Source organism: Lissotriton helveticus, chromosome 10 (genome assembly GCF_964261635.1).
Source record: "Lissotriton helveticus chromosome 10, aLisHel1.1, whole genome shotgun sequence".
NCBI lineage: Eukaryota > Metazoa > Chordata > Amphibia > Caudata > Salamandridae > Lissotriton > Lissotriton helveticus.
This window is the reverse complement of record NC_136071.1, coordinates 1,130,812,710-1,131,101,067: the sequence shown is the minus strand read 5'-3', so window position 1 is coordinate 1,131,101,067 and position 288,358 is coordinate 1,130,812,710. Positions and strand designations below refer to the sequence as shown.

General features: G+C 46.0%; 1 protein-coding gene across 1 annotated transcript; it reads left to right on the top strand.

The window, feature by feature from the left end:
- Positions 1-55,571: 55,571 nt before the first annotated feature.
- On the top strand, positions 55,572-235,135 carry GPD1L (glycerol-3-phosphate dehydrogenase 1 like). The gene is made up of 8 exons (XM_078663935.1): positions 55,572-55,780; positions 84,939-85,116; positions 139,322-139,462; positions 147,358-147,496; positions 169,884-169,996; positions 219,965-220,198; positions 223,707-223,813; positions 231,693-235,135. The coding sequence occupies exons 1-8, from the start codon at positions 55,737-55,739 to the stop codon at positions 231,787-231,789; spliced, it is 1,053 nt and encodes a 350-aa protein (XP_078520061.1). The 5' UTR covers positions 55,572-55,736; the 3' UTR covers positions 231,790-235,135.
- The last annotated feature ends 53,223 nt before the right edge of the window (positions 235,136-288,358 follow it).

Here is a 288,358-nt window from a genome sequence, read left to right as displayed (position 1 = left end):
TAAACTTGATTATCTGTCATGACTGAGCCATGTGATGGCCAAAGAACACATCATCCTGCCTGTGACTGTAGTCTACCAGACACAGAACTAGCTCTGCGCACACCTAGAGACATGATGGGGGCACACCACTTGTTGCCACTGACAGACATGGATGGAACAGGAGGGGACAACACAGAAACCGATTACAACATGACAGTCCACAATTACAAAGAGCCCATGTCAACCACCATGTTGGATTCTGGGGCCCAAAGTCTGGTGCACATTGTTGTCAGATGTCTAGGCCTCAACATTCTGGGTGCATGCAATGGACGCATTGATGAAGTCACTCTCAGATTGGGAACACTGCTGTTCCCTCCCAATGTGATCCCCCAGGCTACCCCAATGCTGAAGAAACCTGAAGAACACAACTCAGACTGCAATGGGAATGCACAGCATGGAGAATTACCTTTGTAAGAACATTTTGGGCAAATGCATGACACTGGCACCCAGCCCAGCAGCCACTTACATGACACTGCATCACTCCACCAACATCACATAGGCCAGCGCTGGCACGTGCCCTGTACACATGCATCCACTCCCAGCCAAAGTCACCCTCTCCAAATACTCACCCCTGCCTTGCTGCCAATGCTCCTTCAGACGTGCATCCCGCTCAGGCTGAGTCACCGCCAAGATGTGTCCATCAGTAGTGTAATGCTGCACCGTGCCAACCGCTCAGTGCGAGGAAGCAGCCCCAAGGTCATCTCTGCCACATTCTTTGCCAGCCGGCAACCTCTTGTGGCAGTGGGTGCGCCGTCGGTTAGAGACCCCCAGAGCTCGTACCTTTGCTGCAATAGCCCTCCACACGGCCTTACGCTGGTGTACCTTGAGCTACAGGCATGGGAGACAAGAGGGGTAAATGATCAGTGACACAGTGGTATGTACCAACATCTACCAGTATAGGAGCAAGATGCAAACTCATTACAAATTCTACGATATGACCATCCTACACTAGGGTACATCTCACATGGGACATGCGCATGGGATTACCTGATGTGATTGTATGCAGTTGTGAGGGGGAACACAGTCCCTGCACATCTCACACACATGCAGGATGCCAGCACTGAAACCCCTATGTGGCTTGCACACATCTCCAGTTCTTTGCATGTCTGGGTACCAAACACATCACATATCAACCTGTGTCTGGGGTGGACTCACCGTGCCCAAGACTGTGCAGCACTCAATGTCCCTTCCCTGTGAATCTATGAGTATGTCATATGTGTGGCATTGTGGGACATGGACTCACAAACAAAAAATACCTCAACACAAGTCCGGTCGTGTGCAATCTACAGGGCTGAGATGGTGCATAGCTGGAGTGCAATGAGAAAAAAACTAGTAAGGACACAGTAAGTGAAGTGATGTGACCTCGTCTTTGTGGGCAGGCACTGTGCTGACCATCTGGGCTCACACTGAGATGGACAACAGGGGCACACACAGCCATTCAGCCAAGCAATCACTGTCCTGGCACCTGCATGACCAACATACTGCGTCACCGTATGGCTGACAATGCAACACACTTCACTCATACCTACAACTGTAGGCAGGGAAACCTGTGACATTGTGACACACACTCCTACCCCCTGGAGACAGCATGTTTGTCAGTGCATGACACAACCCCACACCCTAAGGCATATACTGCATCAGTCCAACTACATGTGTGCCCTCCTCGCCGTACACCTCCGCTTTTGATGACTTACCTTGACATTTGGGGCCCCATACAGCCTTGGTTACTGTGTGAGCACCTCGTCCACCAGGAACTCCAACTCCTCGCTTGTGAATGGACTGGCACGGATCTTATCTGTCCTTGCCATCCATGTGGACATGGAACAACTGTGGTGGAATTGGGTGGTAAGGGGTCTCAGGCAGCAGTCGGTGGAGGCAGCAGCAGATGAGGGGTCTCAGGCAGCAGTCCCTGCAGGCAGCAGCAGATGAAGGGTCTCAGGCAGCAGTCAATGGAGGCAGTAGCAGCAGGTCAGGGGTCTCATGCAGCAGCAGATGAGGGGTCTCAGGCAGCAGTCCCTGGAGGCAGCAGCAGATGAGAGGTCTCAGGCAGCAGTCCCTGGAGGCAGCAGGTCAAGGGTCTCAGGCAGCAGTCCCTGGAGGCAGCAGCAGATGAGGGGTCTCAGCAGCAGTCCCTGGAGGCAGCAGCAGCAGGTCAGGGGTCTCAGGCAGCAGGCTCTGGGAGCAGTAGAAATGTGAGGCTTCCTCCCACACATATATAGCCCCCTGGGGTCGTTTCAAAGGTGCCAAGCTGCAGCAATTGGTGGTCCCGATCTGCCTCTTTCAAATGCATCCAATGACCGCCTCCGTGGTGGCAGAGCAAGCCTACCGCGATTTTCAAAATTGCATCATGCCACCGCAATCATCGTTCTCATTGGCTCTAGGGCTTGCTCCATGGCGGTGACACACAGCTGAGGCCAGACAGTAGCTACCGCAAATTGGGTACCATACAATCACATGAGGCACCGGGATTTGGGTGACAGAGCATGCCCACCGCCATTTGGCCATGTCTCCATGCCAATGACTACCGCACCTGTGTGAATAGGGGGTGCTGGTGGCACACCACTGGGGCCAGGCGGTAGCTAGCGCAAATTGGGTGCCATACAGACACATGAGACACCGCGATTTGGGTGTCATACAATGCAGTGGCCATGTGGCACACATCTACAGTGCACAGTGGCCACATGGTCGATGGCACATCACTGTGCACACAAAGCCAATGTTACATTGACTCCACTGGTGATTACACATGCCATGTTTGTGTATGTGTGTCGTGGATTGTCCTGTACTGCCTCACATGTCACTTATGAATTTGATGGTTGATGAGGCAGGGCAGTGTTGTTGTGCACTCCACAATGTGTACACATGTCAATGTGTTGAGATGCAGTGATAATCACAGCGGGGCACGTTTCACTGTATGGTGTAGTTTCTTGCATGGCCTCTTATGTCTGTTCATACACACAATTGTCATTCCTGCGCCAACTGTGGTCAGTGTCTTGTGGATGTGTGATAGGTTGGAATGAACCATTGAGGTGTGACATGTACAGCAGCCAATTATGAGACAGTGGTGTTGAATTGTCACACATTTGCTGGATGCCATGCTCCCATGCGTGCACATGTGAAATGTGACCATATCACTATGTGCGTTCACATTGACCTATGTGGTGTTTGAGGTACTTGTGTATTGAAATTAGAGAGGTGTGCCCTTTGAGTAGCTGAACGTGTCCCTACTTGTGATCTGGTGTTTCACTCAATTATTAAGTCTGTAATTGTTGTTGCTGTGTCATCCAGAATGTGATATGCTGTGCCCATGTCATGATGGATTGCATTGACATGTGTCAAATTTCTTCTCAACTAGGAGGATGCCAAATCTGCTTCATCAATTGACAGTGCTTGAGGACATGGAGGATGTGGCGATCATCCGAAATTACGTCTGGATAGAGCCTTTGTGATATGTTGGAGCCCCAACTGCAGCCTCGCCTGACATATCCAACAGCTTTCACCCCAACTTATAAGGTGATGGCCGCCCTGCATTTTTTGCCACTGGATTATTCCAGGAGATAGTGGCCAGCGCTGGTGGGATTTCACAACCGATGTTCAGCATGGTGCTGTGTGATGTTCTGTCCGCAATGGTGATATACAAGGACAGATATGTCCATTTTCCCAGGGGTGCTGAATATGCCAGCTGTGAAGGGAGACTTCTATCCCCTTGGGCACATCCCCCATGTTGTTGGTGCCATTGATTGTGCCACCACAGGCAAGTGAGCACATTTTCAGGAATCGCAAACATTACCACTCTATAAATGTGCAAGTGGTGTGCCTGGCTAGTATGATCATCTCCCACGTGTGTGCCAAATTCCCAGACTCAGCCCATGACTCCTACATCCTGCGGAACAGAATTGTGTCCCAGCTAATGGCTAATCTGCTTCCAGAGCTTGCATGGATTGTGGGTGAGTATGGCTAGTCGAATGCGTGCTGGGTGTGTGACCTGCTGTACTCTGCCTCTGCAACATTGCAATGTCTATTTCTGTTTGTCATACCTAGGTGACTCTGCATATTACAACCGTCCCTGGTTGCTGAGCCCACTGCGAAATCCCAGGCCCCGGCTGAAGTCCGCTATAATGAGGCCCATGGGAGGACACGTCGTGTGGTGGAGCGTACTTTTGGTCTGCTGAAGTCACGTTTCCGCTGCCTGTACAAGACCGGAGATGCACTGGCATACTCGCCCAGGAAGGTGTGTCAGGTCGTAGTGGCATGGCGCATGCTCCACAACCTAGCCATTCGCAAGGAGATTCCCCTGCTCCTGGATGATGATGAGGACCCAAGGCCCCCGCCTGCACATCAACCTGAGTCCAGTGATGAGGACAGTGGAGAGGAGGAAGGTGGTGACATGCGTCAACAGCTCATCACCCGCTACTTCAATTGAAGGTGGGCAACAATGTCCAACATACCCATTGTCTGATGCTATTGCTGTTGTCGTGAAGGGGTATGTGGGAATTGTAACAACAACCATTTGTAGACTCAGCAGTGGGTGGCAATGTTTCTGGGACATGTAATTTATGAACGAATACGGGACGTGTATGTTGACACTTGTTGCCCATTGTGACATCTGCATGTTGGCTCATGTAGATGGTAGGTGTTGTGTGATGTCTTTGATGCCACACCCACACCAGTGAGTGTTGTTCTGTTGTGTTTTCCTAGGTGCCTTCAACGTATCCTGCCTACATACAGTACATACTCCTGATACATTATGGACATGTTGAAGACTGTACATCCTGCAAAAGACAGAGCTGACACGACAACATGTGTGTAAGGTTTTTTAATTTTCAATGTTGACATGTGAGGGGGGTGTACATTTACATTGAGGTGGTGGTGGAGCAGTGAGTCGACAGTCATGCAAAATGAGATAGTAGAGTAGTCACCACATTGATGTGGTGACCCAGTCCAACAAACATATGCCATTCCCAAGGCAGTGTGGGGAAGGACAGTCCAAAAAGTCAATGTAGTTGTGAAGAGGGTTGCCATCAGGGATGGTTTCGTGACTGGAGTTTATCAGGTGCCTTGCCTCCAGATACTCCTAGGCTCTTCTTAGTACGACCCCTTGGTTGCTTGGCAGGGGGGACCCTGCTGCATGGCCAGTGACGTCTGAGGAATCACCTCTCTCTGTGGCCGTAGGGGAGGATGGTGAACTGTCATCCTGCGGCCCACTAGAGGGAGGTGGAGGTGTTGGTCGTGGTGCAGGCCTGTCCCTCAGTAACGCCACTTGCTGGCCCATGAGGTCCACCATTTGTCCATTGCGGGTGTCGATGGACCTCATCAGCAGAATGAGCTTGCGTAACAGGTCGTCTGACTGGTCACTTTGTCCCTGGGCCTGTTCATAGGTGCCAAGGACTCTTGTTAAGTGTTCCAGGGATTGGGTCCCAGCCTCTTGGTGTCTATGGGTGACCGCTACCCTATCACCTACCCTGCAGCCACGGACCTGTTGCCTCACAACGGTGGGCACCCGCATCCTCTCCCTGCCGTCCTCAGTCAGTGGTGTGGGGTGGTCATCCTCTGGGACAGGGAGGGTGTTGACGGTGGCACTGGTGGTGATGGACACACAGGCCATAACAGTAGGGATCTGCGGTGAAGTTGTTGCAGCAGATGTGGTGGTGGGGCGGATGGGGTCCTGGGACCAGTTGCTCCCTGGCACACCAGATGGGCTGGCCTCGAGCTCTTCGTCCAGATGATTCTGGGAGTCTACATCCAAGAGTCCATTTACGGGGGGAGACTGGCTCTGCAGGTTGCTGGTGTTGTCCTCTGCAGGGAGTTCCTGGTCACCTGTGGATTACATAAGAAATGGTCATTGTAGTGCACCCCACATGCTTTGTGTTAGCTGTGTGTCATTCACTGTTTGTACACTACACAATTGACTGATCATCACATTGTTTGCTATGTGCACTACTGGGCCTCCTGACATGATGCAGTGGTACATGCATTACTTGTCCCTGGTGTGAGGTGGCAATGCATACCATGCGACCCATGCATAATTCATGATTACTGGGACCTGTTGCCATCTAGGGACTTGCACCACATGTTTTTCATTGAGGACTCTTTGTAGATTTGTCTGACCTGGCAGACATCACATCTGGCCATGGACTGGCCATTGACTTCTCCAGCATCTATTTGTCCTGTCAGGGGCATATCTTGTTTCATACCACAACACATGCTTAGTAAACTTTGGAATGGTCCTTGTTGCTCTGGCTCCATGGTGATGTACATGTCAATCTGTGCTGGGCATTATTGTGATCAGACTTTCTTCTACATGTGCATTGGTGTGTCACACTTTGGTAGCTGTGACAGTTTCCTTTGCTTACCTGTGTGCACACTGTGCGTGGCAATGGGCTCGGTGTGCATATTAGTGCAATGAGAGGGCTTGTAATGTCATATGACATCATATTGTTTGTGACAAATGTGTGGGTGCACGTACTAACTACTTACCTGTCATGTGCTGACATTTGGCTTTGTAATGTGACACATCTGTGTGTGCGTGGTGTGGGCTTACATCCTGGTCAGTGGAGTCATGAGACAGAATGATTTGTCTACCTAACTGGGTGGGGTGGGGGAGGGCTCCATCTTGACGATGCTGTGGGACAGGGGGCATGGTGGGAGTAGTGGTACAGGCCTCCCACCCCCAAACAGCCCTCCCATGGAAGATGGCAACCTACCTGTTAGGTGAAGGTGAACAATGCAATGGCTTACAAGTGCTTCTGGATGGGGTGGGGGGGCTCCATCTTTACGATGCTGTGGGACAGGAGGCATGGTGGGAGTAGGGGTACAGGCCCCCCACCCCCAAACAGCCCTCCCATGGAAGATGGCTACCTACCTGTTAGGTAAAGGTGAACAATGCAATGGCTTCCAAGTGCTTCTGGGTGGGGTGGGGGAGGGCTCCATCTTGTCAATGCTGTGGGATAGGGGGCATGATGGGAGTAGTGGTACAGGCTTCCCACCCCCAAACAGCTCTCCCAGGGAAGATGGCTACCTACCTGTTAGGTGAAGGTGAACAATGCAATGGCTTCCAAGTGCTTCTGGGTGGGGTGGGGGAGGACTCCATCTTAATGATGCTGTGGGACAGGGGACATGGTGGGAGTAGTGGTACAGGCCTCCCAACCCCAAACAGCGATCCAAGGGAAGATGGCTACCTACCTGTTAGGTGAAGGTGAACAATGCAATGGCTTTCAATTGCTTCTAGGTGGGGTGGAGGAGGGCTCCATCTTGATGATGCTGTGGGACAGGGGGCATGGTGGGAGTAGTGGTACAGGCCTCCCACCCCCAAACAGCCCTCCCATGGAAGATGGCAACCTACCTGTTAGGTGAAGGTGAACAATGCAATGGCTTACAAGTGCTTCTAGATGGGGTGGGGGGGGCTCCATCTTTACGATGCTGTGGGACAGGGGGCATGGTGGGAGTAGGGGTACAGACCCCCCACCCCCAAACAGCCCTCCCATGGAAGATGGCTACCTACCTGTTAGGTGAAGGTGAACAATGCAATGGCTTCCAAGTGCTTCTGGGTGGGGTGGGGGAGGGCTCCATCTTGACGATGCTGTGGGACAGGGGGCTGGTGGGAGTAGTGGTACAGGCCTCCCACCTCTAAACAGCCCTCCCATGGAAGATGGCTACTTACCTGTTAGGTGAAGGTGAACAATGCAATGGCTTCCAAGTGCTTCTGGGTGGGGTGGGGGAGGGCTCCATCTTGATGGTGCTGTGGGACAGGGGGCATGATGGGAGTAGTGGTACAGGCCTCCCAACCCCAAACAGTGATCCCAGGGAAGATGGCTACCTACCTGTTAGGTGACGGTGAACAATGCAATAGCTTCCAATTGCTTCTGGGTGGGGTGGGGAGGGCTCCATCTTGATGATGCTGTGGGACAGGGGGCATGGAGGGAATAGTGGTACAGGCCTCCCACCCCCAAACAGCCCTCCCAGGGAAGATGGTTACCTACCTGTTAGGTGAAGGTGAACAATACAATGGCTGCAAACTGCTTCTGGGTTGGTGTGGAGTGCTACATCCTGCTTAGGGGCGGGACAGGGGGCATGGTGGGGGTAGTATTGCAGGCCTCCCATCCCCATATAGCACAAGCCTGTGAGATGGCTACCTAACTGTGAGTTTGTTTGATTGTTGTACTACAATAGCTGCCACATGCTTCTGTGTGTGGGGGGGTGAGCTACATCCTGCACAGGAGTGGGACAGGGGTGCCTTGTGGGAGTTGTAGTGCAAGCCTCCCAGCCCCAAACAGCCCTCCCAGGGAAGATGGCTACCTACATGTTAGGTGAAGGTGAATAATGCAAAGGCTTCCAAGTGCTTCTGGGTGGAGTGGGGGAGGGCTCCATTTTGATGATGCTGTGGGACAGGGGCCATGGTGGGAATTGTTGTACAGGCCTCCCACCCCCAAACAGGCCTCCCAGGGAAGATAGTTACATACCTGTTAGTTTGATGAAGGTAATGTGATGGCTGACACATGCTTCTGGGTGGGGTGGGGGAGCGCTCCATTCTGCTGGGGTGTGGGACAGGGGGCATGGTGGGAGTTGTAGTGCTGGCTGCCTGTACATATGCTCCCATGGTAATGTTGGTGGCTACGTTTGGGGTGAATGGGGGTGGGTGAATGTTGGATCTGAGAGACATGTTTTTGTGAGTGTGTGGTGCAGATGAATGGTATTTGTCCTAGGTGGTGGGTCTTTGTAGTTGAGCAAGACAGTACATATCAGTGTGGGGTTAGTCATTTGTTTGTACTTACCAGCCTCCACTCCCCCGGCTACTCCCGTGAGACTCTTTGGATGCAGCATGGCAAGTACTGTGTGAATGTTTTTGATGGAATGGGAGGGCCACTGCCTGTCCTCTCAGCCAGATCCCGGTTCTTGTTTCTCTTCTCTTTGACAACCCGCTTCAGATCATGCCACCGCTTCATGATCTCCTTTTTGGAACGCCGGAGTGGTCCCTACTGCATTGACCCTTTGGACTATCCTTTCCCACATTTGTGTCCTTGTGGCTAATGGTGTCTGTTGGACCAGGCTACTAAACAGTTGTGGTTCCACTCTGACTATCTCATTTACCATGACTGTCAACTCACTCTCTGTGAATTTGGGCATTTTCTGTATTGACATGGTGTGTGGTGTGCAAGGTGTTTGTGGGTGCAGGGGTGTGAGTGGTGGGTGTGGTGGTGATGTGTATGGTGTGTGATGTGCTGGGGTGTTGGTGGTGCAGGTGTTGAAGTGGTAGTGGTGCTGTGTGTGGTGTGGGTATTGCGGGTGTGTCGCTTTGCCTATCCTTTGTTGTGAGGGTTGGTGACCTTCAATTTTGGAAAATTGCAAAGGATTGTGGTCAGGGAAGGGGCTGGTTTTATGCTCTGCTATGTGGGTGTGTCCAAATGGGGTGTTCCTGTCAGGTGTGTTGTCCTGGGAATTGTATTTTTCTTTTTCCCACGTGTTTGCGTCATTGGGATGTGTTTTGTGTATTTGGTGGGCATGGCTACTTTGCTTTGTGCACTGTTTGGCCTTTTGTGTTTTTTTTGCTTTGTCTGCCATGTTTTCCATGGTTCATCCGCAGCGGAGGTTATGCAGCAGCTCTTCCGCTGGCTCTCCCATTCATTCCAGTGTGCGAACGCGGCGGTCGGAAACAGCAGAACGTCCCGCGGGACCATCGGGGATATCCTAATTTCCCGTGCGATGTCTCCACTATGCTTGCGGCGGGTTGTTGTTTTTCCCCAGCGTATTCGACCGACGCGGATGGATTTTTGACATCACAGCCTGCTACGGGCGTTTTTTCTTGGCCCGGTTCTGCCGCGGTCGGAGTTTTTTGGCGGATGATACTAATTTGACCGCCGGTTTTTCCACGGTCCTGGCAGGGGGTTGTTTTCCACTTCCATGGCGGTCAGAGTGGTTTTCCGTCTTTCCGTCCGCCATGCTAATAGGCCCCTTAGTGTCTTGGTTGTCAGCGGCAAGGAACTTTGTTTATTTTACAGAGCTCAGGTGGATTGAAAACTCAGGACTGTTTCTCAAAAAATGCAAATAAAACCCAGGAGAGGGTGAGCTGCTTTCGCATGCAACTGCTCCTTAGGAGAGGAAGTTATCTCTCCACCTGTACGTGCCCTGCCTCACCAGGAATTTGCAACTGTCTTTTTCTGCCCTGCCTACGGATTGGACCTGTCTTCCCAGAACCAGGCACAAGTGGTTTATCCATTCCAGGTTTTTGATTTGCATTCTGGGATTTGTAGTCCTTACTTTATAATGGAGCAAGAGGACTACAAGTGCTAGAATGTTAAGGAAAAACCCCACCCTGTGAGTAGCTCACATGTAGGCCTGGTAAACATGAGGAGTTTGATTAAATTGGTTTGATCCTGTCCAGTTTATGCTTGACTTACTGCAGTCACATGCAACAGTTTTTAGGGTCACCCTAAAGGCTTACTGGCAATTATGTGACTCACTCACTTCAGTTGTGCTCAATGTCCTTTCTCTTGTGCTACATTTGCTTGCAGTTTTTTTACCCTGCTCCCATACGTTGGTTTGCTCTTAATGCTAAAGAATTATTGCATTTAAGAAAAGTGACTTTATGAAAAACTGTCCTAGTTTTAGCTGAGAAAAATATCATTAGGGCGAATACCCAAATCATTAGACCCAACAAAAGACTGCTCTGCATGATAATACCAGGGACATATTAAGAATGTTGGGGGCCCTGGGCCAAATGTATTGGGGGGGGGGGTCCCTGCTCGTATCAGCTTTACATTTCCGATCCAGTTTCTGCTCTTTCATGCCCTCTGTGGTCAGGTCAGTGACGGTGCACAGGCACACTCCTCCAAATTCTAAACATGTCTACATCTAATATGCAGGGATACTGATATGTTTTCACTAATATTACTACAAATAATCACTTTGATACGCTCCCATTTCTCATATGTGAGATCCTGTTTGGATCTAAAATTTAAAAAAAATGGATGTTGTATGAAACATAAACACAACATTTGCCTGCTAAATGTATGAAATAGACTCACCTGTACTCACATGAAAAATAAATTAAAGGGAAATGCTATTTGCAACAATGTGTTCAACAATTATCGAAGGTCATCAGGGCAAGACACTGCAGAACAGAGCTGGCTCTATAAGGGCCCCACCTGAAAGGCTGGGGCCCTGGGCCAGAGCCCACTGTCCCCATGCCTTGAGCTTGTGCCCCTGAAGTGTGTTTGTAAAATCAGCTACTTACCAATACATTTAAGTCTTTGTATAGGGGTTTGAACAATGCAAGCACTTTATTTATACAAAGCTAAAAATGATTATGAAACTCTGCTTTTGCCCTGTTGCTGTCTGTCACAGCTGAAGCCTGTAAGCACAGACCAGCTCTTCGTTTTTTCCGCGGACCTGCCCGCCAGCCTCCCGCTGCCCTGCCGCTTTCTGGTCACCTCGAGCAGGGCAGCCGAGTGGAGACCGGCGAGGGGCTGACCACAAGATCCACAAGCCCTTGCAGTGTGCTGCGTGATCTGCAAGCGCCAGGAGGCGCTTAAAAGTAATAACACCTCCATTGAGCGGGGGAACTCTGCTTTTGCCCTGTTGCTGCCTGTCACAGCTGAAGCCCGTAAGCACAGACCAACTCTTCGTTTTCTCCGCGGACCTGCCCGCCAGCCTCCCGCTGCCCTGCCGCTTTCTGGTCACCTCGAGCGGGGCAGCCGAGTGGAGACCGGCGAGGGGCTGACCACATGAACCACAAGCCCTTGCAGTGTGCCGCGTGATCTGCAAGCGCCAGGAGGCGCTTAAAAGTAATAACACCTCCGTCTCGCGGGACGCCGAGCGAAGCCCAGGCCAAGGGCGGGCCCGTTTTAGCCCGTTCTAGACTGAGCTAGGCTGGGCTGGGCCACCCCCCTTGGCCTCACGACCTGGCCTGCATGCTTCCTACCTAAGGTACTACTGTTTCGCTCCTTAAAAATCCAAATTAGTTATTTGCATTCTACATTTTCCGCGTTAAGAAACCTGTTTTTCCACCATGACCAGGGGGTCCAGAAGTAAGACGGCGATGAAAACTGCTCTAATCACTGGTCCACTTGACCAATTTATCACCAGAACTAATGAGGCCATCGATTTAAGCATTTCCCTACTGGAGCGAAGGGTGTCTCAAGACCTGGCAATTGCTAGGAGGTCTTCCCTGGGCTTCTTAGCATCAGCGCAATCCCCGCTCCATGTAGCTTCGCCCATTCGGGTCCTACTGCAACCTAATGTCTTAGTTGAGGTTCACTCCATCCCGAAAACAGTCGACCTGTCAGCCACCAATCTCACCTCTGATTTCGACTCTACGGGGAACCTTGAGAAAACTCCAGACCTTCAGCTATTTCTAACCCAAGGCCCAGGTCTCGAGAATCAGCTTAAGGGGGCAAAGGAGGGCGCTGTTCCTAAACAGGGAAAAGACCAAAAAAAGGGCAACCCAAAGAAACCCCAAGTTGTTACCACTAACAAGAAGGGGGCAACTGCTCCTCCATTGCAGGGTGCTCCAAATGATGATTCCAACACCCGACCCATAAACCTGTTGGAACCCACAGTAAACTTATTGACCACGGGCAAGGAGGGGGGCACCTGTAGCTCATGTAGTGCCAATTCCCAGCTTTTAGCGAGCTTTAGGGAACTATTAAAACACCTTTTGCAACCCTTAGAACGGAGCTTAATGTCGATAGAAAAACAACTTGCAATTCTTTCACAGAAGCCATCGACTCAGCATAGCTTGGGTCAAGTAAACCCTGGGGTGGGTACAACGAATCCCCCTAGAACAGGAACTCAAGGGGCCCACTTGGATAGTGGAGCTAAGCCCTCTAAGACGACAAAAGCCCAACCAAATCAAACTAAGCCTAAAAGGCCAGAAACCCCCTTGTTGGACCCGGCCTTGTGGCGTGGTCCGTTTCTGTCCCTCCACACCCTGTGAGCGTAGGCCTGCACCCTGAGCCCCCTGCGCAGCACCCCCGTAAGAATAGCCTGCACCCCGCAGCCTGGTCGTCTCACCCCCGATAAGCCCGAACCCCCGCGTGTCCCCATCCCGCTCCCGGCTCCGAGCGCCTAACCTTGCATGCCCCACAAGGCCCGGCAGCCATTTTCCTTCCCGAGATCCCTGTTTCCCTGGGCCTAGCGTGACCCCGGCCCCAGCGAAACCCAGACTCCAAAGGCGCGCCAGTCCCAGCTGGGGGGTAAAGCGCGCCCCGAGGGTGATAAGCCAGGCAGTTCAATGGCACCTCAGGCCTCCCCTGAGAGACTGGTATCTGTCACACCTTTGGCCCTCCCCTGTGGGCCAGTTTCGATCGCACCTTTGGCCTCCCTGAGTGCTGGCTCCAGACCTGCTGGGCGTCTGGGAATTCCCGGACCCCTCTTTTCAAAGGACCAAAGAGCCAACCGCCGGACCTCGCCAACGACCAGCCCCCAGGGCTTGAGACCTCCGCCTACGAGGGTCCGGACATCAAAGGGCCAATGGACTATATCTGGGCCGGCCCGACAACTAGCGGGTAGTTGTATCTTGGACCTGAAGCCCTGCTGATCTGATCGCGGCTGACCCTAAGAAGAACTCATCGGGAACCTCGGAGCCCTGCTGACGCTGTCGCGGCTCAAGCTGAACTTTGACCATCGGAGCCCTGCTGACGCTGTCGCGGCTCGACCTCTCTAAGACCACCGGAGCCCTGCTGACGCTGTCGCGGCTCAAGCCTGGACCTGCTATCATCCGAGCCCTGCTGACGCTGTCGCGGCTCGAGCTGAACTTGTACCCATCGGAGCCCTGCTGACGCTGTCGCGGCTCGACCTCTCTAAGACCACCGGAGCCCTGCTGACGCTGTCGCGGCTCAAGCCTGGACCTGCTATCATCCGAGCCCTGTTGACGCTGTCGCGGCTCCTCACGAACTTCTCCAGGTCGAGCCCTGCCGACGTCGTCGCGGCTCGAGGAGTACTTTGGTCCGGCTGGACCATCGAGACCACCATCACGTCCGAGCTGACTCGACAGAGGTGAAGCAGTCGGTACGACCATCATCCCGTACCCCCCGGCTCGAGGATTGAGAGCTGTGTGTGGGGTACGCCTCGTACTGACCCAGAGACTAAAGACTGTCCCGCTTCCCCCTTCCCGACTCCTCAAAGACTTTGTGGTCCCTCGACCACTGTGTACATAAGAGTGCTTTCTTCGTTTTACTGCTTATATAAAGAACTTGTTACTAGAATCCCACGGTGTGGTGTCTGTTCGTAGTGTGGTGGGAGCTCAGTGTGTACGATCCTAGACTCGAAGTCCTCCCCGGTGAGGACCCCACGATAAGACTCGGCAAGTTCTGTGGGAGAGGTGGGTCTTGGGGTGACTGGGTGAGCATAACCTGGCCCTCTGAGATTGCCCCTTCCAACACCCCTCCTTAATTTCCTCTGGGAGTGGGCGTATGGCTGAGACTTTGGCTACTATCTCTTCTCAGCCTACCCCTTCCCAGCCCACCCCCACTCAGTCTATTCCCACTCAGTCTATTCCCACTCAGCCTATTCCCAATAAGGGACCGCTTCAGCTACCAAATAAAAGGCCCACTTTTCCATTAATGCCCCAGTACCCACCATCAAATCGACCAGATGAGGGAAAGAGGGGTTCCAGGTCCACACGGCCTGTTCATTTATCACCAGAAGTGTCCCCCTACACTGTCATCCTTACGGGGGTCCCTGAACTGCCCATAAGTAAAGAGGAGCCGTCCTGGTCCCTTCGGAACAAGGTCTCGCAGTGGATCAGTATTAATAGGCCCCTACAACCACCTCACACAAATCGAATCTCAGCGGTGCGCAGAGTCTCGTGGATTGGGGCTGAACCCAAAAACATACAGGGAGACTGCATCATAGTAACCTGCGATGACCCAGACATTGTGGATTATATTTGTTCATGGCCAGCCTTGGCCAAGAAAGGGGGGATCGATGCTTATCGCCTCTCCTTCTTTTACCCCTATGTGCGTAGCCACCAGAACCCAATAGCTCCCAACTGGGTGCAACCATCTGAGCGCCAGCACCCGATAGTTCCAAACTGGGGGAAACCATCTGAGCGCCAGCACCCGATAGTTCCAAACTGGGTGCAACCATTCGAGCGCCAGCACCCGACAGCCCCAAACTGGGTGCAACCACCTGAGCGCCAGCACCCGATAGCCCCAAACTGGGTGCAACCGTCTGAGCACCAGCACCCGATAGCTCCAAACTGGGTGCATCCATCTGAGCGCCCTTGGAATCATGCGGGCTCCTGGTACTCACAGAGGAATAGGAGCAGAGAGTGGGAACATCGGCCATGGCATCCTAGCAGCGATTATCATTTGACGGGGGGATGGCGAGGCATTCCCGTCAGTAATAGATACGATTGCCTGGAAATGGTCGACTGACCGTCGGCCATTCTATATAGTAGTGACCCGATCCAGGGGGCCCTAGGGCCAGTTGATGAGAAGCTAGGGAGTGCCTTAGTCTCTATAGCACCAACTTTACTTAACGAACCAAACACCACTATACAGATAGTGGGTATTCCCACCCCAGGCAGGATTTCTGATATCGAAGAATAAATACTAGTGGTTCAACAGGAGTCATTTGTAGTGTCTACAGGGGTCGGGCTGGTTCCTCCTGATATAACGCCTGTCCCTCAACGAGAAAGCGTTATTTTAATTGCAGATGCAGCTGCGGGGTACACAATTATTACCTGGAATATAGCCGGTATCTCAGGTAAATTGAATACACCGTTTTGGAAGGAGTTCATCGGGGCTGGCTATGACATCATCTGTCTTCAGGAAACGTGGTGTCAAGAACCTATTTATGTAGAAGGTTACTCATCCCATTGTTTAAACGCCTCTAATTCTTCATCAGGCAGAGCCAAGGGAGGCTTACTGTTATTAATTTCCAATAAGCTGAGTAACTTTAAAGCCAAAAGATACTCCATTGTTGGAACACATAGTCAGGTGCTACGGCTGGAATCTAATAAAGGTAAAGATTTAATTCTTGTAAACTTTTACAACAATAATTTTGACGCTTCTAGGGGAAATATGTTATTCCCCCTGGAAAGCGAAATCAAAAGGGTATTGGCATCTTCACGCAGAATGGCAGCCATCCTTTGGGCCGGTGATTTCAATATCCAGCCCTGCCCCCTAGCAATGGGTAATCCCTGCGGTTTCAGAAAGGAGATGGGCAATAGTGGTTTGGTAGACAGTGTGGACTGCCTACACTTTCCACACTGTAACTATGGCACGATATTAAACAGCTTGTTAGTCAAATTCGACTTAGATTTGCTTAGCTGTAACAAAAATAAGTTCAATCTTACTTGCCCCACATTCACAGGCAGGAATGCCAACACCAATATAGACCATATTTTGTTGTCCAATAATAGCGAATATACCAACCTGTGGGTTAGGGAAGAAACCCTTAGTGATCATAACAGCATTTCTTTGACTCTATTGGGTTGGGGAACAAAGTCATCCACTAAGGAAACCTGCTCCATGGACATACCTCCCACGAGACCGAACGGCCCAAGGATTAAATGGGCCGGAATCGATCCAGCGAAAAAACACAAGGAGGTAGTAGAACAATGTAGAAATGAGATTACCTATTGCCTTGGAGATGTCACCAATTCTGCAACCCTGCTTTTAAGCTTCATCAGGATAAACACTACCATTGAAGGAATATTCACAAAGAAGCAATCCAAAACTAGAGCTGCCAGGTTGGGTTGGTTTGACAATCATTGTACCCTGTCCCTACGTGAACTAAAAAAGGCACTAAGTAATAAACCACGCAATAATACAAACATCAAAATATTGCGTGCTAATTACAAGGTGGCCCTTTCCAATAGGAAAAAGGTCCTGCAAGAAGAAGCATGGCATAATCTAAATTTAGCAGCGGAAACACAAAACAGCAAACTATATTGGGAGACTATTAACAGCCCCTTTTTAAATACAGAGGGCATCCCGGAATTAACATCTTATGTAGCCTGCAATGCATGGATAGAACACTATACAAATATTTTCAACCCTGAAGGGAAGTCCTTAGAAATTCCGACACATGAGGTTTCTGTCTGGTTGCCCTTACCATTGGGAATAAGCCTGGATGAGGTTTATGAAGGCCTGCTCAACAGTAAAGGAGGAAAGGCTCCGGGCACAGACGGAGTACCTATAGACCTACTTAAAACCGAAATGAATTTGTGGGCGCCCATTCTAGTGAGGGTCTTCAATGCAGCAGCAGAGGGATGTTTTCCACCTTCTTGGGGTCAGTCGGTCATCATACCACTATTCAAGAAAGGCAGTAAATCGGAGGCGTGTAATTATCGCCCCATTTCATTGCTGGATGCATCAGTCAAGGTAATGAGTCGAATCATGCTGAAGAGACTGGAAACCTGGGCAAATGAAAAGGATATTTTAACCAAGGTTCAATACGGTTTCAGGAAAGGCATGGGGACACTAGAACAGTGCGTCAATTTAGATCTTTTAATTAATAAATGTACGGTAGTCAAAAAAGGTAGCCTGTTTCTTTGTTTCGCGGACCTGAGTAGCGGGTTTGACTTGGTTGACCACTCTATATTATGGCGGGTTCTGATAGAGTCGGGAGCACCCAAGGAGATTGTACACTTCTTGGCCAGGCTCTATGAGAGATTGTCATGCAAGGTGCGCTATGGTTCCATAGGCGAATGCACCTCCTTCTTTAAAGTTTCAAGAGGCATCCGCCAGGGCTGCGTCCTGGCCCCCCTTTTATTTTCCCTTTTTATCAACCAAATTGATTCCATTTTGTGCCAGATTCCCGCAGATGCACCACTGATAGGAGGGAAACCGGTCCCAATTTTATTGTATGCGGACGACGCAGTGCTATTGTCCCGCACACAGATTGGTCTACAGCGCCTTATCGACAGATTTATGTTGTTTATTGAAAGTAGGAAACTACTTGTAAACAAATCCAAAACCTTTGTTATGTCTTGTGGGATGAAAGCCAAGAAAGCAAATTCCAACGTCTTTATAGAAAAGGTTAAGATGTCACAAGTTAAAACCTTTTGCTATTTAGGAATCACATATGCAAACAATGGGACATGGCAACCTGAGTTCGATAACATCAGTTTAAAAATGATGAGGTCCACCAACAGTATTTTTAAATTTTCATCTAAACTTGGGGTGAGGAGTATCAAAGACATGATGAACATTTATAATGTAAGATGTGTCACATCAGCGCTGTACGGTGCGGGGGTGTGGGGTCATTGCGTTGGTCCAAATGTGCAGAGAGATGAAAACAAGTTCCTCAGAAAGTTGCTATGTGTGCCACCCTCAGCATCAGTAGAACTGATCCACGAAGAAGTCGGAATCGAATTTATCTCGGACCTAGCAGCATTGCGTCCTCTGCTGCTCTGGCGCTCAATCTGGGCCAAGACTGAAACACAATTCACCCAGGAGATAATCCTTGATTGCCTCAGGTTGGACCACTCCTCACATATCATGTGGCTCAAGTATATACACTGTTGGTTTCATCTCCTATTTCAGCTTGACATATTTCTTGATCCCAAATCTGTTGTTTCAATCCCCAAAAATGTCATAAAACAAAGGTTTTTAAATTATAAAAAGGAGTGTCGTGAAAGGGAGTCCGGAATGTTACAATCTGTGATGTTTTACCGGGATTGCAAACTAATCACCGGTTTCCAACCTTATCTTTCTGGCGTCACTCGTAATTCCCACCGGTTTGTTTTAACACGCTTAAGGCTGGGAATCGTACACCATCTTGTTGCATTCCCCGTAATGAAAGCCAGATCTGATACCGTATGCCCTTGTGATAACATTTCACGCCAGAGTTCCTGTCATTTTTTATTGTTTTGCAAATTTTATCATTCTTTTAAGGTAATATACCTAAAACCCGTATTTTTAAAAAACAATGTTCGTTCTACGAAGAATGCTTTACAGCTATTATACTCCGTAAAGGACTTGGATACCTGTTTTTTCGTAGCGTCATATATACTAAAATGTACAGCTGCCAGGAAAGCCATAGTCATTTGATACATCTGACCGTGATTTGTTCTAACTTTGGCTTCCTGTCTGTATATCTGTATGTATATTTGTATGTATTATAAATGAATTTGGTTTTTATCAGGCAACAGTATGCGTATCGTCCAAATCCTAACTTTACTAGTCAAATTGTGTTTTTAGAATAATATATGCTATGTTTACGATGGTTTTTAGATAGTTTTTAGACCTAGTGATTTTGATGCAATTTTAGAAATGTATGCTACATATGTAAATTTGTTCTGCTTGTATGGTTTGTTCTACAAATCGAATAAAGCTTTTGAACTGAAACTGAACTGATTATGAAAAATTTAATACCTAACATTCTGTAAACAAAAGGCATAGTAACCAAATTCGGACATGAAAATAAAAGCATGTTCTATTCCTTCTGTCCATACACTGTATCTTTAAAATACAAATACACTACACTATGATTTTCTGTGTGGGATTCATTACATACACTTAACTTTCCACCAGAAGGAAAATAACAACTCTGAGATATATTTCATGAATTCCTTTCTTTGCACAACATTTCCTTGCATGTATTTCAGGCTGGTAGGAAGCTCATTATCAAATATAACAATGTGGGAAAATTTTCACTTCTGCCAAAATGCCCTGCAGATTTCGTCTTTGTAATGTTACATCTGTTAGTCGTGGAAAGACACAAAAGATCAGCAGGCCAGGCAGTTTCAACTAATTCACTAGATTTTTCTATTCTACAATGAAACGCCTTCACCTGTAACGGCTGGCAGGGAACGGAGGTGGCGCAGAACAAAAAAAACACTTACCTCCTCACGGCCGCCGTCTCGCCAATTCTCCAGTGAGTCCATGAAGCAGAAAGTGCACAGGCTTCCCTAAGCCAATCACAATGCTGCAATGCAGCGTTGTTATTGGTCTGAGCGCTGTGGTTCGGTGCTCAGATGGGGACTATGGGCCTGTTCATGTTAGCCACCAGGCTGTGCATTACAGCCTGGTGAGGAACATGCAAACCAAGACGGCCGGCCAAACCGTTGTGCTCACCTAAGTGCATGAACCATCCTCCCCCTGTGCCACCAGCCCTGCCCCACCCTAACCCAGCCCCAAACCTACAAAAAATAAAATGATAAAAACTATGTTATTATCAATTTGTTTTTCCTTTTTCCTGCTCTGAGAGCAGAGGAGCTGGCTTGGTGGAGGAGCCGCCTATGTGGATGTATGACATTACAACGCATGCTTTTACATCGCATGCTTTTACAACGCGGTTTTTACAACGCATACCATTACAACGCATAGTGCTTTTAGGCGCTGAATTAGTGAATCGTTTAATTTACTATTCCAACTCCAGTCCCCGTGGATAGTAGGGAAGGTGTTGGATAGTACATTAAACATATTCCCTATCCTAGAGCGCCCCCAGCGCAATGCGTTGTAATGGTTTGCGTTGTAAAAGTTGCGTTGTAAATGCACTGCGTGGTAAAAGTTGCATTGTAAAGGTTGTTTACCGCCTATGGCCTTCACATTTATTTGTCGAGCGCGCTTAAGGCCTACTATGTAGCAACTGCAAAACGATGCCATATGCATTCCTAATTTGTTAATCAGATTTTTCATTGAAACATAAATCTACCTGTTCAGCTCACAGAAATGTTGACAGACATGAAACCCCAGTCAGTAATTCTTACTGTTGTAAATGGTTCTTTAGAAGAATTTATCAAGCACAGGTTTTGAGTGACAAGACATGGGCCACGTCCTCATTTGCATCAGCCATCCCTCTCATTAACTGTTGTGGTTACACTTCCTGTACACGGTCCCTTTAAAGACCAAAAATGATGCTGCATCCAGTAACTGATGCTGAGGTTTGATTTAAGACTGAGAGCCAGTCTCTGGATGTACATTGACACGCCTGTGGCCATCTCGACTGTGTTGGGCCAAATAACTGACTGAGCCAATGTCAATGTCAACGTGGTAGATTTGTAAAGCGAACTGTTACCAAACGGTGTCTTTGCGCTAATCAGTGATCGGAGAAGAGAACCAGTATCTTGCCAAACGTTTGATAGGCTGAAAAGCTAAGTTTTCAGCTCCTGTCTGAGCCAGTGCTTAATTTGTCAAATATAACATGCCAGGGGTAAGCAACGTTTACAACGCATGCCATTTCAACGCAAGTCTTTACAGCAACTTGCTGTAGGGGCCAGAATGCGTTGGATTTGTTGGATTTTCAATCCAACACTTTCCCTACTGTTGCACACAGTGGAGTTGGAATAGTAAATTATACTATTCCTAACTCCAGCGCCCCCTCTACAGCAAGTCGCTGTAACAACTTGCATTGTAATGGCATGCAATGTAACAACGCATCGTTGTAACGACTTTTGTTGGAATGGCATACGTTGGAAATGCATGCATTGTAATGAGTGCTATTCCTGCCAGGAGGCCACTGCAGCTAACACCACGCATTGCCCCATCATTGCTGCCAGTGATGGCATCAAAACAACTACTAACCATCTCTCTCACCTGCAAGTGCGACAGTTCAGATTATTTCAGGTCCCCAAAGCTAAAGGAATGGCTGGGAAGCCAGGTATTACTATTTTTGAATGTATGTTGTGTTCATAAACAACTATTGTTCTGCATACCTCTAAATTATATGTGTAGCGCCACCATTTGGCACAGTGTCATAAGTGTGGTGATGACCATAAATTGCTGGTGCCGGGCACCCAAAACCAATTAAATGCTGATGCCGAGCACTGGAAACCACCAGCTCAAATTAAGCACTGGGTTTAACGCACTGGAGCAGCAGTTGCAGCGCATAATTCACTGTATAAACTTTGTGCGCCGGCTCTGCTGCATTAGCCGCCCACACTGGTTCAGTCTTGTGCACACCTTGATGCATTATCACAGCAAAAAACTAGTGACGAGCAATGGGATCCAAAATCTATATAGAAAACCCACAAAGTGAAAGGCCAACAAAATGGGAAATGAGTCAGGAACAAGTTGTGATTGACGCAATGATCTACAGCGTGCAGTGTAAGTGCTAGAGAAACTCTTCAAGTTACAAATGAATCCTTCCCATGAAAAATCTATAATTCACTACACACCATATGAAGACAACAAAACTGGAGTTTGCTAAGGCATTGTCAACACCAAAACCAGGTTGAGAGAATCAGCCAGCACATGCGTTGATGCAAAGACTCCATCAAAGAAGCAGGCTTGCAAAGCATCCAGTGGTTAAAATCTTACTTCTTATGAAGATTAATGCTCCATGCATGAACCTCAATGTGATTTTGACTGGATGAGGCCACATGAACACTCTAATGCACGTGCTGCAAAACTTGAATCAGCCTTGGCCCGCAGGATTGCAAGGTCCAACCTACAATGGAGCTTGGGCACTCAGGTTAGGTACGCAGACACAAGCAGCATGATTGAAGCTGAGCCAGAACCATAGGTGAGAAATGCTGACCAGAATGTGCAGGCTCTGTAGACATATGCCCATCAATGGGATGAGTACCCTCCCCTTTGCAAGATCCAATTGGCCTTGGCATGCAAAAAAACAAAAACCCTTCTCAATGTTAAGTTGGAGTGTGCGGTCAGACGGGCATCCTCACAGATTGTTCCATACTGCAATGGTAGTGTGAGCTGTCAACAATGGTAGAGTCAACACCAAAAACACTACAGCTACACTTTTCTGTTGGATAATGGGGAAAAAGACATTGTCCTGTTCTTTTGTGGAAACTAGCAGAAATTGCTGGTAGCATGAGCTGAAGCCATTTTGGTTATGGCAGCCATTTTAGTTAGTCATGTGCTCGCCATATGCTTCTCCCGTCTTCTCTGTTGCCTGCCCTTGTTTTCTGCTTGAGTCATCAATTACAGTTAACTCCTTCAGCACTGAGCCAGAGCAATGTATAATCAGAAAGGACTGCAGCTGCTAGAATGCACATGTTACAGACTTAACTGTCAGGCTATTTTAACTGATGTCAGCAACTATGTAACTCCTCCCACTCTGTTGACTAAGTGATTCTCATGTACCCTTATATGTGAAATGCTATTCGTGTGTACACTTGTATCACCTCTTTTTGAACCTCCATACTTACACTGCAACTATCACAGTATATAAGCACCATGGTTTCTGTACTCCTTGTACTGCCTCATACAGTGCCCGAGGGTGATGTATCGATGCAGTCCCACTCATGAGTGAATATTAAATACCCTGTTTTTATATTCCAGCTTTTTATTCAACAAATTGAGGTGGATCAACGCACTTCCATGAGCTGCACTCATTTGTAGTGTATAGTAACCATCCTTGTCTTGATTTGAATGCTCTCATTAACATCGGATCATCAGTAATTGTCATGGAAAAACCACATAATGCATATCTGAAACCACACTGTCCAAAGCTAATGTCGTGTTGTAGCTATTCGCTGGGCGGCACACCAAGTACAGGACACAGGTTAGTCGGGTACTTCCTTTATTATCATGTTGTACAGCTGCTCGTCAGTACGTCCGTCCTCGTCTCTGTCCTGGTCATTGTCCGTCCTCTTCCTGTCCCGTCACCGGAACTGGTGTCCGGTGACGACCTGGTCACTCTCCCTTAGGACCCACAGGGTCCTAACGCCCTACTGTCGGTCGCCCACCCTATCAGGACACGACATCTCCCCCCTTGTTGCAAACAAATGTTCATGACACATTTATCATAACCACTGTCGCCCACCATTGACAGTCCTCATTCACAGTTACATTGATGAAGGGGAAAGAACGAAGAGAGAGAGAGAGAGAGAGAGAGAGAGAGAGAGAGAGAGAGTACTTGTCATTCTACATTTCTTCAATGAGTCTCTGTTGTTTACTGCATGCCCTTTGTGAATCTAGTGTCTCCATCGCTTCCTTGTCCTCTATCTTCTACCTTCCATGTGGCTGCAGTTGTCGCTGCCATTTCTTCTTTCTCCGCCTTCTTTGTCCTTGAAATGCTATCTCTTTCTTGTTATTCGTTGTTTGTCGTAGACAGCCGTTATCATCCATCCTTTCACTTTCGTCACCGCCAGTGACTCTTTGGAGAACTTGTTGTCTTATCATCTATATTATTTCTGTCTCAACACCTTTGGTCCTGGCCCTGCGGTGCCTCTTTCCTTTATTTCCTTGGTGGCACTTGTCCGCTCTGCTCATTGCATGTCTTTTTCCTTTCTTTTTGCTGCTCATTCTCCTGCGGTATGTCTTTTCGTGTTGCTCCTTTTTACCCCTTTTTTTTCTAGGCTCTCCTTGTCCTTTTAGCCTTTTCTATGCTCTCCTTGTCCTTTTCTCTTGTGTCCCTTTTGTGTCCTTTTTTCTTCTTCTTCTTCTGTTATTCTCCTTTTCTTTTAGCCTTTTCTAGGCTCTCCTTGTCCTTTTCTCTTGTGTCTCTTTTGTATCCTTTTTCCTTCTTCTTCTTCTGTTATCCTCCTTTCCTTTTAGCCTTTTCTAGGCTCTCCTTGTCTTTTTCTCTTGTGTCCCTTTTGTGTCCCTTTTTTTTCTTCTTCTGTTATTCTCCTTTTCTTTTAGCCTTTTCTAGGCTCTCCTTGTCCTTTTCTCTTGTGTCTCTTTTGTTGTCTTTGTGTCTCCTTTTTCTCTCTCTTTTTCTTTTATGTTCTCCTTTTCTCTTTCCTGTTTCTTTGGTCCCTTCTTTCCTCGTTATTTTACTCCTCTTTCTTCTTTCTTCTTTTCTTTATTGCCTTGTAACTTCTCTTTTGCTCTTTCTTTGTCCTTGCGCAATCTTTGTCCTTTTATTTCTCTTTGTTGTTCTGCTTTCTTTCCTTTTGTTTTCTTTTCTTTTCTGTGTTGTTTCTCTTTTCTGTCTTTTATTTAGCCTTCTCTGGCTTCTTCCACTCTCTTGTTCTTCTTTCTTATATATGTATATATTCTTTCCTTCTTTCTCCTTCTCTAAGTCCTCTTTGTCCCTCTTTTCTTTGTTATTTCTCTTTTCTGTCTTTTGTTTAGCCTTTTCTGGCTTCCTCCACTCTCTTTTGCTCCTTTCTTAACTCTTTTCTTTTCTTCTTTCTCTTTCTTTCTCTTTTTATTTCACTTATTATTCTTTTCTTTTCTCTTTTCTTATTGCACTGTCTTCTTTCTTTTTCTTATTGCTCTTTTGCCACTTGTGCGCTCTTTGTCCGTTATTTATCCTTTATTCTTCAATCAAGACATTTATTTCCTTTGTCTCCCTTTTCAGACCTTTTCCGTGCTTATCTTTCTTTTCTTCTTTATCTTCTTTTTCTTCCTGTCTTTTCTTCTTGCTCGCGTTCTCCTTAATTCACCTTGTCTTATGTTCTTCTTCTTCTTTGCCCTTTGCCTGGCTTTGAAATGGCTGCTCTGTTCTTTCCTTTGATCATTTCTTGAGTCTCTGTTTCTTTTGATATGCTATGTTGTGCTCCTTTTTCTTTATCCTTTATCTTTTTCTCTGGCACCTTAATTGTGTTTGTACTTATTTTCTTCTCTTTTATCTTCTTTTGCCCCTTGTTGTTCTTCTTTGTTGTTTTGTTGTGGGGATCTTTAGTCCCTTTCTACCTCTGTTTACCTTTGTTTCTCTTCGTGTTCTTTAATTGTCTCTTTTTTAATGTTGTTTCACTTATTTTCTTCTTCGCCTGGCCTTGAAATGGCAGCCCCGCTGTTTCTTATGGCCTGTTTCTCCAATGTCCCATTTAAAATGGCCGCCGTTATCTCGCGAGATTTCGCGATCGAAATCTCGCTTTTCCTGACCTCATAATGGCCTCCTCATTTGTTTCCCACTTTCATTGGCTCAGCCGCCTGACTTAGTGATGGCCGCCGAGACTCCTAAGCTCTCGCGGGACCTCGCGCCTTGTTTTCAAAGGCCCGCGCTTGTTCTTAGCGCTTACCGCGATCTGCTGCATCTTTCCACTGTCGCTGTCTGGTGGGCTCCCGCGTCGCTCTTCCCGTCTTCCATCTTACTTGCGGCACATCCAGGGTGAGCACCTGCTTTTTCCACGATGGTGCACGTGCTGGACAAACGTCGATCCGTTTCTTTCCTTTGTCGCCAGTGTCGTGTTGTAGCTATTCGCTGGGCGGCACACCAAGTACAGGACACAGGTTAGTCGGGTACTTCCTTTATTATCATGTTGTACAGCTGCTCGTCAGTACGTCCGTCCTCGTCTCTGTCCTGGTCATTGTCCGTCCTCTTCCTGTCCCGTCACCGGAACTGGTGTCCGGTGACGACCTGGTCACTCTCCCTTAGGACCCACAGGGTCCTAACGCCCTACTGTCGGTCGCCCACCCTATCAGGACACGACAGCTAAGATGCAAAACCACCAGAATAAATGCATTTAGAAGGACTGTCCTGCTGGGACGACAGGGCAGTTTACCACAATTTTACAACGTAAATGAAAATCAATCAATGTCAAATTCTTTGTGACAGAATGTGTCACTGGGACCTTACCAAGCTGCAGCCAGGCCAATGAAGAGCTCTCAAACTCATCCTTTTACTATAACTGTCAGTACTTGTAAACTAGATGATATTCTTCAGTGGTACTAAAGAGCCCTTATTTACTGGGCATGGCTGTCTAAAAGTGAGACCGATCCAACTACATTTAGACCTAAATATGAAGCCAATATCCTTAGACGTGGCAGCATGACATTCCATGTGAGACCCCAAGTGGATGAAGAACAACAACCAAAGACCTGGAGTCACTGAAACAGTGATGGGTCCCACTACATGGTTATCCCCAATGGTAGTGACCAGCAAACCGAAATAACCCAGACTCATTTGTGCGTGTATTGATATTTGTCTCCTTTACCCAGCCATACAGAGAGAACATCATCTAACTCACACCATAGTTCAACTACAGGCTGAGTTAAATGACACAAAATGGTAACTGAGACTCGATCTTAATGCATACTGTCACCAGCTATAACATTCCCAATGCATGTGGGGCTTTGCTGATGCAAGTGTCTCAAATTTGGGATCTCGTCGGTGGGTGAAGTGTTTCTGAATGCCAGCTGGGAAACACTTTTGTGTCTGGACGGGGTTATGTCTGCTAAAACATCCTGTTCTATGCCATGCCCATCCCTAAGCATTACCAATGCATCCATGCCACCCGGGGGTGTATCTCAGGGAGTGGCTTCACCCTACTCTGAAGCAAATGGGAATTTATGAACAGGAACACTCCACTTTCTGGGCACATCATCTCTTAGAAAACTCCAAGATGACTGCACCTCCACGGAATTCATGACCATTCCTCTGTACAGTAACATACTATGAGCAATTCATTCTCAACGTGATGAATATCACAAAACCCCTCCAAAAACCCCTGCAGACTTAGGCTTAATGAGCCTTGACTGAGCGCTACACACATGCCCTTCAAGCCATAACTTCAGGGCATAGCTATGAAACACTTTGATTCCAAGAATAACTTCAAATTAATTGTAGATATTCGTCTGTATAGCTTTGCAGTCCGTGTGGTCCTTCTTCAGAAACAAAATTGGTGTATCCCAAGCAATAAAAGTCCAAAGTGTTAGATATAATCCAGAAAGAAATTTTTCACCAGTGTTCTTTTTTTCTTCTTTTATTTATCAAAACAGCTCTCAAATGGATCCTAGCCAACACGTGTATCTAACACTTTGGACTTTTATTGCTCGGGATACAACAATTTTGCTCTTAATGGTGTGGACTTTGTCTACATGTCTTGTGATGATTGGATGGGCATCACTTATATCCCTATGAGCATCCTGATATTGTGAAATTTACTATCAACAACTCAGCGCATCGAATACCCAACAATCTCCCTGTTGTTACTTCTTCAGAAACAGTCAAGCCACCGCACTCACCGAGTCAAAATATTCCCAAGTTGAGAGTGTAGTCATGATCATTAAGTGGTGCTGTCATCACCTTCAGCTGTTTTTATTTGGCATTTCTTCCATGTGGTCACCAACCATGGAAGTCCCAATGGACCTCCTCTCACTGAGAAGTGGGTTCTGCAAAGTACATCTCTGATCTCCAGCACAGGCCAGGGATAAACAACTCTGCAAATGATATCTCCTGTAATTCTTGACCCACCATCCTTTAAAGACAAAAAGGGCAGTTTTAAATGCAGAGAAACATGCCCACCTTGTGAAGAGTTGATCTGTGCCCTCTTGCTGGCCAAAATCAAAGAAGCTACCCATTCATACTGGTGTCTGCAGTATGCCTTGCATGTGGCTCAAGATCACAAATGCAAGAATTGTTCCAAACAGCATGGTCACCAAAGTGCAGACATCCAGACCCCCAGTGTTTCTCTGAAGAATATATGATGAATAAGTTTCAGAGTTAAAAGCATCGTCCAGAGGGGAAACAGAATTATAATCTCAAGCACTGGACTCACACATGATCCATTTGGCTCACATGGACCATTGAGTTATTTTTATGAGCAAAGCTTGGCTGAGACAGAAGGGGAGGTTTCTTAATCTTGACACACTGGCAAAATTGTTGGAGCCTGCACCTTGTGTCAAGTTGCTGTAATACCAGACTCTGAGCCCGTCCTCAGTGAAGAAGAGTATCAAATACCCTGGACAAAGATCAGCTGGACGTTTGTGCAAAACCAGATGACCGTCACTTGAAAGCAAGAGAAGACTCCTGCACAAGATACTCCATAATGAACGGGTGGCATTGAAGCTAGCAATGATTTTCACAACATATGAAGTATCACAAGCAATACAGATATACAATGGTCAATCCTTGAAGGGGTCCACTTTCACAGCCATTTGAGAAGCTCGAGACTTGACCACCTAACGCTCATCTCCTTAAAAGAAATATGTAGGAAAACAGTAAGAAAAGTAGGTTAGTCTGCCAAAACATCAGTTTATTGAGACCACAGGCATAGCCCATTAAACTATTGTAAAACATGATAAATAAAAAAGATCCCCATTACACGCTAAAATGGATGGTAAGGAAATTTCTGTGATGGAAGAATCATGTGCATAGTTCAGCAGTATTGGTAAATCTGTATTTCATGAATTATGGGATAGGAGAAAATTGTTAACTCTTGATGTTCAACCGGGTGGTTACTCAGAGCATAAGATTGAGTTAGAAGGATATTTTGGGGCTGATTTGGAGTTTAATGGAAGGAGAACAGCAAATATGTATGTGGCCAAAAAGGGGTTTCTATTTTGGGTTGGCCGCAGCAGCAGAAATTGGGCTTGAAACTTGAGCCGAAAGCATCTCTGCCTGTGTATGTAGTAATGTTGGAGATACAAGGTCCTAATTTTGTAGCTGAGTTAAAGTCATTACACCAGGAGGTTTTGTTCGAGAAGTTGGGAAAATTTGGGAAGGGTTTAAACACAAAATAATCTTTAATGATGGAGCAGTTCCTGTCAGGCACAAGGTGAGAAAAGTGCCTTTAGAAATTGAAAGTAATGCTGGATGATTTGTGTAAAAGCAAATTATTGAGTCAATTGAATGATCTCCATGGGGGTCTCCAGTAGTAATTTCAGTGAAAGGGTCGGGGAGTTATGCCTATGTGTGGATTTACGTAGTTTAAATGATGAAATTTGGATTGATAGATATCCTTTTCCGAATTTGCATGAAATGGTGTCTACTCTGTCTAATGCAACTGTGTTTTCAACTATTGATATTGAAAGTGATTACCACCAGGTTAAATTGCAATCTTGATACCTAACAGCAGCTGTTACTCCAGAAGGCATGTTTCAATATTTGTAAATAATGCCTTTTGGATTAGCACGTGCTGCATCAGTATTCCAGCAATTAATGAACCAAACTATTGAGGTTGTAGTGGGTGCTGTAGTAGTTTAAGATGGCATTTTAGGGTCTGGAAAGATTTATGACGAACACTGTATACATTTGTGTTTGTTACTGAAGAATCTCCAATTAAAGGGTTTGGCTCTGCGTGTTTCTAAATGTAGTATATGCTGCTGCACTAATTTCAAAGGACCGCTTATTATCATTCTTGGGCTAACAGAGTTCTATGCCAAATCTGTACCATATTATGCCACAAAAGTTGATCCCTTGATGTATTTATTAAGGAATAATGTGAAAGTTAATGGGGAGAAAATCAACAGAGAGCATTTCAGTTATTAAAAAAAGAAATGGTGGGAGCACCCTGTTTGAGGCCGTATGAGGCAGAAAAGGAATGTGTTGTGGCTGTGGATGCGAGCAGTGTGGGATTAGGTGCAGTTTTGATGCAATGAGATAATGGAAAGGAATGGGCTGTATCATATGCGTAATGTACGCTAAGGCCCCCTGAAAGAAATTATGCAGTGATTGATAAAAAGTTATTAGCATGCACCTCAGCTGTACAACATTTTAAACAATTTCTATGGGGAATGCAATTTCTTTTAAGGGCTGACCACAAGCCTATGGTGAGCATGTTTTCTGCAGTTGGGGCAGAACCTTGACCGCATGTTTGGCAGCCAAACTGCAAGAGTATCAATGTATTGTGAAATATATTCCAGGATGTGACAATGTTCATGCAGACTGCATGTCCCAGTTTCCCCTTCCAAATGATCAGTAATTGTTGAAGAAGAAGAGTGTGATGTAGCTTACACTGTTGACGATTTGAGAGAGAGCTGTGGGTGGACAAATTGTCAATTGGATTTCAGAAGAAGTGTGGAAGAAGTCCTTGTTGAGCGACCAAGATTTGAATCGGGTTCAAGAAGTTTTTAAGAATGGATGGTCCGAAGATCACAATTTAAGCAGAGATTTTGCTTCATTTTATAAAATAAGAAATTAAGTTATGATTTGTGAGGGTATTGTGGTGAGGTGTGACAAGATAGGTTCTCTTCAGAATTTGTGGAGAAAGATATCTTCTTTGGCGCTTGAGGGACATCCAGGTATGTGTGTTAGTAAAAGGAAAGTTTGTGAGTTTTATTGGTGGCCAAGGATTGATGGAATGTTTGATGGTTGGGTGAGGGATTATGTGCCATGTGCTGGCAGTGAAAAGTGAGCTAACCCGTTTGTTGTGTAAATGAAACCCATGGAGTGTGCTGTTGGTTCATGTAAAAAGTTGGGAATCAATAATCTTGTTCTGTTTGTGGTGCTGCCTAAGAAATCTGCTTTAGTTGTTGTGTTGATAGATTATTTCTCAAAATGGCCAGATGTAAGTATGTATGAGAAAGTGGATTAGAGTTATGTCATTGAATTTTTGGATGAAATCTTTTGTTGAGAAGGCTTGCCTGAAGAATTAGTTTTTGTACAATGGTTCCCATTTCAACAGTTCGGACTTTGTGAGTTTTTTGGCAAAGTGTTAGGTCCACAAGAGGGTGTCCAACTATCATCCCCAGGCAAATGGTCAATTCGAAAGGTTTAACAGGATAGTTAAGTTGTCTATTCAGTTAGCAACTAAAAGTGTATTACCTTGTCATTGCAAGCCCCATTGTTGTCGCACAGAACTTCTCCTAATTCAGTTACCGTTTATCTCCATTTGAATTGTTAAGAGGTACAAAACCTGGAATTAAGCTTGTTTCATAGTGGTTTAGGGGAAAAAATTGTTATGATGTTGAATTTCGCAAGTTGAAAGAGAGCGCGGAGGCGCACCCAAGGACCATGGTGCGTATTTCTAAGAGAAGTGGTTCAGCATGTTCTAATTTGAAAATTGGTGATATGGTGAGAATAAAGATTCCTATGTTAGTGGGTAAGGCTTTCATCGAGTAGTCAAATCCTGTAAGAGTGATTCAGGTTTTCAGGAAAGCTGAGCGCGCAGAAAGAAGGAAAATTTGCAACCAATTCAAAGGTAAATTGGAAAGTGGTGAAAATTCGATACAGATGATTATGAGAGCAATGTGTTTTTTAATTTAAAGAGTGACGATTCGACTAATGGAGTTGGAGTCTCTATGGAACTGGAAGGTCTGAATGATTGATTGTGATTTGAAGACAGATGTGTAATGTGACTTTGGGCAGAATAGAAGTGTAAGAGACAGAAAAACGCCTGAAAATGTAGAGTATGTAATGTAATGTTATTTCAATTTGGGATTTAGCAATAGTTACTGTAATTGCTGATTACCTTTATGTTTAGAAACTTTACTATGATATCCCTTGCATATTGTTTAATATTTACAGATTGTCTTTTTATCTCTACCTTGTTGTTTTGTATTTTTTTGTTTAATGTTGATTATCTATATCATGTATGTATTATATGTATTGAGCCTGGACTTCTGTTTGAGTGGAATCTTGGAGATGGAAGGTGAGGGAAGGAATCCTGAGGGTGACAGTTAAAACCGCTGGGGAACTGCGGAGCTAGAGGGATGTGTTTTATATCACTGGAAATACATAATTTTAATGAGCTTACTTTGTTTAACGTCATTTTGTTCATCCCAATACAGATTGCTTTTCAAATTCTACACCTTCCTACTTTATAAAATTGACAATCCAATAAAATATGTCCAGTTGTGCATTTCACATTTAAACTAAATTTATAAGAAAAGAAAGAAAGTTATGAGGATCTGACAAAACAACAAATTTAATGTCGAACAGACCATATGTAACTTTCTGAGTACAGTACTGTTCCACAATGTGCACTGAAGCATAGATTATTTAGATCTGGTTCCTGTGGGAGACAGCAGCAACTGTGCAAGACTGGATTCCTCCCACCTGTGCAGCAGCTGAGTGTTAAAAATGCTATGGCAATGCAGAAGATGGTGTCAGGTGAGGCGCTAACTGTTCTACCATTGGAGTGGCACACCAGCAAGACAAAGCACCAGTCAACTATGTGGTGTCATTGTTAGCTGTTGCACCTGGTTTGACCTCAAATCACTGTGTGTTGAGGCAGGTGGTGACCAGGCGGGGGAGGATCAGGTTTTGCACTGGGGAATGACCACCACTTAATGGAGCTTCAGACGACAATTCCCCTAGGGGATCTAGCCATTGTGTACTCTTCACATCAACAGCAGTGAATCCTGAGGAGGAGAATCTTGAGGAGAAAGAAGAACCAAAGACAGACAGACACCATAGCAGATACAAACGGAGACCCAGACCACAACTATTTCAGAGACTTAGTGCCTGGTTATGAGTTTGGCGGTGTTGCAGCAGGCTCCCACACCAGCACCCCACTGCAACACCCCCAAACCCATAGCCAGACTGACTGGAATCCAAACCGAGTGGTCCTGCTTTGGCAGTAACTTTCAAATGCTCATATGTGAGCCTTAGAAAGGCAGCGCTGTGGGAGTGCCAAAGCACGTTTCTGAACAGCATGGACTGTGCAATCCGTGCCGTGCAGAAACAGTGGGTGCTTACCTACAGGGGGGCACACCATGTGCCACCCTAAAAGCACCTCCAGGCTGAGAGGAAACAGGGGGCCCTCACCACTACCCTGTTCATGGCAGGCTCACCGCCATTCAAAGGAGGGCGGTGAGGAAGCTCGTAATATTCTTGGCGGTGCCGCAGCGGCACACCAGCATATAGCGGCCTTTGACTGCTGCATCACTGCCGCTGGATCACGGATCCCTGGTGATAGCAGTGGTCCAGTGGAGGTCCAACCGCAGTACTCATAATATGGCTGGTGGACTGTCAGTTTGGTGGTCCACAGACTGCCACTACGAGTTCAGCTATCCCATTGACCGCTGAGCCTGTAATCGGGCCCTTAGATGCTATGAGCTATGCTGAACCAGGGCTGTGAGTCAGAGTGCACAACATACACACTGTTTTACTTATTCAATTACTTTTTTATTTCAGCTGAAGAGTGATGTATCTAATAAGGGGTGCAGAGATCTTGCAAATGAGCCTGTCCTTGTTCTCTCTTACATCAGACAGGCACCCGCTACCCCATCGATGCAGGGGGGTGGGGGCAGTCTTCCATACACAGTCAGCCGGATAAAGGTGCATTGTGTGCCTCTCTCAGGAAGTTGCAGTTCAGTGCACAGCATGCCCCAAGCTGGTACTGCAGAGACCCAAGACTAAAGAAAAACAAACTAACTCATTTGTTTCATTTTCAGTCACAAGCATGCAAGGCCACTTTATCAGTGTGGACAGAGCCTCTCAGCCTTCCTCCATGAGACAATTACTCTGTTAAACTGACTACTTAAAAAAAACTTCAGGCATTAGTGACTGAATGCAGTAATTTAAAGTGCATTTATTAATTGAACTTCTTCCTCACAAGCTTGTTAATATATGTGAGGCCTTTTATAGCACACAAACCATTGCTTACCTAAGCGCTAGAAAAATAGTTGATGACTGCAAGTTCAACGGCAAAATGGGCCTTGAGAAGCCTATTGCGTCCCACTTTGAAATCACCTTTATTTTACAGAAGCTATTCTGTGCAGGGACGTTTCTACCATTTGGCAAGACTAGGCGGCTGCCTAGGGCGGCAAAAGGGCTGGGGCTGCAAAAGGATTTTTTTTTATTTGGGCATGCATATAATGCCCACTGGAACAGTCTGCTTTCATTTCACAGAAGTAGCAGGTTAAGTTCTTACGTATGTTATCCTTCTTTTCATTTTTACAATTATTGTAAAGAAACCATAGGGAACTCATTTCATAACCTTTTTTTTTTTAAGTTCAAGTTTATTGAAACCAAGCATAACAAAAAATATGAGAAAACAATGCAGCAAAACAGAATGAGATGATAATAAACAAGAGAACTGTAAAATAAAAGGCTCATACAAATGGAATCAATAAACACTTATAGCTAAATCTTAAAGGGAGAAAGAGGGGAGAAATAAAACAAGGGTACACTTTAAAAAGGCATAATAAGAGTTATAATAAAAGTTGTAATAAAAGTAAAACATTGTATGCAACAAGAGAGTAACAAAAAGAGAGAATGATAAAATAGAAAACACATTTCAATAACCACATATGGAAAAACAAGCATTTGCTATGCAATAGGTCTCGCATTAGGAAAGTTTGAGCTATTGGTATTGTAAATGACAAATTTTTTATTTATGTGTTGGTTTTGAAAATAGCGAAATAAATAGCTTTGTCATTTACAATGCCAATAGTTTTAACTTTAGCAAACGTGACACCTATAGCATATGTAATGCAGTAGGTGTTGTGTTTACGTGACTTAGATGTATTGATATTACAAATAACAATGGCTTTTACTTTTTTATAATTAATACTCAAATAAAAGTTATTGTAATTTATAATGGCAATAGCTTAAACTTTTGTAAATAACTTTTGTGAAGATTATGTTCAGTGTATTTTATTGTGACGAAAATCCAAGAACAGAAGTGAAATATTAACAACTTTTTGTGACATTTGTAATAAAGCTTGAAACATTGAGAGAACATATTTGAACCAGTTGTTGTTGAATTGTTGCACAGAGTGATGCTGTGGCATTCAGTGGTGCTGAGTGATGCTGTGGCATTCAGTGGTGCTGAGTGATGCTGTGGCGTTCAGTGGTACTGAGTCATGCTGTGGCGTTGAGTGGTGCTGAGTGATGCTGTGGCGTTCAGTGGTGCTGTTGCGTTGAGTGGTGCTGAGTGATGCTATGGCGTTGAGTGATGCAGTGGCGTTGAGTGATGCTGTGGCGTTGTGATGCTGTGGCGTTGAGTGGTTCTGTGGCGTTGAGTGGTGCTGTGGCATTGAAGGGTGCTGTGGCATTCAGTAGTGCTGAGTGATGCTGTGGCATTGAGTGATGCTGTGGCGTTGAGTGGTACTGTGGCATTGAGTGGTGCTGTGGCATTGAGTGGTGCTGTGGCGTTCAGTGGGGCTGAGTGATGCTGTGACATTGAGTGATGCTGTTGCGCTGAGTGATGCTGTGGTTTTGAGTGATGCTGAGTGATGCTGTGGCGTTGAGTGGTGCTGTGGCGTTGAGTGGTGCTGTGGCAATGTAAAATGTAGCAAGGCGAGAGCTTGAGGGGCCTTGTGAGGAACGAGAAACATTTGAAGCTAACGAGGATGGCAGAGAGCTGATGTAAGGGGGATGTTGCAGGGATTTCATCAACATTGTTCTCTTAGCCCCTCTCACAATTCTCCTACCAGTGCAAGCAGCAACAGTGTGCGACTCTCCTCCGCTTACCCCAAGAGATTCGCTTTTTCTGGAGTTTTCAGAAATATGGTTCAAGTTCTGCCTATGCTTCAGGCCATTTTAATAACTTTTAACTTGCTCAGGGCAATATCGTTGTTCCCGTTCTAGTAGCATTCTGTCCTCTCTATTTGTCCCTTTGTTCTCACTTGCACTTAATGAGCTCAAAGGCATTCCATGCTAAAGTTTTAGAAATGCCAAATATATAAATCAAAGTTATGCAGAAGTGATCTTAGAGAGTTTTAGAAATGCCAAATATATATAATTAAAAGTAATGCATAAGTGACTTTGTTGTTGTTTGTAATCCTTTGTGGCTGGACCAGGTGAGGAGAGGTTCCATTTCAGGGAAGGAATGAAAGCCATCATACCAACTGTTTAGGCAGAGGGCAACAAATTATAAAAACACAAACAGACATGCTCTACACCGTGGATCCAGCGTGTTTATTAGTCAATTAGTAGTCAAACAGAATATTGGCACCAGGTACTTTTTCCATCATAGGACAAGTAGCAAATTCAAATACTTGAGGAGGTGAAATGAGATCTGACCAGAAGTAATTCCCATGGCGAGACAGGCATCATGTTTGGCCACAACATGCAGTATCATTAAATTGTCAAGCAGTCCTTTTCAGTCCACCGTGAAGATGTGAATTGGTGAAATAATAAAGTTACTTGTTGCTCTGGTCACTGTTTCCACCCTGTTTCCACCTTTAGACTGGGAGGAAGGGCGGAGATGTATGTGAGAGTCCATTATTCTCCTGGGTTTGGGGGGGGGAGAATCCCAGCCATCTCCAGCTTGTTTGGGATGCGGTCAGCTAAAGGAGCTTCTGGTGACATCAACGACCAATAAGCACGGGCCAGAAAAATGGTCAAAGTTGGGATAAAAGTAGATCAGCCCCTCCCGCCCTCCAAACACACAAAAATCAGAAATAACTTGATGGAAACATCGGTGTGATCACCCTGAAACTTACACCCTTTATTTCCATGCATTTCACTACCAAGCAGGGTGTAAAGTAATGTCCATTTGCAACGATATTTATGCGTTTTTATATAGCGCTGATTTTACCCGAAGGTGTCAGTGCGCTTTACAATCAAGCATTTTACATTACAAAAGGACTAGCGGCCACCGTGAAGATGTGAATTGGCGAAATAATAAAGTTACTTGTTGCTCTGGTCACTGTTTCCACCCTGTTTCCACCTTTAGACTGGGAGGAAGGGCTGAGATGTATGTGAGCGTCCATTATTCTCCTGGGTTGGGGGGGGGAGAATTCCAGCCATCTCCAGCTTGTTTGGCATACGGGCAGATAAAGGAGCTTCTGGTGATGTCAACTACCGATAAGCACGGGCCAGAAAAATCCGAAATAACTTGATGGAAACATCGGTGTGATCACCCTGAAACGTACACCTTTTATTTCCATGCATTTCACTACCAAGCAGGGTGTAAAGTAATGTCCATTTGCAACAATATTTATGCGTTTTTATATAGCGCTGATTTTACCCGAAGGTGTCAGTGCGCTTTACAATCAAACATTTTACATTACAAAAGGACTAGCGGCCACCGTGAAGATGTGAATTGGCGAAATAATAAAGTTACTTGTTGCTCTGGTCACTGTTTCCACCCTGTTTCCACCTTTAGACTGGGAGGAAGGGCTGAGATGTATGTGAGCGTCCATTATTCTCCTAGGTTGGGGGGGGGAGAATTCCAGCCATCTCCAGCTTGTTTGGCATACGGGCAGATAAAGGAGCTTCTGGTGATGTCAACTACCGATAAGCACGGGCCAGAAAAATGGTTGAAATTGGGATAAAACTAGATGAACCACTCCCCCCCCCGCCCTCCAAACACACAAAAATCAGAAATAACTTGATGGAAGCATCGGTGTGATTACCCTGAAACTTACACCCTTCATTTCCATGCATTTCACTACCAAGCAGGGTGTAAAGTAAAGTCCATTTGCAACGATATTTATGCGTTTTTAAATAGCTCTGATTGTACCTGAAGGTGTCAGTGCGCTTTACAATCAAACAGTTTACATTACAAAAGGACTAGCGGGGTAGCATTGTAAAGGTTGAGTCCAGAAGAGAGAAAATGAGAAAGCAGATCGAAATGATAGAGAGAAGAGATGCGAGTGGAAAGTAGAAGAAGAGGAAGAACAAAAATATGGAAAGAAAAATAGAAGAATATCAGAAAGGAGGATTAGAGAAGAAAGAAAAAAGGAATGGTGTAAATGAAGAGGGCAGAGAAAAAAGAGGAGTTATGTAAGTGAGAGAGAACAAGTAACAGAGAAATGTGTGTTAATCTGGTGTTTGCACATTTTAGTTTTTTCATTCACATTTTGAATAATGGAGCATTTCTGCGTCGCCTACCCTTCCTGCAGTTTCGCTTGCACTTTCTCCGCCGCACCAGTCCCTTTTCTATGTTGGCGCTGCACTGAAGGACACAGTCAGCGGCTGGATCTGACGTCACCTCCCCGGGCGCCGCAGCTTGCAGCGTTAGTGTGAGCACCGGGGCAGGGCCACGAACTTGGTGCCACGTCAGGGCTAAAGCTGGGGCGGCGGAACACCGACAAGAACCCAGCACACCACGAGCATCTGTGAGAGCAGCAGCCGCAGCCATGGAAGCCCGCTACAATCTGAAGAGCCCCGGTAAGGATCGGCAAAGCCCCTCCCTCTCGCTCATTGTGAGCCTGGCAGAGGGCAGCTGCCCGTGACACCCAACCACCGTGTGTGTATGTGTGTGTGGGGGGGGAGGGTAGAGGGCGGCGGCGTGTGTATGCGTGCGTGTCTGTGTGTGTGGAGGGGGTGGGGGCGGCAGCTTGTGTATGTGTGCGCGCGCCTGTGTGTGTGTGTGTGTGTGCGTGCATGCCGAGGGGTGGGGGCTGGCTGTGTCTGTGTGTGTGCGCCGTTAATGCATGCGAGGGAAGCGAAAGCAGGGGCTGTGAGTTCGTCTGCGCAAGCGCGGCTCAGAAGCGCGTTCCCACGGTCAAAACTGAGACTGCAAAAGCGCGCGTCTGACCCGTGTCTTCATTCCCAAATACGGCTGACAATAGGTCTAGAAGCAGACAGCAAACAATGCTTCGCATTGAATGCAGGTCTGCTCGACCTAATGAAGTAAAAAGACAACTAAGAGATACTTATGGAGGCTTTCGAACATCATCCGAGGGATTGGCATGAGCAGCAATCGTGGTGGAGGGTGGGGAGGAGAGTGTGGAAAGGTAGGTAGTAAGTGGAATCCATAATAGGTCTCTTTTTATAGCAAGGGAAACAGGGGTGACGTAATTGGTATCAAGTCTATGATGAAAACAAATACCGTTCCACCAAGCAGAGTAAGTGACCTTTGTGAGGTCCTTCCAGTTAGAGGTGATCAAATAAAAGGCGACTGCAAGAAAGAGGTCAAGAAGTTTAAAATGAGAAGGAGATTGATGTAAGTCTGGGGATAAGGAACCTAAGAGGACATTTGAGGGGGAAAAGGGAAGAGACATGTTAAAAATAATATTAATACGGGACCAGACTAAACCCCAAAAAGCAACAATAGGAGGGCAATGAAATAACATGTGGGAAAGGTCTGCACTCAAACATGGACAGGACCAACATTTGGGAGAAAGGTCAGGGGAGAACGAGGCCAATTTTGCTGGGGTAAACAACAAACGCTGGTAAAGGAAATAAAGAGTTTGGGTAGTATTGGCAGCTCTGGATGTTTTATGGATTTTAAACCATAATTTGTCCCATAAGGGGATCGGCCAGGATGTTGACAGATCACGTTCCCAAGCCAACTCAGTTTTCGATTTGAGACGTGCAGAAGAGGATATAAGACATCGATAAATACAAGAAGCCGGAGGAGAAGTATGTAGGAGAGGAAAGAGAGTAGAACAGGACGGAAGTAAATCAGAAGAAGCGGGAAGAGATTGCAAATATTGAAGAAGAGAAGGAATGAGAAGATCATATTGTTTCCGAAAAGAAGTGGGAAGATGAAATTGAATTTGAAGATCCTGAAAGGAGAGAGGAACGTTATCGGACAGAAGCTGAGAAATCCAAAATAAACCTTTGGATTTCCATGATTTCCAGAAGAAAGAACAATTGTTGATGCGAAGAGCTTTATTATGCCAGATAGGTTGTTGAGATAAAGATAAGAGGGAAGGATAGGAGGAGGGTAGAAGTGGAGATAAAAGATGATACGAGTGAGCAATAACAGGGAAGTGTAAGAAAGAGGCCTTAGCAGAAAAAGTGAGAGCTTCAGGAAAGTCGAAAGGCAAAATAAGGGATTTTTCCAAGGACAACCAGACTGGAGGGTAGGTGGGAGTGTCCAAAGAAAGCCAACGAGAGGCCTGTTTAAGGATAAAAGAAGAGTGATAAGATTTAAAGTCAGGAAATTTAAGACCACCGATCGACTTATCCTTTTTTAAAGAAGACAATGCGATGCGTGGGGGTTTATTCTTCCAGAGAAATTTCTGTAGAAGAGAATCTAAGCGTTTAAAATAATAAATAGGTATGCGAACTGGTATCATAGAAAGTGAATAAAGAATGACAGGGGCAAGCATCATTTTAATCGAGTCTAGTATTCCCCACCATGAAAGATAAAGGGGATGCCATCTAGTGACAGAATCAGTGAGTTTTTTAGTGATATATTCGAAATTAGCCTTCAAGGTGTTGGAAATAGTAGGGGAAAACCATAATCCTAAATACTTAATTTTGAGAGGTTGCCAGGAAAAACCAGTTTGGTGGAAAAAATGTGGGAGACATAGGATATTGAGAGGTAAAACTTCGCATTTATCGCGATTGAGGCGATAACCAGAAACTGAGGAGGAGGCGTCAACCTGACGAAGAAAAGCAGGTAAAGAGGAGTCCGGGTTAGAGCAGTATAAAAGGATATCGTCTGCATATACAGACAGTTTAATTTGATTGGGACCTGGGTTATAGCGAGTGATCTGGGCATCCTGTCGCAACTTTGTCAGGAACGGCTCCAGGGCTATAATAAACAAAAGAGGGGATAGGGGGCAACCTTGCCGGACACCTCTAGAGAGGGAAAAATAATCAGAGATCTTCCCGTTAGCGAAAATGGAAGCTCTAGGGCCTGAATTTAAAAGGGAGATAAGAGAAATCAATTTAGGGGGGAAGCCAATCCAAGTGAGGGCATGGAACATAAAATCCCAACCGATCCTGTCAAAGGCTTTTTCGGTGTCTAAAGTAATGGCTGCAAGCGGATACTGTAACGAAGAGGCTTTACTCAATACATTAAAGAAAACTCTAGAGTTGTCGGAAGCTAAACGACCTTTGATAAAGCCGGATTGTTCGGGGCCAATGAGTTCAGGGAGGATGGGATCAATACGCAAGGCAAGCAATTTGGCAAAGATCTTATAGTCCGTATTTACAAGGGAGATAGGGCGATAGTTCTTACAAAAAGAGGGGTCTTTGTTATCCTTAGGGATAAGGCAAATCATGGCTTCTTGAAAAGTACCAAGGGAAGAGCCATTCGCAATAAAAGAATTGAATAGGAGGAGCATGCGTGGAAGAAGAGGTTTGGAAAAATGGGAATAGAATTCAATAGAAAAACCATCGGGGCCAGGCGCTTTGCCACGTCTTAAAACAGAGACTGCGTGGGAAAGCTCCGACAGAGTGATATCGGTTTCAAGAGGAGAAAAATCAATGTGGGAAGAAGGAGGAGAGGCAAGAGAGTGAAAGTAGGAGGTTAAGTCATAGGGAAGGGGTTGATATTCAGGTGTATAAAGTTGTTTATAGAAAGTGATGAATTTCTGTAAAATAGCTTCATCTTTAAAATGGGAAGTGCCGCCAGAATCTGTGATGGAGGCGATGCGGGTGCGCTCCTGACGAGTTTTCAGATAAGAGGCTAGTAGCTTCCCCATTTTATTCTGGCCTCCGTAATAGCGAGCACTACTTTTCAAAAGATAGGAGGCCGCAGCATCAGTGGACATTTTATTGAAAGCAATTTTGGCAGTGATAAGTTCTTTTAAAGAAGGGTCTGTAGGGGAGCGGTAATAGGAATATTCTAATTGTTTAATTTTAGAAGAGAGTTGGGAAGATTGTACCTCAAAGTTCTTCTTTTTATGAGAAACATAATTCATTATAAATCCTCTAGTGGTCGCTTTAAAGGAATCCCAAATGATAGATGGTGAGGAGTCAAAAGTAGTGTTGGTGCTGAAAAAATCTTCAATAAAGGAACTGAATTGGCCTGAAAACTTAGGATCCGCAAGGAGAGAATTATTAAAACGCCATCGCCTGAGGAAGGGGAGAAAGGGATAAGGTCAAGGTTAACACTGACTGGAGCATGATCAGATATGAGGATAGAACCTATGTCTGAGGAAAGGGTACATTGGGCAAGGGATTTACTTAGAAAAAGATAATCAATGCGAGATTTAGATTTGTGGGGAGGGGAGAAGAAACTAAATTCTTGGAGGGCAGGGTGGCATAATCTCTAAACGTCAGTAAGAGATTTGCGTTGAATAGCAGTGGTGAATTGATTATGCATTCTAGACTGGACAAATTTGACGGGAGAGTTTCTATCAAGGATAGGGTCAAGGACTTGATTGCAATCGCCACCAAAAATAATATACTCATCATCAAGTGAAACCAATTTGTCAGAAATAAGGGGCCAAAAAGTATTATCAACTGAAACAGGGGCATAAATATTGAAAATAACCAGGGGTATGTTGTCAATTAGCATTTTGATAAGCACCCAACGGCCATTAGAACCAAAATCTTGATGAGTAACAGAAACATTAAACTTTTTATGGACTAAAATAACAACCCCATTCTTCTTACCCAGGGCCGGGGAAGAAAAAGCATTTCCGACCCAAAGTCTTTTTAGTTTAGAGGATTCAATGTCCGAAAGATGTGTCTCTTGTAACATGGCAATGTCTGTTTTCAATCGAGCCAAATGGGATAAAACACGTTGCCTTTTAATGGGATTATTTAATCCTTTAACATTCCATGAGGTAACTTTGAATGTAACAAATTAAGAGTGTTCATGTGAATAGAACCAGCATACAATGCAATACATAACTGTAAAATTATAAACTGATATAAAGAAGAAAGAATAGATTTGGAAACGTAGAAAAAAGAAGAAGAGTAGAAAAGAGGAGATACAGTTGGAGAGAAGGTGACAGTAAGAGAAGAAGAAAGGAAAAAGTACCATGTGGCGGAGAAAGATTGATGAAAGTAAAGGAAAGGGGACACCTTTGAACAAAATTGAAATTGGGAAAAAAGCAAGAGAAGGGAGAAAAAGGAGAGAGTAAACATTAAAGGGAGGAAGGAAAACATACTTACTAGGGTTGGAACCAGGGGAGGGCAATCAAGAAGGAGAACAAACGAGAAAAAACTGGGGGGGGGTAGAACCAACTAGAGAAGGCAAGACATCCAGTGCGAGCGGACCGTCAAGCCGGGGGAGACATCGCACAACGGAATGTAGATTCTGTAAAAACATGAGGAAAGAGAAACATCAAGAGACGAAACATCGAAAATACAATATCAAACAATGGGGAAAAACGCATGAACTGATTATATAAATAGGAAGGAACAGTAAACAGGGGAATCTGTAGAAAGGAGAAAAAACTAGGATGACAAGCATGACCAAATCAACAGCAACTGAGTAATCCAAGTAAAGAACAATAGCCACTTAGGAAAGTCATGGAGGAAAAGCGGAGGACGAGCTGGAGGAATCCATTTCAGTTGCTGGGCAAGAGTTCAGAAAGCTCCGAAGGCGGACAGGATCCTCATAAGTCGTCGTCTTGTTGTTGTGAGTGACTCTGAAAAGGCAAGAATGGAAGAGACCATATCTGGCGCCAATGGAACGAAGTTCTGGTCTCATATCCAAAAAAGCTTTGCGACAGTTGGCTGTGGCTCTAGCGTAATCTTGCGCGAAGAACAGGGTGGATCCTGACCATGTGAGGTGAGGAGAAGCTCTGGCTGCTGAGAGGACTTTAAGAAGATCAGTTTATTCCAGGAAATACATGATGACGCCCCTTGGTCTGGGGGAGGCAGAAGCAGGTGAAGAGGCACGACCAAGCCTATGTGCCCGTTGGATATTAAGCACAGTACTTTCTGGTAAATGAAGGAGCTTAGGAAGAAAGGATTTACAATAGGTCACTCCCCTCACAATTCTCCGCCAGGCCGTAAATGCGCAGGTTGTTGCGCCGATTACGATTTTCAAGCTCCTCAACCTGCTTCTGGAGAGAAGAAATCTGCGACTGCATATGCGTGACCTTGGAGGATGACTCCTGGAGAGAAGAAACACTACGCTCTACCGTCGAGACTCTTGTATCCAACTGCGACCAATTATCAGTTAGGACCTGTAACTTGGTATTAGTTTCTTCCATAAAGGGGCGAAGGGCTCGTATCTCCTCCAGCAACAACTCCATGGATACAGCTGAAGAGGAGCCTGAAGGTGATGGCGGATCTTTTTTGAGTCTTTTCGTTGTGGCCTTCCCTGAGGGTTGTACAGGACGTTCCGCACTGGACTGCGACATTTGGTCAGCAGATGCCTGAGAGGCTTCTAAATGAGCCAACGCAGAAAAAACTTTGGAATTTTTAATGAAGATGTGTCTTGGGGCCTGAGGAAGATGACCAGCTGCACTCCTATCCATAGGATGAATAACACTTTCCAAGAAAAGAGGCTAGCGCCTGGTACACCCTGTCCGTGTGAACACCAACAGCTAGGTGAGGGAACAGCGGATTCTGCAGGAGCACACAGGAATAATGCTAAAGTATTCAGAGGAGAGGCACCTTAAAATGGCATATGAATATCAAAAAGTCGTATAAAGGCGCAGGAAAATGCCAAACTGATCGAGTCAAAAAGCCCTCATGTAAGGACAGAGCACAAAATTGCCGCTGATATGAGGAATATTGAATTAACAACAGCAGAGGGAAATATATCCATTGAAGAAAAGAAACAATAGAACAGTCATTGCAGGCATCCTAAAAGAAATATGTGGCCAACCTTGCAGAAGTAAGAAGAGAACATGCCCAACTGTTCGTTATGATGAGGAGAGAAGCGCGGTTCGGTAAATGCATTTGAAGTCATTCAAAATGGCGGCCGCGGTCGTTGTAATGCCGCGAGTGGAGAAAAATGCTGCAAAAACATAGCAAAACAGTCACCTTAGCAAGGAAACGATTCCCCAAGGCATTCCTGGGTCCGTCCGATGACCGATGCTGGTGTTTCCAGAAAGAGAGAAGTCCGCTGACCGCTAGTCCGGAGCGCTCACATGGAAGCCTCCGTCTCCGCCGGGCGCTAAGCCACGCCCCCCCATTTCATAATCTTTAAAAGCAGTATAAATAATGTCACCATTCTCGTGCAGACACATGGAAAAGAGTACACATGTAAGTGAACGTGAGAAAAGTAAGAAAAGCTACAAATATATTGCATTTTAAATAACATCACTAAGTTTGCAAGGAACACTTTGCAGTGCCCCAAGTGACAAATGGGAGAGTAAAATAGAAAGAAAAACGTGGAGAAGTGGAGATAAAGGGGCTCGTCAGAGATGACAATGCTGAAAGGAGCACAACATACAGCACAATAAGCTCTTTCTTAAAGTATGAAACAGAATTTCTACTCAGAATCCATGTCGTAGATCACTGCAACTTATTGGGAGACTCAATCTGTTTGAGCTGGAAGGAATCAGGGCCTAGATTCACAAAAAGTCATTCAGAGATAGGCTGCATCATAAAACGTTGTACTGAACTATGCAACTTTCTTGTCTCATGGTCAGGCAGCAGCACCTGTATGTGAGTGCAAGCGCACCTGCTTGTACATGCTGCCCAGCGCACCCTAGCATAGTGGTGTGTGGAGCGGGCCGGCGGTACCAGGGTGTGGGTCCCCAGGGCCGTCACTCTTGTTGCACGATAAAGCGCTACCAATGATGACCCTGGGCATAATTTTTGGCCAGTTCCCGAGCGGTGCTTTATGCAGCAGCCAGTGGCGGTGACTATGTCTCACACGTCGCACCACCCTCTCTATCAGTGCGCAGGGAACGGACTATTTGTGTCAGTTGCTCTGGTGCCTAGGAAATAAAATAATTATGTAAAGTAATTGTTTTAAAATTCACAAATTTCATTTGTTTTCAAGCAGTGCAAACAGGTGGCTGATAGCACGCCACACATGAAAAAATATATGGTGCCAAGAGGCTTATTTGTTCCATCGCGCCAATCTGTAATTTGTTTTTTGTTTTTTTCACCCCAAAATACAGGTTCCAGTCTTATTATGGTCTGGAAATAGTGAAAAAAGACAAATAGTCACAATTTATTTTCTATCCTGCAATAAAAACAAGTTCACATTGTACTAAGCCTCTTGCACTTTAGCTTTTGGGGTTGTTTGTCACGATTTATACGGCAAGGCATATCAGCGGTGGCTAGATATGAAGCGTGTGATGCTTGACCTGTGTGAATAGAGTCATATAGCAAGACTCTCCAATACACCTAGTTCTAGAGTCAGTTTGTCAGCTCTGTATGATTTACCACTCAAATGTACCCAGGCAACTATTGTACCGCACTGTGATGTTGTATGGCTACGTTTGCGCTCTATACGCCCACTTACAAAACATGTATCGCTAATTAAATTGTGCCTCGCGGCTTAGATAATAGGTCAATATTACTCAACACAAAGGCACTCCTTTTTAACTTGGAAGGATAAAAGGCTGAGTAGAATGTGCAAATATTTCAATTTGTGACCAGCTAACACTGCAGATCTCTGCAGTAAGCGTTTAACCTACTCAGCTGTTTTGCCATGTGCTCTTTGATTGTTGGTGTTATTTATACTCAAGACCACTTGAAATTAAGCTGCAGGGGGAACCAAATTATGCGGAGAGTTGGCTAAATTATGTGTTAAAAAAAAGGCAAATTATACGGCATAACGAGGCACATTTTGTGATCAAATGCTTTAATTCTTCTAGCCTGGATGACAGGGGGGGAGAGTGATGGTAATAAAAGGGAGGGGGGTGGCATTTTTCAATTCTCGCCTAGGGTGGCAAAACACTTAGAAACAGCCCTGATTCTGTGAATAACTCTGTCATGTGCCAACTGCGAGCCTGTACTTTAATTCTTAAGGTTTTCGAAACTACTTGTCAGAGTGGAAAGCTCAATATTTATTACCAGTAGCAGCTGTGTCCGGGCAAAGTAGCAGGGCGTGCGGGGGAGGAAAACTTACATGATGCATCGCCAGTCTTCCGTCCATCTCTAGCTCCAGTCCACTGCAGGCACAGGCTCCCAGACTCCCCTGCAACCAATCCTGATGCTGCTCTCATGGTTTTGCAGCATGAGAGCAGCACCAGGATTAGCCTGAGCGCCCTCAATTTGCACTGCCATTGAGCCTGGGAGCCTGTCCCTGCGGTCTCCAACCCGGCAACACAGCTCGGGCTGGAGACCGCTTCAGTGCGCTTGTCAGTTTGGCCGGCCTGAGACAGCCGGCCAAATCCACAAGCACACTGAAGGCAGTGTGTGCAACCACAACCCTCAGTGGCTGTCATACCCCCTTGCCCCGCCCCCTCCAAAAAATTGGGGTTATTATCGTTTTTTTCCAGTTTGTAGGCTGCTGGCAATGGGTGGGGGGAGGGGCGCCTGGCTCCACCATAGCAGAGGAGCTGCCGCTGTCTATTATTGCTACTATCGATCCTGTTTTATTGGGTGTTTTTATATGATACAACAGCTTTGACTCTGGGAAATATTTTAAATGATCTGTTTCCAGTGGTCACATTACAGGCCCTTACACTGCAATACTATTTTGTTTATAATAGGTGCGTAAATACATTTTCCTGAAGACAAAGCCCTCACTGACATCATAACTGATGTAATCAGTGTTGTGAGTAGCTAGTAACTCAAGATCTAAGCTTAGGATGTTTCTCTGCCTTGATACTTTCCTTATGCTACATAGTTTTTGTGTAGCACAGGTTCATCAATTCCTTGAACCCCTGGCACTGTGGCAAGGGCGGTCATTAGCAGGTTGTGGGGTTTTCTAATGAACGGGGCTCCACTTGAATATCGGTATAACTACATTGGTGGGATTGTGGGTAGTGGATAGCCTCAAATGAGGGTCCTCTGAAGCATGTGTCTGAGTTTGTGTCTGTGCGGGTGCATGTCAGTGTGTGAGAGATACCAGAGACCATGTGGATTGTGGCTGATCACTACATACTTTTTGCCCTAACCTGTGATTTATCAGACTAGGGGGCATATGTATCAAGCACGTTTGCGAATGGGAAAAAGCCTTTTGGGATGTATCATCCCAAAAAGCCATCGCAAAATAGAGAATCACAAAATTTGCGATTCCCTATTTTGCAAATGCATTTAAGGAATCGCAAATTGCGATTCCTCAGATGAATTCTGAAAGCACCCAAGTTGTGCTAATTTACCTTAAGAAATCGCAATTCACCACCAATCGCAACTCACCACCAACTTCAAGTTTTTGCGATTTCCTAGAAAAATGCACTTTTTAAAAAAAAATCAAAGTGCCATGTGGCACACATACATGTCCTTAGGGCATGTATGTGCGCCACATGTGCACACATGCATGTTTCAGGGGTGCAACAGGGTTTCCTTTTTACACCCTTGTATCCTTGAAATTGCATTCACAATTTGCGAGTACCTAATGGGAAATCGCAAATTGCGAATGTCTTGCTATTCATAGCTATGGGCCTCTAGGCCCATAGGAATGAATAGGAAGGTTTTCCTTAATTGCGAATTGCAATTTGCGAGCATACGCGACCACTCGCAATGAGAAACCTGACCTCCCCACTTTGAGAATCTCTCCGGGAGGTTTATTTTCTACTCTCGCGATCGCCAACTTGATGTTGCTGATCGCGAACGAGGAAAAAGTCTCGCCGGGGTGTCATTTTGCTCGCTTTCGGAAGCCAACTTGACGTTGAGGACTACAAGCGAGCAAAAAATGACCACTACGCTACGCTACGAGTGTTTGCACTGTGCTATGTGCAATTCATGTAGTGCGAAGTAGCGCAAACTTCGCAAACTACGCGAGCGTAGCGCAGTTGTCCGCCCAGGGTTAATTGTGACACATCACAGTTACTTTGTGTAAGATCACTGCATCCACAGAGTTCTATTGACAGACATGCTTAAACCTTTAAAAAGCTATATCTTAACTTCTGTATGTTGGATTTTTGTTATTTTGGTCTTGCAAGGTTAGGATAAAGATTGCTTATTTTTCAAAACTGATGTGATGACCATTTGTAACATTGGCGTAATGAAAAGTGAGGGGGCCTTCCTGCACGTTACTTAGGGGGGCCCCCTCCGGGCTCAATCAGGAGCTCTCCAGCCAGAGTGCAGTGCCAAGGGGGCCCCTTGGAGCTAGGGCCCCCCCGCACCGCGTGGGCCTGTGTTACGCCCCTGATTTGTAATGTTTTCACTGTGCTGCTGTCTATGTTCCCTTTGGGCTGCGTGCATGCGCACGTGCAGCCTTGGCTCTTCCTGCACCCGACTGTCTCTGGGAGTGCCCTTGCCAAAAGGGACAATAAAAGGACATTCAGACGTTGCTCACACCTGCTGTATGGCATCAAGGAAGTGTTATTTTATTGTCCATTTCGGCAGCAGTGAAAACTCTTTCTTGTTCGCAGGCTGTACTACAGGAGGCCCAGGACATGCACTAAAGACAAAGGGGCTGCTACTTCAACTCAGAATGGAGCATTTCAGGAGGCCAATTCCGGGGCAGTTTGAAACTAATGCTTTATACTGGATTATTTTGTTTAAAGATTTGGCAAATATTTTTTACAACTCCTTTTGGTCATTCATTATTGCATACGAGAGCTCCTTCAAATACGTGACTTCAGGATACCTGTTGAGAGTCTGGTTTTAGGGTTTTGCTGTGTGTTCTGTGTAGTATTCCTCCTCTACTAAGTTACATTAGAATTGTTATGGTTCTTACTGACTGAACATTCCATGTCTGGGAGTTGGTCAGTAGGAGTCTGTATCTAGATGCTAGTGGTTGTCTAAGCTGTTTCCTCTACAATAAATCTACCTTCTTCAATCAACTTCTTGTTGTGGATTACTACATTCAGCAGTTTTCAGACAACAGTAAAATATCAAAATGACTCTGGTGTTTAATGTTCCTGTTGGAGAGAGATAGATCTTTGTCCAGTAGCAGTTTTGACTTTTCATAAAGTAGTGAAGAGGGTTAATATGCCTGCTGCAAATACAGTGGACCATGCAAATCACAGAACTGTATTGATGTGGATAGCTCAATCAGTTACTGCTTTTGTCACATAATTCCTTTTGTTACTTGCAATTCATAAGTTACAATCCTAACATAGCACAGTAACCTATGAATCGTTATCAAAGAGGTGCTTGCAAACTGCATGGCATAGGTTAGAACGTTATGCTTTTTTCTCCGGCTTTCATTATCGTAATGTTGCTAGAAAGGGTTTATATGGGCAGAAATAGAGTCTTATTAGTAATGCTAACCGCAATCACTGGGGCCAATCCCAACCACTTGTAAATGTGTAAATGTAAATGTACATGTATTTATATAGCGCAAATCACCGACCCGGTAGTCCTGGTATTCCCCTGTGAGATACCCCGGCAGGGTATCCACATGGTGAAAGCCAGGCATCCCGCCACGAGGGGCCGTAGTGGAGATTAAGCAAGCTATTGCCCAGAGTCGCAGAGTGTGACCCCGTGAGTCGAGTAGGCACGAGAATTGTCGAGTCCGTGGAATTTTTGAGCCCGAGACCCGCCAAGGCGGGGAATCGAACCCTGGTCCACGGCCGATCTCAGCTTCCGGGTCTGCCGCCTCTAACCACTGAGCCACGCTTCTCCACACTTGGGTACGTTTCAAATCCTTAGTTTATGCTTCCCCAGACTAAACACTCTTAAAATATCATGCCTACTAGTATCGATGACATGTGATTCGTATATCCTTTAATCCTCATTGTCTTATGTAACATTTTCTGTAGACTGATTTACACGCATATGATTTATTGTCTCTGTATAATGCACATGTGTGACGTAAAGTGCTCTGACACACAGCACTGGTATGAGCAGTGCTATAAAACAAATTAATAGTGCGTGAGAAAGGGGCACTTGAGAGATGAAGTACACTGTTGGAGGGTGGTAGTGAGAGAGTCCATGGAGAGAGTCCATGGAGAAGGAGGTCATTGGGGGATCGCTAAAAAAGATTGTGTTATGCGTGCCACCACAGGGGTAATGGAAGTAGTGTGTTGCTCATTGTGGAGTGTGGGCTGGGGTTGCGGGCGGACCGGAATAACAAGCTTGGAGGCCGGATATAGTGTGCTATGGTAACTGTTTTTATTGTCTTCAGGGGTACAACAGGTATAAGGCTGGAGTGGTGAGGCTGGTAGTCCGGTCTTCAAGGAAGGGATGAATTGGTCGTCGGATGGGCTTCAGCTCTTCGGGTCGAATCCGGTGTAGCCTCAGAGGGAAATGGAGAGAGAGAGAGGGCAGTTAGTCCTTGTGAGTAATGACTGTTTCTCTCCTGTCACCAACCACCGGGCCGTGCGGGACAAAGGAGACCGTGAGGAGTAGGTTGGAGAGGGAAGGGGAAGAGAGGCTCAGACACAGAGGAAGGGAAAGAGCGTGCTGTCGTGAGGGGGGGGGAAGTGAAACGGGTCTACTTACAAGGGGCTAAGTGCAGTGATCTCTAAGTATATACAGTGCAGCGGTGGGTTCTTCGTGAGGGGTCCTATGTACATGCTCTATACAACTATCTACAAAGGGGCACGGATATAACAACGGTAACAGGGTACTCACGTGCCCCGCCGTAACTCTCCGGTGAGTTACGGCCGCTCTCCAGCCACCTCCAGAGGACTCCACCAGTCTTCCGTCCAGACGTCCTCCTCTTCCTCGTTCTCGCTTCGCCACAAACCGCTCTCCGCCTCAGGTTCTCCGCACGCTGTCTCCTGCCACGAGTCCACCGCATCGAACGCTCTCCTCTCTTCGTCGGCGTCTTTTCTGTCTCTCGGGTTGTGGATGGGGGCGGGACTTCCGGGGTCACCACGGTTCGCTTCCGGGTTGTTGCCAGACGCCGCGAGTGGTTCCGGTACCTGCATGGGGAAAAAGAGAGGAGGAGTCCTGGTCGTCAGGGACGCCGGAGGGTCAGGTGTCAAGGTATCTGGTCTCTGTAGTCGCGCTGTGGTGTTGCGCGGCGCTCCCCTTCCACATGGAGACATACCATATATACCATGACCTCTTGCTGCTTTTTAAAGATTTGCCTAGTCTTATTCCGATTAATAAGACAGTTGGTCTTTTTTTTCTTCAACAAAATGTACTTTAAGTCTTTGCAAAGGGTTTAATTGTGTCCCCTTAATTGATATGTTTTAAACAAAGTATATACTTTTTTTTTTATTTAAAAATGAATAACTGCTTTTGGCATTGGTTCCAAGTTGGGCCTTGCACTACTGTTGCAGCCGCAGCCAGGGCTGCAAAAGCACAGCTCCAATAACTTTTTGTGCCTCTGTTTGGAAGGGGCTGGGAGGTGTGATCCGTCAATATTGACAAATTAGTGTATTGCCTGTAAACTAAATCATGTTTCCCAAAGCAGTTGCCCAGAGGAACAGGAGTCTAGTCCATGTCAGTCAAGAACTCCAGATTCCTGCCCTTGTCATGCTTATAGTTGATATCACAGAAAAGCGAATAAAGACAGAAAAGCAGTATTTAAGGCAGCAAGGCAATGGCTGCGTAGGTCTGATAAGGCAGGTGCAGCTTAGAGCACCCCTTATGTCTACTCCACTGCCGAGGCTCCGTTTCCAGCCTGTCTCCTGAGTGTTCCCTTGGTTCAGCCCCCCCCCACCTGCCTCACTCTGTTACCCCTTTCTCCCACTGCCAGCAGCCTCTCTCTCATGCACTTATCTCCCCTCCACTCCTCAGAGTCCGTCATACTCAAAGGCATCATAGAGGGGGTAGGAGAGGACGCATGTGTGTGGTCTTGGGAAGAGTTTCAGCATCTTGTGGCAGCACCAGACCGGCAGAGGGCAGATTGGGGAGAGCTCTGTTCTTGGAACAGTGAGCCGAATTAAGGAGAATTTTGGGCTCAGGATGTAAGGTTAGCCTTTTATCCTTCTGAGGCTGATAGACTGAGGACCAATGAGTTAGGTTACAGTTCCTCGAGGTGTACCTTTTAGCTGTATGCTTTTGTTAGTGTCAAGTGATTAAATAGCCAGACATACCCATATGAACTAGAGTTCTGAGAATCGGTCTGCTCTCACCATTGGGCGGGTGTCTGCACTGGAGATAGTATTTGGAAGGATGAGGCTTAGTGAGGGGCATGTCAGCCATGGGGCTGGGGTATGAAGGACTTATAGATTGGTTTGCAGTGTTTGCAGAGAAGAAGCACGTCAATACTGTGGAGAACTCAGAGTGAATGGGACATCAGCATTGAACTCTGGAGGGCCCAGTGAAGGATCATTATCCCAGTTGGATGGAGTTAAATCTCTGTGAAGAGGGTACACTCAGCACATGGGTCCTGAAGGCTGATTTTCACTCCTACACACTGCCTTTCACATATTCCATCTCTTAAAATGCAGGGTATGCATATGCCTGCAGTGAGGCTTGCTCAGGTAGAAGTACCTTCTGCGGCCTGGCACATGCCGAGGGTACCCGCAGATGCATTGTGGCCAACGGGAGCTGGCTTGCAACCTAGGCCCCATATACCTACAATGGTTAGAAGCAGATGACCTGGGGTCAGGATTTGCAAGAGCCTGGACCATGCCACGTTTGGAGCGGCTCCTCAGACTGGGGGAGGTTATCAGAAATGTTCACTCTCTGGGTTTGTGTAGAAGCTTTTCATGAGGTAGAGAGGAAAAGAGGATTAGGAGACAGTGTGGAAGGTGATAGATGCGGTGAAAAGGCAACAGAAATGAAGTAAAACAGAACTTTGGAAGGAAATAGAGCTGGATAGAAAGACGATGGTAGGAAGAGTGGGCAACTAAGGAGAAGTAATATAGAGGAGGGTAATAAAAGAGGGACATATGTAGGTGAGAATGGGAAATGAAGTAGAGAGAGAATAAAAGCAGGTAAGTCACAGCCTTAGAAAATGGACAAAGGATGTTGGAAAGACAGAATGAAAGTAAAGATGCGAGAGTAGGGAAAAGGAGACAAGATAAGAACGGGACTAGAAAAAAAAAGGTGCAGGATGCAAACAATATTAGAAAGATGGAGAGAGAAAAAGATTTGGAGGAGAGGACAAGGGAAAGGGGAGACTTGAGTGTAGAGACAAAAGAGGGTATGAATGGAGAGGATGAACTAAGCGAGTGAGACAGTAAAAAGGAAGACGTGAATAAGCAAGAAAGCTGCGGAAAAGAAGGAAAGAAAGTGGTATGAAACATAGAAAGGAGCGAAAAAAGGAAGGAAGGGCGATAAAAACAAACTAAAGTGATAGGTAACAAGAGGGGAGGGAAGGGGATTGAAAGAGATAGAATACTGTCAGGGCAACACCAGACACACTAGGTCGATGGGTTAATCTAGGGCACGACATTTATTAGTAAAGTAGTTAAGTGACTTTGCACATGATTGCTGGGTAAGATATGTCATCCGATGGAGGGGGTGTTGTTTTTAGTTGTGTTCTTCACATGAAACAAATTGAAAACTTGAATAAAACAAATTTAAAGAAAAGGGTGATAGGTAGAGAAAGGTGACAACCACGGATGTCAGAGATAATAAACGAGATGAGTAGGAGAGAAGTGTAGTCAAGATATCGATTTGATAGAGAAAGGGTAGAATGAGAGAGAGAGAGAGGACAGGGAGATTAGCGAGAGTTTGGGGTAAAGACAATGGTAGAATATAGATTGAAGAGAGGAGGCGGGATGGGGGAAAAGAAGAAGAGAACTGAAACTGAGAAAGAAAAGTGGGGGAAGATTAAGAGGCGTAAGGAGACAAGACAAAAACTCCCAATTTCCTCTTTAAAATGTTGGCATGTATGCATGCCGTATAATGACAGGTCATATCATAGCATATCATACAATTTATATATTTATGCGCTTGTATATAGTGTGATCTTTACCCAAAGGTGTCAGAACATTTTACAATAGAACCAGTTACATTACATAATAACTTCAGAATACATTAATTATATGACAGATACAAACAGATAAACTCTAAATTCACACAAGAATGTCAGTAAGTACATAAGTCTACTACAGATACTAGTGGTTAGAGGTACATATATACAAGTTGCAAATTCACTCAAGGTTACATTTTAGGAAAAGTTGAAGCAAATAGGGTTGGACAAATATATATTACATATTTACACAGCATGATCTTTTCACCAGCATTGTTTTCAGCCTGGCCTTGCACAGGAGCCGTGCCGTTGCACAACATGGTTAAAATAAACATTGACAAAGTAATAGATCTCATTGCACAGGTTAGACATATTGACTTTGCCAATGTTTGTTTTCCTATTGAGCCGGGCAGCACATTAGCACCAGGACCTTTAATCATAGCTTTAGCCGTACGTTGTGTGAACACTAGCACTGTGTGCTCCGTACCGTCGTATAGCCTCTCCCAAAATAAACATCTACTGTGGGTAAATGCAAAATCATAGCGGGTCGTAAAAAATAACCCTACCAAGATGGCCGCTAAATTTTTATCGTGCTTTCTCTATACCTTAGCGTTCCAGACTCTTTGCGAGTAACTAAGCCCGGAAGTAATTTTAGTACAAACTACAATGCCCAGCAGGCCTGAGTCCTGAAACAGTGTCGCGTCGTTATGATGACGGTGCAGCGTGGGTTACATATTGGGTGTGTTATTGCAGCTCAGCAAGTCTCCTTTAGGCGCTCGCCGTTTGAAACAGCAGAGCTGGGACTGACCTTCACTAGATACTCGCTGCTGCTCTGCACCGCGCACTCCAGACCATGTCTGCTCCTTTGAAGGTCTGCATCGTGGGCTCAGGAAATTGGTGAGTGATGGTGGAGCAAACTAGCCCCAGCACTGGGTGCAGAGGTAGTAAATGGAGCCCTGATGGCAGCCTTCGGAGCATAAAACATAATTGCCAATCCTCACTTACGTCTGATGTTTTTCAACAATTCAAATTGATTTCCTTACCTTAAATAAACTCTAGAGACTGGATGTCAAAGACTTTTAGCATTTGAGTTTGTTTATAGTTTATTATTATTATTTTTTTTTACTTTTAGATAAACTAGGCCTGGGCGAAATTCTAATCCCCTGCATAATTGGCGTAATTTTGGTAATTTCACGTATTGGAATTTTTGCTAAATTGCCAAAATTATGCCATTATGCCACTTCTGGAGTTGTTTGCTACCTGCTGCAAAGCGCTTCAACTCTTTGTCAGGGGTAGGAAGCGCTATGTAAATGTTATTTACAAAAATATTGTGTCATTTCGGATGTACATTTTTTCTTTAGCTGTACCGTTGGAGTAATTTCTAAACATGAGTGGCATTTTAGATTGATTTTTTTATTTTTTATTTATGTAATTAAAAAAAAAAAAATTGTACCCAAGTAGATCGTTTGGGTAATTTTTGAGTGTGAAACTACAAATCCAAACGCGTGCGGCAATTTTTTGAACATCCGCATCAGCTCCTTTAATACGGGGATTCCAGCGACATTTGAGACTTACTTTCATGGTTGCATATGTGATGAGGATGGTGATTCCCCATGATGTACATGCTCATCTATAGTTGAACTAAGATTTACAGTGTCCTTCTTTTCTAGCTTCTAAAGTAAAAATTAAAAACTATGAAAGATTAATTTTACAGCCTTTGTTTCCTCAGTTTTTTTCTGACCTTATTGGTTATCAACTACACATATATCAGGATTTTGGCACCTTATTTCAGGATTTTAAAAAGTAACTTTTGCTTAACAAAACTTTTGGGCATGTTCGTTTTAGAAGTAAAATACGACTTGGACCACGCTTTGATGCGCAGACTGGATGACAACAGCAGTTCATTAGTGTTGTGACTTAGCATGACTGTTGTCTGGTCACTGTGCATCTTGAAATCTGCCTCTGTCCTCCTTGGGAGGTATACAGGGATCTGACATACAGTAACTGGGGACAGAGTTAGTAACTCTTGCTCCTTGTGAAGCACATGTTTTATGCAACTTACCTCTGTGTCTGCTGTCTGATGTAAACATCTTTAGATGAATCTGCCTGCCTCCAGTCATCAATTCAGTTTCAAAGTTTGACAGATCGAAAACAAGTTTAATCGTCAAGAATATTAACAAGCATTGGAAATGCAATAGGGCTCGCATTAGGAAAGTTTGAGCTATTGGTGTTATAAATAATATTTTTTTATTTGTGTTATTTTTTCAAATAGTTAAATTAATAGCTTTGTCATTTACAATGCCAATAGTTATAACTTTCGCAAATGTGACACCTATAGCATTTGTAATGCAACATGTTTTGTATTTACTTGACTTAGATGTATTGATATTACAAATAACAATGCTTTAAATTTTTTAAAATAATTAATACTTAAATAATGTATTTAATTTGTAATGGCAATAGCTTACATTTTTGTAAATAACTTTTGTGAAGATTATGTTCAGTGTTTTGTATTGTGGCGAAAATCCAAGAACAGAAGTGAAATATTAACATCTTTTTGTGATTTGTAATAAAGCTTGAAAACAGCTTGAAACATTGAAAGAACATATTTGAACCAGTGATGCTGTGGTTGCGCTGAGTGATGCTGTGGTGGCGCTGAGTGATGCTGTGGTGGCGCTGAGTGATGCTGTGGTGGCGCTGAGTGATGCTGTGGTGGCGCTGAGTGATGCTGTGGTGGCGCTGAGTGATGCTGTGGTGGCGCTGAGTGATGCTGTGGTGGCGCTGAGTGATGCTGTGGTGGCGCTGAGTGATGCTGTGGTGGCGCTGAGTGATGCTGTGGTGGCGCTGAGTGATGCTGTGGTGGCGCTGAGTGATGCTGTGGTGGCGCTGAGTGATGCTGTGGTGTTGCTGAGTGATGCTGTGGTGTTGCTGAGCGATGCTGTGGTGTTGCTGAGCGATGCTGAGTGATGATGTGGTGATGGTGAGTGGTGCTGAGTGATGCTGTGGTGCTGAGTGATGCTGTGGTGTTGCTGAGTGATGCTGTGGTGGCGCTGAGTGATGCTGTGGTGGCGCTGAGTGATGCTGTGGTGGCGCTGAGTGATGCTGTGGTGGCGCTGAGTGATGCTGTGGTGGCGCTGAGTGATGCTGTGGTGGCGCTGAGTGATGCTGTGGTGGCGCTGAGTGATGCTGTGGTGGCGCTGAGTGATGCTGTGGTGGCGCTGAGTGATGCTGTGGTGGCGCTGAGTGATGCTGTGGTGGCGCTGAGTGATGCTGTGGTGTTGCTGAGTGATGCTGTGGTGTTGCTGAGTGATGCTGTGGTGTTGCTGAGCGATGCTGTGGTGTTGCTGAGCGATGCTGAGTGATGATGTGGTGATGGTGAGTGGTGCTGAGTGGTGCTGAGTGATGCTGTGGTGTTGCTGAGTGATGCTGTGGTGTTGCTGAGTGATGCTGTGGTGTTGCTGAGTGATGCTGTGGTGTTGCTGAGTGATGCTGTGGTGTTGCTGAGTGATGCTGTGGTGGCGCTGAGTGATGCTGTGGTGGCGCTGAGTGATGCTGTGGTGGCGCTGAGTGATGCTGTGGTGGCGCTGAGTGATGCTGTGGTGGCGCTGAGTGATGCTGTGGTGGCGCTGAGTGATGCTGTGGTGGCGCTGAGTGATGCTGTGGTGGCGCTGAGTGATGCTGTGGTGGCGCTGAGTGATGCTGTGGTGGCGCTGAGTGATGCTGTGGTGGCGCTGAGTGATGCTGTGGTGGCGCTGAGTGATGCTGTGGTGGCGCTGAGTGATGCTGTGGTGTTGCTGAGTGATGCTGTGGTGTTGCTGAGTGATGCTGTGGTGTTGCTGAGCGATGCTGAGTGATGATGTGGTGATGGTGAGTGGTGCTGAGTGGTGTTGAGTGATGCTGTGGTGTTGCTGAGTGATGCTGTGGTGTTGCTGAGTGATGCTGTGGTGTTGCTGAGTGATGCTGTGGTGTTGCTGAGTGATGCTGTGGTGTTGCTGAGTGATGCTGTGGTGTTGCTGAGTGATGCTGTGGTGTTGCTGAGTGATGCTGTGGTGTTGCTGAGTGATGCTGTGGTGTTGCTGAGTGATGCTGTGGTGTTGCTGAGTGATGCTGTGGTGTTGCTGAGTGATGCTGTGGTGTTGCTGAGTGATGCTGTGGTCGTGCTGAGTGGTGCTGTGGTGGTTCTGTGGTGGCGCTGAGTGGTGCTGGGGTGGTGCTGAGTGGGAGATGGGGTGTGGGTGCAGAGTGTGTGAGGGTGCAGAGGGTGCAGTGTGTGAGTGGGTGCAGAGTGTGTGTGGGCGCAGCAATGGTAGTTGTACAGAGTAGGAAACCTTTGAAAGTGCATAGGAAAGGCTCCGTGTGAATGTAAAATGTTTAACGTAATGCGTGCGAGACAGGAAGTCTGTGGCTGAGATGCAACCACTTTGTGATGCTGCTATGTTTTGTTATGCTATGCTATGTTTTGTTTTGCTATCCTATGCTTTGTTTTGTTGTGTTTTATTATGCTATGTTTTGTTTTGCTATGTTTTGTTTTGCTATGCTATGTTTTGTTTTGCTATGCTATGTTTTGTTATGCTATGCTATACTTTGTTATGCTATGTTTTGTTATGCTTTGCTATGTTTTGTTGTGTTTTGTTATGCTATGCTATATGTATTGTTTTGTTATACTATGCTTTGCTATGTTTTGTTTTGCTATGCTATGTTTTGTTTTGCTATGCTATGTTTTGTTATGCTATGCTATACTTTGTTATGCTATGTTTTGTTATGCTTTGCTATGTTTTGTTGTGTTTTGTTATGCTATGCTATATGTATTGTTTTGTTATACTATGCTTTGCTATGTTTTGTAATGCTATGCTATGTTTTGTTATGCTATGCTTTGTTTTTTTATGTTATGCTATGTTTTGTTATGTTATACTATGCTTTGTTCTGCTATATTTTGTTGTGTTTTGTTATGCTATGCTATGTTTTGTTATACTATTCTATGTTTTGCTATCCTGGTGTGTGGTTGTGTGTGGTTGTGTGTGTGGGGGGTTGTGTGTGTGTGTGTGGGGGGTTGTGTGTGTGTGTGTGTGGGGGGTTGTGTGTTTGTGTGTGGGGGGTTGTGTGTTTGTGTGTGGGGAGTTGTGGTTGTGTGTGTGTGGGGTTGTGTGTTTTGTGTGTGGGGAGTTGTGGGGTGTGTGAGTGGGCAGTGTGTGTGTGGGGTGGGTGAGTGGGCAGTGTGTGAGTGGGCAGTGTGTGAGTGGGCAGTGTGTGAGTGGGCAGTGTGTGAGTGGGCAGTGTGTGAGGGGGCAGTGTGTGAGGGGGCAGTGTGTGAGGGGGCAGTGTGTGAGGGGGCAGTGTGTGAGGGGGCAGTGTGTGAGGGGGCAGTGTGTGAGGGGGCAGTGTGTGAGGGGGCAGTGTGTGAGGGGGCAGTGTGTGAGTGGGTTGTGTGTGTGGGTGTGGTTGTGTGGGTATGTGTGTGTTTTGTTATGCTATGCTATGTTTTGGTATACTATGCTATGTTTTGCTATCCTGGTGTGTGTGTGTGTGTGGTTGTGTGTGTGTGGAAGGGTTGTTTGTGTGTGGAAGGGTTGTTTGTGTGTGGGGGGGTTGTTTGTGTGTGTGGGGGTTGTTTGTGTGTGGGGGGTTGTGGGGGGTTGTGTGTGTGTGTGGGGGGTTGTGTGTGTGTGGGGGGGGTTGTGTGTGGGGGGGGTTGTGTGTGTGTGGGGGTTGTTTGTGTGTGGGGGGTTGTGTGTGGTTGTGTGTGTGTGGGGGGGGTTGTGTGTGTGTGGGGGGGGGTTGTGTGTGTGGGGGGGGGGTTGTGTGTGTGTGGGGGGGGTTGTGTGTGTGTGGGGGGGGTGTGTGTGTGGGGGGGGTTGTGTGTGGGGGGGGTTGTGTGAGTGGGCTGTGTGTGAGTGGGCTGTGTGTGAGTGGGCAGTGTGTGAGTGGGCAGTGGGGGGGTCGTATGTGTTTGGGGTGGGTTGTGTGTGTGTGTGTGGTGTTTTGCGTGTGTGTGTGGTTGTGTGTGTGTGTCCTGTTGAGTGCCACTCACAAGGCTGGGAAGCACCACATATACTGTTGATGTCACCTTTTGACACAGTTAGAGGTGTCTGGTGAGATGTGAAGCGCTAGATGCAGTATCCCCATGCAATGTGACGCAATTGCAATAGGCTAACAGGGTGGCATGAACTGGATGTATATATTTATTTACATAGCGCCTTACTATTCCTGTCGAGATGTTGACTTGTGCTGTAAAGCACAGGTGGCTAAAAAAGCACCAAATATGCCTCTCAGGTAACTGAGATGCTAAGCACTTGATGGAGGAGTGTCCTGTAGTTCATAACCATTGAAAGTCCGACTCCACTATTTTTTGCTATTTATTTATGCCTGTCAGCTCTTGATAGCATCTGAACTATCTTAGTAGAAAGTGAGGCTGAGATTTTACACAGTAGGTCGCGTGACGTAAAGCGACATATACAAAAGTGTTGACCATATTTCGCAGGCAAAGGGTTTTTTTTGTGTAAAAAAAAATCTATAACAGCGCAGTGCTAAACCTCATTGTGACATGAAGCTCAAAACCACTATTAATGTATGCTGAATGTGCGTTTTGTAAGGCAAATGCGCGTAGCACGATCGCAAAACAAACAAAACAAGATCTTGGCATTGCTCTGTGGGGGGCGGGGGAGGGGAGCAGGGCAGCGAGCGAGTGGGAGGGAAGTGGGAGGGAAGGAGCATATGGCGAGCGGCGGGGGAGCAGCTTGAAAAGTGTTGACCATATTTCGCACGCAAAGGGTTTATTTTGTGTCAAAAATCTATACCAGCGCAGTGCTAAACCTTATTGTGACATGAAGCTCAAAACCTCTATTAATGTATGCCGAGTGTGCGTTCTGTAAGGCAAATGCGCGTAGCACGATCGCAAAACAAACAAAACAAGATCTTGGCATTGCTGTGTGGGGGGCGGGGGAGGGGAGCAGGGCAGCGAGCGAGTGGGTGGGAATGCTTTGTATAGCGTGTTATGCTCACAAACATAGGAAGCCTCATGTAGAGACGGCTTAAACAGAAGCGTGGGTGGGAGAGGCTCATTAATATGGAAAACTAGTGCGAGATGCTAACAAATGAGCCATGCATGCGAGATACTGAGTGTGATTTTACCACACACGAGAACCGTGGTGTGAGGTACTCACAAAAGTGTACAGTGTGAAACGCTCACAAACATGAGCAGGCATGATGTATAAACCCAGATAAGGCAGCGTTCGGATGTGAAGGTGCTCTGGCTGGGGTTGGGATGGGGCGGGTGGGAGGGTGAAAAAGGCGGAGCGAGTGAAAACACGGGCACAAGTATGGACTGCTCAAACGCAAAGAAAACAAGCGAGAAAAGCCAGAAACGCCAGGGGGGCGGGGAGGCAGATTGCCTTCAAGCATATGGGGAAAGCGAGGCACTACAGAAAGGCGAGCGCACGTGAATAATTAGGGGAGGACAAATGCAGACACGGCCTGGAAGAAGCTTGTGGGAGGGAGGCTGGTGGCATTGTGCACGCGCTCACGTGCACTGCATCAAATCGCCAGTTTGGTTAAGCTCTCGATAAGCCCCTATATGTCTCGCCAGCTCAATGCGCAAGTGCATGGGCAGGCGAGCCCTAAAAAACAACATTATAAATCACGACACATGACCTCTTCATAAAAAGTGTATAAAAAAGGACCTGGGATTTTTTGCCCAGCAAGAGAGGTAGTGTCATTTGCACAGCTAGTAACATAGCCTACACAATTCATTAATTTTTAAAAGGAAGAGGGTAGGGTCCAGACCACACCCCTGGCAAACACCCTTACTAACTGTGCAGATCCTAGCGTAGTTCCCTTCATGGAGGCAGACTATAAGTCTTAGTAGATTACACAGGACCCCCATACCCTGGAGACTTATCCATAGCTTGTCTCTTGGGACTAAGTCAAAAGCGGCTCGGAGGTCCACAAAGGCCACAAAAAGATCATCTTGGCTCAACCGCCACAAAAAACGACTAGACAGGCCCCCTCCCGCATTAATCTACCACCAGAATGCGGGGCTTATGTCCTTGTTCTAGTTAATGTTTCTAAATTAAGGAAGGACCAAGAGGAAACCCCTACATCCCTCAAAAATAAAACCTTACACTGGTTAATTGCAAATTGCAATTTCCCTATAGAAGGTGCAAGGGAGATTATTAATACTCAGAGGGTGGGTTGGATAGGCCCACTTAGAAAAAAGTTTGAGGGGGATTGTGTTACAATCAATTTTAAGAACCCACAATGGGCAAAGAAAACACTAGCAAGTGCCCCATCACCCTCAACTCAGGAATTCAACACCACACTCCTTCCATTAGGCTATTTTTATAGACATTTGATACCCCAAAAACAAGTTATGGTGAGTCACCCCACTACCTCTTATCAAGATCCGAATTTTGGTGCAAGGATCAAATCACCGCTCTTTCTACAAAACCAGGATTTTGGCCATTTAAATAGCCATAATAATTGGCGGAATCAGATCCCAATGTCAGTACCCCCGGGAGAGGTGTGGCGCCGCGGCCAGGGCGACTGACGCTGGAATCTGGGGACCACGGTTCGATCCCCGGCTCCGGCGGCAGGTTAGCCCAGCACCATGTGACTCTGGGCAATAGCTCGCTTAATCTTCCCGACAGCCCCCAGCGCCTAGAGACCCTTACGGGTGATTGTGCGCTTTACAAATGTGGACTTTACTTTACTTACTTTACTTCTCACTCTCCGCATCATTTTCAATTCTCAAACATGCACCAATACAATTACAGAGATAGGTCTTATCCTGCCCTCGCCCTTCATCAGTTTCAACCGATAACTGAAGTAAGGTCAACATTCAACATTCCCACGTATAATCGTTTTGAATATTTTTCCAACCTAGATGAGCAGGATTGACTGGATATAATGCCAATCCATAGCCAAGCCACAGTCCGTATACAAGAGGGATATTCAGCATTAGCGGTAGACTGTCGGGTTTTGAATGGCACATTGGAAAATATGGAATTGATGCCCGCCCATAGTAATCCCCCTGTTGTTGTTAATACTACCTTTAAAGAAGCAGGGAGTACTAGGGTAAAGCCAGGCAACCGTTGCAATATCCATGGGTTATCAATTTTAAGCTGGAATGTTGCAGGATTGGAATCTAAGCTATCGGACCCCGCATGGATTGAGATAATTAATGATGCAGATATTCTCATGTTCCAGGAAACATGGGCTGTTGGCAATTTGTATATAGAGGGCTATCACTGTTTCAGCCTAACATCGCCTAAACCGAGTTTTGGCCGAGCAGTGGGTGGCCTCTTTGTTGGGATTAAGATTCTTGCAGGCGGTACAATTAGAAACCTGCAGAATGATGGTCCTGGTAATTCCAATATTCAGATTCTCGAATATAAGTTGAAGTCAAAGACCATACTCTATTTAATTAATTTTTATAATAATGATTTTTATCATGTACCGAATAAGAATTTTTTGGCATTATCCAAGGTTTTAAGTAAATTGGAATGTTCCCTTTCAGTAGACAATAAGTCAGGTATTTTAATAAGGGGTGATTTCAATGCAAAATTAGCAGTGAGTGTTGGACCTGTTAATCAGACCTATTCTGATCCAGCAGAGCGTAGGGGTTCGGAATTGTCCAAATTACTCATTGAATTTGATCTAGATGATGCTTTGAGAATAGGACATAACCCTGATTCCCCTTATGCTCCAACGTTTATTGGTAGGTACAGTAGTTCCACCATTGACTATGTATTTACATCACCACTGTTAACAGATTGTATAGTAAAAACTTCTGTGGTACAAACACCCCTCAGTGACCACAATCCATTGGTTGTAATTTTGGATCTTGCTCCAAGTCCGATTTTTGAGAATTTAAATGGTGCAAGAGACATTACTCCATCAATTGATGGCCTTCGGTTAAAATGGAGGGGAGTGGATTGTGAGGCTATTTTAGGCAGTGTACAAACGCTATATCCACATCTGATTGACTCTTGCTTGTCTCCAAGTGATAACCATGACCAATTAATTGCCGATTTTGAAGCTTTGTGTTCAACCATCAAAACTCTTTTGTCTGTTCCATTACCCAAGGAAGGTAAAGAGCCAAGGTGGTTCGATTCATCATGTTCCTTGGCAAACAGAGAATTAAGAAAGGCTCTTTCTATTAAACCAAGGTGCAAAGCCACCGTTCAACTAGCCAGGAAAAACTACAAAGCTAAAATATCAGAACGGAAGGCCAATTTACTTTCTGATCAATGGGACTCTTTGGTAATCAGTGCAAACTTGGGTGGCAGTGGTCCATTTTGGTCAGCTGTCAGAAAAACAAGGGAAATGGGAAATAAACGTACCCAAATCAGTTGTAATATAACAAGCGCAGCATGGGAGACCCATTTTTCTAGTATTTATGCAGCCCCCCCAGAGGAGCATCCTCCTCCTACTTTTGGTCAATCAGGTGGTCTATTAATTCTAGATCATGAAGTTAGAACAGCTATAAAAGAGAGTCTGGGAAATAAGGCACCTGGACCCGATGGTCTTCCCATTGATATTATCAAATATGACGCTGATTTGTGGACACCTATATTTCTCAATATTTTTAATAGTCTTCCAAAAACAGCTATGCCGACTACATGGGCAACCAGCATTATTGTCCCAATCTATAAAAAGGGAGATAGGGTGATAATTCGCAGGGTCAGACCTATCTTCCTTTTGGACAATACTTTAAAAGTATTGGGTCGTATAATTTTCCATAGAATACTGGAATGGGCAACTGACACTGACTTTTTAGATCTGTGTCAGATGGGGTTCCGTAGTGGGGTAGGAACTGTGGAGCAATGCTTATATTTAAAATTGATAATTGACAAATATAGTGTTGCCCGCTCCTCTCCCACCTATCTTGCGTTTATGGATCTCTCATCCGCCTTTGATCTTGTTAATAGATCGAAGCTTTGGTCCCTCCTTTTAACCAATGGCCTTGATAATACTCTTGTAAATTTCTTAGCCTATCTCCATACTGACCTGAAAGCACGGGTACGTATTGGGATGGGTGGAGAGGTATCAGGAGCCATTGATATAGGGAGGGGGGTGAGACAGGGGTGCGTTTTAGCACCCCTGCTGTTCATCATCTATATTAACGGTTTATCCTCCTGCCTGAAAAAAGTTACCACAGATGTCCCAGTCATTTTAGGGAAAACACTCCCAGTGCTTTTATACGCAGACGATGCGGTGCTTATGGCCCGCACTCCTAATGCTCTTCGTCTGCCTGTACATAGTTTTGTTAAGTTCATGGAGGATCTGGACCTGAGGGTAAATTAAAAAAAATCTTTTATCATGTCCTGTGGCCCTGGCAAAAGGAAACTCAATACTATACAGCTAGGTACAGGCAAATTGGAATCTGTCCCTAAATTTCCATATTTAGGGTTGGTTTTCGCTGCGAACGGCTCGTGGAGTGGGCATTTGGCCCACGCCACGAGCAAGTTCTCGAAGGCCAACAACTCTGTTTTGAGTCTCCCCTGCCCAAAGAAAATAGGTGCCACTAAGGCTATTTTAAAGGTTTTTAAACTACAGTGCTCACCTGTTGCCACGTATGGAGCAGAGGTATGGGGATCGGGAAATAGCCTCTGCATCCAAAGGGAGGAAAATCGCTTTTGCAGGAAAGTGTTGGGCGCACCGATCTCCTCATCTAATTTTATCTGTCATAGTGAATTAAATCTTCCACACATAAGTGATTTCATTAGAGCAAGACCTGCACTTTTCTGGATTAGAATCTGGAGGAATGATGCTGCTGCTCTTACTCAAAATATTATTAAGGACTGCTTAAGTAGTGATCACGGAATGAGGATCCCATGGTTGTCCGAAGTTTTTAAATCACTAAACGAAGTTGACAGAGGCACTCTGTTTACTGATCCTACGATTATAGAATTAAAGGATAAAGTTGAGGTCAAAAATGCGCTATATGCACTTTACAATAGTGAAAGGCTAAGAAGCGAATCACAAAAATCAACTGTTATGAATTATATAGGAAATGGATTGTGTAGTCAGACTTTGCCGCCCTATCTCTCCCTGCCTATGACCAGCTGGGAGAGATCATTACTGTTTCGTTTAAGGGCAGGCACTGTAAAATTTATGTTGTCCTTTCCACTGGGGTATTGTCACAGCGCCAATTCTATTTTATGTCCCTGTGATGGTGTGAGTATTCAGGATGATTTGCACTTTTTATTTTTCTGCAAATTTTATCTTAAATTTATCAAATGGTTTTTAACTCCGTATTTTAAAAAATCCAGACCACTGACTCTTAGAGATTCATATAGTATGTTGATTGCTCTGGATAGTGATGAATTAACTTTTCGTATCAGTTCCTTTTTAAGATTGGCCATAAGAGCAAGCAACATGATGGAAAATCCCTGAATATAGTAATCAGCTTTATCTGTGTTATTATGGAAATGAAGCATATCGTTCTGAAATATATTGTATTGTCACTGTATGGAATGTAATGTCATATGTCTTATTTTATTTATCATTTGCATGTATATATATATTATTATGGTTTGTTGATGTTATGATCGGTACTTTTATGAATTTTAAGAAATTCGAATAAAGGTCTTTTGAACTTGAACTTGAACACTGCCCCATGTCAACAGTTTTCCACTTAGTTTGCAGAAAGCGGAAGACTTGATCGATTGAACTGATCAGAAGTCTAAATCCGGCTTAGAGATTGGAAATTATATGATTGTCATCTATCCAGTCCTCTAGTAGATCTAGAATATGATTACAGAAAACCTTCTGGAGGTTGTCCAAGAGGCTGATGGGGCGGTAGTTAAATTGATCGCCTGGATTTCCATTTCTGACCATTGGGACAATCTTCTCCCCCTCTGTGTAGATGGAGTCAAGGCACCAGCAGCAATTATATTAGTAATAGTATTTATATATGGAACTCAGATGCTGTTGTTGGATTTATATAGGTAACCTGGGATTTTGTCTAAGCTTGGTGCCTTTCCAAATTTAAAAGCGTTAGCTGCTAAAGCAGTTCCTTTAAGCAGGAGCTCCAGGGGAGCATATAGCATATCCCTAAAGGAGAGGGGGACAGATGCTGCTAATGGCTGTTCAGTATCAGACATGCTTGAATAGAGCTTGCCCTTCTGGGAGTACGGAGGCCCTCCCGGAGTGTGGGAGTTCCAGCTAGCACTGCTTACTAATCACCAAAACCTTCTCTGATCGTTACTTTGCGAAGCTTCAAGTAGCTCAACCCAGAGCCTGCTTTCCTAGGCTGCGTTTGCAACTTGCATTTCCCGCCTTTATATGGCTCTTAGTGCCTTGATATATTGGCAGTCCCCATTTTTAATAGCTTTTTTTTTTTAATTTCAAATTATTTTTATTGGGTTTTCAAGGAAAAGAACATTATAAATGATTATTATAATAATAATTATAATGACAATTATAACGAAATAGAAAGCAAGGAAGAACTACTAAAGAAGAAGAAAATGCCAAGAGGTTACACATTAATTGGCAGTTTTAATTGTGGTTAGGTTAGAGATACAGGTGGTCTATTTATATCACATTCTTCAGTCGGTCTAAGATAAAGTTAATACCTTTGAGTAAATTATCTTAGCTTTTCTACAGAGTTTATTAAACCATCCAGTGACTTTGTGCTTGCTTCCTGTGCTGTTAGATTTAAAAACAAAAATGACCTTGAGTCTATTAAGAATTTTAGCGTGTTCCTGAGTAACCATTCCACAGTCTCCCTAGTTTTCATACATGGCCTCCATATGTGCTGCTAGGATCGAATACAGTTCAGACAGTACAGCTGGGGAATAGTTTATAGTGTCCCATTTCACATTTCTAAAATTGTTAGTAACCTCCAACCGCTGGTCATATCTTCCAGGGAATTGGGGGGGCGCAAATACTAAACGGCTGTGGACATGGAGTAGTAGGGCTTGTGATTGCTTTCTTCCCGTACAGCCACCACATCAGTCACATGTTTCCATAATCTTAAATCTAATAAATCATAATCAATGTGGCTTGCATAAGACTCACGCCTAAATGTTGGTACAGGAGTGGCAACAGAATGCGAGTGACCATTGGAGGCCCGCAACTCATAGGCCAAGTTAATATCCAACGCCTGTAGGGCAGCTCTTGATAGTTATTTCCTACATGGAGTTTTCAGTTCTGGTATGCCCCAGAATTGATGCTCTTTAGACGATGCATCCTGTGCTACATCATTGGGCTCAAAGGTGAGATTTAGATCACCCATAATAATCATGTAGTGATAGCCCAGGAAATCCTATAGGATTTTGTTCAATGCATTCAGGATTGGAGATACAGAGCATGTCCCTACGCCTCTATTGTATATGTTGATTACATTGTTGGGAATGCCCTTATCTGGGGAGGAAACTAGCCCTTGGATGTCCCTGCAACCCAACTGGAGTTGAGTGACTGGGCATGAGAGTGATACATTTATCCATGCAAAGAGGGTGCCCAATGGCTGACCTGCTGTCAAACTGCTAGCTGGTACCCAAAAGCTCTTGTAGCCACACCTGTCAGTTGGATCTTGAGCCCAAGTCTCTTGAAAGAGGCATATTTGGTGTTTATCAATAAAGTGCCATATGCTGGATTATCCACCTTTCCGCTAATCCCTGCAATATTCCAAGTTAAGAAGCTAACTGTGTTGTCTGTGGTGGGGGTGGGGGAGGTGGCCTCACATTCCTGGTTTTTAAAGGGTGGGGCCAATAATCGATCTATCATTTCCACTTGAATGCAGTTTCCCAGTGTTTTTTCTCTCCAGCCAGTCACAGCTAACTATGCTAATGGTGAGTGAGGGAGTCTAACAATCGGGCATCTGGGTGGTTTCTTGAAGGAGTAGAGTTGGTATTGGGCTCAGTTGCCTGACAGGCAGTCCGTGGGTCAGTGAGGTCCGGGGTCCATTTTTACTGAGTCAATCAGTCTCAGCCAGAGGAGACTGGTCCTCATTCTGTGGGGGGGACATACCGCCTGTAGTTCACTCTCGTATCATTCCTATGGTAAGCCCTCCTCCTCGCTTGGATAAATAGCTTTTGTATACCAGGGTGGATAGAAAGAATTTAGTGGACAGAGGCACATGCTAGGGTGCATCTTGCCACTTGCATGATAATTAAGAAACAAGAGACAATAAGAGTAGAATTGAAATAACAATCTCACAGTCACATGTGAAGCGCTTGGGCAAGGCACCCAGCCAACCCACCCTGATCACCATTAGTATTCTGGGCGCCATTAGGAACAATAGGCTAGCATACAGGTTTAACCAGTGGTGTACCTTGTTCTTCAATTGGGTGAATGACTCAGTGGCTTTTGTTGGAAAACCAGGCACATTAGATAACACTCCAACAGAAGGGCATGCCTCGGGGGAGATCAAGGACTGTGATTTTGGGGGGTAGCTCTCCCATCGTTTTTATTTCCACCCCCTTCTCAGTCCCCTTCCTCTCCTTCCAGGACTTGGCTGAAAGACCTCCTGTGTTTCAGGTTCGCGGTGTGGAGGGTGTTGTACGCTGATCCTGTGTAGAGGGTCGCTCATAGGGCAGTTAGGGGTCATGAGTGCTGGTGGGGGTGGGGGGGGGGTCATCTGAAATGCCTGCCAAGGCCGTTGAATGAACCCTTGAGGGAGGCAAAGGGATAGTGGAGATTGGAGTGGTCAATCTGGGCAACCTATTCCTGAGTCCAACTTCTATTGCAGTTAAGCGTTGATTTATAGGCCTTAGTTTGGCTTCCATTTTACATACAGATCTCTCAAGAAAGTACCCCACCATGTGCTCAACGTTGTCCTTGGTTCGATCCTCTAGATCTTGCTGCAAGCTTTTAGCCATTGTCCTTGGACCTTTAGACTTTTTGCACATTTCTGCTATTTTTGTTGTTTTCCCTCATGGGGCTTTATAGTTCAATTTCAATTTGCAGTACCAAGGGTACATGGGCTATGAAGGTTGCAATAGGGGCTAGTGGGATTAGAATCCAATGGTATACTTGGTGTGACAGCATCCATGCCAGGGCTCGTGTTGGAAGGGGCAAGAGGGAGTGCACAGGAAGGTCGAAAGCAAAGGTAAGCGCCTCTCAACTGTTTTGATATAATTGTTTAACGCACCCAATGCACGCTGTAGGAAGCAATCAACAGTAGGGTTGACAGCAGGCTTAGCCAGTTTAGTTGGGGTACTGCTCTTCCCCATTCTGTGGACTGCTTTCCCTCACTCCCAAAGCCACGCCTAACAGAAGGCACTGCTGAAAGAACAATAAGCACAGTTTCAAGTAGATCACTACCATGAAGGTATGGGGCGCAGTATCAGCAATGAGGAGTATTGCAGGTAAAGCAGCACACAATTTATCAATGAGTGAATAAAAACAATTTAAAAAGTGGCAAGTATGAGGCAGTGAACCTACGACAGCTAGCGCGAGAACTATTAGTGCAGCACACGTGCAGCCTGTGCCCCTGAGCTGAGGGAACATCATCTGAAGCTTGGACTTTTTACTGGAGCTTTTATGGACCTGCCCTGAATTGCCTTGAAGGCTGTCTGCCTCCTGGCCCTGCAGGAAGAGCAACTCTCCAGGAGGAGCGAGGTTCAGCCAATTCCCAGTGGCAGTGGGAAGAAGCCGACTGCTTTAGGGTGATCTAGAGAGGATCCTAGAGCCTGTGCCTCCCACCCCAAGTAATTCGTAGCACTCTCTATCTGGAACCGCAACACTGTCGTCTTCCTTGACCCCGTGGTTGTGCATCTACCTGAATGCAAAAGGCCTGTATAATGGCTACATCTGCCAGATTGCTGTGAACCAATGCAAAGGCTGCCTACAGAAGTCAGGAGGCTTCTGTCGGCCCACACTTGGACTCGATCTTCCTGAGTGCTGTAGGTCTTTACATGGGATGCAACTGCATGTTTACTGGCGGCCTTCCTGGGGTTACACCTACCTTCAGTCCACTTGGTACCACAACCATCCAACCACTTCGGCTGAGGCCCGTGTCCACACCTGCTCATAGCAGAGTGCTTGGTTTTATGGCACACTGAAAGACTTGCAGGCTCCCCGTGGCTGTTGCCGAGTGTGCCGGAGGGTTACCTTTGTACAAGACAGCACCTAGAGTACTTGAAAGTATTATCTTGTAACCCAAGGTGAAGACAGAGTACATTTGAACAGTGCGCATCTTTTAACTTCTGATTCTGATCATGACGTTAGTCAAGTGTGCAAGCGGTGTACCTGGTCCAGTTTGCAGAACCATATTGCACCATAGTAGGATGGCCGCAGGACATCAGTGGCAAACTATCTCAACCCCCACGGTTATGAGGGGCAGTAGTCCCTGCCGGTCTCTTGCCCCTTTAACCCCCCACCCCCACCTGACCTGAGTGGGGTCTGGCAAGGTTCTTGTTCTGCTTCTTTTTTTTTGTTGTGAAAACTTCAAAGTCAAGTCTTTAGTTTTCTACGGTATCCTTTCTAAAAAGGTGAATATAGCGGTGGGTGAGACTGGGCCTCCTATCCAGATTTTGATATGATGTGGCAATGTGAAGGTCACTAAGCTGTAATCCTGTAGTTTGTTCCCCCTCTACACCCCGTATAGATCGGTGCTTGACTATTGTTGTGCTTTATTACTCATTTCACTTAGGCCTTTCAGACCCTCTTCGGTTTAATTCTTTGCCTTCAACCCAATGAAGGATTTTGTTTGTGACAGTTCAGTCATCAATTATAACATCTCCATTACATTCCTTTTCTATGACTTATTATAGCTCCACTCTTTCCCGCTCTGAGATACGAGACCTCGCCACCAATCTTTATAAGGTGTCATCAGCACTTGAGAGGCGTGCTTAGGCCATCTCAATATATGTCGTCACAGGTAAGTTGTAAGTGCCTATGTTGTACGCAAGAATGATTCTCCCTCGAGGTAGCCTCTCATCTGCTTCAAACTTGTGGAGTTGAGTCGCCTCCTACCAAGTCCTTTTCTGTATGGCCCGTCTCATGATCCTTCCCTTTGTTGCCAGCTGGTATTGTTGCCTTTCATCTGTCATCTGCAGGGATAAGATGACTACCTGCCAAATTTTAGACAAAGTGGCAGTTTTACAGACCAATGTGAACGATGCAAATCATGCAAACTATTAGTGACAAGCTGGCATCAGCGTGCATGTTAAAAATGCGTTTATGTTCTATCTATGTATCTGCTGTTTTTGCAACAGAAGGTAACAATGGTGTTTTTTTTTTTTTTAAATATAACTTTGTCACCTCATGACCCGTCCTGGCCACATCCGAGAGAGCACACCCCGTTTAATAATTCCAACTTGGAAATGTTTTTTTTTTTTTTTTTTTAATGTGGCATTTCTACTATGCGAGTTTCCTTTTTTCTTTTTAGTGAATTAAAAAGCCTTTTGGAAGTGAGTCAAAATAAATTCTGAGAAGGAACTTATAAAATATTTGAATACTTTTTTAAAATTGCTTTTTATTTGCTTTTACATTTTTGCTGTACAAGAGTAAACTTCAGACATTTAATTGATGAAGCACTCGCAAGCTAGTAACCGTACAACAGTAGGGTGTTATTCATTGTAAACTCTCCCCACGCGACACTACGTGGAGTAGGTACTCTCCACATATGGTGTTGGGTTACACACTTGTGCTCTTCCCACGGTGACATCGACATTCTTGTTAGGGGAACATGAAACCGAGTGCAGGCAACAAATAATTAAAGAATATACTAGTGAAACGAAACCATAGACCCTATGACCTTATCACCCCTTGTTGTGCGCCCTCTGTAGCCCACTGCCCGCTAAGATATACCATCAACTCGACCCCCTAACCGCCTCCTTACCATTGGGTGTACAAATTCCCCCCTCTCTCGTTCTCCCCAGTGGTGCTGCCCTCTAGGGACATCTAATGGAACCTTTTTACAATACGCAACATTCCTTATTGACAACAGTCAAGACGGCCTATCGTCCAGTTGAACCTCTTGTTTGATGACGTATGCATCCCACGTGGTAACGCTCTGCAGTTCCCCAGACTTTCAACAAGTTGAATGTAGGGCTGTCTGTTGCACTGTGGCCTACTTGCAATGATCTGAGACACAGTGATGGGTGTGTGGGGGGGAATTCCATGCCTTCCATGCCATTGCAATAAGGCGCTTATATAGCATCAATGCTAGATTGATCGTTCAGCGCTCTTATTTATTCTTTTTGCTCATACTCGTAGCCTTATAGGCAGAAGCCTGGGTTAGGATTCAGTTCCCTGCCCACTAGGTCCGACACATGGATCCGCTCGCTAAGCCAAGATTTCCATAATCTGGGCATTCCCATGATATGTGATAAAAGGATACTGAGATTGAACCCGGAAACCTGCAGCCAATGCTCCTTGGAGAAAAGTAAGATTGGTGAAAGTAGTTAAATTGCAGCAACTTAAACCCTGAATTCCATAAGATTATTTTGATGTACGTTTTGGCATCTGTCCACTGCTTGTTCGTGATGTCAGTCTGCAAGCACTGAGCCCACCTGCCTCTTACATTGTCACATGGTTTCGCTAGCTGTTCTTGCTGTGCTGCATACAAAACTGCCACAGCCCAGCACCTTCCACTTTGTGTTTGTTGTCAGTGTAGTATCGGATTCGTCCGCTGCTTCACCTGATCCCCAGTGTCAGCCAGTTCATGAGCAAATGCTCTATATGTCAGAAAAAAGTTGGGCATATAGGTCCGCTGCCTTCGTGATGCTGGCTGGGGCCCATGGGCATGTCTCAAACGTGCTTGCGATGTTTTTTGTGCCAAAGAGCTCCCACAGTGGGAGAGAGGCAGAGTACAGGATAAGACCACCTTGGTGTGCAAGAATTTAATCCAACAGGCTTGTGCGGCTACATAAATTCTGGGCAGTCGTGTCTAAGTGGGCTTGCTGGTGAAGAGCCATTCCACTAGTCTACTGTGCGATACGTTCTGGGTTTGCAAAGGTGTGGAGCCAGTGTAGCGGCCACTTCAGTTGTGCCGCTGTGTTGTACCATTCAGAGTTGAGAGCTCCTAACCCTCCCTCCACAAATGGGAGTTGTGTTAGAGTGCTACTTATTTCAATTGCCCCCCAGATTAAGTCTGACAGCATTGTATGCAGGTCTAGAAAGAAGGTGCACAACAGTAGAAGTAAGACCGCAGAGAAGTTATACAGTAACCGCAGTAGGATGAGCATTATGGTGATCGCTATGCTGCCCACTGGTGAAAAAGGTAACACACACCAGATTGGCAAGAAGTGTTTAGAAGTCGTCGGGATCCTGCCTAGATTTATCTCCACTATGTCATCGTCATTTTGATGCACTTGGACCCCGAGATATTTAAACATACTGGGTGCCCACAATAGTCTAGTGTCATGGGGTATGATTCCATCACTTAATGACAGCTTCCTAAGAGGAAAAAATGCAAGACTTGGTCCAATTCACTCGGAGTCCTGATTGTTACCCAAAGTCTTCTAGCGTCACCATCAGTCCCTGCAGTGCATACCCAGTCTTGCAGAGGTACACCAGCGCGTCATCTGCATATATTGAGATCAGATGGTGTTTGCGACATTGGGCAATACCCCACTCTGGTGCTGTGTGCTGCAATATGAAGGCCAGCAGCTCTATGGCCAGGGTGCATAATAGTGGGGACAAGGGACATCCCTGTTGAGTGCCATGCGCTACAGGAAATTCAGTCAGTATAATCTGTCCAAGGTGCATTCTAGCCAGGCGTCTCGCATATAGCAATCTTACCTATCTTGGGAACACCAGGCCGATGCCATGCACTCCAGCACCAGACCCAGTTAGGGACAACTAAGAGTATTGAAGGTTTTCTCGATATCCAAGGACACTGCAACATTACGGGGATCCCACCACGGCAATAATAGTGAATAGTCTGCGCACTTTTATGAGCGTGCTACATGTTGGAATGAATCCATTCTAGTCTGTGTGGATGAGCGTTGTTTATAGTGGCAGTAGCCGATTGGCTAGCACATGGCTCAATATTTTGTAGTCTTGATAAGGGATGAATGCGGTAGGAGTGGACATTCAGTGAGGCCCCCCCCCCTTTCATGGAGTGTCCCTTTCATTGAGGTGGAGTGTTCTCGCACGTTAAAAGACATTTTATAGTCCGATATCAGCTTGTCAGCTAACGGGATCCTAGACGTAGGTTAAAACTCCATCACCTGGTGGTTTGGTACGTGTCATCTGAAGTAGACTTGTGCATACCTCCTCTACGAACAGCAGCTCATCCAACTCCTGCTGCTAGAGGGGATCCAGCACAGAAGTAGGCACAGCGAACATGTTTTGGCCCAGCCAGTCCAATGGCAGGCAGTCCCATGGTATGTAGAGCTTGCAATAATAGTTGCGAAAAGTATTACATATTGCTTTTTGTGTATTCACCATGAGCAAGTTACAGTTAGTTATTTCCCCTGTCTGAAGCCTATCTTCGTAACCGTGTCAGAACTCTACCTGCCCTATCCCCAATTGCATGCTGTGTCCAAGAAGGCAGTATAATATAAGTGGCATTATCAGGTGCACAAGTCTGCTTGTCGCCTGCACAATTCATAGTGTAGGGCGATTGCTATTTGCTGTTCCGCCCTTCTAATTGACCCCTCTAAGTCAAATATCTTCCTGCGCAGCACTTTATTACACTCCCCATGTAGCTTTAATACAATGGCCTCTAATGATCACTTTGAATGCACCCCATTCTGTAGTTGCGTTTGTAGCCATCCCCTCATCGTCAGCAAAGTATTGTGTTATGTGTGTATGTATTTGTTCACGGTAGGGAGCATCCTCTAGCACTTCTGGTATAAGTCTCCAAGTCGGACCCCTTGCTTTATGTCCTCACCCAAGATGAGCCCAACTTCAGAGGGTTGTGGTCTTATACGGTGCGTCCAAGATATTCAGTTCCTAAAACTTTCGAGTAGAAGTCCACAGAGCGTAGTCAATAGCCTGGCCTGGCGTGAGGTTTGGTGCATCAGGTAGTAATGGGAATATTGCCTGTCTATGGGGTGACCATTTTCCAGGCATCACATAGATGCTTGTATGGCAGCCAGTCCGTGAACCGGTGTGCATGACCTTTCGGGGAAGCTGAGGGGTGGAGCTATTAGCATTAATATATTTATGCAATAGAAGTCTATCCCCCTCCAGAGCTGGGGGTATGCGCGGATCATGAAGTAACCTGGGGGACAGGTGGTCAAACACCTCCGTTTGCTGCACATTCGGGGCGTAGACTGCAATAAAGGACAACGGTTGGCCATCCAGGAGCCACTCTAGCCTAGAACCATGTGTCTGCCAGCCGGGTCTGTTTGTGTGCGCTGCATCACAAAAGGGACCCTTTGAACCACCCCCCTTTTCCATCCTCCTTACATACCTGCTGCCACTCTTACTTACTTTACTTTTTAAAAGTAAGTATCCCTTATAATCTTTTGAAGTTTTTAAGAGCTGTTTTCTGTACTTTGCTTCAGTCAGTGCAGTGCGTTCGGAGGTTTTCGATAATGATTGCTCATGCGCTCTGAACATGCTCACTTGAGACCGTTTTCAAACTTCCCTGCCTATTAAACATTCATCACCCATCCGTTCCCAAGAGTTCTCTCTGTAATCTCATCTTTATAGATAACTCTTAATTTGCTGTGATAGCAGTGCTATGTAGCGCATTTCCTGACACAATGCAACTATATCTTTACAATTCCCACTAATGCATTGTTATTGGTAATGCCTGCATAAGAGTGAACGAATTGTTAAAGTGCCACAAACTTTACATCAACTCTGATGACGCAGGGATAATGAAGCACTCTAGTGCCTAGAAACGTGGGAAATTATACTGTGAAGTGCAGCACACTGAATGCTTTGTAAAAGATGCTTTATTGCCAGGTTGAAGCACTGATAAAGAGGAGCATAGAAATGCACAAGCTTCACTCGCTCCGTCCTCAACTTCTCTCTGAAAGTTGCTATCCAAAGCAGAATGCGAACTACTAGAATAGGCGCCCAGAGGACACAGCAACTGATGACATAACAATTACTAGGGTACAATACTAAAACATATGCACAACAGATACACATATCAGGGTTGCAATTATTGTAAGCACTATTTTGTCACTCAAACATGTGTATATTTGACTACTCAAGCTGTCTATCGAGAAAATTGTAAATGCTTGACCTCGGTATGAGGTAGGGAAGCTGTGGTGTCTTTAAAGCGAATTTAGATTCTCCAAGTTTGTGTAGAGAGAATCTGGATTTCATTAAATCTGAGCAGCTGAGACTGCTAGTCTTTGTGGTGCGTCAGGGTGGTGGCAGCTCCCTGATACCTCGCTTAGCTTGTGGCCATAATTTTAGTGCAGGATTGTTTTTAACATTGTATGACCGATTTTAAACACAGGAAGATCGTTTTTTACTACTGTGCATTTTACTCTTTGCCTAACCCTTTTGTTGTGCAGGGTCATCGTGGGGGTGCTCTAACTCACCCGATATCTCTTGAAAGCCTCTCTTGGCCCCTTTCACCGCGGCTGGTGCTCCGGTCGTGGCGAGGGAGGGCGGCCATCTTGTGTGTAGTCCTTCTCCCCAGCTGAACTGGTGGCAGCGTTCTAGCTGGGGGAGAGAGGACAGGGCATAAAATTAGCATGCCTTCGTCAGCGCGCAGCGGTCGCGCATGGCGGGCGCGCCCCAGGCGCGCCGAAGGTAAATCAAAGGTCAGCCCGTCTGCCCCCGTCCGCGTCTCGGACGTGGCGGACACAGGACGGGCTGTCTTGCAGGCGAGGAGTCCTGATAGAACTACGATTGGCTATACACGAGCGAGTTTGCTGGCGCTCCGCCCGCCGGCTGAGGTAGGATTGAGATGTGGGAAAATAGATCCAGTTAGACTTAACTCCTGCTCTGCTTGTGGTTTTTCTTGCAGTACTAATGATACTATTCCATCAGATTCCACCCTAGGGGTAGGCTGTATCTCTGCTGCTTTAATAAATGCTCGCTCAATGAGTAAACATACAGCAGAAATTTTTTGGACTTGCTGTTTATTACAGAAACTTGGCTGAATAGCTCATGTGCTCCAGATATTGAGCTGACCATTCCCAGAGGGTTTAAGATCCAGAGGAAAGATAGAGCCAGCGGTAGGGGTGGCGGATTAGCCATTATTTTTAGGGAATCATGGGTCCTCAATATTGAAAATACTGACGATATAGTTGAGGGTGAGATTGTGAACTTTTATTTGGTTTTGTCACCACATTTCACATTGGGAGGTTCCCTTATCTATCGACCTCAGGCCCTCCGGGTCCTTTTCTTAAAGCTCTCCTGGAGACTCTAGTTCCCCGAGCAGTGAGGTTTTCGCGTTTTTTACTGCTTGGTGACCTGAATATCCATGTCGATCGTTCGGAACTTCCAGAAAGCAAGATTTTACATGACTCTTTTGACCTGGCTTCACTAACCCAATGGGTTTACTCCCCTACACATATTGGTGGGCATACTCTAGATGTTATTTGTTCTAATTTTCCTCTGAAGGTCGAGGACCCTCTAATTTTAACTTGGACGGATCACCGGCTGATTAGATTTACATGGTCGGCCATGAAAGACATGCCCAAGTCTCGTAGGAATACGTTCCCTCCGAAGATCAATGTAGGCAATTTTACTGTCTGGCTCGATCAAAATAGACCTATTCTTGGAGCGGAGTTGGATGCTGCACTTCAAACTTTTGAAGGATGGCTAGGAGCAGGGATCTCCGCCTCATCGAAAGGGTCCAATCCAAGTAGAGATAGGATGACCCCCTCGCATCCCTGGTACACGCCCCAATTACGCACACTTAAACTTGCCTGTAAGAAATTGGAGCGAGGATGGAGGGTGGCCTATTGCCCACAAGCCAAGGCGGCTTACCGCGCGGCACAGCAGAATTATTATGCCAGTATTAAACTGGCCGAATACTTTGCCAGAAGAATTGTGAAGGCCAATAATAACAGCCACAAATTTGTTTCCATTGTCGAGTTTTCTCTCCCTCTGTGCAGAACAAGTGTCGGTGAAGCCTTCTACTGAGTGGTGTGAGAATCTTTCTTCTTTTTTTTTTTTATCAAAAATTGCTACAATACAGCAGAGCCTCAGAGTGGTCAATGGTGGGAGTAGGACTGCTGACAATGATACACCCATAGCACTGCCTACCCATATTATGGAGACATTTACCCCCACTCAGTGGAAGACACCTTGCTTGTGATTAAGTCTTTGAGATCCGGTGCCCCTGGTGATACATGCCCGGCCCGAGTGTTGGCTGCAGTGGCAGAATCCGTGGCAATAGAGGTCTCGCAAATAATGGGTCTATCCTTTAAAACATCTATAGTTCCCGAGGAATGGAAACAGGCAAAGCTTCTTCCTTTATTGAAGAAAACGGGTGCTGATCCTGCTGTACCGGGCAACTATAGGCCTATTTCTCTGCTACCAGCCATGGCGAAAATTGGAGAGAAACTTGCTTTTCGTCAGCTTAATGCCTTTGTGGAATCTTCTGAGGCTCTCCATCCTGCCCAATCCGGCTTTCGTGCAGCACATAGCACGGAGTCAGCTTTGGTGGAAATCACAGAGGCTATTAGGGAGTGTTTGGCAGAGCGGTTCTAATTTTATTGGACCTCTCTGCCGCGTTCGACACTGTCCCGCACTCTCTTCTCCTGACTCGATTGGCTGAGATTGGTGTGCTGGGTGCAGCGCTAGAATGGGTGAAATCGTTTTTGTCCGATAGGTCCCAGCAGGTTTGGATCCCACCGTTTTCTTCCTCGGCCAAGCCTCTTACTACAGGGGTACCCCAAGGGTCCACATTGAGCCCCTTGCTTTTTAATGTGTACCTGTACCTTACCCCGCTTATAGTGATGGCTGAACAAATGGGGGCCAAAATAATAGCGTATGCAGATGATACGCAACTTTTATTTACATGGTGGAGTGGTGTGGCTCACTGGTTAGAGGCGGCAGACCCGGGAGCAGAGAACGGCCCGGGACCAGGGTTCAATTCCCGACGCGGCAGGGTCGTGGACCAGAGTCAGCGGACTCGATAATTCTCGCCTCGGTGCCTACTCTAACCAGGGATCACACTCGGCAACTCTGGGCATTAACTTGCCTCATCTCTACAACGGCCCCCCACATTCGCCGGGGATGCCTGGTTTCACCTTGGAGATACCCAGTAGGGACCATTTCACAGGGATAGCCAGGACGGGTTCCCCAGCGGTCTACAGCGCCACGACGCCTCAGGGCAGCAGTGCGCTTTACAAGACACATACATTACATTACATTTTTACATTACATGGCCTGATACAGCACTTGACACTGAGGCCATCTGTTCCTGTCTGTCTTCGGTTTTTAATTGGTTAGCAGCGGCACAGCTGAAGTGCAACGAAGACAAAACTGAAATGTTGTTGTATGGCTCATTTCCGCCTAATTTTAGAGAACTTTTGTGGCCTCTGGATGTTCCCCAGCCAAGCTCAGTTACCATCCCTGCAAAGAACTTGGGAGTATGGTTTGAGGAGGATCTGAGGTTCGAGGCACACATCAAAAAACTTACAGGGGTGTGCTTCGGCTCTCTATAGGCTATGAGAAAGTTCTTTCCATATCTTCCATCTTCGGCAAGAGAGTCGGTCGCGAGGGCTCTAATACTTTCGCGGCTCGACTATGCCAACTCTCTTCTTAGTGGAACCCCAGCCTTCCTAGTTGCTAGATTACAGTTCATCCAAAATGCGACGGCGAGACTTCTCTGCAATGTGCCCTGTAGAGAGTGTACGAATCCATCTGAAAGAGCTACATTGGCTACCAGTGACTCAAAGGATTACTTTTAAAATCCTAACATTAGCATTTAAAGCAGTCAATGATCTGGGGCCTTCGTATCTGAAGAAAAGATTCAGCCGCTAAACCCCCACTCGATCTTTGCGCTCAGCTGATTGTAATTTACTCAATGTACCCCGCTTTCGACGAGTGCGCCTTGAAGGCCAGTCAATTGCTGTCCGGGCGGCTGCGGCCTGGAACATTTTGCCTTTGTTCCTGTGATCAATTCAGAATTTTGTACCTTTTAAGAAGGCACTAAAAACGCATCTTTTTAGGTTTGCTTATTAGAATATTTTTTTCTTCTTTTTTCGTTTCCTTTGGCCACCTGCTTGTCTTTTCTTTCGCGCCAGGACACTCTGGTCGTAACAGAGCACGTTATAAAACAGCAAAAATAAATAAATAAATTAAAACACAGAGGCTAGCATTATGAATATTACGTTTATTTCCAGCTCCTTGCAGCACTTCAAAGTATTACATCAGAAGCATCAACATTCTGGAACTTTAGAATGTCCAACAACATATATAAACCCTGTCACAGCAGCCATCTTCCTCTTTTAAGCTTCTTCGGATGCAATCATCAACTTATTTGCATGAAGAACAACTTCCTCATGCTCTCCTTTACTGGACATCTGAAACAGACATAAAATCATAAATAAACCATTCTTCAATGAGACTTCGTTAAAATCCAAGACATACCTCAACAAGTCCACACCCCCTCCAAATTCCAATCTGGGAGGGTGGGGAGGATAATATTGGCCTCCGTGTCTTTAATGAAATCCAGATTCTCTCTACATAAACTTGGAGAATCTACATTTCATGACAAGACCGGAGGCTAGCAGTATGCATGTTCAGAGCTGTGATCTAAACCACAGACGATACATGACTCATAGGCCTCAAATAACATTTTGAAAATACATCCGCATTTGACCAGTCTGCCGCACAAAAAAAATTCTTCCAAACGACCACCTGACAACAAAACCCTACTCGCCATCGCTCCTCTCACCCAATAAGCACCATACTCTTTCAAACTTACGCCCGCTTCAAACATACAAAACCTCACCCATCTAGCAATAGTAGCTGTAGTCACCGGTCTAAAAGGCTTCACATATGAAATCAACAACTGATTGTCACCATACCTTCGGAATTGACTCAACTTATTCTCATAATCTCTCAAGCATCTAACCACACACAATTTAGGATGCTCCTCAAATTTTGGATAAAAAATTGTAGAAGACATGCGTTTCGTTCTCTTAGTAATTGTAAAAATAGCATCTGTTACTCGCATCTAATGCCCTAACATAAGATACTCTTTTGAATGAGACCAGACAGTAGACTCGCTAGCTTACCAGATAACTGCTTGAGACTCGAGTACTAATTTGCAGGCCAGCCTACAAACAAACAAAAAAGCTTGTTACTATCCCACAAGCTATTGTATCTTGGCCTTGGGGGTCTCCTCAATTTAACACCTTTTATAACCTTACAAACTAACGACTCCCTACCTATTGAGCAACCCCCTACCAAACCATGCCTTTTTAAAAGCAGTTAATTCTGTATTAGCAGACAAGATGAATATTCTAGTAAATTACAAAAATGTTTAATTCTTCTTCAAACCCGTCATCAACTAGTGTATTCTCATCATACAAAATAGGTATGGCTTTCCAAGATAAGTTGCTTCTGAAAGCAATGGGTGGAAATATACCGAACACTACAAATGTATACATTGAGTTTTTTGTGTGTGTGAACCACTCCATGGACTGAAACCACACTCTGCTCCAATTCTCTCCCACCGCACATGGAGGACCTGTGTAGAGGGATTTGTTTTCTGAATGCCTTGGGTGACTGGTGCAGGTCACGTTCATAGGAAGGGATCCAGGCTTGAGATTGCTCACAGTGTCAAACACAGCATATAAGGGCAAAGCATGATTGATGAGATCACAGGACATGAGGTCATTCAACCTTTGAAACCACAGGTAGTACAATTAGTGAAATGATTATAAACCAAATCATAGAAAGACATTAGATCCTCACTAAAGTGCAGACCTAGCTTACAAAATTATCAGAGTAGCATTGTATGTCTAAAGTAATCCCTCCCATCCCCGCATTCCCCTGTTGTGGAAATGCACCACAAGTCCATCACCGCTATGGGGATCTGCTGTGCACACAGCCACATATAAAATTAAGGTTCTAGTCCTTATATGCACTCCTCTGTTTGTGAGAGCCAACCTCCAGATGTGGGACTTTCTTCCAAGGAGAAATAAGGCGCTGAACAATTGTAAGATGGATGTAACAGGTTAAACCTGCATGTTGTTTACGAGGGGGTCTGCTAATCTTGGGGTCTGCCTCCTCACTGAGACTACTGGGTCTGTCTGGGAGAGGGGAGTTTGATGACATCTGACAAGATCTGCAAATCACCGCTGATGGTGCCCATTACTGGATGGACCAAAACTGAAAAAATACAACTCAATAATGATTCTATTCCCCACCATTTAGAGTAGGTTAGGTGTAGGCACCTACATCAATGATAAAAGAGAAAGTTGTCCCATGCCCCTGTAATTCACGGCACTTCTAGTTGACTATGTTTGTCCCCACCAAGTATCAAGTTTGTTTCAGTCAATAAAAACCATAACAATTTCGCAGCTTAAAACTATAAAATATTACAACATCAAAAAACAATACATTCTAAGAAAAAGTGCAGAAAATAATTTTACCCTCAAGAATTGCATGTTTACCTTTACTAAAGTTGTAGCAGTGTTTGTGCAAATACGCAAAACTAATGTAAACTTGTATTCAGACGCCTGTTCATGTTTTTCCATTCAGCGGTGTTGAGCTTTGCTGATAGAAATTACTTCAGTAGAAGAAACTGTTGTTTTCGTTGGCAGTACATTGCATCCATGTGTGGGATAGTGAAGGGGACGTGCCATGAAAGTATTTGGTTTACTTAGAAAATCACCCCTTTTTCTTTAGAGATAGATCCCAATTGTGGTGTCCGTTCTTTAGCCAGATTTTTAGGCAGTTGACTGCGCCATTGAATTTATAACTCACGCCCTGTTTAACCTTTTTTTTTTTTTTTTGTTGGTTGGAGACTGCTATTGGTTTTATTTTATATAAAGTGTAGTCTGGTTTACAATTTTATAAATATTCTTGCACATGTCAAGTAAAGTATCCAGAGCAATATCATTGCTGTATTTGGAGCAAATGTCTTGCCTGGCACCTTTAATCTGTGTGCATGCAAGTTATGTGTAGTGTCTCTAAAAGATCCAGGTGGGATGTACCTCTTTGTAGAGGGCCTCACCACTGGTGTGCCCTAATTTGTCTCCATCTTTTCCCATTTCCTTAGGGGCTCCGCTGTTGCCAAAATAATTGGCAACAATGTGCAATCCCTGAAAAAGTTTGCCTCAACGGTGAATATGTGGGTCTTCGAGGAGCAGGTTAATGGTAGGAAACTTACAGAAATCATCAACAGCGACCATGAGAACGTGAAGTACCTCCCTGGACATAAGCTGCCTGAAAATGTGGTAAGACCTTGTGGAAGCATTTACTTCTCTTTGAAGCAGTGCCGTAAAGTCAAATCCGCTGTTATAACAACATTACAAGGATATGCAAATAAGGCTTTTGAAAATTAACACCAGAGCATTTAAAGACCCCATTAGTTGATTAGACTGATATCAGATCGGTCGGAGAGTACAACAGATAGGATGATGACCTCCAAAGCATAGAAAAATGAGTAGATAAGATCCAACCCTCAAAATGTTCAGATTATGCAGCCGCTTCGATAATGACGTCAGAAGGTTGGGAGTAATGATCAAATAATATGCATTCGCAACAGCTACATAATGCAGCAGATAGGATGATGAATTTAGAGGGTTGAGCGTATGCAGTAGATAAGATTGTGGCATCAGTAAGGACAGGGTATGCAGCAGATATGATAATGACCTCTGAATATTAAGGTAATGCAGTAGATATGAGCAGGACATCCCGAGGGAAAGATAATGCACAAGTCTAGATAATGGCAACAGAAGGAAAAGGCAATAAAACCAGTAATCTTCTGAAGCGATAGGGACACAAAAGAAGAGGTTATGATATCAGAAAAGGCATTTGGTTGGTCACACTTCAGCCATCTCCAGCAGGGCTTATTCGGTCACCTTTTCCCCTTATCTGCTGAAGGTTCAGAAGATCAATAGTGCTTCTTAAATTTATCTTATTTTCCGTCCACCTAATTAACCCTGGGCGTAGGACTATGCTACGCTCGCGGAGCGTGCGTAGTTTGCGCTGCTACGTGCTACGCGAATTGCACATAGCACAGTGCAAAAACGCGTAGCGGGCATTTTTTGCTTGCTTGCAGTCATCGTCAAGTTGGCGACCGCGAGCGAGCAAAATCAACATCACACCGAGACTTTTTCCTCTTTCGCGATCAGCTGCATCAAGTTGCCGCTCGGGAACGTGGAAAATAAACCTCCCGGCGAGATTTTCAACGCGAGGAGGTCAGGTTTGTCATTGCGAGTGGTCGCGTCTGCTCGCGACCGCTCGCGATGAGAAACTACCAGTCCGCGTCGAGAAAGCTGCTGCTAGAGTACAAATCTACTAGAGCGGCAGAAAACGACCCCTTGCACTGTGCAAGATGCCGTTTGCATTGATTGCACAGTGCGGACAAGCATCTGGCATTGTGCAATCAGTGCGAACAGCATTTTCCCTACCGCACTACACAGTTCACGTAGCTACGCGTAGCGCGACTACGCAAACTACGCCCATGGTTAGTTTTAATATAAAGCAGTATGGTTGTACCTTTGCACACGAACTTCTCTTGCAAACTTCACATTTTTCTCTCAAAAACTATGCAAACTATACAAAGTCCTTTGTGACAGGGTTCCGTGTGAAAGTCTCGGTTGTCGCAATACGTTTGTATGCAAGTAATTTGGGAACAGCAGTGCAAGGAATGCTCTCGTTTAAAGCCCTTGAGACCTACTGTCTCAACAGAGTTTCGAGTACTCCCATGAGAAAAGAAATCAGTGAATTGAAAGCTGTGTAGGTGAATGCAAAGGAAAAGCAGGAAACTGTAAAGTAGGCAAAGTCCAATAATTTGGAATGTCACATAACCTTATTGGAGTAATGAAAACTTAGCAGACCATTGGCCTCTTACATCCCCCCCTGTCCCACACCAACCAACTCCTGGATGGTTGAATGCATCCAAGAGACTGTTGTTGAATTTGTAAATTAACCAATTAAAGCCCATCTCTTTTCTAACTTGGGCCATATGCAGTATTTTGTCATCTCCGTGGAGAACAACTTTGCACTTCTTTGCTGATGTACCATGTGCTTCCCTTCCTCACCTTCCCCAATCCTCTAGTCGCCTCCTTTACAAGGTCTTTAAAACCCAAAGATGGTATTGGACCCCACTGTGCTTGCTCGTGCACACGGTTTGTAAGACCAAGCCATGTTTTGGTCTTTCTCCTCTTATACTGGCATTGGGCCTTTTAGTTGTGTTGATGGAGATGAAGGATGAAAGCTGCTAATTCATTGTTCCATACGATTCCTTGAAGAACTCTCTCCATCCCCTTTGAATTGCTTGCCCACCTTATGTTGCAGGTGTGTCGGGGATGACGCATGTTATACTGTCACCTGTCATTGTATGAACTCCTGCATGGAAAATGTCGCTGTTACTGCTGAGCCCTTCGCTGTTCTCTGCAGGATAAGATCATGACCAGTCATAATTGCACGTTATAAAGGGCCAGTTCCTTGTGATGAAGGGCCATCCCTAGCCAGCTCCACCTATTTTACTTTGTTTAAGCAGTTTTAGTAGATGAAGAAGGTGTGAATGTTTAATGAGACCTCCACTGGCTCCCCGTCAAGAAGAGAGTAACTTTCAAGATACTCACCCACACATATAAATGTCTCCACAACATCGCCTTCCACGTACCCAAGAGAAACCTCCGATCCACCACCCTCGCCGAAACCCTGCCATCTGCAGAGCCAGAACAGGTGGAAGAGCCTTCTATGTCCCAGCAAAGACCTGGAACGAGTTCCCGATCAACATCAGACACGCACCCACTCTGCACATCTCCAGGAAGACCCTCAAGACCTGACTCTTCCACTAACCGGAGCTAACCACCTCTCCCCCTCTCTCCTTCTCCCCCTCTCCCCCTCTCCCCCTCAGCATCTTGAGACCCTCATGGGTGAGTAGTGCGCTTCACAATTCCCGGATTGATTGATCGATCAGCAATCAGTGGTAGAGAGAGTGCTATCTTCATTTTAAATTTAAAAGATAAACCACCAAGGAACAGTGTGGCAAGATTCGAAAGTTGCAAAAAAGTGGTTGTGATACGCTCACATTAGTCAAAATTCGTTAAACTTGTAACTAAACAATTTCAAATTCAAAATCTAAGCGTGCCAGGCCAGAGCGGATCCCACCCAAACTCACAATCAATCTGTGAGAATAGCTAGGCCACCTAAGTGTACTAGTCCAATGACTGGACGGCGGACAGCAAGGAGAACAGCATATGCATGTTTAAAAGCTTTTGGAAGCGGAATCAGTGGCAATGTAAGGACATCCTATGCGCACAATATTCGCAGCAGTTCCAAACATCAGGATTCATTTCATGAGAAAGAAACTCTTGCAGCTTGAACTTTGAAGTAACAATTTTCTTAGCTCTTATTAGGATCCAATCCTGAAAATTGACATCGGAAATCAGGTCCTTTTCTTAGTAACTTGGTTCGATTTTTAGTTGTTATCCCAGATGAAGGGTCTGGGGACCAGAAATGTATTGGGTCATAGCAACACATGTATATAGCGTTTGTGAATAAGAAGAATTCCTGTTTTGTTCTCCATATATGTGAAGCAACATTTCGCAACATCTAAAGAAGATGAAAAAGCATAACGATTGTATAATGTAAAAGAAAATTGAGATTTACATAGGTGTCAATTGTGATGAATTTTGAAGGAATAATGTTCAATGGCAGCCCTACTAGGGCAGACAGCATTGCAGGCTGGGACTAGTACACCTAGGTGGCCTAGCTATTCTCAAAGATTCAAAAACTACCAGCATCCAACCATGGTTGTCTTACCACACTCGTTAACAGACTATGCTAAAACGCCAATCCTAGGGAAATCTAATAAATCCTACTCTTTGTTTAAAGGGAGATGGTTTGAACTGCAGTTGTTTTCTACATACTGAGAATCAATAAATGTGACTGGATAAACCAGATGAAATCAGAGTATACATAATTTCAGCATCCCCCAGCACACCTACTCTGGTGTCTATATGGATGTTGGGACAGCTACTTTTATTGATGTTAATGTCCTGCCTTTTAAAGAAGTGGGCTGATAGCAAACATCAGTCCTCCACCAGCTCAGAGGCACACCAATATGCACTTCACCACTAGAGCTGTGAAAGTGGGAGCAAGAGCAAAATACAGCTGAAAAATATTGGATTAGAAAACTCCAACAGCTGCTGAAACTTTGGCAGAATGATGGTTAAAAGATTCCATGCAAAGAAACTGGTTTGAGAAACAAGTGTCTCTTCGCCAAAGCACTCATAACTTGATTTTTCCTTCTCAACAGCTATCTGAGTACATGTGTGCGTTTGGTGCATACCAATTACTCAAGAACCAAACTTTCTGTGGTATTGAAATTGCACTAGGACAATATTCCTCACATTTTAGTGCCCGCTCTACAATCTTGCACTTTAAATACATAATTTCCTCCTTTGCTTTCTTTGAACCTGTTTCATCAGTTGCAATGAATCCACGAGACCGCGGGTGACTAGCTCTTCAATCAATCAATCAATAAAGGCATTTGTAAAGCGCACTACTTACCCGTGAGGGTCTCAAGGCGCTAAGGGGTGGGGAAGCTGTTACTGTTCGAAAAGCCAGGTCTTGAGGTGTCTTCTGAAGGTCAATAGGGCTTGTGTCTGACGTAGGTGGATGTGGAGAGTGTTAATGTCTTGGCGGGGAGGTGGGAGATCGATCTGCCGCCGGTGGTCACTCTTCGGGTGCGGGGGACAGTGGCGAGGGCATGGTCGGCAGAGTGGAGCTGGCTGGCGGGGGTGTAGAAGCTGAGTCGGCTGTTGATGTACGCTGGTCTGGTGTTGTGGACTGCTTTCTGTGCGTGGGTGATGAGCTTGAAGGTTATTCTCTTGTTGATGGGGAGCCAGTGCAGGTCTCTCAGGTGGGATGTGATGTGGCTACGGCGAAGGTTGTCGAGGATAAGGCATGCAGAGGCATTCTGTATGCGTTAGAGCCGTTTCTGGAGTTTGGCCGAGGCTCCTGAGTAAAGGGCGTTTCCGTAGTCCAGGCTGCTGCTGATGAGGGCCTGGGTGACCGTCCTTCTCAGTTCAGTGGGGATCCACTTGTAGATCCTGCGGAGCATGCGGAGGGTGTTGAAGCAGGAGGAGGATACAGCGTTGACCTCCTTCGTCATGGAGAGGGTGGAGTCGAGGAGGACCCCTAGGTTGGTTGCGTGGTCGGTGGGAGTTGGAGCTGTTCCTAGTGCAGTTGGCCACCAGGAGTCGTCCCAGGCCGAGGGGGTGGATCCGAGGATTAGGACCTCCGTCTTGTCTGAGTTCAGCTTCAGTCAGCTGTTTCTCTTCTAGTCGGCGACGGCCTTCATTCCTTCATGGAGGTTGGTTTTGGCGGTGTGGGGGTCCTTGGTGAGAGAGAGAGGCTCAGCTGGGTGTCATCGGCGTAGGATATGATGTTGAGGTCAGGCGAAGTGGGTGAGCGGTGCCATGTAGATGTTGAACAGCGTTGGGCTGAAGGGTGAGCCCTGGGGTACGCCGCAGATGATCTCTGTGCCTTCGGAGCGGAAGGGGAAAGGCGGACGCTCTGTGTTCTGCCGGAGAGGAAGGAGAGGTGGTCCAGTCCAGGACCTATTCGTGGATCCCGGCGTCGTGGAGGCGTGTTCTTGGTGTGCGGTGGCAGACCGTGTCGAAGGTGGCTGACTGGTCTAGGAGGATGAGGGCTGCGGTTTCTCCGTTGTCCAGTAGGGCCCTAATGTTGTCGGTGGCGGCGATGAGGGCAGTTTCGGTGCTCTGGTTGCTGCGGAACCTGGACTGGGACGGGTCCAGGATGCTGTTCTCCTCGAGGAAGCTGGTTAGTTGTTTGTTGACTTCCTTCTCGATGACCTTCGCTGGAAACGGGAGCAAGGAGATGGGTCGGAAGTTCTTGAGGTCCTTGGGGTCCGCCTTGGGTTTCTTGAGTAAGGCGTTGATCTCGGCGTGTTTCCAGTTCTCTGGGAAGGTTGCTGTCTCGAAGGAGATGTTGATGGGTTTCCGGAGAAGGGGTGCGATGGTGCTGCTGGCTTTGTTGAAGATGTGGTGTGGGCATGCGTCTGATGGGGATCCGGAGTGGACGGTGTTCATGATCTTGATGGTGTCGTCGTCGTTGATGTTGGTCCTGGTGAGCAGACGGTTGGTGCGGGTGGTGGTCGTGGGGGCGGAGGTCTCGGTGGTTGCCGGGGCGGTCACGGCGTTAAAGCTGTCGTGGATGTCTGCGATCTTGCGGTGGAAGAAGGTGGCCAGTATGCACAGGTCTTGCGAAGGTGGGATGTCGTCGGTGTTGGGAGCTCGGGTTGGAGAGTTCCTTCACGATGTTGAAGAGCTCTTTGCTGTTGTGTGCATTGTTGGCTAGGCGGTCTTTGAAGGAGGTCCTTTTGGCGGATCTGATGACGTGGTGGTGTCTGCGGGTGGCGTTCTTGTGGGCTGTGTAGCATTCCGGTGTTCGTTCACGGATCCAGTTCTTCTCTAGCTTTCGGCAGGTTTGTTTGGAGGCCTGGAGGTCTTCAGTGAACCAGCTGGCTTTCTTTCTGGTGTGGCTGTTGGAGGGTTTCTTGGGCGGGGCAAGGGTGTTTGCGCAATCGCCGATCCACTGTCTGAGTTTGCTGGCGGCGGGGTCAGTTGGGTCTGTGGGTGGGCTCTGGGCGAGGGTGGTGGTTAGCTGGTCTTCGGTGACTTTGCTCCAGCAGCGGCGAGGCATCTGTTGGGTGCGGTGGTGCGTGGTGGGTTTCCGGAAGGTGAAGTGGATGCAACGGTGGTCGGTCCAGTGGAGTTCGCAGGTGTGGTTGAAGAAGACGTGGGAGCTTGCGGAGAAGATGGGGTCGAATGTGTGGCCGGCGGGGTGGGTGTTGTGACGAGTTGTTTGAGTCTGAGGTTGTCAATCCGGGTGGAAGAGTTGGTGTTGTTGTTGTTCTCGAGGTGCAAGTTCAGGTCCCTGCGGAGGATGTAGTCCGTGGATGCGAGGGCGTGTGAGCTGACAAAATCGGCAATGGAGTTGCTGAACTGTGGTCGGGGTCCTGGGGGGTCTGTAGACGAGTGTTCCTCTGAGTGTTCCTCTGAGGGTGGTGTTGAGGTCAGTGTGGATCTGAAAGTGCAGGTGTTCGTCGGTTGTGAGGGTGTCGTCAGTGTTTGTCGAGACTTTGAGAGTGTTCCTGTGGATGATGGCGATGCCTACTCTGTTGGTGCGGTCCTTCGCGGGTGATCTTGTAGCCTTCCGGGATGGCTATGGCGATATTTGGTGCCGAGGAGGGGTTCAGCCAGGTCTCCGTCAGGAAGGTGACATCTGGGGTTGTTGAGTCGAGTAGGTCCCAGAGTTTGACGGCATGGTGTTGAGGAAGATGCATCTGAGGTAGTTGGGTTCTTTACAGGTCCGTGGTTTGGCGGTGCAGATGCTGGAGAAGCTCTTGCTTTGCACACCATCAGAGTTCTATACTCTTCTTCATTTGGGGAGTACCCAAGGAGTGCTCCTGTGTAGTTAGGAGGAAGCTGTTCCCAACCACATTCAGTCTATAGGTAACTGGTAATTGGTTGCAACCATGGTTAATGCTTGAGGAACAGCCTTATGTCTGTCAATGTTTTGGAAAAGGAAGTCTGATAACTCCCCTGGAGAGCAATTAAAATGTTTCCCATACTATGACCTTTATTGCCTAGGGTGTATGCCCCTATTGTATATTTAAGACCGGAGCCCAGCTTAAAGCTTCTGTGTGTGTGCACACATTAAACATAGTCAGTATGTGGTGGGAGCCTTTTGTGCAGCTCTTATGCATGGTTTAAGCGCATGTACTGTGTATGATGGAGGCTTCCCAAAATACCTCAGATGACTGCACCAGGCTCTCGTGACAAAGAATCCATTCCAGAACTTAGAATAAAATCCTCTCACCTTGAAAAGTTGCTTTCTGGAAAGTCTCATAAATGATCAGGCAGTGTTGTACTGTAAATCTGGCCATTACTGGAAATGTGATCCTAAAGAAAGTGTGCCTTCATAGTTTGTTCTGAAAGCATACAATTTCTGTGCAATTCTATCCTTGTTGAAGGCATTGAACCTGCCTTAGTGTATATTTTAAACACAACTACTCAAAATATTCGAGGCAACATGCATTCTGGGGCAGAAGAAATTTTGAATACATTTTCTGTACTGTGGGGAGGGAGACAGGGTTGTATGAAGACCCCACATCTGTTTAATGTACATATGAATGAGCTACAGTTCCACCTCCTTGATGGCTGGGGGTGGTGGTCTTTTTGTGAGAATAATGTGCATTGTTGTTTTCCTCTTTGTAATTATGCTGCCATGCTTCCTTGTACCACAAGTAAATGATTAACACTCTGGGCTTGAAAAAATCAACTGGGGGGCGTGGCTCGTCATCCGCCAAGATGGCCACATAATCTGTTTGCTCCGACGCAGCCTTCTCAGACCCTTCTACCATCCGTTATCAATCTGCCTGGCCCAGAAGATTTGAGCATTCCAGGGTGTCCCAGCAATGGAGAACGAGCCGTAGAAGTAGAGTCAGTCCAGAGACAGCGATCCTCTGTGACTGACAACACAGAGGCCTGCGCCGACGAGGATCGTAATGCAGTGGGGGGTCCCCGTAGACCGAGAACAGTGCTCCAAAGAACGCGATCGGAGGCGAGCAATTTCTTCTCTATTGAGCGGGCCCACAGAGCACCAGTGCCCCGCCAAAGCCAGGGTCCCCACCCAGAACCATCATAGCCAGGGTACTTAATTATCACGACCGTGATGCAATACTACAAGCTGCCTACACACGTGGGAACCTGCTCCATGAGAATGTGACGATCGGGTTCTTTCCTGATTTTACCCTGTTAGTGCAGCGCCAAAGATGTACCTTCGAGGTTAAGAGGGCGCAGAGAGCGGAGAGTTTTAACTACATGATGATGTTACCTGGCTAAATTCAGAGTAATAGACTTCGGCAAATCATGGTACTTCACAACGCCGGAAGAAGCATGGGACTGGCTTGTGGGAGGACGAGCGGCTAGTATCGAGACAAGTGACAGAGCAGAGACTTGGGCAACAGCTCCCCTAGTGAACTGCAAGAGCCCGCTACAGAGAACAGATCCCCCGGTAGGGCGCGCTCTTGACACTCGTCCACTTGTTGAGTGAGGGGCAGGGCGTTTTTGAATCCTACAGTTAGACAACGCATGGACGACTGAAATTTACATTGGTGATCGGGCCCGATGGACCCTGGGTTGTAACCGTCTACGAACTGGACTCAGGTCTCCTTTCCATCTATGAACCATGTAAGTGACGATCTCAAAGGGAAACCAGGTGGGACATTTTTTAATAACAGTGGAGGGAATGCGAGGGCCACCATCTGCACAAGAGGAGGTGGTGGCGGCCGAACGCTATAAATATCAACGATTCAATTTGGGCGACCGGCGTTCTGCAAATTGGGGCAGTGGGTAGTTTCAGACCTACAGTGCAGGGTGGCAGGGTGGGGGTTGTTAGTAAATGGGATCTGTTTTTGCACTTGTTTGTTATGTAATACTCTTGATACGTTCAAGTTGCTTTTGGCGACACCACAATGCCAGATGCATGATTTCCAGACAGTCACAGGGGGTAGGGGGTTACAGGAGAGGGGGTTACAGTTTCACGTGGATTAGGAATGGCATCTCGAGATACAATCACATTGACAGTTTTGACGTGGAATGTCAATGGCTTAGGCAATACAATCAAGCATACCACGGTCCTACAGTAGTTGCATCGACAATCCCCTGCCCTAGTGTTACTTTAGGAGATGCATCTACGAGGTAACCACTATCTAGCACTCAATTTGGCACTCTACTGGCCCATGCGGGATTCACATCATGCTCCAGAGGGGTGTTGATTATAGCAAAAAATACGACCCCCTTCTTGCCAGGCCGTACTTGGCAGGACTCTGTGGGCAGGTAGGTGGCACTAAGCGGGACATGAGAGGGTCAAACTCTGAATATATGCTCTGCCTATGTACCACTGAATCTGCATGTCAAGACTCTTCTGGAGCTTAACAAAATATTGCTCTATATGCCTCAAGGAATCTTAAGGGTGGGCGGAGATATGAATTTCACGATGGCCCCGGAAGTGGACAGAGGTATGGTTTCCGATAGAGCCACTGGGCCAGAACCATTGCATGCATTTGCGGCGGCAATGGGCTCACAGACCTATGGAGGACTTGCAAGCCGTGTATCAGACAATACACACACATTTCGGCGGTGCATGGCAGTGGGCCCCACCTCCATTATATATTCACACAATGTATTTATGCAGGACTGTTCAGAGACGCACGACACAGAGCCAGGGACATATCTGATCATTCCCCAGTAGAGGTGAAGCTCCGGGGCCCCATCCAGGATTATATACCTCCAGCACGTATGCAACCCTTGCAATTTAAAGACCGGGAGTTCGGCGACAAATTTAGGGAAAGACCGGAACAATACTTTGAGGAAAAGAGGGGATCGGTCACTGCATCCTGTGGCAAACATTTAAGATGGTGGCTAGGGGCCATGTCCAGGCATTGGCCAGGGGCAAGTGAAAAGAAAGCTGCACTAGATATGAAAAGCTAGAGCATGAAATTGTAGCTCTTGAGGAACAAATGGGGCAAGGATGGACACCGGACCCTCCCTAGGCTACAAGCTGGGGCTCCGGCTATGCAAGCTAAAGAATCGGAAGAAAACTCTGCCAGGTCCCATGCAATAGCCACCCAGAGACGGTTGTGTGATGTAGGTGACAAGGCTAACAAATTGATAGCGTGGTTGGAGAGGAGGGACAGAGACCGGAATTGGGTTTTAGAGATACAGAAGCCAGATGGCTCTATAGGCATGCCCGGTAAGGCAATTGCAGAGACTTTGGCAACTTACTATGAAAAAATATATCAGTCAGTCACAGTCAGAACTGTAGACGACAGTGGTGAGCTGTTGAAGGACCTCCATCTCCCGAAACTATCGATGGATGACAGAGAGGAAATAGATCGGGATCTGACAGCGGAAGAAATTGTAGGGGCAATCATGGATCTACAGTCTGGAAAAGTGACCGGACCGAACACTACAAGTGTGTGGCAGAGAAAGTGGCCCAACCAATGCTAAATATGTTTCAAGCCATTCTAGAAGACAGTTGCATGCTGGAGGACCTGAGATCAGCCACCATAGTGGTTAACCCTAAAAAGGGCAAACCCCCAGAGCTGTGTGGCTCATACAGGCCCATCTCCTTACTTCATTTTGAAGCCAAGGTTCTGGTGAAGGTGTTAGCTAATCAAATACATCCGATACTAATCTATGGTAATTCACCCTGACCAGTCTGGTTCAAGCCACATAGGAGCACTATGCTGAGCCTCCGGCGTCTATACGGAGTTATATATATTTTTGTAAACAAATTTTATTGATGATGACTACTACATCGTATAATGTAAAAGATATTCTACGGAGGGAGTCTTTTTTCTTTATAGAAGTTACATTATATATGTCATATACAGATTGTGCGTATTTTACTCTGTGTGACATAGAAAACCGAGGACCATGATGGCCAATGACATTGTTGGTATTGAAAACAGTAGATTTTCAATATAAGAATCGTCAATATAAGGCCATGCACTTTTACAATTAACAAAAGGAACCTGTTCAATCACGTTCTACCCCCGCTCCCCCCCCCCCCCCCTTTAACCCTACCATCCCGACTCCTGGTCAGTCCCACTTCAGCTTCCATGGCTATCAAGATAAGTCACTATAGGCGTAGCACTCTAAGGACTGTAGTTTCCCTTAGTTAAAATGTGTTGGTCTGGGTCTCGGGACCTAAGATAAGGAGTTGCAAGGCGACCTTGTGTGATACGGGATCAGGGTATGCTGTGGGATGATAAATCAAGTGATTCCAGTTTGATCAGCATAGCCTCCCAGTCCATCGAGATGGGTTGTTTCCTCAGCCCCCTCTCTTCCTCTCTACGAAGAGCTGCACCCTCTGCTCTTCCCCATTGAAGCATGTCGGCTTGTCAAGTGGATACTGCGGGGCTTCTAGGGGACTTCCACCTCATGGTGAGGGCTCTTACTGCTAAAATGAGGGCCAAATCTAAAAACTTTAACCGTACCTTCTGTACCCCTGAGTGCCTGCGGAGGCCTATGGGGGCAATTTAGAGCTTCATCCGGGACCGGGAGTTGCGTGACTACGTTCAGCGAATGGCAGACTCTAAATGTGCATGTGATGAACAAGGTGGCGACGCAAGTGACAATGTGATCCGCATAAACGGCGCATGGTGATTAGTGCATAATTATATACAGTGAGTAAATTAAACAATGTGGCTCCAGCTGAATTGTGAAGCTTGGTTATAATTTAGATTGGCTGTAGTTAGGATGAACCACATTGTGGGCTGCGCCTCTGATTGCGCTGAGTGGTCAACGGCGTTTTGATCCTCATTAATCGGGATCTTCATCAGGACTGGGTTGATGTGCAAACAGTGCTGGAGGAGAATTAATGTCCTAGTGATCCTGGGGAACGAGAGTGAAGTTGTCGATGCGACTATGGCGGGCCTGAGAGCCGGGTATTTCAGGGCTGGGAGCCGGGGTCCCGGCGTGCGGGATCTGGCAGCCGATCCAATCAGTAATCGGTTGTAGGAGAATCAATCTCACTAAGCAGGAGTCAGCGGCTCTGTGTCCGAACAAATCTTGGCTCTCGGCATTAGCAAGGAGTACAACTCGCCCCGCTCTAACCTCTATTGCGTAAACCCAATCTCCTGCAAATTTCTCCCCGCTGTCCAGTACGATAACCACTAGAGCTGACTGACGTAGTTGTTCCCTCTAAAATCAGGAACTCCTATGCCGCCATTTTGGTTCTCGAGTTGGAGCCTCCGCTGACTTATTCATCTGCGGCCAGCACCCCAGATGAGATTAACCAATATAGCATTCAATGTGTTAAAAATAGACTGGAAGAACCACGGGTAAGTTTACAAAATTGTATAATAGACGAGGCAGCATCACCATTTTCTAGATGGCGATTCTCCCCATCACCGATAATGGCAGAGAGGACTAGAAGACCACACTGGCACGGAGGGCCATTATAGCTCGCACTATGTTGCCTTCAATTTGATCCGCCTGCGTTCTGTAGACTTGAATGCCTAAATATTTCAAGGTAGTGGGGACCACTGGTAAGGCGTAATCGCCAAACTGTAGGTGAGTTGGGTGTGGCGTTTCCCGAAAGAAGTAGGCCGTCTATTTCTCAGGGTCTAAAGCCCGACAGGCGTTCAAATGTGGCGAATATATTGGGGAGAGGGGCATTGTCAGCTGTCAGATCCCGTAAATACAAGAGTGTCATCTGCATAAATGGATCTTAGGGGGTTTACCCCATCAATGGGAATGCCGAGCTGGTACGCTGAGCCTCTAAGAGCTATAGCTAGGGGCTCCGACGCGGGCACAAACAGGGGGGATAGTGGGCATCCCAGCCTTTTGCCCCTGTGAATAGTATATTGATCTGAGATGTAATGACCTGTGCGTGCTCTGGCCGCGGGGGATGTATATAATAAACGTTCCCATTTAAGATGCCTGTCCGGGAAGCCAAACCGTCGCAGTGTCGCAAAAATGAAGTCCCAAGAGAGGGAATCAAAGGCCTGCCTAAGGTCCAGTGCCATCACCCTGCAGACTGGTAATCATGTGGGGTGGCCTTCATTACATAGTGTAACCGTCTGGTATTAAGGGAAGTGCTGTGGTTTGGTAGGAATCCGCATTGGTCACCGTGGATGAGCAAATTTAATGTATGGCTGTATGCGATTAGCAAGGGCTTTACTTAGAATTTTATATTCAGTGGCTAGCAAAGAAAGGGGCCTATAATTAGACAGCTGTAAGCCATACCATCCTGGTTTGGGTATCGATGTGACCAGCGCTTGCATGGTGGAATTTGGTAGGTGACCAGTCTCAAAGGCAAGTTTATACGGAGTTATGCACGAAACAGCAGGTCGACCATCAGAGGCTGTGGTGGTACTTTTTTTAGATGCCCATTTGGCATTCGACAGCATCGAGTGGCCATACCTCTTTGCAGTTCTAAAGAGGCTGGGCTATGGGCCAAGGTTTTGCATGTCGATGGGCCTCCTATACTGCGACTAGGTAGCAAGAGTCTGGGTAAATGGGACAGTGTCAAGACCATTCTTGTTACACCGGGGGAAGCGGCAGGGGTGTCCACTTTCCCCCATGATCTTTTCAATGGCACTGGAGCCGCTGGCGTCATGGGTACGAGACAATCCTCTGGTACATGGTATAGATATCTGTGGTGGATGGGAGGAACGTACCTCTAAAGTAAAGTAAAGTCCACATTTGTAAAGCGCACAATCACCCGTAAGGGTCTCTAGGCGCTGGGGGCCGTCGGGAAGCTTAAGCGAGCTATTGCCCAGAGTCACATGGTGCTGGGCTAACCTGCCGCCGGAGCCGGGGATCGAACCGTGGTCCCCAGATTCCAGCGTCAGTCGCCCTGGCCGCGGCGCCACACCTCTTCCACCTCTCTGTATGTAGACAACATTCTACTCTATGCATATAAGCCAAGCCCGACATTACACAGACGCATGCTTGTAATTCAACTCTTTGGCAGCTAATCCGGCTACCAAATACATTGGGACAAGTCACTGGTAGTCCCCTTACGTCTGACTGTGCAGATTTGATACAGCTGGAGGAATTCAAATACTTGGGCATTCAAATCACTAAGTTGGAAGCCAACTTTATGGCCCTTGGTGAGATTCAGGAAAGATGTGGTTTATTGGCGACGGCTCCCGATCTCTTTAATGGGTCAGGCTGTCCTATTAAAGATGATAGCTCTCCCCTGCCGGTTACATGTTTTGCAAAATACCCCATATCAGGTCTGAGGACGTTCTTTAGGGCAATTGAAGGAGAAATACATAGACTGTCCTGGGAAGGAGGAAACCTGTGCATAGCACTACGTAAATTACAACAAGGAGTTTATGAGGGTAGACTGGCAGTCCCTGACATCAGGAGCTACAATGTGGTGTCCCAGCTCATTACTGTTAATGACTGGGTTTTCACACCCCTCTCTGAGCCTGCATATCGGGCAGACCGACACGCTATGGGAAGTGGTGGCCACCTGTCAGCATTATACTGCAGGAATACTGAGAAGTCCCTTCCACCACACACGCAGACAGTGGTATGAACCTGGCGGGAAGCCACAAAGCTCTTGGGGTTGGAGGCTAAACTGACTGATCAGACCCCACTCTTGGAAAGTGACCTGTTGAAGGAAGTGAGACACTTAAAGAGGTTCCGTAAGTGGAGCCTTATTGGCTTAGACCGCCTTGGACACATCTGGCGAAAGTGAGTCATGCAAAATTTTGAAGACTTACAAGCAGAATACCAGATGTCCGACTCGTAACGATTCCACTATCTCCAGTTAAGACATGCCCCATAGTGAAAGGGGAAATATTACCAGAATACTTCCCACTTGAGGACAGACTCTTGCTAGACCCGATGGTGAACAAAGCAGTCTCTCTCGCCTATTGTAAAATTCTGAACAATTCCCCGGATCCCTTACTCCCCTTGGGGGAAACCGGGGAAACAGATTTGGGACTCTTGGAGGATGAGGACTGAAGGGAGGCCATTCAGAGCCCTAGGGAGATTGCCATATGGTTGAGGTTTTAATTTGGGCCAACTCCGGATCTTGCATAGGTCATACATACCCAGAACGTTCCAGCATCGATTGGGCTATAGTGACCAAGACCAATGCGTCGGGGACTGCGGGGAAGTAGGAACCTTTTTTCATATCATATGGGCATGTCCCAAACTACAACAATATTGGGCTGTAGTAGCCCAAACCATAAGCAGGGTGGTGGGCCAGCAGGTTCCAGTGAAAGCAATGTGAAAATGTACCCCCAGGTGGGCACCCTCTCGTCCACTGGTCTGAAGACTAACAAAAGCGAGATCGGCACTGGAGAGAGGTAAAACAACCCGAGTTTATTAAACACTCATAAGTGGGACCATGTCCAAGCAACACCCTAGAGTGTTGTGGGAGGAGGCACACATAATACAAAAACCATTACACTTATATACTGTTTTTGTAGTGTAATCGCAGGAGCAGGAAAACTGGAAGAAACAAGGTTAAGCGCGGCAATAGCTGTAGGCAGGTAGGAGCAGATTAGTGACCAGGTGCTCAGGAAATAAGGTGGAGGACTAAGGAACGTTTATTGTGGCAATGAGCATACATTCGATAATATCTGGGATAAGCGTACCGGCAGTTGCAGCTCCCAGCACGTACATCAGATAGGCCAGGTCAGATAAGTCAGTTTGATAGTTATAAGCACAGGCAGGGTTAAAAAAGGTGAACAGCAGAGAACAAAATGGAAACAACAGAAACAAAATGGATACAACTTTACGAGTGGTTGCCGCTTATGCTAACCTGGAAAATACAGTTTTCCACAGTAAAATAGCACCTACTGGGGGTAACGGGGGAAATAAATTGGCCCACAAACACTAAAACCTGGCTCATGCTGGCTTCAAGGCTGGCTATGATAAATATTGCGAGAATATGGAGAAACACTGGCCTCTCTAAGACTAGGGACTGGGAAAACGATTTAGATTGGTGCCAGCAGAACACCAGAGGCTTACCTGCATTCTGTGGCCATCGGGCTGTGCCGTGAGGGAAACGGCGGGACGAGCACACGGCGGGAGGCGTCCCCGAGACCGGACCACAACCCCCAGCACGCCCTCTGCCTACAGCGCGCCCGTGATGCGCAAAGAGCGCCCGGAGGCGCCAGTTAAAGGCTGACACCCCCTCTCGCCCGCGAGTCGCGCGCGGGAGAAGCCCGGGACAAGGGCGAGGCCGTCAGGGGCCAGAAGAGGCCGGGCAGGGCCACGTCCCTTTCCAACTGCCAACAGTGAGTACTTTCACCAGGTGTCTTGTCCGTTTTGTTTCCTGTAACCATGCCTACTCGCTCTGGAAAGCCTCTTAGGAGCGAAGCTGACAAGGGGTTAAATGCTGCTAGCCCAGTTATAGGAACTATGGACCGGTTTATCACCAGGGTGGCGGCGGTGATTGAAAAGGAAATTGCCATTTCTGAGCGACGTTTATCTGAGGTATTACAAATTAGAGGGATAGATGTGATGCCCCACTTTGGGGAAAAATGTATTTTAAATAATGCTGCTAATCCCTCATTAACATTTTCCTCTAATTCAGATGTGCGACTGTCAGATTGGTCTAATTTTGGTTCTGAGAACCTAAAAGTTTGTGTGGCTAGAAATGAAAGGCTGGTTTCTTACAAAAACCCTCCCCTTAAGCAAACGGTGAAGGATGACCAATCCAAATGGAGTTGGCTTCCTGGAGTTCTTGCGAGTAAATCTGCTCCCCGTTCCACTCAGGATTCCAATTTTTAACAGGGAACTGAAATTTATCTCATGGAACACTGCCGGATTCAAAGATTATAAGGAGAAATTAGGTTTCCTTCATGCTCAAAAGGCAGATATAATCTGCTTGCAAGAAACCTGGGTTGATGGAAGTTTCGTTTTGGATAAAGATTATTTTGTTTTGGATTTTAATGCAACCAGCACTAGAAGAGGTCATGCTAGGGGAGGCCTAGCATGTTTATTATCTAATAGATTGCAATGGAACTATTCTCACTATTTGGATCCAGGAAAACTGTTTCATGCAATAACTCTGAAAGATGTATTTGAAGATTGCCCGAATAGATTGCTGATTGTGGTAAACATTTATATTCCCCCAAACTGTAGTTTTAATAATGGTTTAAAAACTTTATTCATTTTTTTAACTAAAGTCTTGGAGATCTCTCCAACTCCGCATGTGTTAATGTTTGGGGATTTAAATTGTAATGTATCTAACTGCGGGTTGGAGTTATTTAGAAATATTCCATTGGAAGAGTCTCTGAATATACCTTCAGCCCAGTTTCCCCCCAACATAAAAACTAACAAAAGAGGTAAACTTATTTTAGATGGTTTACTTAAAGCGGACTGCTTAATTGTAAACGGGAGGCTTCCGTCTGATATCCCGGCAGCTTTTACTCGTAAATCTAATAAGGGAAAATCTATTATTGATTTTATCATGATAGATTATGCCGGTTTCCACCTATTAAAGGATATGAAGGTCATTGAATCGAATCTGAGTGACCATAATGTATTGACGCTTTCTGTTTCTATTAGTCTTCAGAAAGTGGTTCCATGGAGGCTGGATATAGATTCTGTGAATTTTGATTCCAGCTCAGGGAAATGTTTTTGGAACCTCAGTACTGTGGAAAACCTGGCGCCTCTTTTGTGTGTTACTGTCGAGAATTTTCCTCTCTGGGAGGGGAGAGAGCTGTCTTGTTTTATTAATTTTTTAGATTCTGTAACCGCTTGTGCAAAGGAGAAATCAGGTGTGAAACAGTCTTTTGTTGCCCCTTACCCTTTGCGGGCTATAAATGGAGAAATAAATAAAGTTGTAAGGGGGCAATTTTTATGTTTTACCCAAGAAGCTAAGTCTAAGTTGTCCATCCTGAAAAGAAGGAGAGTTAGGCTTAAGGCTCGTTTAAAACGCTCGAAGGAAGACGCCCTCTGGATTCAATTGAGGGAAGCTTCTTTTAACCACCAAACTAAGACCTTTTGGTCCTTAATTGGCAAAGGCTGCGGTACTAGAGCCAGTCCTACGCCCATTGCCATTGAGGAACAGGTGTGGGTTCACTATATTGAGAAGTTGTACAGTAATAATAATTTTCATGGTATTAATGTTGGATTCAATAATGCTGCTGTTACACTTGACTGTCCAACAGAAAAGGAAATTGAATGTGCCATTAAGAACATGCGTTCCTCTGGTGCGATGGGTCCTGATAAAATCCCAATTTTAGTATTAAAAAACCAGAGTGAACTTTGGAGTAAAATACTCTTTCCAGTGTTTAAATTCTGTTTTTTAAGTGGAATAGTCCCCCCCTCCTGGAAAGGAAGCATCATTGTCCCTTTGTATAAAAAAGGGGCAAGAGATCTACCACAAAATTATCGCCAAATTGCCTTGCTTGACGCCATTGGTAAAGTGTTTGCAAAGTGTGTGCTTTCTTTAATTAACGATTGGGTATCTGAACATAATATCCTTCCTCTGGAGCAAACAGGTTTCAGACAAAATCATGGAACCTTAGATAACCTGACCGCATTGCAAGTCATCAATGAAAAATATGTGAAAGTTCGGGGTGGTCAGGTATATGGCGCCTTTATTGACTTCTCCACCGCTTTTGACAAAGTTGATAGAAATTTGTTGTGGAGAAAGTTAGTTAACCTTGGTATGCCTGCTTCCCTTATTAAGTTAATTCGTGCCCTATATTCTGACACTTGGTGCAGAGTTTTACTTGGAGGTGATCGCGGCGTATCCAAATTAATCCCAACATCTAATGGGTTGAAGCAAGGTTGCCTTTTGGCTCCGTTGCTATTTTCATTATATATTGTTGATTTACCCATCACTCTTTCTGCCTGCGCCGGTATTGCCCCTTCCTTGGGGGGTATTCCAATTGCATGCCTTATGTATGCAGACGACATCCTAATTTTGGACCTCACCCCAAAGGGCTTAAACAATCGGTTGCATGCACTTTTTGAATACGCAGAAAGTCATTTTTTATCAATAAATACGGCAAAAAGCAAGGTGATTTGTTTTTCTGGTAGAAAGAAGCCTAAATGTTCTAACTTTTCATGGGTTGTGGGGGGGGAAAAACTAGAATGTGTGAAATCTTATACCTTTTTAGGTAAAATTGTCACTCATAATCTAAGTGACAAATCACACATAGATAAAAATTCCCGGAAGGCTATTTCTCAGGGAAAGAGCTTAGTTTCCCTATATAAAGCAACAGGTAGAAGGCATTTTTCTATTCTCTTAGATGTTTTTAGAGCGAAAGTTCCAGCCTCCCTGTTATATGGAATTGAATTAGTTGATCTAAAAAAATGGAGTTTTTTAAACTCTGCAGAAGGAAAAATTCTTCGGAGTTTAATGTCTGTAGGCACTGCAAACTCAACTGCTTCCTTGCGACAGGAATTGGGTTTACGTAGCAGCAGGGTTCAAGGTCTTGCTAGTATTATACGCTGGGTAGTAGCTTTATCTAAAGGTGAACCCAATACCTTAAGAGACCTTATAAAAAATGAATTACTAGGATCGTTTAATGACTTCTCATCAATTGTAAAAAACTTTAGACTTGCTGTGTTACAATTGAAATTGGATGAGGAGACTTTATTTTCACTGTCCTCTCATCAATTAAAAACAGTTTTGAAGTCAGCCTCGTGGGAATTGGGGTTTTGCCTGGATAGAGACTTCTGTCTAGCGAAAAAAGGTTGTACGCCTGTTATTGAATCTTATACCCTGCGGAAAGCACAACCATATATGTACTGGAACATCTCCCATGGCGTGAGACGCCTGGTGTACTTATTAAGACATAATTTGCTTCCGCTAAAAGTTTTACAAGCCAGCTGGTTTGGTTGTTCGGCACGCTGTGATCTTTGCCAATTACATGATCAGGATCTAGATCACGTGATGTTCGTCTGCCCTACACTGATGCCTTGCAGGCGTAGATGGTTAAGATCAATCTGCCTACAACTTAACATATTATCAGCATCTTCGTTTAAGGCAGCCTTGATTAACCCTCCTAATGAAATGTTTGTTTTTAAACTGTACAACTTTTTTAAATGTTTTTTGGACCTGTATTAAGATATCTCATGTGATTGTGATGAAAATATCTTCCTTTTCTTTTCTTTTTAAGTATTTGTGCTTTGTATGTATATGTTGTTTTATGTGGACCTCATAAAGAGTTCCTTATCATAATAAATAAACTTGAAACTTGTATACCTCCCCTCAAGACGTTCATCTCTAGGGGTTGCCGCTCAGTCGCTTACACCAGCATGTACTCGGCCCCAATCTGTTTCCCCACCCAGTGCCCCAGGTGTTCTTGCAGATCCCCTTCAGTTGGCCGGTGTAGAGCAAAACATAGATAGGCTGGAAAATCTGGCCTCGCTTCTCCCTATACCTACAATGGTAGATGATGGCCCAAGCAAGCTGTCCATATCACTATCACCAAATGTTCAAAGCGAGGCAATTAGCAACCCAGAGTCCTCAAATCCTCTCGCACCCACTATAATTATATTAGAAGGGGGGTCAGTTAGGGCGTCCCCCAACTCTCAAATCCCCGAGACCAGGCAGGAGTCTAGACCATTCAGCAAAAAGCCAAGAAAACGCAAAAAGGGTAGGCTAGTGAGTCAGGCCGCTCTTTACCAAAGAGCAAGAAGTCGTTTAGGTATGACAACCAAAAGGGATACGCCCATAGTGAACGTAATGGATACAGACAGGGATGCTCAGATCTCTCCTACAGGGCTACACCTAGATGTTATCACTGCTAAGGCCCCTAAGCTCTCTGATTTAGCATCATTGGAAAACATCCTTGAGAAGGTACACAGCCTCTTGAAACCATTACTATCGCAAGTCAAGGGTTTAGGAGAGAGGATAGACAAATTAGAGCAATCAACCCTTGATGGGTTGCACTCACTTAAAACAACTTTTAAACAAATAACCAGAGTGACCGACAACAGGGAATTGGGCGCAAAGGGGAATGAACCATCACCTCAGAAAGACCCTAAACCACTTACTGGCCCAAAAAAAGTTGTCGATAAAAACCCACTAATTTTAGCTCTTAAATCTCCTCCCCGTTCCAACTCCGGGCCAAAACTCAAGGGACCTTCACTACACTTAGAACCTGCCATAAATAAATCTAACCCCCCCGTACAAAAACAGCCACAGCTAGTTAGTGGTAAAAAGGAAGTTTCCCAAAAACCAGGGGCACGTTCCACAACACACGGGCTAGCAACAGGGAAAGCCCCTAAGTCTGTATCCCATTCTACAGCCCCCACCTCCTCCTCGATGGTTCCCAGCAAACCAGTGCGATGGATCCCCCCTGTTAATCTCCCCCCAGACTGTCAACCTTTCGTTACTGTCATGGTTGACGTGCCCCCTTTAAAGGATGGCCAGGTGGAAAATCACCAATCACTTAAAAATAAGTGTATCCACTGGCTGAAGGCGAATAAGCCAATTCCGCCGGGTGTGGACGGTATTATTCTAAGTGTCCGCAGAGTGGGCTGGGTAGGGCAGGGGAGAAAAACACAGGAGGGGGATTGTATTATCATAAACTTCCAAGACTCAAGAGTAGTCCCATCGATCTGTACTCCGATTAAAAGTATGGGGACTCCGGGGGTAAAGGTGGTAGACCTTTCTTATTTTTACCCCAGGCAAAATGCTAGCCCAATTGAAGGAAGTTTCGGTTCCCTGTTGACTGGCCAAAACTGGGTGGGGGTCTCGGGGGGTATTAGGGAGAACCAACTGTGGGCATCAGGCCCGCACTGACTGGAAACTGGGAGCAGAGTAGAGCCCGCAGGAGTACCACATACTCAAGTAAACCACACAAACGAAATAGGAACCTCTGTAGCTCCCCCACAGGGTTCTTCTTCCCCCCAGATGCTGGAGAGGAGGCCCTCAGATAGGGGCTTTGTAGCGCCCAACTGCATTCCAACTGTGACGGACCTAGTCCTTAAGGTTTTCAGCTGGAATGTGGCTGGGATTGCAAGAAAACTGGCTCTACCAGATTTTAATGCTTGGGTTGATGAGTACTCCTTGTGCCTCTTCCAAGAGACATGGAGCTCGGTCCCGGCTCACAGGGTGGGATTCTCTTCCTATTTTATCTCAGCACAAGTCTCGCCAACAGGGAGAGGGCGACCATCGGGCGGCCTCCTCATCTGGGTCGCTGCATCCTTAGACTGTAGAGTAGTGGAGTTCCCCACAGGCTCCCCGGACATACAAAACATCACCCTATTAGATCAAAGGGGAAGAATTGTCTTAAATGTTTATAATGTCTACGCCCGGGGAACAAAGGGCGGGAGGAAGTCTCCTGTAATATCACTCCTCGAGACTTTGTTAAATAACACCCCTCATAAAACATGCACATTGGTCGCAGGTGACATGAACTGTACGTTCGAGCCCTTGGGCTCGGATGTCTCCCTCGACCAAGATGAGGAGGATTCCAGGAAGGGGATCCCGGCACTAGAAATCCCACCGATTAGAAGGTGGACAGCAGTCGCGCTCCAGTTATACTCACTGTGTCTCGAATTTAACTTGAGGGCAGCAAATGGGAGGACACCCTCGGATAGGGGGGGGGCCCACACCTACAACAGGCCAGGACACTCCTCGAGGTTGGATTACTTCCTAATAGACGTATGTTTATGGCCTTATGTAAGGGACATGCAGGTGGTCCCCTCGACTGAAAGTGACCACAATTCACTCTCTTTAAGTATGATTCAGTGGTGGCGCACTTCAAATAGGGTTAATATTAACCTGGTAGCCCCATCCCCGGATGAGTCCGAAGTTTCCCCTTGTGGTAGACGAATAAAATGGGCGAAACTGGTCTTATCCGAGGCAAAGGTAGGGGAAATTCAATCCCTTTTAACCCAGGCAGTAATAACCATTGGAACCTCCCTAGAAGGGGCGGGTGGAGCTAGCGGGCTTTTTGTCTCTCTGGTAGTAGCCCTAACCAATGTGTTTATCATGTATCCAAACCAGTCTGGCAACAAAAAATCAAAAAAAACAGTCGATGGTTGGTACACTCAAACCTGTAGGGTCCACAAGGCAAGGCTAGTAGAGGCGGTAAAACTTAAATCTCGAGGCGTGATTCAGGAAGCTAGGAAGGCCTATAACAAATCCCTCAAACTTGCCAGGATGGAATGGGAAGAAAATTTTTGGGATGACCTCCTCCAGGCTAGTAAGATCAGGGACTCAAGGGCCTTTTGGAATCTCATTAGCACTCGGAATCAACCCGATGCATCGATGAGACCCTGTAACATCCCGCCCCAAAACTGGGTAAAACACTTTGGGAATCTATATCTCCCTCCAATTGGGGAACTGATCTTGGGGATGGACCTTATACGTGAAATTGAACCCCTTGCCTATGATCTCTTCACTCCCCTAGAGATTGAGGGGGTTATAGGTTGGGTAGCACCGCGTAAGGCAGCGGGCCCTGATGGCTTACCAGGGGATCTTATGAGGGCATTCCCAACGGAGTGGGCTAGGGTTATAGCAGCTCTCCTGAACGATATCATGGCGGGAGGGGCAGTGCCAGAATCCTGGAAAGGGGCAGTGGTGGTCCCGATCTACAAAAAAGGGTGTAGGGAAACACCGGGGAATTACCGCCCTATAAGTCTGATAGACTCCACCCAAAAGATAGCCGGGAAAGCTATCCTTGGTAGGATTCTTTATTGGGTGGAGGAAAATAAAATCCTATCAGACTTTCAGGCAGGTTTTCGGGCAGGTATGGGGACAATAGAGCAGGTGTTTAGGCTGGCACTATTGGGGTGGAAGGTGGTGGAGCTAGGCAAGGGTAGTCTTTATTTGGCCTTTATAGATCTGAAGACTGCCTTTGACCTGGTTCCCCGGGAAGAGCTTTGGAGGGTACTCTATGAGATGGGACTTCCTCCTTACATCTTGTCCCTTCTCATTAGCCTTCATACCCTTACCTATGCACAAGTCCGCTGGGGTAAGAATGGAGAGCTCACCGAGAAGATACCAGTGTCTAGGGGCGTAAGACAGGGCTGTGTCTTGGCTCCCACCCTCTTCTCGCTTTATGTGAACGGGGTGGTCAAACATCTTCAGCAAGAACCAGCCGACGCCCCCTGCCTCGGAGGAGTCCGCATCCCCACCCTACTCTTTGCGGACGACACGCTCCTGATTTCAAAGACCCCACAAGGCCTACAGAAATTGCTAACACGATTTCAGGAGTTTTGTACAGCAAAAGGGCTAACAATAAATGTGGATAAAACAAAATACTTAGTCCTAAACCCTCCTAAGAAACTGGGCCGCCCACCGTCACTTAACTCGATCCCCTTAGAAAAAGTAGCGGAATTCGACTACCTCGGCATTCGAATTACGGATAGGTTGTCCTGGGCAAACCACATTGAAAAAATGGTCCTCAACCATAGGAGAGTTGGAGGAGCCCTCATGAGGGAGTTCAGGGCCTCACCTAGGAGATCTCTTAGCCCAGTAATCGACATCTACAAGGCTAAAGTTGTGTCATCAGCCTTATATGGGGCTGAACTGTGGGGCCACTGTCGAATGGACACCCTAGTGACAGCGGAGAGTAAGCTACTGAAATCCATTATCTCCGTTCCACTGAGCACTCCCTCTGTACCAGTGTGGTTGGACACGGGCTGTAAAAATATCAAAGACCAGGCCCAGCTCCGGCCGCTCCTAATATGGACACGAATATGGAGGGCCGAAGAACTAAAGTCCTACGCTGATGCCCTGGGGGATATAATGAGCCTGGGGGGTTGGGCAAAGATAAGATGGTTAAGTGAAACTAAAAACCTCCTGGAGAAGATCGGCCTAGGAGATTGCTGGCCATCACGTTCAGCCCCTCCAAAAGAAGTGGTCAAGAAACTTTACTGGAAATGGATTTCGGAGCGCTTAAGTACAAACTCCAACCATTGCAAATCCACGGTTGCCTTTTTACAAATTAAAGACATTGTTGCCTTTGAACCCTACCTGGACATGATCACCATCCCCTTTGATCGATCACTTTATTTTAAATTCAGAGTTGGATCCCTCCCAGTAGGTGCTGTGGTATCGAAATGGACATCAGCGGGCCGCACTTCCCCTAATTGTGCATGCTGCCCGAGCAGGGTTGAGTCCATTGCCCATGTTCTATTTGAATGCCCGGATTATGCAAGGCCTAGGAGCTCTTGGCTGAAACCTCTATGTCGAAATATGGGCACACGTAACCACCTAGTAGCCTTGCGTATCCTAACCACAGACACTTCTCCCCCTTTAGTGTGTGGAATAGCAAAATTTTTAAAGCAGTTTTGGCTTATTCGTTGTAAGAGATTGTCAGTAGCTGTTTAATTCATTTTTTAGCTAATTTATTAACGGGCATTTCACGCCCTTTTATCCCTCTTAAATGAGTTTTATACTGGCTCTTGTACGGCATGTTTTTCTATTTTTGATACTGTAATGTTTGTATTCAAATGTGCTTACAAGATATCTTGCATATCGAATAAAAGCTTATGACTGACTGACTGACTGATTTAGATTGGTGCCAGCAGGTGAAGAAAATGGTCTATCAAAGTAGAGGGTGCCCTACAAAATGGGAAAAGATCTGGACCTCGCTGGAAAAATATAGAAACCAAAAATCTTGGAGGTGGATACAGGTGGGACTAGAAACCGAGATGGTTCATTATAATGCTCTGCGTGCTGTATACTTTTCTTCTGATTACCGCCACCTGATGCCACCCAGTCTCAATATTATTGCATGGGTGTGCCAACGATTGTTAAATAAAAAGAACTATAAAAACAAATAATCAACTAACTGCAACTAGATCTGCAGGTTGAGGAACTTAATAAAGTTACTGGACTCTCAAAGTCTCTACTCCACCTTGTTTTCTCAAATTAGGAGTAAAATATATGTTTTACGTACAGGTTTATAATTTGTCAAAATTATTTCAGTGCTGTTCCTTCATTGGACTGATGCATTTTGTAAAGGGATCTGTGTTTAATCTCATGGCTACATGTTAATGTCCCAGTTGTACCCCTTAGTGTTTCATCCTTCTGAGGCTGTTAAGATGAGTACCATGGAACTGAGCAGTGATGAGCATCCTTTACCTGTTAATAGTGCCAGCACCCTCCTCGAGGTGAACATGTGCTCTACACAAACCCCTGTGCTTTGTGATGATGTAGTCCTGTGGCTGAGTAATGTAAAAGTAACTTCTAAAGCGCAACTGTTACTCCGTAGAGTGTTCTTGAGAAGGTGACTTAAAGTGACCGATTTCTGGTCTAGTCGGCCTTTCAGATGTGATCTTCAAATGTGACTTGACTGTCCTTAACCCATCATTCAGTAGTCGGACATGTGACTAAATCTGCACCTCTCCTGCTAGCCTTAGAGAGGCAAATCTGTCCTGGGACTGACCCTTGCCCACTAGTGATGGGACTCAAAATACCACAATGCACAAAGGGACACGCCCACTACGGCGGAACTTAAAATCACACTGCAAGTGCAGCGTTACTTCTTGCCTCCCCAGCGACCAAATGCCGAGCTATTGATAAAGGGATTGTATCCAGAAATGCGTATGGCGACTGAGGCACACTGCGTGTGAATTGTTGGGATTTGAATTCTGCAGGCTTCCATTAAATTATACAACGGCACGCTGCGTGGGCTTTCCAATTGTTGGGTGTTTACGTTTGGAATATTTAGTGGCCTGCCTTGGTCACGGAAAGCCCCCCCGGGAAACCGTGAGTCTTCGGTGCTTTGCAGAGAACCGTGCCAGCAGAGCAGCGTGTAAACTTTGGCAGCCAAACAGAAGGCAGAATACTTACCTGGCATTCTCATGAACCTACTAAAGGAAGAGAACTGATTAGGAGCATATTGGGAGGTACCCACGTTGTGTTATGAAACTGGGACTCAGAATACCACAATGCACAAAGGCACACGCCCACTACGGCGGAACTTAAAATCACGCTGCGAGTGCAGCGTTACTTCTTGCCTCCCCAGCGTCCAAATGCCGAGCCATTGGTAAAGGGATTGTATTGAGAAACGCGTATGGCGACTGAGGCACACTGTGTGTGAATTGCTGGATTTGAATTCTGCAGGCTTCCATTAAATTATACAACGATACGCTGCGTGGGCTTTCCAATTGTTGGGTGTTTACGTTTGGTATATCTATCTATCTATCTATCTATCACCCAACAATTGGAAAGCCCACGCAGCGTGTCGTTGTATAATTGTTATATTATATAATCTTTAAAACGTAATACCTTTTGTTTGGCTTTGGGTTCTTTGCGGTTTCTACCTTACAGAACCCATACTTGCTACCCTGAGACACGGGCCTCCAACTGTTCCTGACAGTAAGCACTAAGCACTCGAACAACATCCCTTACCCTTTTGAAGACCTTCATGGTAGAATATTGGTATTTTGTGTTTAATGTAAAAGGATGTGTGTGCACACGCACAATTACATGTTTCATGTAATAAAGTATTCTCCCTATTTAAAAAAAAAAATATTTCTACAGAATTGAAATGTTTGAAATTTCGCATCTGTGCTGTGCCGTTTTCCTTAGTGTGCTCTTAAGAGTCCACAGTCTCAGGTGAACGCATAAGGGTCCTGCAAATAACAACAGTGAAGGACGGGGAGACATCTGCTGTTTAAACAACGTACTCCAGTCACCGAACATACTGTTATTCTAGCCTAGAAAGGAGGCCTCATGTTTCGCCTAACTGTGAACTCTCCTCTCTGCCCTCTCCCAATCTCTTTCTCCAGCCCAGAGGAGAGTTGTAAAGGAGGGAAAGCTGCAAACCAAAACCCCCTTGCCGGACTTCCTGATAGCAAGCTTTAAAATGTATTCATCTGAATAGTTAGTGGCTAAGGGCAATTCGAAACACGGGTTGTTTGGTTCTTTTTGTCTGCCTCTGAAATGTTCCATGTAAGAGCGACTTCAGAAAAAAAGAACCAGCGTGGTCGCGAAAGTCATAGCACCTGTCCTGGGGAAAGGAGTACAAGCAATCTGATACTGAAATGCAGCCTGCCGTGCAGCTGGCACACTGTGCGCCGCTAATTACTGCGCGCCGCTAATTACTGCTCTCTCTCCCGAGACACATAGGCTATGGGAGGGGAATTTAAAGAAAAGGCGGGACATACCCTAGCCGCTGGCCATTTGCGTGCTTTCTTTTGTGGAAGCCTTTCGCAATGGCCAATCAAATGCGTGGCGGTAAAAAACCAAACACAAGCAAAGCTCTGGGAGTACAAAGTCCTTTTTTTTGGAAGTCCTTTCAATAAGCCTTGCAGGGCAGCGCATGCGCGCTGGCTCAGGCGAGACCAAAAGAGGCCATGGTCTGTCTGGGACAGTGTATAGGCCCAGGCGCAAAAATTAGTGACCCCTTTAGTAAATCAGAAAGCTAAAAAGGTGTCTCATATTTGTTATTTGGGGCAAATTTGACACACTGTATAAGTGCATTGCAAGTTGCGGAAGACTGGGGTGTGTGATTCAAGCATCACAACCAAAGCGCGAGTCATCCCACACAACACATTTAGGGTGGAGGCGGTTGGGGAGAAGGTAAACAAACAAAATGCAGGCAACGTTTGTTTTTATATTGGGGAAAGTCTTCAGCAAAAACCGGCCCAGAAGACCATAGAGTAGGCCCACATGCAGCCAAGACAAGCACTGGCAAAGGCAATAGTTCTTAGAGCTATTGACGTTGTCTGTGTCTTTTAGCCATGTTGAAGAGCAGCGAACCAGGCAAGCAACACAGTGGGGGTGGGAGGGTGGTGGGGTGTGGGTCAAGCATCACAACCAAAGCGGGAGTCCTCCCACAACACATTTCAGGTGGAGGCGGTTGGGGAGAAGGTAAACAAACAAAATAATGGGGGCGCAAGTCAAGCAACACAACACTGGTGGGGTCGGACGGCTGCTGGGATCTGAGCCCGTGCACCAGAAGAGCCATGAAAATATTTGCATTGGAAGTCCTACAACACAGAAATATGAAGCGTTTCTTCAAAATTCAAAAAAAGTGTCTGTTTTTACCTTGCAAAACATACGGTTTGCATGCCTAGTTATGTGCAGCACTCAAAGGAAGTAAAAAAAGTAGCAGACATGAAATAATGCAGTGACTTAATTTAGATACTCTGATAAAATAGGGTCACAGGAAGTTCAAATGTTGTGCACATTAATACTACCATAGCTAGAAGCCATTCTAATTTATATGGAGTTCATGAATAAGAAAAGAGGCATTTCTTTTCTAAGTGTGCCACTGACTTACTATAAAAACTAAGGGCAAACGGCTCAACAGCACACAGTAATACAACAAGCATTTACAATGCAATGGTTTTGCCTTTGTTAAAGTTTGAGCTATTGGCATTGCTCTTGACATTATTTTTATTTATGTTTTTTTAACATAAATAAATGGCATTGTCATTTACAATGCCACTAGCTTTATCTCTCGCAAATGACACACACAAACACCCACAGAGAGCCCCCAACACACACTCAGAGGCCCCCCACACACACACCCACACAGAGCCCCCCCACACACACACCCACACAGAGCCCCCCACACACACACCCACACAGAGCCCCCCCACACACACCCACACAGAGCCCCCCCACACACTGCGAGCCCCCCCACACTGCGAGCCCCCCCCCCACACTGCGAGCCCCCCCCACACACTGAGAGCCCCCCCCCACACACTGAGAGCCCCCCCCCACACACTGAGAGCCCCCCCCCCCCCACACACTGAGAGCCCCCCCCCCCACACACTGAGAGCCCCCACACACACTGCAAGCCCCACACACTGTCTGGCAATGTACATCAGGCTCTCAGAGTTCCATACTGCTTTGGAGAGAGTTATTCTGCAACTGTTCATTATAAAGAATATATTCTTTCCCAACTATACATTAAAATGATATTGCAAGACACCTGCAGTTCCAAGACCTTTTTAAGTAACCCACTTTCGGACTCTTTCCCCTAGAAGGTCACAATGCTCCTTGGTGACTTGAATTGCCCATATTACAAATGTTATGGTGACTTGAATTGCCCATATTACAAATGTTATGGGGAGCAGTCACAACTGCTGCGTGGAGTGCCCCTCCCGGCCGCCGTAATCCGCTAAGTACTGCTATCACGGGGGTCTTGGTTCCCTCACAGTTTGCTACCAGCGGGGCCCCAGGCCGCCTCCTGGTAGCGAGGTGTAAAGACTGCGTTGTAATGGTTGAATCCCAACTAGCATTAGTCCTAGTAAAGTGACATATCACACAGGCCTGGCGAAGTGTATCCGCCCTTAGAAATTGAAACATGTAAGGTACGTTTAGATATGTGCAGGGTTCTTCATCTTCCAATGAATCAGGGCAGGGGCAGCTCATAAAAATATGAACATTGGTTACATTTTTGTGACGCAGAAATTGACTGAACAGGAGAGACACATGAACAATTCCTAGTAAGGAGGAAAACTAATGCACCAAGTCTAATGAGACTGTATTATGCATAAACAAATACTGGATAACTGATCACTGTATCAACCCTGTGGTATTTTGTGGAGGGAGAGGGGTCTAGGAATTTATGTGATCGAATATGGAACTTGAAATATAATGTTTCTGCAAACGTCAGTAAAAAGATCTCCAAGAACAATGTGAAAAACACAAGGACATCACATTACTATCTCTCCCTCACACTTCAGCTTCACTCCATGCATAAGTGGAGCCACAATTTTGCTGCCATATGATTGCAGCACGCCTCTATCACCATACACACAACACAGAATGCATCCCATGTAAGCTACACAGTAAACCTACACTCTACTAACAATGCACAACAAATGGAGGAGCCTCTCACTTGCAAGCACTTCAGGGCCACTTCAGGGCCTCGTCAGGGATAGGATGCCAAATACAAATTCTAAACACAAACACAATGAGTGAGAGGATGGGAAAAGCCGATGAGATATGAAAGGGTTTGTGGAGTTACAATTAAGCCAGAAAACAAGCAGACCAGAAATGCAACGCTGTTATTATATGTCCTCAAGTTTCAGCTTCATTTCTGTCTGTACACAGTACCAAACACAGTAATAAATATCTATTAGTACATAGGTCACATTGCAAAATATATACACATTCACAAACGTGATAGGGCGTAATACCGACCAGGCACACAATCGTGAGTGGCTAAAACGTTTCGCAGTTAATAAGCATTAGGTGCTTAATGTTAAAACAGCACACCTTTTGGCCTTGTTGCTGAGCGTATGAAATAATCCGGACTGTAAAAGGGTTCTGACTATTTGCTCATTATCTCTTTGGCTTCTCTGCTGAGCGCACTAAGTGATGTGAAATACTTGGTTTGATTACGCAGAGACCGGACAGCTTATAGCACTATAAAGCGGGGGGCGGGGTGCCAGGCTCCCGCCTCCACTGACATGGAGTTACGGTCATACCAGCGCACACCTATTGCACCTCACATGCTCATGAGGTCCCTGCCAGTACCCCCAGTTACAGTGTAGTAGGTAGGTTCATTTTATCTAACACATCGTGCCGGAAAGGCTCAGTCAGTACAGTGTACTCTGGAAATGATAGATATTCTTCTTTGAAATTCTCACTAAGGATTAGGAGATTCTTTTCCTCTAAAATGGACCATTCGGAGGTTCGGAAATTCAGACGTTGACAAAAATCATGTTGGAGCTAAAGAAAATAACCACTCCTCTGGTGTGCACACCAGCTTTTTTAAAGGCGGAGATTGGGGATGAGTTTTTCTATAGACAACAAAATCTTTTCTGAGGAGATTGCTCAGGCGTGAAGACGAGACGCTGCTCCCTCGGTTGATTCACAGTTGAAGTGTGCCGCACAAGCGTCACGCAGCCACACTAGTATCTTAAAGCCTCAGAGTTAGTTGGAGGCATAGAGCACTGAACATCCTGTGATTCGGGGCAAATCACTTAATATCCCCGTGCCTAAAACAACAATGAATGTGTCCTTATGTAATTTAACTGGTGCTCCAATACCTTTTGGACACGTTTACGCTTTATAAAACTGCAACAACAAAAAGATGATCTTGCTTCCAGTGGCTTGCTAGGAATTCTCCAGCGCCGGACACTCTTAAGTAATGGTGGGATTTACATATGGGTTAACATAACATCCACAATTTGTCCGCTAAAAGCACTAATGTAGTCACAACCACCTATCATCCCTCATGTTGCTACAAGTGTCATAAACGATGTGGGTACCTACACAAGCACCTGGACTGAGTGACAGATGTGCGCAAAGACCTATCTGCACGTACAGGTATCATCGCATTATTAAGTGAACGGAAATAGTTATTCCTCTCGACCCCACAAGCTTCCAGCCCACAGCAGTTTAGAATTCCGTTCTTGGACCCTACATTTTTAATTTTTAAAGGGTACATTCCTGAAAATAATATTACGTAGATAGTAGTGTATCGCTCAACTCGTAATTAAGGTCCACACGTAAAACAAACTCTTCCTATGTGGAGGTTCACAGCAAAGATAAACCTCTTCCAACAACGCACTCTACGTGGTATAACTTACTAACCGTGTAGGTAAAACACTTCAACGCTAATGTCACAATACAACACCTTTGACACGTCAAGCACACTCCGAAAGTGGAAATACTGAACAGGTTCTATATGAAACCTTCATAGCCCTGTAGGCCAAGTTTCCTAAAGCGCTCCCTAAACTGCAGGCCATAATTGGCATAGTTGCTATCTTTCCCCGCTAAATTGCCAGTACGAGAAGTGTATTTTCCCTCCCTCATCAGCCGCAAAACAGAGGCTGATATCGCCCCAACTCACAGGTCGCCGTTACACTTCTGTCGTCTTTCTTCAGATGACGAATAACCACTCTGGTAACTGGAATCTCCTGAGGACTACCCCCTTTTCCTTAGACAGTTGTGAAAACTTATTGTACGCTACCTGGAGCGCTAGCTCGCGCGCGGCTGGGCAACGCCTGTCTACTGGAGCAGTCGACTGGTGTTTCCGGTTTACGAACGGTTTCGATAATGAGCGGGTCGTCTTTTTCGGGGCAGATTATGACTTTTTATTAACCGTTTGCATAGTTTCCTTGTAAGTACAGCAAGAGTGATACTCCTAGAACCACCGATTACACCGCCTCCTAATTCTTCTAAAAAGTTTTCCTTTGCTGTTTTATATAGCGCAAACTCAACCCGTAGGTATCAGAGCGCTTTACATGAGCACAATTTTTAGTTGGAGGCATAGAGCACTGACCCATCGGAGGCTTGGGGCGGCCATGTTGAGTTCCCGCGATGCAGTCAGTGCTCAGATTCCTCAGTACGATGTTCAGAAGGATGCGTGCAAAAGGTAATCAAAGTCTCCAATGAAGACGAACGAAACCACGCCCAGGGAAAAAAACGCGGACTTGCCGGCAAAACCCAACAAGTCAGGTCCCGGGCCGCGCTGTGATTGGTGTCCCGGCCGGCAGCCAATCACAGCGCGGCCCGGGAATGACGTCACGGGGGTGTCCTGGGCCGGCAGCCAATCGCAGCGCGGCCCGGGACAAAGGGGCGGGGCTTAAAAAAAGCACCAGAAACGCCCCCGAATCGCGTTTTCGAGAGAGAGCGCGACTGACAGCCTCTGCCTCCCAATGGCTAGCCTCCATTTATGGAGCTAGCCAATGATAGGCAGAGGCGGGTCATCACCCCACATAGAAATCAAGAGGTTTTGCTAGCGCATGCGTACTTCGTACGCATCGCTAAGGCAAAACCTAACAAGCATTTACAATGCAACGGTTTCGCCTTTGGAAAATTTAGAGCTATTGGCAATGTAAATGACAATGCCATTTATTTATCTGTTTTCAAAACCAACACGTAAATACAAATTTTGTCATTTACAATGCCAATAGCTCAAACTTTTCCAACGGCGAAACAGTTGCATTGTAAATGCTTGTTTTAAAATTCTGAACGCAATCTGGTACTGCCTAACACCCAAGTTGAGTCATAATGGTCTAATAATAAGTATGTAAACTGTTTTGATCAAATTAAAAAAGCTTGGAAAAGTTAGTCCCCCGTTCCTCTGCCCACTTGGGTCTCTGAGGTGGGCCCATCATTTTGTGTTACACACTGCTTGTGGGGACTTCTGTGAGGTCAGTGAATATATCATCAATGGAAGGTGCCTGTCTATGGTCAGGCTACACATTACCTGTCGGTGTATGTATGTACGCGTGCATGTATACCACTTATACCGTGCAAACCTAGCTACAAAGTAAAAGTGCTCTTCCCACATCTGGGTGTTACAGTAGGCAGCACAGAAAATTGAGGAGTTGGAATATCAACCTCCTCTCTCCCTGCCATCACCTCATCTCGCTCTATACCTGGCCATCCTCTCACTGTGCCTCCTCTTCTACCTCATTTTTCTACCTCCATCTCATCCTTCTCTCTCGCCTCAGCATTCACTCTTTCATACCTTTCTCTCACTTTCATCCTCACCACCATTCTTCTCTCCAAATCACAGCCCTCACTCTCTTCCCCACTATCCTCCCTTTCTTTGCCCTACCGCCCCCGTCTCCCCCTCACTCTCCTACCTATCACCCTCCCCTCTTCACTATCCCGACTTACTATCTCAGCCAGCTCTCTCTCCACCTCAAACTTAATCACTTAAGAAAAGTATGTGAGAGAGCTGGCTGGGTTGTGCGCTACAGCTTTAATCCACAGCATGGCCAAATCATCCCTTCATTCTTCTTGGGACAATAACTGCATAACAAACAGTTGGGATCTCTCTCTCCTTTTTCTCTCACACAAAACAAACAATTTAAAATGCAGGCAGATTACTTGCTACAATGTGCTTATTCTATGGGCATATAGAGCAGCAGTTCTGTACATTTCAGCACCTTTGTTAAACGGATTAGACATGAATCCGGAGGCTCACAGGGACCTGGGTACTTAGGTAGCAGAGACCTCCGTATATCTCCCACCGCTCTGCTCACAGGAAGGTGCTCTCCCCCTCGCCTATAGTGCCTAGTTAGAGGCTAAATTAGAAATGAGAGGCCCTGGGCGGGGGTGAAAGCGAGAAGGAGGGGGGAGGAACAGCAGGGACTGAGTGAGGGGACAAACTTGTTTATGCTTCGAGGCGCTGGTGATCTTGAAATAAAATAAAAGATCCAAAAAAGGTTTTTTGAAAGGTCCTTTCGCCGCTGGCTCTGAAAGTAGACGCCTCTGCCTCTTACTCCTGTAAGTTCTTTTCCATCCCTGACTTCACCCTTTGAAATAGTTGTTCTGACTTTGCTTACTCATTCTATACCCATTTTGTGATTTTCTCTGTATTGCTCAGAGTCAAAGTCTACTTCATTGTGGGTGAACAGAGGAGGCGAGGCTGCTGTTCTGCCCAAAGCAAGGCACTCCCTCCAAACATAAAGCGAATTTGGCGAGCGCAGCCTGTCACATCATATATGCCAATTGAAACATATACTCGTTGCAGAGCAGGCTCGTTGTTAGGTATGCGCACGGCAGCCGGGATCCTGGAAGAGGCGCTGACCTACTTCCGGCTGCGGATGAAACGGTCATGTCGACAGATGTTAATCTTCTAATCACTTTTCATGTAAAGTGCTTCCAACGCCATCGTCTGCGAATAACGCAGCACCTAAGAAGTATGCCGACGTCAGGAGTCCCGCGCCACCCCCGAACCCACCCGAAAGGCAGCGAGTGGGCGCAGGCATTACTGCCCCTCGGTGAAAGGCTGATTTGTTCTGCCTCAGCGCCCACGGGCTGCTATTTGCATTTCAAATTCCTCAGGTTACACCGGGCCTTTTACTGCGGAGCACGAGCGCAGGGCACAATACGGCGCCCATGGGGCGTGAGCATATGGATCAAATAAAAGGCGGGGCGAATATATTTAGCAAAGGAGGGGGAGGAGTGCAGCAAGTGGCTCTTTCCACTAAAAGAGGGGAAGTTTCTATAAACGGGGACAAGATCGTGCAGTAGCCGTTCTGCAGATCGGAACACAAAGTGCAATCCACAACATTGGCAGCTTTTTCGGTTACAATTATGGGCTGTCCGATTTGCATCAGCAAACAACGTCTGGTTGTCATTCTACACCACCCAGCCCCCTCCTTCTCTCTCTCTCTCACACACACACACACTGCCCCAATTCCAACACCCCACCCTTTTTTGCTGCTGAAAACAAAGTTCCATGCCTTGGAAGGAAGTTTCCCCAAACTTTCCAAACAAACACTGGCAATGAAGTCACTGGCCCACGCTCCGTCAAAATACCGATTTCTATGGAGGGGAAGCGCTCTGACACCATCGGGTAAAGTCCGCGCTATATACAATTGCATAAAATAAAAATAAAAGAAATAAATAAATCCACATACATTGAAGACCACACTGAGATCAAACAGGTTTCTATGTGTCCTGGGGAGTAGTGGCAGCGAGAGAGCCTCCATTCTTCCGCCCCGGCGCGTCAAGACTGCTTCAAGCACCACTGCCCCCACCCCCTCTCCCCGCATAACATGCAGCCGGAGACACACAGGTCATGTAACATACAAATCTGGCATTCTGCGCACACATGCCAGCCACCCCCGATCAATGCTAACAGCAAAGCCCTTAATAATTCAAGTGGCTGCGACTGCCCGGCGATGACACCCCATCCGCCAAATAATCGAGGAGCATAATTGTATATACGGTGTGCCGTTTCCTTATAAAAAAAATATATATGGGATTCATTCGGGTGATTTATAAAGTGGGGGTACACAGCGGACAATCCTCCCACCGCCCCCGCTGCCTGCAGTAACATGACCCCTTGTGCAAATCGGCTGGGGGGGAAACAGCATAAACTTCCATTTGCAAAGTCGTCAAATGGCTCAGTTGTTTAGATGTTAATTGGGGACATCGGGTCTCCCGTGCCCCGTCGGAGGTATAGAAATGGCGATATCGAACACTCACGACACGGAAGGTTACTCGCACGATCTCTTACCTCGACTTTAGGGAACGGTGTGTTTTTAATAGCGAGGACGCAAATGGCAGATTCTGAAGGTGTAATAAGGGAAGGACTGCACATGACTGACTGGGCGCCGGCTCCATTTTGGCGCAGGGGACACGTTGCCAAACCCCTTCAATTGTGCCCGGCTCCACGCGCTCCTTTAACGCGGATTGGGGTAACAGGCTGGTGGCAGGGGTGTTTTAAATGTAATCTGGCACTTTTCAAGTAGGGTTTGGGGAAAAAAACAGGCATTTACTTGGTTGTAAGGTGTACAGGTTAGCGTCTCCCCCCGGACTGCAGAATGGTTTGCCCTCTATTAAATGCACACAGTGTCTACTATTGTCTCATCAGCACAAAGTTCTGGTACAATGCGGGAAAGTGTAGAGCTTTCACAACGAGCTCTGTTTGACCGAGCGCGCAACGTCTAAATTGTGACTTTTTTTCAAATATCTTGGCTTAACTTAATATATTCTGCTTTTCAGAGGATGTTCGACCTTTTAGATCTATCTGTGCTCTGCGGATAGAGTTTCAGTCGTGTGCTTTTCTAATAAGTAAACACCTTATAGCACTTAGTTGCCAATCTCTCCTCAGTCACTCATTGTCTCTACTGATAGATATGCATATGCCAAAGGAACGCTCGTTTCCCTATTTAGATGGTGTTTATCTGGCGCGAAATATAGATATTTGTTTTTCAAGCCCGCCCCCAAAAAACAAACACACACCTCTTGCATAATAAAAGTCGGTAGCCATAGTCAACAAGCACCTACGAGGACACGGGGAGGGGCGGGAAAGCACACGGACAGCGCGAGGGGGGGGGCCGCAAAGACACGGACAGCGGGAGGGGGGGGAGAGGAACGCACTCACCTGGACTTCTTCCGGCGGCCGTGGTCGGCATTAAATGAGGAAAACACACAAAAAAAACAAGTCAGGTCCCGGGCCGCGCTGTGATTGGCTGACGTCACGGGGGTGTCCCAGGCCGGCAGCCAATCACAGCGCGGCCCGGGAATGACGTCACGGGGGTGTCCCGGGCCGGCAGCCAATCGCAGCGCGGCCCGGGACAAAGGGGCGGGGCTTAAAAAAAGCACCAGAAACGCCCCCGAATCGCGTTTTCAGGAGAAAGCGCGATTGACAGCCTCTGTCTCCCAATGGCTAGTCTCCATTTATGGAGCTAGCCAATTGGAAACAGAGGCGGTCCGAACCTCACTACTGAAAACAAAAGATTTCGATCTGGGAGGGGCTTCGCCCCTCGCCAAGTCGAAACCTAAAAAGGCAGTGCTGCTCCGTGACCACCACCCTTGGCTCTTGCCCTGCTGTTTGCAGTCACCAACCAAGACCTTAGCTAAATTAAGCCTCGTCACTGAAGTGTGCTGGAATGAGTTTCCCCTACTTCCACAGGGCTTGTTTTTCAACCTGTTGACAGTTTGCCTACGACACTACGTTCTCCCAACTCACTCATCCATTCAGTCATTTCCTTTATTTCGGTTCATAAATAAACATAAAAAGTAAAATACCAAATACATATGTGTACATATGAAAATACTTTAAGTTAAGAAGTGATAAAAGCAGGTTACAGTCCTTTTGGCAAAAGTATAAACAATTAAAAAAAAAAAAAATCCTTAAAGACCTTTCTCCCTCAGTAATGTTCTTGGTCCTCAAATACCAAACGGCTCTGAGAAATGTACGAATTGAAAGGACAACTGGTCCACTCGTGTCTGTCTGTAACATCAGTGCTGCAATGCGGTCTTTGAAGCTCATCATTCTGCATAGTGGTATGATCCAGCGTTTCTGTTGCTTTGTATATGCCATACAAAAGAATAAAACCTGTTCAGTGGACTCACTCACCTAAACTCAGATGAGAGGGGTGAGCAGGCCCAGTGTAAATGAGCTGTGACATTTTTAAGACACACTATAGCACTGCACTGAGGAGTACTTATTAAAAGCGATAGTTTTGTCCAGCTGGTATTTTGAGCTCACATACTTGATTTGGATAACTATAGCATAACAACGTGTCATCCTGGCGGCCAATGAGGAGCATATTAAACAACAGTTTCTGCAGTCCTTTGTCAATGTTTATGGACTTAAAATCGACCCATCAATGGGACACAGTGATTACATTTAAAAACAGAGAAACTGATGTGCCGGCTGTGTTTTAATTCAGTAGCACGGAAGAAGGCAGAATAGCCGAAACGCGTCTGTAAGATTGAAAAATAAAATAAAACAACAAGCATATATTATATATATTTGATATGGGAAACTTGCTTTGAATTATAGAAGTGTATGTAGAGGAACCTTGATTATCTCTCAAACAGACATATTTTTTTTTTTTTTTTTTTTTAAATATATTTTTATTGCAGAAACAGAAATAAACCCGTTCAATAGGCCAACCTATACACTGATGGCCCCCAGCACGCAGTATAACAGCAAATCAATACACAGCCGATTAGCCCACATCCCGGAGGCTGGGCGGCGCAGCAATTAACCAGTTCGCTGTAGGTACCTCAGTGCCTGCCCTGTCCGGGCCATAGGTCCGTTATAACATATCATATCCGCTTTTACCCCATAACAACCAACCCAACCTTTTCCATCTAGCCCCAGGCCATTCCATTGTCACTTCTCACCCATCGCCGTGTCAACCTCCCAGGGCTACCCAGTTCCGGGAGGCTGCCGGCGAGCGGCAGCCACCCCCTCTCTCGGTGTCTTCCTTTAACCCCCCCCCCCCCCACCAACTGCTGCTAATGCGGGTTCAAATATTCCCTTCCTGCTCTAATGATGGACATCTACCAGGAGAAACAGACAAACAAGTAGTCCCCATGGAATCCCTTCCTATACCTGGTCAGGCTCCTCGCCTTCAATCATGTAGTCCCTTAACGCCTGTACTACCAGCTCCCAGGACCGCGCTAGTTCTAAACTTTTCTCGTTGCCAGTTCTAGCCGCTTGACGCATCCTGAGCACACTCTCACAGCCCGACCACTTCAACAATTCATTCCTCCATCTCCGCACAGACGGCCCCTCTTTAGACTTCCAATGCCAAGTGTTTTCGCGCTGTGCCAGAATCAAGCCCATCCCAATGAATTTGCTCGTCACTTTGGTCTTCTTAGTATGCGGGAACCAAAGAAGCAGACAGGCAGCCATGTCAAAGTACACCTCCCTATCTGTGACAGCGTTCAGGAGTTCCCCTACCTCCGGCCAGTATTCCCCTAGTTTCGGTCACCCCCACAGCATGTGGTCCAGATCTACCTCAGGTTCTAGACATCTCGGGCACATGGCGTCAAGCACCTGGAAGTGTCGACGTAATCTCTCCGGGGTCAAATACGCCCTATGGAGAACGAAAAAATGCACCTGCTGGAACCTCGCATTCCTCGTCTCCTTCCAGGTCCTGTGTAACACCTGGCTCCACACGGTATCCGGGATTTGTTTGCCTATACTGGCCTCCCATCGAGACTTCAACTCAACCAAAGGCACCAGTCCTTCATTTAACATTCTGCTGTGGAGGCACGTTACCGCCTTGACGGTGCCCGCGGCCATCACCACATATTGGCACACCATCGTCACCTCCGGTTCCACCAGTCCACCCCCCCAATGCCGCTGCATCGCCGTTACGACCGCCGCATGCAACAGGAAGGTGCCACCCGGCAAGCCGAATTGATCCTGTAAAGTCTGGAAGGGGGCCAGCGTCCCGTCCACATAGAGGTCTCCCACCATCTGCAAACCCAGTTCTTCCCACGTTAATAAAGGGGACCAATCCCCCCCGTGCGGCAAGGCGGTCAGCATTCCCAGCGGAATCTCCGGCGCATACGGCCGGCGCTTCCCAGCCTTCTTCAGGTTCCTATTCCAACATAATCTCAGTGTCCGTTCCTCCATCGTGAGATCCCTTCCCGCCAGTCTCTGTTGCATCACGATAGAGGATAGGACATGCCTCTGAACGCCTACCCCTCGGGCATTATCAGGCCCCCTAAATTCTCTGGCCACGTTCTGTGTCAGGACCTGTAACTGCGCCGCTAGATAATATAATTCAAAGTCGGGGACTGCCATCCCTCCCTCGCACTTGGGTCTTATCAAGGTGGTTAAAGCCACCCTCCGGCGACCCTGGCCCCAGAGAAAGCCAGTCACCAATGTCCTCAGCTCCCTAAAGATTCCCTGCGGGATCCACACCGGTAGCGTTCTAAAATAATAAAGTAGCCGCGGGAGTGCCACCATTTTCAACAGTGCTACTCGACCGAGCACGGACAGTGGGAGAGAGGCCCAGAAGTCCGTACTGCACCTCAGCGCTCGGATGCAGCGCCCCACGTTCCCCTCAAGGAGGTCCGCTGCGTCGTGGTAGATGCGCACACCTAGGTAAACAAAACAAGAGGGTTCCCACACTACCGGTCTCGTGAGTTGCGGGCAGAGCGTAGACTTTCGCAACGGAAACACACATGTCTTGGACCAGTTCACCCTGAGGCCTGACAACCTGCCGAACCTGCCCATCATGTCCACCGCGCCTTCCAGTGCCCTCCCAGAATCCGCTAGGTACAACAACAGGTCGTCGGCATACAACGATATATAGTGCGGGTCGGGTCCCTGTGCAATCCTGTCGTAGACGATGCCCGACCTTGCCTGCGCCGCTAGCGGCTCCATCGCTAAGGCAAATAGCAGAGGGGACAATGAACAGCCCTGCCTCGTGCCTCTGCAAACTGGATAGGCCGGAGAGATCATGGTCCCCAGCCGCACCCGCGCCGTAGCCGAGGAATAAAGCACTCTCGTCCAGCCTCGGAACTCTTCCCCAACTCCGAATTTCTGCAGCACGCTGTCTAGATAACTCCACTCTAAACTGTCAAATGCCTTTTTGATATCGACCGTCAGCACTACCGGGTCCTGTTCCGCCGTGGCAGCATCATCAATGACCCCGATCAACCGACGGATATTCATCGATGTGCTCCTAGAGGGGATGAATCCCGCCTGATCCCCATGCACCAGGGAGGTCATCAGTGGCAGGAGCCTGGTAGCTAGAATACGACTTAAGATCTTGTAGTCTACGGTTAGCATAGACAATGGGCGGTAAGAAGAGACATCTAACACATCCCTGCCCGGCTTCCGCAGCGGCACTACCAGCGCTTCCCTCATAGAGTCAGGCAACCGCCCCACCCGGCTCGCTTCCGCGTAGACAATCTGCAGCCTGGGTGCTAACTCTTCCGTAAATTTAGCGTAGAACTCTATCGGTAGTCCATCTACCCCTGGGGTCTTATTCCGTGCCATATGGCTAATTGCCCCTTTTATTTCCGCTAGGGTGATGGGGCCTCCAAGGTCCCGAGCATCCTCCACATCTAGTAACGGCAAAGGGATCTGATCCAAGTAATCCTCTATCTCCGTAGCAGCTGCCTCGAGGTGGCTGGCATACAGTCCCGTATAGTAGGACTGAAAGCGCCCCAGGACCGCCGACTGCGAGTAGACCACTTCCCCGTCCTCTCGTCGCACACTCATGATCGGGCATCCTCTAGGACTCGGATCAGCCAGCTTCGCAAGGAGCGTGCCCACTTTGTCCTGCTCCTCATGCACTCTGACAGCATACAGTTTATAATCAAAACACCTCAATCTCTCCGTCTCAGTCGCCACTCCCTTCTTAGCTTGCAACAATCGTTCCTGCAACTCCGGCCTTTCGGGTCTCAGTCGTTCCACCCCTCTCAGCACTTCCTCCGCCTTCTCAAGATCATTCAGCACTGTTCCTCTCACGGTCAGAAACCGCCCCATACACACCCCTCTCACCACCACTTTCATCGCATCCCATTCAATCGCTCTGGACACCGTCGATCCAACATTTTCCGTAAAATAGCTGTCTATTCCCTGGTGGACCGCATCGCAGAACACCGGATCCTCCAGTGTCTCCGGACGAAGTCGCCACGTGGGGACCGCAGATCTCTCCAGCTGCCACTGCATAGAGAGCAACAGGGGGTTATGGTCAGAGATGGTCCTGGACAGATATTCTGAGTGGGTCACCGCACTCGCCAGTGAGGCGCTGCACAGCACTGAATCCAGTCTAACATGCAGATCGTGCAGCGCGGAGAAGTATGAATAATCTCTAGTTACGGGGTGTTGAGCCCTCCACACATCTATCAGGCCCCACTTTTCCTGCCAATCCCGCCTATGGGTCGCAAGGCGGCGCACCGGGGAGTCCACTAGGGGCGGGTGCGACCTGTCTAACAGCACATCAGTAATGGAGTTAAAATCCCCCGCCAGCAATACAGGGCCTGCCAAATAGTGCGCCAGTGAGCGCGATAAACCCTCGAAGAAATGCGCTTGATCAGCGTTGGGGGCATAGATGTTACACGGCACCACCTCCCTACCATATAGCCGCCCCTCCACTACTACATATCGGCCCTCTGAATCGATCCTCTGATTCGTAACTTGGAATGGCGTGCCCGCCCTAATCCATATCAGCACCCCTCTGGCGAATGCCGAGTACGTCGTACCAAACACCTGTCCCCGCCACCTCTTCTGTAGTGCCCTGCACTCCTGCTGCGTCAGGTGAGTTTCCTGAAGCATCGCTATTTGGACGCCCCGCCTCACTAAGTATGCATGTACCCTGTGGCGCTTTACCATAGTTCGAATGCCCCGGACATTCCATGTGACACATTTCAGATTAGGTAACGTCCCCATAAAGCATCAATCCCAACAGCGGTGCACGCCAACAAATGTGACCCGCATTGCAGCAATTGTGTAACCCCTTCAAAACATCCCCCTGAACTCCCACCAACCCCCTCCCCAGGACAGGGCCTAATAACCCAGCTTCAGCCCCGTTCCAAACTGTAAACACCCAACACACCATGCTAACCTGTGGTCGTCACCACAGAAGACCTTAAGGGTCTGAAGAGGGCTGTGGAGCCCCAAACCAGGACGACAGAGCTGCCACCCGGCACCCGTAGCCCCACACTGCTAATGCAGCCCCATACCTGGCAGTCCAATAGAAGTTAGTAGTGTCCGCACCTCCAGGTCTCCCAAAAATGTTCAGTTGCCAGTGGCCTCATCCATTAAATATACCATCTGATGTCTGTGGGGTGACCTCTGGCCCCTGCGCTCCCCCCACCTCCGAGTCATCATCACCGGTCTTCTCCCCGTCCTCTTCCGAAGCCGAGCCTCTGGAAGCGTCCTCACGCTGCGACCCCGTGATGCTCGCCGTGGCTTCCAATGCGCTCTGTCTGTCGGCCAGCATTTGCGCCTCTCGCTCGGCCCGTTGGCGCCTATTCCGGGAGCGGATGCGCTGCGATTTCCTGATCTTGACCGGCGGTTGCCGATCCCTGGTGGGTCTATGCGCACGATCCGTCCCCGCCCGGTACAGTTCCAGCCAGGACCAAGCTTCATCGGACGTTTGGAAGAAGTGAGTCCTGTCATCCACGACGACCCGCAGCTTAGCCGGGAAAAGCAAGTATTGGATCCCCTCTTCTCGCAGCTCTTTCTTCACCGACAGGAAAGAAGCTCTACTCCGCTGCACCTCCTGCGTGTAGTCCGGAAAAATTGTCACCTTACTGTTATCCACCTGGAAGGGCCCTGCGGATCTCGCCCTTTGGATCAGCAGATCCCGATCCTTATAGTGCAGCAGTTTGACCACCATCGGTCGGGGCGGACGGCACTCCAGGGGCGGCCTGGCGGGCACCCGGTGAGCTCTTTCCAGAGAGAAGAAGGGGGACAGGCCCTCCGGCGCCACCACTGTTCTGAACCAGTCCTCCATGTAGGCCACCGCGTCATCCTTCTCGATCTTCTCCGGCAGACCCACCACCCGCACGTTGTTCCGCCGGTTGCGGCCTTCCGCGTCCTCCGCTCGCCGCTCCAGTATCGCCAGTCGGTGAATAACGTCTTCAAGCTTACGTTCCGCGGTGACCACCGCCGGTTTCAGCTCCTGGAGCAGTTGTTTGTTAGACTTCACTTTGTCGGAGAGCTTGGCGTGGTCTGCTCTCAGCAGGCCAAGCCCCGTCGCCACCTGCGCAATGTCCTGGTGCAGCTCATCCTTCGTAGCCGTGATCGCGGCCAAGATTGCATCCAGGCGGAGGTTCAGCCTCTGTTCTTGTGTGGAGGGCTCCGTCGGGAAACTGCCATCCATGTCCTCCGGCCTCCGGCCTCCCCGCCCAGGCGGCGCGGCGTCACCATTTCCCTGCGCGGCCATCTTGAATGCAGGAAATCAGCCACTCGAGCAGCCCCCTCTGATGATGGCCCGGTCCACCAGGAATCGCCCAGTGGAATGACTCAAAGAGTGCGGCTTCCAATCCCCAGGTCAAGCGGGGACACGCGGTGCCAACCGTTCCCCCTCCACGGCCAGCCGTCAACCTCCAGTCCAGGAGTGCGCTCCGTGCTGCCCCACCGTCACACTCAAGGCGCCTGCAAAGCCCGCCAGGGCCAGGGGGGGCAAACTCTAATGAAAAGGCGGTCAGTGAAGCGTTCGAGTCCCTGGGTAGGCTGAGCTCACTGTCCCCTGCAGCACTGGCCCTCGCGGAGCACCGCGCACGTCGGGGTGCTAGCACTGTGTAGTCGGCCCGGCGTGACTCTGTCCTCCACCGGGTGGGCCCACCTCCATGGACCGGTCTGTCGGCCGCCGCCTCGTCTTCCCGTGTCCCGGGGTGCACAAGCGCCGTGGGTGGCCGTCCCCCCAGTGCCTCGGCAACTCGCTGCCCTCCTCCGTGGGTAATCAGGCCCTGCCGCGATACAGCCAGCGGTCGGGCGGCCTCACAGTCCAGCAGCGCCTTCACCAGCGCAGCGCAGGTCCAGGCCCAGCCCTCCAGCCGGCCGAGTGATCAGGTGGGGGAGGGGCGCCGCTCTCGCCGGTAATCCCCCGCCGACCTCCTCCGCTGCTCAGGGCTTGCTCCCACGGTCTACCGCTCTGCACACTGCCTCACGAGGGCCCTCCGGGCACCCGCAGCAGGTCCGGCACTCCTCGCCGCTCCGTCCACGGAGCTCTCACAGAGGCGGCGCCGCCATCTTTCCTTTGTTTGCTCGCCAGGTCGAGCCGGTCGCCAGGTCCTCCCGCATTCGGCACCCAGGGTTCCGACTGGGGTCAGACGTTCCCCAGTAGGTCAGCGGCCCCTCTGGACCACGATTGTAGCCGCCAGGCGACACGGGGCGAAGGTTGTCAGGAGGAAAGACGGGACTTGGCGCGGAGCAACTCGCTCACGCAGCCATCCCGGTCGGCGCTGAAACCACGCCCCCATCTCTCAAACAGACATAGCCTAATTTTGGTAAAGTTTAAAAGCTACAATAAAGGCAGGAGCGGAATTAAAGTGATGTTTAGAAATGGAATGTTCTTATTTTTAGCCCCCTCACCCCCCCCCCCCCCCCTGCCCCCTCCCTCCCTCCCCACTAAATATCCTCCCACACCCCCCGCCCCGAACATCTCATGCTACATTTAGGCCTTGGGATTCCTATGGCTACCCTTGAATGGAGTTTGCCTTGGTCACTGTAGAAGCATTTTTAGCATTCAGACCAATCTTGTATTGGATTCAAATTTGGGACAAATCCAGAGTTAGCAAGCTATGTGAAACTTGCATGTGAACTTTGGTAAAGTAGAAAGTCATTCAAATGACCTTGGTTCACACATATTGCATGCACTTCAGCAGCTAAAAGCTGCCAAGGGTTTTGGCAACCCCCGAGATTGTCTTTTTCGAGTGCTCCGCTATTCAAAGAGAAATACTGGTCTCCATAACTCAGTACAGGAGAGGAGCAAATTAATGTTACGTTTTCAGGAATTTAAACTTTTCTGCCTGTACGAGCGGGAAATGGACCTGATCTACCCAGAAATAAAGATTATATATAAAATTCAGATTAGGCACACTGCTTGTAGTTTCCCATTTTAACAACTGATCAAACCAAACCAGAGGCTCAGTGGATTGTAATTCTAAACAATGAGGAGATGAAACTATGCCTTTTCCTGATTTACACCGTGTACAGTTAGCATGTATGTTTGTTGTTTGTTCAAACTGTTTCTTCTTGCCAGATCATTTGTAAAGCGCTCTGATACCCTCTAGGGTCAAATTTGCGCTATATAAAACTTTATCTATAAATAAATAAATGATGTCCCAATCTGTGTCCAGACTTCTTAAAACTGATTAAAATGAAGTGTGCAGGGGGCGGAGCCAGGCCGGCGGCCAAGATGGTCGCCCGGGCTCTCGGCTCCGTGGTCCTTCATCCCCCACCGCCTGTTCCCGTCGTCTATTCTTTGCTGCGATGGTGTTCCCGGGGGTCGGACGGCAGGCTGAGCTGCCACGTCCGACTCCGGGGGTTTTCTGTGCTCTGAGCGCGAAGATGTGACCCCTCGAACTTTGCGGCCTTCCCGGGGCTGGGAGCCGGGACCTCGCATGATTCTGCTGCCGCCCGCGAGTGCAATAACAACGGCCTCGCTGACCCACGAAGTACCGGTCTACCGTCCCGGAGGTCCGCCCATCTTGTGAGTGTGCCTCCAGCGCTGACCTCATGGAACCAGGTAAACTCGCTCCCCGCGGCCCCCCCGCTACCGATTGTGCCTCCCCCCACCCTCATCGGATGGCTGATTGACGCTATGGCTGCCCGGACGTGGCTCTTTCTTCCTGGATCGGACCCAGATTTGCCTGTGTGCCGCGTCTTTATTTTATATTTCCAGCCTTCGCGGCCGCTTGATTCTCAAAGCAGCTGTGGTATCTTCTGACGTTGGGGAGGAGCTCCGTTGTGGCCGTCTGCGGGGAAGTGGACGTGGCGGCCATACTTTGTAAGACGCGGGGGGCGCGCTGTTCTTAGGCACCTCACTGAGTCATGGACTGGCGGTACTGGTGTTGATTCGGACGGCGTTCGATGGGACACGCCTGACAATGGCGGTGGCAGACTTTATCACTGCTCGAGGGGTTGGGGCGGTCTGCCCCCTGTGTGTTCAATGGACGACATTTGATCTGGACCGACCCGAAACACCCTGGTTAGTGTGGATTGCACCCGAATGCCTGATGCTGATATTATCCTGGTGCCACTTTGTGCGTATGGGCCCTTCTACAGCTTCCTGAGTTGCCTTTGCTGTGTGGTACGAAATCAGCTATCCCGGCGGTGGATGAGCTGGACTGGTGCCCGGAGGATTCCCAGTTACTTTGAAGTGGTGCGACGCTGCACTGCCTACTCCTGTGGATGCTTTGTTTCTTTGGTGATGCCATTGGACGTATGTTCCTCGTTTTTCCTTTCCAGCCCTCTTCGGATGGCTGGCGTCAACTTGAGACCTTGAACTGAGCCTTGACTATTCTGTTTGAACTTACCTTTGCTATTACACTGTGACTGATGGAGTGGCAGGGACGGTCTTCGAGTGGGCCGTGCACTGATGCCCTGTGAGAACTTCAGCTGCCTTCGAATTGTCGTGTTGGTTTCCTCCGGTGCTTTGATGGCGGGGCCCTACACTGCATGGACTAGGATGGGCTGCTGGCTCGGGCTGTATGGGTGTCATGCATGATGATGATCTGTTCTTTCAGGGTGGTTACACAGGGGGATTTTCGTTATGTTTCTCTCTTTTAAGCGGCCGAGCAGTGATTTCATCCTGTTTTTGTGGACATCCTGAGACTTTGCAATGCTTTTGGCGTATTGAGTTGTTGCGCGGCGGTGGGGGGGGAGGGGGGCCGGGAGTTCGTTCTGGGGACCCTCCAATGTTTTTTCTTCTTTCCCCCTTTTCTTTTGTATCTATGTGGATTATTGTCTTTCCTTTCGTCTTTCTTCTTCTATATTTCGGGTTTTTGACATGGGGCGACAGGCACGCTGCTAGGGGGGTGGGCCGTAGCCATCAGCAGAGGTGCAGGGTGGGGGGAGTAGTGTTATTGTTTGTATCTTTCTCCTTTTTGTTCCTATGGCCTTTTGTTTTTCTTGTTTTTGGTTTGCCTATCCCTTTTCTTTCTCTTCTTTTCTGGGGTCCGACTTGCTGTCTTCTCGTTTTGTTCTGCTCCTTTGAATGCCGGGGTTGCTGTCTTTCTGGTGTTTCTGGGTGCAGTGGGCATCTGCTATTCTGGCGGGCGGGCTGTGTTGTTTATTGTTTATCCTGATCATCTGTTCTCATGCTAGCCTCTGCGTTACCATAGTCCTGCCTGTGTAACTCTGGTAATATGATTATCTCCTGTTTTGTGTGGACGTAATTGTGCGGTGTCGGATCCTGCTTATTTTTATTATCAAAAGAAACCTTCCCTAATTCTGTGATTCTTATGTACCAACTACATCCTTGCGTGGTGGGATATCTTGGGTGATGGGCTTCATTGACTTGATTATTGGCTTGCTTCACCGCCACTACTCTGCTGGCCGACCGTGCTGGTATGTAGGCCATAACCTGTAACTGTATTGTGGAACAATAAAGGTTTTCAAAAAAAAACAACAAAAAAAAATGAAGTGTGCAGTTGATCATTTCTGCCTTCCCCAGCCCACGCTTAACCCAAGCAGTCACTTCAGATGTTTAGTTGGACCGCAATGAGACTATTGGTTGGTGCAGGAAGGAGGCTAGATGAGTGGAGGGGAAATTGCTTGTTGTAGGTGAGAAGCACTGGACTAATGGTAAAGGAGTGACACTACTTTGTCCATTTATTTCCAATTCCTCCTGGGATTTTGTTTGCTGCCTGTCGCAGCCTTAAACCTTGGTTGCTTACTGGGTGGAAGGCAAACTACACCCCTCAGCATTATCGACCAGGGCCTATCTGCAATTAGCAGGGAAGAACGCCTAAATGACAGTGAATGTGCAACCGTGGCCACAAGGAAACATAAAAATAAACTACCAATAACCGCAAAACCAAGTACACAGAATACTAGGAAAAAGTTTGCCTAAGGACACTGGTACAGAAACTGTTATGCGTTTGGCCGCCCAGTAACTGAAAGAGGAAAAACGTAAACAACTAATAGAAAAATATATTGCTCCTTTATATCAGAACATGCAAAGCCTAGAATCAATGTTGAATGTTTCATTCTCAAACATTGATTAAATACTAGGCTTTGGAAATGTCAGTAATTCCCCAAGGTCAGAGGCTACCTATTTAAGGGCTCTAAGTGCCGAGGCATGCCCTAGCCCAAACATCAAATCTAAACCTCTTGAGCAGAATTTAGGAATAAGTAACACTTCGGAGCTAGCTGTCATTCCTGCCCCCAAGGCAAGTTATGATCCAGTGCTAATAGCAAGGGGTATCAGAGACGAAACAAGGAATAGTAGGGGGATATAGGGGAGGTACAGACAATTGTATACAGAAGAAGGCCGTCTTTCCCTCACTAAACCTACCCTCTGAATGTGGCCCATACGTAGTGGTAATGAATGGGGTCCCTGAGCTACCCTTAAACTATAAGGAATCTACCTTGCCGCTTTGTAAAAAAGTTTGCCACTGTTCTGTAAACACGCTCAATTTATTGAAATGGAGCACAGGGATATCCTCTTTGACAGAGGGGTTGGGTGGGTGGGGCCAGGAAGAAAACAGCAAGGGGGGGGGGGATTGCATTGTGGTCAACTGCAGTGATCCTTTGCTGACGAAGCAACTGATTTATAGTTATAATTTCCAGTGGCCAAAAGTTCAGGGCATCAGCCTTGAATCATTGTTTTTTTGGTTTTTTTTGTAGACATCTGAGGCCTATAAGTAGAACCACCCGTGTAGCACCGAGCACAATCCACCTATTGCTATCGTTAACCGGTTCCTTCCAATAGCTAGCCATGAAAGCGACGACTGACTACACGAAACATTCACCCCTACAACTAAAGGTACTAAGGGGGACCTGCCCACGTCACCAATCCTATTAGGAAGTAATGAAAGTTATGTAATCATTGACAATTAGGCCTTCAGCCCTCAAGTTTGTTCTTGGAATGTTGCAGGAGTTGCATCCAAGGTGACAGATCCAGAATGGTTAGACCTGATTAATCCATATGATGTAATATTACTTCAGGAAGCCTGGGCAAGTGAACCTTTTTTGTGGATGGGTATGAGTGTTTCCACGTTTCCGAATTCGGTGGCAATGGACGGAGAGCCCAAGATGGATTAGCTATTTTGATCCGTGTAACAAACCTGTTGAAAATAACAGTTGTTCCTGTTAAACCTAAGGGGATTCAGGTGCTGTTGGTGGGGTTTTTGATAATCTTTTATAACTCAGCGGTCAATATAGGCTGTCAAATTTTAGTATTATTTAAGGTTTTGTCCAGCCTAGAATTCTGGGCGCTTCAGTGCTTGCAGATTTTAAATATATAGTACTTGGGGGTGATTTCAATGCAAAGATAGGCCAACCTTGCCTTGATGACCACCCCGTATGATAAGCGCTCTAGGCCAGATAAATCTAATAGATCTAGGTTCCTTACTAGGGAAGGTTTCACATATAAACTAACTTTTATAGGGTAGGAGGAACAACTATTGACTATATATTTGTCTCAAGGTTAATGGGAGAGCGGGACAAATAAGGCAACGTTCTACCTACCATATATAGTGATCATAATCCTATAGTGTTTGAACTATCAATACCTCCTGGAGAAGTAAAAGCTAGGTTTGATTGGCCTGGTCACCACAGATAAAAGATGCGGAATTAGGTGGCGAAACATACACATGTCTAAGTTATTTAAGTCACTAGTTAGCGCCAGCCTGGATCTGCTAATGGACTCACTGCTCATGAGCGATCCCTCTCCCGAGGAGGATCTGCAAGCTTTTGGGTCCCTTTATCTATATGCTGGCGCTAAGGGAGACTCCAGGGGCGATTAGAAGATAGTCAAGGGTAAGGATTCGATGCAAGATGCCCATGATGACAGAGGGGTAAACATCTCACCAGAACACTGGGTAAGTCACTTTTCTAATGTCTATTCGGAGGACCCAAGCAGGTACAATGAAAAGGACAAGGATCTAAATGCGTTCACTTCTAGCCATAATATTTGAATTGGAGGAAGTATGGGAAGCTGTCGGGATCAGTCCTGCCAGTAAGGCTCCTGGCCCTGATAAGTTCCCAATAGGCTTATATAAATCAAATATCTAATTTTGGTCCTTGCTATTGACTAACACACTCTATACAGCCAGAGGTATCCCCAAGGAGTGGAAGTATGCCACTATTGTACCAGTCTTTAAAAAACTGGACCGCCAGAACCCCAGCTGCTATAGGCTCTTTCCTTGTTAAATTCAATTTTAAAGGTGGCGGAAGAGTTGTTTTGGGGAGAATAGAGGGATGGGCCTAACCCAGTAATATTCTAAGTCCTGTTCAATATGGTTTTAGGGACGGCAAGGGAACAAAGCCTTAACCTAGTGCTGCTGATCGGGAAAATATGTTGTGGCAAAGAAAGAAAAGCGCCATCCACATAGAGTTTATGGACCTAAATGGCACCGTTGACCGAATAATGGTCAAAGATATGGTCTTTATGGACCGATCTGGGATTGCCTAAAACCTTGCTGGATTCTTTACGTGCTATGCACACTGAGATAGCTGCTACTGTAGGGTTTGGCCAGAATGGGGAGTGTACGGATCTCCGCAGGGGTGTGTTATCGTATATTAATGGATTGAATATGTTTTTAATTGCCAACGTAAAGGATATTCCTAGGGTTAACTCTGTCTTTGTCGGTCTCTGCTTTATGCAACTGAGACAGTTTTGTTATCCTGCACAGCTAATGGTCTTAGGGAATTGGTGGATCTGTTTGTAAATTTTATGAATGACATTGACCTGGGCACCAACATCTATAAAACCCATCTAATGATTTGTGGTAAGATAACTTCCAAAGTTTGGCCTTTAACTATTAAGGGCAGAGTATTTTCGTGGGTCAACTCCTTCCCTTATTTGGGAGTTACTTTTGATCAACATTGAAAATGGAGCCCTTGCATGGCTGCTAGAGGTCAACAGTTTAACCAAGCTTGTGGTGCCCTCTTTAAGTTTTCTGTGACAATAGGAAATAAGCCCATAGCTCCTCTGCTTCAAATTCACAGGATGAAATGCCTGCCAGTACTTACATACGGTGCAGCCATTTGGGGCTATCAGAATTGTACCAAAATACAGAGGGAAGAGAACCAGTTTGGTCGAATGCTTGGGGCTTGTTCTACCAGCCCAAGTACTTTTATCCATGACAAACTGGGCTTGGGGTTTGTAGAAGATTTTGTAAAATTAGCCCCACTTCTTATATGGGTTTCCGTTTGGTGTGCGGACCACACAGCTTTTAATAGTGCTCTAATCCAGGATTGTCTTGACTGTGATTTGGGGCATAAGATACCATGGTTGGCCTATATCAAGAACTGGGCAATGAAACCTTAACGCCCCAATTATACTATACTCTCCAGTCTATTGTTGAACCTGATGAGAAAAGAATGAAAGATACGTTTTTTAGTGTACTTATGCAAATGAGGGAAGCTAGGACCCTGGAAAGACCGATTATGAGAGCCTGCAAGATAATAACATCGAATCCAGGGCTTGAGCTGGTCCATTCGGTATTATTCTGCCCAACGTATCACTACCCGCGTAAAAGTTACTTACTCCCCATTTTAAGGTCATGGGTTTTTATCAGTATAGGCCTGCTTCTTTACGTTTACAGATGTTGGCTGATCCAACTGTTATGGCAGCTGTTGTGTCTTTAAAAAAAAAGTGCTTTATATTTGAATGCTGCTAATTATATGTAAATACTCTGTTAAATATATGCACTAAAGCACGATTACTTTTTATCCTAGTTTTAAAGACCATGTATTATATAATCTTTTTAATGTATATGTATTTATAGTCTTCCTGTCTTATGATGAATGATGTATTAACTGTGATTTTTAACTCTTACTTTTATGAATATTAATTAATCTAATAAAGAATGATATCGAGTTCCTATCCCTGTCTGTTGAGAACAGATCAGGCCTTGAAAAAAGGATCCTCCCCGCTGCTTTGCGGTACTTAAATAATTCATCAGTTCTGTGCATTGGAAAATGTGCAATGTAAAAGTAGCCTTTTGTGCACCAGATATGTACAGTGTTTTGTTTCCGTACATTTAAAATGTGCACATTGTTGTTCTTGGTCTGCTTATCGCTTGGTGTGTGATTCTTTTGTGTCTCATTTAATGTCTTCCTGGTTCGAGAGGTGACCATTAACCCATTCATCTTCTATTATTGTGCAGGTCGCTGTTCCAAACCTCTCGGACGCGGTGCAAGGAGCCGACCTCCTGGTCTTCGTCATCCCCCACCAGTTCATTCATAAGATCTGTGATGAGATCAGAGGGAAGGTGGCCCAGAAGGCTCTTGGGATCACACTGATCAAGGTACAATGGAAGGAGTATTCTTTTCAGCCAGGGAGGGGGCAGAAAGTGCATATGGTATATCTTACAATTAATTGACTAGCCCAGTGCTCTGCAGCTGACAACCCCAATGCTGTCCAGCTGACTCATTGCTTACATTTCCAGGGGGTTCGCTGATGTTTCAGTTTAAAACTCTATGGCCATTCTGGGGTCTTGCTTTCTAAATAGTATCCAAAAATTCCATACTTGCTTGAGGCCTCCTTCACTTTGCCAGAATAAGATTTCAAACTGGAATATGCAGAGTTGGTTCATGAGGGCTAGATCCATGCCAGACATACATTGTACCCTGACTATGTAAATTATTACAATTTAGATGAATTGTTATGCAATTTTCTCCCTTACGACCTGAAAATCTGGCATGGATCTAGCCTTCATCAACCAACATTGAACATCCTTGTTGTGGGTGTTTGCATGGTCACCTTAAATTGTTTTGAATATACCACAGTGATGCTCAAAGTACGGCCCGGGGTCCGCATGTGGCCCCCTGGTCAACAGCATCACTGGGCTGCCGTTTCTCGACTCAGCACAAACGTTGAGAAATATGTTAAATAAATTGGCATTCATTTATTTACAGCTTAACTGAAGTTAAGGAAAGTATTTAAGGTGTTGTTCACCATTTTAGGAACCTCTTCATTTCTAAAGACATGTTCCAACTTTAAGAATATGACTGACTCTTCAAAATCCAAAAAGTGTATTTCATTGACATGCAGAAGTGTTTGTTCTTAGTACATTAGATTATATCAGTGAATTGAGACTTTTTTCCTTTAAAGTGATGGTTTGCAAAGATGAATTTAGAAACATTCATGCTTCCGCTCCACCCTGACAATACCGCAAATGGGGAACTAAGAGGCAAGTCAATTTGATGTTTACCATCTGAGCGGCCAGGGTTCCTACTATAGATGGATGACATTATAGTTTAGCAAATAAAATGCATGAGAAGGTTTCATACATTGAGCATCCTGAAAGCATGTATTTCGAGGTCCTCTTATATGTGATAATGGGGGGGGGGGGGGGGGGGGGAAGAAGGTAAAGTGAAAGAAAACAATTGTCTAGGATCAAACAATTTGGTCAAGTGGAGAAGCCAGGATTGTTCCTAGGTTTTCTTGCTTCATAATGTGCAATTCAGCCTCTGTCTGTACATGCTTTGCTTTGCTTCCCCTATGTCCACCTTACACCACCCACCTGCCATCAATGCTGGCCTCGATCACACTACAGGCAAACTTTTTGGCCCCCTGGAAAATGTTTGCAAGTACCCATGATATAAAACATGGTGTCAGAGCATTTTGAAGCAGACTCCTGCTTAGGTCACTCAGCTTGTATTATAAAACCGAAGGGCCTTAAGGCGTGTAGATTCTAGTTTTCACCACCCCTTCCAGTGGTGAAGTGCAGCATAATATTTTTCTGGATTGAGGTCATAGGACATTTCCTGACTAGGATGTGGCAGTCAGGGCATCTCCAGCTCCCAAATTAGCTACCTACCTTGTTATCACTCTTCTCCCACATGGCATACATTTTTGAGACCCATTGGAACATAGTTCCCTTTTATTAAAATGTTAGTCTTTTGAGCTAGTAAAGGCCATCTGTGTGTAGTTGGGACTTTCTATTATGACAGTTCATACTGTGACAGGTGAGGTTTTTACGCCATCAGCCGGCCCTTCGCTTTACATCCATCTTTTGTGGACTGGGATACGCGTTTCAACCCTGCACTACCAGATTATATCTTGTGAAAACACAGTCTGCCTTAAAATATACAGCAATTTACATTCTTAGTTATTTGGTAATGTTTAAATGTGTTCCTTCTTCCCTCCCATGCCCTGCTGGTGACTCTGCGGTGTTCTTTTCGCCATCATGCTAGTTACATAAGGAGAATAAAGATCGGATTAATGTGTCTACTGAACCTTTTCAGTTAAAAGCAGGAACATTTTAAGGATTTGTGGAGCCCTGGGCCAAATGTAATTTGGGGACCCCTGTTTGGAACAGCTTTGACTTAATGATCCAGTTTCTGCTCTTTCATGCCCTCTTTGGCCAGTTCACTGAGTGCACAGGCCCACTGGTCCAAATTCTAAATATACTTACATCTAATATTCAGTTATAGTGACGTGTTTTCAATATTGCACCACAGCAGCAGCTCACTATTATTACTGCAAATAATCTCTGACACCCTCCCATTTCTCATATGTGAGGTTACATTTTGATATAAAAGAAACTTGTTTTATGGCTGTAGCATAAAACATAAATACAATATTTCTCTGCAAAATGTCTGTAATAGACTCTCTCATCACCCACATTAAAAACATAATTTAAAGGAAAACGGTATTTAAAACACTCTGTTTAAGAAGGTCATCAGGTAAACACAGGGCTAGTTCTAGCAGGGTGCCCTGAAAGGCTGGGGCCCTGGGCCAGACCACACTTTGCCCTTGCCTTAAAACGTCTCTGGTTAAAAGCACTTTCTGCCATGAGAAAGGTCACAGTTGTGCTTTTAGTCCATATCTTGTCCATTTACAAGGAACATTTTTATGGATTATCGTTGTAATTGTTGATTAAAACAGAGTTTTCAAGTGTTGTCTTCTCAAACATTGATTTTATTGTTCGATGAAGAATACAAATACTCAAGCTCTTCAATGCCGTCATTTGTTCTGTATATGCTGAAATGGACATCTACTGTAGAGCAAAGTAATTGGCCCAGAGTCCCCTTTTAGGTCTCGCCTGGCATCTGCAGCGCGCATGTCTTGCTCTCGCCAAGCAAGGGCTTTTTGTAATCGATTCAGATTCCAAGATGTGCACGTGTACGGACTGACAAAATGTGCACACGTATGGGCAGGAGATGTGTACAGGTCGCGGCGTTGAAACACAACAGGCGCATAGCGCGCTTTTGCTTTCCCTCCCTCCCCCGTCCTTTGTGATGCCTTCATGTCTGGGAACAAAGCCCTGCCCCTCTCGATAATCTCTAGTCTTGTCATTTTAAAGTTTGCTATCCACAATGTTCCAAGGTTTGCGGGATTTGCAGGGCTTGAAAAGTTAGCGTTCGCATTTTCTTTTGTCATTTCTGCATTGCTGTCCAAGTTCTTTTGAGCTGTCGCTATAAGGACATTTGCCTGTTAATAACGTGGCAGATCCCATCGTAATCCTAATGATAATGGGAAAAGCGCCTATAGTGGGCAACGTGTTATGTTGGCAGAACTATGCATAACGCAGTATTTATTGCGATTAGTATTGCTAGTGTTTTGTATTGGGCGGGGAGAGAAGGGGAAAGCAAATCTAGATATTTGCAACATGGGGATAAAGTACGTGGATGTATGTGTAGGAAATTATTTTCTGGTCTATTACCAATGCAGATGACTCGTGGAACAGTACTGCTATTGGTATTAAATGATTTCAGCCTTATGAGGAGAGAACGACACTACAGCAGAGCAGTAGAGGGGGTACTGATTCCTATATCTGTATGTGGAGATGGGGTTTGAACCAAAATCGGTGTTTTTCTATGGCGAGGAATTTAATGAGAGGAAGCATGCAGTTTGGTATCTGAGCAATTAAAATTAGAATTCGGTCCAATCTCCTGAAGTTTATTATTGACATTTGGTTCAGCCATGCCTCAGACGTGTTTCTCATGAGGATATAACAGCACTATATTGAGTCCACTACATCGCATATCCCATGATCTAGTGGTGACCCCATAATGCCCCACGATGTAGTGATACTCAATTAAGATATAGAATTCCTTGTGGCAGTTTACGGTCATATTTACGTATCAGAGCCTAATACCAGTAATAACAAACCAAGTAGCGAGAGAAATATCTACAGACACCTGCCCTCCATCTAATACACTTAATAAGTCCATGCACATTCCAACCTAATAGCTCAAACATGTTTATGTTCATACAACCTGTCATCTATGAGTGAGACAGGCTGACTGTTTACACAATTGAATGTCGGCCATGCCAAAGCGCCTGTAATACACTACTTGCTAGCTTTTATCCACTCTGGGTGCCTCATGGGATAGTCCACACATTGTTTGTATGCTTTTGAGAGAAGTGTTTCAGCCCCATATACGGATAGTCTGCAAAACATATTTACCCTTGGGGAGAGTCGCAACCCTGCCCATAATGGAGACCGTGTGAGGAAATGGGGTGTCTTATATGGTGTAGTTGTGCAACCTTGCCATGTAATTCACACTGTAAGATATCGGGCTGTTGGTTGACTATGGTGTGAGCCCTAGTCAAGCAGCAACCACAATCCTCGTCGGGGTAAAAACCAAGCCAACCCTAAATTAACCTTTAGTGCTTAGCACAGAGCAGTCAGGCTTAATTTCGAGGCAATGTGTTTCACTTCAAACTGTGATAAAGTGAAAACCCGGCACAAAAAGGATCCCACACCAAGTTAGAACAAGCATTAAAAATGCAATTGGTCTCGCCTTTCATTAAGTCAAAGCCATTTGCTTTGCTATACAATACCATTAGCAAAGCAAATTGCTTTAACTTAATCAAAGGTGAGACCTATTGCATTTTCAATGCTTGTTTAGGTCTTGCCTACTGGCAGTTTTATCTGTTGTGTTCAAAGGTCTTTGTCTACAATACAATAAACAATATAGTGGGGGATAGCTAAGCCCCTTATTCTTAACTCCTTCGCTGCGGCGGCAATTCCACCGCAGCGCTAGGGGGGAGGAAGAGCCGCACGGCGCTCCCATGCACGTGACGGAACCGCTTCGTCACGAGCCTCGGGCGCGCTGTGGATGGAGCGGTTCCGTCATGGCCCCGCCCGCGCAATGGAACGCTCAGCGCAGGCGCAAAATCAGCACCGCACAGGCACGCCGAGCGGGCCGTGACGGAACCGCTCCGTCACCAGCACAGCACGACCGAGGCTGGTGACGGAGCGGTTCCGTCACCAGCATGGGAGGGGTTAAGTTCCTTCTCTACGTTTCCTGCTCTCTATCCCCTGACTTCCCTGTCCTATCCCCACCTCTACCCTGCTTTATTTCATATTTAGTAACTTTAAAAAAAAACACATTATTTGCAACGGACCAGCAGCTGAACACTGTCACCAGGCTGCTCACTTTTGATGATTTACTCCCATCCCTTAAGGTTTTTTTTGTTAATTTTTTATTTTTGCGAGGGCCCAGCAATTGTACATTGTTGTAGCGTCACTAGCTTCTCGCTATTTGCACAGCATACTAAGCATATTTTATTTCTTAATTTATCATTGCAAGATGGCCGCCTGCCATCTTGGAACACTAAATTAAGAGTAAAATATATTTAAAAATATATTAATATAGCCGCCAGACTTGTGTGTGCAAACACTGTGGGTGTCTTTAGGGAACTTGGGGGTTGTAGAGGAGGGCAAACATTGGCACAGCCAATAGGTTTCACGGGTGAGACCTATTGACTTTACCAGTGTTTTGTTTTTATTGTGAACAAAGCTTTCATTGGTAGTGTTCTTTACAAGAGAAAACACTGATTATTTCCGGAAAAATACCAGCTAATTTCTGCTAGAGGTCTACCTGTTTTGTTTTAGTTTATTAAAAATATAAACAATGTATCTGATTATTGAGTCTATTGCAGCAGTGTGTATGTAGGTGAAACCCCTGTTTCCTGGGCGAATGCTTTAACCCCTTCCATGCTGGTGGCGAACCCCAGCCGTCACGCTCCGTGGCGCTCGTGTGCGGGTGACGGCTGGGGTTCGTCATGGCCCCTCCCTGTTCGTTTGTTTACCGCACAGCGGCGGAAACGGGCCAGCATCGAAGGGGTTAATTAACAGTGAAGTTATGCACAGGACCATGTGGATGTGTGCAGGACTGCGCTGCTACGTCACTCCTTATGAAACAGGAAGCCTACTCTTACCTTTATCAACCCTTCACCATCCTGCCTGGTGTGCTGTAATATTGCTAGGAGTTTTAATAATACTTCCTCTCTACAGGCAGAGATAAATCGTATTCTCTGTCGGATGTTGTATGTACCACCAACGACTTCTAGCTTTATTACTCACTCAGAGGATATATTACTGATAGGCCCCTCTTTTGTTGTGGGTCAGTTTTTGGAATAATCCAGCCGCCAGTTTATTCAAGGACATATTCCTTGAGTGCCTCAGCCTGGAGAAGGCCATCCCATGGCTGAGTTACATTTGGAATACTCTAGCCCCTCTGTGATTACCTTCTTCCTTTACAGATCCTAGTAGCATCACCCAAAGACAAATCAAAGGTGAAATCTATTTTCCTGCAGCACTGCGAAGAGTTAAAAGTGAGAAATGTGCTATCTAAACGCCAAGTCCTGAATTATCCAAGATCCTTCGCAACAGCGGAACCAGCTATATGGTTATTCCTTGATCTTACACAGTGGGAGCGTTTGCTTCTTTTCTGTTTCAGGGCGGGCACCATTTATTGGCCCCTGTGTATCAAAGGTGTACCAGACCTAGAGGGGAACATATGGTCTTCATGCCCGTATGCTAACCAATCTGTTCAAACATTACTGCCCTTTACCTTTCTTGCGATTTGCACAGTTCGTCACGTAAGCACTTTTTGAAACCCTTGCTGAGAAAGTTAGCGTTCACTAAGCTCGCCTGAAATTTGTTAGTCTCTTTGCCTTTCTGAAGTCGGCCATTTGGGCAAGAAAAACAATGGTTGGGTAAATGTATGATGTTTTTCTCTTCGTCCCATATTTCTTTTGTAAATTCATGACAGAGTATGTTTTAGGTTTTATGAGGTCTTTTTATGAGCATGGTTTTATTGTATTAGACCCTAATGGTATCTTAGAGATTGTATCCCACTGAGTCAGATTTCAATCTTAATGCTTTTAATTATTTATATTATGTATTTATTCTGTGGATTCTTTTATGACCTAACTAGGTCAAATAAAAAAATTTAAATTTATTGCTAGGGTAGACCTTTCCTTCCAGGGCTCTGTGGATGTGCCTTAAGTCTGGGAGCGGCTAACTCCCATTAAAAAGAAAAAGTTTCCACTCTAGGGTTATGAGTGTCCACTTGTGCCTTTCCAATATAGGAAACCAAAATGACCTTGTGAGCCCTCCCTCTGAAAATGGTTTCTTAAAAGGTCTTGAAATCTTCTAAAGGAAAAAGGGTGTTGAGATCCTACTGCACACCGTGTTTCCACATCTCCCTGTGCGCGGGAAGGGGCAGCCAGTGACTATCCTGACTTTTGCAGTGACTGGACGTAGAGGTTGGTAGGTAGGTGGGTGGCCATCTATGCAGATGAAAGCCTGGCTAGCTGAGCAGAACCAGAAATGCCAGATTCGGTGCAAGGGAAGGCAACAACCCTGTGGCATTCAGATGGGTACTTATAACCTTGCCACCAGAGAGAACTGGATTTTGCTACTAACATCTGTATCGGAGTCATTTTGTGCATTATTTTTTCAAATCCCCTAAAAAAGCAGATTTCTTTTCCACTTTGAAATTGCTTTTCGGTTATCTGACAGTGTTCATCGTTTTGCTGTGTTCAGGATACAGTATTTTTAATAAGTAGTTCAACCCAGGCGAGCAGCCAGGGGTTTCTCTCAGAGAATTGCTTTCTCCCTGGGTGTCTTTTTGAGCAAAGTTAGCCAGTTTATTGACTTCACATAAAATCGCCCGTGGCACAGAATGACTGATATCAATACCTTGTTTCTGGTGATTTCTGTTTTTTAGTAGTTTTTTCACATGTTCGTTAGACACAGTCTTGAAAGGTATTGCCATAGGGATCTTCCCTCTCTGAATGGAAATCTGATGTGCAGTTAACCTGGATTCTCGTGTTTTTGTTTTTTTTGTTATTGTTATTATTTTATTTGTTTTGTCCCCATTACGAGACGTGCTCTAAGAAGTTGTTAATGGCAGTAAATAATTGTTACTCCTCATGTCTCTTAAATGCTTGCTGCAGGGAATAGACGAAGGACCAGAGGGTCTCAAGCTGATTTCTGACATCATCCGCGAGAAAATGGGAATAGACATCAGTGTCTTGATGGGTGCAAACATCGCCAATGAGGTGGCAGCGGAGAAGTTCTGTGAAACCACCATAGGTAATGTACTACTTAATAAACTGTAGAAATGCAGGCTGGGAAGGTCTATTGAATTGTCAACAACCACATCCGTGCCGGAGTGTCCATTTGTGGTGCTGTTTCTTCTGGTGTTTTCAGGGCAATGGCGATTCATACCACAGTCAAACTGAGTTTGACCTAATATGAGCTTTTGACGCTGCACCAAATTTGAGGGCATCCGTATTCACCAAGCAGCCATCTTTGTCAAGGTGGTTGCCGGCCCAGTCTCAAGACGCTAACCCCTAGACAACATCTACTGGAGAAACTCATGCGCCAGCAAGGGGGCATCTGCTGGGGACCCCTGGAAGAAAACCTGTGACGCTACTGAAGCCCTCTCAAGAGGATCATTTCCAAAATGCATGTTCCCTGGAAATGAAGGTTGACATGTTGCAGCTGTTTGTGTTATGCATCAGTGTGCACTGCGCTAGGCAGGAATACAATGCTTGAGGCATTGTACATTTATTTATTTTATTGCACCAATGAATGTTGGGAACATTGTTGGACTGAATAGTTTGCATAATTTGGCTCGTGCTGCCTAGTTTTGCAATTTTTACTTTCGATTTATGATCAAAGATCCTAGAAACAGTGAACAGTTTAGTTTTTTGTAAATATGTGCCTGGTATCCAATAAAGTATAAGCCATATGCTGATAACTTACAATTAGATGATATTGGTTACTAAATAGATTTGACTTCTTCATTGATGTGTATTTGTGGCCTTTTAGTTGTATTTCAGTCTCGGACACCATCTTACTGCCCCACTTTTGCAGACTTTTTTTTGCACCCAAAAGTAATTTTGTTTTAAGTCCTAATCATGTCCAACATCCTCATTCGCCTTCAGCAACTACATGGTCTTGCTCCCAGCCAACCCTAACAGAACCCTCCCCAGACCCTGATCAAGGGTAAGCCATCTTTGGTAGCCAGTATGACGACTCCTCAGATATCCGAGGTCTGTGTGTTAACCGGTTTATCAAACAATAATGGCGCAATAATACACTTATTGCCACATCTACAAAATGATCCAATACTTGATTTAAAGGTTCACAAATGTTATTAAAGAACGTTAGTCATTCACATAATAACCCATAGACGATTACTATTTGAAAGTCAATTATTCAAAGTAAAATGTATTAAAATAGGAGTTCTCTTGTGTGACTTTTGCACAAAAGGAGGTTCAAGTTAGGCCAACCCTCGGAGTTACGGAAGCTGCCAAGGATTTTACCTTCGGGCTTGGAGGTTATTGCAAAGGAAGAATCTTTCGAGCAGAAGGAGGATAAGATATTTGTAAAATTAAGTTTTGTACATAGTCAGAAGGTGGGAGATGGGGTCACTGGAAAGTTTGCATAGATGACCAATGACTGGGACAAAACAACGAAAGTGCATTACAAATTATATTGTCGTTACATACTGTAACATATTTTACAGCACACACTTGCCAGTTTCAGGAAAGGGGAGCAAACAATGTTTGGGCAAGTGCCAAAGCCAGGATTCAAAACCTTGCCTCCAGGTTTTAGGTTCATCAGCAAAGCCATCAAAACACGTTGGTTTCCCTGCAGAGTCTGCATGGTAATAACCTTCGCCAGGTGTACAGGAAGCATGGCTGTAGCTGTATTTGTTGCAAAAGGTTTCTAGAAACCATGACCGCCCCATCCCTTCCTTCTAGAGCAAAATTGTAGACAGTCCCACCTATTGAGAGTAACCGTACTGCCAGGCTAGTGTGACCACAGAAGTACTCATTCACTAAGTGTAACAAAAAATGAGGATTCGGCCTTACTACATCTAAAGGTAACCCCTAAAGTGCCACACTGGCTCTGCTGCTTCACCAGGAGTACGTGTTGGATTTGTGCAGTACTACACTTGAGGCATGCACCAGCAGTGTGACAGCAATAGTTTTACTAGCAGTAGGTATAAACACATTACCAATTTGTATAGTAAAAGAAATGAATGAAAGTAACAAGTAACACCCATTGTGACTTTACTCTTTTAGAAATAAAGGGGTGGCCACTGGTAATTATTTTCTTTGGTCTCTCATTCGCTCTTTTGGTCCACACCGGGATACACATTTCGTTTTTTTAGAAGATGTGTTTTGGAGAAAAAAAAGTTTTATTTTTTCCGATGATGTGTATTGGAGGAATAAAACCAAGGTGCTGTTTCTTCTTCCCACAGCACCATTGTGTAGAAGTGCCCTCATCAGATAGCCATTGCCAGTTGTTTTTGTGATATGCTAACATTCTTTGTGTCGGGTTAACAAATGATTGTGGGTTAGTTCCACAAAGAAGTCCAGATGACGTCTCTAAACTCTCTGTATAACCCAGATAGATCTAGTAATAGTCCACCTGCTAGTTGTGAACACAACTCCCACCCTTCTCACATCACACTCAGTCAGAGATTGCACTATAATCATTCCTCTGTTGATGCAAGGAGACCTTAGTTTATTCACCAACTTCTGTTCCACCTCCCAGTGGTTCAGGCTGGGAAGATTTCATGACCATCTTAGCAACTCTATAGAAAAGGTCAGCTGTGCACCTCTTGCCTAGACTGATCCCTAAAAACCTGAGCGCGGAAAACTTCTGTCATTGAATGTTACTCATTATCCATGGCGGTGTGCAATGTGTGGATCCTTTGCGACCGCAATGACATTTTATGCCAGCATTTTCAACCAAAATTTTGAAAAGAAAAATATTAGCCATTTTTTATAACCGGTCTAGATACCCGTGCACACATTTTCCTGATTCCGCATCGCAAGATTTGTGCATCCGCTCCAGCACCAGCAACGAAACGTTCATAGTTGGAGCTGAATCTGCACAGGATTATCAAACTGGGAAAAGTGATGACAAGCTGCACCCTGGGCTCCTATTGTCTACTTAGCAAGATCTGTTATCAAAGGGGGGCACCCAGATCATTTGAATTGGGCAGGTTGACTCCTAAATCTTCCCCAGTGATGACTAAAATGCTTAAGAAAGCTAGGAATCCACTGACTCATACTTGTTATATGGTAACGTTTTGGTTGGAGCATGTGTGGCTGTAGATACCTATACTGTGCATACTTCTGCCATGTTGCAAAGTGTCTTCTTTCGAAGAAGTCTTTTGAGTCAAGGAGTCTCAGTGGCTCCTCCTCAAAGGACATGATCCACTGTGCTCCCAGTCTCGACAGTCTGTCGGTTCCTGTCATGGTCTCTCAAGTTCGCAGACTTCCACCCCGTCGCCAGTACAACCTTCAACACATCACTGTCTATCCGTATCAACCATCAGTTTGTTCAATGGCGAGCCTCCAGGCCTCAAAGCAATTTGGGCCACTGCATGCTCCGGCCTCCCTTGGAGGATGCCAAACTCCTTGAGGCGATGGATCAGACACCTTTTAGGAGATGCACCCAGCGTCATTCTAAATATGCCTGACCGATCTTCATGTAGTTTGCACACCCCGATCACTCAACACCTGTCTGAAGAGTTCATGGATTTCTTACCAGCTGGGACGAGATCACCACGGACAAGCGCGTTCTTTCTATTATAGAGTATGGTTACTGTCTAGAGCTCATAGCGACCCCCCTCCCAACATCCTCCCATAACCCCGGCCCTGAACATCTCATGCCTATAAGAGGAAGTTCAGGCTCTTCTCTCCAAAGGAGCCATAGAGCCCATTCACCTGCAACACTGGATCAAGGGCGTCTGTTTTCTATACTTCCTAATCCCCATAAGGACAGCTCCCTCAGACCAATCCTCCACCTCCATCCTCTCAACAGGTAGATTATGCCAGAGCGGTAATTATACAGGATGTCATCCCTTTACTGCAGCAAGGTGACTACATGTCCACCCTCAACCTGAAGGGTGACTACTTTCACATCCCGAGCCACACTACTCATTACCGCTATCCCCGATAAGGGATCGTCACGATCAGTTCAAGGTTCTAGCCTTCGGAGGTACCACAGCTCCAAGGGTTTTCACAAAATGTCTAAGTAGTAGCTGTTCCCTTACCTCAATAACTGGCTGATAAAGTGTGCAAGCAGACAAGAATGCCTTGTCCACACAGTCCCCCTCCTTCAGACACTAGGGTTCACAACAAATGCCACAAAATCCCACTTGGAGCCACTTCAAATCGAACCCTTCCTAGCGTCAGTCCTCGACTCAATAGAGGTAAAAGCCTCCCCTCATCATAAAAGGGTACAAGCTTTCCAACAGTTGCTGCCTCTTTTTCAGCCACTCAATCGCATCCCAGCTTGCACTCTTACAAGGTCTGTGGCCACCTCATCTCAGGGGTCTTCACATCAATCACTTGGAGCTGTTCGCCATTAGCGATCTTTGAAAGCATTTCTCTTACAGATTGAAAGCAAAACAGTATTGGTACATACTGACAACATGACTGCCATTTTCCATCTTCAGAAGCACAGAGACACTCATTCCCCTCCTCTAACAACCCTACTCCACAGATCTGGGGTTGGGCCATCCATCACCAAGTTCATCTCCTCGCAGAATTTCTGGCAGGAGTGGACAACGACTCTGTAGACATATTCAGCAAGGCACCGCAACTCCACCTGCAAGTCCTTCTCCCTTAATTTAGCAGGTGGGGCACACCAGAAATAGATCTATTTGCCACAGCAAAAAATGCAAAATGCCAAAACTTCGCTGCCAGGTCTCTACCCCCCAATCCCTGGGCAGTGCTCTGTGCGTCAACTGGTCCGGGATCTCAGCCTACACTTTTCCACCTCTCCCCTGAACTCCATTTGTGGTCAGGATTAACAGGAAAAATTCCCTCACCTTCATCCTGGTGGCGCCAATATGGGCCAGACAACCATGGTTCTCTGGCCTACTGGAAATGTCAGTTGTCCCACATGAAAAGCTTCCCAGCAGACTGCACCTTCTCACCCAAGATAGGGACAGTGTTGGACACCTGGACCCCAGGCAGCTTAACTTAGCCATTTGGACCCCAAGGTCATAGAATTTGGGTACATTGGTTTGCCACAAGTGTATGAATATACCTAAAGAAATGCGCAGGCCTACGACATGCTTCTGCTATGCTGCTAGGTGGAAGTGTTTTGTGCATTACTGTACCCAAATCGACATCAATACACTCCTCCTTAATGTGCAGAATATCATTGCTTACCGCCTTCATTTACAAAAATCAGGCTTAGTCTATACCTAAGGTACAAAGGGGAGTGGTGATGGACAGAGCATCTGAACCAATCAAACACTCACACCCAGTCAAAAGATCTGGGTTTGATCCATCACCATTCTTTAGCCCACTCTGCCACCCCAGTTGAGACATGGCTATATGCAAATCAGTCTGACCCTGTGCCTCATGGGTACAGTCCAGCCCGAACTGCCTTGCTCGCTTTGCCACTGGATTCAAGCAGGCCGGGCTGAGGACGGCTGTAATGCCAGAGAACGGTCCTCGGAGGCTTGTTTCCGGTCCAGGGAAGGCATGGCTTGGCAGTTCGGGCTGGACTGTTCCCATGAGGCACAGGGTCAGACTGATTTGCATATGGCCATGTCTGAGCTGGGGTGGCAGAGTGGGCTTGTAGTAATAAATCACTACTCAACGTGAATTCCAAATGTAAGCTTTATTAGTCATAGCTTAAACAAGTGCTCCCAGCTTGGCGGCTTCATCAATCACCAACATTCTATCTCGCACTCCAGGATGGAGCGCGGGTCATACCAGGAGAGCAGAGCGAGAGAGGGGGGAAAAGTGAAGTGGGAGATAAGGAAAGTTACAACACACCTCCCTCCTTAAGGAAGAGTAGGGAGGGGAGCGAGGGATGGTTTCCCACAATAGGTACATAGCGGGTAAAAGTGGGAGGGGGGAAAAAGAGGGGAGAAGAAAAGTGAAGGGGAAGTATACAGCACAGCATTAGTGGGGTCGGAGGCAAAGGACCCCTTAAAAGATTAAGCAGAGGAACCGTCCTAACAGCGCAATAACTGTGATACCGTAGCTCTGAACAGATTTGTGTATAGCTCCAACAGGCGGAGCAGGGGAAAATGAATATATGGTCCCCAGGCACGTTCTGTAACGATAGAGTGGGTGGCCCTATTCTCATATACATCTACAGAGATAAGATAAGACTCTTTTAAAATTCGGAGAGTAATGAGTAAAGTTATCAGGTTACATTTCCAACATTAATCAACTGTAACAGTCCGGTGCATTTAAAAACTCAGGAAAGGAAGGAAAAGGCTATGAGGTCACTTTGTCAAGCGTTAGACAACTGGGACTGTCAGGAGCCAACAGGGGTGCACCATTAAGGTATGGGAAAAACAGATAAATGTATGCACTAAGTGTCACTATAGGCATCCTCAGGTTGGTGAAAAAGAAGAATCACCACCTTTTCACACTTAGCTCTTCCATGTCCAAGCTTGCTACATCGTCTATTTCTCCCTGGAATTCCAAACCCCACCTGCTGGAATTACCATCCCTTACCGGAAGATTTAGAATGGCTGTACAGTCCTTTTCTCTGGGCAGTAGCTTGGGACCGGACCCACCCCTAAGGCTACCACTGATGAAACAAGCTTCCGTTTCCATGCCCATATCCATGCCGGGACTGGGCCTTCTTCTGCTCCCAATTCCTTGATCATGACCAGTATTGCAATCTTTGTCGCAATTTGTTTTGGACAGCCCCCGATCGTTTGCATGAGTCTCATCTGGCTTAAGTATGTTCACTAGTTCCCTCTTAGGCTTGCCATACCAGAAATCATACGTGTCTTCTGAGCCATTGCACTTCGGCTTCTTCCAAAAATCATAGACTGGACCCCTCTTCCCTTCCATAACTTTTAATGGGGATCCTTTTAGGTCTCTCTGCTTTATATTACTCTCCCTCTCCATTATTCCATACTCGATCCCTTGTAAGTATACATCTTTGTTCTCTCCTTTTGGCTCGATGTAACTTGCACCTCTCTCTCTTTCTAGATCGCAATTGTCCATATGCTCCTCTGACCACTTGGGTCGGAACCCATCCGGCTTCATTCTGTGCCGCATCTCCTTGCAAACGGACTGGTTGATTTTATTCATCTGCCATCCTCGTTCTTTGGTTGTGGTATTTACACTCTCCACCACCATTCCAAATTCTCCATCCGTCTTCACTTTTTGTTTCCTACTGTCCATTCTCTCTGGTTTCTTACGTATTTCTCTTTCCTCCACCTGGCTTTGATAAGTGTTTTTTTTTTTTTGTTGTGTTCATCCCTAATAGCTTCTCTTCCCCACTCTTTTTCCTTTGCAGCTCTCTCAAATGCTGCATTACTCTTAGGTGGTTGCCAGAGAACATTAACAGTTTCACCTCTGGTTTCTTGTTTGCTTTGATACCATGCCAGCTTATTTCTGTGTCCTTTTGTTTTTTTCTCCCATGAAATCCTCAACTTCTGTTGATCTCTCCACCCTATCATGTTGAGAACACCTCTCGTTATGTATATCGTATTCCTCGTATTGTTTTCTTTATAAACTATGTCCATGACTTTATAACCAATAACCTGTATATCCTCCCCTGCATATGTTTTCAGGACGGTGTTGGCCTCTTTTAGTTCATTACCATATTTTATTGCAAATTTTCTGTCCCAATCTCTTTTGCTTACTATGCTATATCTCGAACCAGAGTCAGTAAACATTTCTATCTCAACTTCACCTATTATAACTGTGCATCTCAGAGATATCTTGCTGGCTCTGACATCCTCTTTGCCTTCCATTCTCTCCTCGAAACTTTCATTCCTTTGAGCCTTTCCTCTTGTGGCTTGTTTATAATGTTCATCCCACACGTTCAGAATATTCTCATACATATTTCTGTCGGTACCTTTCATAAAAGCCTTCTCCATATTGTGATACATCTTCCTTCCACCCTTACCTAAGCTGTGGAGTAGAATTTCCGCTTTAGCCTCCGGTGACAGAGATGCTACCTCTTCCTCCAGGACGCACAAATAGTTTTCAAAGTACACTTTCCACTCCCTCCACTCTGCAATGTTTTTATTAACCTCCTCCATGAACGGTACAGGTGGAGGGAGATTGTACATTCGGCCCCACTCCATGTTTGGTGTACTGCAATACCTCTTAACTTCCCCAGAAGGTGCCACCACTTAACTAATGCAGCCCCACAGTACACACAATAACCGTTATCAAGCACTGCCACAATTCTGAATCTTCCTCACTTTGCTTCACCACGCCGATGCGGTTTAGTTAACTTCACAGAACCCTAGAGGTTCGCCACTCTTCCTCTGTTCCTTTGGAATCTCTTCACGCCACTTCCAAACACTCTACCTCAGTTCTGAGGTTTCCTCACTCTGCTTCTGCGCGCTGCTTAGGTTTATTTTACTTTCACAGAACCTTGGAGGTTCGCCACGCTCCCTCCGTTTCTTTGGATTCTCCTCACGCCACTTTCAAACACTCTACCTCAGTTCTGAGGTTTCCTCACGCTGCTTCTGCGCGCTGCTTCGATTTAGTTTACTTTCACAGAACCCTGGATGTTCGCCACGCTCCCTCTGTTTCTTTGGATTCTCCTCACGCCACTTCCAAACACTCTACCTCAGATCTGAGGTTTCCTCACGCTGCTTCTGCGCGCTGCTTAGGTTTAGTTTACTTCACAGAACCCTGATATTTTCCTTTGCCATCTCCACACGCAGATCATTGCACTGCCTCAGATCTATTTCTCAATGTGGCTTCAAGGGTTCAACGCCTTCTGTAATCCTCTAAGACGTCTCAAATCTCTAAAGACGCTGCTTCAGTGGATATTTTTTTTTCTTTTTCTCCGTAGGAATCCAGGTACGCTACACCCCTTGTTCCTCTGCTCATTCCTCACATAGCTTTTTCTTCGTGGGAATCCAGGTTGGCTACACCCCTTGTTCCTCTGCTCATTCCTCACACAGCTTCACTTCGCTGCCTCAGTTCTGTTCCTCACGTGGCATCAGGGGTTAAACTCCTTCCCTGATCTTCTCCGACATTTCCCACAGCTCGAAGACGCTGCCTCAGTAATTTTCGATCAAAGGAGCCCAGGTTCGCTACCCCCTGTTCCTCAGCTCTTTTCTCACGCTGTTACAAATCACTGCCACCATTCAGTTACAACGGTTGACTGCTCACTATGTTCCGCTCACCGCTCCTTGTAAAAAGTTCAATCGGGTCGGGGACAATCGATATTTGCCCGGCAGTATTGCCTCTGTGACCCTCTAGTTATTTAAATCAATGAAGAGGCAGGCGCTGGAGACTGGAAAGCAGGAAACAAGGTTTTTATTCGCTCCGGAGGAGAACACAACGAAAACGGACAGAAGGTATCGTTCTGAGGTGCTCTCACTGTATTCCTGAGGCCTGGCCTCTTATACCCACATTTATGACTTTATTGTAGATTACACATACATGTTAAAGCTTTGATGTACGGAAAAGACATTCTCGGAACTCCCCTTTTGGGCCCGTTCCCACACACATTTACAGTTGAAGTCCCCACCCTAGTCACAACAGGTGACGAGCATCGTGCAGCTGGATAATCCGCCGATTCACGGAATGTGGGGGGTTTGATCGGATCTCATGGGGTGGGGGCTTTGATCAACCTGGGGATCCTTTGATGGGGGAAGCTTTCTATTGCACGGGGAGGGGCAAGGGATGGTATCGGCAGAGCTGGGTGTCAGCCTGGGAACGGGGAAGACAAAACGGGCACACGGGGGAAAAAAAAGGGGTTTGCATCTAAGGGCCGGAGATCATGAAAGGGAAGCAGGGAGGTGTCGCGCTGGGAACAGGATGAAGGCCTGGGGCAGAGCAGCGCCGAAGAGGGGTTTATGACTCAAGGCAGGTGCAAGCAGGGGGTGGCCAGCGTGCAGGCTTGGTGAAGGCGAAGGGCTATGTCAGGGGCCAGCGGCATGCAAAAGGGTTCGGTCTGATCGGGGCATCTTAAAATGGCGGGCGCGCACGACAAAAGTGTGGCATCAGGGGAAGAGGCAAGATGGCGCAGATAATGTTCACCAAAACGTACTAATTTTCAACAGTCCTCCCTTTAACATATTCAAGACATCTTGCTGGTTCATTTTCTACTCGGTTCTATTGTGGTGGGCATGAGAAGGAAAATGGTAGGAACCCTAGATAAAAAGAGTTGTAAACAATACATTTTAACATTTCTAGTTTTCAGGAGGTGGGCCTATTTGATAAACTTTGATAAACTTGTTCAGCAGGAAAGTCATAGGAATGTAATACAAAAACGGCGAGCAGCAAGTACATAACTGGCAGGTTAATACATATTTCAGATTCGGATTGGAGCAGGATCAATACAATGGCGGCTGGGAGAGAAATGAGGCATAGAAAAAACGGTGCTTGAGGATGTCAAATGTTCGAAGTTTTCATTGTTCTTTGTGGTCTTTCGTTGGCGCTGTTGAGCACCGGCGGTGGAGCTACAAGTCCAGCTCTGTTCTAAGTTCTGCGTTGCAGGGCACGACCCTCTCCTCGCGTTTCTGGTCGGAAAGGTCCTTTTCGCCCTGTGTCTTTTGAGGTGATGGTCAGAAAGTTCAGATGGAAGAAGAGTGTTCAAAAACAGTCCATAGGGTAGGTCAGAGGAAAAAGGGGGATGGAGCAAGGCCAAATTAGGAACAAACTAGGGGAACGAGAGACTTCAAATAGGCGGGCGTGTGACCAAATTCAGAGAGCGGGAACTTGTCGATAAGCACTGGACGTCGAGCAGGGGCATCAGGTCGACCCTTTCTTCTCATGTTGTCGAGAACAGTGCCTCGTCCTGCAGCTCTTTTCTGTCATGGTCTCGCCTTGGCTAATGTCGCAGGTGTTCCTTAGTCTGCAGTCAGGCCTCGTGCTCCCACATCCGGTCCTTCTCTCCTCCAACAGCAGTACCCTTAAACAAGTTTGAAAAGACAGTCTTTAGAAAATGTGCAGATGAAGATAATCAAAAAAGTCTATTTCTCTCCCAGCTCCAGGCAAAGAATGAAACTGCTCGTTCTCACAACTGGCATATGAAATGACCGGTGACGGGCCTGTTGGATTTACTATGACTTTCCTTCATAATTATTTCACGACAGTTCATCTGATGGTGACCCACCTTCGTGAGACGAACCTGGCAAAGATATGCTGTTCTCTAGAGTTTTATATTTACAAAGGGTACTGTGAGTCGTCAACATGGTACTACACAGGTATTTTGCTGAGAGGCGAACATGGCTAAAACATTTCCTTTCTATAGATGCATCCTGCTTTTAAACTACTACGGGGTTCATTTCGGTGATTTCTTTACCTTGGACTAGTCTGTTAACCTTGTAAAACATCATTCTGGATCCTACATAACCTTTTACAGCCCGATTACTTAATCAGGAAGGACAGGGGTTTTACGGGAAACGACCAGGGACATAGGAAACTTGTGGTAAGGGCAAAAATCGACCCATCTCTCACAACCGGAAATGAGGGGTAGTTTCATAATTCCAGTTTTGGCCGGCTGATACAGGGGAGGTAACAGGGGTGATCATTCTTCTGGTTTGGGTATTGCGAAAATTCGGGGAGAGGAGGGTCGCGTATTCTGAGGTCCTTGTTTTATACTATAGGAGCCGTTGACATGTAGTTCCCTTATTTCGGGCCAGATTAGGGAACCTCTGCCGTCTTACCTGTCCTTTCCCTTACGGCCCCACCTGGATTCATTGACTTCTAGCGGAAAAGGAGAGGTAACGACGCGGTCTCAGGGTGATTGTATTAAAGACAAGTTTTTGTGCAAATACTGACGGTATTTGAAGCCAATTAGGTGGGGTGCTAGGGGTGGCAGTCTGCCAATTTCGGGGCTAACCACTCGGAAGAGTGGGAGTGCAGAAATAGAGAGAGAGAGAGAGAGAGAGAGAGAGAGAGAGAGAGAGAGTGAGAGAGAGAGAGAGAGAGAGAGAGAGAGAGTGAGAGTGCAACGGCAGGCTAAATAGTACACGTGCAACAGAGAGGGTGGCAGTGTATTCAAGAAAGGCTATTTAGTGCATTACACAGTAAAGGGCATTCACGGGTCTGCGTTAGGATCTTGTAATCATGCAGTTTGAGCATTAGACAGGGTAGAGGGGATGCGCCTTGAGAAGAAGGAAAGAAGAAAGGAGGTACCATTTTGTCGCACTTCTCGCATTCTCGGTCCTTCGACCAGTTGGGTCGACGCCTCAGTCACACACACACATTCCCTCATAGTTTCGCATCATACGTGACATGGGTTCATTCGTCCGGTCTGGTTTAAGGGTGATCACTTTTTATCAGGGTTGTGCTAATTTTTCGGGTTTGTTCGGTACGTGAGTAGTCTGCAGGCATGCTTAGACGCCACCTTGCGGCGCTAGTCCGTTTCGTGCATTAGACATGGCAAGGTTTCGGATCTTCGCCACACCTCGGCTGTAATCTCTGATGTAACCTGCAGAGGGAGGAAAAAGGGGGGGGGTGGGAGACAGCATTCGCGCACATTCAAATACATGGATTCATAAGTCCTTTACTTACCTCTTACTCGTCTTTCCTCCTCGGGGCAGGGTCCCTGGGGATATGGTTTCTGGAGTCGAGGGGGGGTAGTGTGTTCATATAGGTCGTGTGCGGGGAAACGTAAAAAGGAAACCAGAGGTGCCTAGTGCGAGGTATCTAGTCAAAAGGATGTATCTCACTATCGGGGTCCTTAAACCTCTTTCAACGCTGTGGCGTTCTAAGGTTCTTCGGTTCTTGGGCCCCTGATACTTTGGAACGTGGTACTTTATAATATTTACATTATTTTATTTCTCCCTCCTTTTACATTCCCTCATTTACACCGTTCGTTTTACCCATCCTTGGAAGTCAAGGTCTTCCTCTACGCGAGAGTTCATGGGTCAGTTGCGTACTTTGAAGGCGGAGTGTCGTCGTGTTGATCCGATCCGTCCTCCAGGGCTGGGTAACCATCTTCCTTTAACCTTAAAGAGAGAGCAGAGTAGGGTGCACAGAAAAAAACTTTCCCACCGATCCCACATTTTTTTAAAATAAAGCATGCAATACCCGTCCATAGTTTCAAAGACTTTATTTTGCAAAATCATTTCAGCATATGGATTATGAGGGTGCGGTCGTATTTGGCCGGTCGTGGCAATGGCTAAAGTGCATACAGTGGGGGGTTTCGCTTGCAGCAATAAAAACATCGGAAAGTTTTACTCGTTCATTTGTAAGTAACTAAAACGTCTATTAATTGGTTGGGGGTTCGGGGGCATTTATTTTCATAATTTAGAAGCATAATCATAATAGTGGTAATCAGATTTCCTATATGCATACCGTACGTGAGCGTCGTAAATGAGGTTTACATCAGTTATAAAAATATAATACATTGTACATTTGTAATCAACATTTGTAACGGGGATCCTTTCATACTGTTCGTCGTGTGAGTTCTCCTTGTCTTTTCTAGCCAAGTGTACAAAGGATCATATAAAATCTCAGAACATCAAGTTTATATTAGTGCGAAGGAACACCACGAGGTGTTCGTAAGTTCCGATTGATACCAGCGCCATTTTGGGCGGGGCCGGCACAGTCCGGAAGCAGCATCAGGGGGAAATGTTTCCATTACTGGCAGTTTGGACCAGAGTCCTTTTCGGCAGTTCTAGAATTCACGCTAACAGAAGGTGTGGCAATGTCATGTTTGTTTCGTTGGCGATCAAGGCAGCCGTCCCTTACCGGAAACCTGCAAAGGCCGAAGGTTCCGCCGGGGACCTTTGTATGATCTTCAAGGCTGCGGAGATGCTGTCGGAGATGGGGGCTCGTGCTCCATGGGACAAATGTTCGAGTTATATGGCTGGCCAAAGTTACTCTAGTGGCCGGGGCCCGCCTTCCAGCGGATCCAGACGCCATTTTGAGGCCCTACAGGGGCCACTCTCGTCGAGTTTGCAAGAGTGGAAGAGATCCTTCGGAGTGAAAGGAAGAGGTCCCTGTTTTGTGTACGCGGGACGTTCAGCTGGGGTGCAGCTGTGATGCCCCCACCTGGGGGGGCGAGGGAGACTCGTTCACATCGTCTCCTTCTCCCGGTGCACTCCATGCCGCTCCTTTTCATCGCCCCGCATGAAGGTCTCTCCACATCCGGTGTTCCCCAAGTGCCACCATTGTACGTTCGGTGCTGCGCAAGTACTGGGGTGCCACCATTGTACGTTCGGTGCTGCGCAAGTACTGGGGTGCCACCATTGTACGTTCGGTGCTGTGGAAGTATTGGCACCATCGCCTGACTGGGGGTGTTCGGCGTCGGGCCGGGGGCTGGGAAACCTCCTATCGGTGGAGGTGGGAGAGGCTCGTCCGCGTCGCCTCTCCCTCCCAGCCCAACTTGGACAAATTGTTGTGGAGGTACGTGCAGGACATCCCGCCGTCCAGGACTGCTGCGGCTGTGACGGAAGAGAAAAGGAAGAGGTGCCTCGTTCTCCTCTGGACATGTGGCGGGACTACCTTAGTCTTTCCAGGCCCGTTGCGGCCGGCCAAGGAGACATGTGGCGGGACTACCTGCAAATGCCCAGGCTGCGGGCTCCTGCCTCTCCTCCGGCTCCCCCATACGTTAAGATTTCCTGACCAAGAGTTGGCGGCTGGGCTCGCCTTATATGGGTTGCCGTTGGTTGGGCGTAGCCGTAACCCTGCCCTACTTTGGAAGGTTCCAGAATGGGGGGGGGGCGAATGTTCTGTTTGACTTTCATTTTCTACAGTTTATCGTTATTATTCCTTGTTTGTTGTGTTAAATTAAAAGTTCAAGTTCATTAATGGTCTACGGATTTTGTTTTACCATTTCTTTCTTTCCAGGTTGCTTTTATGCTAAGTTTCTGCTAACAGGGGTCGAGTAACACGGAAACACGTGTAGAGGGATGACGCAGATTTGTACATTACATACACACGAACTCAGACGGGGGACAGTACAAGTACGACATACAAAGACCCAAGACAAATATAAAAACAGTTATTGGTCATAATTATCTCTTTCCGTCTGTGAATTTTAAACGAGGCTGGGTTCCCGTCTTGACATTGCCCGACCTAGGAGAACTTGAGCATGCCGCTGAGATTTTCCTGGCGAAATCTGTGCCATCGGGCATAATCAAACGTGGTAGTTCTGTCTGGTCTGTCTATGTAAGTCGGGTTCTTCTTTGTCTCGCGCCTTTTCTCGTACTGTCGGTCTGTCGTTCTTGTCGGCCCTTTGCCTTTACTCACGCTCAGTAGAGTCGGGCATTGGGCTTTCCAGTGTCCGACATACCTACAAAAAGCGCATTGGTCTGACCCTAAGTCTGGTCGTCCTTTGCATAGTGTCGGGGGATAAGTTGTGGGTAGCGGTGTCCTGGGGTTGTCCTGTCGGTATATTTCTCTACTTGGTTTGTCCTCGTCTTTTCTCTGTCGTTTCGTAGCCTCTCTGCGCCACATACCGAGACTGTCGAGCATAATTGGCGTTGTCTTATTATTTCGAAGGGCTATTTCTAACGTTTCTATTTTATCAAGGTCAAAGGATCCTGCCAGTGGCCACTGTTTGTCTTGACTCTCTTCGGTATACCTGTGCCATAATTTATTATAAGCTATGGTGACTAACCCATAGTTTATGAACATGTCCTTATTAGGGGTGCCTTCTAGTGGAGCTATATGGTCCACCTCTAACACCCGGTCCGGGCTAAACAGGCTATTTATCAGTGGGGAGAAGACAGACATGACGGCTCGTAACGAGGGACTAAAAAAAGTCAGCACTGCCTATCTTATCACTAGGTGCAAAGACTAGACAGAATATTTCTATTCTACGTTGTTTGCAGGCAGTGAATACCTCATGGACCAAAAAACCAAAAGACCAATAAATAACAATGGGGAGAAATGAGTAGGTCCGCAAAGATCTGCGTTACCTACCCTTTTCACTATCTGCAAAAAGGGTGGTCACTTCCCTGTTTGCAGACAGGGAATCTCCAGGAAACAATATTTTTGCGAACAACAGTTCAGTTTCAAGCAATTATTAAGTGGGGGAGAAAGAAAACAAGCACGGCTGCTACCCTACCTATCCTCCACTGCTTGCAAAGAGAGAGAGCCTGTTGTTTCTCCGTTTGCAGACAGTGAATCTCCAAAATAAAAAAAATAAAAATAAAACGAGCAATACTAGTATTTTTGAACAATCAAGCAATCAAACAAATTTTTTCGCAACTTGTCGTGGCAACACGACCTTACCCGGACCATGTGGACAGTTTCTTGTCTTCCGAATCCAGCGCCCGATCGTCCTCTTTTTCTCGTATTTCTCACGGCACTCCTGATGGTTCCCAGTCAGGACCGTAGATCACTCGAGAGAGAGGTCTGTTCGGAACTAGTGAAGTTCGGATGATCGGCTGCCAGACGAGGGTCTATTGGGCAAGAGCTCTCCCGATCGTTGCAGTCGTTCACTCTGTCGTCGGGACCTCTCCCACTGGATCCACGAGTCGCTGATGGGCCCCACGCTTGGGACGCCAATTGTAAAAAGTTCAATCGGGTCGGGGACAATCGATATTTGCCCGGCAGTATTGCCTCTGTGACCCTCTAGTTATTTAAATCAATGAAGAGGCAGGCGCTGGAGACTGGAAAACAGGAAACAAGGTTTTTATTCGCTCCGGAGGAGAACACAACGAAAACGGACAGAAGGTATCGTTCTGAGGTGCTCTCACTGTATTCCTGAGGCCTGGCCTCTTATACCCACATTTATGACTTTATTGTAGATTACACATACATGTTAAAGCTTTGATGTACGGAAAAGACATTCTCGGAACTCCCCTTTTGGGCCCGTTCCCACACACATTTACAGTTGAAGTCCCCACCCTAGTCACAACAGGTGACGAGCATCGTGCAGCTGGATAATCCGCCGATTCACGGAATGTGGGGGGTTTGATCGGATCTCATGGGGTGGGGGCTTTGATCAACCTGGGGATCCTTTGATGGGGGAAGCTTTCTATTGCACGGGGAGGGGCAAGGGATGGTATCGGCAGAGCTGGGTGTCAGCCTGGGAACGGGGAAGACAAAACGGGCACACGGGGGAAAAAAAAGGGGTTTGCATCTAAGGGCCGGAGATCATGAAAGGGAAGCAGGGAGGTGTCGCGCTGGGAACAGGATGAAGGCCTGGGGCAGAGCAGCGCCGAAGAGGGGTTTATGACTCAAGGCAGGTGCAAGCAGGGGGTGGCCAGCGTGCAGGCTTGGTGAAGGCGAAGGGCTATGTCAGGGGCCAGCGGCATGCAAAAGGGTTCGGTCTGATCGGGGCATCTTAAAATGGCGGGCGCGCACGACAAAAGTGTGGCATCAGGGGAAGAGGCAAGATGGCGCAGATAATGTTCACCAAAACGTACTAATTTTCAACATCCTGACCGTGTTTCACAGGCTCACTGCAATTCTGGGTCATACAGATTGGTTGATCTCCTTCACCATCATAAACAATAGCTCATAATTTTCACAAACCATTTTTTTTTTCTCGACCCCGAATTTCCCTGGTTAAGTTGGTCCCGCTCCTATGCTGTCACTCACACTAGCTTCGATCGCCAAACCCTCTGCCCCGGGTCAGTTTCTCATGCAGTGACAGAATGCAGCTCTTTGCCCGCTCCCCGCTCTTCACTCTCGCAGCTTCATAGGCTCACCTCATGGACTGGTGTGAATCCCACAGCATCCGACGCATCACACAGGAACACCAGAGTTCGCCTAAGTGCTTCTTTGCCTTTCTTCCTCTACTCCAGTATGCATACGGGAAGTAACTTGGGCTGCGAAGTCCTGTTTCTTCTTTCACAATTTCCGAACCGGAACTTCCCGTCAACAACCCTGCGGCTCCTCGGAGCAAGACCAGGAGTCTACTCCCTCACGAGTGTCGACTGCTTCTAACGGCCCGCACACTAGTCCTCACAAACCACGGAGGGGACACAGTAAGGTGCGGACGAGCGTTCAGTGCCAGGAATGAAATCGATTCCCCCGTTGTTCTACCTTGCAGGCACCTCCACAGTTTCACTCTTGCCTAACGCTTCAATTCGGTAACTCTTTAGGCTGAAATCAGCTTGAATGCGAGCCCGCCGCAACTGGATGACTTGCCTTGGACCACACTGCTCCTGGCTAAGCTCCGATTTCTTCCTGTTGGCTCGTGTTCTTCTTTTTCACTTGGTGAATCTACCCTTTCATTATCCACTGCCAGTCAGACCTCAGGCGAGAAAGGAACGCTCCTCCTTTCTACACGGCACCAGCTCTCCTTCACCGAGGACTCACACCAACTTCTTTTTCCGTTCTGGAATCGCGAATCTCACGTCCCCCCACGGGAACTCCTCGATGAATACAGCCTGGATTGCCGATATGTCTGCTGTCCAGTGATCTTCAAACATCAGTTGGTGAGTCTATTTCTTTCACTTCAAATCTCCGCACAAGCATCATACATCCAGGGGGGAAAGCACCTAACTGACCCTGGCTCAGCTCCACGTCCTCGTCGCCAGAAATGTAGTAATAAATCACTACTCAACGTGAATTCCAAATGTAAGCTTTATTAGTCATAGCTTAAACAAGTGCTCCCAGCTTGGCGGCTTCATCAATCACCAACATTCTATCTCGCACTCCAGGATGGAGCGCGGGTCATACCAAGAGAGCAGAGCGAGAGAGGGGGGAAAAGTGAAGTGGGAGATAAGGAAAGTTACAACAGGGCTGAAGAACGGTGATGGATTAAACCCAGATCTTTTGACTGGGTGTGGGTGTTTGATTGGTTCAGATGCTCCGTCCATCGCCACCCCCTTTTGTACCGCTTTTGGCCGCCATAAGTGTGGCAGAGTATGCTCAGACATGAGTCCCTTGCTCGCTTTGCCACTGGATTCAAGCAAGCCGGGCTGAGGACGGCTGTAATGCCAGAGACCGGTCCTCGGAGGCTTGTTTCCGGTCCAGGGAAGGCATGGCTTGGCAGTTCGGGCTGGACTGTTCCCATGAGGCACAGGGTCAGACTGATTTGCATATGGCCATGTCTGAGCTGGGGTGGCAGAGTGGGCTGAAGAACGGTGATGGATTAAACCCAGATCTTTTGACTGGGTGGGAGTGTTTGATTGGTTCAGATGCTCCGTCCATCGCCACCCCCTTTTGTACCGTTAGTCTATACCTCCAGCAGGTTATATCTAGCTACTGTAAAAGCATACATACAACACAGAAAACGTTCTTCTCTCTTCAAAATCCCAGTTCTCAAGGCCTTAATAAAAGATCTTAAGCAGGTTATCCCGCCCAGGATACTCCCTGCCACTTCTTGGGACCTGATTATTGTCCTTTACCAGGCTGATGGTTCAACACTTCAAGCCCATGAACGCATATACCCGCTTCAATTTCTCTCATGGAAGGTTGCCTTCCTTATCGCAATTACTGCTCCAAGGCACATCAGTAAATTGCAAGCCCTCACAATTCAAGAACCTTTTTTCCAAATCCACAAGGATAAAGTGGTTCTCAGGACTAATCCCAAGTTCTTACCCAAGGTGGTCTCTGCCTTCCACTTGAATCAATCAATTGAGCTCCCGGTCTTCCTCAAATGGCATAGCTGAAACATCCCTTCACCACTCTATATGTTAAACTTGTGCTTATGTATTACATTGATAGAACCAAATTCTTTTGTAAGACCCAACAGTTGTTTGTAGCCTTTTCTAAACCTCATAAAGGGCATGCCATTTCAAAGGCGAGAATAGCCAGGTGGTTCATCGAGTGCATCCAGACCTTTTATATTAAAGCTAAAAGAACCCTACCCTCCCGCCCGACCAAATTATACCCGCAAGCAGGGTGCTACCTACGAAACATTCGTTTAGCAGACATTTGTTTAGCTGCCAATTGGCCCGCCTTGCACACTTTTACAAAACATTATTGTGTGGATGTGTTCTCAAGGGAACAAGCCACAGTTGGTCAAGCTGTTCTTAGAACTCTATTTCAAACCGCTGCCTCATCCACTGGCAAACCACAGCTGATAGAAGGACTGTTTTCAGTCTATGCTCAGTATATGTATCTACAGCCGCACATGCTACAATCGGAATGTTACTTGCTGTGTAAGTATCTGTTCATTGCATGTATCATCGTAGATTCACATGTGCCCACCCCCCTCCCCAAGAGCCAGTGGCTAATAGAATTTTGTTTGCGCTTTAATATGTTCATTCTATTAAATTGTAACTGTTCTTTTCTGTACACACTACTCCTTACTTGTAATCGCCTTTTGGGTGAAAACAATTTAACAATGGAGTCAGTGACCATGTGCATCCACACTGAGAAGAGGAGTTACCAAGGCCTCATGACTCAAAAGACTTTTTTGAATAAAACAACTTGCAACATGGCAGGAGTATGCACAGCATGTGAATCTACAGCACTACGTGAGCAAAAAACAGATGCTTACATGGTAAGTAACATATTCCTTCTCATGGTGTCTTCAAACATCTTTTTACTTCTTCAGTACCAGACATACTTCAGTAGATAGTCCTTTAGTGTTCCCCGCCATAAAGGTTTGTTGTGGCTGTATTGGTCTGTGTTAAAACTAAAGGTATTCTGTTATTACACATGGCCCTAATGGATGATTTATTTGGAAGAAACAGTGTATGCTGGAATACACACCCTCGCCAGCTTCAACCTTGAATACAATGCAGAAGCAAACAACGTGATGGATGGACTGTCTGGATTAATTTTCACCTCTGGTAATTACTCTGAGCCTTATTCAAAGTCCAGTGTTTATGTTCACTGTACCACTAAAGGCAGGGACCAACGATCAGTCTTGGTCCTGCCTGAAAAGGGACAGTCACACCTGAACTGCTAAGCCACGCCCACACAACAAAGGAGAGCATCAATCCCAGGTGTGCTTTTGCATTCTTCAAAAATTGGAGGGTTTGTCAAGGAATCCTTCCGCCCGGTGCCTAAAATTGCCCACTCCTCACATCCAGCCTTTCAGTGGTGTATCTTTACAATAACACATGCTTAAATCGGGGAGCACAGCCGAACAATGAAATTCACCATGGTTTTCTTATTTTCATTGCTTTCTTTTTATTTCGTTTGCATAGTTTTGATTTACAAACTTTACATTTTATAGGCAATTGAAGTTTCCAAAATATTTTTGAGTCTCCTGCTGTTCATAAAAATTCATCATAATTCACTTAAGTCCGACATTTACATTTATGCTCAGTGTTACTAATATGGAAATTATTCCCAATGATTGATGAATAGTTGCAATAAATATGCAACCTTCATTATATCAGAATATACTGCTCCTATTTTTTTTAACACTTCCTTCATTAGGTCCCTAGATCCACTTTCAGTATATTTGTTCTAGGTTGAAAATTTAACGTGATATAAAATTCAAAGCGTACATAAACCAATGGCCTGGTTTCTGATTTAATTTTAAGGCTCTGCCCCTCAAACTCACTGGTGTATCTATACACACACAATTCAAAGTAGTTGTTTGTGTAATCTAACTCTCTATACTAGATTAATTTGCCACATGTGCTTGCTCTTTGTATTTTAATTCATGTTTCCAAAATGAACTTGTGGCTTTCACCCCTCTTATTCTTATCTTTTCTATTTCTGCCTGCCTTCCTGGTCTTTTTGCTTCATCGCACACATTTGATTGGATCACCTTCCCCGCCTGCCTGGGGCACCCTATGTTTAAATAATTTTCTTTGCCAACCTTTAATCCCCCGACTGCCTGTCGTATGCTCTTACCCCAGGCACCCCCCACTGTCAGCCTTTTCATCTTCAAGAGATGTTTCATGAGAGGTTTGTCCCAACATAACTTGAATGGGACTCCCATCTTTTTGTGTGGGATGCACTCTATAATCATGATACTGTAAAATGAATTAAATTGGAAGCTTAATTTAAGAGGAGTGTTACCAGATGTGGTTTAAATTTACACCTCACAGATATTGCACTGAAAATAACATTTAGATGGTGGGTGTCTTGTCTGGAGCATTGTGGGCTTTGGGTCCATATTATCATACTGTTTGCACCCCTCGTCGATACCCAATGACATCTTTGAGACAAACAAGGTACTTTTACAAGCCCACGCGCTATATGGAAGAAGGAAGCACAGCGTGTGAATGTAGACTGAGGACTTCTCGACAGTATGTAACTTACCGGCTGAGCAGTAAAGAAGAGGAGAAGTGGCGAAAAGTGGCATATAGATAGGGGACTACATGTTCATGAAGTTGTTAAAGTCTTTAAAGCTCACAGACCTCTCTGTGGTCATGCCTTTCTAAGTCTCTCCATGTAAAAACTTTTGAGCATTATTTAACTCTTGAATCTGAGACAAGAATAACCTCGCCTGTCCTGCTCTTTATTTGCAGGATTTCCCTTGTTATTCCTGATAACTTAGTTAATGTATTGGCACTATTGAATGATACCTTTCCAATTCTCAGTGGTTGCATCAGTGTAAGAACCTGTTTGGTTAAATTCCAGATTCTCCCTGAGTAGTGTCAATGGCTACGTTTGAACAATTTTAGGCGATTGAGTTCATGTATGTAATGCATTGCCTCTGTTCCCAACAGGCAGCAAGAACCTAGAGCATGGCCTGCTGTTCAAGGAGCTCCTGCAGACACCAAATTTCCGGATCACTGTGGTGGACGATGCAGATACTGTAGAGCTTTGTGGTGCTCTTAAGGTAATGTCCTAATGCGTAGACGGAAGGAAAACACACTGCCACCCTTTCCAGAATGTTTCACCATCTTTTTCTGTAGAACAAGGAAAGAAATTGAGTTGTGTTTTGATGCACGGTTATGTTATCTGGTATTTGCATTCCGCATCGCTGCCACCAGGGTAACATTGTGGTACTCTCACGGTCCAGAGCAATTACATGTGGTCCTCTAGGTTTGGATGGAGGGGTGTGTGCTTGTGTTATGGCTCCCATGGGAAGATTTGGAGGTGCATGTGATCTATTCTCGTTGCAGCAAACCTAATGCTGCAGTTTTCTTGCCAGTGTTTATAAAGGTTTGTGAGATGATCGGGCGTTTCATTCAGCACTTCTGTAACATACCCAATTGAACAGTGGTAAAATGGTGGGTGTGTTCCATCGCAGCGGGTTTGAGCCAAGTGAGCAAAATATAGGGTGCCATAGTTTAAGGGGCTATGTGAGTCAACCAGTTGCTGGGGAGGCTCAAACGAAGCAGATCCCCAAACCCCTCTGAAAGAAGTCTTCAGGGGCCACCTATAAAATGGCGTATGCATAATCCACTTGTGTTGGAAAATTGAGGAAATAAGCTTGGTGGGGTTTAATTGATTAACCTGTGGAAAGAAATGAAATTGGATTACAGAAAAGAGAGGTGGAGGAGCTGGGTAAAGGTTCAAGTAAAGAATGAGACTGCTACAAATATAGGCAGATGCTAGACCGGATTCCTTTAATGCAGGAATGGAATTTCATTTTTTTATTGATGGTTAATTAAAACCATTCAATACAACACGTTCTGAGTAAAAGAATCATAAAATGTGCAGTGATTTATAAAGTTATGAGTATAACTTTTACAGTTCTCCTGGATCATTTACAGTTGTGAGATTATATGTGAAAAATCCATCATCCTCACGAACCAGTCACCATTTGCCCTTTGTTGCTGTGTAACAATGCTCTATTGCTTTTTCACAGGTGTGAATTTGTAGTCTTCTTCATTGTGGGAGCAATTCGTGTTTTACGCTCATTATAAAACACTGGACAGCAGCATAGCCCATGTGGAAGTGTTTCCATTTTAAAATTACAAAAGCGGTAGGCGGTGTGCTTCCTTTTGTGTTTCCAGCTTTGATGAAATTCGCCTGTGTCAAACAACCCAAATCGCAGCCTTAAATATGTCATCTTTACCTCCCAAGAAAAATACCACTTGGTTGGTGGAGTAAGCATGGACTACAATGCTGCCAAATGGTCTTTTATTTAATGATTCCAAGTCCTTCGCTTTTAAAAGAATCTTGAAGTTTTTTAATAAGATATGTTTTTTAATTGAATGTGTCAGGCTCTGTTCCTTGTTCATGCACGGATTTAGTTATAGTGTAGCTATAACTGAAGCAGAGTTCCATTGTGAGGGTGGATTCCACAAACCCAGTTTCTTATTTAGATTCAATTTTAAGGATCCTGGTTCAGCCATCCTTGCGTGAAGCGAGTGGCGTAGGAGAGCTGCCTTCTTAGCTAACAGTTGGCCCTGGAGATTGAATTCAAGTCTAATACTGGTTGTGCCTGAAATTTACTGGGGGCAGACCGTTGGGGCCCGGAGTGCAATAATTTCTGCTCGTCTTGTTGATGTTTATAAGTTCCTTCAGTTTTAATTGCTTGCTGGTTCCTGTTTTGTCCTTAATTTAGCACAGTGCAAGGGGTGGAGCCTGGTTTGGTTCTGCTGGATCAGTTATAATGCAAGTTGGATATGTGTATAGTGAGCGTCCTCAGCTCGAGCTAAGTTCCAGAATGTTTGATGATTTAGATATCACTGCCTGGTAAACAGCCTTCCACTGTTTTGCTCTGTTATATTTTTGCACTCCTTGTTGCTTTTTTATCATTATAATTTTTCCTGGTCCATTTTGCATTTTCGACTCCATCACACTTCTTTTTGCTTGCTTTTCTCATGTTCCTATTTAGTTCTTTTTTTAGTTGTTGAAAGGTAAATGAATATCCAGTTTTTTTCGATCGCTTCTGGGGAAGACCCTATTGATTGATTTTTAAAAAAATAAATTTTTTTTGTTTTATAATGTATTTAAGATGAGTTTTGATGTAAGTTCCCAGGCTTCAATATAGGTTACATTTTTTGCGGTTAGCCTACTCAATGACGTGCTGTGGTAGGTTTCGGGCTTTGGCAAATGTACATGGATCCAATTTCTTTTGCCTAAATTATGATCATTTAATTCTTACGGGAGACATCCCATTGACCTGATGCCCAGCTGCTGCTTAGGTTTTTGTTGCATAGTCATTTAGCCTTAGTGTGCAAGTTTGAGGAAAGTGATCGCTTGCAGTCCATTGTCTTGTTTCAAAGTCTGCAAAGCAGTTCCCAAATCCTATAGATTCAAATGTGTAATCCAAAACAGCCAATCGACTAGTTCCTATTTTAGTAGGAGTTACAGGTTTGCCGCTTGGATAGCGGCCATTCAGGGCTCTTAACCTTGAGTCGTGAAGAACAATCCAACAAAATCTGCTGGATGTATCAACAGCTTTGGGCAGTGGTCGAGGACTCGGGTATATTCCAGTAATTGTCCTCCTGTTCATGCCAGTTGAATTTTGTCCAGTGGTTCATGAGATTTCGATTGGTGTCACCTGCCACGATGAATGTGACTTCTTGAGCAAAGGGCTGTTGAGAGTCTAGTATGTTAGCTAATTCTTCAATATTAGATTTCTTAACTATTGTTGAAAGATGAATGTATATGTGGAGTATAAAAGCCTGTGATAAGTGAGATATTTTTGAATTTCACAGCTATTCCCTGTATCCAGGGGCGATTATTATTCCGTTCTGTGCACCCCAGGTCTCGAACTTTTTGGCTGTAATAGTGAAGCTTTTGTAGCCACCAATATCCATGTTCCTGAAGCTCCAGGTCTCCTGGAGGCAGATGATATCAAATTTAGAAAGGAATTCAATAGCATCTTGCTGCTGGAGTTCTTCCCAAACCAATTACATGCGCATAGTTTCATTCCTTCTTTTCATGCTAAAATCAGCCCAAACATGGATGATGCCATAATAAGATACCCCAAATCTCTCCGCCCTTGACCTCGACAGGACAACTGGATGTCCATTGAGGAGAGGGTAAATAGGACAGCCGAGGTGGGGGCGGGAGCATGTGGTCACATTGACAGCCATTTACACTACGGGCAAGTTGGAGCATGAAACCTCGGCAGAGGAAGTGAACTGACCATCAAAATGATGGTTGTCCACGGGTGAAGAAAGCATGGACACCAAGGGACTGGGTTGCAAAAATCTTGCATCAATTTGTTGCTCACAGTTATCCCTATAATATAAAAACACAGGCAAGTCCCCAATAAGTGCATTTTCTTGATATTAAAAGCAAAACGAAAACGTGAGTGCTATTCACACTTTCCTCACACATAACAGGCTATGTCTGGCACCAATTTCAAAGCCAATCTGACTCTCCAATAGGCCATTCAGGCAGTGCTCAAAGGGCTGGCCACGCGGGTCAGTGTGTGTGCTGATATTTGCCTGTTTGTGGTCCTCTTATATTGTCTACCGGGCCGGTTTATACTGTTGATTTCCCTGATATTAAAACAAACATTACCTGCAGCAAGCTCAAATCCACTCAGTCCTCCATACCTTGCAAAACACTTATATAGCATATCTATATAAGTTCAAAACTTAACAAAAGGTTGCAAACATGGGACACGTTTTAGCTGTCTAATTCACCTATGGACGCCACTTTTATTTTGGTAAAACACACAAGATGATGGACGGAATGTTGCACAATGGCAAAACATTCACCCCCAGTCACAGATCCGGGTTTAATCCATCGTTATTTTGCTCACCAAGCCACCCCAGTTCAGACATGGCCATATGCAAATCAGTCTTGACCCTGTGCCTCATGGGAACAGTCCAGCCCGAACTGCCAAGCCATGTCTTCCCTGGATCAGAATCAAGCATCCTAGGACCGGTTTCTGGCTATCAGCCGTCTTCACCCCGTGTCTATTTTCTGTCCCAGTCAGACCCTTAAACGTGATACCCCTTCATGACAGTCAGATGGTTGTCATGGTCCCTGTTCACAATCATGTCCCCAATGGATCACCCACCCGGCAGTGAAATAGCCAGGGACCTGTTAGGGTAGGTCTGGCAGGGAGAGATCATGTTTGGGGAAGGGGGGAAGGGGAGGGCGGAGGGGGATTTGCCGAGCCAAGGGGTGAATGAAAATGTCAGCAGAGGGAGAAAACTGGACCTGTGGAACTATGCAAGTCTATGGCACTGGTACAGAGAAAAATACTATTGGCAACTTAATACATTGAAAACTCACAATAGAAACATAAGGGCCAAGCGAACATGAATATATATGAAAAAAAGACTTGTTTATTGTGACAAATTATACAATAAATGGATATTCAAACACTAAATACCATGTTTCTAGGGTTTAATGACCATGCAGTTCTATAATGTCATAACATCATCGTACAACACAACAATCATACCTTCACACAAGCAGTCATTCGAATAACATTTGTCTATGATCTCTGATGTCAAAAAGTTTGAGATGGGAAATACCACCACTTGTGAATGAGTCTGACAGCATAAACCCGTAGCCTCTGCTTGTAGTCCTAATATGAACAATTTTGAAAAGTTTCATTAGCCAGGTCTTCCTTGCCATTGTATGAAAAGAACAGAAACAGTTTTCAAATGTTCAAGTATGCCCATATTGCAATTACGTCTATCCAGTAAGCCGGCTCCTTCGCATTTAACCACATACCCTCCAAATGGCAAATCCCAAGCCATAACAATAAGGGGGTACGTCCTATTTGTTTTTGCTCCTCCCATGGACAGTTTATACAGATACTATCTTAGTGAATCTAGAAAAGAAGCTTCTTTTAAATTTTGCAGTTACAGACCAATTTTGATATTTATTGTTGGTCAAACTAAAGTCCACTTTTTTACCAATCGTATGCCGAACAGTCAAGACCCAGAATACTTATGGAGGATCAGTGTTGCCCTCACTGGCTGCACCTTGATGCCACTGTTGGAAGATTCACAGTGGCTAGAGTATGTACCAAAAGGTGGAGGGTGGAGGGAAGGGGGTGCCAGGGGAGGGTCAGAAGATAAAGCCGTCACTGAAGATGATCTTTCTAGTCTAAAAACTGCAATCTGCGATAGTAGTGGGTTAGCGTACTCCTATATGTTTGTTACTTCTTTCTAGGCATTGCTTGAGTGAAACCGTAATCATCCACTCTGTTCCTTGGGGAGAATGTAGGAAATGTAGTATCACATGATGGGGTTGTGCTTCCTGTAACGACTTAACAAATATTTATTGTACAACATATATCCTCTCCACAATCTGCCTCTGAGTTTAAACGATTACATGCAGTTGTCCCTTTAACACGCACCTCCACAAGCAGGGTGTGGCCAGATGGGCGGAGTCCTTTTTCTAAGTCTTGCTTCCGTCTTCCGATACTTTGAAGATTGCAATCGTTCCTTAAAATTCCAATTTTCCAAATAGCTCCTTGGGAGTCCGCTATGTAGGTTCTCAGTTGCAGTTCCTCACTAATCTCAAGTTTTACGAGCACTCTTTCAAACAAATTCTGCAAACCTAATTGCTCCATGGCCATCGATACAATAATTGTAATTCTCTCCTGTTTTCCTTGCATCAAATTATGCCAAGTTGATCTCTTTCAATGCAACCAATCCTTGTCCTCTTTCAGTTTTTCAAAACCTCGCTCTCTATTTTTTTAAAGCTCTTATCTTCACCATTGTTCCAGACACCAACAATTTTCATGCTGCAACCTCTGCACCACATCCTGTTTCAAAAGGAAAGCAGAGTTTCTTAGGAGCGAAATACTCGATGTCGTCCTGTGGTGGGTACTTGGAAAAAGCAATCACCATACATTGGGGCTATTTTAATAGCCACAGTGGCTCAGCGATTCTCCAACAAGCCTGTACTCCCACAAGATCACACGTCCATCTGGTAACAAGTGGTGCAATTCCTACACAGCCTTATTTCCCACCCAAAGAAATGCTACAAATCACACATTGACTGACCCCAGTCCCGCCTAGTAGGCGCGATTTGATGACGAACAGTGAGTTGGTGTAGAAGCAGCTACAAGGCATTGCGGTGTATGCCTGCAGGTATGGTCACTGTGGGGGCCACCCTGGAGCAAGGAGCCTGAAGGAAGTGTGGCGACCGAGATATCCCAACAGAATCTGATAGTAGGTCTGTTGTATACACTATTCTCTTTACACAACTTTCCTTGAGGGTGTGATCTGTGCGTGGATGTACCTTCATAGAATCATTAAAGGCAATACATTGGCCCCTCCTCAGATATCTATACTGTAATGCAGTTCAGGAGGGAGACCAACTTTGCAAGAGTAATAATACCTTGAAACCCAAGACCTGTATGTAAAAATAGTTCTTGCTGACTAAAGTAACAGAAACAACTGCATGATATATTTCTCCTTCCTGTGCCGCAAACCTAGCAGATTTTCAAAACTCCCACAATACTTCACAATGTAGGGCTCTAGCCGCTGATTATGGGGAAAACACTTCAATAGTCGGTAGAACGGCACATTTCCCAAATTAACTTTTGAAATTCATGAAGAGGCTAGTGTGAGTTTGGACTTTGTGATTTTCATGCGCTCGATCCCCACAATGAAAATAGCTACCACAGATAATTGAACGTACTGACTTGCTCCAATCTAATTCTATTGAGACCAAGCCTATTTCTTTGTTTTCATCACGAGACGAAGATCAGGACTCAGTTTTTCTAATCACCATTTCATCTGTCAGCGCTCCATCCAGACCTACCGTAGCATTGGTTGCTACTTGGAGGTCACAAGTTCAAGTGGTCGCAAAATGTAATCATCTCCTGAAAGAAGAGATACCTAGTTTGTCAAATGCAGTCTTCAGGTCCAGGAATCCCAAATGAACATGTGTTTTAAGTGCACATATGTCATGATAAGCCTGTAGCTTTATCTGTGCTCTGATTTATGGTGTCTGCTCCTGTCTGTAAATCTGCTGGAGCACTTTACATGGCCTGGTTGTGTCAAAGCAACTTTTATGCCTAATTAGGATAAAGATAGGGAAACCAAATTGTCCTCCATGCTTCAGTTGACGTTAGTCTCATTTATCCCCATTGCGCCTATATACTCTCCTTTTGCTGGGCCGCCATTTTCTGTTGATCAACATTTAATCCTCAATAACCACAGCCTTTGGCACCCCGCCGGCTCCTTTCATCTACCTAGGCCTGTACCCGTGTCAACAGAGAAGAAGCCGACTCTGTACCTTGATAGTGTGATCTTCAGCGAGCCGAGGCTCCTAGAGGTTTACCAATGAGCCAGAGGTGGTGTAGAGGCTGCAAAGGAAGTGTGTTAGATCAGTGCACGTCATGATTGCGTTCCCATGCTTCCATGTTTTTTTTGTTTAATTTTGCTTCCATGTTGTTGCTTATAACATTGGGAACTTAGGAGCAATCTTGAAGGATTAGCCGTCTGAAACATGTCAGGCAGCAAGCTTCTTTTATCGTTCTTCCAGATTTGCAGTAGTTTCTGTAAAAGCAGGTATGGCGTGTTTTCTTCCACATATAAGCAGCAGGGGTGTGCTCTTATCAGCTGCATCAGGGGCTTTTTAATATTGTCAAGTTGAAGTCTTCCCCGATGAAGCAAAAATGATCCAGCATTATAGTCACTGCCACTGGATATGTTTTTCCCCTATCACTTGTAAGAACCTATTTTGGGAAACAATTGCTACTATTTTCAAGGCAATATTTTGGTCTGTTACAGAAATTACACACAGTACCTTAGTTTACTGTCGGTAGCGATTTCCCATTTTCTAATGGCTGTTAGTTTATTGCCAGGATTAGTTACCATTTACCTTCAGTAGTATTAATGACCTGCTTTCCTTATGAGGCTTAAGATGTTTGTCTTTTAAGATCCCAACGCTCCAAACTCCAGAATCATAGACTTAATAACACGGCTTCCAAAATCTCTGCCTGTCATGAATAACTTACTGCAAAAATGTCAGCCTGTATTTTTATTTCCTTAATCTGGATAAAGTTTCTTCCACCTACACTGGGACTGGGTTAATTTACAATTCTGACTGCATCCCTATATTATTACGAGGCGAAGAATTCAATTCTGGTATTAAGTGCCAGTACACATGCTTAGCGCGCTGCGCCTGGAGGAGCATTTCTGCATTTAGCGGCGTGAATTTTATCTTTATTTTGTTTCATCCCTTATTTTTTAGCTGGGTTTGTAGTTGACCCTTGTTTTTAAATTTGCCCTCTGACTTGCACTGTAATAGTGATTTCCCACCGCTTCTTTGGCGGGCCCTGTTCCTTCGCCTCGTTTTCGGCGGACATCTTGGGGGGATAGTGGGACGTTTGGTGGCACCATTTTGGGTGTCGGACTAGTTGCTCGAACGGACGCCTAACCTGCATTTAAGGCAGTCATGCTGACGCGCAGCGGGTACGCGCAGCGAGGTAGCCGTAGTACCGCCGGAGTTACGCCTGAGTTCAGCCCGTCTGCGCCCGTCAGCGTCCCGGAGGTGGACGGAGTGGCGGGAGGGGCTGGCTCTCGGATTAGATATTCGGCGGCGGACCTACTTTCATATAGGGAGGGTAAGGATGCATGTCGTGTGGTCTTTCCGGGGCGATATAGAGGTAAACGACGGTGTCAGGGATGTGGTTGGTTACCTGGCCATTTCCCGGTGGGGGGGGCTGTTTGCACTAAGGCCATTGCTAAACATTTGTGCCTCTTACTTAATACCCGCGCTTTAAGCAGGCATGCTCTTGATATCTATGAGCTTCTAGCTGTTGAAAAACCTGTTTGCCTCATGCTCACAGAAACTTGGCTGGGGGAGGCATCCAATCCGGATGTTGTGACTGCTATTCCCCCTGATTATGTAATCTATAGGCACGACCGATTGATTGGGAGGGGTGGAGGGGTGGCGATTGTGGTCAGGAGAACTGTTCCCTGTGTGGTTGTTCCTATGGAGGCCATTTCAGGCTGTGAATCCCTGGCGTTCTCGATAACCTTATCTCCCTATCAATCGTTTACCGGGCTTCTGGTCTATAGACCACCTGGCCAACTGGGATCTTTTCACGAGGAATTGCAGGCGCAGGCATCGGAGCTTTGCTTGAAGACAGAACACTGCATGGTGCTCGGGGACTTTAATGTTCATATGGATGTGGGGACGGATGGTGACACGATTAAAATCAATGATGTCACCTCCCCTCTGGGCCTCGCACCTTACTTGTCAGTGCCGACACACATCAAGGGTCACACCCTTGATCAGGTGTTTTCTACCATCCCAGTTGACATGGCCAACCCGGTCCCTGTCCTTTGGTCGGACCATTTTCTGATTAGGTTTCAGATCTTGGGTATGAGCAAATCACCTTCTACAATGTCGAGTCACCCCAGGCACACTTGTCGAGCATTTCATCGGGTGACTCCAGAAAGTCTGGGTCAGGCTTGTTTGGATCAACCCTGCCTGATGTCAGGTGACCTAGAGAGGGATCTCGATCTGCTGCAGCGGTGGTTAATGGAGCGATTTGACGAACTAGCACCTGAGATCGTTCCTCGGAAAACATCTAGACGAACTTCTGCCCCTTGGTATACGGAGGCTTTGGCTCTGTCTCGGCGCAACTGTAAAGTGGCAGAGAGGCTCTGGCGCCAGCAGTATGATCTTGGAGCTAAGGCTGCCTATATGGCGGCCATTAAAGCCTATCATGTAGACATCCTGTCTGCAAAGAAGAATTATTTCTCTGCGAGAATCGAGACTGCTTCGAGTTCCTGTAGGGACATTTTTACCATTGTGAAGGAGTTTGTGACCCCTAATGCTAATGCGGTGCGTCATGAGCTCTCTGAGTCATGGGTGATCTCGCTTGCTTGCTTTTTTACTTCTAAGATCAAACGGATCCAGGAGTCTTTTTCTTCTACGGGACCAAGTGATGCCATCAGCCCGGGAGATCAGGTGAGCCGGATAGCTGGATTTGGACCCACTCTCTCGGAGTTTCCATCTCTCTCTGACTCCGCATCTCTGGATTTCCTGACTAAACTTAAATCGGGCTCACCTCTAGATCCCTGTCCTGCTAAATTTTTGGCCAGGGTGGCGGGAGTTTTGAACCCGTTGATCAATCCCATCCTTAATTTGTCCCTGACTAGGGGTGTGGTGCCTGTGGCCTGGAAGCAGGCGATGGTTGTTCCATTACTTAAAAAGCCGGGTTTGGACCCTGAGCTTTATGCCAATTATAGGCCGATTTCTCTTTTGCCTGCTCTAGCAAAGATAGTGGAGAAGCATGTGCACACTGTGCTCTCTACTTTTCTGAAAACCCACAGTTTGCTGCATTCCACCCAGTCGGGCTTCCGGAGCAACCTAAGTACCGAGACGGTGCTTCTAGAGGTCAATGAGGCTATTAAGGAAGTGATGGACGCCGGACGAAGAGCTATGCTGGTAATGTTAGACCTGTCGGCGGCCTTTGACTCCGTCCCTCATGAGGGTCTCTTCAGCAGGCTCTATGAGATCGGTCTGAGAGGGACGGTGTTGAGCTGGTTTCGATCTTATTTGGCTGGTCGCCGACAGGTGGTCTGGGCCCCTCCGTATTGGGCCAAAGTACCACCTCTGGAGGTCGGAGTCCCGCAGGGCTCGGTGTTGAGCCTGACTCTTTTTAATATCTTTTTGACCCCTCTGGCAGTGCTGGCTGAGTCTTTTGGGGCTCAGATCCTGTCATACGCCGATGATACTCAGCTCCTCTTCACTTGCGGGAAGGGGGCTGAGTTTGACGAAGAGGGCATCCGGGGTTGCCTTGGGGCTGTTTTCGAATGGTTTCAGCGAAACAGCCTCAAGTGCAACCCTGATAAATCAGAGGTGCTCTTCTTCGGGTGTCAGTCTGACCCGAATTGGCAGGAGTGGTGGGCGGTGAATATGTTCCCTCCTAAGTCATCTTCTCTGATTGCCAAGAACTTGAGGGTCAGGATTGACAACGGCTTGACACTTAAGTCCCAGATTCTTGGGTTGGCCGGCACCTGCTATGGCCTCCTTAAAATGTTACGAAAGTTCCTTCCCCTGCTCCCGTTGGCGCATAGGAAGACTACGGTCCAGGCCCTTATTGGTTCGAGGCTGGACTATTCAAACGTCTTATATCTGGGTTTGCCCGAATATCTTCTCCACAGATTACAAGTGGTCCAGAACTCGGCGGCCCGGGCCATTTTTGGCCTGCATCGCCGAGCTAGAGCTTCGGACCTTTTACACTCCTTACACTGGCTGCCTATCCGGAAGCGGATTGTTTTTAAAGCACTTACGCTGGCGCATAAGGCATTCCATGATGTGGGAGCGGAATACATTCAGAAACGGCTTGCCTTTTACAAACCGGCTAGAACCTTAATTTCGGAATCTCTCTGCCTTGCCGTTGTTCCTGTTATCAGGAAAGCACGGATGGGGGGACGTTCTTTTAAACGTTTGGCGCCCCAGCTTTGGAATGCCCTGCCTTTGCCGCTTCGCGGTACATCTAATCTGCTGGCCTTCAGAAAGGGTCTGAAGACGTGGCTTTATGGTCAGTAATTTGCTCTTTTCTCTCCTTGTGCTTGCCCTATGCAGTTTGTTGTGGGTTTGAAAGCGCCGGGACACTCTTCGGAGTAGCCGAGCACTATATAAGACACCCATAACATAACATAACATTTTAGTTCGAAAGCATTTATATAAGTTTGCTATTTTGGTAGTTTTTGTTTACATTTAATGTTTTTGCAGTCTGTTTTCACCTGCAGCCCAGAATTCAGCTCATTTAAATAGATGTGGGAAAGTTGGATTAACTGCTTGATGATGCTTTTAGCAGAGCCCCTAAACCCACAAAAGAGAATTTGAGGAGAGGCAGTTAATTTTGCCACGCTCCTTTCAGAGGGGAGATAAAGGTGCTGCACTTTGCATGAACTTTAAAAATATTTTGATTATTTTTCTGCAGAGTGGCATTATTTGTACAGATTTGATAACTATGGTGGTTTTACAGTTAATGCTAAATGCCTCTAAAAATGATGGAGATTGTGTTACAACCCGTACAAGTATTTAAATACATTAATAACATACCATAAACTTGATAATATGTGGCAAAATAGAGGAATGTACTGGAAAAAAAGGTATGTTCTCAGTCAGTAAGTGAAGTCCTGTGATAATTACTGGAATCAGTTTGATTGCATTGTAACATGTATGCAGCGCTTAACCCAGTGATGTGGGGCATCGAAGCGATTGCCTACATGCGTAGCACGCAACAACTTGATGGGTGTGTGGTTGGAAGTTGGAAGTGTGTTATGTAAGTTTTCATCCTATCTGGGAAATGTTTCCAAGTTGTGCAGGATAACCACTGAGGAGCGGGTATCGTGTAGTGGATTAACATATGAGAGAGGCGTGCAGTTATGGTTTTAAATGAGTTAATGTCGAATAACAAATCCCGTCTGCTGATATGAGCTTAATTTCTGCTACTTCTTTATACAAGGGTATTTTCTTGTGTATAAAGCATGCCTTTAGGTCTGGTGCTAGCCAATTTCTTTCTTTTTTTAAAAAAAGATGTATAATGTTCACTGAAAAAAAAGTTATGTTTGTATGAGTTATGTTATGACTCAAACGCATATAACCACAGAAAATCACCAGTTATGTTGTGAGCACACTCCGAACACAACAGCTCACAACCGTACCCATGTTGCTCTCCAGTTAACTGTTTTTATCTGGGCTACGGAAAAATATGTATTTTGAGTATGGTGGATGACCGTGAGTTGTGTTGTATTTTAAGTGTGCCCACTACCAAAACTTGCAAATGTTAGTGATTTGATACGTTTGAGGCATGCACATAACTCAGTTTTAACTGTTTTTTTCAGTGGTTTTCATTGTTTCTTAAAGTCCTTTTTATGTAATTTATTTTCAACCCCTGGTGGCCAATGCCTTTGACCGTGCCCAGCAGGAGTTGGGCACATGGACTGGCCTGTAACCGCCCTCCTGCCTTCCAGTCAGTTCATGTAGATCAAGTAGTATGTGTTTTTTAGGTCTCGCCTGTCAATGTGCATGCGCATTGAGCTTGTGAGACTATAGGGACTTTAACAGAGTTTAACTAGACTGGCGATTTGATGCAGTGCATGAGCGCTTTTAGCTCAATACGCAAGCGCAATGAGTTAAAATGCGCGTGCACAGCATCAAATCTCCAGCCATCGCCATCTGTTCCCCCTCCCCAGCCGCCAGCACCTCCCCTCTCTCTCCCCGCACACAGCCTTACTCTCATTTCTCCTCCCCCTCCCCAGCCGCCAGCACCTCCCCTCTCTCTCCCTGCACACACGCTCTGACTTTTTTGTCATGAGAATCTGGTCACCCTAATTATCCCGCACGATGCTTCTACCCACATGCTAGTCGGTTGCTGCACATTTAATTAAACCATCAGGAATACATTTTGCCCTTTATACTTTCCATGGCCCACACATATGCACTAAAGAAGTTTTCACTGCCTTGCAGGACAATTTGTAGCGCTTACACACATTACACACACATAACTGTTTGCCCCTTGCTTTTTACCTTCCCCTGTCGGACCCCTCCTCCCTCAATTACAGGTTGCTTCTGGTCACTACACAAGCAGCCATCTGCAGTTTTTGATGTGCCTCATGCGGTGATTTAAAACAGCTTTCCGCACACACTTTAAATCCACCTCTGTTCATGCCTTTCCGCCCATCCACTCCTTCATCCGTCCATTCTGTGCCTGTGTTTGTTACATTTTAATGTAACTATTAGCAAACAGTGAAAGGGTCTCAAGCCGCTCCGCAAAAACAACTGCCTGTAGAGTTGAACAATGTTCGTAACTTACTTTGGGACTTGTATCAACTTAAAATGAGGGAAAGCTTTCAACATTTTTTTTATAGGGGCATTCTGCAACCATGCGCATTGTGCACAGCTTTCGCTTGACACCAGACACTTTGTGTGTGCGCCCCGACTCTACTAACACAAGCATTCAGCTCACCAGTCTGCACACTCCCTGACCCCCCATATGCTTGCTCACCAGTGTCTCTCCCACCCTTCCTTTGATCTCTGCAGCGAGTTCTCACAGGCTCCTCTCCGCCCCCTTCCTTTAATGGCCCTCCCCCTCCCCAGCACAGAGCATGAAAACCGGTTCTCATCCGCCTTTTGAGGGGTCCAAACTTGAAGTACAGGGCTCGTCCTGCAGCAGAGGTACATAATTGAACGTGTTCGGTGCCTGCATTTTATGCGCAAATGCACGCAATAACACAGACCGCTGTACTAGGTTGTCAAGCTTCACAATGTAAAGGCAGGCAAAGCTTTAACTGATCGGCCTACAGGATATTTTTCTCAAAACGCCTCGGTAGCTTTTTGTCAGATTTTGAGCAGCAAATTCCGGTGATGGAAGTGTATAGCACTTTCTGGCGTATACAAATATTTCCAGATGCCAGTAAGAGCAAAACTGACACAATAGATTTATACAAAGCTGTGCATGAGATTCCTGCCTCTTCCTTTTATCATTCTACTTTGGTTTTGGTGGAAAATTGCACAGTACATTTTAATATATAACCATTTAGAATCTGTAATGATATCGGAATGGAGACTAATTTTGACTGTTTTAGTCTCCCGCATGTCTTGAACTCTTGCGATTAGTTTTTTTTAGGTCTCACTGAGCCACACGCACCACCCCACTGTGGGGTGTGGGTTTCAGCGGGCCGGAATAACAGGCGGGAAGGCCAGATGTAGTGCGCTATGTTTAGCGAGTTTTATTGTGGATACAGGTAGGTGGTGATAAAAATGTCTCTGAACAAAGGGGGGCGGATGGAGTCCTTTGGTCAAGTCCGAGGAAGAGAAGACGTCCGGTCCGGGAGGGAAGTGGAAGACGTCCGGCCGCTGGGCTGCTGTCGTCAGGAAGGGGTACGTCTTCCTTCTCTGCAGTGCCGTAGGGTCCTTGACTTCCGTCGGTGGGCCTCGGAGGGTTGGGGCGAGAAAAGAAACAGAGGGCCGTTAGTCTTTTGCTCCTCTCAAGATTGGTAACAACCACAGCCACCGGGAAGTGAGGATACGGAAAAGGGATAGTGAGGGGCGGGGTAAACGGGGAGGTGGAAGAGGCCGACAAACAGGAGGGAAGGAAAGGGGTCGACAGGGTGCTCGTGGTGAGGGGGGGGGTTCTGTCTATATATATATATATATATACGGTGCTCTCGTGCTTAACTAGGTGCAGCGCTCTACTATTTACACTAATTACAACTATCTACAAAACGGCACACGGAGACGGATGACAGGTACTCACGTGGCCCGCCGCAACTCCCTGGTGAGTTGCGGCCGCTCTCCAGCCACCTCCTGAGGACTCCACCAGTCCTCAGACCACACGTCGCCGTCCTCCTCCACTTCTTCCGCTTGGTTCTCCGACTCCCCGTCTCTCTCTCAGCTCCGGTTCCTTCCTTGCTGCCTCCTGCCACAAGTCCGCGGGTTGGAACGCCCTTCGTTGTGGTTCGCCGGTTTTTCTATCTTCCGGGAGGTAGTCGGGGGCGGGACTTCCGGGTTCAGGCAGGATTGCTTCCGGTTGTCCGTCTTCCGGGTTCCGACCTCGGCGTACCTGCAGAGGGAGAGAGAGAGGGAGAGAGGGAGAGGGAGAGAGAGAGAGAGGGAGAGGGAGAGGGAGAGGGAGAGAGAGAGAGAGAGAGAGAGAGAGAGAGAGACCGAGAGAGAGAGACCGAGAGAGAGAGACCGAGAGAGAGAGACCGAGAGAGAGAGACCGAGAGAGAGAGAGAGAGAGAGAGACCGAGAGAGAGAGACCGAGAGAGAGAGACCGAGAGAGAGAGACCGAGAGAGAGAGACCGAGAGAGAGAGACCGAGAGAGAGAGACCGAGAGAGAGAGACCGAGAGAGAGAGACCGAGAGAGAGAGACCGAGAGAGAGAGACCAAGAGAGAGAGACCGAGAGAGAGAGACCAAGAGAGAGAGACACAGAGAGAGAGACACAGAGAGAGAGACACAGAGAGAGAGAGAGACAGACAGACAGACAGACAGACAGACAGACAGACAGACAGACAGACAGACAGACAGACAGACAGACAGACAACAAGTTGTCTTCTGGGTTATACGGACTCATCCCCGCGCGAGGATGTCTCTCTGTTAAGGCAGGTATCGTGGCCTTTCCACATCCCCTTTCCCTAGCTGTCTTTCTTGTGGGGGTGGGAGAACAAGGAAACCAAGATAGGTAATCCGCATTTCCCTGATCGGCCCCTTTTCTATGTTCGGTGGTGAACCTATAGGGTTGGAGAGAAAGGAACCACCTGAGGACACGGTCGTTGTGGCCTCGGTTGCGGGCCATCCACGCCAGAGGGGCATGGTCCGTATATAGCACAAATTCCCTCCCTTCTAGGTAATAGCGGAGACTGTCCACTGCCCATTTTATAGCCAGGGCCTCCTTCTCGACACAGGCATAGTTCATTTCCCTGGGATAGAGCTTCCTGCTTATGTTTAAAATGGGTCTCTCATTCCCACAGGGGTCTCTCTGGGATAGGACGGCCCCCAACCCTTGATCGGAGGCATCCGTTTGGAGGATGAACGGTTGGCTATAGTCAGGGCTAACAAGGACGGGTCGGGATAGTAGGTCCTGTTTTAATGCCTCAAATGCCTGCACTAAAGGAACATAGGGATGTCTCAGGGCCTCTTCTGTTTTGGTACTCTTCTTTAGCAAGTCGGTCAGGGGGGCAGCTGTTTGGGAAAAGTTCGGTATGAACCGTCTATAATACCCTAGTAGTCCCAGGAAGGCCCTAAGTTCTGTCTTGGTCTGAGGGAATGGTATCGATCGGATGGCCTCTATCTTGTTGTCTTGGGGCCGGATGAGGCCTTCCCCTAACAGATAGCCCAGGTATTTGACGCTTTGAGCGGCTAATGTTGTCTTGGCCGGGTTTATGGTAAACCCACTGTTGCCCAGAGCGGACACCACCGCCCTGAGATGTCCCAAATGTTGGTCCCAGGTAGTGCTGTGTATCACTATATCGTCTAAATAAGCCCCAGCATAGTGGGAGTGGGGCTGTAGGACCCTATTCATGGCCCTCTGAAAAGTGGCAGGGGCTCCGTGTAAGCCAAAAGGCATGACTCGGAACTGAAATAGGCCGTCAGGGGTAGAAAAGGCGGTCTTCCGTTTGTCATCTTCTTTCAGGGGTATCTGCCAGTACCCCTTGCATAAATCAAGGGTGCTGATGTACTTCGCTGTGCCGATCCTTTCCACCATTTCATCAACCCGTGGCAGGGGGTACGTATCAAATCGTGAGACTTTATTTACAGCTCGAAAGTCAATACAGAAACGGACCGAGCCGTCGGGTTTGGGGACCAGGACTATCGGAGAGTTCCAGCTGCTAACCGACGGCTCGATAATGCCCATCTGCAACATCTGTTCTGTTTCCTTCCTTATTACGTTTCTGCGGGCTTCCGGAACACGATATGGCCGTTGTCTCACGGTTACCCCGGATCTGTCTGGATGGCATGTTCTACTAGGGTTGTGCGTCCGGGTAGGGAGGAGAAGACGTTCTGTACCGGGGATAACATGGTTTTTAGTTCCTCTTTCATAGAAGGAGGTAGATCCGAATCTATGCACCCTTCAAAGGGTATAGGGGTAACCACTGGTTCGCCGGATAGGACGGGTCGTGGCCCCTCCCATTTTTTTAAGAGATTGATGTGATATATCTGCCGGACTCCTCAAGTAGGCTCGGTCTCTATCTCGTAGGTGACGGGAGTTACCTGTCGGATGACGGAGAATGGTCCCTGCCACTGCCCTAGAAGTTTGTGGTCAGAGGAAGGTAGGAGCAACAACACCAGATCACCAATAGCCAAGGACCTCTTCTTGGTTCCCTTATCATACTGTTGCTTTTGGGTTGTCTGGGCCTTTTCCATGTGCTGTCGTACAATGTCTCGGATTTGGGTTAGGTGTGTCTTCAGGTTCTCAACATACTCGGGTAGGGGTCGGGTACGATCGGGTTCCGCCTCCCAAGCTTCGCGAGCCATATCTAAGAGTGTTCTGGGAGGCCTTCCATACAACAGTTCATACGGGGAATATCCGGTGCTGCTTTGCGTTTTGCACCGGATGGCGAACAGAGCCAGAGGCAGCATCTCCTCCCACCTCTTGCTTTCCAGATCCAATAGTTTTTTTAGGGTGGCTTTCAGGGTAGCGTTGTAGCGTTCCACTAACCCGTCGGTCTGGGGGTGGTATGCCGAGGTTCTTAGTTGCTTGATTCCTAACTGGGAGCATACCTGACGCATCAAGGCGGATACAAAGGGGGTCCCTTGGTCGGTTAAGATCTCCCGTGGAAAACCCACCCGTGAAAAGATGGATATCAGGGCTTTCGCTATATTCTGGGTGGTGGGATGTTTCAGGGCGACTGCTTCCGGGAAGCGTGTAGCATAGTCCACCACCACCAAGGCATATCTACAACCGCTTCTAGAGGGCAACATGGGCCCAATAAGGTCCATTCCTACCCGGCTGAAGGGTATGTCGATGAGCGGCAGAGGGCGAAGGGGTGCCTTGGGGGGTCGGTAGCGGCTATTCTTCTGGCAGATGGCACATTCCTTACAATATTGTTTGATTTGGCTATACACTCCCGGCCAGTAAAATTTCTCGAGTATTGCCTGTCCCGTCTTTTCTTCCCCGAAATGGCCGCCCAGGAGATGGCTATGTGCGAGGAACAACACCTTGTCCCGGAACGGACCCGGGATAACTAACTTGGGGGGTTTCTGTGGGTCCGCTTTCCGATACAACAGTCCTCTAGACCGGAAGAAGTAGGGACCTACATGCAGCGGGTCCTCGTCGTCATGGGCCTGTCCCCATGCATTCTGTAGTGCGGGATCTTCCTGCTGTGAGGCTCTGAATTCGCGATCCGTCTCCCAGGGATGCAGGGCCTCTTGTACCGGATAAGCTTCCACGTACCTCCTTCGTTCTTTTTTCTTCTGGCTCTTGGTTTTGGTCTGTTTCTCGGGTGAGGGGTTCAGGGTTTGGTTTTGCGAAAACTGGGCTTCCTTCCACCACTTTTCAAGGGAATCTGTGGTGTCTCGTAGGAGAAGGGGTAGACCGCTATAATCGCTTCCTAGTATTGCTTGCTCTGGCAAGTTTGGTATTAGTCCTACATTCAGGGTCCTTCCGGGGTCGGTGCTGGTTTGTACTGTGACTCGTGCTGTGGGGTAGCTCTTGGTGTCCCCATGGACACATTTGATGGCTACTGATCCTGTGAAGGGGCCGACGGGTTTCGGCATGTCCTGAGGTCGTACTACGCTGTGTCTGCACCCGGTGTCGGCCAGTGCCATCAGGGGTTGGTTATTGATTTTAACACGACACCGAAACGGTGGGGGTGAGACTCCTGCCGTAAGACACACATAATTCCGGGTCACCCCGACCTCCATGGGTTCCTCCTTCTGCGGGCAATGACGGGCGATGTGGCCAAAACCCCCGCAGTGGTAGCATTGAGGTCCGGGTGGGTTTGGTCGGGGCATCATCGGATAGGGCACGAAAGGGACAGGATCTGGTTTTCGGGGAACAGGAGGTCTGGGTGGACGGATGTGACCACCATGTGGCCCCCGAGATAGGTGTTCTTCTTTGGGTTTCTGAACTTCTTGGGCTTTGCTGTAGGCACTGGCTATCTCCACCGCCCTGTCGAGCGTCAGGTGTGCATGTTGCCGCACCCATTTTTGGGTGCCCGGGTGAAGAGAGGCGAGGAATTGTTCCAGGTTGATTTTAGCCACTATCTCGTCTTTCGTGGCCGTAGCGGGTTTCAACCACCGGGTGGTCAGGTCCTGGATGCGATAAGAGAGGGCCCGAGGGGTTTCTTGGGGCCCCTCTCTGACTTGTCGTAGGCGGACCCTATAGGACTCCTCGTCTATCCCCAGACGCTCGAGGATGCAGGTCTTGATGTCGGCATACGGCGTCTGCCCCTGTAGGTTGGCCTGTTGATAGGCAGACTGCAATTCCCCAGTCAACAATGGACCCAGATAATGTCCCCAGCGATTTTCAGGCCAATTCGCCGCTTGAGCCAGTCTTTCAAAGTTTGTGAAAAAGAAGTCGGGGTCTTCCCCCGCGACATACTTTTGTAAAACCACCGATGGTAAGGGTGCTAGAGGCCTCTGCTGTCTCATCGCCTCCGTGAGTTTCCCAAGGGCCTGGTCCTGGGCTGTGCCTTGCCCTTTCAGGACGTCGTGGAGTTGACCCCGGTCATCCTCCGCGGTTTTCAGGAATTTTTCCATCATCAGTCCAAGCTGTTCCTGGCTTTCGGCCAGCTTCTTGACTGCGGCCTCCATGCCTCCGGGGGATCCCACTTCTGACACCACTTGTGGGGTGTGGGTTTCAGCGGGCCGGAATAACAGGCGGGAAGGCCAGATGTAGTGCGCTATGTTTAGCGAGCTTTATTGTGGACACAGGTAGGTGGTGATAAAAATGTCTCTGAACAAAGGGGGGCGGATGGAGTCCTTTGGTCAAGTCCGAGGAAGAGAAGACGTCCGGTCCGGGAGGGAAGTGGAAGACGTCCGGCCGCTGGGCTGCTGTCGTCAGGAAGGGGTACGTCTTCCTTCTCTGCAGTGCCGTAGGGTCCTTGACTTCCGTCGGTGGGCCTCGGAGGGTTGGGGCGAGAAAAGAAACAGAGGGCCGTTAGTCTTTTGCTCCTCTCAAGATTGGTAACAACCACAGCCACCGGGAAGTGAGGATACGGAAAAGGGATAGTGAGGGGCGGGGTAAACGGGGAGGTGGAAGAGGCCGACAAACAGGAGGGAAGGAAAGGGGTCGACAGGGTGCTCGTGGTGAGGGGGGGGGGTTCTGTCTATATATATATATACAGTGCTCTCGTGCTTAACTAGGTGCAGCGCTCTACTATTTACACTAATTACAACTATCTACAAAACGGCACACGGATGACGGGTACTCACGTGGCCCGCCGCAACTCCCTGGTGAGTTACGGCCGCTCTCCAGCCACCTCCTGAGGACTCCACCAGTCCTCAGACCACACGTCGCCGTCGGCGTCCTCCTCCACTTCTTCCGCTTGGTTCTCCGACTCCCCGTCTCTCTCAGCTCCGGTTCCTTCCTTGCTGCCTCCTGCCACAAGTCCGCGGGTTGGAACGCCCTTCGTTGTGGTTCGCCGGTTTTTCTATCTTCCGGGAGGTAGTCGGGGGCGGGACTTCCGGGTTCAGGCAGGATTGCTTCCGGTTGTCCGTCTTCCGGGTTCCGACCTCGGCGTACCTGCAGAGGGAGAGAGAGAGAGAAGAAGTCCTATGGAGAGGGAACAAGTTGTCTTCTGGGTTATACGGACTCATCCCCGCGCGAGGATGTCTCTCTGTTAAGGCAGGTATCGTGGCCTTTCCACACCCACACAAAACCACACACCCCACACACACAACACACACACACACAACCCCCCCCAAACACAACCCCCCCAAACACAACCCCCCACACCCCCCACACACCCACACACCCCCACACACAACCCCCACACACACCCACACCCCCACACACACACCCACACAACCCCCCACACACAACCCCCCACACACACAACCCCCCACACACAACCCCCCACACACAACCCCTCACACACAACCCCTCACACACAACCCCTCACACACAACCCCTCACACACAACCCCTCACACACAACCCCTCACACACAACCCCTCACACACAACCCCTCACACACAACCCCCCCTCACACACAACACCCCCTCACACACACAACCCCCTCACACACACAACCCCCTCACACACACAACCCCCTCACACACACAACCCCCTCACACACACAACCCCCTCACACACACAACCCCCTCACACACACAACCCCCTCACACACACACCCCCTCACACACACAACCCCCTCACACAACCCCCTCACACACACAACCCCCTCACACACACAACCCCCTCACACACACAACCCCCTCACACACACAACCCCCTCACACACAACCCCCTGACACACAACCCCCTGACACACACACAACCCCCTGACACACACACAACCCCCCACACACACACAACCCCCCACACACACACAACCCCCCACACACACACAACCCCCGACACACACACAACCCCCGACACACACACAACCCCCGACACACACACCCCCCGACACACACACACAACCCCCGACACACACACAACCCCCGACACACACACAACCCCCGACACACACACACAACCCCCCACACACACACAACCCCCCACACACACACAACCCCCCACACACACAACCCCACTCACCCCCCCACACACACACACACACACACACACACACACACACACACACACACACACCCCACACACACCCACATCCTCCACCCCATACCCCCACACACACCCACCCACAACATCACTATGCGCTACCACAGCATCACTGAACGCCACAGCATCACTCGCCACCACAACAACTGGCACTTCTTGGGTTGCCTTGTCCTACAGCTAAATTCGAACTGTTCTGAACTAGAGTCTCATAATTTTCACAATTTTGCAGTAAAACGATCAAAGAGGTACTAACTTAATTTCAACATCATTATTGAAGTGCAGTTTATCTTGTCTTCCTCAGTACTTCGTACATCTCTCTAGAGATGTGGCCTAACGACCAGAGCTGCCATCTAAGTCACGTAAATACAAAACATGCTGCATTACAAATGCTATAGGTGTCACATTCGCGAAAGTTATAACTATGGCATTGTAAATGAAAAAGCTATCAATTTAGCTATTTTAAAAACCAACACATAAATAAAATATTTGTCATTTACAAGACCAATAGCTCCAACTTTTCTAATGCGAGACCTATTGCATTTCCAATGCTTGTTTTGTTTTAACCCTGCATGAACTGTCTGCTCTGACTTGAGTCAGGAACGAAATGGTGGTCGAATTAATCACTTAAAGTGGCCGCTGGCATGCTAAAAAGTCGGCTCCAAATCGTGTGCTAAAAACGATACTTATCCTCTACAGTACCTTATTTTAGTTCTAGGTACCCTTTGCCATCGCCCGGGGAACGGTCATCTTTGGGGTTGGCCCAGCGAGGCTCTCGAAAGTTTTTTTTACACAAGGAAAAAAAAGTGACCCTGGGCTCACTCAAGTGTTAAGATGGCCAAAAATATAAATAAAGCCCAAATCCAGCCAATCATGTGTTAATAATAAACCTTTTAAATGTGATTGACATGATGTGCGAGTCATGACTCCACAGTTTAAACGACATAGATAAGCAAATGTTATAACACTTTAAATCCTACCTGGCATTTTTTTTTAAATGAGGACACCTCAAAATACTGAATTGATTTGCATAAAATCAAAAAAGTACATTTTCTGAGTGAAGGTTCATGCTAGTGTGGTGGAAATCCAGTGTTTAGTGGTTTTTGCTCTGCTTCGGCAAAATGTCATACGAGGGCTAAAGTGGAAAATTGTTTTTTTCATTCTCTTCCTATTGCCCCTCATGCCTTCCCCCACCCCACCTACACAGGCAAACATAATAGGCAAATCAGTAAATGCCTTTTCAAAGGAATTTCAGTCTCAAACATAGGTGGCTAGCGCCACTTTGTAATGCATACAGGGGCTTTCAGTTGGCCCTCTTCATGCATTTGCCTGCTGTTGTGCTATTCACTTTTTATTTATTTTATTTGAAAAGTTTTATAAAGCAAGAACGTGACCCATGTGGGTATCAGAGTGCTGTACAAAGTTGCAAAAGCACTAATAAAACCATCACAGTGGTAAAATAAAGTAGATAAGTCAACACACTGTCAAACAAAGGGGGGAAGCAATCAAGGACCGGGGCCGGTTAGTCGGGCCGGCTAGTATAGTTCCAGAAGGGCCATAGAGCGAAATAACAATTTTTACGTTTTACTTCCGGATACCAAAGCACACGAAGAGGGGTACAGTAAAATCCACTTCAGCCAATTTCTCACTGGACTAGGAGCGACAGCATTTTGCTCTTGCATAATGTCCAGCCAATAAGTAGTCCTTTCGGAGCCAGGGACTACTAGTGCAGTATGTGCTTTATAAAAATATATATTTGTACAATTTAGCTTTTGTGCAATGCTTGTTTTCATACTATGTGTGTCGTCATACAAAAATCATTTGTAAACAAAATAAGCATTGGCACAGCCAAAGAGTCAGTCGCCAACTCCCCACCTATTGGTTTTTCAAATAGTAGTTAAGCCTCGCCTTCCTACAAAGGCGCGATTCTAAACTCACCCTGATTTCTTATAACGGTTACTGAGACGTGGCATTAGGTTAATGCAGGACTGATTTGGGGTTTTTGATCTCAAAAGCCGCACTTTCAGCTCAATACTTCTCTCACACAAATAGCGCCTTTCCCTCTCTGACCATAAAATAGTTTTAAATAGAATACTTGAACCCCTCCTCAGCACCAATACTCGTGTTCTGCAGCTAATTAAATTCTATAGTCCCAATGTTTACCTCCGACATTCCCTACAAGCTTCTCTGCCCTCTGAAGGCTATTTAAATACAAGGCCTTTGCTGCAGCAGCCGCTCAAGGGTGCTCAAGGAACCAAGTACGTTCAGTGCATTGTGAGCTCAGGGATTTAAGTACCTATAGTCCTGTTTGGAATTCGGAGAGCCACTTTCTGAAGCTCTCTGAGTACTATATCTCTATGGGGCTGTCACTGCGGCACACTGGCTCCCAGGATATCCAGTGAAAAAGTCTATGTTCCTGCACACTCTCTTAACAAGACAGAAGATCCTGCTGGGTCTTAAAGGTTGATTAAAAATCATGGAGCTTTTTGGAGGCATAAGGGATGATGGCTTTTGTATCGTGCAATAAATATATTAGTGTTGACACGTATATTGAACACTTACCAATATTCAAACCTACTAAAGTCATGCCTAGCATTTTCTGATCTTACTGAATAAAAATAATGGCAGATAGGCTCTGCCAGTTGAGATACTGCTGCAGCGATCTATAAAGAGTTCTCCCAAATTTAGATCGTTCAAAAGCAGCACCATAAAAATGGTGAGTATTGCAAATACTACTAATAGATTTCTACCGATCAATGTGTTTTTTACGGTGTGCTGCATTGAGAGTGCAAGTATAAAAGTTTAAAATCTCCTGTGGGTTGTCTAGAACTCAGAATATTTCGATTTTAGAAATTGCAAGACTAAAAGAAGAGAAAACGTGAAACTTTGCAAAAAATTGTCAGTCGATGCTTTGCATACTGTCGCTCGCTAGGTTATCTGAAGGGTGGAGATGTGACGCACAAGCTCGTTGAGTGGGCAACCATGCGGGATACTGGTTATATAATAATAATAATAAAGACATTTATAGAGCCCCCAGCTACCTCGACTGAGGTGTCCCGGCACTGAAGTGGATAACAACGTAGCCATGCCGGTGAATATGTAGTCTCTACGGCTTTAAGGCTTTTCTAAACTCCTGTTCAGAGTGCATCATACGTAGTTGAAAGGGCAGGTCATTCCAGCGTTTGGAGGTTTCCACCTTGAATGTTCTGCCCCCCATTCTCGCTTTAGCAAAACGGGGGATGAAGAGGTAGCGTTTCAGGTTGGACCTCAGTGATCTGCCCTGCCGGTAAGGGTGAAGTCTCTTTCGCAGATAATTGGGGCCTCTTCCCTGGTAGGCCCGTAAAGCAAATGTGAGGGCCTTGAATTCAACTCATGGCCACCGGGAGCCAATGGAGATGTCTAAGGTGTGAGAACTATGGTGGCGAAGAGGGGCCTTGCAGACCACCCTAGCTGCTGCGTTTTGCACTATCTGCAGCCTATGGCTCAAGCCACAGACAGACCCAGATAGAGTCCGTTGGCATAGACGAGATGGGAGGTGACTAACGCATGCCCTGCAGTTTTACAAGCTATTTCTGGCAAGAAGTCGATTAATGTTCTAATAATTTTCATCTTACCGAAGCAGGCCGCTGATACATGCTGGATATGGGCGGAAAGGGATAAGTCATTGTCCCATCGGACTCCAAGATTCTTGACCGAGTCCTTAGAACTGGAAACTGCTCCTGTACCCACCGGGCACCACAGGGCCACCAGGAGTTGGACTCCTTGGCTAAAAAACAGAACCTCTGTCTTGTCGACATTGAGCTTTAAAAAATTGCTACTCATCCAGATAGAAATGCTTTTAAGGCAATCTATGAAAGAGTCAAAGACTGATTCGACACTTCACTGAAGGAGAACATCAGTTGGGTGTCATCTGCATAGGATATCACCTTCATCGCTGTGTTAGCGATGAGTTCTGCCAATGGTGACAGATTGACATTAAAGAGCCGAGCCCTGAGGCACCCCCAATCTTAGAGGTTTAGCAGCAGAGGAGCAAGGGTGGAGAAAGACCTGTTGGTCTCTGCCATGAAGGTAAGACGTGATCCAGTCCAGCAGCGTCCCACGGATGCTAATTTGCTTAAGACGACCAAGCAAGATGGAGTGGGACACCGTGTCGGACACCGTGTCAAACACCGCTGACGGGTGGAGAAGTACCAGCATGGTTGCAGCACCCCCATCCACCTCCCTTCGAATGGAATCAGCCATCTCAATCAGTGCAGATTCCGTGCTGTAACCAGGGCGAAAGCCAGACTGGGAGTCATGTAGTAGCCCGTTGGATTCAATGAAGGCACCCAGATGCTAATGCTCTAATTTCTCTAAGATATTTGCGGGCGCTGAGAGAAGAGAAATGGGACTGAAATTACTGGCGACTTCCATGTCAGCGTTGGGTTTCTTCAATTTGGGGAGGAGGAAGGTATGTTTCCAGGGAAATGGAAAACTTCCTAGCTCTTCTGTAACTTGGATGTTAGCTTGCGTGGTAATTCGGGGAATCCAGCCTTTTCTGTAATAAGAGCTACTTAGGTCAATGAAAATGTTCCTGAGCTGCTTATATTATTTGAGATGTAATAGACCACATTAGACAAGATTACATTAGCAGTCCTCTTATGCTAGTTTTCCAGCAGCGACCACCTCGGCGCATCAGGCATGGGTGCTAGCAGTAATGTGAAAATGCGTTGTGAATGTGGAATGCCTTTTTCTTGAAGATACCCAATAGCCATAGGTCCAATGCCCTGCCGCCAAGTTAACAATATTAGCAAAAAATCTCCCCAACAGCATTTGATATTTTTCATTCAAATATCGGCTTTAAGTATATTTTGTAAATTCAACCATTTTTCTCCACGCGTCCGCTTAGGAGTTATGAAAATACGCACGTTTTCGTCTCAAATACATGCTTTTCAATTTTGGTACACCTATGTCAATTCAACTAAGCACAAGCTTCTAACTTAGTTAACGAGGCTACTAACGGGTACCTGAACAGCTACCTGTAGCTACTCGTTGGAGAGGTCTATCCTAAAGACCCTCGTCTAATAGTGTTTTCTCTTTTTTCTGGACTCTGTTACTGTCTTTCTGCCGTATCTGCTTACTTCTACTCCTCCTGTAATGGATGTCCATAGAAGAGCCTCTCTCTCAATGATATATGAAGCCAGCAGAGTGAGTTCAGGTGTGCTGGTTAGCTTTAGCTCTTCACTTGTTCCTGTATCTCCCTTTCCTCTGGGTAGGTTTCCTTGCAGCGGTTGATACGGACTTGCTCACTTGCACCGCACGTCAATAATTGCACTGACCGTGTGCAGTCAGCCTGTAGTGTGATAGGGTATTCTCTGATCAGAGGGGGGAGGTGAAGAACTGATCCATTCAGTTTCCTGAGTAAATATACTAATCAAAAGGGGAAAGATCACTAGTCCTGCACAACCTTAGGTATGCAGGAGAAACGTGGGGTGTCCCAGTTAAAAAGACCCTCATGCATGTGATGGGTATGGTGGTAACTTAGCGGTATATCTTGGTTCTCCGCTATCTAATCACGTGTGTGCATAATCATCGGGCGATTAGGTTACGCAGCCTCCACCGGGATGTTCTTACCCAAGGTTGATACAGTAGTGAGCCAGTGAGGAAAGGGGGTATTTAAAATGCCTGGAAAACCAGATAGAAAAATGTATTAAGTCTGGGTTCGGGTCTGGTAAACTCTTGAATAGTGCATATCGTGGACTTATTAAGAGTAACAGATGCACTCAGAGTATAGGGATCAAGAGTAGTGGGGGGGTTTAAAAATTGGTCGACATGTTTCTGCCTCAATTGCCTGAATTTGGACTTACGGGCGTTCATCAGGACCTCTGGGTGAATAATGTGAAGAAAATTATAGATATAAGGTGCTCTAAAAACAGTGGTGAGAAATAGGGAAATTATCAACCTGTTTCTTTTGCAATGGAGGTCTCAATGTACCTATGGAGAAAAATAAACACAAGTGTTTTCTTACTCAACATACAAGGGATGGGGGTACAGTGGGACACGTACTTAGCAGAAATCTGCTAGACATCGTCTATTTAGTGATAGACTACATAACAACTAAACAAGCATTTGCAATGCAATAGGTCTCGCATTAGGAAAGGTTGAGCTATTGGTCTTGTAAATGACAATTTTTTTATTTATGTGTTGGTTTTGAAAATAGCTAAATTAATAGCTTTGTCATTTACAATGCCAATAGTTAACGTTCGCAAATGTGACACCTATAACCGTGATGCTGTGGTGGTACTGAGTGGTGCTGTGGTGCTGCTGAGTGATGCTGTGGTGCTGCTGAGTGATGCTGTGGTGCTGCTGAGTGGTGCTGTGGTGGTGCTGAGTGGTGCGGTGGTGGTGCTGAGTGATGCTGTGGTGGTGCTGAGTGATGCTATGGCGTTTAGTGATGCTGTGGTAGTGCATAGTGATGTTGTGGTGCCCAGCCGCGGCCCGTGGAGGGAGTTACGGTGGGGCAGGGGGAGGGGGAGGGGCAGGGTGGAGGGTGCTAAAAACCGGCATATGGATAATTGCAGGTAAGTACACAATTTAATTAATAAAACGAAATTCGTAGCGCGCACAGCATCGCAAAATGCGATGCTGTGCGCGCTACGAATTTCGTTTTATTAATTCAATTGTATACTTACCTGCAATTATCCATATGCCGGTTTTTAGCACCCTCCACCCTGCCCCTCCTCCTCCCCGCCTCCCTGCCCCACCGTAACTCCCTCCACGGGCCGCGGCTGGTGGTGCCCCTGAGTGATGCTGTGGTGGTGCTGAGTGATGCTGTGGTGATGCGATAGATAGAGTGAGTGCGATAGAGTGAGGGCGATAGATAGAGGGAGGGCGATAGATAGATTGAGGGCGATAGATAGATTGAGGGCGATAGATAGATTGAGGGCGATAGATAGATTGAGGGCGATAGATAGATTGAGGGCGATAGATAGATTGAGGGCGATAGATAGATTGAGGGCGATAGATAGATTGAGGGCGATAGATAGATTGAGGGCGATAGATAGATAGAGTGAGGGCGATAGATAGAGTGAGGGCGATAGATAGATAGATAGATTGAGGGCGCTAGATAGACAGATAAAGTGAGGGCAATCGATAGATATATAGATAGATAGAGTGATGGCGATAGATAGTGAGTGCGATAGATAGACAGAGTGAGGGCGCTAGACAGATAGAGGGAGATAGATAGATAGATAGATAGATAGATAGATAGATAGATAGATAGATAGATAGAGTGAGTGAGTGTGATAGATAGAGTGAATGCGATAGAAAGATTGATAGAGTGAGGGGCGATAGATAGAGTGAGGGTGATAGATAGATAGATTGATAGAGTGAGGGGTGATAGATAGAGTGAGGGGTGATAGATAGAGTGAGGGGTGATAGATAGAGTGAGGGGCGATAGATAGAGTGAGGGGCGATAGATAGAGTGAGGGGCGATAGATAGAGTAAGGGGCGATAGATAGAGTGAGGGCGATGGATAGATAGATGGATAGATAGATGGATAGATAGATGGATAGATAGATGGATAGATGGTTAAAGAGATAGATAGATGGATGGATAGATAGATGGATAGATATAGTGTGAGGGCAATAGATAGATAGATAGAGTGAGGGCGATAGATAGATAGAGTGAGGGCGATGGATAGATGGAGAGATAGAGTGAGGGCGATAGATAGGGTGAGGGCGATAGAGTGAGGGCGATAGATAGATAGGATAGATAGAGTGAGGGCGATAGATAGATAGAGTGAGGGTGATAGATACAGTGAGTGCGATAGATAAATAGATAGATGGTTGTGTGTGGTTGTGTGGTTGTGGTTGTGTGTGTTGTGTGTGGTTGTGTGTGTGGTTGTGTGTGTGTGGTTGTGTGTGTGTGGTTGTGTGTGTGTGGTTGTGTGTGTGTGGTTGTGTGTGGGGTTGTGTGTTATGTTTGGGGTTGTGTGTGGTTGTGTGTTGTGTTTGTGTTGTGTGTGGTTGAGTGTGGTTGTGTGTGTGCTTGTGGTTGTGTGGTTGTGTGTGTGTGGGTGTGTGTTTGTGTGTGTGGTTGTGTGTGTGTAGTTGTGTGTTGGTGTAGTTGTTTGTGTGTGTGTGTGTGGGGGTTGTGTGTGGGGGGGTTGTATCTGTATGGGATTGTGTGTGTTTTGGGTTATGTGTGTGGTTGTGGGTTGTGTGTGTGGGGGGGGTGTGGTGAGGGTGTGGTTGGGGTGTGTGTGGGGTGGGGGGTGTGGGGTGTGGGTGAGGGGTTGTTTGTGTGGGGGGTTGTGTGTGGGGGGGTTGTTTGTGTGGGGGGTTGTGTGTGGGGGGGGGTTGTGTGTGGGGGGGCTGTGTGTGGGGGGTTGTGTGTGTGTGGGTGGGTGGGGGTGTGTGTGGGGTGTGTGTGTGTGGTTGAACGGAAATGCTGAATCAGGAGAAAAGGGCAACGTGGCAAAAGGGTGGATGACAAGCAGGTCAATGTGAGCAGAAGAGCAAGGGTTTCCTTAGCAATGATGTTTCTTTGAGTTCATCACGCTGTCAGCAGTGACGTGCGTGGCGCCGGATGTATTTTGTTAGTAAAGTGAAAAGAGCAGCAGCAACGGCTTAGCGAGAGAACCAGATATCGCCCCGGGATGCTATTAGGTGGTGCCGGTAGGAGATATATGCAGCGAGCGCCCAAGGGTATATTTATTAGTGAGCAAGTAATTGAGAGCAGACACGAAACAGTGACTTCATGGGTTTCATACAAGCAACGTTTTAGATTAGAACATGAAAATGGGATTAAAAAAATCGGGAAATGTATTTTCTCCATTGATTTATTTAAAAGCGGAGGCAATTTTGGACGGGAGTGAACGCTAAATTGTAAGTACATTTTTAAGCCTATTTCAGAAGATTCCACTGCGACTCACTTGCAACTCGTGCACACACCGTCCTGCCTTGTGTTAAAAAAAAACAACCTGTTTTTCGACGCGAGGTTAGGTAGTCTTTCAGATCCAAAATATCCTTTTGTTTAAACTTTCTGAAAATTAAACGTGTTGCAAACTCAAGTGCTATATAAGCCAGAAGTGGTCGACAAGAGTGCAGTCGTTTAGAACATACAAGGAAAGTTTGGCTGTGCTGGATAAAATTCACCAAGCCAAGTGCATGCATTCAGATTAGGTATACTGCGCGTCTTGAAGTGCCTCACCCCAAACAGGCACTAAACATCAGAGTGTGTAGTGTTGTTCTCAAATCCTAGTGCCACCGTGTTCGTGCGGCCCGCAGTTTTCTCGAGTCTTCCACCAGCGCAATGGAAAGCGGGAGTTATCTCTGCAGATGCAGGAGAGTGGAAAGGGTCTCCCCCGGGCCTTTATCTGGGTCGCCAGCTGTTCCACACAAACGCCGTGCCCGATAAGTGCCACAGCTGTGACATGAGCAGACACCAGTCGGTGCATCGAAGGGGTTCTCCCTTTACACTCGCCAGAGCATGACGTCACCGACGTGCAGAATATGGAAATACTGGGCGCCCTCGAAACATACTTAGAAGGCGCGTGTGCTCTGACGAATATTCACACACGCACAAAATGAATACTTCGAGCCAACTGATGGATAATCAGGCGATTCTCTTAAAGGCACTAAATGTAAGAGACCTTTTTAGACGAGGGCTTCAAATAGTTTAAAAGGTTTGACATTCTCGGCGGTATGCCGATATCAACACAGTGAGTACTCGAGTGTGTGCTCTGTGTTGACTGGAAACCGGTATATCGCCGAAAACGTAAAACCTTCTCATTTGACGCCCTCATTAAAAAATCTAGCTGCGTTGTCCCTCAGGGATCAATATTACCCATGTTTCTCTGCAATCAAAGCGCATGTGCTGTTGATCAGTGAGTGTCCATTCACGCGCATGCTATATGGCACAGGGTTTATCCTTCCGTTATAGAGAGCCACAGTTTAAAAAAAACGGAAGTCAGGCACTTTTGCCTGAGACGGGGGCGGGGCCTGCAATCCAGCAGGAAGTCCCGCCCGCCGCCACAGCCGTCGCCGCCGAGGAAGAAGTGGAGCGATGAGACACTGAACACGCCGAAAGAGCCCGGTAAGTGGTGGGGATGGGGGTCACGCGCGTGTGTATGTGTCTGGAGTGCGTGTGTGTGACTGTGGGGGAGGGGGGTGTGTGTGAGCGAGTGTCTGCCGTGTGCCTGCGTGTGCATGCGCTCGCCTGTGTGTGCGCATGCAGAGGGGTGGGGGGTGGGGGGTGGGGGCAGCCTATATGTGAAGCGCTCTGATACCTGATTCGGTTCGGGGCTGGGAAATAAAAAAAAAAAAAAAAATAAAAAAAAAGAAAATGCTGAGTTACTCTGCGCATGCGCGGGTGAGACGCGCGCTCCCGCGGTGAAAACCGCGAAGGAAACGCTCGTGTCAGATTGGTGTCCACTCTCCCAATAACGGGCAACATTAGGTCTGAAGCAGACTCTCTCAATGCTCACGCATTGAGAGTACGTCTGCTCGACCTAAAAATGGCAAAACTTCATAGACCAACAAAAGTATATGGCAATGTCAACTCTCTCTTTTTCTCTCTCAAATCATGCAGAGGGCTATAGCATGCTTAGAATTGGTGATGCATGCATGTTTTACATGTGTAAGAATGTCGTACAAACCTATCTCAAGGCGTGAAATAATATAGACGTTCGTGTTTATCTATTCAACATTCGGAGGCAATGCGTGATGTCGCTTTTTACTGTGCTCACTAACCATCAGAACAAACGTATGGTAACATGTGCCAATTTACGGTAAATACATTTGGTTGGTTTGCACCGAATTAGACTTAAATAATGCTCTTTTATATTCATTATCTAAAAACCAGTCGGGCTGTTGGTCATATATATAAGTGATTACTTGTGGTCCGTTCGTGACAGAATAGGAAAACTTATTTTACCTCACGCGTGTAACTAACACGCTTCAATCGAGCTCCAGGCGGACTATAAGGAGAAAGAGCTTTTGGTCAAATCAATGCGCAGCATGATACTTGCGATTATGATGTTCTCGCTTCTCCGGCATCGCTACCTTCTGTGTCCGTTGCTGGCGTCCTGAGTGTTGTATAAGCATACTCTATGGAAGGGCATTATTTCTGATATCCTCTTGTGCCGTGTAGGAACTCTGGTATTCGTTTTTTAGATTCAGTTCTGGTGCCTCTTAATAGTTCATGGGTTACTTTAATCATGTGGTGTTTTATCACTGTCTCGCAAGGGTGAGCCCCGGGATATTATCGTTCAGGCCTTCATTGTCCGTTCTTAACCTATGCACCCACCTTTGCTCTTTTTCAAAGAGAATCTTCTCAGCGTTTCTGAACTGAATCTAAAAAACGAATACCAGAGTTAATGCCCTTCCATAGAGTGTGCTTATACAACACTACTATTCACATCTTGTATTGTTAGGGACCCCTTAAATTACAACTGGGGGCTCTTACACACAGTGCCCAAGATACCATCTGCACAGATCCAACTGAAAAACATGTTACTTTCTACGTTTTCACATTCAGTCTCACAACAGGAGATAGAGAAAATAATAATAATTATGGAAACTATGCCCCTCGATTTCTACAGTGTGCTGTTCCGTTTTCAATAGAGCTATGTACAGCTGTCACACCGTAGATGTTACAGTCCAAACATAGGACTAAAGACAAAAGAGCACGATCCCATCAGTATACATACTAATGTTCGTTACATCACTCAACGCTAAGCACAGTGGTAACCACTGGACCTATCTATTCATGTCTATCAAAGAAGCACTAACCAATTAACATAGAGGTATCCAACTAGCCCGCAACGTTTTTGCTTGATAAAACGCTATTGTAGATACTTTGGGTTCCCATGTAAACACACGTGAGGGCAACAACCAATGGGATCACTTTAAAATAAGATCACCCTCCCCTTAATGACACGGAAACGCAACTCTTAGTTTCCAGGTCAGCACGAACAGCGCGTACACACAGGACGCCAGCAACGGACACAGAAGGTAGCGATGCCGGAGAAGCGAGAACATCATAATCGCAAGTATCATGCTGCGCATTGATTTGACCAAAAGCTCTTTCTCCTTATAGTCCGCCTGGAGCTCGGCCACCCGATTGAAGCGCGTTAGTTACACGCGTGAGGTAAAATAAGTTTTCCTATTCTGTCACGAACGGACCACGAGTAATCACTTATATATATGACCAACAGCCCGACTGGTTTTTAGATAATGAATATAAAAGAGCATTATTTAAGTCTAATTCGGCGCAAACCAACCGAATGTATTTACCGTAAATTGGCACATGTTACCATACGTTTGTTCTGATGGTTAGTGAGCACAGTAAAAAACGACATCACGCATTGCCTCCGAATGTTGAATAGATAAACACGAACCTCTGGATTATTTCACACCTTGAGATATGTTTGTACGACATTCTTACACATGTAAAACATGCATGCATCACCAATTCTAAGCATGCTATAGCCCTCTGCATGATTTGAGAGAGAAAAAGAGAGAGTTGACATTGCCATATACTTTTGTTGGTCTATGAAGTATTGCCATTTTTTAGTTGTTATGTAGTCTATCACTAAATAGACGATGTCTAGCAGATCTCTGCTAAGTATGTGTCCCACTGTACCCCCATCCCTTGTATGTTGAGTAAGAAAACCCTTGTGTTTATTTTTCCACATCGGTATATTGAGACCTCCATTGCAAAAGAAGCAGGTTGATAATTTCCCTATTTCTCACCACTGTTTTTAGAGCACCTTATATCTATAATTTTCTTCACATTATTCACCCAGTGGTCCTGATGAACGCCCGTAAGTCCTAATTCAGGCAATTGAGGCAGAAACATGTCGACCAATTTTTAAACCCCCCCCCACTACTCTTGATCCCTATACTCTGAGTGCATCTGTTACTCTTAATAAGTCCACGATATGCACTATTCAAGAGTTTACCAGACCCGAACCCAGACTTAATACATTTTTCTATCTGGTTTTCCAGGCATTTTAAATACCCCCTTTCCTCACTGGCTCACTACTGTATCAACCTTGGGTAAGAACCTCCCGGTGGAGGCTGCATAACCTAATCGACCTGATGATTATGCACACACGTGATTAGATAGCAGAGAACCAAGATATACCGCTAAGTTACCACCATACCCATCACGTGCATGAGGGTCTTTTTAACTGGGACACCCCACGTTTCTCCTGCATACCTAAGGTTGTGCAGGACTAGTGATCCTTCCCCTTTTGATTAGTATAGTGTGATAGGGTATGTCAAAGGCAGTGAACTGCTCTTCGGACCTATGTAGTGGACTTTGTTGCACAGAGAGCTTCTCTTTGTGGATACAATTGGCTTTGTGACAGCTGTGTTCACAATAGCGTTCTGTTGATTATTTCAGTGTAACGTATCTCCTGACTCCCAAGACAAACGTCTCCTTAGGGCTTGGTATCATGGTCTGCATCACGCTCTGTATTCTAGCCCGAGCGCCCTAGGTGACACTGGGAGTTACGCTTCGCATAGCTTTGAATGGAACCAATCCTTTTCATACCAGTGGAGAGCCATGTTGACCTCAACATGTGCAATGAATCTCACACCTTCTGGTAGGTATGTGACAGAACCACCCGACATCCCGTTTTTTTAACCCAAGCTAATTTGTCTTTATTTAGTGCCTCCCAGGACCATTGCCTCTTGTTAGGAATTCACGAAGTCATCAGATCTTGGGGACCTTGCTCGCCAATTGGGGTTGGCAGTTCCCATTAGAAGTATTTGTGGAGTCTGTGTGTACAGGGGCACACTTGGGGGAATGAAATTGTGGTTGGAATGCTACCCAAAGCAACTGCCAGTGGTTTAGATAATTTTCAAGTGTTTTGTCCATCACCTGTCTGTTTAGCATTCACAGCGCCTTGCAGCTGTGCCATGATTGATGAAGAGCTCTCTGGACAATTTGATCACTCTCATCCCCAACAGCCTAATCAGAGCCATAAAGACAGGTGAAAAGGGGCTAAGCAGCAAACCAGGTGATTTTATTCTCTAATCTCCAACCATGTCGCGAATGTGTACAATGACTACCAGTATTAAAGCCAACTCTGAAGCTTCTCTTACGAACGTATGAGGCGGTGAAATAAATAAAGTAACTTTGAGTACACTTGAAATCTACAACATAGTTATTATGCAAACAATAAACAAAAATAGCGACATCGCAGCCCAGAGAGACAGATCTTAGCTTCACAAACAGTTGAACCTCCAATGCTGACCCTTCCTCAAATTCCTACAACAATTGTACATTTTCTTCTTCTAGTCACGACACTTAAAGCAGCATACATGTGAAACTTCAGATAACGGTACGAACAGGTGTCCAGTTTTCTTATGAGCCTTGCGAATAAGGACTTGGAGAAAAGATCTCAGACGTTGAGCTAGCTGGATGGAGAACTCTTGCTTTGCCATGCCAGGCATGAAAATGAGGTCTGTGCACATTGAGGTGAGAGAACTCAAGCTAGTTAATATAACATGGAAATGCAGCGGCTTAATCAACATGGCGAATGCAGGACCGATTAGTTTTACAACTGCAAAAACACGTTTACAAGTTGTTGTTCGTTATTCACCACCTTTTCAGGAGTCTGCCATACAAGTGTGGCCTACTATTCCCTTGTATGTAGCAGTAGTGACAATGCGTGGTTAAGCTCCAGTAGATTATTCATTACAAGCGCCATCTAACCGCTTAGCCAATCGTTTCTCCAGTGGTGCATTGCTTACATAGATAATAGTCCTAAATAAACACCTCCATATTCTGTAACAAACCTGCTTCGGAGCGAGTGTCTCATTATAATTTTGCATGAGCAACCCTGGTCTCTTCTGCATGATCATATGATTATGGCCCAATAAACTTGCATTGCTGTGGATTACTGTCTTCATTGTTTCTCTAACACTGCGGTTCTTAACCTTTTGACTTCTGAGGACCCCCACTGAATCATTATTAGAAACTGGGCAACCCCACTGAATCATTACTGGAAGTCGGGGACCCCAGCCTAAGCATTTGTGATAATTTGAACCACAAAACAATACACCAAAAATACAGAAATAGACCTTCATCAAACAAATACACAAATGATGATGACCTATTTTATTTACTCACAAAAAAATGTAAAAAAAAACAGGCTTAATTGTAAGTTTAATGGGACGGTTGGAGCTTTTCTAAATTCAAATGAGGATACTAGTTGTCCATGCTGTGTTCTGTTTGATGCATTTACACTGCTCCTACAAATTAATCCGCGAATAATACATTTTAGCCTCCAATTTCAAATTCCTTCACATTTATGGAACTTTTTACCTTTTTCCAATTTTAATTTTTCTTCTTATATACAGTTTATTAATCTGTTGATATTTAATTTTCTAAGCAGTTGCAGACTCCCATAGTAGTCTTTGGATTCCCCCGGGGTCCCTGGAGCATAGGTTTCAGAACCACTGCTCTAACACATTTCAGATTTCTGTCAGTGTGATCACCATCCTGATCTTCTTTGACTCCTGATGCCATTGACCAAACCATTATTTTACAAAGGTTTACACAAATATATGGCTCCAGCACTGTTGTCTGTCTTTGTTATCGGTTTTATCGAGAACAGCAGCATCTACAGTGCACAGTGGCTAATGAGGATTACTCTAAAATGCGTGGGTTGACGTCTTGGTAAGCAACTGATTGAATTATAGTCTGATCCTCCAAGTTTGCCTGAATTAACCATTTTCTGCCATTCTCTATGCCAGTGGTTGTTCCTCTCTCCCTGCATCAGTCAAAAAATAATTCAATGCCGTTTGTGCAGAGTCTTGTGCTGTAGACTAGAAGTAGCAGGCTGAGCTGCTCCAATAAGTCCTCCATGGATTCCTGGACATGTTGGCGGGTTGCACGTGCCACTTGACTTCCTGAAGTTTGAAATTATTCAGCTTCCTCATTTTGTCATATAAACATTTAAAATTTGGCCCCGTAGTGTGCATGCTTCGCCAGAGTGTCAGTCGCACATATTGGCTTAAAAAAATCATCATTGTAACAACTTAGAAACCAGTTCCGCCCACGTGTTCTTATTTGGAGATTAAACGATGTAATTGCTGTTCAGATCCGCAGCACCAAATGTTGTGTGGAAAACAAATTCGCAATTTCCCTGAACTTTATGGCATTTTGGAAATTTCCCACAGATTTTGCCTCCGCCTGACTTTCTGGGCTGAGAGCAAACGCGCAGAAAGTCATGAAATGACGGGAACCAGGAAGGTGGTCCAGCTTTGTGGCAGCTATCGTAAGTCTGCTCATTACACACTCGTAGAGTTGACCAATGTCTTCTAACCAACAACTGTATTTTGCAACAGCAGGGACAGCCACCAGCACAGCCAGGCAGGTTACAGCCCTCCCAGAGGCATGTCACTCCCCATGAAAATTGATTCTGAACCCGAACATACGCGGAAAGTCCAGGGCTACGGCGGCCTGGAAGGATAAAACCACTTACATTTGCATGACCCAAACAGATGATCAAGAGCGGCAGTGAATACTGGAACTACAGTAAGTTGGCAACACGGACTCTGAGGTCCTACTTATTGCAGTCTCGTCACAGGCCACATGCTGAGCAGTAGTCCGTCTTTGCACATATGTTGTCCATCCTCAGTCATTCACTCACTGGAGAGGCTTTCCTTCCCTGCAGGGCTTGATGGAACCCAAACCCTTGTGGTTTTAGGAGCACCACCTCTCAAAGGAAACCTTAGGCCGGGTATGTTTCAGCTTCGCTCTTCAAACACGCCACATGTAGGTTCTCCTGTGATCCTGAGCACGCCTGGCCAGGCGGGTGAGCTTGCATCTATTTATTATAGTTAAGAAATTGGAGCCCAACAGATGGTACCCGGGTTCTTCCATCACCACCCCTCCCCCCTCACCACCACCGTGGAGAACATGGTTCCAGAGTACCATGATGGACGGATGTGTGTCATAGGGACAAAGACCTTGGCATCAGGAGTTTGAGATGGTATGTGAAGGGGATCCTGGACTGAGTGTAGGTACACCCGTGCATGCCCAAGGGTATGCAGGGGTGAAGGACCGAGACCCTGCATACATGTCAATCAACCTGATTAACATTCAGCTTGTTTCATTACCATTTGCATTATATTGAGAAACCTCATCAGGTTTTGGGAGAGTTCTTTTTTTTTTTCACGTTTTTCTCTGCAGAAATGAAAAAAACAGATTGTCATAGGTTTTCCTGTAGATTTGAAATGCCTTTACCAGTAATCCACCACAGACTCTATTTTAAAATCTGCTTCTTTACCTGGGCCTGGCTGTTTGTTATATTGAAACCCTGAGATATGCATAGAATTTACATATAAGTACGGCGCATCAATTCAAATCAGTGACAAAGTGACATAAAGTGAAATATTGTGACTAAGTGACATAACAATTAGTGATATATATACACGTGAATGGGGGATATTGGAGGGGGAAAAAGGGAATTGGCAATTTGGAAAGCCGGTCTCTGGTTTGGTAGTTCTCAAATCCAGCACGCCCTATTAATCGGCTGTAGTATGCTGGACTCGGTTGCCTGATCCTTATGGTATATTTTGTCGACGTTTCGACCCTATTGACGCCTTAGTGGTGGGTCTCTGCCGGGTCTTCTTCAGGACTGGGGCGGGGGAAGTGATATTGCGCCTTAGGTCCCCTCATAGGTCGGACACCATGGAGTTATGCTGGCTGAGGTCTTATCTTCTGAGTTGATCAGTCTAATGTGTAAAGAATCATGCCTCCGGTAGTCGGCTTGATTCAATCCTGTCACTTGGTGTGTCTCCTAGTTTTTTGTCCAGATCGTCCGTCCGTTATTTCCAACGATCATTTGGTAAGGATTTCAGTATTTCATCCGTGGGTCTGAGAAACGCTTCTTTGTATTTATCTCGTAGTACCCAGAGCGTCTGTCAAGTATTCTCAGCTCCGAGTGCAGAGGCTTCTGCACTCGGAGCTGCCACGATACAGAGAGAACTGAGCGAACAGTGACCGGCTTCAGACTCCCAGATGGGACAAGGAGATTCCCAAAGCTCTGATCGCTGAGAATACTTGACAGACGCTCTGGGTACTACGAGATAAATACAGAGAAGCGTTTCTCAGACCCACGGATGAAATACTGAAATCCTTACCAAATGATCGTTGGAAATAACGGACGGACGATCTGGACAAAAAACTAGGAGACACACCGAGTGACCGGATTGAATCAAGCCGACTACCGGTGGCATGATTCTTTACACATTAGACTGATCAACTCAGAAGATGAGACCTCAGCCAGCATAACTCCATGGTGTCCGACGTATGAGGGGACCTAAGGCGCATTATCACTTCCCCCGCCCCAGTCCTGAAGAAGACCCGCCAGAGACCCACCACTAAGGCGTCAATAGGGTCGAAACGTCGACAAAATATACCATAAGGATCAGGCAACCGAGTCCAGCATACTACAGCCGATTAATAGGGCGTGCTGGATTTGAGAACTACCAAACCAGAGACCGGCTTTCCAAATTGCCAATTCCCTTTTTCCCCCTCCAATATCCCCCATTCACGTGTATATATATCACTAATTGTTATGTCACTCAGTCACAATATCTCACTTTGTCACTTTGTCACTGATTTGAATTGATGCGCCGTACTTATATGTAAATTCTATGCATATCTCAGGGTTTCAGCAAAAAACGAATCATGAATGAAGAATAATTCAATGATTAAAAACGTTTACTGACCCTTCTTTTCTGTTTGTGTTTGGATTTGCACCAAATGATTTAATCTAGATGTCATAATAAGTAGTATGATTATGACTGAACATATGTTGAAAGTTATGTACAGAATCTGAAGCAATTTTGTTCACACCCGACAGGACCATTGTTATATTACTACTATATTGCCCAGGTTCTGAGGGATACTGGGTTGCCCCATAAGAAGTGTACTTTGTTTGTTATATTGACAGTAAAGGAGAACTTGCCTTTTACAGGCTGGGTAACTTTTCCGGAAGGATTATGTCAAATCTAAATAAGGTCCTATCATCGAATATGGAAACATTTCCTATTGTGCCAAACGAAGAAAGGCACGAGTATGTGCAGGTTGGGTAGTTCTAAAAGAAATATAAAGAATACTGAAATACTAGCTCCTTGAAGGGAAGGCGCCCTGCGGATGGCAGGCAGGTGCTATGCTATTCCAGGCTCGCAGCTGCGATTTAACTGCACCCACAGGGTGCACACAAGTGCGCTTGCTTACACTTATCAACTGTGGAAGCAGCGGCGCAATCAGTCCGCGCAACAGATGAACACACACCGTAAATTGTCTGGTTTCACGTGTGGAGCACAAATGATTCAGAACCCCGGCCCGATGAAGAGAAGCCAGAGGCGGCAGAGCATTGGATGAATGCCACATCTGTATCCCACTCGCGGCCTGTGGGAGACACAAAGACACAGCTGCGCCCATCCGGACTCCGAAGAATGGAAGTAATTCGCTCCATTTGGGAAGCTGCACTTTTAATTTTTTTGCCATGTGAAAAAGGCTCGTCTATTTCTATATTTGTGTTTATATAGCGCTATCTAGCTGTCAGAGTGTCGGAGCGCTTTACCATTGAGAAGCAAGACACAAAGTTCAAATCCGTAACCATGAAGTACAATGTATTATTTCGTTTACTAATGATGTGAGCATTTATGCAGCAATGTTTATAAAAGAATGTTGGCTTTTATACAAGGACGTATGCAGTGACACTGGGATGCTGATTTTCTGTCTGGATCATTTTATAGGTTTGGTGTTCCTGTTTCCGGGGCGCCTCTGAGATTTTGGCATTGAAATAAGTTTCTAATCATGCCTGTCAAGACCAGTCTTATGTGATTTTATTGTCGATGATTATTAGTCTATACGTGGTTTTTGAGTTTCTTTTAGAATTTTCTTAATTATGCAGCAAGGTGGATGCGCGTTCAAAGTGATCGTGGACTGCTAGGGGCATTCCCTAAAAGGAGCATTTGAGAGGCGGCTTTCCTAAATTGGTCCTCAACCCACATACTGATTTGCTTCTGGACGTTCTCCCCCCTCCAGTAATGTTTATTATACTGTTTAAGTGTTCTGTGGTGCCCAAGTGTAGTGGCTTAATGGTGATACTTGGAGTATCCTCAGTGATGCTTTCATTCAAGGGAAAGCCTCATCCAATTTGTGAGAAATCGTGTGATATGGGAAAATGTCTTTGCTGCCGGTTTCCTGCCAAACCGTCTTTTAAAGAAGCCAATCAAGAAGTCTTCATTTCTCATCATCCGTCTGCACAGGAAGTGACATCACTGAATTTCCTCTCATCCACCTGCATACAAAATGAGATCACTGAATTTCCCCTCACTCATCTTCACAAGAAGTGATTTCACTGGATTTCCCATCAACCAGTCTGCAAAGGAAGTGACATCACTTTTTTTTTCTCCCATGGCCACCCTGTGATCCTTCCTCCCTCCCAGGAGTGTGTTTAATGGCGACTACAGGACACACTCAGTGGGTGAGCTAAGCCCATCCGCACCTGGACTGCGCCTAGTGCCAGGACCTCTGGTACTCCACCTATCCACCACTGCCCTGCTGTGCTTCGCCATGCTCTCAACCCATGGCCGCTGCTCACCACACTGCTGCCACGCCACACAACACAGAAGGAAGTGTTTACATGTGCCTCCTGCAAGTTCTTAGGCATTTACCCTCTCCTTCAACAGCACCTCACTTGCTCATGCTCACACAAACCAGCTACATGCACACCTCCACTCAGGCCAAGCGCCACCCACACAACACACCACACTCTCATGCATGCTCCTCCATACCCGCTCGCTCACCAAACACACCAAGGAGGTATGGGACCTACTGTACAACCACGCTCTGGACTCAAGGAAGCTAAACTCAACCTCTGTACCGGACATTGCGACAGCCATCCCCACTGGCTATAAGATCATCAGGCAAGCCCGGAGGTGGAGTCACCGTCCTATTCAAAGATACCATCTGTTGTACCACCCACCTGGACACCCCTACCAGCCTCTTGGAGCACCTCACATATTCAGGATCCTTCTCACAGCCAACCTCTCCCTGGATATTGCCCTTCAATACAGACCACCATGACCCCGCACCAATTTCGCCATGACTGACTTCCTTGCACCTCTCATCGATGCCAGCACCTTTATCTTCCTCGAATACCTTAACTTTCACCTAGAAGACCGCAGCAGCACAAACGCTGCAGCTGTTCTAGAAAACTTTGGAAACTTTGGCACCCCATCACATTTTTTATTTTTATTTTATTTAAAGTTTTATATAGCGCTGGCTAGACCCGGAGGTATCGGAGTGCTTTACATGAGAATCAACAATGTAACAGAAAAAGTTCAACAATTACACAATAAATCCCAAAAAAATAGGCAATACACTTCAGAGAGGAGAGAAAGGAGAGAGAAAAGTAGGGGAGGGGAGGTGAGATAGGGAGGATAAGGGAAGAGACAGTACGGAGAGACGAAGAGAAGTCTGTCTAAAGACCGACTGGGTAGCTGACGACCAAGGAGGGAATCCACGGTCCATCTCCCCTGTAGCTAAACCTGGTAGCTCCATCGGACATCAGACAAAGTAGTTCGGACTCTGGTGTCAAGCGAAGAGGTTCGCAGAAAAACTGGTTCGGAGGGAGAAACGGCAGAAAGACAAAGGAAAGTTTGCCCAAAGACCGGCTGGGTAGGTGACGGTCGAGGGGGGGGGGGGGGGGAGTCCCAAAGCCCGTCTCCTCTATAGCTATCAGGTAGCTCCACCGGGCTTTGGCCAAATAGCTAGGTCTAAATGGGAAACAATTAAATAACATGGAGGTGGTGGTGGTGTTTAGTTCTGTGGGAAAACGTTTGGGGATAGTTTGAGAGAGAAGTTGTCCCATCTCCTAAGAGGAAATAAGCAATAGTAATGATGCAGAGGTTGAAAATGTCTACACCCCTGGGCTGAAAAGTCTCCATAGCAGGTACCATCGGAGTGATTACAGAGTGAGCTGCTGTTCAACATAAACGTTTCTCCCTGATTCTAGGTGTTGTCTACGATGCTGGTCTACGATGCTGTAACAGTCCAAGTAGTGCTACAGAGTTAGTACAACTAGTATTAAATCCTGAGAGGTGTTGGAGATCTGTGGCAAGCATTACAGGGCCTGTTGTTCCCAGGGTGCTGTCCAAGCCCAGCGTAAATCACTACTACAGGCCTGCTGTCCATACTTGCTGCTCAGAAACACAGAGCCAATCTGCTTTGTCATGGATCCATAACATCAGTATGCAGAGCAAGTCTTGCCCCTTAATATCCAAGATTTAAAACCGGCTTGTCTCCTTCCGAGTTTATGTATACTTGTCGCTGGGCTCTTGCAAACTGACCACTCACTGGAATCTCATTCTCACCTGCTAGGCAGGGTGCAGTGTGATCCATCACTTATATAGAAGGTGTTGCTGTAAAATTGCTACCGACTGCATGAATCAGCTGGGCTGATTCACATTGTCAGGTGAAGATGGATGATAGCCCAGTGGGGTGGACGCACTGAGCCCGCGGTGATTTAACAAAATTTGTCGGCAATGAAACCTGAACTTGATAAAGTGGCACACTTAGGAAGGCGGGGATAAACTGCGGTGCATGAAAACACTTCTTGGAAACGTTTCACAGAGCAGCCTATGGCTATTCACAGGACTTTCTGTTAAAACTAAATTATTGTCAGCCACAGTGTGCATGTGTACTCCAGGTGAGAGGTTGGACAGGACAAGAATGTCAGTATGTCGGTTTCATTCTTCTGTAGTTGTGTGTGCTTGCCAATCTGTTTCAGCACCTACTCTTGCCTTCCTGAAGCTTGCAAATCTCTGGTTGCCCTGTTGGGGGATCAGGGAGCACAGATGTAAGTGCATGGATGCCTTGGGAGATTTTACAGCACTAACCCAGATGCATGCAATTCTACACCTGGAGAATAGTGGCATTCCAATGCAATCGCTTGGGTATGCTGCCCAAGACCCCATGTTGTGGATGTACAACAGTTTTATCCTCCATGAATTTGTTCCCATCATGATTTGAATGCAATACTGTTCACCTTTAACCACAGTGCTTGTTTTCCAGGCAGCCGCTGTCCGGTACATCTTCTCCACCCCAAACACACTTGGTTTCATTTAATGCCTACCACGAAATATCTGAAATATACCCCTCCATGTGAAGTGGTTTTCTTTTGTGTGTGTGATCTAGGGTGGTCTTCTGCTATTGTTTGAGGCTGCTGCAACCCGCCGACCTCACCTGGTCCCTTTGTCCCACTTCATGCATGCGTGTATGTGTACGTATACACACACACACACACACACACACACAAACACACACACACACACACACACACCCACACCCACACCACCATTGTAGGTGTACACACACCACCACATCCAGTGTGTATGTAGGTGTGTACACACCGCCACATCCAGCGTGTATGTAGGTGTGTACACACTGCCACATCCAGCTTGTATGTAGGTGTGTACACACTGCCACATCCAGCGTGTATGTAGGTGTGTACACACCGCCACATCCAGCGTGTATGTAGGTGTGTACACACTGCCACATCCAGCGTGTATGTAGGTGTGTACACACTGCCACATCCAGCGTGTGTATGTAGGTGTGTACACACTGCCACAACAGCATGTAAGTTGGTGTACAAACCGCATCCATGATTTAACACCGGGAGTAGTGATATCCGTTAGAATCAAGAGCTATGGATACGTGATCCTGGTGCATATCAGACGGGATATACGGTAATCCGCTGTATATATTCCTAACTTGCCGAGATGTGTTCCGGCCCTTATATATGTTGGATATAAATTAAAGTTGCCTAGGAGTTGTGACGACCTATATCATATCTTATCGGGGAGCAAAACGAGGACTTTCCAAGGGCATGTGATATATGGGGAACGTTTGAATATCGAAAAAAAACACTAACCCTTATAAAATGCATTATAAAGGGTCCTTTTGGAAGTACCATCAGTACCCAGTGGGAGTGGTTTCAACCCGAGTGCTGTTGCACCGGTGCTATAAATGAATGCTCACTGAATTATTTACAAAGGAGAAATAAACGCTGAGTCCTGAAGAAGGTGGCCTAACTGTGATTGTCCCACTGAAACGCGCCGACGCCCTGTGTTTTTGTGTTAAATTTGGTACAAAGTCAGCAGTCCGAATTAGACAGGGAACTGATGTCTGTGCATAGTGCTGTCTATTTTTCCAAATTAAAAAGTTGCATGACTAATACAGCTGTCTTGATAAATTCTCCTTTTTTAATGTGAATGAATTCCTATCCGGATCTATTGTATTTTTAATTGTTTCGAATTGAATATTGTGTATTTTTTATCTTTATTTGTGATTTTTAAGTTGTATTAAATTTGTACATAAGTACGTTAAACTCCTGAGTGGAATAATATCTGTGTGTAGTTTGAATGCGGTTGCATAAATTGTGGATTCCAATATTACCTAAGGTGTCTCCAAAGGGTACATTGATTTTTGAACTTAAGTTACTGGGTGCTCCATCCCTTTGGAGTATAAGAACCCCTCTCCTTGGTTTCAAGGTGTACACACCACCACATCCACACACTAATGCCCGCTTGTGGTGAGATTCCTCTGCTCCTTGTGGTTTAATCCATCTTCTTTTCACATGGTGGTGTTCCAGAGGGAGAGTTGTGCAGTGCAGATCTCTATGAGCCAGATTTATAGAATATCTACATAAAGGTAATTTTGGTACAATTATCCTGAATAGATCTGCATATATTTAGTTGGTGGTTATGCTGAAATAGATAGTGGATCCATCCATATAGGACTTACATTAGCCACCCAGCACTAGAGCATCCAAGATCTGCTAGGATCCCACCACCCCTTTCTGAGCTGGTGCATGCCCACATCTGGACTTTTTACTGTCAGATTCTTTCACTCCACTCTGTCTTCAGACACTGTGGGTGGAGTAAGATTCTGTCACCCCGGTTAGTAGTGCTCCATGTCCCTGGGCATCATTTTTGTAATGGGAGTCCTCCACCCCACTTGATATCCCTCGGTATTAACTCATATTTATGTGTTCCAAATGTATGGTGTAGCACAGCCCTAGCTCCAATAAGCTGGGTGGTTCTTTACAGAGAAGTGTTTTATTGCAGAAGGGACACCTCGATTGTGAGGTGCAGCACCGCCAGGATGGTGGTGGTTGAGGCAGATTATAGAATCTAGGATATGATAGACAAGGTGGGGGAGGGCAAATAGGGTCCAATACACAAAGCACCTAGGGGTACATTAAGCATTACTTCTGCAATACCACTCCACATACTCTTAAATGCCTTTGTGAATGGGCCCCAAAGTTAGGAAAATAGATGTCACATTAAGTTGTTTGCATATGACGCGCACACGAAGGAAAACGCAATTTACCATAGTGCCACATTTTGGGCATGGGGTCTAGCTGGAATTGAAACCCAGTTCTCAATGTATTAGGTAGGCAAGCTTTCCCCTTAAAAATATTTTGGGGGCATTCCTTCACCCCATGTGTTGATGCCCCACAGGCGTTCAAGGGGCCGGTCTTTTTCACCCTGTAACTCTAGTCCTAAGCAATCCATGTGAGGTAGCTTCCTCTTTTCCATTCAGTTCCAAAGAGAATATAAACATGCTTTGGTAAGGGCAGGGTCTGGTTTATAAACGAAAGTCCTCTTCAGCCACGGATGGGTGCAGTCACTCACTAGTCATCACATCACACGCACTTGGTCACTCATCCTTGCACTCATGCATCCACTCATCTACCCACTTACTCATTCTTGCGTTCATCCATTTACTCAACCACAATGAAACAACATGTACAGGATCAGTTAAGAGAATAAAATTAGAAAAAAAGAACATGCTGTCATCTAAACATGGTGTAGTGGTGTAGCTCACTGGTTAGAGGCGGTAGACCCGGAAGCAGAGGTTGGCCCGGGACCAGGGTTCGATTCCCGACGCGGCAGGGTCTTGGACCAGGGTCAGCGGACCTGATAATTCTCGCCTCGGTGCCTACTCTAACCATGGGTCCCACTCAGCAACTCTGGGCAATAGCTTGCTTAATCCCCACTAACGGCCCCATCAGCGCCGGGGATGCTTGTCTTCACCTTGGAGATGCCCAGGAGGGACCATCTCACAGGGAAAGCCAGGATGGGTTCCCCAGCGGTATACAGCGCCGGGACGCCCCTTTGCTGGGGCAGCTGTGCGCTTTACAAGTTTACGACATTTAACATATGATTGCAATTACAAATATACTTAATCATGATAGGGAGTGGCTGTCTTCCTGTGGTACGGACTATAGTTTTCATTGCTTTAAAGTTCCAGCTTGACCGCTAAATTTGTTGGCCATCTTGGTATGGTAAAATAGTAATACACTGTGGACAAAACCATTCCATTATGGTCGCGTGGTTGGGGAGCAGTTGCCACCTGAGATTAGGCACACTGTATGAAATGCGCCGCAAGCAGGCAACCTGTTTGCGTTGTCTGGGGAGCAGTAGTATGTTCTGAAAAATGAAAATAAAAAGTTGAAGGTAAGAAATGAAGTGGGTTACTATTGTCACCATAGGAATCCAGAAAGGAAGTGATTTGGTCTGTAAATGTACCAGAGCATTGCACTGTAGTAATTACAAAAACACCCTGCTGGATTGTAGTACAATCAAACCATAAACCGAGATCATTGATTGTTCTTGATGTAGGTGACGGTGTCATTATTTTATGTTTTTGCTTCTGATACTGTGAAGTATGTGACTACTGGAGAGTGTTCCTGTGATTGGACATTGGCCTTATGCAATTGATTTGTCACTGAACAATTAATGTGGATGAGATGTCTGATTGTCGTATGAATATTATAATTGGACATGTGTGATTTTGCTAAGTTAATGAAACGATGTGCTTTTGTTTTGGTATGTTATGTGCTTCATTGCATTGTCACGTAAAGCAGGTAATTAACATTGATGTGCAGGAGCTCACTGTAGAGAGTTTTGGTCCCTTTTAGTTTGGTCTGATCAATGATTCTTTCTTGAGGTCGGTGTATGCGCTTCAATGAAATGACAATAACTTTAAATGTATGTAGAGCAGGAATAGGTGATATATCTATTGCATTTAAGGTACTAGCACATGCATGCAGTACTGAAAATTAATATTAACCTGAGAGATGCTTAACTAATGAGTTACGGTCACCTGCAAGCCATTTATTATATATATATATATATATATATATATATATGCTCAACAGACGCCATCCATCACGCTCCATTACCACTCGGGCAAACAACGTCGGAACGAAACCACAAATGCGTGCAATATTTTCAGTGCTTTATTCCGTGCATAAAGTTCAGCCAGCAAAATGCCATATATATATAGTTTTTTTTTTGGTTGTTTTTTTACGAATTGGGATTTGCAGCTAGTGATCTTGTTAAACTCTTCTGTATAAACTCTGTGTATTTGGTGGACCACCAGGGTACTACCTTGAGGTTCGTCCCTGCTGCTGATGGCCTTCCTGCTCGCCTTCAGGGCCTGACGCAGCACATCTAGGTCCTGGTAACACTAAAATCCATCTCGCTTTAGCAGCAGTGGAGACCCCTCTTTTGAGCTGCACCCCTTTATATTAACTCTCCCGTTCACTATTATCACTGTCCTACCTAAGATGATGTGTTGTGCTGTGTACTTCTACATGCTCAGAGTTTTGTGTTTGCGACTCGTCCTCAGAACATCGTGGCGGTGGCCGCCGGGTTCTGCGACGGCCTGAGCTGCGGAGACAACACCAAGGCAGCGGTGATCCGCCTCGGCCTCATGGAGATGATCGCTTTCGCCAAGATCTTCTGCAAGGGCACAGTGTCTACCGCAACCTTCCTGGAGAGCTGCGGCGTGGCCGACCTCGTCACCACCTGCTACGGCGGTCGCAACCGCAAGGTGTCGGAAGCATTTGTGAAAACTGGAAAGGTATTTAAATTTTAAAAATGCACTTGTTTTTGTGCCACCGAATACAAACTGCACTGGAGCTTAAATTCTTTCTCACATTTTATGGAATATCTCTGTAAATATTTTTCAACATTTTTTAACCTTTGTTTAGAATCAAAGGTGCAACCTGTTCAGTGTTGTCGCAGTATACCTCAAAACCCAAGCAGATTTAATCAAACAGAGGAACATTCTAGAATACGTATTGCCAACATTCTTGTTAGTGGCTTAAGGCTGGGTAAAGAGAAACCTTTTCTTTTCTCTTTAGTGGTTCTGCCCCTTTAAGATTAATCCCTTTTTTTTAAATCATTCTAGTACTTTACTTACATTTATACATTCCTTGAAAGATGTGCCATTCTGCACACGCAATACCTTTCTATGAAAACCTCCATTTGTGGTCTCAGTTTTGCGGTTTATGCTGTATGTATTAATGTGTTTGAGACAGAGCCTCAAAGTTTTTTTCATGAAGACTGCCAGAGCCACTAGGGTGTGCAGACCTGCAGCACAATCCTCAATACATCTTTATGGATTTTAAAAAGATATGGATTAAAGTACACAAAAATCAGATCTTGCAGGAGAAGTGAACAATTTACCATTTGTTGACTGCATTCAGTAAAATAAGTGAAAGTAAAATTCACAAGGGAATATTCCTGCTAAAAAGTTTTTGGGAGGAGAAGTGATGGATAACGGCAGTGGATTGTTAGGATACGCTTTCCACACTTCAGAGTTGAGAAGTTACAGACATTATGTTCATTTCTGTTGGAAGAATAATAATTCCACCCTCCCCTAATTTGTCTTCCTTTTGTTTGGAATGGTGTGTGCATCACAGAATGGGTGCTTTCAATAGTGTGTGCAGTCCCTGTACAGTTCAAGACCAGCCGGCTTTTGGTCTGCATCGACACATTTCTTGATGTGTGGTTTTAGTATTACTACAGAAGGGCGGGGATATCTGGGCTGGGAGGGGGTCAGAAGGGAGAGAAGGCTGGACTGTCCTTTCTCCCACCCTGGCATTTTCCTGGTAGGCTGCATGCTAAAGTCCGCTTTTAGAGTTTGATGGCGGCAGTATTGTCCCATTGTAGCTGTGGTCTCCAACGGCGTGAAGCTGATTTGAACTTTTTTTTAGATTCCAGTCCAGCTGTGCAGGGTTTGTGTCAAGCTCTAGTGTGGATGTTTATATTTAGGGGGAATAGTGAACATTCAGGAGGCCGCACCTGTGTCACAGGAAAATATGCAGTGTTCCTGCTGGAGGGATGAGGACAGATGAAGTGTGTGATAATGTGAACTAGAATGCCATTGAGGATTGCGAGAAGGGTTAAAGAGGGGACTTCCCTGCTTTCTTGTGACTTTATATGAGGGCTAATGACTATCTCCTTTGTGGGCTAGCAATTGTAATTTAACACGTTAAGTTCTTTGGGTAGTTCTACTGAAGGGCATTCCATGACCAGTTCATAATAGACTGTAACAAAATTATTTTGAGATTTCATAATCCGAAGTCGGGGATTTCCCTCTGCAATTTATTACACCTTTATGTAGGATTGTAGTAAAGAGTACAGTATACAAACTGTATCACGAACCTGTTAGTGCAGATCATGAAGCTGCTTTCAGCCCCCTACCTTCTGAGTTTCTCCTAGTGTTGCAACGTGCCCACAAATTCTCCTGAAACATTGTATTCCGTATTATATTTTCAAGGACTTTAATCAAGGTGTACAGAACAGCCCAAGGAAAACTATCCTACTGCCTGTTGCCTTAACAGAGTATTAAACATTGTAGTTTAAAGGCTGTATTTGCAAATGTTTGAATATTTTTAGGCAATTCTGTTTTAGGGGTTAATCTACAAAAACTGATAAAACCCCACAGAAAGGCAAACGGCGCTCATCAGTGCGAATATATAAAAAACTGAAAATACCTGCACAACCATATACTAAAATGCCATTCAAAGAAAGCAAAGTGAGGGAGGAGGAGTCATTTATATTTATTCCTGAAGGAGCCAACACAATGGAACATTGTTCTACATGGTAGCAGCAAAGATTATTTATCTTGAGATTTTTTGATTACGGATGTAACTAAAATATTGTTGTTTTCCTCCTTTTCTTTCTTAGTTTTGTTGCTTCTATTAAAGGTACAATGTTTAGAAGCAGGTTTTAGGTCTGATCTAATTATTTTTTACATCGCACAGAATCTGAATATTATCATCATATTTGATCTTTTGGTAGTATTTCATTTTCACTGATTTGTGAAATGGCTGACTCTTAAGAATCTTGGCCAATAGGTAGTATCACATTTTCCCAGAAATACAGAATGGCTAAAAACATTTGATACACTAGGCCCCTCTCCTAACGAGTCAATATTGATAGCAGATCAGCTGCCAAATACCTCCGGCTTTAAACATTCAATGAAAGATCTAGTGACAGGACCCTGTGAGAAGGGTGTTGCCACCATTCACATGGAATAGTGGCAAACACATAGCACAACACTTCCACGTGTTCTGAAACCTAATAGTTGCAAGATGTCCCTTTGTTTTGAGGGATATATTTGGCTAATCCTGGCTTGTTATCCAACCTGATGGTCTTTTAATCCCATAGTTACAATGTTAATAGCAAACGTTCCTCGGGTCAGGATTGACTTAAAGTGAGACATTTGCCATGGGGATACATGATAGCTATAAATGTCCATGCAACAGCAGCATCACCATATTGTAGCCAGGCAAAGAGTGCAGAAAAACAGTGGCAATCCTGTTTAATGCATCCTGTTTAACCCCTTCCGTGCACGCAAAATTTCCACACTGTGCGGGAGTTTTTATTAGTGGGCGGGATTCGGACGGCCGGGGGCCAACCTCCGCACACACCCACGGTGATGCGTGGCGGCTCCAGGCCGCCACGAGCATACTAGGGTTTAATGTGCCTTAGAATGCAGGGCTACCAATTAATTGAGTGTAATTAAACATTTGAATAGTTTCACAAGGTACTTTGTTGTTAACAGGGTGGACCACCCTTACAATGTCATATTATTAATTAAGGAGTAGGTGAATAACCCCGAACCTGTGTCCAAGAATGTGTTTATTAAAACATTTGAATATAGCACCCTTACTGTTTTTTTAATCTATTATTAGGCCTGTAAAGCAGTCAGTCCTTACAGGGAGTGTGAGAGCTAATGAGTTGTGAGAGAAAGTAATGAGGTGTGAGTGAGTTCAGTAGACACATTCTGTGCTTAAAATTTATCATAATTCCATTGGACACAATGTCAATGGGAAGACACTAAATACCCTGCATTATTTCTCCTTTACATTAGATATGTGATTTCTAAGAATCATTGCAACAAAAACAATGTTTTGTAACACTGGAAAAACAAAGTTTTATCTATTTTGGGGGCTAGACAGCTGAATAAACACTGATGAGCATTGATTGTAAGAGTTTTTAAAACACTGAGAAAACACCACTGAAATTTACGAAAACACTGAAAACCTGACCGTCTAATTTGCATTTTTTTTGCCAAGAGCATTGAAGAACTGGAGCAGGAGATGCTCAATGGTCAAAAGCTGCAAGGGCCACAGACGTCAGCAGAAGTTTACCGCATCCTTCAACAGAAGGGCCTAGTGGAGAAGTAAGTGCAGTGCCTTTTAGTACAGTGATATCAGTTGCAAAATGTCTCCTTAGCTCGTGTTGGTGCACATTTGCAGAATCTTTAATATAAATTTGTCTTGAGCAAATCTTCCAGCTCTTACAAAGCTTGTCTGCACCTTCACACCCATCAAAACTGGTGCAAGTACCATGGGCAAAAATACCCTTTAACTTCTGCTTCGATGGCTACACGTGTCTTTACCTTCCCGGACAGCCCTGTGTATCATTGAGTGGTATTTGTGTGACTTTGAAAGATTAGGCTTTGGTCCAATTGTTTTCTAGAAGTTCCTAGGTGTAAAATCTTGTCCTCGTACATTGTAGACCAACTAATGCAAGAACGACTAGGAGTATCTTGGTAATCAAAACATAACCAAAAGATAAATGCCCCCCAAAAGAACAGAGTGGAGAGCATGCATCAATAATGACTAGAATAAGAATACATATAATTTACTCCCCAACTGATAAACTAAGATTTAGTCGTTTGGGGAGGAGGGAGAATGTCCATACTAAACTTATGTCTCTTCAGACCCACAAACATTACCATAACAATCTCAAAGTTAGCAACGCATGTAGACTTGCCACTCCCTGTCAGCCATCCAGCACATACTCCTCTTCGCATGGGAGTAGAAATAAATTGCAACATCGGAGTCCTGAAACAAAGGCACCTGAGTTTCACTGCCACTGCCTTAACACTGTCCAAAAAGTGCCAGACAGCTTTATTTACTCTTAAGAACTGATGAATATGCGTTCAGACTTGTAGGGATACCACATCATCACTTCCAGGATCAATTGCACAAAGTTGCTTACTCCGTTTTAATTCTTCTCTCGGTCTCTCTTCTCAGATCTGGAAAACTGAGACTTAAGCTCCCCACATTCATGATTTTTTTTTTTTATGAACCATATTCATAATGACCATTTACGACTCCCCGTCCCATACTAAGTCTACAATATTCGTCCCTTGCCTTGTGGAGGTGCCATATGGCCCGAGTCGGAACCAGCATATCCTCCATAGTGTTGTAGAGTCTGTCTGTCAAGAAAGCAGTTCAGAATGCAAACATTTCTTGATCAATTCAGCTATGTTATCACCATCCTTTGGAGCAGGGAGACACAACATCTGTAGATGGCGATAAGCCTGGCTCTCCAAGCAATCCACTTTCACCTTAATTTTGGAAAGGAATGTACTGCACATTCTTTGAACTCTGCACACTCTTCACACTCCTACCTGGCAGAAATCCCAGTTTCAATTTCCCCACTTTCTGGAGGGTTGCATAATACCCATTCCAAACTCTCCAGTTTTCTTTGTTTTGAGATTTTGCTTCCACTCTTATGTTGTGTGGTTGCCGTGAAGCTCCTTTATTGATGTTGTAAATAAGCATTCTGCTTGAGACACTCGTCAACTCTATCTTTGTTGTAGCAGGAAAGCCTATGACACCCAGCAGAGCCTTTCCAAGTGGAAGACATGTTCTTTCCTTCCTCCCTTTATTTTTTGCCTCCTTCGGTAGCATGGTGTGATAGTGGTGATCTTTCATAGCAGGCACAATGTTTGTGTTGGTCTGTTTGATTCTCAACTTCATTATCAGCATCTGGGTCTGTGAGCTGTATGTGAGAGGTTACTGCCTTCATTTTTCAGAGAAGCATTAGGGCACTCGAAAGGACCGCTGTCTCTGTGCTTGGTCAATGTACTCCATGTACGTTCTTCCTCAGTGCATGCTGTTGCAGTGCTTTCAGCCACCTCGCATCACCTCATTGCGTCAGCGTATTACGCTGCTATTACAGGGCTGATCACAAACCCGATTCTGCTTTCCCCAATTCTACGTGGATTTTTTTGTTGGCCATTGGGGCCTGAAGGCATCTCATGTGCAGTTGGGTGGATATCAAGTCCCTGCTGGACAACGGAGAAACGGCAGCCCTCATCCTCCTAGACCTGTCAGCCGCCTTCGACACGGTCTGCCACCACACACTACAAACATGCCTCCACAACGCCAGGATCCAAGAGAAGGCCCTGGAGTGGACCACCTTCTTCCTCTCCGGCACAACACAGAGCGTCCGCCTTCCCCCCCTTCCGCTCCGAAGCCACCAAGATCATCTGCGGCATACCCCAGGGCTCATCCCTCAGCCCAACTCTGTTTAACATCTACATGGCACCGCTCGCCCACTTCGCCCGTCAGCACGACCTCAACATCATCTCATACGCCGATGACACCCAGCTGATCCTCTCCCTCACCAAGGACCGCCAAAACCAACCTTCATGAAAGAATGAAGGCCATCCCTGATGAGGTACAGCCGACTGAAGCTGAACTCTGACAAGGCGGAGGTCCTCCTCCTCGGATCCACCCTTTCGGCCTGGGACGACACCTGGTGGTCGATCGCACTGGGAACCACCGCAACACCCACCGACGCAACATAGGGGTCATCCTCGACTCCACCCTCTCCATGACTAAACAGGTCAACGCAGTCTCCTCCTCCTGCTTCAACACCCTCCGCATGCTCCGCAGAATTTATAAGTGGATCCCCACTGAAACGAGAAGAACGGTCACCCAGGCCCTCGTCAGCAGCAGGTTGGACTACGGAAACGACCTCTACCCAGGAGCTTTGGCCAAACTCCTGAGACGGCTGCAACATATCCAGAACGCATCTGCACGCCTGATCCTCAACATCCCTTTCCGCAGCCACATCACACCCCACCTGAGAGACCTGCACTCGCTCCCGGTCAACAAGAGGATAACCTTCAATCTCCTCACCCACGCACACAAGGCACTCCACAACACCGGACCAACGTACCTCAGCAGACGACTCCGCTTCTACACCCCCACCCGCCAGCTACGCTCCGCCGACATCGCCCTCGCCACAGTCCCCTGCTTCTGAAGAGCGACCTCCAGCGGCAGATCGTTCTCCCACCTCGCCGCCAAGACCTGGAACACCCTCCCCATCCACCTATGGCAGACCCAAGACCTGCTGACCTTCAGAAAACTCCTCAAGACCTGGCTTTTCGAGCAGTAGCAGCATTCCCCACCCCAGCGCCTTGAGACCCTCATGAGTGAGTAGTGCGCTTTACAAAAGATATGATTGATTGATAGCGAGCGTTCCACGGTTCCAGTATGTTAATACATTTTAAACTTTCTCCTATTAAAGTCCCTCCTTCTATGGTTCTCAAAGCAGCCCAGAACTAGTATGTGTTTCTCATTCTGCTTTCGACTCATCATGGCAGAAGTTTGGGTGCCTTGAAAATGAAGTATGCTTTGAGGCACAGTTCAGGATTAAAGTATTTACTTTGCTTTGCTAAGATCGAAATCAGAAATTGAAATTGTAAAGCCTGCTCTGGTGATTGTTATCCTTACTCCTTCATTTGCTCCCCCTGCTGTCTGCAAAATTGTTTATCCTCAGGGTGATGTGTGGGACGGTAAACAGCCGTCACCCCGTATCTGTAACCACGTATGCTGTTACAACGAGGTCGTAACAACGCTTACCATTACCATGCAAGTTGTTACAACGACTTGCGGAGGTGGGAGAAGTTGTTGGACTGAAGATCAAACACCTTCCCTACAGTTCGCACTGACTGGAGTTGGAATAGTAAATGTTACTATTCCAACATCCAGCGCCCCTCCTCCGCAAGTCATTGTTATGATTTGCGTGGTAATGGAATGCTTTGTTACAATGCAGCCGTTACAACAACAGCGTTGTAAAAACATGCGGCGTAATGGTATACGGGGAAGCGCCGCATATTCGTGTGGGATAGAGTATGTTTGTGCAGCATTTTGGAAACCTATAAAGCAGACCTCCTCTTGCCCTCCCGCCCCCCAAATATATCCCACGCTTCGGTGCAATAGAAAGTTTTAATAAACAGGTGATTTTAACTATCACTCATAAAAAAGACACAAAACCGGAATTCCGATTTAAAAAGGAATTGGGGTATTCTAGCCATAGAAAACCAGCACAATGTGAGTGTCCTAACACGGGCCAAAAATTTATTTGGAAGTCTCTGGGTCCAAGGGGGAAAAATCATGTGATTTGTTAAAGTTAAGAGAAGGTCATACCGATGCGTCGACAGATTGAACTAAGTTAGGCTCCTTTAACACGAAAAACACTTTAACAAGAGGAACACGCAACCTGTGCCAGATTTTTATTTGGGTCAGAAATAATGTCCTTTAAATAGAACGTTTACATGTATTATCATACAGGGAAATCGAAAAGGGGAAATCACAGCCTTCCCTTGTACCGGGGCACAGTCCCACTTCCCAAAGATTTGAATTCTTCATTGAGTTCTTACAGGTTCTTATTCTTTCTCCAGTATCTCTGCTAATTTGTCTGGTCCACAATGATTCAGTCTCCTATGGGACGTCCACCAGCAACAAATTATGAATCAAATGACTTGCATCTTATTCTAAAATCAGGTCAAATCGAGCAGCATCATATATGTAAGGTTTGTCTCTCTTCCCATGCTCAAGATCATAACGGGCGAAAGGCCCCTCTACACCACTTTCAAGTCTCCTAAATCAATACTGTTTGGTACCGATTACACCTGTAAGTCAGTACCAAGAGACTACGTGCTTTCCGATGTATTCTGTGTAAATAGTTCCTAGTACAGTAGTGAGGTGAATTTAACAAGGAAGTAATTTTAACCCTTTGGCCGCAGCCCTAATTACGCCGCGGTGTGGGGAGTGATCGCGGCGCCACCATGCTCGTGACTGAACCACGTTGTGATGAGTCATGGGCTGGCTGTGCTCATGACGATGTGGTTCCGTCACGGCCCCGCCCGCTCATTCATGCGCCCGCACAGGCCGGGAATTAATGCCGCGTGGGCGGAGCGGCAGCCGCATGACAGAACCACGCCGTCATGAGCATGTGGCTCATGACGGCGTGGTTCCGTCATAAGCAGGCAAGGGGTTAAATGGCCCAAAATGTTGACAAAACTGCAGACTTTTTTGTTTAGTTTACTACTATAGTTTGAAGACCTTGTTTTTCTAATTTGTGTTGGAAAACAAAACCATTTCGTTCATTTTTTAGACTTGAGGCGTATTTCCTTTCGCTGTTAAATTTACTTTTTAGCCTCCTTTTTTATTTCTTTTCTTTTGATTTGGATACTCTTTTGCATTGTCCTCATGTTACCATGACAAGGATTTTGCAGTTGAAGAAACCAGTCTCTACATTTGGCTGTTTAACCAATGCTTATACCCATACCTTGTTCTGAAAAATATTGTGACTTTTGAAGGTGTGTTAATTTATTTTGACTACTGGTAATTCGTCTTTGTTATTCTATTGGTTTTTGGTTGCGTCGTGAAACTGGTTCCAACAATATACAACTCGGTCTTTGGAGCTGCCCCTTGAAGGGGTCCTATCATCATGATACTTGCTCATGTGAGACTGTTCATTGAATTTTATGTTACCTGTATTTTTATAGTGCATTATCCCCCCGCAAGGGTATCCCGGTGCTGTAGCAGGAGTGTGAGGTTGGCTCGGCAGGGCTTACTCAAAGAGCCAGGCCTTCAGCTTCTTGCATAATTCAAGCAAGGAGGAGGAGGCTCTGATGTGTTGTGGGGTTGAATAGAACTCTATTCAAATGGGCTGGTGAGATGCAAAAGTTCTTTGAGAAGCTTTCCACTAAGTCAACTCATCGAGCTAGCTTCATTTCAAAGGGACGGATCCTACCTAGAACTGCTCCCTTTAGATCACCCAGATCACCCAGATCAATTGGATCTTTAACTGTGACTGGCAGTGGCTGGTGTGCAGCAGAATGGAAGGTTCCTTAGTCACCTGAATCTGTGGTGGTCCCACTGAACACTGCTACGCTGCGGACTAAGCAGTATTGGAAGGAGCCCTGTTTCTAAAGATAGGCTTGTAGTGCTTTGAAAATGGAAGCTTGCTCTTGGACATAAATCTAGTTTGCAGGAGATGATGATCAAGTTAACGAGAATATTCTGCAGATCATTGGTGGTCACCGTGATAGTGGCTGAGGGAGTCAAGGGAAGATCGTGCCAATGCGATTCCTTTGATTGGTTTTACTGTCCGGGGCAAGTCCTCTGCAAATTTGCTGCTACCTCAGAATATCTCTATCTTTGAGGAAACATATTAATAGGGAGAATTTCCTGTGAGACACTGTGAGAGAACATATAAAGATCTACTATGGTGGAGTTGTGCCATACAAAGTTCCTTTGGCACGAAGATGATTTGAGTGGAGTGGTGTGGCTCACTGGTTAGAGGCGGCAGACCCGGAAGCAGAAGACGGCCCGGGACCAGGGTTCTATTCCCGACGCGGCAGGGTCGAGGACCAGGGTCAGCGGACTTGATAATTCTCGCCTCTGTGCCTACTCTAACCAGGGATCACACTCGGCAACTCTGGGCATTAGCTTGCCTCATCTCCACAACGGCCCCCCACATAGGCCGGGGATGCCTGGTTTCACCTTGGAGATACCCAGTAGGGGCCATCTCACAGGGAAAGCCAGGACGGGTTCCCCAGCGGTCTACAGCGCAGAGATACTCCTCCGGGAGTCGATTCTAGCGCTTTAGAAACCCACAATTAATTAATTAATTGTGAATGACGAAGAGCCTCCCTAGACTAATGTGACCCACTGTTAAATAGTTGACTGTCCAGTCAGAATAACTAATGGCATTACTGAGGAATTTCAGTTTTGGGAGTTTTTATGGCAACTAGTTTCCTTACTTGACCTTTGTGAAATTCTTGTGTATTGACTACTCCGTAGTGGCTAATTGATGGAATAGATTGATTGGGAGTCTCCCGAGTGTCGCATTTACCCAAATTAAATTGGAAGTGTATATTTACCGATCGTGTCTCCATATCTACTTAACAATATGTTGGTATTTGATTATTGTGTAATCAATATAAGTATAGGTCGATGTGAAAAACTTGATATGTTGGTGCAAATCTCTGAAAGGGGTCAAGTGGAAAATAATGACTTGTTGATATGGAGACATGAACATCTATTCTAGTCCTTTCATTCTAGTCACTGGGGTAGTGTCTTTAAATTCCAGTTAAACCCCGTGAACTCTCAGGAAGAAACTTGTGCACCTTTAGCATAATAACTGGCCATTGTAGGAATTTTTTGATGTGAGGATGCTTTACATTTTGAGACTGTAGCATGTAATTAAACATTGCATCGTGACCAGTATTAACCCCTTCGCTGCAGGGGTTAATCCTCCGCTGTGCTGGGGGTAGGGGGGCGCGCACAGCGCCCCCATGCTCATGACGAGCTGAGCTCGTCATGAGGCACGGCGCTCCTGTGATCATGACGAGCTCAGCTCGTCACAGGTGTATTACCTCCCGTGCAACCCTCAGCACAGCAGGGGAATTATCCCCGCATGCGAGCGTTCCACGGCTCATGGCGAGCTGAGCTCGTCATGAGCACAGGAGCGCCGTGGCTCATGACTAGCTCAGCTCGTCATGAGCCTCGAAGAGGTTAACTTGTCAGATGTGTTAAGTACCAAGGGCTACAGTCTGAATATAAAGAGATGAACAGCAGCAGCAGCGCGGTAGCAATTTACACCCTTAACGACCAATGAATTGCAAATGCTCATTCAACAACATGACTTACATCCTTAAGCGTGGTAACAAATAAAGAACTACTTTGCAGGAGTGAGTAAGTGGTCCCTTATCTTTACTTACCCTGTTTACCACATCTTTCCAATTTCCACTTTGCCCTTTTGAGCGGGTATTGCTAATTTTAATGTGCCCAGTAGCAGATACTGTCCGCATCCTTGTGCACTGTAGAAGAGATTCCCAGTCCCCATCAGGAGCTATTGCCAATCCTTGATCTCAGGGGATCATGTTGGGGATTTCACCATACATCAGTTGACCAATCTTTATCTGATCCAGGAATCAACTTGTTGTTTATTTCTTTTACTTCTAGGTTCCCGCTCTTCACAGCGGTCTACCAGATCTGCTACGAAGGAAAACCTGTAAAGGAAGTCATCTCCTGCCTGCAGAGCCACCCGGAGCACATCTGAACACTCTGGCCAATACCTATGGAAAGTCGTCTGCCACTCCGAAGGACACGCAGGCGGTGGTATTCGAGGTTTTCAGCAGATGAGTCAATCCAGGCATAGCAACAAGACGACTGTATGGAATCTATGGGCCTACTAGGGCAGTTCTGGCATTTAACAGATATCCCGCTATTAACCTACTTGAAAACATACACTCCTGTAAGAAGTATGTACCTGAGCGAATCTATCCATCACCACTCCCTATATGTAAGAAGATTTGCCTTGCATGCGTACTAATATTCTTCCCTTTTTTGATCCTCAACCCTAAAATAATGCACAAAGTCCATTTTCTAGGCATCCCTTTTACATTTTCTAACCTTTCATTACAAACATTTTATTGGGTTTTGAATATGATAGATAATTTATCCAGCATTAATCTGATACCATTGTCACATCACACTGGGTCAAGTCAACATTGAATGGGTGGTGTATATTTTAATACTTTGCTCATTTTACGGAGTTCTCTAATCTTCTACATTTTTCAGAATGTTGAGATGTTGAAGGAGACTTCTCAGTCATCTTCAAACATTTTGATTTTCACGTGCCTCATTCAGCACATTATTTCCCTTCCTAAAAGAGCGTTATTATTGTATGGGTCGAGGACATTGTGCTTTATCTGAATGTTTCTCTTTTCGTGATGACCTTATCCTACCTCGTCCTACATGGATTCAATTTTTACACATCCCAGGGGCTGTGCCAGTTAAACCCATGCAGGAAGAAGTGCGCTGAGGTCACTCGGCTGCGGCATTGGGGTTGATACCTTCTTTCATAAAGTTTTATAAACTTTTCGAGCTGCAAAGATAATTACAAAACAAAAACATGAGTGAAAACAACACTCTTAGGGGATTTCCAGCTGGTCTAGAGTTGCACACAACAATGTTTTAAAATGGAATTTATTTTTTTGTCATTTAGTTTTTTGGGTGTTGGGGTTGAGTTCTGCATTATATTTTTTTCAATAAAATGGTGCCATTGTGTGGATATGTCAACAAGTAAGCAATGAGTGCAATTTAACGAGCTGTGTAGTTTATATTTCATAGGTTGTCTTAAAGCTTTTGCTAAATCATGTAACAAAGATAACAGAACTGTTTTTACAAATAACACATCGGTGAGTGTTGGCTACCGCACAATAGATCACTGGCATTAAACTGATTTTGGGACTTAGGTCCGCGTTATGAGTAAGTCATGAAGCAGCCATTCAGCTATTTACAAGTATCTGCACTCCAATAAGTAATGACAGCAAACTTCAGGTTTCTCCCATTCTGTGTCTGCTTGTTGTGCCACAGAAACTGCCAGTTTTTAAAGTGTTTTGAAATGAGTAAAAAGAAAGGAGTAGGAAGAGTAGCAGAACCTGGTCAACGTCCTGCATTTCCACCTCATTTTAAAGAAGGTCAAAATAAACATAAGCACGCACAAATATTTTGCTCCTCCTAAAATTATTTTTCTATGTGGATTCTAGAATTCTACTTTAACCAACATGCTTCAGATAGTTTGATTGCAGTGTTCATATTAATGTATGCATTTTGTAACTAGTTCAGATGCTTATACTGCCTCTGTATGTACAAAATTATAATGTCTCCATCTAAGTTTTGTGAAGGACGACCGCAGAGCTTGTCAGCTTCTCAAAACTTTACCTGTGCTTAACCTTTCTGGGGTTGTGAGGCAGATTCTTTTTTAGAAGATTTTGCTTCAAAAAACCTATTATGGGAGAATGTTTGTTCCAAAAGGCAGGTTTTTGGGATAGTTGTCTTTCGTTGAAGGTATTTGTTGCCAGATTATTCACCAGTAAATGTGTCGCTGTATTACATACACCATAATTTTAGACGAAATCTTGAAATTCGTTATACGGCCAGCCATCATTTTATTTCTGACATGTCTCGTGATGGGTTTATGGGCTGGACCATCCTGAAAGAGGTGATTTGAAATATTTGATGCCAACTGGCTTTAATATGATTTAAGATCACAGTTTAGCTCGGTCTATTGCAAGTATATTTAAACTTCTTATATTGACTAACAACCTTTTGCGACATGGAACATCGCGTGCTTTACTCTCTGTCTTGGGTATTGTAATACTGCTATTTGTTTATTTTTACCTTTTTTCCACATTCCCTCAAGTTGTTTGGTTTCGCAGTTTTCTTCACCTTATTCCTGCTCACTTATGAAGATGTGCCTTATAGGACAGCAGTGTCAGCAAAAGATAGTGGGAATATAAAATGTGCCCTACACAAACATCTCCTATAGGTGAAGTGACAGCTCTAATTTTTTATAGTATTGTAGCTTTTTCTCTTTAAAAGAAATTACTGTGGGGAAAGAATTTAAGTACACTAAAACAATTGGTTACACCTGAGTAGGGAAATCTGTCCGATGTGGATGTGGCGTTCTGAGTTAAGGTGCATTGGGGTGATCTTTGTATACTGCAGATAAGCCAGAATTCCAGGTAAAATGGAGTTCATGGAAAATTTAGCACAAGCCTTTTTTAAATGTGACTCAATGAAAGATGGTATTCATGGTATGTACTGTAGTCGTGGTGGTGCATCCATTACACACACACTGCCTATGGCAGTCCTATGCGTTTATATCCTTGTACGTCTGGAGCAACCAGTGTAGATTCACAGCCATTATTATTTTAACCCAGTTTATTTGGGGCAACCTGCACCTCTCTGGCATCCAATGTCTTGCTGCTTTTTTTAAATACAATGTAATGTAAGTGTGACATGATTACTGATCTTAAAAATGAATCCACTTTAAGATAAGACTCCTTGTGTTATAGATGTACGGGACATTCGGCGGGATTGCTAATTGTACCATACCATTTGTACCATTTAATACATTTATGCGGTCAGGAAGTCTAGTGTTGTCTGGGCCCCTTTTTTCCTTCATTGCTCAATAGGGATAGGAATATGGGCCGTGGATATCTACACAATCCATACTTCTTGTGTACACCTGAAATATAGATTGAAGAGATGGAAAGGGATGCACTGAAAGTCTGCCTGACCTTTGCATTATTACTAGTAACAGACAATTTCTTCATCTATTGAGAAAACAGTGAGAGGTTTAGCAAATTGGCAACTGATCTTACTGTAAATGAGTATATTTCCAAGATGGCTGCATTAGTCTTATGTTTGTGACTTTGTGTATATTTCGTCTTTTAACTCGTATGTGGGATAATAACCGAGCGTTCCCTTTAGTTGCTGCTTGTATGCACCGCCTGTGAAATGCAACCCATTCCATGCTGCTTAACTTTTTGTACTTGATTGAAGATCACAATGCAATGCACATTTGAAAGATAACATAATAAACTTTTTTGCATTCATACTTGCTGTTTTTTGTTGATTTGTGATGTTCATCAACAAGTTGCATACATTCATAAATGCTACAGAAGGTCCAATTTTGGTTTTAAATGCGTATGAAGCACCATTTGTGGGAAGGGCCACTTCTCACAAGTTTAGAATTGTTGTAATTGGTTAATCACACAATTAATGGATACTGTGGTCTTGGTAGGCTATATCTTGGATATCAGAAACGATGACTCCCTTCCCCTGACTCAATCTGTCATTCACATATTCGGTGTCGCCATGCCGAAGGTCAGGTTCTTGCTTGGAAGCAGCATCCCAGCGACAGGGAAGTAGAGTCAACAGGCATGCTTCCTTTGTGAGCATCGTACCAGGTGCAGTTCAAATGAGCCACCAGACAACGGCTAAAGCAGAGCTTTCACGTGCACAGAATGCAAGCATGGGGACAGGACAAAGGAATGTTAATATTTTGTGTATATTAGAAGGATTGCACCAACCCTAACAATACCCAAAGGGCCGACTTGCATCTTAAGTCCTGACTTATTCGATGACAAAGGCTCATGGGTCCCCCAAGATAAGACTAAGAGACTGGCTGTAAGTAGATCGACGACCGCCTTATTAGGGTTTGCTCAACGTTTGGAGGCTAAGCCAGTTGAGGCAATTATGAAAATATGTAGATCAAAGTGTGTGGCTATCGCCGCGTACGGTTCCTCTGTTTGGGGTTTTAAATAGCAGCCAGGGGTCCAGATAGCCGAAAATAGATTTCTCCTTAGCCTTTTGTCTGTCCCTCAATCAACACCCACCTATGCAATTCATCAGGATTTAGGGCAGGGCTACGTATCCGATATTATGAGTTTAGTTGATTCTGCAAGATATCATCAATCTGGACAAAGCCAATGAAATTAAGTGGCTGACATATGTTAAACATATGTTGTTTTAAAATAGGACGGACAGAATTATTTGAATCCCCTGATAGGATTTGTAAGGAGGACTTGAAGTGGGTCAAAATAAATGTTTTGAATATTTCGATGTTGGAGCGGGAAGAGCGGGAGCTACAGAAACCATTAGCTAGGTCTCACTGTTTGACTAAAACCACCTTGTCTATTGAACCTTACCTGATAACTGTGACTAAACCTTTTCACCGCTGGCTCCTGACAAGATTCCGTTTCAACTTGATCCACTTGGTGTTGGGTGATTTCCAGGGGTGGTGTAAGCCAGATGAGGTTGAACCTTGCCATTGCGAGAATTTTTCTGTACAGAATACCCTACATTTCATGATGTTCTGTGATTATTACAATGTCATTAGGAGGAGGTTCATAATGCCATTACTGAGGGGTAAAGGTTTTGTACTAGTAAGACCGGCCTTACTCTATCTCCAAATGCTGAGTAACCCCTGGGATACTTTTAATGTTGCTTGTTTTCTTGTTGCTGCTGTCAGTTTGACGAAACAAAGATGTCCTGGTCTAGACTGTGTATGAATTGCAACGGTAATGTTTTGTAACTGGGTACTCGCCTTTTTAAAATTATTGTAGTTATTGTATTTTGAGGTGACCAAATGGTTTTTAAAGGATGTGTTGCTGTCTTTTTGTATTTTTATGATTTTTACAAAAATCGAATAAAGTGGATTGATTGAGTCCTCACTAAAACATAAACCTAATAATTTGTGCTGCAGTAAGGGGAAAAACCCCAAAAATAAAGTGTTTTTTGTATACTGTGTATCCATGAAATAAATAATTTAATGTGTGATGATCCAGTGTGCTTTTGAGATGTAACATGAGCTGAGTGAGAATTACTCGTCTGGTTTGAGCCAAAGCCCTCCAAGTTATTTTAAAGCATTTATAACAATAGGTCTTGAAGACGTGAACCTTTCTACTCCTAGTCTTCATGTCAAACATGCATAGTAAGGCAAGAGACCTAGTACTGGAATTGTAATTTATTTTATTATCTGGTTCCCATGTGTGCAAGTATTTACTGTAATGTCCACCTAGTTGCTGTAAACTAATTGAGAATTGTTTAGCCCTGTGAAAGCACTGAATACCAGTGCGGACTGCTGCTACATAATAAAACATAGTAATCAGTGACACATTGACCCCCACCACAGGAGTGTTCAATAATTTGTGACCCAGATAGTGCCTGCCTGTCTTAACCTCTTCAGCACTCATGACGAGGTCAGCTCGTCATGAGCTACGGCGCTCCGGTGCTCATGACAAGCTGAGCTTGTCATGACCGCGCCCGTTACTTGGAACGCTCGCACGCTGGGCTGATTCCCCTGCTGTGCTGAACGTTCCATTGGAACGGAGCTGACCTCGTCATGAGCATGGGGGCGCTGTACGCGCCCCCTAGCACAGCGGGGGAATCCCGCCAGCGGCAAAGGGGTTAATGCAAGTTCCTTTTTTCCAGCAGGCCGCGTACTTTGTAACACAATTCCAGTTTTAGCATCTGGCCACAGTCCGCTTCAGCTGTCTGTTGCCTAGCACTGATGTCCTCCTCATACAGTCATGGCATATATTGGATGGTTACAGTGTGCCAGTCACTTTAATATTGGGCTTTCTCATCACACAAAGCTTTCTGCAATTTCATACGCATGGAGTATTGGAGCCATCCTTTCCCTACTGTGTGCATAAGAAGCATGCACTCTTAATGCAAATCAGACGCGATGGCATCTGTAATGTTTGTTGCATTGGAGCAAACCTTAGACATTGTTCTGTTTTCGCTGGAAAAGTTTTTCCCAATGAATCATTTCCTGGTATAATCACTCGTGGATGGATCAGTCTCTGCAAGTCTAGGGTTGGAGAGTGACTCTTCCACACAGCTGCATGGAGATAAGGGACCATGGAGGTTGAGCACCTTTACTTGTGCTGGTCCTTCTATTATTATGTTGTGCTCATCTTCTCAAGGTGGGATTGGCGCTGTTAAATTCACTCCGTTGACCTTCCACTGATTTTGCTTCTGGTTTTGATGTTGTCTTAATCCTTGGGATCCAGATACCTCTGCAGTTCTAGCTTTACATTATTATTTTTGAATTTACATTAGGGTATTAGAAATGACGAGATGGCTATTGATAACAATATCTGGCTAATCCCCTAGATAAATCCCACTATGAAAAACATATTTCCATTCACATTCAGCAATTATAAATGTCTTTCTTTCTGGTCTTTAGAAATGTGTAGTGGAAGTTTTCATAGATAAATACATTAGGACAGCTCCAGAAGGCACTGCACGTCAGTGATTTTTGAGACTAAAGGCGATGCTATGACTGCCCTGCTGTATCCGACATACGCTTCCCTGCTCTCATTCATCAGCATATGGGCAGCGCATCAGACTGCATTTAAAGGTTGTGTGTATTTCCATTTTTAGATCTTCTAGACAATTCTATAGTTAAATGTTCTTAGTTCTCAACCCATGCAGCGGGAAAACGTAATGAGGCATTGGTGGCGAAGGCTTGGTCTCCGGGATCTCCGGCAAATCGCCATTGTGTTGGTCAGAGTGCGGAGTGCCTAGGCAGGGGTTTTTACATGCGATACTGGAATTCTGAAGTCGTGTGAGAGCACCCACTGGCAGCGACCATTGTCACTACTCCGAATAGATAGGTGGCTACTCTCTGCTCTTGTTTGCCTTACTAGGTAATTGAGAAACAATAAAGATACGCTATTCCTGCTTGCCTGCCTGAATTTGAAGCCCTGCAAGCTGGAATCCTATGGGAAATGCTCTGAACACCTGAATATGAAAAGAGTTATGGTACAACACTGTGGTGTGTGTATCGAATGAATCTAAAGTATTTGAAGCGAGGATACATTCATGATATAATATTTCTTAAATATAATACTCTGTGAAGTTTATGGAGAGACTTATTTAAGATTGACAGAATTCGATGCAGCAATAATATATAAGACTCTGATTTAAATTAACTGACATTTCAGGAAAGTTCAAGAGCAAAAAAAAGTAGAAAAACTTACCAGTGAAATAACTACTTTGGTACCCTCAGTCTTTAAAAAGAAACCCAAAAGGGAATATTTTTTTCAAAACGATTCTTAACTCTCCAAATATTTCACATTAATTATTTCAGTAGTAAATACTTGGAAGAATTCACATCACGTTGCCTGCCCTCTTCTTTCACAAGCTTTAGTAGGTAATCTAGATAGTTTCTTTCCCAAAAAATAGAGATCATTGGAGAGCAGCCATCCTCCTCAACCTAACCAGTAGGACTCCGTATGATTACCCACAGCTATCAGAGTTCAAACTCCTTTCTTCTATTGACTGTGATAACCTTAAATCAATCAATCAATACATTTATAGAGCGCACTACTCACCCGCGAGGGTCTCAAGGCGCTGAAGGGAGAGGCGGGGGGGCAAGGGGGGAGAACGCTACTGTTCGAATAGCCAGGTCTTGAGGTGTTTCCTGAAGGTGAGATGGTCCTGGGTCAACCTTATAGCAAACACTTCCATTCTAGAGCCCTCAATGCCCCACTCCTCCCGCTCAAATCACTAATGGAAAAATATGAAAGACGCCTCTGATCCTTATGTTTTTAAACATTGTTAATGCCCTCTTAATAAGTGGTTTAGTACCCGATAGCTGTAAAAATGCCCAAATCTAAAACAAATCCTTTGTTAGATCCTATAGGCACAGCATATTTTAGGTCAAACGCTCTCTTACCCAGTCAAAGCCAATAGAAAGGGATGTCTGTCCTTTATTGAAGCTGAATACTTCTTAAGCCCCATGCAAGCGGGTTTGAGGCCGGATTGACGTACAGAATTGGTGATCCTCTCAGAAGTGGACAACTCGCTTGGATTGGTGGAGGAGGGACAGGAGGGAATCCTGGTTCTCCGCAACCTCTAGGCGACCTTTCACCTATTTGATCAGTGAGTTCCTCTACAATTGTCCATAGAAGGCATCGTTCTAAAATGGATCTCTCACATGCTAAATGGAAGACCTCAATCTGAGATGATGTAGCAATTTGTCTCTGGGGGAAAAAACATTTGCCAGGGAGTTCCACAGGGGTCCATCGTTTCCCCTTTCTTGCTTAACATGTACTTATCTACTTTGTATTGCCCATTATTACATTCTGACATTAAAATATATTTGTATGTGGATGGCATCTTGTGCTCAAATTGCCCACTAACGTGGGAGATGCAGCAACAGATGTTCATATGGTCCTCCCCTTGACCCAAGATTAAATGACTAAACATTTTTCAAAACTAAGCCCCTCAAAAACTGAAATATTGTCAGTCTAGCTGGAATGACACTTGGTTTCCATCATTCTTGGGCAATTGTCCCCAGCCAGTTGCAAATATTTGCAATCTAGGCATCCTTCTAGAGCAGTGGTCTTCAAACTTTGTATTGCCAAGCCCTACTAAACAAACCTTTTGTGACCTGAAGGCCCCATAAAGCTAATGTGTGTAGATTACATTTTGGGTGAAAGTGTTTGTTGTACACGGCGAGGAAGTGTATTCCTATGTATCTAAATTTGAATTATACAGGGGCGTGACTGGTGCACGAATGAGTCATTCTTCTTGTCTCCCCACTCCTAACTCTTGCTGGCTCCTTCATTATTTCTTTCAGGGTCTTCCTACCTACCACCTTAACTATTGTAATACCATTCTTAATTCTACAAGTCCCCCCTTACTTCATTGCTTGAGGTTCTTGCAGCACATCCTCTCTCTGGGACACTGCAGCATTTACTACCTCCAGGCTCCTTCAGCAATTACTTATCCATGCCTGCAAAGTTTCCCAGGACACATATGCCCAGATGCTGCGTTCCTGAATTTATATATAGTTTAAGTTTTATAATGTGCTATAGAAGACTACAAGCCCCAACCTGCAAAGTCTGGACGGCTCACTTGCTCTTGGTTCATATACTTGTCTCTCGAATTTTGCAGCATCCTATGTCTACAGTCTTCAAAAAATCCCCCCTTCAATCTCCTTCAGTGCTCCACCACTTGAAACACCTGCAGCACCTCTTTCTGGGATTCCTTCTTCCTCAGAGAAAAATACTGGTTGTTTGTGCATATTTTGGGGTTCTGCAAGGGCCAGTTTCCGGTTCTGGAACACCAGTTTCAGTTTTAGGTGTAAACCCCCCTATTCCTGTTTAACACAGCAATTCTGTCTCTAGCCTATTTCTAAGTGTTTTTTAAATGGAATAAATTGTATTAACATTCTTTTAACTCCTAGTCAAGACATTTTTATTTTACTAAAGCTATATGTACAATATACTTATGTTCGAGGCACATGTAGCTGTAGATGCACATGCTTTGCATACTCTTGCCAGCTACTTTTGGGTCCGGATGTGTGCAAGTTGTTTTTCTTCGAAGAAGTCTTTTGAGTCACGAGTTGGTGATAATGCGCATGGAAATTGACTCCATTGTTAGATTTCCTTCTCACCGTCTGGTTCGTACATGTGTGCCTTCGCTCCAGTTCGAGACCGTTATGGTGCTCTTTTTAGTTTGTGCTACACTCTCACCCTTGTCGGTATTGTTTTGATCGCGCTCACCCATTCTGCGTATCGAGTTATAGCAACATCGCTCATTGAGTTCACGCACATCGTCCGAGGCCCCTACATGGCCTCCCCATCACGGCCATTTTACTCAGTCACCATCAGGTTCTCCAGAGAATGCTCTGCAGGTGATGTAACTGACACCATTCCGTTACAGCCTATCGCTGCCACGCAGAATATCCCCAGACCGACTTACATCAGGTCTGTAATCTGTTCGTCACCAGAGCAGAGAGGCAGCTTAAGAGGCCTGTTGCTGCTTCCCTGCCAAGAAAACCCTATGAGACCATTGAGCACGTCCGCTTGAAATGCAACCGAGAAGCATTGAGATCGCCAGCCTACCCACTCAGTTTTCATAACCTCTGATTATATTTTATCATAGATTGTTGATGTTTCCACTTTTCATGCTTTGATGTCTCAAATTGTTTGATATGTATTGTCATTTTTTATATGTTGGACACTAAGGTTGTTTTATATTTTTCAACTTTTATATATGCAATAATAAAATGAAAACACTTAATTTTGTGGTTGTGTGTCAGTACACTGAGTTTCTGTTCTTTATCCTGCTTGTTGTTGAACCTGATATCCTACAGGTATCCAGTTGCCTAGGAATTGTTAATATTTGAAACAGAGAAGCATTGAGGACACTCCTGACATCTTTGGCCATGAAGAAGTTTGGCGAAGAACAAGAACACCCTGAAGCATCCGTAGTGGAAGAAGAGGCATTCTCTGTTGAGGGCACTTCCAGCTCCATCATCAAATTCAATTTTACAATGTAGGACCATGATACAGTGCCCCCGTCCCTCAACATGTTGTACACTCTAAGACACACAGCCCCTCTTGATCAAGAGGTCCTCGGTCAACCACTGCCGCCTGGCCAGGGTCGGCACAAAGGAACTGGTTCAGGTGCCCTTACCTCCTGTTCGGCACGAAACATCAATCTAAGCCAAAACCTTCACTTCAAGACCATTGGCGCTGAGCTGACTGTCGTGCCGAGCTGTCCTTTGACATCCACCACTTCGACACCAAGTGGAATTTTGTGCCGAAACAAAAACAGGCCTCCGATTACAAAGCTTCAAAGCCGGCTCCAAAACCAGATACCAACAAGCCAGTAGAACTTATCTTACATAAACTGCAAGAAAAGCTAAACGCTCGACAAAGACGGATCCTCATCCATCCTCATGCCGGCCATATCCTAAGCACGCCTTTGATTCCTCCACCACCAAAAAGACAGTTGTCTTTCCAAGAGGCTCTTAACTCACCAATACCACAAAAAATAAATAAGAATTCAGACAAAGCCACCACCAGACTCTCCCTCTCCACCACAGTCTGTTAGAGATTCCCTAGATATCTCACCTCAGGAGTCCCTGGAGGATAATACAGGAGAGCATGATGCAGGACATGACACCACCACATAAGGACCCCTGGAACGCATACGATATTGACCCTCCAGAGGACACAGTCCCAGATTTGTATGACGCCCACCCCTCCCTCGCCTCCCCTCCTATCGATTCAACAGCGTTTCCAGAGTTCATTGGTAGTGCTGCTGCCTTTCATGACCTACAGCTTCACAAGGAACCCTTAGAAGAGGATTTCCTCTGAGACCCTTTCATCTAGCCAAAGGGCCACTCAGTATTTACCCGTGCTAAAGGGCATATTACGCCATACTGAGGACATTTTTAAAGACGCTTTTAGGGCTAGAGTAATAACACCCAGGCTCGATAAGAAATACAAGGCCTCTCCATCAGATCCCACATACATTAGGGGACAAATACCACCAAACTCGCTAGTAATTAACTCTGCTCGCAAGCGTGTTAACTCACAAGCTAGGGAAGAAGTCCCATCCTCTGTCAAAGAGCAAGTGCGTTGAAGCGGTGGGCAAAAGGGTTATGGCATAATCTGCCAACCATTGGCGTATTGCCAACTCAATGGGGTTGCTTGCCTGTTATGACCGTGCTCACTGGGATGAAATGGAAAACCTCCTCCAATATCTCCCAGAGGAACACATAAAGAGGGGACAAAATCTTGTCTCAGAAGGCAAGCTATTATCAAACACCTCAATACGCTGAGCCCTAGACTCTGCTGACACTGCAGCCAGAGGCATCAATACCAGTATCATGCTTCCACGCCAGGCATGGCTTCGTATTTCTGGATTTAAACCAGGTACAGTAAAGTCTACTTAACGTACCCATTCACAAAGAACATCTCTTTGGTCCCCAAATTGACCAGGCCTTAGAGAAGATTAAAAATGACAGACACGGTGAAATCAAAGGAGGGCTTTCAAGATTTACCTACATCTACACCTGCATTTCACATCGGCGATGATTAGTTGAACTCGCCTTCATTCTAGACTTCACTTTCAAGAGAAACTTCAACACATTCCCCTTGCACTTCGGTAATAACTCTTCTAAGCTTCTCCAGGGGGCAGATGTATCAACATCCAGATTTGCGAATCTCAAATAGTGATTTTTTAGAAATTGCTATTTGAGATTTGCAAATTGGTATGTATGTAGAAAATCGCATTTTTTTTTGCGATTTCTTAAAATTCCTTAATTGAGATTAGCAAATTGCGAATCACAATTAAGGACTAATTTCCCATTCCTTTCTATGGGCCATGAGACCCATGCGAATGAATGTGAAGTTATTCTCAATTTGCGATTCGTAATTTGAGAATCGCAAATTGAGAATAATTTCAAGGGTGCAAGGGTGTCATAAGGACACCCTGATGCACCCCTGAAATTCACATGTGTGCGCATATGGCGCACATACATCCCCTAAGGGCATGTATGTGCACCACATGGCATCTTCACAAATGCAAAAAAGTGCTTTTGTAAAAGAAATAGCAAATTACCACCAACTTCAAGTTGGTGGTAGTTTGTGATTTCTTTATGAGAAATCGCACAACTTGGGTGCTTCATACATTGCATTTAAGGAATCGCAAAATTTGCGATTCCTTAAATGGAATCGCAAAATAAGGAATCGCAAATTTGCGATTCCTTATTTTGCACTCAAATTTGCTACATACATACCATTTAGCGAAAATAAGTTCGCAAACGCCGAACCCATTTGAGCTTCATACATCTGCCCCCTAATTCCTTTGATTACTTTCTGTAACCCCTCTTCCATTCAAGCCCCCCTACTACTGTGTCTTTCTTGGGCTCATAAATATGTTGTACTTAAGCCCTCGCTGGCAAAAGCCATTTTTCGACTTCATTTTGGCACATCTTAAGGTACTTTTTAAAATTTAAGTAATCCTGCATTGGGTGAGGAGTCTCCACAGGAGTGTTGGAGCCCTGCCCAACTTGGGAGCGGTCTTCCGGTACGTATGTTCCAGAAATCACTATGCTCCTTCCCTTACCTGCATGCCCTCGAGCAGTAACCGGAGTGCTGGTAAAACCATTACAGTGAGCAGGCACTGTATTCAGGGTACAAGCAGTGACCAGGGAGTGCATTTGGAGAGCATTTTTAAGGTTCCTCATCTCGCTTGTATTTAGCCTCTCCTGCTCTGACCGGAGTACCGATAAAACAGGTTCTATGCCTGTCTTGCTGCAGTATATGCAGAGAGTGTTTACTGTAGCCTTCACTGGTCTTCTTTCCCTTTGCAAATGCATCTGCCTCCCTACCTTGAGTAACCTTATGGTCTTCTCCTCATGATTGCATAGCAATGATTGCATGTAGCATTACAGTGAGTATTGTTTTCAGCTCCTCCCACTTCTACCATTAAAACTGTGAAATATGTTGGACCCAGTCCTCAAAAAAAGGCTTAACTATTTAGCTTTTTAAATTGCATTAGTGTTAACATTTTCCTTTTCAGGAGGATTTCGGACATATATTTGTGTGCCAGTAACTAACTTTTCCCTGTGTTTTTTTCATTTTCCTCTTTTCTTTTTTCATTATGCAAAATATCTCTTCACCTCCCATTTTTTTTTTAAACCTTTACCTGGAGAACCTCTTCTTTCATGGTCCAAGTGGGAAACGTTTTTCTAAATAGTTTTAAAGTGTGTGGTCTGAATTTGTCTCCAGACAAAAAAGCTTCCATGTTGTCCCACTATTTAAGGGCCATGCGCCAAGAAATGTTTGAAAATTTGCCTAAGGTAGATTCTGAAAGTGAGGGGGAGGCCTCTCAATTTCTTAATGAATTTGAGAATTATTTTAAAAGTTTGGATAATAATTTTCTCCTCGATGTTTTTATTACTCTACAACATTATCACTTTGGCAAGAGAAAACAGGGTGTTGATGAATCTGTTAAGGATTTTGCCACAGCTCTGTGTAAACTGGCTCCTACTTGCAATTTTGAAGATAGTACTGATGAAAGAATAAGAGATCAATTTATGTTGGAATGTAAGTGTGACGAAGTTTGTGAGGAATTGTGATCCAAAAATGATCCTAATCTTAACGAGGTACTAATTGCTGCTAAGCGGGTTGAACATTCACTATTTTGTTCAAGAGTTACAGAAGCACAGATACATTGTTGACAATACATTCTGTTTCTTCCAAACAGTAGAAACTATTTTCTGCTGTCTCCAAAACTAGAATGTTTTCCTTTAGGTGTGGGAACTCTAATCACATTGCCAATTTCACAGAATGTCCAGCTTTGTAAGTCATCTTTAAACTATTTGACAAAAAGGGTCACTATGCGAAGTGCTGTAAATCAAATGGGCTCAAGGAGAAAGTGTTCGAAGCTTTGGCTGATGAAGCAGAAATGGTGTTACAAATGATTAATTATGTGAATTGTGTATCTAGTATTCAATGTGATAATCCTTCCAACCAGGTGTCTCAAATTGTATTATTGTCACCATGATGATGGATTCTAGAGTGAGACTTTCCTTAGTTTCAGACAGACTTGGACAGTTGTTTTTAAGAGAAAGTCTATATCAGGGATCCTGATTTCAACCTCTACTGTTATAGAGGGAAATCTATTGAGTTGGCTGGGAATTTTGAGGCCCAAACAGAATTATGAGGGAATGTTGCTGTGGGTAAGATCTATGTACCAGTTAAGGGTGGTACGATGTTGAGTTGGCCTCTTTGGAAAATGCCCAGGATTTACCTTGACTCTAATTTTGAACCCCAGTTTCTGGTCAGAATGATTGATACCATTGCTGTGCCCTTGTGAAATGTTGCTGATACCTTTCTTCGAGAATTCCCTGATGCTTTTTCAAATACTGTGGGCTGTAATCAGGGATATGTACATTGCATCCGGTCAAAAGAGGATGCTACACTAGTGGCGTGTAAAGTCAGGAATATTCCCATTAGCCTACAAGCTGTAGTAAGGATTGTTTGTTTGCTGAAGTGATAATTGAAACTATTGTAGCTTCTGAGTGGGTGACTCCTGTGGTTGTGGCGACTAGAAGCTCATATGACAACAGAGTGTGTGTGGACCTCAGACAGCTCAACATAGAGGTGATGGAGTATAAATTTCCTTTTCCAAATTTCATGGAAATGGTGAGCATGTTAGCGGGTGCTAAGTTTTTCACCACACTTGACCTCAGTTCAACCTACCATCAGGTTTGCCTGAGCGATGACTTGAAAGATCTCACCACATTCTAAACCCTTTTGGGGATTTAACACAATGCATTTTGGTCTTTCTCTGCGGCATCTGCTTTTCAGAGGCTGATGACGGATATTTTGGGAATTATGTTTGATTTTCAGCCGCACTTTGGATGTTCATTTGAATTAGATCAGAGAACGTTTAAGGATTTTTAATTCGAAGGCATTGACATTGTAGGTTAGCAACGTCAAGTTCTGTCTACGAGAAATTATGTATTTGTGGCATGTTATTTCTTCTATGGGGTTTATACCTATGGCTGATCTTAAGACCATTTCTGATTTATCTCATCCTAATAAGAAAGATGTGAAAGCCTTTTTGGATATGGCTGAAATATATAGTCGGTTTGTTTTTAATTTTTGCAGTCGTACGTGTGCGATTTAAAACTACCTGGCTGGGCCTGCCTATCTCAGTCAGCATATCAATTGTCATACTTCACAACGAAACCGCCGATCCTCATCGGCCTCCTTACTCGTGGTTCCTAGGGTAAAGACCGTAAAATGGGGTGGTAGAAGTTTTCTCCTTCTGGCCCCTATATTATGGAATACTTTAGTCTTAGAACCCAAACCAACTTACTGCTGTTTAGGAAAGCACTTAAAACATAGCTATTTGTTCCAAAACCATAGCCATTTTTACCTCCTGTTGCATAGATCAATGACAGCTAGCGCTAAGACGCCATGGCAAACAGGCGCTTTACAAAACCTTCATTTCATTTCGCCTTAAGAAAGGAGTGTATTTTGTGTTGAATGAGATGTGTCAAACAGAGTTCGCTGACATTAAAGCAAACTCAGCTTCAGCCATTGTTTGAAGAGTTTTATCCCTGGTCTGTCATGTTGTACAGTAACTGATGCTAGAGAGAATCTTCTGGGTGTAGTTTTGAAACACAGACAGGATGGCAAAGAGGTCACCATAGATTTTGCCTCTAGAACACTCATGAGGGCTGAAAGTCTGTAATCCACCCATCACCACTCCACTGCGTCTTTTAGACAGTTACCTACTACAGTGTATCCTAGAGACCTTCATCCACCACTACCTTGCATTGCTGCACAGGGAAACTAACCCACTAGGCTGCATTGTGTGTTTTAGGGACACTAATGTTCTACATTGCACTGTTGCAGACGGACACTAACCCACCAAGCTGTATTTTATTCAAGGGGTACTAATGTACTACGTTGCACTGCTGTACAGGGACACTAACCCACTAGACTGCATTGTATCCCAGGGGCACTAATGCACTACATTGCACGGTTGCACAGGGACACTAACCACCCAGGCTGCATTGCATCCTAGGAGCACTACTGCACTACATTTCACTGCTGCACAGGGACACTAACCACCCATGCTGCATTGCATCCTAGGAGCACTAGTGCACAACATTTCACTGCTGCACAGGGACACTAACCATCCAGGCTTCATTGTATCCTAGGAGCACTAATGCACAACATTTCACTGCTGCGCAGGGACACTAACCACCCAGGCTGCATTGTATCCTAGGAACACTAGTGCACAACATTTCACTGCTGTGCAGGGACACTAACCACCCAGGCTGCATTGCATCCTAGGAGCACTAATGCACGACATTTCACTGCTGCACAGGGACACTAACCAACCAGGCTGCATTGTATCCTAGGAACACTAGTGCACTACATTTCACTGCTGCACAGGGACACTAACCACCCAAGCTGCATTGCATCCTAGGAGCACTAGTGCGCTACATTTCACTGCTGCACAGGGACACTAACCACCCAGGCTGCATTGCATCCTAGGAGCACTAGTGTGCTGCATTTCACTGCTGCACAGGGACACTAACCACCCAGGGTGCATTGCATCCTAGGAGCACTAATGCACAACATTTCACTGCTGCACAGGGACACTAACCACCCAGGCTGCATTGCATCCTAGGAGCACTATTGCGCTACATTTCACTGCTGCACAGGGACACTAACCACCCAGGCTTCATTGTATCCTAGGAGCACTAATGCACAAAATTTCACTGCTGCGCAGGGACACTAACCAACCAGGGTGCATTGCATCCTAGGAGCACTAATGCACAACATTTCACTGCTGCACAGGGACACTAACCAACCAGGCTGCATTGTATCGTAGGAACACTAGTGCACTACATTTCACTGCTGCACAGGGACACTAACCAACCAGGATGCATTGCATCCTAGGAGCACTAGTGCACTACATTTCACTGTTGCACAGGGACACTAACCAACCAGGCTGTATTGCATTCTAGGGGCACTAGTGCACTACATTTCACTGCTGCACAGGGACACTAACCACCCAGGCTGCATTGCATCCTAGGAGCACTAGTGCGCTACATTTCACTGCTGCACAGGGAAACTAACCACCCAGGCTGCATTGCATCCTAGGAGCACTAATGCACAACATTTGACTGCTGCACAGGGACACTAACCAACCAGGCTGCATTGTATCCTAGGAACACTAGTGCACTACATTTCACTTCTGCACAGGGACACTAACCAACCAGGCTGCATTGCATCCTAGGAGCACTAGTGCACTACATTTCACTGCTGCACAGGGACACTAACCCACTAGACCGCATTGTATCCCAGGGGCACTAGTGCACTACATTTCACTGCTGCACAGGGACACTAACCGCCCAGGCTGCATTGCATCCTAGGAGCACTAGTGCGCTACATTTCACTGCTGCACAGGGACACTAACCACCCAGGCTGCATTGCATCCTAGGAGCACTAATTCACAACATTTCACTGCTGCACAGGGACACTAACCACCCAGGCTGCATTGCATCCTAGGAGCACTAATTCACAACATTTCACTGCTGCACAGGGACACTAACCAACCAGGCTGCATTGTATCATAGGATCACTAGTGCGCTACATTTCACTGCTGCACAGGGACACTAACCAACCAGGCTGCATTGTATCCTAGGAGCACTAGTGCACTACATTGCGCTCCTGCCTAGTGACAGTACCCCACCAGGCTGCATTGTATCCCGGAGCACTAATACACTACACTGGTTGCGTTTCCAGGGTTAGTAATCTGCTCATCTGTGCCTCTTGCTTAGGTCAATAACTTCTCATATTTCATGAATGAACAAAGCAGTGACCCACCACACTGTGTAACATCCTATGGAAACCTACCCTGCGCCCTGTAACGTGGACGTAGCAACATCCAGCACTGCATGGCATTTCTACAGGTTGCTGCTCCCAGCATACAGTGTGCTACCCCTACAGACCCGAAGGTCTTAAGAGTGTGCTGCATCCCAAAAGAACAAATGCTCCATTCCGCGCTTCACCCTGGCTCACTAATCCGGGACCATGTTCTGCATCAATGTCCAGTACAATGTTTCCCACACATTGTGTGAAGGGCACTATTAACGGTGAGCAGCCATCACAACGCGGGCATTAGCACGCGCTGCCATTACGACACTGTTTTTACAACGCAAGTCGTTTCAACGACTTGCGCTGGAGGGCGCTGTTGGAAAAGGAATAGTTTAATTTTCTATTCCAACACCTTCCCTACTGTAACGTGGGCTGGAGTTGGAATAGAAAATTAAACTATTCCACTATCCAGCGCTTACAGTCGTAATGACTTGTTTTTTTAAAAACAGCGTCGTAATGGCAGCGCGGGGTAAAAGCCCGCGTTGTAATGTCATACGACCCTATTAACAGACACCTCCCTGGGGCAGCCTAAGTGCCAGGCCTGTCCCCTGGTGGCGGGCACTGCCAGGAAAAAAGGGGTAGCATTTTCTCAGAGTATGTTGTATCTGAGACCTGATGACATGACAGTGAAGTGCTCAAAAACAGGTACAGAAAGGGACAAGCAGGTGGAACTTGTCAACCTAGCCATCAGTTATTTGGAGACCACCTCTGTGATGGACAGCACTCACTTCCTTTCTCAAGTTACTGGATGCTTTCACCAAAAGTAGTGTGCTTGACTTGTGTCAGTTTTATGTTACAAAAAACAGTGGTCCCTACTCGTGGACACAATGGTATACTGAGCTGATAATCACACACCTGATAAGTGTTATGTCTTTTGTCCAGCCGGACAAGGAATTTATTTAACAATTTTCTTAATAAAAACTGAATGAACCCATTAATAACAAGTGGGGACAGCCGTGACCCACAACATTCAGACAAAACAACGAACAGAATGGTAAAAGGAGCAAAGCAAAAATATGTCTGTGTACTTGTAGTCAGTGTTACAGACAGAGATTGTTATAACCACACCATTGCATTTCACAATATTTTAAATGTCTTATTGCATACGGGGTTTTTTGGTCGACGACGTTTCGATGCCTAAGTTAAATGAGGGGCATCATCATCAGGACAAAAATATAGTCATTGTTGTCTTTAAATATTACACTGCCTTTTAACGCAATTCTATACAATTATACATTACAAGGGAAAAAGGAGGAGAGAAGGGGAGAAGAAATACATGAAATTAGGCATGTTGTATTGGAAACTTGCAACCTCATCTCTTCCATTAAAAAAGAGTATTATGAAATGGAGAAAAACGGCGCATTTGTGGGACTCAGTGTCCAGGACTGTGAAGTACAACAGGGAAATGACTACATCGTGTGAGAGGGGTGTATTTGAGTGCCAGTGATGACAAAATAGCGGCGCATTGAGGAGCAAAATATAAATTCCCGTGAGGGCAGACTTTTTAGGTGCAGTGATGGAGACAATTGTTCCGAATTTCGATGTGACACAATGACCGGAGTGAGAACGGTCGGAAATGAGTAGTTAATGATGGCTGGCAGTGAAGGTCTTTATACTATGAACCACAATTGTAGACGGAGGCTGAACCGGGTTCCGTGGGGCAGTCATGTAGTGAAGGGCACAACCGTTATTTGTGCAGGTGAACATTAACACGCCGCTATTTTGTCATCACTGGCACTCAAATACACCCCTCTCACACGATGTAGTCATTTCCCTGTTGTACTTCACAGTCCTGGACACTGAGTCCCACAAATGCGCCGTTTTTCTCCACCATGAGCACATAAATATACTCTGTTTTAATGGAAGAGATGAGGTTGCAAGTTTCCAATACAACATGCCTAATTTCATGTATTTCTTCTCCCCTTTTCTCCTCCTTTTTCCCATGTAATGTATAAATGTATAGAATTGCGTTAAAAGGCAGTGTAATATTTAAAGACAACAATGACTATATTTTTGTCCTGATGATGATGCCCCTCATTTAACTTAGGCATCGAAACGTCGTCGACCAAAAAACCCCGTATGCAATAAGACATTTAAAATATTGTGAAATGCAATGGTGTGGTTATAACAATTGTCTGTAACACTGACTACAAGTACACAGACATATTTTTGCTTTGCTCCTTTTACCATTCTGTTCGTTGTTTTGTCTGAATGTTGTGGGTCACGGCTGTGCCCACTTGTTATTAATGTGTTCATTCAGTTTTTATTAAGAAAATTGTTAAATAAATTCCTTGTCCGGCTGGACAAAAGACATAACACTTATCAGGTGTGTGATTATCAGCTCAGTATACCATTGTGTCCACGAGTAGGGACCACTGTTTTTTGTAACATGATACTGCCCAAGGTCCCTATGGCATACCTTTTGGGTTCCCTTGTCTTTCTTAAACATGACTTGTGTCAGTGGCTTCATGCCAGCGGGGCTGCTTACTCAGCAGTTTTCAGCGTCTGTGGCCTCAACATCGACAGCCCAATAGGTTTGATTGCACATTGTTCCAAGGCTGGATGCTAGAAGAGTCAGAACACGCCAGAAAACATCATTTTGTTGTTTAATGACTGGGTTGCAAATATGTCGCCCTCAGTAGGACACATGGCTGTGCAATTTGCTGCCACCATGATGGCGTGTGGCATTAATGATGGCCATTTGCAAGATGCCTTGAAATAGCGTTCAAATCAGAGGATGGGAAGTCTTGAAAAACTTGCTGCACTTGTGAGATGTCTGCCTAAGTGTAATTTTCCAGAGTTCTTATTGTATTCATTTACCTTTCCTTGTCGCTCAAACGTTTTCCTTCATAGACAGCCAAACGTTTTCTAAGTTAGCCTCCTTTTATAGAGACAAGAGCAAAGCTCGCACCGTATGGAGCCCCACACAGGACATAAACAAATCACATCTTATCAAGCGCAACAATTCATATTTCTGGCACCTTGTGCCAGGGAGCAGAGCCCCTTTAATGTTGCCAGAGGGACTGTTTGAACACAAGAGAAATGATAAAGTAACAGAAATCTAGGAGTGAATAGCCTCTTTTATTTTATTTTTTTAATGCGAGATATGTTGGTTTTACCAATGCTTCTTTAGATATCCGTGTGCCCTGGTTTCTGCCTAGAGCATCGGAAGTTTTTTTGTGGAGCTCACTAAGTAGGCGGTATGTGGTGACACCTAGTGATGACGGATGTTACTGCATCATTCAGAATCTATCACAAACTCGAGCTTGGTCTGCTTTTCTATCACAAAAGCTGACTATCCCCCCGCCCCCTCCTGGCGGCCCTATCCTTTCCCTCTGTCTCAGGTTAGCCAGGAACATGTGTTTTTTCCAGAACAAGTACACCATTTGCCTTTAAAAATAAAAATAACTTGAGAACTCCATTCCCAAGGTTCTTGCGCACTTCGACCTCGATCTCTACAAAGCTGTTTAAGCAATATATTCAGAATAAAGCTCTTTATTCACCAACCATTGCTTTGTTGTCAACCCTAGGATAGACCTATGAAGGAAGCACTTTTGTGGCTTGAGGTGCTAGACTATGACACAATCTGATCTTAGACCAGGGGTTGGAGCCCACTGTTTTCTTCTTTCGCTACAAACTCAAGTAAGTTCCTACAATGTAGCAGATAATTGCCAAGCAGAAATACCTGGGCAGACTGCTTTGGCACGCAGTTTGATGACTGTGATGGGCAGAGTACTAGATAAATAACAAAAAATAAATACATGGGAACAATTTTTATGAATGTGAAGACATATGCTGCCACAACAGGCGAGAGTATCATTCTGGTGGGAATTCTGATTCACCACAAATGGTTTCTACTGGGTACAGCTGGTGGCGCGTGGTTTTAAGGGTGCTGAATATTGACCTCAAAATATTGATGAGACACAACGTTGAGGGTAAAACAGAGAAAAAATATCGACCGGTAAATAAGTCTAGATTTACATTGGACATGACATCCTTGGTCTTCCCCCAAACATTTTGCCTCCTCCCCTCCTGTTTTCTGAAATTCGTTTTTGTTGACACTAGGCCTCTGTTCATTTCACCACTGCTAACTAGTGCATAAGGGCTGGTGCTCTCTTCTTACAACATGATAGAGAGGTCTTCCACCTGATTTACACATTTAAAGTACTTGTAAGTCCCTTGTAAAATGGTACTACATGTTCCCAGGGCCTGTGAATCAAATGCTACTAGTGGTCCTGCAACATCTATTGTGCCACCCACCAAAGTAGCACTTAAGAACATGTCTGAGGCCTGCCATTGGAATCTGAGGTGCAGTTTTAAAATGCAAATTCGACCTGGCAAAATAAACCTTTTGCCAGGCCTAAACCTTCCTTTATAATACTGTTGGGCCTGATGCCCATAAGGTAGCGCTTCCCTAAACTTTTTGCTTTTTCCACCTGGGTTTTGCTGATTCTCCCTGTGGGCCCTCTGGGCACTGGATACTTTCCCAAGTAAATAGTGTGAAAGTGCGTGCACCCTTCCTACCCGTTATGTTATGTTATATGTTGTCTTTTATAGCGCACGGCTACTCAAAAAGAGTGTCCCGGCGCTTTATTGAAAACCTGAATCAAGATAAACACAACACAACCAACCAGAACACAAATTACAGAATAGTAAAACTGAGTAAAATAGCCTAGAGGGCAAAAAGCCAAACCCGTGTTGGAAAGTGGTGCTGACTTGATGTTCTGACCCATGGGCTGGTCGTCCATCTCTGACTGGTGTATGCTCACTGGCAGCTATCGTGATTAAACTCATGAGCCACCTAACAGAGCAGGCCCCTGCGTGTGTGCACCAACACCTGTGATTGCTTGTGCAGCCTGCAATCACAGGAACTTGCACCTGTGTGTGACTGGATTGGTCTGGTGTAACCTGTATCATCATGCACTTGATGTTGTGCCTCCTTTCCAGGGATGTATTGAATTTGCAACTCTTCATTGTGTTGGTGGAATTGCCTGGTACTGCCCATCTCAACATGCACCGGTTATTCTGCCTGATTTTCATGGAGGTATGGAATTTGCAACTCTTCGCGTTGGAGTCCTGAAGTATTTTGTGCAACTCATACCAACACGCACCAGATGCTGTGCCCAGATTGCCTGGGCATGACCCTGATCATCGTGTACAGCTCAGGTGCTTCCAATCAAGAGACTACCATGTGTTATTCTCTATCCATCGGTTGTTCCCTTTTTGACCCTCATCATGGTGGACCACCTGACCTCTCCACACCTGACCCCTCCCGAGGACTTCTTGGAGCCAGGTGCAAATTCGACCTGGCAAAATAAACCTTTTGCCAGGCCTAAACCTTCCTTTATAATACTGTTGGGCCTGATGCCCATAAGGTAGCGCTTCCCTAAACTTTTTGCTTTTTCCACCTGGGTTTTGCTGATTCTCCCTGTTGGCCCTCTGGGCACTGGATACTTTCCCAAGTAAATATAGTGTGAAAGTGCGTGCACCCTTCCTACCCGTTATGTTATGTTATGTTATGTTATATGTTGTCTTTTATAACGCACGGCTACTCAAAAAGAGTGTCCCGGCGCTTTATTGAAAACCTGAATCAAGGTAAACACAACACAACCAACAAGAACACAAATTACAGAATAGTAAAACTGAGTAAAATAGCCTAGAGGGCAAAAAGCCAAACCCGTGTTGGAAAGTGGTGCTGACTCGATGTTCTGACCCATGGGCTGGTCGTCCATCTCTGACTGGTGTATGCTCACTGGCAGCTATCGTGATTAAACTCATGAGCCACCTAACAGAGCAGGCCCCTGCGTGTGTGCACCAACACCTGTGATTGCTTGTGCAGCCTGCAATCGCAGGCTCGTGCGTTAGCACTTTAAACCTATGCCCAGTCTTGCTGTAGCAGACTTGGGCGAGTGCACTTGCACCCTGGTGCAGATGACTATGTGTCCAACCTGCCACAGCAGGTCGATGTGGGCACTAGCACACGAGTGCCCAGGTAGCGAGGAATACCGGTGTACTTTTTCACTCACTAAGAGGCCTGCTGTGCACATAAGTTAACATGGGGAAGTGATTAACATCACTTCGGGCAGCAATAGTGGATTGCAGTGGAGCAACCTCATAATGTCTTCTATCTATGGATTTACCATGCCAAACCCATTCCAAAGGTAGAGGGGGTTTTGGCATAACTCGCTTAGAAATGCATCTTATAGAATATGGACATTTCTATGCATTAGGAGTCTTGCGTGCTATGGTGCTTGGCTCCAGTAGACACCAGGGGAGCACATCTGTGTATACCCTGAGCAACAGCCATTAACCAAGAGAACAGACCTCTGAAATTTGAGGGCTGAATGAGATGAACTAGAAAGAGAGGTTCTGATACTTTGCCTATAGGGGCATAATCATGGTCCCACTAAAGATTAGGATCTGCATTCCTTGGCCCCACGGCAGATAGTCCCACAATTTAGGGAAACATCTGTGGTTCAAACGAAAACCTCTTGACCCACCCCTAACTTTAAAGACACATAACAGTATAACTATGGGTGCCATCCTCCAACATGAGGTGAGATATGCTTGCAATAACGTGGCATTGGAGAACCCGGACCGCGTGGTGCACATATACCTAGGACTCTGTCATGCACATGGAAGATACCTGCCCATGAAGGGGACTGCATACCCTTTCTGAATAGTGGCTGAAATGTGGTGCTCTGCAGGGTGCTCTTCAATAGCCCCATCAGTGGGCCTGCTGTTCCTCCCGGAGATCTCGGGGACATCCAAGATCTCCTGCGAGGGACCTACACTATCTACCTGTGACATCTGGAGAGTGGTGCCCTCTCAAGTGCACACATCAGCTACGGAATCCCATTGGGCAGCGCGTTTTGAGTGTGGAAGTAAGACTTGTACCTGGAGACTGGATTGTCTAGTGGTGAGTCCCAGAAATCGTGCCCTCATCCAAGGCATGTGGTTCCAGTACTGCAGGTACCCTGAGACTCATAAGCATCTAGTTGGTGGTGAGCGGAACCCAACTTGGCATGTTTTGTTGATTGTGCCACATCTCTCTCTCGTGGGACATGCTCATTGAATGCAGTGTCCAATTCACAGGGTCTGACCCTCCGAGGTGTGGGTGTACCCGTAGTAGTGCCTTATGTGGCATTACTGAACTTGCACCTGTGTGTGACTGGATTGGTCTGGTGTAACCTGTATCATCATGCACCGGATGTTGTGCCTCCTTTCCAGGGATGTATTGGATTTGCAACTCTTCATTGTGTTGGTGGAATTGCCTGGTACTGCCCATCTCAACATGCACCGGTTATTCTGCCTGATTTTCATGGAGGTATGGAATTTGCAACTCTTCGCGTTGGAGTCCTGAAGTATTTTGTGCAACTCATACCAACATGCACCAGATGCTGTGCCCAGATTGCCTGGGCATGACCCTGATCATCGTGTACAGCTCAGGTGCTTCCAATCAAGAGCCTACCATGTGTTATTCTCTATCCATCGGTTGTTCCCTTTTTGACCCTCATGATGGTGGACCACCTGACCTCTCCACACCTGACCCCTCCCGAGGACTTCTTGGAGACAGGTAGTAGGTAAATTGAGATTGACTGAGTTGAAGGAACACTTCAGAGACAGCTCGGAGGCGGGTCAAGAGACTGCATGACTTTTGTGTTTTGAGACCCATGGGTTGGCTTCCTGAGAGGCTGCGAACCTTCCCTTGTTTACTTCAACCTCCTATTTAAAACTTGCTACATATCCCCACATGCTTCACAAGGACACAGACGTGTGATTTCAGCTGTGTGTGGCCTAGTATCCGGGAGGCGTGCTGGTTATCTTCCATCCGAGGGTATAGGACAATCTGGTGGAACCAAAGGGTAGAGGGATGCTGGGGCCATGGAGTCTTCAGGGTGTAATCCATTGATCTGCTGGGTACCAGTAGCACCGCAGTAGGGTGCTGAGTGCGTATGTGTGCGAGAGGGCTCCATGCAGACTGGGCCGCTACCTGTTGCATTGTGTAGTGGTGCAGAGTGAGTGTGTGTGAGTTAGTCTGAGGGCTACCTTTACTTCACGAACCTGGCCAGTGGTGCTGTTTGTTTTATAAGTTAATTTCTTGCCACACACACAATATATTTGACATTAGGTTGCTCTGGACTGTGGTACCGATGAAAAGTGTTCTATTTTCATGTATGTACTTATCTTTTGCATTGTTGTGACCCAGGGTGTCCCCTAATACCATGTGGGACTGTAGTATCAGGATTGTTAGGCTGGGCCTGGGGTGGATAGCGTGTAGCACCACATAAGGATGCACTCTCTCTATTTGGGAGGGGGGGGTTGTAAGATTAGGAATTTTCTATAGTGTGCATACTATTGATATAACAATATGAGTGGGCTTAGTACTGCTACTAATATTCCCAAATGTGTTTTGTCCCCCAAAAGTATATGAAGTTCATGTTGAAATGATTGACTAAGTGTGTTGAATATATACTTTATTTACATCCTGTGTGAACTCTCTTTTATGAAGCTCAGTGTATTTATCGCATGTGACTGCTGTGACTTTGCTTTACACATTGCCTCTGAGGAAAGCCTAACTGCTCAGTGCCAAGCTTCAAGGGTGAGCACAGGTTATACAGCAAGTGTAATCTCCTGCCCTTGACGGGAGCAGTAGGTTTTGCCTGGCTGGGGGAATCCCTTCAGCAAACCAGAAAGTGCCGGTTCCAACATACCTATACTTAACCCCTAAGGTAGACCCTAAACTGCCAATACGGCAGGGTGTAATGTATTTAAAAAATAAACATGTGTTTTTAAGTTTTACATATCCTGGTAGTGGAAAAGCTACTAAATAATTGTTTTACTACTGTAAGGCCTACCTCTCCCATAGAATAACATTGGGTTACCTTATTACATTTAATGAGTGCTAACGTTTGATTGGGATCAGATAGAATCATCCTGTTTGGTCACAATAAATTGTAATTTAAAACATTTTTTAAAGGTAAAGTTAGATTTTAAGTCACAATTCTGAAAATGCCACTTTTAGAAAGTTATAACATACAAGGGGGTGGTATGCAACTAGGAGTGGAGCGTGGAATCTGCGCTCCCCATCTTTGTACTTTTAGAAAGTTGGCATTTCTTAACCTCACTATTTGGTGCCTACTGCCAGTGTCCTGTGTCACATAACCCTGCTGATAGGCTTTGTGTATTCCTCCCAATTAGTGAGACAAAAGGGCTTATCTGTGGCAGGATTGGGCCATCCTGAGAGACTGGGTGGGATGGAGCGGTTCCCTATCCCACTTGCACTTCAATAGGGGATGCCTCTAGCACACATAAAGAAACCTGACACTAGTCTTTTGTGACACTAGACTTCTTGGAGCCTTGACAGGGTAAGGAAAGAACTTTCAAGAACCAGCTGTGGAGTAGGCTAGAGGTTTCCCCACTTCAAAGGCTGGCACCAGTTCTAGAAATTGGACCCTCATGCCAACTTATAAGTACACACCTGGACCTGCCGACTGTAGAAGATGAACTGCCTTGTTCACCGGTGTACTGGTTTACTGCTTGAGGCCTGCCTTGCTCCCCAAGGACTGCCCTGCTGCTACTAGAGGACTGCCCAGCTGCTACCAGAGGACAGCCCTGCTGCTTGAGGCCTGTCTTATCCCCCAGAGGACCGCCTTGCTGCTTGAGGACTGCGATGCTCTCTGAGATGGTAGGCTATCCTAATGTTCTGAAAAAAGAACAGATGATGGACAAAATGTTGAACAATTCAAACATTCACTCCCCAGTAACAGATCTGGGTTAAATCCATATGTTTTTCCTCACCGTGCCATCCCAGTTTGGACCCAGCGTATGAAAATCAGTCTTGACCCTGCTCCGCATGGGACCAGTACAGCCCGAACTGCCAAGCCATGTCCTCCCTGGACCAGAAACAAGCATCCTGGGACCGGTTTTGGGGTATCACCCCTCATCAGCCAGCCTAGTTTGAATCCAGTGGCACAATGAGAACGGGAACCATGTCTGAGCATATCCTTTCTTGTTCCTGCGTTGGCTGCTAAAAAAAAGAAGAAAGTGAGGAAACATAAGGACAAGTCTTCTGCTCCTCGAGTAATTATTCCCCAGAGAAATCAAGTGCATATGTGGCAAATGCATTTCAAAGGAGGAACTCCCTCGTCTTCTTCTGCATATTAAGGAGATTTGGGGATTTGATCCACCCTAGGCTGAGGAGGATGCACAAGGGTCTGTTTCCTCAAAATTCTAAAACATCTTCACTAGCCCTCCCGTACAGCCAAAATTTAAGGAACTGATATTTATTAACTGGAAAGAGCTAGACCAAGTGCAAATTCCTACATTCCTTCCGAAGACGTATGCCTTCCTAACTATAAAATCCCTGTAGCCTTTATTTTTTCCAGTGAATATATATCTATATATATATATATATATATATATATATATAGATAGAGATATATATATATATATATATATATATATATATCAGGAGCACTCCACCAGCCGCTGGCGATTCTTTTGCTGAAAAATGGAGCACAGACCACAGAGTAATTTCTTAAAGTTTCTTTTATTCTATTAAGTTACATGGCAGCCATAACTCGTTTCAGCCCTGTAGGGCCATGATCACATGACTCACAAACCAGTCCACACGTGATTTGTATCTCGTTTTTTTACCCTAATTTAAAGTGACAAGTGCTTGCAAAAAGGAAATGCAGCTGTAAACATAAACCACATACTGCTTGTTCTCTGCCATGGCGAGCACCACCAGATGTGTATCTTAAGTAATGCCATTGATACACATTCAGTAATTGTTGTACGCTGTCATTATATAATCGGCATGACTACGTGAATGACTCATGATTTAAATACTATTTGCTAACTATATATTTGGCCCATCCACAGATTAACTAGCTTCACAATAAAAACAATTATCTCGTAAAAATTGATTGCTAACAACTGTGATAAAAGAAACATCATCGTAAAATACAATATGTGCAAATTATGCCAAATACAGTTCTAGATTCATCGGATATTCATGGTGAACCCATTCTGAGGTCCAAAAAAGGTGTTTGCGTCAACAGTTTCCTCAAACGGTTGTACTATGTAAACATCAACTATAAAAGTGCACAAATGCTTAGCTAATAGATTAAAGTGCAAGTGCTAAAAAACTTTCTCAGTGTCTAAAATGCTAAAAGAGCTAAAACGATGAATATGGTATAAAAAAAATAGTTTTGACTGTCTTATTGAGTAGTATAGCAACATCTTCACGATATTTGTGTTGGGTGGTAGTCCTGGTGTGAATACCTTGACTTCAAAGATGTGTATAATGTGGGGAACATCCTTTACAACGCAACTTTTACCACGCACTACCATTACGACGCAACTTTTACAATGCAAGTTATTACAACGCATTGCGCTGGGGGGGCGCTCTAGGATAGGGAATAGTTTAATTTACTATCCAACACCTTCCCTGCTATCCACGGGGACTGGAGTTGGAATAGTAAATTAAACTATTCACTATCCAGCGCCCCCCAACGCAAGTTGTTGTAACGACTTGCGTTGTAAAACCTGCGTTGTAAAGGCATGCGTGGTAAAAGCATGCGTTGAAACGTCATACATCCGTATAATGTAGGCATCCCTAATGTATATTAGAGACATTTATAAAGGTCCTCAGTAATGTTTAATCCCCAGGAAGCATGGAGTCTAGCTCCAAAATATATCGCGTTTCTGACCTGCGCAGGGCTTTTTCTCTGTTCCCGCCTCTTTTACTAGCTTGTGCGGCATTAATTGGAAAATATTTCAGATCCTTGGGATCAGATTGATGCATTTCCCCGAAATGGTTAGCCACTGGGTATGTTTGGTATTGGTTTCTTATGGCTCTAATATGTTGCAATACCCTCTTGTGCCCCTGTAGTTTGGTACTTCCCAAATACCTCATACCACAGGGACACTCGAGCACATTACAACATAGTTGGTTTTGCAAGTCAGGGCTTTGTCGATGGTATATTCCTGTTTACTAAATGGTGTTTTGTATGTTGATCTAGTGATGCTGTGTTGGCAGGCTTTGCATGACTTACATTTAAAAAAAAAAAAATTCTTTGGGCCAGCCAAGTCACAGAAGTTTTGTTAACCTTGTTATTCTGCACCAACTCATCTTTCATGGAGGGGGCTCTGCTGTAAGTGATGGCTAGTTTGATTGGTAGCAAGTGGCCTATTGTTCGGTAATTTAACACTATTGGCCAACTTCTGAGAATAATCCGGTTGATTGCTTTCTCTTGTCTACTGAATCCTATTATCATTCTGAAAGTGTCCCCTGGTGTACCGGCCCTGTCTGGAACTACCACAGGTGTCGAAGTTGATACCTGTGGTTGGGTGAGTTTGAGCAAATCTGCCCTATGCAACACCTGGCTTTTGGTAATAGCTGCATCAATGCATTTCCTTGTGTACCCCCCTCTCTAAAAATCTGACCTTGCTAGCTTGTTGTGTTCTCCTTAGATCTTCATTGTTACTACAGATTATTTTCTGTCTAATCATTTCCCCGTAGGGGATACTGTGTATAAGATGATGTGGGTGGGCACTGGCTGCTGCAACACTGAGTTGCCAGCCGTGGGTTTTCTGTGTGTCCTGTTCTCTATTCTGCTCTCTTTAATGTATACCTGAACATCAAGAAAGGTTACGGTGTCTGCACTGATGTTGCCGGTGAATTCCAAATGAATGTCATTATTGTTCAGACCATCTATGAATTTTTGTGCATCTTACACGGTCCGGTGCCAGATTAAAAACAGATCTATGTATCTTAACCACAATTTTACATTTTTTCGTAATGCTGTCTCATAGTTTTTTTTAGGACCAGCTCCTCCCACCAACCCATGTGGAGGCTGCCATAGTTGGGGGAGAAGCGGCCCCCATTGCTACACCACGTAACAGTTGGCATAAGGTACTCTGAAATAAAAAGATATTGTTATTCAAGCAAAACTCAATCATATTAATGAGCCTTTTGCGTGTGTGTGTGTGTGTATGTGTGTGTATATATATATATATATATATTTATAAGGCTATGCAAAAACTGGGACAGCCCGGATATAGAGGATTAGAGGCTTTAGTCCTACTTTTATTTCTGGTGTTTTTTTTTAGTTCTCATAATCTTGGCACCATAGGGGGATCCCATTAGAGTGAATTGAGAATTAACCATTTTTGAAGGATGATGTACATTGGGAAGATCTTGATCACACTAAAGTCTAAGGAGGCATTTTGTTGGTTGGGGGGTGGGGAGGGGATTGGGTGAGTATGAGTGGAAAGCGTATCTTACCGCCCAAGTGATGGTGTAAAGACAGGTATGCGTAAAGAGTATATCCAAGAATTCACGTCCCCGTGAATTCCAGTCCGGGCCGGCTCTAGGGCAGTGCGATCTGTGCCATCGCACAGGGCGCTGACTTGGATTGGGTGCGCCATGTTTATTGTTTTAAAAGCACCTGAACCCGCGTTCCTAGTTCTAGAAATAAAAATTTCAAGATAACTCATTTGATTAATGTTCTTCCTGGAGAGGAGCCAGAGCTTTGTCTAAGAAATGTTGACTTGTAGTGGAGAGGGTTAATATGCCTGCTGCAAAGAACATGTCCCATTTAGATCACAAGTGCACGGAATATAAATTGTTAAATGGGTTACCATTTTTGTCCGATAGATCCTTTTGTTACTTGCAGTTTATAAGTTAAAATCCTAATATACTGTCATCGAAGAGCTGCATGCACACTGCAAGGAATGTATTAGAGCTATGTGTTAGGTAGAAATAAATTCTTATTATTAAAGAAAACCCCTAACATTGGTGTAACTTTTTAAATTCTGAATGTGTTTTTCCAGACCAAGGAATCTTGAACTATACTGCCTACCAGAATGGATGACATTTGACTCCCACACCTTGCAGTCCTCTGTTTTATGTAATATTTCATATATTTCATATACACTCATTTACATGTGTATGATTGTCTCTGTGCAATGTGTGTGTGATGCAAAGTGTTCTGACACCTAAAACTGGTATGAGTGGCGCTATGAAACTAAATAAATCTAAGAGACAGCGGTTATGGAGACTTGAGGGGCACTATCAAATGGTGGTAGTGAGGTGGTCACTAGGGGGGCACCCAAAAACATTGTGGCACAGGGCGCCACCAGTGCTAAAGCCGGCCCTGATACCAGTATTCTGATTGCGGTCGCTGAATTGAGAGAGGCAGAAACACAGGCAGTTATTTTTTCGTTAAAAAAAATGGGATTTTTTCAAGCCAATGTTGACATAAAACCCCAATCTGATATTCGCTTAACTCCTTGGCCGCGGCGGTAATTCCGCCGCGGCGCAAAGGGGGAGGAAAGCCGCGCGGCGCTGCCATGCACGTGACGGAACCACTCCGTCACGAGCCGCGGTGGCAATGTGCTTGTGACGGAATGGTTCCGTCGCGGCCCTGCCCGCCTAATAGAACCCTCAGCACAGGCACGAAATCAGCGGCGCGCCTGCGCGGCGACCGGGCCGTGACGGAACCATTCTGTCACCAGCACAGCTACACTGTGGCTCGTGACGGAATGGTTCCGTCACGAAAATGGAAGGGGTTAATCGATGAGAACCTTCATGCTCTTCTCGAGTTCTCATGTTAAAGTTTGGTTGTAAATATAATTGTGGCCACCAGAGGGCAGCATCAGATAAAGCAACGATGGCTTTTGGGTACTTGTGATAGGAGTGTCTTCTAAGCCTCGTGTCATACAAATTAATTGTATTTAATTTTTTATTTGTATTCTTTTCATATAGCACTGACCTCGCCCAAATGCATTACAACCCATTACAACAGAGCAGAAAGTAAGTTCTGATTAACAAACGTAATAAAACAACCTTTTCTTCAAAGCTGTACCTCTGCACCGTCTCTCTACTCATTTCTACACTGTGGAAAATGCGTATTTGTCAGTGTACTCAGGGCCAGCTTTAGCGCTGGTGGTGCCTGGTGCGACAATGTTTGTTGGCGGCCCCAATGACCTCCTTCGCTACGGATTCCTGGACTACCACCCTTTAATAGTGCCCATCAAGTCTTCAAACCCACTCTCTCACGTGAATTTATTTTGTTTTATTGTGCCACTCATGCCAGTGTAGGGTGTCAAAGCACTTTACATCACTCACAGATTACACAGAGACAATCAATCATATGTTTGTAAATCAGTGTATAAGAAATGTTACATATGACAGAGGACTACAAGGTGTAGGAGTCACATGTCAGCCATATTGGTAGGCAGTATAGTTAAAGGTGTTTGGTCTGGAGAAGCACCAACTCAGAATTTAAAACTTAACACCATGGTTGGGGTTTGTCTTTACAAATAAGAATTGTTTTCCACCCAAATGGAACCTTTTGTGCGACATTGGGATAATGAAAGACTGGGTAAGAAAACATAACTTTCTAAACCATACCTTGCAGTCTACATGCAGCTTTTTGATGACAGTTGATAGGTCACTGTTCTATATTAGGATTTTAACTTATAAACTGCAACTGACAAAAGGATTTATGTGACAAAAGCGGTAACTTCCTGACCTATTTACATATATGCACTTCTGTGATCTGCATGGTACACGTTCTTTGCTTCAGGTATATTAACCTTCTGAGCTATCTTATGATGAGTCAATATTTCCACTGGACAAAACTCTGATCTCCCTGCAGGAGACCCATTAATCACCACAGTTATCTTGACAGATTTATTGTTGCCTGAAAATTGCTGGAGGCAAAGAAGCTGCAGCAGGGACTTTTACATACACATTATATTTCAAAACACGCCCCCACCCCCCAGTCAGCGCGACACCACACTACAGCCGGTCCTGGTGCTAGTAGGGTAGGTACATAAAAAAAATCACCTTCTGTGACACCATACTATCCAAAATGAAGGAAAGATGCAGAGCCTGAGGTCATAGTATGTGCTACACCCCATCCACAGCCGCCCCAAAGGTTCAAGGATTTTGTAGTATGACAAAGCAATTGCGCTTTGTGTTTTGTCAAGTGTCACGCCACACCTGTTGAATTCTTTTTTTATTAATTTCCTAACGTTGCATTTATATAAGAATGTATGTCCAACCAGGGCCAGGGTGGTGTGTCCCAAACAAAAGGGTCATGGTTCATGTCCTGCTATTGTATGGATGGTGGTCTCGCGCATTGGTAAAGAAGCTTTGGTGAAGTCAACTGGTTTCACTTTGCCGGTGCATTGTGGACGCCGCTATTGACTTTGCCAATGCTAGCTACTTTTATATTACTCCAGCATTGGCAAAGCAAGACAAGCTAACACTAAAGAAAACACTGTTTCCAATACTTCCAAGAATTCCCCACATTGCATGATGCAACATGACTATGCAATATGGCAGCTGCCTGGAAAGTATAACAAAATATTGTTTTCCATATCTTCTGTGCTCTCAACATGGCTGCTATGTTGCATCGAGCAAGGTGCTTAATTTGAACCAGAGGTTTCTCGTGCTCAGCTCAGGCATTTAATTGTCAATACTGGCACTTATGACAGTCTGCCACATGGTGGCACTGCTTGTCTAATTTAGAGAGGATCACAAGAACAGTTGTTTAAAAATTCAAACTACATTCAAAATCACTAATACCTGTTTCCAAAGTCATTCTTATCGCTTTAGGGGGCTGGAATAGGGTTAATTGTCACACTTGTAGGAGTGTGATGGTTAGTAGTTGATTTGGTACTGTCATTGGCAACACTGGTAGGAGCGATTGGTGGTGCAAACTGCAGTGGCCTCTTGACGAGGGCCCTGCCACTTACATATATATTTTTTACTATACAAATTAAGCACTGGTGTATTGGCAATCATATTGCAGAAGCCACCATGCAATGGGAGAGTGGTGGCTGGGCGGGAAGAAGGGGGTGCCAAGCAAGAAGGGGAGGGGCAGCAACAGAGCAGATGGGAGTGATGTGATGTGATGAGCAATAGATAAGAGGAAAGCAGCAGACGAGCTGGGGAATGTGAACGTAAAATGGAGAGTATAGGAGTGTGGTGGAAAAGCAACAGACATGAGAGCAAGAAAATACATGCACTCCATGGAGTCCTAAGAGCAAAAGAAAAGCTGAATTACCTGAATGCAAGCGATGGAAGGATATATGTCATCCAATGAAAAGGATGATAAAGAAGCTGTGCTCCAGAGGAGGGACAAACCACGAAGACGAAGGAAAGTAATTAATAAGAAGCAGGAAAAGGAGTTGGCATGAAAACCAACCAATAATATGCAGTGAGCTGACCCAAAACCCAGGGTAAAGTATGGGTATTGTCCACCGGAGACCCTTTGACAATATATATATATATATAAAAGGTGTCTGTAAGCCAGACCAAATAGCAGCGCTTTCACACCAAGCCTGGTGGGTGAGTTTTGTGTTGATTCATTTTTGTGTCGGAGTGTTTTGTGCCATAGGGGGCCACCTCCCATGTGCAGCCTGCTGGCTTCAGAACTACCTATAATGAGGTCCTTTCAGCATGAATGAGCCCCACCTGGGGTGACCAACTGGCATAGGTGCAAATTGAGGGCGGTGAGTGTAAAATTTCAGGACAAAGGGACAAAATTCAGGACAAAGGGTCAAAATTCAGGACAAAACTTCGGGACAAAAGTTACGTTTTACAGACACGTGAGAGGTGGTCGCACAATAGTATATAAGTAAGTAAATAGACAACCACCCAAGTACAAGTCAAAATAAGCTTATATTAGGTTGAGACAACCGTGCACGTCGCGGTTTTTCAGTATGGCCGCAGCTTGCTACCTTAGACGATTCAAAATTTGCATCTCGCTCCAGCAGGTACATTAGTCACCAGACAATGGTGAACCACACCTGAATATAAGTGAGGCCGCTTTTATTGTTAATTGAAAACTACTGGATATACAAGGAGCTTTGCAGTGCCAGCCCCCAGTAACAAAACCGCTCTCCCACCTTTCCGCCTCCCAGTGAAACACCCAATGCCCGGTCCGGCCAGTCCGGCCTTGCTACCACCCTCCAATGGTGCCCCTCATCTTCTCTTAGACCGTCTCTCCTGTGTATTTAATTTCTTTTATAGTGTGACTCATCCCAAGTATGTAGGGCAGGGTGTCGGAGTACGTTACATCACACACACATTATATAGAGACAATGACTCATATTAACGTGAAAGTCATTGTATAGGAAATGTTACTTAAGATAATGGGTGCTACAAGGTGTAATCATTCTTTCATCCATCATTCAGTCTTTCACCATTCATTCTGTCCTTCCATCTGTGTGCCCATCTATATCCAAACATATTCATCCATTTGCAAACCTATCCACCATATATCCTTCCAGCCATCATTTCACTCGTCCATCCCTTCATCCACCCTTTCATTTCATTTCCAATCTTTATTTCGACCATTTGGTCATAAAAGATACACAATACAAAAAGAAAAACACATGTGAGAATATCATTACAGGTAAAATATTAAATACATGTGTAAAAAAGTCTGTACAGGGTTAAACAACTTTATAAAGGGTTTGAAAAAATGTTTTAGACACTACCCAACATTTTTTAAAAAACGGTTTCGTGTATACCACACATTGGTAAAAAACTTAGAAAGTAAGAAAACAGTTGGGCCAGTAACATCAGTTTTTAAAATCCTGTACATTGGTGCATATTCCCTGCCACCCATGTTCCTTATCAGCGGAAGCAGCCAGTACTTTCTGGCTGCCCTGTAGGCTGGGCAAAAAAAGACCACATGCAGGTCGTTTTCCTCCCTATCCTCGCACGCAGGGCAATGCTTTACAGGGGAAGCCGACGACCACAAGCTAGTAAAAGACCGGAGAGGTAATGTGCCATACCGCCACTGGAGAAACCATTTTCTGGCAAGTATGGGATAAATAGGGTCTAGGGCCTTTTCGAGCCTATAGGTGTCCTTGCTTTGCAAGAACACAGCTGATAAAGACCCGTCTGGCTGGGCAGCTATGGCCCCTGCCAGTTTGCGTTCATGGTATAAATTCGACAGAGACTTCTTAGAAATATTGGGTGCTGCCGTGGCCGGGTCTGTCCATAGATCAGGGAGCCCCAAGTCCATGCAAGTGGCTTGAATGTTTTTAACCCAAGGGACGCTAAGCACCTTGGGGTGATTCAATAGCTCGACCAATTCTGCCCTGTAATCCGTGAGATCGTTGCTGCTCCATAGCCTGCGCCAAAAGGCTATGGGTCTCAGACCTATCTCATCAGCTAATGGTCGTAATCCTAAATCAAGCCTCAATGGAAGAAGCGGTGTGCTCGGGGGGAGAGCGGCCACCCTTCTTATGAACTTATTTTCTGTTACTGAGAGGCTATGGCAGGGCATGTGCCCCCACAGTTCAGCCCCGTACATGATCGCTCCCCTCGCCTGGGCCTTATATATCTGAATTAGAGAGCCCAATGGACGGTAAGTCGAGCCAATCATTATTCGTGCAATGCCCCCAGTACTTTGCACGAGTTTAAGATTTGCCCTGCTCAGGTGGGATCCCCAGGTCATAGTTTCATTGAGGGTCACACCCAAATATTCAAAGGTGGCCACTCTCTCAAGCCGCGCGGTTCCCAGTTGCGGATTCTGGCGCAATTTGTGGCTCGTGTTTAAAACCATGAATTTGGTTTTAGTGGCGTTAATTTCTAACCCTCTATCAAGGCAGAATGCCGTGAAGGAGTCAAGTATCCTTTGAATACCCATAGGGGTTTTTGAAAGCAGCAGGGTGTCATCCGCAAACATAATTGCGGGCACCCTGCGGCCGTTTAGTTTAGGGGCGTCGGTGTAATCAGTGGCATTGAGATGAGCGATTACCCCGTTGACAAAAAGGCAAAACAGGGTCGGCGCCAGCACACAGCCCTGTCTTACCCCTCGGCCAACGGGGAACCTATCAGTCAGCTCCCCTGACCTCCCGCACCTCACTCGGGCAAAATTTCCATGATGGAGCCTCTGTAAGATTGACAGGATGTCTGGGGGGACGCCCATCTCTGTCAGGACGCTCCAAAGTTTCCCCCTGGGGACCAGGTCGAAAGCGGCCCGTAAGTCCACAAAGATTGTGTACAAACTGCCGCCGTCGAACTTTGCTGTTTTCCAATAGATTAGATTTAATCTAAAAACCTGGTCCACTGTGGATACCCCCTTCCTAAACCCCGCCTGGTAGGGACTGAGGGCTCCCACCTCCTCTATCCAGTCCTGAAGCCTGTTCAGCAAGACCCTGCCGAACAGTTTCTGCGGTACATCGATCAGGCTGATTGGCCTGTAGTTGGCTGGGAGAAGAGGGGAGCCCTTTTTAAAGATAGGGACCACCTCTGCCCCCAGCCAAGTACCAGGGATTTCCATCCCACCAAGAACACTGTTAAAAAGGGCGGCGAGATAAGGTGCCCAGACGATGGGCTCCTGTTTAAACAGGTCCCCCGGTAAGCTGTCCAGTCCCGGCGCCTTCCCAGAAGCCAGGCACGAGATAGCAGCAGTGACCTCGCCCAGCGTAATTGCCTCCCCTTGGTGGCCCGACCCCTCCACCTCGATAGATGCAGGGAGTTCTCCTGTCTCAGAGCTATAGAGGGACTGGAAATGGGCCTGCCAAACCCCAGGTGCTATGTTTGGCTCTAGTGCCGATTGTAGATTCCCTGACCCCCCGTTCACTATCCTCCAAAACAACCGTTGGTTTTGGAGTGCTAAAGCCTTAGTGAGTTCTTCCCACTGATTTTCTTCCCATTCTAATTTAGCCTGGTCAAGGAGCCTTTTATAGGCTTGCCTGCTATGTTTCAGGCGTTCTCCTCCTACCCCCTCCTTGACTACTTTGAGAAGTTCTGATTTAGCCCGTCTGCATGCTCGATTGTACCACAATGCTTTGCCTCGGGGCCTCTCTCTGGTCTTACGTGGGCTACTAGTAAAGTGTAGTGCCGCAATTTTTGTGAGGTCCTCATGGGCATTGAATAATCTAATCTGGGAGTCTGTGTTATTTTCCTTAATGTCAAAACTCCCCACGGCTTCCAAAATAGGGACAATCTCAGCATTCCATCATTCATCTACCCACCCTTTCACCTCATCCATCCATAGTCATCCATCCACTCTTCCACCCATCCATCTATTCACTCACCCATCCAGCCATTTACCCTTTCACCCATCCAGCCATCCATTCACTTACTCATCCATACAACCAGTCACTTGCCCATCATCTACTCTTCCACCCATACATCCATCTATTTACCTTTTCTCTCATCCATACTTTCACTCATCCATCCATCCTTTCTTTCATTATCTATCCATTCACCCTTTCATCCTTTCAGTAATCCATCCAGCCATTCACACATTCCTTTACTTATTTAATTTCCCACCTTTTCACATTATGAGCTGAGCCTTTGATTGCAGAGTCGTAGACAGAAGAGGCCCATCGAGAACTTCACCTCGCTGTAGTTTCTAAAGCAAGGGGTGGGAGAGGGTTCACTATGCCCCTGCACATAGGCAATCTGAAAACGTAGAAGTCATGAGCCATGCATGATGCACAGTGCCAGGATGTGAGGTGACTGTGGCATGGTGTTGTTTCCACGGCTTTAAGTGGTGTAAAAAACACTTGGGTGTCTCTTCAAAGTGTGTGTTCTATGTAATTAAGGTCGTGGTTTAAAACACCTAGGCAAAAAACCTGCGCTTAGCCTAGTCTTCCGCCCGACTGGTATTGTGTTGTGTCTGTCATTGCATACAGATGTATAATACAGCAAGTATCATTACACCAACAAGAAGCCAGGGCTATTGGCTTTGTCAATGGGTGTTAGTTGCTTAAAATAAAAAAAGCAGTAACCAGGGCTTTGTTGAAAATAATATTGAAAATACCTCACTCTAAAATGATGGGACAGTAAAAGAACGATAACCCCTTCTTTTTAACTTGTTTTTCAGGCTTCTTTAAATAAACAGTTTTTTTACGTTGCAGCATGGGTGTTTTAACATTTTTCTAACAGATTACCCTGCTGTACACTAAGGTAGGAGGAGACCGCCACATGCTTTAGCACCCCCAGACTGCCACATTGTCATTCTGTATGTGGCAATCAGCCGGCATTCAGAATGACAATGGGCGGGTGAGGCTGCTCCTGTGCTCGAGGCGTCCCCGTCAAGGGAGGGGGGGCAGAGGGGGAGGGGGAAGGCCTCTCACAGGGGAGCAGTGCTGCTCCCTGTGATGGCCAAAATTACGGACAAAAGGTGTCTGTAAAAGGGATCCTCACGGACAACGGACGTGAGGTCCCAATTACGGACGGTCCGTGAAATTTACGGACGGTTGATCACCCTAGCCCCACCCCTGTATCGCTAGTTGTAGATCTAGCGTACAGAATCCGCTAGCCCCTTCCTCCACTTGATCTGCTCTGCTTCTTTACCCTTTTATGTGTTTATATGGTATTTCTATAGCACAGACCTAGCCAAAACGGCAGCGGAGCGCTGTACATTGTCCTACGGCCCTGCATTTTTAATTCTTTGTTGGTTGATTTGCTGCATATAGTTTTAACTTATAGATCTGGCAACAGCCTGTCAGAAGGCTCACTTTCACAAACTCGTTTCACACATGCTCACTATTGTACCCACTCACTGCTGTCAGCACTGCCTGCCTCAGTCCCCCCTCACTTTTCATGCTCCCTCTGCTGTAGTCATTCATTTGTATCCAGTGGTCGAAGTGGGGAAAAAAAAGTAGGGGAACTGTGGGCGGAGAATCAGAGGGCAGGAATAACCTGAGGATTGGATCAGTGGGCGGAGTTAGAAGTGTGGGCAGGATGCGCAAAACATCCCAATCTTTAGTATTTGTGTGGCATTTCACTGACCAGTTACAGCTTATTATGTTATGTAATTCAACCAATGGATACACATGATTATTTAACGATTAATATGAGCTATTGACATTAAAATAAATTCACAAAGTGGAATATGTTTCTAATCACAGAATGTCCCAAAAATACTTAAAAGTGGAAGCACGAGCCATTTGTTTCCGAGCCATGGAGTTTCTGTCGTCAGCAATATACACAGAGACAATCAATTTTACGTGTGTAAATGACTGTATAGGAAATGTTACATAAGACAAAGGACTACAACGTGTAGGAGTCACATGATAACCATACTAGTAGTCAGTATAGTTTAATAGTGATTGGCCTGGAGAAACACAAACTCAGAATTTAAAACTTAATACCATGATTGGGGGTTCTCTTTAAAAATCATTATTGATTTGTATCAAAAATACCACTTTTTGCAACATTGGGAAAATCAAAGGCTTAGGGAAATAACCATAACGCTCTAGTTTATACCTTGCAGTTTGTATGCAGCTCTTAGATGAAAGTTAATAGCTCAATGTTCTTTGTTAGGATTTTAACTTATAAACTGCAAGTAGCAAAAGGATCTCACTGACAAAAGCGGTAACCCACTGACCTATGTACAATATGTGCATTTTGTGATGGGCCTGGTACATTTTCTTTGCAGCAGGCACATTAACCCTCCGCGCTATCTTTCCATGAGTCAAAACTTCCACTAGACAAATCTCCGATTTCGCTCTAGGAAGAAGTTTATTCATCAGAGTTATCATGACATTTTTATTATTGCTGAAAATAGCTGGCGGCCAGGAAGGAGGCAGCAAGTGCTTTTAAAACCATAATATACGACGCCCCCACTCAAAGTCAGCGCCCGTTGCGGTCACACCAGTCGCACCGCCCTAGAGACAGCTCTTCTCAGGGGTCCTGTGACCTCAGTGACAGTCACTGTTGCTCTAGGGTCTGCTACTTCCTAGGCCTGCCCGCAAGACTGGAGGTGAACTTCAGTATGGATTGTGGTGGGCAAGCCTTCAAGGTGAACCCACACTTGCCACTGCTAGGGTCCACCTGCTGGTGCTAACACACCAGGGCTTTTCTGGTGCCTTCTAAGGTCTGGCATGGGAATGTGCTCCCTCAGGAGAGTGGTCTGGGGGACTGTTCATGAAGGCTGAACCTAGTTACCCAGTTCTAGATTTAGCAGCTCTGCCCCCAGTGCTGTAGAAACTAGGGTCGGGGACAATCGATATTTGCCCGGCGGTATCGCCTCTTTAACCCACGAACTATTAATCAATGAAGAGGCAGGCGCTGGAGACGGGAAGGCAGGAAACAAGGTTTATTCTCTCCGGAGGAGAACACGACAAATCAGACAGCAGGTATCGTCATGGAGTGCTCTAACTACATTTCTGAGGCCTGGCCTCTTATACCCTGGTTTATTGCTTTATTACAGATTACATATTCATGGCAATGCTTTGATGTACGGAAAGACATTCCCGGAATCTCCCCTTTGGGCCCGTTCCCACATACATTTACAGTAGAAGTCCCCCACCCCGGTCACAACAGGTGATGATTATCGCGCAGCTGGACATTCCGCCGATTCACGGAATGTGGGGGTCTGATCGGATCTCATAGGGCGGGGGGCTTTGATCAATTCGGGGGTCCTTTGATGAGGGAAGCTTTCTACTGTACGGGGAGGGGCAAGGAATAGTATCGGCAGAGCTAGGTGTCGGCCTGGGAACGAGGCAGACAAACGGGCACAGGAAAAAGGGGGTTTTGCATCAAAGGGCCGGGGACTATGAAAGGAATGAAGGGAGGTGTCGCGCTGGGAACAGGATGGGGTTCTGAGTCGGGGCTGCGCTGAAGAGGGGTTTATGACCCAAAGCATATGCGAGCGGGGGGGGTTGGTCAGCGTGCAGGCTTGGTGGGGGTGAAGGGCTATGCTGGGGGGGGAGGGGGGCCAGTGGCATGCAGGAGGGATGGTCCTGATCGAGGCACCTAAAATGGCGGGCGCGCACGACAAAAAGTGTGGCATCAGGGGAAAAGGCAAGATGGCGCAGATAATGTTTACCAAACTGTACTAATTTTTCACAGTCCTCCCTTTAACATATTCAAGACATCTTGCTGGTCTATTTCCTATTCAGGTCTACTATGGTGGGATCTCTTGGTTTAGGAGGCGGGCCTATTGATAAACTTTGATAAGTTTGTTAGCAGGAAAGTCATAGTAATGCAATACAAAAACGATTCTGTAGCGAGAACAGTGGGTACATTTCATAATGTGAACAGATAGGTCATTACATATATCAGATTTGGATTGGAGCATAATCAATACAATGGTAGCTGGGAGAGAAATGAGGCGTAGCAGAAACGACGATTGAGGGTGTCAAATGTTCGAAGTTAATGAGTTCTCAGTATCCTTTGTCGTCCTTCGTTGGCGCTGTGGAGCACCGGCGGTGGAGCGAAGGGTCCAGCTCTATTCTAGGTCCCGCGTTGCAGGGCACGACCTTTCCCTTGCATTCCTGATCAGAAAGGTCCTTTTCGCCCTGTGTCCTTTAGGTGATTGTCAAAAAGTTCAGATGGAAGAAGGGTGCGTGTGAGCAGTCCTTTAGGGTAGGTCGGAGAAAAAGGGGGATGGAGCAGGGCCAGATCGGGTACAGACTAGGGGGACGGAGAATTTTCTGATAGGCAGGCTCATGACCGAGTTCAGAGAGCGGGGACTTGTCGGCAAACACTGGACATCGAGCAGGGGCATCAGGTCGGCCCTTTCTTTTCATTTTGTCGAAAATAGTGCCTCGTCCTGCAGCTCTCTTCTGTCGCGGTCTCGCCTTGGCCAATGTCGCAGGTGTTCCATAGTCTGCAGTCAGGCCTCGTGCTCCCTCATCCGGTCCTTCTTTCTCCCGACAGCCATACCCTTAAACGAGTTTGAAAAGACAGTCTTTAGAGAATTTGCAGAGGAAGGTAATCACATAAGTCTATTTCTCTCCCAGCTTCAGGCAAAAATGAAAACGTCCGTTATATTAGGGTTCACAACTAACATATAAATGACCGATGATGGGCCCGTTGGATTTACTAGGGCTTTCCTTTACAATTATTCATTACAGTTACGACAGTTCATCTGATGGAGACCCACCTTCGTAAGACGAGCCTGACAAAGATATGCCGTTCTCTAGGGTTTTATATTTACGAAGGGTACTGTGAGCTATCAACCTGGTACTAAACAGGTATTTTGCCGAGGGACGAACATAGGCTAAACATTTCTTTTCTATCAATGCGTCCTGCTTTTCAACTAAACATTTTCACTTTCAACAGGGTTCATTGCAATGATTTCTTCACTTTGGTCTAACCTTGTAAAACATCATTCTGGTTCCTACGTAGCCTCCTACGGCCTGATTACTTAATTAGAAAAGACAGGGGTTTTATGGGAAACAACTTGGGACATAGAAAACTCGTGGTAAGGGCGCAAATCGACCCATCTCTCACAACCGGGGATGAGGGACAGTTTCATAACTCCCGTCTGGAGCAGCTGATACGGGGACAGGGGCGTTCCGGGAACATGAGGATGTCTCGATCACCTTTACTGTTTGGGTATTGCAACAATTCGGGACGGGGAAGGTCGCGTTTATCTGAGGCATCTTTTTATAACATAGGAGCTGCTGACATGTAGTTCCCTTATTTCGGGTCGGATTAGGGAACCTCAGTCGTCTTACCTGTCCTTTCCCTTACGGCCCAATCTCGGTTTCATCAACTTTTAGCAGAAAGGAGAGGTAGTGACACGGCGTCAGGGTGATTTTATTAAAGACAATTTCTGTGCAAATACTGGCGGTATTTGGAGCCAATTGGGTGGTACGCTAGGGGTGGCGGTTTGCCAATTTCGGTGCTAGTCCTTTAGGAGAGTGAGAGTGTGGAGGGGAGAGAGAGGGAGAGAGAGAGAGAGAGAGAGAGAGAGAGAGAGAGGGAGAGAGAGGGAGAGAGAGAGAGAGAGAGAGAGAGAGAGAGCAACAATAGGCTAGACAGTACACGTGCAACATAGGGAGCGGCCGTGTATCAAGATAGGCTATTCAGCGCATTACTCGACACAAGACATTGCGGGTCGGTGTTAGTATTTTGAATACATGCGGTTCAGGACGGACGAGCATTAGGTCGGGTACGGGGGACATGCATTGACAAAAAGGAAGAGGGCACTATTTTGTCGTACTCCTTGCATTCTTGGTCCTTTGACCAGTTGAGTCGACGCTTCAGTCACGCACAAGCATTCTTTCATAGTTTCAGACATACGTGGCATGTGTCCACTCGCGCAACCTGGATTAAGAGTGATCACTTCTTATCAAGTCATACTATTTAGTGGCTCGTTTGTTACATGAGCAGTTGGTGGGCGTGCTTAGGTGCCACCTTGCGGCGCTAGTCTGCTTCGCGTGTCAGACATGGCAAGGCTTCAGATCTTCGCCACACCTCGGTTGTGATTCCTGATGTAACCTGCAGAGGGAGGAAAAGAGGGGACGGGAGAGGGACAACATTCGCGCATATCAAAATACATGGATTCAAGAGTCCTTTACTTACCTCATACCGGTCTTATCTCCTCGGGATAGAATCCCGGGGGTATGGTTTCTGGAGTCGGGGGGGGGGGCAGTGTGCCCTTAGAGGTCGGGTGTAGGAAAACGTTAAAAAGAAAACCAAAGGTACCTAGTGCGAGGTATCTAGTTGGTAGGTGTATCTAGCTATCGGGGTCCTTAAATCTCTTTCAACGCTGTGATGTTCTAAGGTTCATTAGTTCTTCGATCAACTCTGTTCCCTAGTACCTTTGAGCGTTGTACTTCATAACATTTACATCATTTCATTTTACCCATCTTTTACATTCCATCATTTATACCGTTTCGTTTACCCATCCTCAGAAGTCGAGGTCTTTCTCCATGCGCGAGTTTATGGGTCTGTCGCGTATCTGGAGGCAGAGTATCGTGTCGTCGATCCGATCCTCCATCCGGGGCTGGGCAACCATCTTCTATTAACCTTAAAGAGAGAGCAGAGTAGGGTGCACAGAAAAGAATTCTCCCGCCGATCCCACATTTTTTTTAAATAAAGCATGCAATACCCGTTCATAGTTTCGAAAACCTTTATTCTGCAAAATCATTCAGTACGCAGGATATGAGGGTGCAGTCGTACTTGGCCGGGCGCGGCAATGGCTAAAGTGCGTACAGTGGGGGTGTTGTTTTGCAGCAATAAAAACATTTAGAAAAGTTTATTCATTCATTCGTAGGTCCATCAATTGGTTGGGGGAATCGGGGGCATTTATTTCATAATTTAGAAGCACAGTCAGACTAGCTGTAATCAGATTTCCTATATGCATACCGTGTGCGTGCGTCATAAGCGAAGTTATACATCAGTTATAAAAAAATATAATACATCGTACATTTTGTAATCAACATTTTTAACGGGATCCTTTTACACCTTCATCGAGTGAGCTCTCCTTTTTGTTTCTTGTCACGTGTACAAAGAATCATATATATATGTCTTGGAACATTCAAGTTTGTATTAGTGCGAAGGAACACCACGAGGTGTTCGTAAGTTCCTATTGATACCAGCGCCATTTTGGGCGGGGCCGGTTCAGTCCGGAAGTAGCATCAGGGGGAAATATTTCCTACAACTGGCAGTTGGACCAGAGTCCTTTTCGGCAGTTCAAGAATTCATGCTAACAGAAGGAGTGGCAATGTCATGCTTGTTTCGTTAGTGATCAAGGCAGTCGTCCCTTACCGGAAGCCTGCAGGGGCCGAGGGCTCCGCCAGGGACCTTTGTAGACTCTTCAAGGCTGTGGAGATGCTGTCGGAGGTGGGGGCTCGTGCTCCGGTGGGCGAGCGACCGAGTTACATTGTTGTTCAAAGTTACTCTAGCGGCCGAGACCCGCCTTCCAGGGGCTCGGACGCCATTTTAAGGCCCTGCAGGGGCCACCCTTCGCCGAGCCCGCAAGAGTGGAAGAGGCCCTTTGGAGTGAAAGAAAAGGGACTCTGTGTCGTGGGAGCAGGACATTCAGCTAGGGTGCAGCTGTGGCGCCCTCACCTGGAGGGCGAGGGAAACTCGTTCGCGCCATCTCCCACTCCCGGTGCATCCCACGCTGCTCTCTTTCATGGGCCTGCACGAAAGTCTCTCCACACCCTGTGTTCCATGAGGCCCATGCCCAGTGCTGCGGAGGTATGGCCGCCTGCGGCGCACATTCGGTGCTGCACAAGTATCGGTGCAGCCATTGCATATTCGGTGCTCCGAAAATATGGGCACCGTTGTATGTTCGGTGCTGCGCAAGTATCGGCACCACCGCCTGGCTGGAGGAGTTCGGCGTTGGGCCGGGGGCTGGGAAGCCTCCTATCTGTGGAGGTGGGAGAGGCTCGTCCGCGTCGCCTCTCCCTCCCAGCCCAATTTGGACAAATTTCTTTTGTGGAGGTACGTACAGGACATTCCGCCGCCTAGAGCTGTCGCAGCCATGGTTCATGACAGAAGTGGCGCCTGGCGTGTTGCTGCGGCCATCACGGAGGAGAAAAGGAAGAGGTGTCTCGTCCTGCTCTGGGCCGGGCTTCCTTAGGTTATCGGCTGCAGCCGGACTCAGTTGGCCCCGGTCCCTGGCCATTGGTGGCCGGACCGGGAGGACATGTGGCGGGACTGCCTGCAACTATCCAGGGCCGCCGTGGCCGGACTCCGCTGGCCCCTGCCTCTCCTCCGGTTCCCCCATATGTTAAGATTTCCTGACCGAGTGTTGGCAGCAGGGCCCGCCTTATATGGGTTGCCGCTGGTTGGGCGTAGCCGTAACCCTGCCCTACTTTGGAAGGTTCCAGAATGTGGGGGGGGCGAATGTTCCGTCGACTTTTCATTTTCTAGGTTTTACCGTTCTTGATTCAAACGTTTAGGGTATTAATTAGATGTTTATTATTACGTATCGTTATTTATTTCTTGTTCGTTATGTTAAATAAAAGTTCAAGTTCATCAGTGGCCTACGGATTTTGTTTTCCCATTTCTTTCTTTCCAGGTTGTTTTCATGCTAAAGTTTCTGCTAACAGAGGTTAAGTAACACGGAAACACATGCAAAGGGATGACGCAGATTCATACATTACGTACACACAAACTCAGACGGGGGACAGTACAAGTACGACATACAAGGACCCAAGATAAATATAAAACAGTTATTGGCCATAATTATCTTTTTCCGTCTGTGAATTTAGAGCTAGGCTGGGTTCCCGTCTTTACATTGTCCGACCTAGGAAAACTCGAACATGTCGCTGAAATCGTTCTGGCGAAATCTGTGCCATCGGGCATAATCGAACGTGGTGGTCTATCTGGTCTGTCTATGTGAGTCGGATTCTTCTTTGTCTCGCGCCTTTTCCCTTTCTGTCGGCCCGTTATTCCTGTCGGCCCTCTATTCCCACTCTTGCTCAGCAGAGTCGGGCATTGTGCTTTCCAGTGTCCGACATATCTACAAAAAGCGCATTGATCTTGCCCTAAGTCTGGCCGTTCTGTGCGTGGTGTCGGGGGATAACTTTCGGGTCGTGGTGTCCAGGGGTTGTCCTGTTGATATATTCCTCTACCTGCTCTGTCCTCGTCTCTTTTCTTTCGTTGCATTGCCTCTTTGTGCCACATACCGAGACTGTCGAGCATAATAGGCGTTGTCTTATTATTACGAAGGGCTATTTCTAACGTTTCTATTTTATCAAGATTGAAGGATCCTACCAGTGGCCACTGTTCGTCTTGACTTTCTTTGGTATACCTGTGCCACAATTTATTATATGCTATGGTAACTAATCCATAGTTTATGAACATGTCCTTATTAGGGGTGCCTTCCAGCGGAGCTAGATGATCCACCTCTAACAAACGGTCCGGGCTGAACCAATTATCAATCAGTGGGGAGAAGACAGACATGACGGCTCGCAACGAGGGACAAAAGTCAGCACTGCCTATCTTATCACTGTGCGCAAAGACTAGACAGAATATTTCTATTCTACGTTGTTTGCAGGCAGTGAATACCTCATGAACCAATAATAAAGAATAATAAATAACAAGGAACAACCAATAATAAATAAAATAAAATCAGTGGGGAGAGTAAGTAGGGCGCAAAAATCTGCGTCCTCTACTCTTTCACTATCCGTAAAGAGGAATCTGTTATTTCCTGTTTGCAGGCAGTGAATCTCCAGAAGACGATCCGTGAACAGTAGTTCGGGGTCAAAGAACCCAGTTAATCAGTGTGGGAGAGGGAATCTCCTGAAAACCGTTAATAAATAATAGAATCAGTGGGGGAGAAAAATAGGCACGACGGCCGCGTTACCTATCCTTCACTGTTTGCAAAAGGGAAAGAGCCTACTGTTTCTCCGTGTGCAGACAGTGAATCTCCAAATAGGTCAAATAAAGAGTAATACTAGTATTTTCTAAACAATTCAAATAATTATTTCGCCATTCGTCGTGCTTACACGACCTTACCCGGACCATATGGACAGTTTCTTGTCTTCCGAATCCAGCGCCCGATCGTCCTCTTTTTCTCGTATTCCTCGCAGCACTCCTAATGGTTCCCAGTCAGGACCGTAGATCACTCGAGAGAGGTCTGTTCGGAACTAGTGAAGTTCGGATGATCGGCTGCCAGACGAGGGTCTATTGGGCAAGAGCTCTCCCGATCGTTGCAGTCGTTCACTCTGTCGTCGGGACCTCTCCCACTGGATCCACGAGTCGCTGATGGGCCCCACGTTTGGGACGCCAATTGTAGAAACTAGGGTCGGGGACAATCGATATTTGCCCGGCGGTATCGCCTCTTTAACCCACGAACTATTAATCAATGAAGAGGCAGGCGCTGGAGACGGGAAGGCAGGAAACAAGGTTTATTCTCTCCGGAGGAGAACACGACAAATCAGACAGCAGGTATCGTCATGAGGTGCTCTAACTACATTTCTGAGGCCTGGCCTCTTATACCCTGGTTTATTGCTTTATTACAGATTACATATTCATGGCAATGCTTTGATGTACGGAAAGACATTCCCGGAATCTCCCCTTTGGGCCCGTTCCCACATACATTTACAGTAGAAGTCCCCCACCCCGGTCACAACAGGTGATGATTATCGCGCAGCTGGACATTCCGCCGATTCACGGAATGTGGGGGTCTGATCGGATCTCATAGGGCGGGGTGCTTTGATCAATTCGGGGGTCCTTTGATGAGGGAAGCTTTCTACTGTACGGGGAGGGGCAAGGAATAGTATCGGCAGAGCTAGGTGTCGGCCTGGGAACGAGGCAGACAAACGGGCACAGGAAAAAGGGGGTTTTGCATCAAAGGGCCGGGGACTATGAAAGGAATGAAGGGAGGTGTCGCGCTGGGAACAGGATGGGGTTCTGAGTCGGGGCTGCGCTGAAGAGGGGTTTATGACCCAAAGCATATGCGAGCGGGGGGGGGGTTGGTCAGCGTGCAGGCTTGGTGGGGGCGAAGGGCTATGCTGGGGGGGGGGGGGGCCAGTGGCATGCAGGAGGGATGGTCTTGATCGAGGCACCTAAAATGGCGGGCTCGCACGACAAAAAGTGTGGCATCAGGGGAAAAGGCAAGATGGCGCAGATAATGTTTACCAAACTGTACTAATTTTCCACAGTGCTACATTTGCTCCCTCACTGAACACCATACTGCCCCACTGAGAGAAACTCGTACTGCCTTCAGCTACAATCCAATTTGACCTGCTATAAATACCCGGATGCGACTCAATTCAAATTACACACTAGGCAAGAGCAATATGCTGCCTAAAAGAAAAGGTAACAACATCCTGGAAAAAGCAAACACTCATAAGGAATGAAAGATTTAATAAAGCATGTAAAATGTAAGCAGAAACATGGTGAACTTAACGCTTTTACAGTCATTATTCAGAAATCAACAAGTATTTTTGCCTGAAAAGTTAAGGACATAACTACAGGGCCCAGAAAGGACCCATTTCATTGTCCACTGCTTATATGCTTACAAAATGTAAGCAGTATGGTTTCAAAAGACCACATTTGTGAACACAAAGCCGCCGTACACATTTCGTTTTCCAATCTACCCATCAACCAGGTATTGCAGTACCTCCAGGCAGGGCCGGTCCTAGGATTTTCGGGGCCTTGGGGAATGTGGGAGGCCCCTGAAATCTACATAAGTGACACCTGCTGATCTCAGGGAAGCTGCTTTGTGCAGACTCAACTTGGGCCGCAGCTCCTCTTCTCAGCCACCCCAAGCAACTCTTGTACAGCCCATTTCGAACTGAAGGTGTGAGAATTACTTGGGGGCTGAGTTTAACCTGTGTGGGTTAAAGTGCTGACAATGGGCGCCCTCCCGAGTCTCTGAACTGGCTGCCTGAGAGGTGTACCCTCCCCTAGGCCTTCCCACACCATCCCTTAGAGGCCCCAGGAGGGGGGGGGCCCCCTCCCATGAGCCCGTTTGTGAAGCATTTCTTTCACTCTGATCGGCAGACATATACGAGGACTAGTGGGGTGTTAATTGCCATTGTGGGGGGCCCCCTCCTGGCAGGCAGAGTGCCAGGCCCTGGGCAGCTGCCCACACTGCCCAAGCCTAGCACCGGCCCTGCCTCCTGGTAGGAGGTACTGGAGGAAAACCATGCTGTTCAAAGAAAGACAAGAAAACAAAAGTAGCGCTTTACTGGCAAACTCTGTAAAGTGGCGCTAATGTGTTGGGGTTTGAAAAAAATTATCTGGCCACTTTAAGAACACTCCATCTTGCTTTATTTAATTATTTTTCAGAGTTTCAACATATTATTTCCGAGGCTGCACTTTGGAATAGAAAAATGTCAAAACGGCATTTCCAGCAAAAGTGGTTTTCTTTTTTGCATCCATTTCACAGGGGTACAAATGGACGACAGGAAGAGACGGTGAGAACCATTTCTTGACTCATGATTTTTGGAAAAGTGAGAAGAAGTTGGACAGAACGAGAGGGAATAGGAGTAAGAAAGAGGGGGCAGCTGCCAGCGGCAGAGCAGAAGCGGACACCTTCCTTGTCTTGTCTGGGCAGGAAGTAAGAGACAGAGACCTTTTCCTTCTCTGCTCCCCGCCCGTCCATGAACAGAATATTTCTGACGTCCAAGGACGCATGTTCATAATAAAAAAGTAAGGGAACGGAATCTACAGAATTAAAGAAGTAGGGGCACGCCGTGCCTTGCCGTTCCCGCCCACTTCGACCACTGCTCGTGTCTTCTATCTTTGCTGCACTCATGAACACTCACTCACTCAGATAGTCCTCTACTCACTCATTCACTGCTGCAGTAAGTTACTTCTCTTCACTCATGCATTCCTCCCTTGAATTCTGCACTCACTCACTGCTGTCAACACTGCCTGCTTCAGCCCCCCCTCACTTTTCATGCTCCCTCTGCTCTAGTCATTCACTTGTGTCTTCTAACTTTGCTGCACTTATGAACACTCACTCAGATAGTTCTCTACTCACTCATTCACTGCTGCAGTCAGTCACTTCTCTACACTCATGCATTCCTCCCTTGAATTCTGCACTCACTCCTGTACTCACTCGCTCACCCACGTCTGTGTCCTCACTCCTTCATTCCCGCATTCATTCATTCTTGTGCACTGATTCCTTCGTTCTCGCCTCGTGGGGTCATGACCTCACTGGTGCAGCAGGTGCAGTGCCCTCGCTGCCAATCCGGACAAGAGGGCGGGGCGGGAGGCGTGTGTAGCAAGGAGAGGTGTCATTTAAAAGGCACGTGCGGTACCTACAAGAGAACAGTGAGTCGACATTTGATAATGTTTATTTTGTACGAAGGATGTTTTTTTTAATTTTGTATTTATTAATCGCGCAGGTTGCCTGTAATAATGTGAGCCGCCCTGTGAGACAGGGCTCGGCCGTGAGACGAGTGAGAGGCACTTGCCTGCTCCCACGCTGCTCAGTCCCTGCCTCCTCCCGCCCGGCTCTGCTGCGGTCAGTCGGATTCTGCTCTCCGGGCCCAGCGCCAGCCTCTGTGTACACAGCAAACAGGCCCAGCGGCCTCGGCCTGGCCCCGCCGGTGCCTGCTGCGCCTCTGACGGAGCCCAGAGCAGCAGGCAGTGCCCAAGGGCTCCCATCAGCAGGCAGAGCCCGAGGGCTCCAGCACTGCTGCTGGAGCCCTCGGGCTTTGCCTTTTTGCTTTGGCTTTTTGCAATCTGTTCTTTTGTAATGTTTCTCATTATGTTTCATTTCTGTTCCTAATGTGAAGCGCTCTGACGCCTTCGGGTAAAGTCCGCGCTATATAAAAATGCATAAATAAATAAAATAAATAAATAAACAGCAGAGTGGGAAACAACCACCCGTGCTGCACTGGAGGCTGACGTAATCACAGCTGATGCTCCCTGGGCCAGCGGAAGCGGACGTCATCACAGCCTGATACCCCCACCTCCTCCCAACCCCATGACTTTGTGGAAGCTGAGGTCATCACAGGGTGCTGATACTTCATGCCTCAGTGGAAGCTGACGTCATCACAGCCTGACACCACGTGCTTCAGTGGATGTTGACAAAAGCAGAAAGAACAAATGATGGAATGCTGAACAAATCAAACCTTCACCCCAGTCACAGATATGGGTTTAGTCCATACTTGTAGTCAGGGCACAAGTCCTAAAAAAAGAAGTGGGGGGACACTGACGTCACAACAGGAAGTGACATCACGAATGGTGGCTTGCACCATCAGTTATTGAGCTCCTGGTAAAATAAGTGGAGGGACGCCGTCCACCCGGGTGGTACCCCGACTCGAGTCCTGCTTGTAGTCCTCTCCACTCCACCCCAGTTTGGACCCAGCCATATTCAAATTGTTCTTGGCCCTGCTCCCCATGGGAACAGTCCAGCCCAATAAGCATCTGGGACCGATTTTGAAGTATCACCCCTCATATGCCCGGCTGGCTTGAATCCAGTGGCACAGTGAGCACGGGACCCACATCTGGGCATACCCTTCCCTCTTTGGGCGACAAAAGCAAAAGGAACAAAAGATGAACAGAATGCTGCACAAATCAAACATTCATCCCCAGTAATAGATCTGGGTTTAATCCATTGCTTTTTTGCTCACTATACCACCCCAGTTTGGACTCAGCCATATGCAAATCAGTCTTGACCCTGTTCCCCACAGGAACAGTACAACCCGAACTGCAAGGCCAGGCCCTACCTGCACCAGAAACAAGCATCCTGGGATCAGCAATTTGGGCTGGACTGTTCACATGGGGAGCAGGGTCAGGAGTGAATTGCATATGGCTGGATCCACTGCTAGTTTGACAATTCTTCATGTTGTCCGCTGAATGACCGCGCCCCACAAACGGAAGCACAGGTGTTTGGCAGGTAGGCGTGGCAGGACTGCGGTGAGCGAGCGGGCGTTCGGGAGCCGGGATCCGGGATCTGAGAGCGGAGCACAGAGAGCCTGGGGGCCCGTGGGGGCTGCGAAGGCCAAAAGCCGGGTGGTTTGCCCCGTTACTGGCTCTGTGCAGAGGTCGGAGGAGGAGGAGGAGTTGACGGTGCAGAGCGGGTCTCACCGGTAAGTCGGCAGAGTCCGAATCTGGGCTGAGGGAAGCGGGTTGTGGTTGAGAGGTGTTGCCTGCTGCTGCCTGCTGCTTGTGGGGCGCTCCCTCCTAACCCCCCCCTAACCGCACGTTGTGGGACCCACCACCGCGAGTCACCTGACCCCTCCTGGCCTCAGCCGTTAACTCCAGTGCTGTTCCTGCTCAGCCTGGCCTGCTCGCGCGTTCTCCCTGCAGTCTTCGCTCGCCGGCTTGGTCAATCGGCCGTTGCTCCCAGCTCTGGGGCTGCTCCCCTCGCTTCCTCTCCCTGTGCCTGCCCAGACCTGGTCCAGTGGTGGCCAGCTCCGCTGCCCCCTCTGCCCATCTGTGAGGCACCCTGGTCGCGCCACTCGATTGTGCGGTCAATTGTTGACCTCCCGGATAGGGTGTGAGGGGAGCGGTGTGTGAGGGCCGCGGCAGGGTCAGTGCTCTGGGTGGGTGGGTACAGCAGAGCGAGGGGGTGCCTTCCGCCCTAGCACTAGCCCAGGCACCAATCGTGGCGCGGGGAGTAAAAGCCACGACACGCCTCCAAGCTCTCTCTCCTTAAAGACAAAGAAGACAAGAGGAGGCTAGCCCACCAACCCCTCTGCCATTCTGTTTGTCAGTCAGCCCGCCACCCTGTTTGCCAGTCAGTCATCCATTCAGCCACCCAATTAACCACCCAGTCATTGATCGTCGGACAACCCCTTGTTCTTCTCTGGGGACTGGACAATTTAAAATTCTATCACACCCGGCAGTGCTCTGTATCCGGAGTTTGCGCAGTACCAGCCCCACAGTTGGAACTATGAGATCAGGAAAAGTAAGGAAGTCTGCAGCAGTCCCCAAACGGAGGAGATCTAAACAGCCTGTCCAGGAAGAGGAGTCCCACCAGGACAGTCAAAAACTGCCTAAAAACCCGCAAAAAACAGTAAAAGTGGCAAAACCATCATTGACCGACGGCAATGATCCACACAAAGACAGCACTATAGACAGGTCAAAAGTTTTAAGATCCTCGAGTCTGCTGAATTATTTTAAAAAAGATTCAACAATCAACAACTTGTCACCTCAGCGGCAGTTCCAGCCATCGGAAACAAGGAGGCACAGAGCCTCGGTTGAACCAGCTGAATTAAACACTGCCTCTTGGCACTCGTCTTCTTTTCAACCCTGGTCTCTTGAAATCAAAAAGTCGGCCCAATCCTCTGGAGTTTACATCTTTGGATCATCACTTAGCAATCAGCCCAGGGACCATGGGGCCGAAGCAACTCCAAATCAAAATCTTAATGTTGATCATCAAGTCCAGCCGCCACCGGGTCAGTCGCCCATGTCTCCATCAGCGGATACAGAAGTATTGGGCCACTTGCAACCCCAGTTGGTGGGCTCACAGCCCGATTTAAGCCCCCGCTTTGACTCAGCACAGTCACCAGAACCCCAACAAATACCTACTAACCAAAATTTGGTGTCGCCAATCAATGGCTTCCACAAATGTTTTTCCCTATCATCTAACTTATGCGCAAATTCATGGGCAAAGCACCAATGTATGCACAAGCAATAGTCAATTACCTGACTCACCCCAAAACATAATTATACCTATGGAGCTGTCAGCTGCGCAACGCTCCGAGCATACTTCATTTCTTTCACCAGGAGCCATTATGCCATCACCACAAAAACAGTCAAAATCTCCAGACCCATGTGAGCAGCTTTTAGCGGACCTATCAATCTTTTTTAAAGACACCAAAACCTCTCCTAATTTAACACCTAATTCAGTGCTCAATAAAAAACTTCACAAAGAAGAGCATGTAGCAAGCAGTGTCTGG

Bases quoted from the DNA above. Each gene is read 5' to 3' on its own strand.
- GPD1L (XM_078663935.1), top strand. From the start codon at position 55,737: ATGTCTGCTCCTTTGAAGGTCTGCATCGTGGGCTCAGGAAATTG. The intron at 220,199-223,706 runs GTATTTAAATTT...TTTTTTGCCAAG, and splicing joins CATTTGTGAAAACTGGAAAG to AGCATTGAAGAACTGGAGCA. The intron at 223,814-231,692 runs GTAAGTGCAGTG...TTTTACTTCTAG, and splicing joins CAGAAGGGCCTAGTGGAGAA to GTTCCCGCTCTTCACAGCGG.